The sequence below is a fragment of the Canis aureus genome, chromosome 12, assembly GCF_053574225.1.
Source record: "Canis aureus isolate CA01 chromosome 12, VMU_Caureus_v.1.0, whole genome shotgun sequence".
In the NCBI taxonomy this organism is placed as follows: domain Eukaryota; kingdom Metazoa; phylum Chordata; class Mammalia; order Carnivora; family Canidae; genus Canis; species Canis aureus.
The window spans coordinates 1941649-2185441 of NC_135622.1; the positions used below are offsets into that span (position 1 = coordinate 1941649).

Here is a 243793-nt window from a genome sequence, read left to right on the forward strand (position 1 = left end):
CTGGCTGGCTCAGCATGTGACTCTTGATCACAGAGTTGTGAGGTCAAGCCCCACATGGGGCATGAAGCTTCCTTAAAAATAAATAAATAAGTGGTTCCTGGGTGGCTCAGTTGGCTGAATGTCTGATTCTTGGTTTCGGCGTAGGTAGTGATCTCAAGGGTGGTGAGATCCAGCTTTCAGCAGGGAGTCTGCTTGAAGATTCTCTCCTTCTGCCCCTCCTCCCCTCACACACTCCCACTCTCTCTTTCTCTCTCAAATAAATAAATAAATCTTTAAAAATAGATAAATACATAAATACATAAAAATTTTAAAGTAATAAAACAGACCCTCAATAAAAAGGCAGTAATAAGAAGACACAACTCACAACAGAAAATGAAAGACTAGACTACTATACACAGATGGAATAGAAATGTTACTCTTTAAGAACTTTTTTTCCTCACCTGTGATGGCATTTAATTAATGAAAGAAAGCATTCTCTTCCTTAGTCTGTGCTCTTGGGATCCACCATTCTGTTGGGATTTTTTTCTTTTTTTTTAAGATTTAATTTATTTATATATCAGAGAGAGAGAAAGAGAGAGCACAATCTGGGGAAAGGGTAGAGGGAGAGGAAGAAGCAGACTCCCTTGCTGAGCAGGGAGCTCAACTCGGGGATTGATCCCAGTTGGCTCATGACCTGAGCCAATGTCAGACATTTAACCTCGACTGAACCATCCAGGTGCCCCATCTCTTGGGATTTTCTTGAGCAGGGTGTCTTCTATGATGATTTAAGAATGATTTTTTTTTTAAATAAAATGTCTCTTAATTAGAGAAAAATTAGAAAAAATGTTTAATGAAAGTGCCCGATGCTGATTAAGTTGGGGGTGAGATAGGTATACTCATCTAAGGCTGCAGCAGCTCAAGTGGATACAAAATAGGCCTGAAAAGCCAGAAACTAATGAAAAAAAATAATGCAGACTAGAGTAGGTTTTGTATTACTCTCAGAATACAGGTCTAACAGTTTCCTTATTTCCTTAGCAATGGGTTAATATTGTACATGACGACGACAAACTATGAAAAAGTCAAGATCCAAGTTAGACGTCAGAAATTACCATCTCTGCTCGAGGAAACAGTCTGGTTGTACTTGGAGCATGACTGCGGCCCTCCCTTCCTCACCAAATAGTGGCTGAAAGGCTCTCATGCTGAGTCCCTGGGACAAGGTTTGTCAAAAGTCAAAGTGCAATTAAGTAATACCACTTGGTCACATTAGACTTGTCCTGTGGAACTAATATCCTTCTGACTGACAGATATATTAATGCCCACGATGGGTAATCAATTATTAATAAATCATGTTGGTTGTTCTACTCTGATCACCTGTCATGAAATATTCAGAGCCAAAAATGCATTTCATTTTAAATGTCTCCAGGGCTTTCATCCAATCCGGCGGTGGGTTCACATTTCATCTTATTTTTGCACGGGCACAAACTGAGAGTTCTGAGAGAGGCACCAGATACAGGTGCCACCCCATACTGGAAGTGGGGGATCTACATGCTACAGGAAGAGGTCACAGGAGGAGTGGCCAGGGCCCTGCCTTTGGATCTAGGACTTCTGGGTCCTGTCCCTCGCTTGACACTGGCTCTGCTGAGAGACTCACATGGTCTTCCCCAGTCTGTGGTCATACGCATTTTAAAAGTTCCTAGTCTTTTGAGATCATATAAGAAATTATGAGAGTGGGGGGGCCCTGTGGGAACATAGCTGGGGGAGGGGCTCACATCACCAAGTGTTAGGTCCTGCCCAGGAAATTGGAGAACTGGAGGTTTGAGAAGGCTCAACCTAGAAACCCTGTCACTATAGAGATGGCTGACATGTCTGTAAAGCATGTCTGAGGAGTGGTGGTCCTGATTGGTAGTGAGGGAGCCTAGGCAGTTTGGAGGTGAGTTGGCGGGATTGAGTGAATCTGGGCTGTTCTGCTTGGAGTGCAGAGAGACGTTCGCCTTTTGGGCAGACCCCAACTGACCAACGGGTTTGAGAGCACAGGCCAAATGGAGCGGTGCAGCATCTGGGATGCTGAGCATCCCAAACTCAGCAATGCAGCCCTCTAGTCCAGTCCATCCTCTTTGGCTCCTTTTTAGGACGTGATTCGAGTCAAGGAAGAGTCGTTGTAGGGATCAGGATTGGGACTACAGCAATGCAAGTGAGACACCCAGGGCGCAAATCTTAAGGAGCCACTCACCCGCAGACACCAACTCGACATTTGATCTTCAGTGAGCATCTCCTTAGATTCCACGCCTCCTCACCTCAAGGTAGCACTGGCCTCATAGGGAGCTCTCCAGACGATTACATTGCCTAGGTTCCCCATGACCCATGCCCCAAATTCTCTTCTCCTATTTCCCAGATCTCTGGAACTTCTCTCACTGCCTACCCCAGCTGCAGTACCATGGGAATCTAATCTTAGACTAGATTTGAAAGGAAGGGCAGTAGTAGGTCCATCCGGAACTACCTGTATTCTCCCCTGACTGGACCAGAGGTAGATACAGTGAGAGTAATTGCCAAGACGGACATGTCTCCCTTATCTCCACCCCGAGTCCAAGTCCAGATGAGCACTTAAATGGTTTCTCATCCTAATTCTTTTTTTTTTAAAGAATTTTTAAAAATATTTTATTTATTTATTCGAGAGAGAGAGAGAGAGAGAGAGAGGCAGAGACACAGGCAGAGGGAGAAGCAGGCTCCATGCACCGGGAGCCCGACGTGGGACTTGATCCCGGGTCTCCAGGATCGCGCCCTGGGCCAAAGGCAGGCGCCAAACCGCTGCGCCACCCAGGGATCCCCTCTCATCCTAATTCTTAAAGTGGACTTCCCCTGCCTGTTCCTCCTCCCATCCTTCCACCTGTTCAGGCCACTCACATGGGCTCACTGTAGGTTCCCTTCCCTGTCTGCTCTGCTCCATTCTGATCTCAGGGCTGAGAGACAGACCCACTTTCTCTGGAATGGCAGCTTTCTCAGCTGCTACCTTCTTTCCTTAATCTTTACTCAGCTGCCTCTCAGCTCTAAGACAGCTCGGTGGCGGGGGGTGGGGGGGTGGGGGGGGACTCTCACCACTCAGAGTCATCGTAGGCAGTTGGCAAACCACCAAGTGTGGGATTTCAAGAAATCTTCCCATTTCCTTTATTTTTTTTTATTTTTATTTATTTATGATAGTCACACAGAGAGAGAGAGAGAGAGAGGCAGAGACACAGGCAGAGAGAGAAGCAGGCTCCATGCACCGGGAGCCCCATGTGGAATTCGATCCCGGGTCTCCAGGATCGCGCCCTGGGCCAAAGGCAGGCGCCAAACCGCTGCGCCACCCAGGGATCCCAATCTTCCCATTTCCTATCAAAGAATTCTCATTTTGCTTCTCAGATGTTTATCTCTCCATGAGAATGCAGATCCTCCTGGGAAGGAGAACACCGTAATCTGTCATCAAGCACACCTCCTGTGAATAAGGGGGGAGTCTGAGGCCTTGGGTACCCTGTGTTAAGAAGCTTCTAAAGGCCAACCTGGGTGTCCCAAGTGTGACAGTTATAGTTTTGCACAGAGCCTTCCTCATGGATTCCCACTCATCACTCCTGTGCTTTCTACCCACTGCCCTTATCTTCTCACCTCGTCTCCTGGCAAGTCAGTGCTGGTTGCAGACAGGGAAGCCCAGCCCCCCACAGGTGGAGTCCTCTCAAGAGGGCTCCCTGAATGGAATGTCCTCATGATGTGGCTGCCACCTTCTCCCAGAGTGAGGGATCCCAGAGAGAGAGAGAGAGAGAGAGCAAGAAGAAAACCCCAATGCTCTTTATGTCCTGAAGTCACACACCAGCACTTCTGTCCCATTCTATTTGACAGAAGTGAGTTGTGACATTCAGCCTGCAACATAAAGCGGGGGGAGAGGGGATTAGGCTTCACTTTGTTTTTTGTTTTTTGTTTTTTTAAGATTTTCTTTATTTGAGAGAGACAGATGGACAGAAAGAGAGCATGAGCAGGGGAAGGGGCAGAGGGAGAGGGAGAAGCCGGCTGAGCAGGGGGCCTGACCCAGGGCTCAATCCCAGGAACCCGGAATCATGACCTGAGTTGAGGGTGGACACTGAACTGATTGAGCCTCACAGGCACCATTAGGCTTCACTTTTTGAGGGAAAGAATATAAAAAATTCATGGACATACTTGTGAAACAAAGTTGTTCAAGTGGTGGGATGAATCATTGTCACCCCTCCATCCTAGTTCATTCTATCGGCCGGTCCGGTTGCCCTAGATTCAAAATATATCTCAAACCAGGGGCATTTGGGTGGCTCAGTCAGAACAGCATGTGACTCTTGATCTCAGAGTCATGGGTACAAGCCCCATGTTGGGTGTAGAGATTATACATATAAATAAAATTTTAAAAAGTATCTCAAACCTGACCATATTTTTTTTTCATTTTATTTATTAAGGCATAATTTATACACAGAAAAATTTACCCTTTTTTGGGGCTATAATACTGCAAGTCTTGACAAATATGTATAGTAGCTATGTGACCAACACCACAATCAAGATAGAGAACAGCCCTCCTAGTCCAAGAACATCCCCCATGCCCTTTTTAGTCACCTTGCCCTCATCCCCAGTGCCTGGCAACCACTGATCTGTTTTCTGTCCCTATAGCTTCACCTTTGCAAGGATGTCATATGAATGGAACAATAAAAGATAAAGCCTTTTTAGTTTGGCTACTTATCATAATGTATTTGAGATTCAACCATGTTATTGCAAATGCCAGTAATCTGTTCCTTTTTCTTTGTTTATTTTTAAAATATTTATTTATTTGAGAGAGAGAGCGAGAGAGCGCATGAATGGGGAAAGGGGCAGAGGGAGAGAGAATCTCCAGCAGACTTCCCCACTGAGTGCAGAGCCCAATATGGGGCTTGATCTCATGACTCTGAAATCATGATCTGAGCTGAGAAATCAAGAGTCAGACACTCAACAGACTGAGCCACCCAGGCAGCCCAATTTGTTCCTTCTTACTGCTGAGTAGTATTGCATTGAATAGATGTATCACAATTTTTTTTATCCATTTCCCAGCCGAGGGAGATTTGAGTTGTTTCCAGTTTTGACATTACAAATAAAGTCCTTATAAAAACATCTGTGTTAAAGGTTTTGTGTGGATGTACATTTTCATTTTGCTTCTGACCACTTTCCATTCTCTTCTGCTCCCCTATTGCCCATTGTAGCCTCTACAGTTCTCTCTGCTTTCCACCTTCCCTCCCTACAACCCATTCTTTGCAGAAGGCCAGACTGAAATTTAGAAAGTTTCACCCAGTTGCATCTCACTTCAGTTAAAAGCTCTCAATGCATTCCAATTACACGTAGAATAAAATCCCAACTCTTTAGGCTTCCTTGCTCACAAAGTACTCAGGTCTGGTCCCATCATTCACCTCTGAACACATTCTCTACTTCTATCCTCCTCTATGCTCCAGCCCAGGGGCAGAACCTAGGTTTTGGGGGGACCTGAAGCTTTTTTTTTTTAAGATTTTATTTATTCATGAGAGACACAGAGAGAGAGATAGGCAGAGACACAGGCATAGGGAAAAGCAGGCTCCATGCAGGGAGCCTGACTCAGGACTCAATCCCAGGTTTCCAGGATCACATCCTGGGCTGAAGGTAGCACTAAACTGCTGAGCCACCTGGGCTGCCCAGGGACCTGAAGCTTTTACAAGCTATGGGCAATGGGGGAGCAGATCAGAAAAATAAGATAAAATGAAAAATCAGTACAGAGCTTTGGAGGCATCTATGAGGGTCCCTGGAAGCTTATGCTTTATTGGCTTTAGGGTCAATTCCTTCCTCTTCCACATTCCCTTTACTGCTTTTTTTTTAACTGCTTTTTTTTTCAAATATATTTGAAATATAACATTATATAACTTTGAGGCATTAGATTCCTGTTACTTGTTTCCATCCTTTTGCTCTAGCTGTTCACTTTGCTTGGAATGGTCTTACTCTGAATTTGCATCTGGCCATTTCTTTGCCTTTTGGATTTCAGCTTAAATGTCAGCTCCTCAGAGATGCCTCCTCTAAGCACTCAATTTAGGAACCTACCTAGTCAGGATGCCTGGGTGGCTCAGCGGTTGAGTGTCTGCCTTCAGCTCAGGGCATGATCCTGGGATTGGATTGAGTTCCACATCCGGCTCCTTGTGGGAAGGCTGTTTCTCCCTCTGCCTATGTCTCTGCCTCTGTGTGTGTATCTCTCATGAATAAGTAAATAAAAAATAATTTTTAAAAAAGAACCAACTTAATCATATGAAATAACATCGCTTAGTTTTAATGCTTGGCACAGCACTTGGTCCTATTGGATTCTTTCTTATCCATTTATGTATCTACTACTTGCCTTCCCAAAGGAAAATGTCATTCCATGGGGGCAGGGACTTGTGTGTACTGTTCATGCCAGGCATATAGAAGTTGCTCAGGAATGAACAGAGACTCCAACCTCAAGGATCCACCATCCAGTGATGAAATCAGACAATCCATAAACACCTGTAATACAAGCCAGAAGGGTACTGACATGATAAGGGGGGTATGAATGAATTCAGAGGAAGGAACATCTCTCTCCCGACTGGGGAGTTGGGGACTGCTGCCTAGAGGTAGGATTCTTTGGTCTGGGCTTTGAGGTAACAGGTGTGATTGAACATGTGAAATATTAAAGAAATAATTATTTAATTAAGACAATTGTTTAAAGCATAGTAAGGCAGATTTTATTCTGGTCCATTATAATAGAAATGGGGACCACTGCAGTGGGGATATGCATGGGGGAAGAGATTGGATTCAACTCTGAAAACAGCGTAGGCAAATGAGAATTTATAGCCAAGGAGCAGAATGGGATCACTGGATGGGAAATTACTAAGAGGACACATCAAAGGTAAGGGGGCTTCTGGGGCAGCCCCGGTGGCGCAGCGGTTTAGCGCCACCTGCAGCCCAGGGCCTGATCCTGGAGACCCTGGATCGAGTCCCACGTTGGGCTCCCTGCATGGAGCCTGCTTCTCCCTCTGCCTGTCTCTGCCTCTCTCTCTCTCTGTCTCTATGTATAAATAAATGAAATCTTTAAAAAGAAGGGGGGGGGGGCTTCTGGTTTAAGATCTAAGAGGATTCTTGCTTAAGATGGCTACAATGATGGGACATCACCTGGAGGATGGGGAAGGATGAGGAATCCAACTGGATATTGAAAGTGGTCAGATATGGAGGATGCGGGATTCTTGCTAAACTGAGTTGGTAGGATTCTTGCTTTTACAAGCACATGTATAGATGGGTCTAGGAGAAGATTCGGGGCCTGACTAAAGTTTGGTTGAGCAAAGAATCTTAGTCAGAAAATAGAGCTATGATGGGGAATTTCAAATAGGAAACAGAATGAGGTAAGAACAAGGTGTGTATAGGAAATGGAAACTATGAATTTATTAGTTATTTACTGCTATGTAACAGACCACTCCAAAACTTAGAGGTTTATTTTTTAAAGCTTTTCTTTTTTTTAAAGATTTTATTTATTTATTCATGAGAGACACAGAGAGAGAGAGAGAGAGAGAGAGAGAGAGAGGCAGAGACACAGGCAGAGTTCGGAGAAGCAGGCTCCATGGAGGGAGCCGCACATGGGACTCGATCCCGGGTCTCCAGGATCACACCCTGGGCTGAAGGCGGCGCTAAACCGCTGAGCCACCCGGGCTGCCCTATTTTTTACAGTTTTTAAAAATGATTTTATTTATTTATTCATGAGAGACACACAGAGAGGGGCAGAGACACAGGCAGAGGGAGAAGCAGGGTCCCTGTGGGGAGCCAGATGTGGGACACTATCCCAGGACCCCAGGGATCAGCTCTGAGCCAAAAGCAGATGCTCAACCTCTGAGCCCACCAGGACCCCCCCTCTCCCAACTGGGCTTTAGTGTGGGTACACTCAGCTGTTAGCTGCGTTGGAAGATCCAAGATGGCATCACCCACATGTCTAGAGCCTTGGGGCTGGCTATATGTTGAAGCTTTTCTATTTTCTTCCACATAGGAAAGGAAAGTCTTTCTGTTGTGAATAAAACTCTTCCTCCTCCAACCTGGGTCCAAGGGTTGAGGATCTGTAAATTAACTGATAATATATAGATTAATAGGAGAAAAGATAAGGTTTATTTGTATATGCACAGGAGCCCCCAGTATAAAGTTTTATATATATCAATTTAACAAAAGAGGGGTTATAGGACTTCAGTGAGAAATATGGAAGTGTCTATCTATTGGGCTGTTTGATGCTAACAAAAATGATCAGTCTGTTTCCATGGCTGCTAAACTCACAGGAAACTCCCTTGGAGGAAGGAGCTAATGATGTTTTCGGGAAGTTAAGATAAGTTAGATAAGAGAAATTCAGATAAGATTTCTTTCTGTATCTTCTTATAGCTCAAATTTTTCACTTTCTCAACTTTGGGGACTCTCAATGGGTGTCCCCAACTCCCCAAGAGTCAGACACACAACCAACTGCACCACTCAAGAAGGCTAGATTGGCTTCTTATAAAGAGAGTTGCTCTCAATTCCTCGAGGAATTGGGGTTGTAAGTTAAATGACATCATAGTTTGATCTACCTATATATATCCTTTTACAAGAGCTGGGTACATTTTGCTTAGGGGACGAGGTCTAAAAAAATTCCTATCAGGCTCTGAATATTAGCTTCTAATTGACCAGACTTCTGATCACAGAGTTATTAAGTCCTTTCAAATATCTTGTGAGGTTTCAAGCGGGACAAACAGTAAATGTTTCTGGCATTTTTGAACAAACCAGAAGACTGTATAGAACATATTTCTAAAAAGCTCAAAAATAGCCAAATCTATACACATATATAATTTAGGTATATTTAGTTATTTGAGGAAATAAATGGTTTTATAAAAAATTGAGGGAAGATAGGATTCTATGGAGAAGCTGAGTGGGAAGCACTGGGAATCCCACTTGGACTGCAATTGCATTTTGAAACTCTACAGTTTATTGCAGACTTGCTGTAAGTTGTGGTTTGTCTCAGTCAAAGCTGAGCTATTATCACATAACAGCTCCCCATCCCCCACCAGCCATGTGGCACTCAGATGTGCGTGTGTTCCTGGAGCAGCTGGCACACAGATTATGGGAACCAGGGTGGACAATAACAACCCTGTCCTCCAAATATTGGAATCTGTGCTCTGATTGCTGATTATTACTTCTAATCATAGAGGTATAGACAAAGAGATGGGCCCTCATTATTGTTGCAGCTCCCACCCAATACCCACCCAGAGGTAGGGTAAGCCCCTACCTTTCTAGCAAAAGTGATTTCCAGGGGATATAAAATGCCATAACTCCTTTATCCTGTCCCCTCACTTTTCTCTTTTTCCCCTTTTGGGAGCCATTAAGGACTGGGACATTCAGGGCACCTGAGTGGTGCAGTTGGTTGAGTGTCTGACTCTTGGTTTCTGCTCAGATCATGGTCTCAGGGTTATGAGATCAAGTCTCCTATCAGGCTTTGCCCTTAGCATGGAGTCTGCTTAAGTTCCTCTCTCCCTCTCTGTCTGCCCCTCCCCAACCCCATGCTTTCTCTCTCTCTCTCTCTCAAATAAGTAAATAAACCTTTAAAAAAATAAAGACTAGGACATTCAGAAAGAACTGCATATATGGGGGGAAATTAGAAAGTGACTTTGCATGCCCAGGGAAAGTCACAAAAAGACCTCTGAGGAGATTTAAATTTATACTTCAGGTTAATCTTTGACACAAGACAGCCTACACCAATCAAAATAGTAATCATAATAATAAATAACAACCCTGATAAAAGGGAAGAATCTGATTTCCAGAGTTACCACATTATTAGATTAAAATGTCCAGTTTTCAACAACAAAAAAATCAAAAGGCATACAAAGAAACAGGAAAATATGACCCATTCAAAGGAAAAAAAATGACAGAAACTGTCCCTGAAAAAATCCTGATGGCAGATATGCTAGGCAAAGACTTCAAAACAACTGTCTTCAGGGTGCCTGGGGTGGCTCAGTCAGTTAAACATCCAACATTTGATTCCAGCTCAGGTTGTAATCTCAGGGTTGTGAGATTAAGACCGGTATTGGGCTTCACTCTCAGCAGGAAGTCTGCTTGATTCTCTTCTCCCTTTTCCTCTGCCCCTCCCTCCACTCATGCACTTTTTCTTTCTCTCAAATAAATAAATAAATCTTTTTTAAAAAAGTAAACAATTGTCTCAAAGAGCTAATAAAGATGTGGAGAAAGTCAAGACAATGATGTCTGAGCAAAGTGGAAATATCAATAAAGAGATAGAGAACATGGGGGGCCTGAGTGGCTCAGTTGGTTAAGCATCTGCTTTCAGCTCAGGTCATGATCCCAGGGTCCTGCTTCTCCTCTCCTTCTGCTGCTTCCTCCACTGTTCTTCCTGCTTGCACTTTTCCACTCTCATGCTCTCTCAAATAATAAACAAATAAAATATTTTTTTAAAAAAAGAGAGAAAGACAGACCTTAAAAAAACAAAAACAAAAACAAAAAGAAATCCTGGAGCTTAAAAGTATAACTGAAATGGGGCACCTGGCTGGCTCAGTTGGTGGAGTATGTGACTCTTGATCTTGGCATTCTGAGTTTGAGCCCCACATTGGGTGTGGAGATTACTTAAAAATAGAATCTTAAAAAGAAGGCATAACTGAAATGAAAAATTCACAGGAAAGATTCAAAGCAGATTTTAACAGGCAGAAGAAAGAACTGTGAACTTGAAGGTGGGATAACAGAAGGTATGGAGTCTGAGGATCAGAAAGAAAAAAGATTGAAGAAAAGTGAACAGAGCTTAAGAAACCTGTGGAACACATTAGGTGTATCACATTTGTACTGTGGGAGTCCCAGAAGGAGAACAGAAAGTGACTGAGAGACTATTTGAAGAAATAATGGCAGAAGAGTTCCCAAATTTTTTTAAAAGATTTTATTTATTTATTCATGAGAGACAGGCAGAGGGAGAAACAGGCTCCATGCCACGAGCCCCATGTGGAACTTGATCCCGGGACTCTGGGAATCACAACATGAGCCAAAGGCAGGTGCTCAACCACTGAGCCACCCAGGCGTCCCAAAGACTTCCCAAATGTAATGAAAGACCTGAATATATCCAAGAGGTTCAGTGAACTCCAAGCAATATGAGCTCAAGGAGACCCACAGTGAGACATATTATAATCAAACTTTCAAAGACAGAGACAAAGAAGGAATCTTGAAAGCAGTGGGGAGCAAATTATCATGTATAAGAGATCCTTAATAGGACAGCTTTCTAATAAGATACTTGGAGGCCAGAAGGCAGTGGGCCAATATATAAAAAGTGCCAAAAGAAAAAAAAATGTCTATGAGGAATCATATATCCAGCAAAACTGTCTTTCAAAACTGAGGGAGAGGGGCGCCCATTTGGCCCAGTTGGCTAAGTGTCTGTCTTCGCCTCAGGTCATGATGCCAGAGTCCTAGGATCAAGCCCCACACTGGGCTCCCTGCTCAGTGGGGACCCTGCTTCTCCCTCTTTTTGCTGCTCTCTCCCATTCATACTGTCTCTCTGCCTCTCACTCTCACTCTCTCTCAAATAAATAAATACAATTAAAAAAAATTTTTTAAAGTGAAGGAGAAATGAAGACATTACCAGATAAGGGTGTCCAGGTGGCTCAGTTGGTTGCCTCTCTCCTCACTTGCACTAAATAAATAAATAAATAAATTTTTTAAAAAGGCACTCCCAGATAAACAAAAGCTGAAGAAGTTCATTACCACAAAAGCTGCCCTGCAAGAAATGCTAAAGAAATGCTGTAAGGTAAAATGAAAGGACACTAGCCAGTAACTGGAAGCCATATGAAGAAATAAATATTTCAATAGAGGTAAATTGCCCTTAGGCAATTACAAAAGCTAGTTTTATGGTAACAATGGTTTATAACTACACTTTTTGCTTCTACATGATTTAAGAGACTATATTTTTAAAAAATACAATTATTAGCCTAAAAGTTGGTATTGTTGTAACTGTGGTTTGTAACTCCAAATCTTGTTTTCTGTATAATTTGGCAGAAAGGTATTAGGAAAGTTTTGGTCACACAATGTATAATTATGTAATTTGGAGACATCAACAACTAAAAGGAGTAGGGATGTAGCTATTATAAAAAGGCACAGTTTTTATGTTATTGAAGTTAAGCTGGTGATACTTTAGAGTATCATAACTTTAGGATGATAAATGTAATTCTCAGGGCAACCACAAAGAAAATAACTATAGAATATACATGAAAGGAAATGAGAAAGAGATTTAAACATTCACTAGAAAAAAAAATCAACTTGAGACATGTGAATGGTTCAGTTGGTTGAGCATCCAGCTCTTCATTTTGGCTCAGATCATGATCTCAACTTCATGAGATGGACCCCCTTGGTAGGCTCCATGCTCCAGAGTCTGCTGGAGATTCTCTTTCACTGCCCCTCCCTCAGCTCACACAAAATAAGCTCCTTCTCTCTCTCTCGAAATAAATAAATAAATATATTTTAAAAAAAACAACTAACCACAAAAGACTGTAATGAAGGAAATGAGGGACAAGATATAAGGCATGTAGAAAACAATTAGCAGAACAAACAGAAGTCCCCCTTATCAATAATTACTTTATATATAAATAGATTAAATTCTCTAATCAAAGATGTAAAAAAAAAAACATATCTATACGCTACCTACCAAGAGACTCAAGAGCCAAAAACACAAATAGATTGAAAGAATGGAAAAAGATAGTCCATGAAAACTGTGTCCAAAGAGATTATGGGGCAGCCTGGTGGCTCAGCGGTTTGGCACTGCCTTCAGCCAAGGGAGTGATCCTAGAGACCCGGATCCAGTTCCACGTTGGGCTCCCTGCATGGAGCCTGCTTCTCCCTCTGCCTGTGCCTCTGTCTCTCTCTCTCTCTGTGTTTCTCATGATTAAATAAAATAAAATCTTAAAAAAAAAAAAGATTATGAATGGCCATAGAATATCATACAAAATAGACTTTAAAACAAAAAAGTTTGTAAGAGACAGAAAAAGACATTAGATATTTATAAAAGTTTCTTTTTTTAAAAAAAAAAGATTTTATTTATTTATTCACGAGAGACACACAGAGAAAGGCAGAGACACAGGCAGAGTGAGAAGCAGGCTCCCTGCAGGGAGCATGATGTAGGACTCGATCCCAGACCCCAGGAACATGCCCTGAGCTGAAGGCAGACGCTCAACCACTGAGCCACCCAGGTGCCCCTGTAAAAGCTTCAATATAGCAAAAAGATATAAGAACTATAAACCTTCGCATAACTAAAAACAGACTAGGAAAATATATGAAGCAAACACTGATGAGATTGAAGGGAGAAGTAGAAAATTTTATAATAATAGTTGGAGACTTCCATACCCTACTCTCCATAATGGATACAGTGACCAGAGAGAAGATAAGTAAGGAAACAGATTGAATAAGACAAGAGACCAACTAGATCTAACAGACATGTATAGAACACCCTATCAAACAACAATAGCACACATATCCTTCTCACATGCACATGGGACATTTTCTAGGACAGATCATATGTTAGGCCACAAATTGTCTCCATAGACTTTAAAAGATAAGTGAAAAAAAGATAGCTATATGAAACTATCTTCTCCAACCATAGTGGGATGAAGTTAGAAACCAATAACATAAGGAAAATTGGATAATTCACAAAATTGTGGAAATTAATCCATTTTTAAACAATCAATGGCTCAAAGAAGAAATCAGGGCAATTAGAAAATAGAGATGAATGAAAATGAAAATACAATATAGCAAAATTTATGGGATTTAGTAAAAGCAATGATAAAGGGGAATTTATAACTATAAATACCTACATTACAAAACAAGATCAATCTTATATCAGCAACTTAGCTTTACACCTTAAGGAAGTAGAAGTAAGAATGAGCTAAACTCAAAGGTAGCAGAAGCAGGAAATGATAAAGATTAGAAGAGAGACTGATGAAATAGAGAATTAAAAAAAATAATACATAAAATCAGGGAAACAAAAAATTGGTTCTTTGAAAAGATCAACAAAATTGATGAGCTATTAGCTGGATAGACTAAGGAAAAAAGAAGCCTAAATTTCTAAAATAAGAAATGAAAAAAAAGAAAAGGAAATGAAAGTGAGGAAGTGAGGACATTACTGCCAATTCTACAATAATAAAAAATAATTATGAGAGTACTATAAACAATTGCATGTCAGCAAATTGAATAATTTAGATGAAATGGATGAAACAAAACAAAAACAAAATCCACCAAGACTAAATCATGAAGAAATAGTCATTCTGAATAGATTTAAAACTAGTAAGATTTGAATCAGTAATAAAAAATCTGACAAAGAAAAGCCTTGGACAAGGTAGTTTCGCCGGGGAATTCTACCAACATTAAGATTTATATTAGTGTATGCAGGGACACCTGGGTGGCTCAGTGGTTGAGCACCTCCCTTCAGCCCAGGGTATGATCCTGGAGTCCCAGGATCAGGCTCCCTGCATGGAGGCTGCTTCTCTCTCTGCCCATGTCTCTGCCTCTCTCTCTCTCTCTCTCTGTGTGTGTGTGTGTCTCTGATGAATAAATAAATTTTTAAAAAATCTTTTAAAAATGTATGTATACACACACACAATAATACTTCTTGGGCAGCCCAGGTGGCTCAGCAGTTTAGCACTGCCTTCGGCCCAGGGCGCGATCCTGGAGACCTGGGATGGAGTCCCACGTCAGACCCCCCTGCGTGGAGCCTGCTTCTCTTTCTGCCTGTGTCTCAGCCTCTCTCTCTCTCTCTGTGTCTCTCATGAATAAATAAATAAAATATTAAAAAAAACTTCTCAAAGTTTTCCAAACACTTGGAAAGGAGGAGACACTTCCTAACTCATTCTATGAAGCCAGTATTACCAATGTCAGACAAAAACACTACAAGAAAACAAAACTATAGGCAAGCATTCCTTCTGAACATTGATGCAAAAATCCTCAACAAAGTATAAGCAAATCAAATTCAGCAGCATGTTGAAAGAATTATACACCATGACCAAGTTGGGATTTATTCCTGGAAGGAAAAGATAGTTAAACATAAGAAAATCAATCAATGTAATATAGCACATTAACGGAATGTAAGAAAAAAAATCACACAATAATCTGAATTGATGCAGAAAAGCATTTGACAAAATTTGACACCCTTTCACATTAAACACACACACACACACACACACACACACACACACAAAACTAGAAGTAGAAAAAGAAAACACTTCACCGTTAAAAAAGCCAAAAATGAAAAATCCACAGTGAACATCATACTCCATGAAAAAAGACTGAATGCTTTTCCTTTAAGCCAGGGACAAGGCAAGGATGTCTGCTTTCATCACTTCTATTCAACATAGTACTGGAGGTTCCAGCAAGAGCAATTAGGCAAAAAAATAAATAAATAAAAGACATCCAAGTTGAAAAGGAAGAAGTAAAATTATCCTGCAGATGATATGATCTTCTATGTAGAACACCCTTAAGATTCTAGACAGACAGATAGACACACACACACATACACACACACTGATTAGAATAAATGAATTCAGCAAAGTAGCAGAATACAAAGTCAACAAGCAAGAATCAGCTGTATTTCTATACAATAACAATGAACAATCTGAAAATGGAAATTACAAAAATAATTTTGTTTACAACTGCACCAAAAAGAACAAAATACTTAAGAACTAACCAAGGAAATAAAAGATTTATATGATGAAAACTATAACACATTGCTAAAAGAAATGAAAGACATAAATAAATAAATAAATAAAAACACATCCTGTGTTTATGGATTAGAAGACTTAATGCTGGGACGCCTGGGTGGCTCAGCAGTTGAGAGTCTGCCTTCTGCTCAGGTCATGATCCTGGTGTCCTGGGATCAAGTCCCACATTAGGCTCCCTGCATGGAGCCTGCTTCTCCCTCTGCCTATGCCTCTGCCTCTCTCTCTCTCTCTCTCTCTCTCTCTGTGTGTGTGTGTGTGTGTGTCTCATGAATAAATAAATAAAATCTTTTTTAAAAAAAGAATACAGGGGATCCCTGCCTTTGGCCCAGGGCGCGATCCTGGAGACCCGGGATCGAATCCCACATCAGGCTCCCGGTGCATGGAGCCTGCTTCTCCCTCTGCCTATGTCTCTGCCTCTCTCTCTCTCTCTCTGTGACTATCATAAATAAATAAAAATTAAAAAAAAAAAAAGAATACAGTTAAAATGTCAATACTGGGGCATCTGCATGGCTAGTTGGTTAAGTGTCTGACTCTTGGTTTTGGCTCAGATTGTGATCTCAGGGTCTGGAGATCAAGCCCTGAATTGGGATCTATGTTTGGGTAGAGTCTGCTTGAGACTCTCTCTCTCCCTCACTCTCTGCCCCTCCTTGCTCTACACTCTCCTGGCTCTCTTTCTAAAATAAATAAGTTAGATTTTAAAAATAATTAAATAAATAAAATAAATGTTAGTAGTACTCAAAGCAATAAATAAATGCAGTGCAATCCCTGGCAAAATCCCAATGTTTTTTTTTTTTTTTTTTTCAGGAATAGAAAAACCCATCTCCAAATTCACATGGAATCTCAGGGGACTCTCGACAGCCAAAACAATCTTTAAAAAGAACAAAACTAGAGGACTTATACTTCTAGACATTAAAACTTACTACAGGGATCCCTGGGTGGCGCAGCGGTTTAGCGCCTGCCTTTGGCCCAGGGCGCGATCCTGGAGACCCGGGATTGAATCCCACGTCAGGCTCCCGGTGCATGGAGCCTGCTTCTCCCTCTGCCTATGTCTCTGCCTCTCTCTCTCTCTCTGTGACTATCATAAATTAAAAAAAAAAAAAAAAAAAAACTTACTACAAAGCCACAATAATTAAAATAGTAGTATTGGCATAAAAACAGACATAAAGGCCGATGGAGTAGAACAGACAACCCAGATAAAAACACTCACAGATATGGCGAAACAATTTTTAAGAAGCTGCCAGGACCATTCAATGGGGGAAAGGACAAGGACAGTATTTTCAGTGTTTCATTGCATGTTGCTGGGAAAACTGGATGTCCACATGTGAAAGAATATGGTTGGACCTTAAGCTAACACCATATACAAAAATTAACTCAAAATGGATCAAAGACCTAAATGTAAGAACTAAAACAATAAAACTCTTAGAAGAAAACTTTACCACATTGAATTTGCAATGTTTCTTGGATAAGACACCAAAGGCATTGGGTAAGAAAAAAAAAAAAGACAGATTTGATTTCATGGAAATTTTCAAATTTTGTGCATGAAAAGATACTCTCAACAGAGTAAAAAGGCAACTCGCAGAATTGGAGAAAATACTTGCAAATTATATAACAGAGGGAGGAGTGCTATCCAGAATATATAGAGAACTCCTAGAACTGCACCACAAACAAATAAGCTGGTTCAAAAATGGGCAAAGGACTTGACTAGATATTTCCCTAAAGAAGATACCCAGATGGTCAATTAGCACATGAAGAGATACTCAACATCACTCACCATGAGGGAAATGTAAATCAAGATGGCAATGAGATACCACTCACACCCATTAGGAGGATCATTATAAAAACAAAAAACAGAAACAACAACAAAACACAACCAGTGTTGGAAAGCATGTGGAAAAATCAGAACATTTGGGGCACCTCACTCGCATGCTACTCTTGATCTCAGGGTGAGTTCAAGCTCCACCTTGGACGCAGAGCTTAATTAAAAAAAATCAAACCAAACCGAACCAAACCCTGTGCACTGTTGGTGGGAGTGTAAAATGGCACGGCCACTGTGGAGAACAGCATGGTGGTTCCTCCAAAAAAAAAAAAAAAACTTAAAAAAAGAATTACCGTATGACCCCCGCAGTTTTGCTTCTAGGTGCATACACAGAGGAATTGAAAGCATGGTTTCAAAGAGGTATTTGCATACACGTGTCCACAGAAACATTGTTCACAATAGCTAAAAATGTGGAAGCAACTCAAGTGCCCACGGATGGATGAATGAACGGATAAGCAAAATGTGTAACGTGGTGTGCACACAGTGGAATATCATGCAGCCCTCTAGAGGAGGGACGTTCGGACCCGTGGGTGAACCCTCAGGACATCATGCTAAGTGATATATGACAGTCACGAAAACTGCACGATTCCACTTACATAAGATAGAGAGGAGGAGGGGGGAGGAGGGAGGGGAGGAGGGGGAGGAAGGCGAGGAGGGAGGCCGCGGGAGCTGCGGTGCCGCGCCGGCCCACACGAGGGCGCCCCGCGCCGCCACGGCCGCCTGAGGCGCGGGAGCGGAGGGGAGCGGGGGGAGGGGCCCTGCCCGCCGAGCCCCGCGCCGCGCCCCCTGCCCAGGATCCACGCGCGGACCCCGCGAAGGTCGGCGTGAGGCGCCTGACACGGGACTCGCCCCGCCGCCTCGGGGCCTGAGGAGCAGGTGCGCACGTGCCGGGCCGCCTGCGGGGTGGGGGAGCCTCGGCCGCGGCGAGCGCGGCGGCGGGCGGGGGCTCCCCGGGCTCGGGGCTGCGACCACGCGCGGCCTCGGAGCCGGAGCGGCCACGCGCCGACTGGGCGCCCCCCGCCTCGGAGCCCGGGGTCCGCGGGCGGAGAGCGCGGCCTCTGCCTCCAGCCCGGGGCTGGCGAGGGCGGAGGCGCGTCCGTCCGCGCGCCGCGGGCCGTGTGAGGGGACGCCCTGGGCCAGGACGCGCCGCCCGCTCGGGGCCGGGTCCCGCTGAGGGCCGGGAGCCGGGAAGCACCGCTGGTCTCCTCTTGACCAGGACGCGTCTTTCTCCTCAAAGCCGCCGGGAGCCGCGGCGGGGAGCCCCCCGGTCTGCCCCTGGGTCGTGAGGATTATTTTGACAAAAAAATAGACTCTGAGAACAGGAGAAATTGCCCTCTTGGAAGGGAAACGTGCCTTTGTGTAAGGGCGTCTCCCTCCCGTCGGCGCGAAGAGGCCGAGCCGCGGCGCCCCGCCCCGTCTCCTCTTGTGCTTTCGTCTGCAGGTGAAGATGCCGTTGAAGCTGCCGCTGGAGCCTCCCAGGGAGCACTGACCTGCTTCTCTCTCACCTCAGACACATCAGGAGGGACACAGACGGGTAAACTTCCGTGTGGGAATCTGCTTTTTATTCCGGGGGCCTCCGTCAAGACTCCGAAGAGAACGGGAAAAATTCCTGTTCCTCCCTCCGTGGGAGCGAGCGCCAAGGCCCGGAGCCCCCCAGCTCCTGGCACCCGCCCTCGCCGCACGTGAGCGAGCTCTGCAGGCCGTACCGGGCCCTGCGTCTCAGCCCGGATTTGGAGAGCATTAGGGTCACTGGAAATTAAACCCAGGGTGGGAGGAGGCTCAGGCCGGTCGCTGAGGCCCTGGATGCTGTCCCAGAGCAGGAGGGTGAGGAGGTCTACTCAGGGCCAGTGGAGGAGAAGGCACGGAAGCCTTCGGTGTCCTTAGGGTCCCAAAACAGGTCGCAGACAGAGGCAGGAGACCTGGAGCTGGGGAGGGGTGAATTCGAGCAGAGCCTCCCAGGGCCCCCATCCGCCACCCCCCACTGTCTGTCAGTGTCCTGCACACTTTCCTCTTGTCCTGATTTTCTGATCTCCAGGCCCAGGCAGGCAACCTGGGGAGACATGCGAGAGAACACCTTCCCGGGCTGCAGCCCCCCAGGGGTAGCAGGACCTGGCTGGGAGCAGGGCGGCCAGGGAGCAAGGCTCCCTGACCCTCTAGTCATTTGGAAGAAGCCCTTGGTGTCCGGTCTGCGCTGCTTAGAACTCTGGCTCAGCCACCTAGCGGCCATGTGACCCCTCAATGAGCAAGCCTGTCGGCCCACTGAACCTTCGTGTTGTCACCTGCAGGGTGGCAACAGCAGTGACCTTATGGAGGTGTGGAGGTCACGGGAGAGGACTGGGGAGGGTTTGGGCGCCGTAAGCCCTGTTGCCGGCCTGGAGGCCTTCTTTTCCAGGCCGGGCCCCTGCCCCTTCGGGGGGACTGCGGGCCGCTGGCCTTTCTGAACGAGCAGCCCCCCTCTGGCCCAGACGGGAGCAGTCCTGCAGCTGGCCCGCACCACCCTGGTGGCCAGTTGGGAGCAGGCTGCTGGGCCCCTGTCGGCAGCCTCCAGGCGCACGCCAGGCTCTAGGGCGTGGGCTTCGTCTGAGACAGAGCCGAAGGCCTTTGTACCTCCCGGGCACCGACTGAGAGCTCCGGATCCACACCCTCCCACACATGGGGAGCAGCCCCAAACGTAGGCTCTTTGCCCACAGCCTCTCCCCGCCTGCCCTCAGCCTCCCATCCCTGCTCCAGAGCCTCTCACTCATCCAGTTCCAGCTCCGTTCGGCAAGACGGGGGAGGCTCCCCTGGTTCCTGGCACAGAAGAGCCGCTTAATGCACGCACGTCAGTGGAACTGAAGGGTCACGGAGGGAAGAGGCTTTTATGAACTGAGTGCAGAGGTACACACCCGGCAGCCACCCCAGCTCTCTCTCTGCGCCCTCCCACCCCCTCCTGTGTGCTCTGCCTCCTCCTGAGCTCCCAAAGGGCTCCTCCATCTTTTCCCTTGTCCTCTTCCTAGCAGGCTCTTTCTAGACCGGACCGCTGCAGTGTCAGCACTGAAATCCTCACCTGCAGCCCTGCCCTCCCCAGCCTATTCCACAAACTGCAGCAAAGTGATATATCTTATTTTTTTTAATTTAATTTTTTTATCCATGAGACACAGAGAGAGGCAGAGACACAGGCAGAGGGAGAAGCAGGCTCCCTGCAGGGAGCCCGATGTGGGACTCTATCCCAGGACCCCAGGATCACGCCCTGAGCCGAAGGCAGACGCCCAACCACTGAGCCACCCAGGGGCCCTGCAAAGTGCTATTTCTGAAACCACAGTGGTGCCCCTTCTCCCTGCTTAACTACCTACTATGGTTCCCCGTTGCCCACAGGAGAAAGCTCAAATTCTCCAAGATGCTGTGGAAGCCCCCTTGAGATCCCCCACGCCCCTGCTTTCCTCTTCAGCTTCATTTCTTGTCCTGTCCTCAGTTGTCACTCTGTGTACTGGGGGTACTGAACGTGAACTGTCCACTTGTGGAAAGTGCCAAGCATCTTGCAGGGGTTTGGATGTGGTTGCGTTCCCTTGAAATGGAACTTACGTTGTCTGTCACACACCCTGACCTTGTTTCTTCATGCTTAATTGGGTTGATCTGTGGATCTCCTTGCCAGCCTGTATTGGACTCTCCTCCTACTGGAAAACTGGCTCTTATTATTCTGCTTCCCCTCCCAAGCTGGCCAGGGGCGCCCCCTGCTCTCTGCTCCTCGTTCTCCCCAGGCCTCTAGGACACGCGGTCACACAGACCCCTTTCCGGGATGATTCCAGCCTCTGCTGCCCAGGAGGGTCATCACCTCTTCAGACTCTTGTCTTGTTGGCCGTTGCATCTCCTGGGGCCTGGCCGGGGCTGGTAGCTGTCACCGCGGGGGAGCCTCTGCAGAGCCGCCTCTGTCCAGCACACGCTGGGTGCCTGCATGGTGGGCGCCCTCAGGGTACTCAGGCGGTTACTGTCCCTGGCTGCCGAGTACCCAGGACCTGCCCCCCTCCTTCCTGTTCTCTGCAGGCAGAGAGCCAAAGGCAGCTTCCCTGCCTCCTCCCTGGGTGGTCGGGGCCTCCAGGACCAGTTTGAGACCCTCTTGTGGACCTGGAAGGTGGGAGGGAGCCGGGGCCACCTTTCTGTGAGCCGGCTGTTCCTTCTGGCAGGCAGGGTCCCGCCGATGTGAGTCTCTTCTTGCCTCCGTGTCCCGGGTGCAGTCCCACCCCTGAGGCCGCAGCGAGGCCCTGCTGCTCCCTGTCACGGCTGTGCCGCGGTGTCTTGATCTCGATGCCAGGAGCGGCCCCACATGCCCGCCTGCCTTTGCTGCCCGGGCAGGGGAGCAGCTCCTCTCAAGCCTCAGCCACCGCACCCCCCCCACCCCCACCAGCCCACAAGCACCCAAGCCCTTGTATTGATCACTTTCTGCTCGAAATACCTCGAGCGTCCTGAGTTCCTGCACGGAGCTCTGGCTGACACAACCACCATTGCCCTTATGTTACAGATGAGGGAACTGAGGCACAGAGCAGTGATGCGACCTTCCCGGAGCTGCCTGGCCTGTGAGTGGCAGAGCCGGGCTGTGGGCCCAGAGCCACTACACCACCCTGCCCGGGTGCAGCTGTGTTGAGGGGGCGCCAGGCATGGGAACAGGTTGCGTCGATGCCGTGGCAGGTCTTGAGCAGGTGCCCGAGGGGCCTGCCCCCCGTGAGGGCAGCACAAAGGAGGCAGGGTCCTGGGAAGCATCCCGGAGGCCGCGGCTGCCCTGGATGGGATGTGTGGGGCAGGTAGGCAGCTAAGAGAGCCAAACTGCTAGGACAGACCATGGTGGTCACCTCCCGTGCTGGGAGCGGCTCAGCAGGGTCTGGAGAAGCACTTCAGTGATTGGTGCAAAATCAAAAGAGGTGGATGGTCTGGAGCAGGCGTCACCAGGCCGGTGGGGCAGGAGGCTAACTTGGGGGGTGGCGCCGGGTGAACTTCCTGTGGTTTGGTCTTGTTGGTGTCCCAGGGCTCAGTGGGTCTGGGGGCTTGATGGACGTCGGAGGCTCAGGTGTATACCAGAACTTACAGGAAGAGTACAGCAGGTCCTCACGGGGAATGTTCCCGCCATCCTGCCATGTATGTCATCTCCTGTTAGGCAGCTAAAAACATAGAGGCAGACGAAGCCTTGTCTAGTGAGTAGAAAAGTAAATCAAAGGAGTTGGTTGGCACTTCAAGTATTTAAATGAAGCCAGTCTTTGACTGCGTGTGAGGGCTCTGAGCCGGGCAGCCAGCCTGCCAGTCCCCTCTCCCTGAACAGACCCTTCTCAGGAGTCCCTGTTCATTTACCCTTTCATTTTATATATTCAACAAATGAGTCCTATCAGATAGTAAGTATATTCAGATACTCCCTGAGCTTACATTCCAGGGGAGTACACATTTTCCTGAGTTTCCTTGTTGATTATACCCCTTTCAGCATCCTGCCTTTCAGCTGTTACCACTTTCTTTGCAATGCCTTTTTAAAACAAAACAAAACAAAACAACAACAAAAAAACAAGATTTTATTTATTTATTTGAGAGACAGAGGGAGAGAATGTATGAGCAGTGGGGCGGAGGGGGTGCAGAGGGAGAGAATCTCCAGCAGACTCCACACTGAGCAGGGAGCCCAGTGTGGGGCTGAATCCCATGACCCTGAGATGATGACCTGAGCTGAAACCAAGAGTCAGATGCTCAAGTGACTGAGTCACCCAGGCGCCCCAGCAATGACTTGAAGTAAGTAAGACTTTGGTAATGCTTCAGGGTTGCCCCTGCCCATAATAAGGACTTCTATTCCCAGAGATTTGAGGGAACTCGGACACTAATTCTCCGATGCCACCCATCTGGCGACAAAAGTCTAGCCACAAGGTAGGAAGAAGAGGTGGTCCGACCATGGGTGTAGAACAGTTACCCTTTTATTGATTTCTCTGAGGCCACTCGAGCCTCACAGGGATCTCCTGTCTTTGGCCTTTCATCAAACCTGAGCCAGGGAAACATTGCCAGCAATTCACTTGAGTTTCTGATTCTGGACTTTAGGGCCCTCTCCACACTGTGTTGTAAGCTGTGATTTCCTTTTATTTCCCGCAACGACTGAGTGCTTCTTGAAAGCAGAGACCAGGCCCCATTCCTCTGTCTCCCTAGCCGAGCCCACGGGCTGGTACATGGTCTTTGTTTAATACCTGCTTGCCAGTCGCTGCTACATTGGCCCCGCACAGTTCTCTGGATGCTCTTCTCCGGGAAAAATGTAGCCTTCTCTGCCTCTACCCAGTTCAAATGTCACCTCCTGCCGAAGCTTCTCCAGCCCCTAAAATTAAAAGGGATCAATGAGTTTGCATGCATGTTGTTCCCTCTCATCTCAAGCAGCTGGTAGGATTTGGAAAAGCAAACTGATGTCATGCACTATTGTGCTAGGAAAAATTGTGAGGCTTTACGAATGGGCAAAGGATTCCTGGGTGTTCTGTCAGTGGAAGGCCATGGGTCTTCTGGGGTTCTGGGGTAGTGGGTTCTGTAGGGATCTCTGCCTCTGTCTTCTGTTGTCTTCCATCTTCTAGATGGAAGCTCATCTGTAGAGGGCTGACGGTGATGCAGGTGCTCCCTGTCTGATGTACAATGCAAATCACTCCTGTTCATCACAGTGCGAATGCATTTTGTCCATTTCTTCTCTAAGAAGTCTCCATAAATCCAATTCTCAATTGAAACAGTTATAAAATCTTACTGGTTCCTTCCTTAATTATTGAGTTATATAAACATGTGCATTTTATATCTGTATGAGAGTTCTAATTTTACCATTTTTTAAGATTTATTTGAGGGGAGAGAGATTTCATGACCCTGAGATCATGACCTGAGCCAAAACCAAGAGTGGGATGTTTTAACCAACTGAGCCACCCAGGCACCTCTGATTTTACCATTAAAAAAAAAATTTACTTGAGAGAGATAGATATGGGGAGGCACAGAGGGAGGAGAGAATCTCAAGTGGACACCCTGCTGAGTGTGGAACCTGACCTGGGGCTCAGGCTCATGACTCTGAGATCATGACCTGAGCCGAGATCTAGAGTCAGATGCTTATGGCTGAGCCACCCGGGTGCCCCTATGATTTTACCATTTTGAAAATTATTCTTTGGCAGTAAGAACAACTGTCTAGGACAGAGGTAGTGGTAATTCCTCCTGAGCGTTTTATCCTGTCAGGTACTATGCTAAGGGTCTTAGAGGCATTGCCATATGTAATCCTCATGGCAGCCCTATAAGGTAAGTTCTATCAGTCCCATTTTATGGATGTGTACATTGTAGGCTAGAGGTGAAGTAACTTGCTGAAGGACTCAGTAGGTAGCCTACTTGTAATTTGTACCCAGGACCCAGGATTTGACAGATTCATACTCTGCTGTAGACATAAGGACAGTAAAAAACAAACTGAGGAATCAGTAAGGCCTCCCATAAGAGGAGAGGTGAACTGAGTTTCCAAGGATGACTAGGAGATGGTGCCAGAGAGGAGGGAGGGGTCACCACCAGGCACAAGTCAGCTTGCGGGAAGACAGGATGGTATGAAACTAAGGGAGGGCCAGCATTACTAAGAAATTCAGCAGGGCTGGGGAGCAGGGTGCGGCTGAGGCCTGGCAGGAGATAAGACTGGTGCAGTACGCAGGTGCGGATCTCTGATTGACAAGGGCTGCTGGGGTCAAGTTGAGATTGGACTTTATCCTTAAACCATAGAATTTTAAGCAGAGGAGTGACATGATTAGATGAGTTTTATTATTTTTATCTTTATTGCTTTTATTTGAAGTTATAAAAGCAGCTGGGTGACGGTCTTTTTAGAAAAATCATTTGGCAGCGGTGTCAATGTTGGATTGGAGGTGGTGAGAACAGGGTAGGGAGGCTGTTAAAAGCCAACCCTGTGGCAGGGAACAAAAGGAGGGGACGAAAGAAACAGGAAAGCAGTTCAGTCTACACACTTGGGCAGCTGGTGAGGCATGTGGGGGTAGGACTAGGAGGGACGGGGTGGGGAGCAAGTTTAGGAAAGCTCCCCGGTATCCAAATCATTTGATCCCCTACTGCAGGTTGGTTCTTGCTTTCTCAGCATTTGAGAAGCAAGATAGTGCTTGGAATTTAAAAGGAGAAAGGTTGTTAATCAAAAGTAAAGCTCTCCTTTTGATTAGCATATACAAATAAGACGGGACAGAAAAGTATCCATGCCCTTCTCTTTTGGGTCTCAAAGTGGGGAAAAAAGCAGTGAGAAAGGAAAAAGACAAATCACAATGACAAGAACCACTAGAAACCTTCTCGATACTTATCGATGTACAGATTGTTAGCACACCAGGTGATTTCTAATCCCAGCCCAGTTCCCCTCCTGGCTTAATGGCTGCTGGCCACTTCCTCTTGGAACCTGGCCAGAGTAAGCTCAGGAAATGCAGACTTTTAATTCTGGAATTAGTAAAGCATATTAAGAAAGGAAATCCACAAGTGAAGAAATCACATTATGAATTCCAAAGCGAGGGAAAAGGATTGTTAAATTAGATTGTGAATTCACTTGGGACAGGACAGGGCCATTTTACTTGTTTTGGTGTAGGGCCTGAGTGATTGGTCACTGTTCCAAGATTACCCAGGATTTGGCTTCTTCCATTCTTGTAGATCTCCAAACTTCCATCCAGTACCATCAGCTCTAGCCATGGAGCTGTCTGCAGTCTTGCTTTGCACCGAGCAGGGGAGATGCCCTCTTCAGATGAAGACCTAACTAAAGGGCAGTATTTCTCATTGCACCCACCTCCCCAGGATTCAGATGACAGAATGTACTTGAAAGGCCTTTGAAAACTCTGACTGGCTATACCAATGTTACCGGCTGTTCTTTATTCCTTGTTGTTGTGGTTATGACTTCATGGACACTTGCTATTTGTTTTTGTTTGTTTGTTTTTAAGATTTATTTATTTGGTTGAGAGAGAGCAGAGGAGGGAGACAGAGAATCCTTAGCACACTCCTTGCTGAGCACAACACGCTCGATCTCATGACTCTGAGATCACGACCTGAACCAAAATTAAGAGTCAGACACTCAACTGACTGAGCCACCCAGGAACCCCGGTATTTAATTTTTAACACTATGAGCTCAGTGTAATGCAACTATACACTCAGCAGAATGCATGGTACTTTCACACTTAATCCTCACAATTTTATGTTTGTTTTTTTAATTTTATGTTTATTTTACCAAAGAGTCTCAGAGAAGTTAACTTGCTCAGGAATATATTTTCCTTTTCAGGGCCCTCTGGAGATTGGGTTAAAGAATTCTCCAGGTGCTGCCCTACCACAACACTCACTACACAGTCCTACCTGCTAGACTAGAAGCTGTGGGTGCCAGGAACAAAATTTTGTTCAGTTACCTCCTCTATTCAGCACATAAGCATCTAGATGCTGAAAAAACAAACAAACCCCAAATACTGTTTTCCTTATAACAGAGCTCACTGTCTCTTCTGCTACTAGAATGTAAGATGCATGTGAAGACCTTTCATGCTTTGTTCATGGTTGGATTCTCAAAGCCTAGAACAATACCTGGGACATAGTAAATGTCCAGTAAATATTCGCTGGTAAATAAATGCCAGCTATGTGGCAAGCAAATTCTATTCCTTTTTGTGACATCAGTGCAGTGCTTTTTTTTCTGATGCTGATTCCAGTAAGATAATGTTTAAGACTGCAACACTGTGAGCTGAATGCTCTGGCTTTCTGAGTTAAACATCCACTTGCAGCTAAATGATGATCAGAGTGGGAACCATAGAAATGCTCTCCCCAAGAGCTCGGTCTCCAGGAAGGTAGCCCTGCAGGCCGCACAGGTGGCCCACGGACTCTGTTCCACAGCTCTGGTCCAGCACCAGGAGAATGACTTGAGACTACTGTGCTCTTGAGTCCATGTCTCATGCACCACCCTTTCACCAGGTGCAACTCTTGAAGCAGGAAAAAAATAACCTGCTTATAATAATCATTAGCATAATTTTCTGAGGAGTTGTGTTTCTTGCCAGAACCCTTCTAGAACAACTGTACTATTTTTTTCCCTCTGCAAACCAGTATTATGTGCTACATTAAATGTTTTCTTTTAGTGTAAAAGTTACCATCACATTAAGAAACTTAGAATATGTAAAGAATATAGAAAAAGTCACTTCTAATTTTACTAGCCACAAAATGATTAGCCTATTTGTGTATGTTCTTTCCCCTGCTGTGCAGGTGCATATATGCATTATATACATGTATATATAACATAGAGAGACATGTATCATGGTAGTTTGTGTTCTGCTTTTTTAACATTGTGCCATGTTTATGCCATAAGGACATCATAACCATCCATTTAGTTACTGATACACACTTTAGGGTTTTTCAAAGAAACTGACAATTTCAAAGACAGACATTTTTCTTATATAAATTCAAATCTGGAATTCTTAGATGTGAACTCATGGCACTTGACAAGCATCATGTAATTGCTCAGTATGTTAAATACCAATTTATTCAGCCACCAACTGATAACTTATAATTTAAATCATGTTATCAACGTAGTATTGAAAAAACATCATGAGGTTTTCAATTTGCATTTAAGCACATTGCTAGAGACAACTTTAATCATGATTGGCTGCTAGTTATATTTCTTTGAGAGGAAATGTTTTTCTGCACCTAGTTGGTCCTCTCTTCCTTGGAGATAGTGCACTGTTAGAGCAGCAGGAGCAAGGGTTTTGGGATTCACATCTCTCTTGCTCAAAGAGCTGGACACGTATGTACCATCCTCATAAACTGTTCATTTCATCCACTCAATTTACCAAAGACCATTATATTTGTAAGAGTAAAAGGAGGATCTGATCAAAAGAATTTGATAATTTCGCTAATATTCTTTATTTTTAAAGTTGGCTCTACACCCAATGTGGGGCTTCAACTCACAACCCTGAGAGCAAGCATTCCATGCTCTATTGACTGAACCAGCCTGGTGCCCCAGATTTAGCTAATATTATCTTTAAAAGTCATTTCCAAACTATCCTAAGTAATGATCCCTCTGGAGAATTCGAAGAGCTCATTTTTACCCCCATGTATTAATTTTGACTTTTTTTATAGTCCGGTATTTACACTTATGAAGCTCTTATTTAACAAGCTGTCACATATCAACTAAACTTCCTGATAACCCTGGGGGTGGGTTGGTACTAATTATTAACACCTTACAAAAGAAAAAACCTGATGCTTATGAAGACTAAGTAACTTGTTTGAGGTCACACAGCCTGTTTGAACCCAGGTGGCCTATACGGTTAAGCAACCAGCTGGCTGGGATTCCACTGCTAGCTATCCCAGTCTCCCCCAGGCAAGTCAGGGTAAAAGTCAGCAAAATGAAGTAAATCGGTGCTGTTCAGCTCAAGAAAAAGATAATCCACACACAGACATGGTACCTTTTCCAATCACTGCCATTTGAATGGTTCTATCACTACGGCCCTGACTGCATGGGGGGAAAAGGGGGTCACTGAATCTAAAATGCTAAAGCTAGAACACATTTCAGAAATGTGTTTCAAGTACATACTTGAAACCCCCTAAATGCTTCTAAACTCTGAAGCAACTTGGCTTAATTGCTTACATCTGGGCAAGCCAAGCAAGCTTGGGCTGTCCCTTCCTGTCAAGAACTGAAAGAATTTTCATATCGACACAAGTCTGTCATTAACCTCTTTCTTCATCTCTTCTAGGCAAATGCCTGACCTGATTATTATTAAGACAAGCCATGTTGCAAAGGTGGAAATTTATGGTTCACTTTTCCTCATCTTTCCGAGCAAAATGGGGGTGGGGGGACCTGATTATTAGGTTTGTGAACCATTTGCTGGGTAAAACCCAGACATTTAGGTTTTTCATACAAATCAATACCCATTTTATCAATCTAAAATTCAATACAGTAAAACACTGGTTCATACAAAAATATTAAATGGCTTTTAACAAACTTTTTTCCTTTTTAAAATACAGGATTAATATTGACATATGTATCTATGGTACAAACATAAACTAAATTCAGACAACCCAAGAATTCAGATTAGTTACCAATGTGATTAAATAGGGATAAAAACACCTCTGAATTTTCCATAATTTGTTTTTACCACCATGCTTTCCTGAATATTTTGTAGAATTTATAACTAGTTAAGGTAAATCATCAGCAGACTGCACTACAGCAAAATAATACAGTCTTGTCACTATGATCATCTGTAGTTGTCCAGCCTATCAGTTTAAGTAGTTTTCCAGCTTTGGCTTGGGAGCCTGTTTCAGAGTATACTCTTGAAGTATGCCAAGCCCTTTTTTTAGGCCCTGTGACTTATGGAAGATGTGGGACAGAGAGAAAACAAAGCTGGCGGGTGCTCTTTGCATACATCTGTGTTTCCAAAGCAGTCACTGACACTGTGTGAATTGGAAGAGAATTTAGTCCTCGTGTGGAGTAAAGGACAATAGATTGGAGTAAAGGACAATAGATTGGATCAGAAGGTCCACCCACCTTTCCATTGTTGAACATAACCAACAATTCCTTGTTAACAAGAAATAGATGGCACACAGTGGGCCTATATTGGGTTTTAGTGTTGGCTGTTACCAAAACTGATCCTGAATAATACTTTAATCCTGCCTCTTCAGGGGAAAAAGTCAGGGTTGGACTGCGGTCAATAGAAGGCTTAATTCCAGCTTTGAATCAGTTTTTAACCCTTCACTTTATTCAACTATTGAATAAAGATTAAGCAGGGTCTTAGGTATGGACATAGCTCAACAATGGGGATGGGGGTGATGGGGTTCAGGACAGGGCTGCCTCAAAACGTGCCACTTGGACATGTGGGTTATTTGAGCTAAAGGCAGTCAAATGCCTAACAGACTGAAGAAGAGCTTTTTACCTCCCCTGTAACTAACTGCCTAGAAGAATTTAGGTGGGGAGCCTGTACCAGGAAGAGAGGTATTACAAAGGATAATTAAAAACATTTTTTTTTACAGAAGACTTCTCTGCCTGGCATGGTTCACCAAACATTTGCTCTTCCCATCTTCCTGTAAATTGTCTTTATTCCTTGTGAAGCCGCAGACCCCTGCCCCCCTCCTCTCCTTAGCTTCAGATGGCTTGTAAACCTCAGTTGCCGGTTTTTGGCCTTCTCGTGTCTCTGTGAAGTTCCTGTATGTATGAAATGAAAATTTTCTCCTATCTTACCTGTCTTATGTCAGTTTAATTATTAGGCCATCCAAAGAACTGAGAAAGAAGGGAAAAGTTTTCCTCTCCTACAAGGAAAAATAATCCTGTACTTCTCCTCCTCCACCCCATGCCCCTTTCCCATTTCCTTTACTTATATTACCTCATGGACAGCGATCCTCATTTTTGTGGAAGGGGAGAGAGGCACATAAAGGTTATGGGCTTTGGTCTATGGAAAACGGCAGAATCCCAAGTGGAGCCAAGCCTGCCAACAGTCACAGCAGGCTTCTCCCCTAAAATTCCTTCTCCATCTGCCATGACATTCAGGCATAGAAAGGAGTTTTCATTGTATCCTTAAGGTTAACTGCTTTGGATGCTTTCAGAGAGGTGATTTCAAAATCCCCCTCTTCCTGGACTTCAAGGAGGAACAAAGAAAAATAAAAATAAGCCATATACACAGTTCCCACAGTATATAAGCTGAATGATTTAATATTAGCAAGGGCCAAATTAATTTGATAATGAAGACACAAATATTTTCTCAAGAGAATAAACATTTGGAGGGAGAAACATTTCTTTAAAAAAAGAAAAAAAAAAGTTTATTTGGAAAAGCCAGCCTTTTACACAAAAGGTTTTATACCTATACTTTCACTGTTTCAATTACAATGATATTTTAAAATGCACTGAATATAATTTACTGAGTGTCTATCATTATCTTCTTGTGCATTTTAAAAGATACTAGTTTAAAAACTATTTACAGATTTCATTCTGGTCCAATCTCCCTATCCTTCTCCTAAGCCCACTTCTCTACTTTTCAAATAAGTAAAAAGGGTCACAATATCTTTATGTTTGTGTGGAGTAGTAAGAATGTGTCCAATAATTATAAGCAAGACCTAATTTTTTTCCAGGCCTTCTCAGAAAAAGAAAAGGAGCAACTTCCCTCCCAATCTTATCTTTGTTGGTTTGCCTGGCGCCAAATTGCTCTGGCTTTAATTAGCAAACATTAAAAAAAAAAAAAAAAAAAAAACCAAAAACACACAAAGATTGAATATTTCACACACAGCTCTAAGCTAGACCCAGATATAAATGGAACCACTATGAATTAATGGGGGAGAATTCCAGGAAAATCAACAACAAAAAATCTAAGTCTCACAGTTTAACTGAGGTTTTGGTAAAACTGAAGCTGAATTCCGCTGCTGTCTGAAATATTTATCTACATTTAACTAGATGTGTTGTATTCACTACAGAGGCACAAATATATGGTTTTGCATATTTTAAAATTAACTTTTACAGTGAAAAATACTAAGTGATTTCAAAGGGGGCAATGGTTTATAGCCACTCAAAAGGTCTTTGAAAAGAGAAAATAGTAATTTAATGATATAAATTCTCAAGCACTAATAATATTAGCATCCCAAGAAAAGATTCCAGAGGGGTGCTGACAAGTACAATGTGTCTAGAACAGCTGTTTCCAAAGTTTTGCGCCTTAAATTTCCTAAATATATAGCTAGCAGGCACGATGCTAGGCAACTACTGATGAGGAAAATATTTCAGTCAGGATTTTATAATCCCAACTTCCAACCAATATTTCTATTCACAAATCTTCCAGTGATGATGTCTGACACGATAATACAAATAACAATGAAGGTTAATTTTAAATTTTAGATTTGCCTCAAACAAGTTAGTTGTTATTTTTCCTTATTAACCTAACACCTAAAATAGATGAATTCAGCAGAATGGTTTAAAAAGTTAAGGCTCCCTAAAGAGTTCTAAAGACTAAAACTTAAGGCACATATTATAATCTTTTGGACACTGTTAAAAGCTAGGATTTAAAAAAACAAACAAAAAAACCCCACACTACTTCCTTCTCTCATTCTTTGCCAATCACTCCCTCCCCACAGGTATGGCATTTTTAATTCAGGCTACTGGTAAGGAGTGAAACAAAAATTCCATCAATGAACACCTGATATGATTCCCACACATGTCCACTATTGGCAATGAGCACCACTGCTGGATTACAGGCCAGTAGATATTTACAGGTATCTTGATCACGGCTGCTGCACTGACCCTCAGGCCTCACAGGTTTAGACTGGACTCTCCTCCTCTTTGGGACTTCCTTCTGTGTCTTTCTGCTCTGCAGATTCTGATGCATATTCTTTTGGCTTCTCAGCAGCATCTACACTGGTCTCCTCTTCTTTACTTTCCTTTTTCTGCTGCTTCTCTGCTTTCTGCTCTTTTGCCACAAGTTGATAATTGATGCCCATGCCAATGAAGAGGTAGATGCCTGCGATAATTAGGATCACACCACATGCCCAGTAGGTGTATTTGTAGTCTCCATAGATGTCATTCAGACGACCTAAGATATCCAAAACAAAGTTATGTGGGCAAAAGTAACAAGTATATCTTCCCCAAATAAAGCTTAAGGATCCACTCAAAGATGAAAACCAATAGACAAAGAGCCCACAAATGATGAATTTGTCTAAAAGGAACTGCTAAAAATTACATCTTTTATGATGTGACATTTGATTTTAGATGGCCTTGCATATCCTGTTATTTTTAGCAACTTAAAAGTAACGAAATCTTAAGTCAGACTTAGGAAATGGCTTGTCATATTCTTCTCTAGTGAAGATTCACAACGTCATAGGCATATTAAAGGTTTTGCAAGGTCCTCTAGTAGAAATATCTATCAGACTTGGTGTTTCCAAAATGCTTTTGGCCATGAAATCCCTTGTTACCACCTCATCAAATTGGTATGTTAAGGAATATCATACAACCTTACTCTCCACGTAAGAGAAGACTGAATATAACCCATTCCAATACGATTCCTTGTGCTTTTCTAACTCAGGGCGCTGGTCATCCAGCACTACTTACTGAGCCTGCACACACACCAGGCACTGGGCTGCTGGCCCTGAGGATAAGGGAGAGCAGAGGAGCAAACATCCACAGTTCAGTGGACAAGAGAAATGTTAATCAAATCACTACACAAACTGTGACAAGGAGGGCTTGAAAGCAGAAAATGGGGGGTTGGGAGCAGCCAGCAGGGTCAGGGAGGCTTCCCTTAAAGTGCAAATGAAGCAGAGACCTAGAGGGGGATGGGAGTTATCCAGGAGGAGGCGGTGGGAGAAGGATGTGGCCAGAGAACAGCAAGTGCAAAGGCAGGTGGTGGGAAGCTGGGGTGGGAGAGGGGAAGGAGGAAGGGCAGGATTGCTGGAGCAGAGAGAACAAAAGGTGAGTGACAGGAAATGAGGCTGGAGAGACAGGTGGCCAGGTTGGGGTGGGGTTGGGGGGCGCCTTGTAGGCCACTAGAGGGAATCTGATCTCCACCCTAAGGACAATGGGAAGCGACTGGAAAGATCTAAGCAGCTGGGGTATCAGGTTTGTATTTGCAGATAATTTTGCCTGCAGAGAAGAAAACAGATTGAAGGCTGGCTAGAGTGGATTTGGGTAGAGCAGCTAGGAGGCTACTGGGGCAGCCCAGATGGGAGACAGGAGCTGTGGACAGAGTGGTGTTGTGATGGAAAAGTGGGCTGATTAGAAAGAGATGTAGGAGGTGAAAACTGACAAGACTTGGGACAATCACTAGATATGGGGAGGAAGAGAGCAGAATCAAAAGACAGCTGTAGGGCTTTTCTTTTATGTATGCTCACTCACTAGCCAAATCATACTTCCAAAAAGTATACATCTAAAAGGAGGGCCAGGGGATCCCTGGGTGGCTCAGCGGTTTGGCACCTGCCTTTGGCCCGGGGCGTGGTCCTGGAGTCCTGGGATCAAGTCCCACATGGGGCTCCCTGCATGGGGCCAGCTTCTCCCTCTGCCTGTGTCTCTGCCTCTGTCTCTCTCTCTCCGTGTCTCTCATTAATAAATAAAATCTTAAAAATAAAATAAATAAATAAAAGGCCAAATTATATGTTCACTAATGTTATCTAATGAGCTATTAATTCAAAAGATGAAGTATTTAATGATCTTAGGAAACAGTTCCCAAATTATATACTCCCTTACTAGCCATGTGATATAAGGCAAATTACTTAACCTTTCGAAGTTTCTAGTTCTTATGAAGTAGGAACTGTGACAGTCCTCTTTCATAGGCTTGTAAGACATGAGGATACACAAAGTAGAACAGTTGCTGGTAAACCATGAGCTTACATGGGAGCTACTATCAGAGGTGGAGTTGTATTTTACATGTTTTTCTACAACAAGCACATTAAGTTTTCTGAAGAGAAAACATACTTCAAAAAAGAATGCCATTTGTAAGAACATTTGACTCCTCTTTCAGGTTGATGGTTCAATATATTTTCAATTCTGTTAAGAATCCGAGCAATTATGCTGTGCCAACCATTGTGCCAACAGTGAAGCTACGGAAATGAGAAATGTTCTCTGCCACCAAGCAGCTCACTAATCTCTGTTTTCTATTACCTTTTCCATCTTCTATGCCTGTTTAATGTTAACAGAACCAAAGAGGTAGTAAGGCATACTATACCTAAAAGTGGTGGCCCCAGGAGGACAGGACAGCATTCCACAATGGTCACCAGTCCCACGGCGCTGGAGAACCTCTGAGGTCCAACGAGGTCCATCAGTGTTTCAAACAACACTGAGCTGAGCCAACCAAACGCAAATCCAAAGAAGCCCGCATAGACACAGAACCCAATGTAGCTGGAGGATAAAGGTGCTAGCAGATGACACACTCCATTTGCAACAATAGAAGCCGCAAAAAAATACTGAACTCGAGGTCTTATCCACTTGGTGTTGGCTACAAGTCCCATAGAAGGTCTAGCTACCATGTCAACAAAAGCCAGAATGGAAAGAAGGAAGGCAGACTTCTCACTAGAGTAATGTTGACTCTTGCCATAATTACTAAGAAAGACCAAAGGAGTAAACAGTCCAAAAAACATGAGCACATTTCCGGAGAGATATAGCAAAAAGCCTCTGTGTGTGAACAGAGATAAGTCCAGGAATTTATTAATTGTTTGGAAGACTGATCCTTTCTCTTCCTTGCGGTTTCCTCCAATAAGATCTGTATTTGCATCACCTCCCTTTTTCTCGTCAGATTTTCCAGCTTCCTGAAGGGATTCTTTAGACCTATCTTTCCCTGCACTGGTTGGTGGCGGCCCTATTGGTCGCATCAGGGCTCCAGCTACACAGCAGTTTAGTAGGAGGCCCCCAAGAATTAAAAAGCTTCCTCTCCAGCCAAAGATACCAAAGAAAGCCTGATTGAGGGGAGCCAGAGTAGAGAGGAACACAGGGCTGCCTGCCATGGCCAGTCCATTTGCCAGCGGTCGCCTCTTGTAGAAATACTTGCCAATCATGGTCAGAGCTGGATTCAAGTTGAAGGCAAGCCCGAGACCTGGGGAAGTGGGGGGAAAAGAATACATAAATGTCAGAAACATATTTGAAACTACTTAACCAGACAAAGAAAATAAAGTAAGAGGTAAAAATAATGCAAAGGAGACAAAAATCCTTACCACTACAGGACATACTATATAGTGGCTTAAAGTGTGGGATCTGGGAATCCCTGGGTGGCTCAGTGGTTTAGTGCCTGCCTTTGGCCCAGGGTGTGATCCTGGAGTCCTTAGATCAAGTCCCACGTCAGGCCTCCTGCATGGAGCCTGCTTCTCTCTCTGCCTGTGTTCTACCTCTCTCTCTCTCTCTAATAAATAAAATCTTAAAAAAATAAATAAAGTGTGGGATCTAAAACTAGACTATGTGATTTCAAATCTCAGCTTCAGTACTTACTGGCTGGTAATATCAGACATGTGTTTCTTAATATGTAAAAGGGGCAAACAGTGTGACTGTGAGTAAAACACTTATTAGAGTATCTGGCATGTAGTAAGCACTCAATAAATGTTATTTTTATAATTGTTGCTTATATTATTTGAAAGTGAATAACTATTTGTCTCGCCCTACAGAATCACCTGATGAATCATTGTAACAATTACCAATGAGAGACAAAAGTTTTACAACAGAAAATACAATACAAAATTATTCCTCTTACAATAGCACCAAAAAGTAAAAAAAAAAAAAAAAAAAAAAAAAAAAAAAAATCACTACAATTGTGTAACTTTCCTAAATTTAGAGTCAAAGAATTAAAAAAGGAAACACATAGGGGATCCCTGGGTAGCTCAGCAGTTTAGCGGCTGTCTTTGGCTCAGGGCATGATCCTGGAGTCCCGGGACTGAGTCCTATATCAGGCTCCCTACATGGAGCCTGCTTCTCCCTCTACCTGTGTCTCTGCCTCTCTCTCTCTGTGTCTCCCATGAATAAATAATTAAAAAAAAAAAAAAAAAAAAAAGAAAGCACACACACACAGTTTTTGGAAAATAAAACACAGCATTGTCAAGACGTCGGTACTCCCCAAATGAGTGCATTAATTTAATGTGATTCCAATGAAAATGTCAGTGCATTTCAGTTTGGAATAGGTAAAATGACTCTGAAACATACTTAGAGAATGCATGGGAGTCAACCAGGAAATTTTTGGTGCTATAGGAAGAGTGTGACAGACATTAACAGATATTTTAAACAGACTTCCAAAAGCTACAATCATTACAACAGTGTGACTCTGACTCAGAAAGAGATAAACACTGATCAGTAAAAGTGGACAGAAAGTCATGAACATATCTGATTTTATATATATATGTATGTATATAAAACATTCAATGTACAAGTGAAATTTTAAATTACTGTAGAAAGAATTATTCAATAAACATTGCTAGTAAAAGTAAATAAATGCTCAAATAACTTCTAGATGCTCTCCCTGGCCCCTGCTTGTTCCTGCTCCCTACCAATTATGTTTAAGCTACTTAGAGAGGCTTAAGCCAATACACAAGAGCAGATCACTCCCCTATTTCAAGCCTGCTAATGGCTTCCCATCCATAACCTTTACCTTGGCCCTTACCTCCCATTCTTCATCTGATACCAGATCATTCTATTCTCACCTACGCCAATAAGAATGCTGTTGACCTGGGGCTTAGGTTCCCCTAATTTTTTTTTAAGATTTTTTTTTTTTTTTTTAATTCATGAGAGACACACAGAGAGAGGCAGAGACACAGACAGAGGGAGAAGCAGGCTCCATGCAGGAAGCCCAACGTGGGACTCGATCCTGGGACTCCTAGACTTGATCCTGGACTCCTGGGCCGAAGGCAGGCACCAAACCTCTGAGCCACCCAGATAGCCCGGTTCCCCTAAATTTTCACAAAGCTTGTTCCTTGTTGCTATTCAAATCTCTTAGTTAAGGTCATCTCTTCAGAGCGACCTACCTTTGTAAATTACCCAAGTCCTTACCAGTCAGAACATTTTGTTTTGCCGCTTTGTATAGCATTGTCACTACCGGGTATTTTTCCTATTTATTCATACATTTGTGAGTAGTACTGTCTGTCCCCTCCCATGAAAGAATATGATTTAGCCATAGTTGTTGCTCTATTCCCAACAACATCTTGAACACTGCTTGATACACACATGGTTGTCTACAAATATTTGAGAAACAAATAGAGGTTTACATTTCTTCTCATTTTATGTAAAATATTTTCTTCAATTCAGAAGTTTTAAATGTAAAAAAGGGGGGACATATTTGAAAGTAGGCAAATGTAACAAATGGAAGGACATTCCATGCTCATGGAATGGAAGAACAAATATTGTTAAAATATCCATACTACCCAAAGCTATCTACAGATTAAATGCAATCCCTATCAAAATATCAATAGCATTTTTCATAGAACTAGAACAAATAATCTTAAAATTTGTATGGAACTACAACAAACCTCCAAACAGCCAAAGCAATCTTGAAAAAGAACAGAGCTGGAGGTATCACAATTCCAGATTTCAAGTATACTACAAAGCATAAGTAATCAAAACAGTAAGAGACAAGTACAAAAATAGACACATAGGTCAATGGAACAGAATAGAAAGCCCAGAAATAAACCTACATTTATATGGTCAATTAATCTTTGACAAAGGAGGTAAGAATATGGAAAGGGAAGAAGACAGTACCTTTAAGAAATGGTGGTGGGAAAACTGGACAACTACATGCGAAAGAATGACACTGGATCACTTATGCTACACACAAACATAAACTCAGGATAGATTAAGGGCCTAAATGTGAGACCTGAAGCCATAAAAATCCCAGAAGAGAATACAGGCAGTAATTTCTCTGACATCAGCTGTAACATCTTTCTAGATATGTCTCCTGAGGCAAGGGAAACAAAAGCAAAAAGAAACTATTGGGACTACATCAAATCAAAAACCTTCTGCATGGCAAAGGAAACAATCAACAAAACAATTTGTCATTTGCAAATGACATACCCAATAAAGAGCTAGTAGCCAAAATATATAAAGAACTTATATAACATACATACACATACCAAATAATCCAATTTAAAAACGGGCAGAAAACATTAATAGACATTTCCCTAAAGAAGACATACAGATGGCCAACAGACACATGAAAAGATGCTCAACATCACTCATCTCCAGGGAAATGCAAATTAAATTACACTGAGATATCACCTCATACTTGTCAAAATGGCTACAATCCAAAGCTCAAGAAACAAGTGTTGGTGAGGATATGGAGAAAAAGGAACCCTTGTTCACTGTTGGTGGGAATGCACAGTGGCTACTGTGGAAGACGGTATGGAGGTTCCTCAAAAAATTAAAAATAGAGGGATGCCTGGGTGGCTCAGTGGTTGAATATCTGCCTTTGGCTCACATTGTGATCCCACATCGTGGGATCCTTCTGCCCACGATGTCTCTCCTTCTGCCTATGTCTCTGCCTGTGTGTATGTCATGAAAAAATAAATAAAATCCTGAAAAAAAAGAATAAAAAATTAAAAATAGGATTACCACGATCCAGTAATTCCACTACTGGATATTTACCCAAAGAAGATGAAACTATCAATTCAAAGGGATATATGCATCCTGATGTTTACTGCAGCATTATTTACAATAGCCAAATTATGGAAGCAACCCAAGTGTCCACTGATTGGTGAATGGATAAAGAAGATGTGGTGTACACATATACAATGGAATATTATTTTTGTTAAGAATTATTTATTTACTTTAGAGAGAGCATGCACATGCTCAAGGAATGCATGTGAGCAGGGGGAGGGGCAGAGGGAGAGGAAGAGAATCTCAAGCAGACTCCCCGATGCACACGGAGCCTAAGGCAGGGCTCATTCCCAGCACCCTGAAATCACAACTCAAGCTAAAACCAATAGTTGGGGATCCCTGGGTGGCGCAGTGGTTTGGCGCCTGCCTTTGGCTCAGGGCGCGATCCTGGAGACCTGGGATCGAATCCCACGTCGGGCTCCCGGTGCATGGAGCCTGCTTTTCCCTCCCTCTCTTTCTCTCTCTGTGACTATCATAAATAAATAAAAAAATTTAAAAAAAAATAAAACCAATAGTTGGATGCTCAACCACTTAACTGAGCCACCCAGATGCGCTTGTACAATGGAATATTATTCAGTCATAAAAAGAATGAAATCCTGCCATTTGCAACAACATGGATGGACCTAGAGAGTATAATGCTGTGTTAAATAAGCCAGTCAAAGAATACAAATAGCATATGATTTCACTTATGTGGAATTTAAGAAACAAAACAAATGAACAAAGGAGGGGGAGGGGAAGACAAATTTAAAAAAATGCCAGCCTCTAACTACAGAGAATAAGGGGAGAGGTGTGGTGGGATGGGCAAAATAAGTGAAGGAGATTAAGAATACACTTATCTTGATGAGCACAGATTAATATATGGAATTGCTGGATCACTAGATTTTGTTTTTTTTAAAGATTTTATTTATTTATTCATGAGAGACACAGAGAGACAGAGACACAGCCAGAGGGAGAAGCAGGCTCCTTGTGAGGAGCCAGATGCAGCACTCGATCCCAGGATCCCGGGATCATGACCTGAACTGAAGGCAGATGCTTAACCACTGAGCCACCCAGGCATCCCTAGATCACTAGGTTGTATACCTGAAACTAATATAATGCTATGTTAACTACACTGGAATTAAAACACAATTTTAAAAAAGTAGGCAAATATATTCATAATCTTGGGAGTGTAGAATAACCTTGTGATAATGATATACGAGACAAAAATCACAAAGGATTGAGTTTTCAATATCTGAAATTGTACATGAAGGGAAAAAGTGGAATGAGGCTAAATTAAAAAATTTTCTTTTAAACAAAATTCAACAGAAAAAATTTAATTGGGAATAGATACTTGGGGGGAGAAGGAATGGGAAGTTATTGTTTAATGGGGACAGAGTTTCAGTTCTATAAGATGAAACAGTTTTGAAAATTGATGGTGGAAATGGTTGCCATAACAATGTGAATATACTTAATACCACTGAACTAAACACTTAAAAGATGTTTAAATAGTTAAGTTTTATATGTATTTTACCACAATTAAATGTAAAAAAAATTTTGGAAAAAAATAACTGTCTTATGCAAAGGGATAATTTAATATGTAAAGCTATTACACATTATTTTTAAATAAGTACACAAAAGCAGTCAATAAGCATTTTGTACAGGAGTGCCTGTGGCTCAAGTCGGTTAAGCATCTGCCTTCCACTCCAGTCGTGATCTCAGAGTCCTGGGATTGAGCCTTGAGTGGGGCTCCCTGATCAGTGGGGAATCTGCTTCTCCCTCTGCCTCTCCCCTGCCCCCCATGCTCACTCTCTCCCTCTCTCTCAAATGAATAAACATAAAAAAAAAAAAAAGCATATTGTGCAGAGACCACAAAGAAAAAAACCCAAATACATTGCCACAAATGTATTAAAAACATTTACTTCCCAATAATCAAAGAGATTTAAATTAAAACCAGGAAATAGGGCAGCCCTGGTGGCTCAGCGGTTTAGCGCCGCCTTCAGCCCAAGGCGTGATCCTGGAGACCCGGGATTGAGTCCCACATCAGGCTCCCTGCATGGAGCCTGTTTCTCCCTCTGCCTGTGTCTCTGCCTCTCTCTCTCTCTCTCTCTCTCTCTCTCTTTCTTGCTCTCTCTCTCTGTGTGTCTCTCATGAATGAATAAATAAAATCTTAAAAAATAAAATAAAACCAGGAAATACTATTCACCTATTAAACTGGCAATGATTAAAAAAGATAATATTCCATTGTGGTCAAGGCTGTATTCCCCCCTCACATTATGGTGGAACCGTAAGTGAGCATGATCTTTCTAGAGAGCAACTTAGCTCCTGTGTAATTTTTTAAAAACACAGCAGTTCCACTTCTATAAAGTTATCCTAAGAAAATATTCATGTTCACAAAGGATCATCAACGCAATACTAACATTAAGAAAATGTAAAAAATCAGAAACAAAACCCTAAATATTGAACAATTAACTATGAGACTGGTCAAATAAAATTACAGTATGTATTGGGGTACCTGGTTGGCTCATTTAGTATAGCATGGGAACCCTGGATCTTGGGGTTGTGAGTTCAAGCCCCACATTTGTAATAGAACTTACTAAAAAAACCTATCATACATTATCTATTCAATGGAATTACAGAGATTTTTGTGTGTGTGTGTCATTTTTTTTTAAATAAAATAATTTTTTATTGGTGTTCAATTTACCAACATACAGAATAACACCCAGTGCTCATCCCGTCAAGTGTCCCCCTCAGTGCCCGTCAACAACTCACCCCCACCCCCCGCACTCCTCCCCTTCCATCACCCCTAGTTCGTTTCCCAGAGTTAGGAGTCTTTATGTTCTGTCTTCCTTTCTGATATTTCCCACACATTTCTTCTCCCTTCCCTTATATTCCCTTTCACTAGGAATTACAGAGATTAAAAAAATCTTATCAGAATATTTAATGACATGGAAAGATGTTCATGGTATCTCATTAAGTGAAAAACTGGTTACAAAACATAATCTGATCATTTTTTATGTTTGTGCACAGGAAGAAGTATGGAAAGATATACATCAAAATGTTAATAGTCATGTTCTCTGGATTATGAAGTAATGATAATCTATTATATGCATCAGCAGTTTTTAATTGGGCTATCAAAAAAGGAGGGAGGTATTATGAAGTAGATCTTCTATCCCTCAGAAATGTATTTGGACATTCTGCCAGGTAATTCCTGCTTTATATTTTATACTCTCTCCTGCTCCAGCAGAAGCCTATTCTCTGTGGGAGGAAGAAGTAATGAGAAAGAGTAAAATAACCAATGATCACCCTTGCAACAAATTGCCAGACACATTTTACCTACCATCATTGACTAGTTTTAGGACAGGGGATGCAATCATCTTTCATTATTCATTCACTCAACAATGAATACCCACTGTATGACAATTTTTTTAAAAGTTTGCTTTTCTAGTACCGTTCAGTGTATTTATAGCTCCTCAAAATGATAATCACAAGTCATTTCTATAAGGAAGGAATTTCACCCAAAAGATCTGAAAGATGACTGTTAAACGAGTATCAAATAGGCAGCGATAAATTAATGCTTGAAAATGAATCAACAGTAACTCACCTCCAATGACTCCAATACATAAATAAAGTTCTTGAACAGTATTACAGAAAGAAGCTGCAATCAAGCCACAGCCTGACAAGCATCCACCAACAATCATGATTGGACGACTGCCATATTTATTTACCAGGATACTGCTGATGGGACCTAGAGAGAACCAGAATGAATGAATGAATGAATGAATGAATTTAATATATTTTATTTATTTATCCATGAGACAGAGAGAGAGGCAGATACACAGAGGGAGAAGCAAGCTTCCCGCAAAGAGCTTGATGTTGGACTATCCTAGATCCTGGGATTACGCCCTAAACTGAAGGCAGATCTCAACTACTGAGCTACCCAGGCATCCTGAGAACCAGAAATTTAGTAGCAGAGAGGAAAGGAACCAACTCCCTCATATCTGCACAAAGCACTCACATTAAATGACAAGTCCTTCAAAATAAACAGATAGAAACAAACAAAAAAAAAGGTAAGAATATTGCTTTCTATATTTCATAGTCAAAGGTATGTGCATTAGAAAATAAAGATGCTAAAAAACATCACTGTGTATCTTTATAAACATTGGATGGAGTTTTATTGAGATATAAGACTCTGGTTCTCTCTTTAATCTTTCTCTTCTAAGGCAGAACTGGCTGAAAATACCTTGGTAATGGATGTTCATAGGCTTGTTGATGTATCTAGGGTATGAGGAACATTATTTAGTTAAATTTGCCCTGTTTTAATTTTTGAACAGACACTCTGATATTAGAGTATTACTTATACATTAACATAAATGTAGTTTGTGTCATATTTTTTAAAAAGAAAAAACCCCTGAAAAATACATAATTATTTTTCCAAGTTTAAATAGTTTTGCAATTAGGAAATCTAAATTAAAAAAAAAAAAAAAACACCAAAAAACCTGTTCCCAGTTACATCTAGATGTCTCAGGTACTGCATTGAATATTTCTTTTAGAGTTAACCTGGTTCCATGCCTATCTTACTGTTTCACGGTAGCAATATTATGAAAAAAAGCTTGCAGGAGATGATGTCAAATAATGGTCAAAGTATCTTGGGTCTAACAACTCAAGAAGATAGGAAATAGAGTGTTATCTAAGAAAATCAGATTAAATTTCCTCTGCTAAAAAGATGCATACCAAAATAACAGTTTTTCTTGAATGTGAGAAAAGGATCAGGAAGAAAAAGATTTGATGCATTTAATGTATTAGTTTTCAAAATGAATATTAAATGGCCCCTCCTTACTTGCTACAAATAGGTATAAGCTGTAATTACCCTTTCCCAAATTTTTAGGTGTTAATTATAAGAAAGTCTTATCCAAACCAAACAGTATTTTAAAAGCTGTAACATGGGGTGCCTGGCTGGCTCAGTCAGTTGAGTGTCCAGCTCTTGATTTCAGCTGGCATCATGATCTCAGAGGTAAAACTGAGCCCAGCATGGGGCTCCACACTCAGTGGGGAGTCGGATGGAAGATTCTCTTCCTTTGCCCCTCCCCTCACTTGAGCATGCACTCACTCTCTCTCAAATAAATCTTTAAAAAAAAAAAAAAAAAAAGCTGTAACACAACTCTTAAGTAGACTAACTATATTTTCTGATTACACCAAATGACAGTCATTGCATTTTATTTATTTATAAGAGAATATACCTATGTCTGTACTTCATGGATATGGACTCATGGGAATAACAACTTTGTTTACATGACACTATTACCTTGTCTGCCTTCTGCCTGGTTAAGGCAGATGACTGCAAACACAGAGGGTACTGCAATGCATCAGTAGGGAAGGGGACACAAGGAAATCAATTATGTCTGAGCTTTGCAAAGGCATGAAGCTACCGAGCACCAAGTTTCAAATCTAACCCATTTTCTCCTTATTACATGTACTCCATATTTTTGGAACTAAGCTATAAAGCAGAAGACATAAAAATTATGTTTTTCTTCTATTAGCACAGTAAATTCTGATTCTGTTCATTCTATAATTAGCTCCACAAAAGACAGTCTATTTTTTAAAACAAATATATAGTGTACATACTCAGAATGTATTATTGACTTTATGTTGACATGTTCTATATCCATAAACACTATGGAAAATTCTGCAGTTACAGTATATTCTAGTACTATACTCAAAGTTGCAGTATGATGCAACTAAAAGGTCAGCTCTGACCCCAGGGAACCCAAATTCAAATTATGCCATGTAAGCACGCAAGAAGGAATCAAACCTTTTGATATCCTGGTGTATCAGAGGACTAAGTCTCTTTAAGGGCTGGGTCAAGAAATGGCTGTCAGGAGAGACTTCAGGCCCAACCAAGGATATGTATAAAGAGGTTTTCATTGACCTTCTCAATCACTTCATGAAAATATTAGACCATGGCTGGTTTGGAAATAATTTGAATTTACAATTTGTTTAAGATGAAAGAATTAAATACTGAAAGAATATTCATGAAATGTTTCCCTATAAATTAGTTGTGAAACAGATTCTGTATACTCAGAATTATAAACATCAAAATACTGCCACACTGCTGACTCTGTGAAGTAGAAGTTAATACTGTAACATCTACAATGTTACACTAGGAATGTTAAAGACATTAGTGTGAAACTGAAAATAAATAAATCTACATTTTTCTTAAAAAAAAAAACAAAACAAAACAAGAAAAACTCAAATAGAATAGGCAACTGAGATCTCCTCTCCTAAAAATGTATTTACATTCTAACACGCATTAGTATGTATCTCTGACCCAGAGTACTAAAGTAAATTTAAAAAAACCCAAAAAACTAAACCACTCATAGTTCAAAATGTATTAGTGTTGAGGGGGAGGCCCAAATACATGAATTACAGAATTATGGCAATTGAAAAACTGATGATAATTATTAAGGGAATATACCATTTAGGAGCCAATCAAAACAAAATAACCTATTTAGTAAAAATTCTGCCACAAGGTTCTCGATAGGCAATTTGTCTTTCAGAGTTATTTCAGAAAGGATGGCCCCAATTAGCTATCATTAAAAATAGAAAGGGGTACAGTTCATAGGCCTATTATAACACAAATTCAGAGAAATGTGCTAGTTATCTCTGGGTGAGGACAAAGAAGGAACTGTTTTCCCAAAAGAAAGTGTCATGTGCAATTAGCACAACTGACATCACTTACTTTCTATGCAAAATCCAAGTGACTCTCAAGCTCTTTGACAGCTCCAAATTGCAGTATGTGAACCTCTGGTTTATAGTGAGCTTAAAGATACACTGAGCACCTGGAGTATATCTGGATAATATTCATACCAATTTCTTCAAGCCATCATAGTTAAAACTTGATTAGAAAATCCTGGCAGATGGGAGTTCAAAGCCTCCAAAATCACTGGCTCTCAAGCTAGATATAATATCCAAAGTCCCTTTTGATTTTTCTGAACTTATAAAAAGAAAATAAGTACTATAGTTAGCACTTATGTTCTCTTCAAAGTACTTAATAGACAAAACAGAATTCAAAAGGTATAAAATAAAAAGATATACAGTGGAAAAACTAAGTCTACCCACTCCTGTTCCCAGTCACCTAATTCACCTCTAAGGCAACCAAGTTACCTGTTTTTTCTGTGCAATGAAATTATGATTTCAATTATTTATTCTTGTTTCATGAGTTTATGTTATTGTCTCAATAGGATTATAAACTCCCTAAAGGCAGGGATCAGATCAAGTGTTCTCTATCACAATATCTAACCTAGTGTGAAATATGTGCACAGGACTTAATATTGGTTGAATATGCCACTAGGTTAGAAACCTAGAGTTAAGATTTTACAGTTGAAATAGAGAATCTTTATACTGGCTATTAAGGAGCTGCATGTGAAAATAATCAGAGATACTGGATTGCCACCGAAAAGTAGTATTAATACTACTTTTTTTCATAACAGAGGTGAAAGTTTGGCTAACTAAGCAACAGGAGACACCAGTCAACCTCAGTAAATAAATACACTTGGCTTTAGAATCTCTCACTAAGCAATTATATATTTTAAGTATTATGGAAGGTTCTAACTTTTATATGTTATGTTGTGAATTTAAATGATGGTAACTGAGCAACTTACTACCCTCCACATTTCCTTTACAACATGTCAAGAAAAACAGAAAGGAAAAAAATGATGAAAGTTTAAGGTGCATTTGACATGCTTTTAGGACAAATAACGTCAAGGAATAAAGGGACAATTTTATTTTGTTCTTTAATCCTAACACCATGAAAAGATTTTACAAGACTTTGAACTATGCAATTCAGGTGAGCCTGATTTACTTTAATTCTCCCAACATCAATTTAGGAAAAATCTTTGTGTTTATATGTTAAGAGTCTAGTAGAGAGCAATAAGAAAAATCAGTTGTGCACATGTTATTTTTCTGAGAGCTTTTTAAGGATACCAAGTTGTACCAAATCACAGCTCCTCATAGTTTCTCATTTCAGCTTCAGAATACTATAGTGGAACAAACAAAGCAACAGTTGTTATGGTTAATGGGAATGAAAAAAATGTGACTAAAACAGCAGACCTTGGGGGGAGTACTTACCTCCACCATACATGACAGCCAACATGATTGAGGATATCCATGACACTTCACTGGTGGTGGCACTGAATATACTTTCAATTTCTTTGAAGAACACAGTAATGGATTTGGGAAATGCATAAGAGAATCCAATGGAAATGAAAGCTCCAACTACTACTGCCCACCCCCAGCCTCCATCTGGGGGAGTGTATCCAACTGGACCTCCAACTGCTGGTGGCATTTTAAGTGTAGATGAATTCCAAAGTGCAGTTCAAATCCAAATACCTGAAAGATATAAAATTAAAATACTATGTTAGTAATAAGGCACTTCCACCAGCAAAGCACTTCAACCTTTTATAGCCAACTCTCAAGTAACTAAATTGTTTCTCAATATTATTTTTCTAACAGAGATGATCTTCTAGGAATATTATCAGAAAAAAGCCTTAGAGCCATGGTATTGCCCATAGTAGCTTATTAAAGGAAAACAGTTCCATAACATTTAAGAAACCATAACTGAAATAAATCCTGTTCAATAAATACAGACTTTTATTTCAAATAAGCCTACTTGTTTGAGCAGTTAATATAATTCCTCAAATTACTGTGAATAACCAACTGCCTCATTTGACTTATCTGTTTGAAAAATATACATAATACATGCCATATACAAGTTTCAGGCTTAAACATAGGCTTTCTAATTTTTCTCCCTTTCCCAAAATACATTCTTCACTACTACTTTCTTTTTACTTTCTCTTATTTATAACTGATAAAATATTAGGAAGGGGGTTCCCGATTACTAGGCATGCAACAATCTGCAAAACAGATCATTCTGAATACACAAGAATTTCATTTAATGGACTGGAATATTCTCTCAGAAATGTTTCCTTTTATCTATCTAATTGCTTTGGTTCAAGGAATTTTTTCCCATCATATGACAAGAGAAGGTCCTAAACAACAGCTAGTCAATATAGTTAATCTCATGAATTGAACTTTCATGTCACAAGATGGTACTTTAAATCAAAAACTGTACCTTTTTCTTGACGTCACCTAGTATTAAAGAATAGCATGGCTAGAAAATGCAACTTCTTGTTAAAATTATGAATAAGATGATAGAGTGTTTGATGGTAGGCTTGCCTGTTTTCTCATGAAGGTCTCATTTATTTGAAGCCAACATCTACCCTATAAAACTCATCCTGCAACCCATGTTATCTCCATTCCAAATTCCAAATTATCTCCATTCATACTGGATTGCCACCGAATCCAGTGGCATTCAGATTATATTACAGCAATAAATACAGGTCACAGAGGACAAGTTCATTCTTGGCTATAACATTCTTTAGGCCAAAATACAAATCCTAACTTACAGTATAGTAGTGGCATACTAGTCAACTGCTAAATACTGTTTCTTCCAACCCATTTGAACACTTCAAATATGATTTAAGACAATGAATGCTGCAGGGGTAGGAAAAAAAAATAGCGCATAGGGGAAGTTTCCTAAAAGCAAAAGTTTAGGTTTCATGACTTGTACTCAAAATTGTATTAGAGGTTCTAGAAGCAGTGTATGCAGACAAGAAAAAGAAATAGAAGGCATAAAGACTAGAAAGGAAGAAGTTGTACTTATTCATAGATGATATAATTGTCTATGTAGGCAATAGCTAAATATTAAAAAACAGGTACCTGAACTAAAAATGAATTTAACTAGATTTCAGGACACAACAGTAATAAACAGGATTTTTTAAATATATAAACCAGCAATCAGAATTTGCAATTTTAAAAACTACCATTTACAACAGTATCAAAAAACTACTGAATAGGGATACATACATCTGACAATGTATGATACATACACTGAAAACTATAAAACATTAACTAAGAAATTAAAAAACAAAAGATAATCCATTCTCAAGGTTTGAAAGACTCAATATTTAAATTAGGCAAATACTTCTAAAGGCACACAACAGTACATTTATTAAAAGAAGTGTATAAACTGGATTTCAAGCTACAGATTGGGAGAAAATAAATGCAAAACATATCCAACAAAAGACATGTCGAAGACAAAAAGACATAATCATCTTTTATGATTCAGTAGTAAAAGACAACTCAATTAAAAATGGACCAACGATATGGACAATTTATCAATGAAAATACACAGATAACAAAGTACATGAAAAAATGCTCAAAACTGTTAGCCATTTGCGAAACGCAAATTGTAATCGAGATACATACATACTAGATATGTTCTCTACTGGAATGACAAAAATTAAGACTGATAATACCAAGAGTAGAAGAGAATATGAAGCAAATAGAACGCTGTTACTGGTGGTAAAAGCAAAGTTGGAAAATATTTTGGCAGTTTCTTAAGAAGTTAAAACATACAAACAGAACACCCAGCTATTACATCCCTAGGTATTATCCAAGAGAAACGAAAACATGTATCTTGGGGATCCCTTGATGGCTCAGCAGTTTAGTGCCTCCCTTTGGCCCAGGGCGTGGTTCTGGAGTCCCGGGATGGAGTCCCACATCAGGCTCCCTGCATGGAGCCTGCTTCTCTCTCTGCCTATGTCTCTGCCTCTCTCTCTCTGTGTCTCTCATGAATAAATAAAATCTTTAAAAAAGAAAAAAGAAAACATATCTTCACAAAGACTTATATGAGAATTCTCTAGTAGCTTTATTCATAACAGCCCCAAACTGAAAACAACCCAAGTGTTGATCAACAAGTGAATGGAAAAACAAATCATGGTATAGCCATATAATAGAACAATATAAACTGGAACAAATTATTGATGCATACAAGAACATGGATGAATCATAAAAGCATTAGTTAAGTGAAAAAAGACTAAAAATAAGACTATATTCTGTATGGTTACCTTTATATTAGTTCTAGAAAAGGACAAATTCTAGTAATAGAAAACAGATTAGAGGTTGGAAAAAAGAGGCTGACTGCAAAGGGGCATGAGAGAACTTCACTGAGTCATGGAAATGCTCTGATTATGGCAGTAGTTACTCATCAAACCGTATACTTAAAACTGGCTGATTTCATTGTATGTAGATAATAGTGATAAAAATGATAAAAAAAAGTGATAAAAAATAGTTCAAAGACAATGACAAGAAGGATAAAATCTGTTCAGTGGCATGTGGAGACAATATGGAAGCAAAACGTGATGGCAGGCAAATTCTCTCTCTTGGCTATCTCATGGTTAAAAGAAAGGAGAGGAAAAGGAAAAAGACAAGGAAGAGGAGATGACCCTCTCTTCTGAGAATTCACAGCTACAGGCCTGGGTAAGCTTGTGCTTGGCAGGCAATGTCTGTGGGAAACCTCTGTTGTTCTTTTAGAGATATATGTCTGGCTTTGCTAGCAAAGATTTCCCACAGACAAAGCCCAGCCAAACATAAGCTGATAATCTAAAATTTCTCACTTACTTATTGATTGATTGATTGATCATAGGCTTCACACTAAGCATGGAGCTCTATGCAGGGCTTGAACTCATGTTACAGAGATCAAGGCCTGAGCTCAGATCAAGAGTCAGATGCTCAAAAAAAAAAAAAAAAAAAAAAGAGTCAGATGCTCAACCGACTGAGCCATCCAGGTGCCCCAACAATATAAAGCTTCAAAATTTCAAACTGATCAATGGTTAATTACCATGAGTGAAGTAAAGCCAATTCAATATAGCTGGATTAGACACAAGAACTACAGCCATTGGATATGAATATGTAAAATTATTAAAAGTATGAAAGAAGAAATTAAGACCACTAAATAAAAACAAACAACACATTGTTCTGTTTTTATTTTATTTTATTTTATTTATTCATGAGACACACACAAAGAGAGGTAGAGACATAGGCAGAGGGTGAAGCAGGCTCCCTGAGAGGAGCCTGATGTAGGACTCGATCCCAGGACCCAGGATCATGACCTGAACCAAAAGTAGTTGCTCAAACCACTGAACCACCCAGGCATCCCCGAACAACACATTAAATACTATTGAAAGACTAGTTGACTTGAAACAGAACTTCTAGAAATAAAAATAATTCTCAGTGAAATTAATAATAGGTGAACCAGGAGACTGAACATAGCTGGAAAGAAAGACCATGAAATCTAAAGAGTAGTTTGAAGAAAATGGAATTCAGGGGAGAGGTTTATTCTGGAGTTGTGAGAGAAACATTTAGAAACACAGAGTTGAGAATGGGAGGATCTAGCATACACCTAATGGGACTTGGGAAGAAGAGAATGAAGAGAATGGGAAAGAGGAAATTTTCAAGGGTTAATGGTTATGGCTATTCCAGATTTTATGAATAATATGCACCTACAGTTTGAGAAAACCCACCAAGATAAAGAGAAAAATCTTAAAAAAAAAAAAAACAAAATACCACCACCAAATCATTGAGAAAATACAGATTACATAATCAAGAGAGGATGAATCTGACAAAACAATTTTCAACAATTTTGCAAACTCTCAGTCTTCAAATACTCATTCTTCCCCTTTTCCTCTTTCCACTTCCCCAAGACTCCAATTGGATGTGGGTTGAACCTTCACATGGTATCTACTCTTTCTCTTTTCTGTTTTTCATCCTTAGTACAGTTCCATCTGTATTGAGAATTTGAGGGTTAGGATAGTATCGTCCTCTTCAGTGATTTTCACTAACCTAGGGCTATATAAACCGAGAATCTTTTCAAGAATATTTCAAGGATCAAGATGTTTTGTTCATATAGATGACTTAAAATCAGATTGCAGGTCATTTGAGGACTGTTTTACTTCCAATGCGCCCTTTATTTCTATGTCACAGCCATTTAGGATCCCAATCAAAAAGAACAGATTTTATCAGAGCTCTTACTTTTGGCAGTCCCTAGACTCCAAAGTTTGTTTCCCTGGATCCATGAAGCTTTCCAAAGCACTGCTTAGGTCACCAAGAGAATTCTTCCTCCTTCTGTAACCACAAAGCCACTGACTCCATAATCATATCACTATTGGCATAATTAGTAAGCCAGCAATATAAGAAGCTGCCAAAATCAGGTGATCATCAAAACCAGGAAGTTGTAATCAAAGACTTAATTTCTGCAGTCAGCTCCAGAACCATGTGTGACTCCTATGACATCATCAAGATGGATCTGACATGCCCTGCTTCTCAAAATCTCAAAGCCAGTGAGTAGGCATAAAGACCTCTGTTTTAATTCTGCCCTGCATATGTCATATGAATACACGTGACTGGTAGAATTTAAATCAAATTCAGAAATATAGCTGCAAGGGAACCTGAGAAATGTACTTTAGCTTTAAAGCACACTAGAAAGGAGGATGTGTAATGGATGCTAAACATTTCCAGAGTCACTTGAGACACACACACTACGATGTATGTAAAATTTTAAATCATACAAAACTATGTATGTGTATATGTATATATGCATACATACACCAGCATCTTTATAAAGAGCATATATTAATACTACTATATACAGACATGTACAAAATGGGTACATACAAAAATGAAAAAAAATTGCTGTGAGAGTTTCTAAGTGCTTACCGTCAATGTCTGTACTTATGTCATCATGGACTGGCAATACACAATACACCAGCACTGATCTGTAGGCCAAACTTGGTAGTGCTCCTTCAGAATTATCTGGGAGAAGTGGTTCAAGAATTTAGGCAAGGGCATGTCCTCCATATCCTCCTGGCACTGGTACTTCCTAAGAGGAAGTCCTAGCCAAGACTGATATGATCTGATATACTGGGGCCACAATTATAAATTTGCTCCTATCAGGAGCTTCCCTTCATTAATTGGTCAGGATGGGTGAAAGTGTGTTACAAAATAATTTTCGACCTATTCTTGCTCATTGGTGGAACAGACAAACATAGCTGAAGAAAAGGTGAAGTGCCCAGAAGAGAGAATGCACCATCCATTTCCTTTATAGAAGAAATTTAGACAGTAGGAGATATTTCTGAGTTAGTCACAACCTCACTAGAGTTGCAGATAGGTCCTAATCTCCTGAGGCATAATACTATTTGCACAGCCAGAATTGCTGGCCTGTCCTGATTTCAGGCACTTGGTCTATTCGAAGATCCCTAGCTTGTTCTCTATGTGAAAATAGTGTCAACATCTGAAAATAATATTCTTTTCCTTTGAACTGTAGTCTTGTTTTACTCAGTATGTACACTTTTTAAAAAAAGTTTTCTTTTGGTTTCATTTATTTATTCATGAGAGAGAGAGAGAGAGAGAGAGAGAGAGAGAGAGGCAGAGATACAGGCAGAGGGAGAAGCAGGCTCCATGCAGGGAACCTGATGTGGGACTCGATCCTGGGACTCCAGGATCACGCCCTGAGTCAAAGGCAGATGCTCATCTGCTGAGTCACCCAGGCATCCCAGTATGTACACTATTAAATGACACATCATTACCTGACTCCATAGTTTGCCTTAAGGTTCATTCTTGGTGGTGTGTATTCTATGTCTGGACAAATTTATAATGACATGTATCCACCATTATAGTATCTTAATAAGTAGTTTCACGGCTCTAAAAATATTTTGTGCTCCTACTATTCATCCCTTCCTCCTCTTTAACCCCTGGTGACCACTGATCTTTTTACTGTCTTCATAGTTTTGCTTTTTCCAGAATGCCATAGAGTTAGAATCATACAGTATGCAGCCTTTGCTAGAATCATACAGTATGCAGTTAGAATCATGCAGTATGAAGCCTCAAATTGGCTTCTTTCACTTAGTAATATGCATTTAAGTTTCCTCTAGGTCTTTTCATGGCTTAATAGCACATTTCTTTTTAGTGCTATAATACTCCATTGTCTGCATGTACCACAATTTATCTGTTCACCTACTGAAGGAATCTTGGTTGCTTCCAAGTTTGGCAATTATGAGTAAAGCTACTGTAACTTGATGTGCAGAGTTTTCTGTAGGCAGAAAAAAAAATATGTACTGTCTTGTATATTAACTTTACATCTAAAGTTTGTCACTAAGCTTAATAGTTACATAGAACATAATTTCTGGCATATTATATATTGTATTCTATGTGCTTTAAAGCACATATTTTAAATTTTAAAATATATTTGTCAAAATTCTGGCACTAAAGATTTAGCCCAATTTATGGAGAAAAAAAAACAGTCTAATTGACCAGGTTTCTTTAAAAAAAATCATACCTTTTAGGTGAAATAAATGCATTGATAACATCTCTGTGGTAACTATATCACTTTTAAAATCTAATTGTAATTTAGAAAACAGAGAAAGAGTTTTTGTCCAGAAGAAATGAAGCCCTGCCTCCCCCAGTATTTCTCACCTAACCCCTTTTTGAATTTCTGTCATGGGACTCTCTCTTTCTGGGACAATGCATTCTGTTAATTTTCTCTTGTGTGTGTGTGTGGGGGGGCTCAGAGATTTTGATAGTATGGGGCAATGAACCATAGTTAGAATTAGGATAAGTAAGAGATCTTTCTTTTGTAATGGAGTTTAGGGCTTTTGGATAAAATAAACTGGGCAGCCGGGATGGCTCAGCGGTTTAGCCTTTAGCCCAGGGCGTGATCCTGGAGACTCGGGATCAAGTCCTGCGTCCGGCTCTCTGCATGGAGCCTGCTTCTCCCTCTGCCTGTGTCTCTGCCTCTGTTTCTCTCTGTGTCTCTCATGGATAAATAAATAAAATTTAAAAAAAAAACTGAAAAAGGAGGAAGACCCCAGCATCTATTTTCAGGAGAGCTGATTTTTAGTTCAGAGTACATGTGAATCTGAAAAATAATTCCCTTAAAAATATAACCCAGTTTAAAGATCTTTGTCCCAGGGCATTTCACCTACCTATGTTTCAAGTGGTATTTATAAGTTGAGGCTTCCTAAAATTTCTAGTGGAATAAATATAATAAAAAGCTATGTAAACTGCTTAGTTCTTCTAAAGGAAAGTCTCAATTCTAAAATTATGTTAAATAGAACTGCTCTAGGCATTCATTTTTATGAGTTTTTCCTTCCTTCATCTAAGTATGAAAGAAAGAGAAAAGCACTTGAAATTTTTCAAAGAACACTAAAAAGATTAATGTACCCCAGACTGTTTACACACATACAGAGATATCCACACAGACGGCAGAGCTATTTAATGCATCAAGCTCTGACTCGAACAGCTAATACGTGCTGGACGTGATTAAACTTTGAGCTTAGCTGCCAGCTATGATTTGCCCCAGTTAGTTAAAGCAGTTACAATTTTTAGTCACTAAGACTTGCCTCATCAAGTTAGTAATACCTTATTCCATAGTGTCAAAATTAGATTTAGAACTTCAAGAAGCTTTAAAAAGATTCAGAAGGAAATAAGAATGATATTCAAATTTTGAAAACAACAACACTTCAAAAAACCAGATATGGAATCAATACAATTCTGCTACCATCTGATTAATGGCTCTCCTTATTAATTTAAAAATTCTGATGATATACAGTATTAAAAAAGTATACTATTATTATCTAAGTATACTATTTCCTTTTAAGCTAACCATATTTCAGCTATTAAAAGAGTTCATACAACAAGCAAATTATGAGAGCAGTCTCCCTTGCATACTATTCAAAGCCCCACTGAGGAGTATTCAAGCCCAGAGGCTAAAAGGGATTAAAGTTTAAGATTTTAATCCGTACAGGGTGCACAGTAGCCTTCCTATTAGCTTAGCTATTACTTGAGGACTCTTTTGCAGTTCCCTGAAAATGAGGGGAGATTAAAAAAAAAAGTAATATGGTGAGGAGAAAGTTCTTCATCAGCTTGCCTTGTAAAGGACAATGGGAAACAACCTTAATTTCTTGGCAATGACCATGGTACAAGAATCACCTAATTTCTCCTCTAATCACCTTCTCAATTCTTTCCTTTTCTCATGACTCAGGAATTGTGCAAATAAACTAATCTGGAAAGCTGAAATTGTGCTTCATACACTCCATGCTCTGCTCCCACTCCAGAAGAGAAAGAGTTACAAAAGCCCTTGGAAATAGTACTACTCATTATGTTCCCTATACTTTCTCCATCAATGTTTAAAACAAAGCCACTGTCACTTCCTAAAATGACAATGGCCAGTTTGTGAACTTAAGAGAGGCTGAAAGTATCTAAAACAATAATCTTAAAAGAATTTGTTACTAAGTGTAAACTAGTTTTAGGTTTCAAATTCACATGGAAACATTCACATGGAAAATCCAGAAGGCTGATCTACTGAAGCTATTGCTGCTAATGTAGCCATGCTACTGCTCTTTGCAACCATCCAGTTTCATGGTTTACAGAACTACCTGCCTCAAAGCAAATCCCAAGATTCAAGGTCTAGGAAACCTCACTCTCTTTTACCTTCTTTTCCATTAGAAACTGAAGAGAAAGAAATAAAAGACTGTGGAAAAATAACAAAACAAAACAGTAAATAACTGTAAAGCACCAGTGAAAGGAGAAATATACTATTGTTAGCTAGCCAAATACTCAGCAGTTATGAAATGCATGGTTTTGATCAAACTCAATATAAAGAATCTAGAAAAATACAAACCTGGCTCTGCAAACTTCTGTTTATATCTCCCTTACCACTGAGGGAAAATCCAACCAGCATTACAAAGAGTTAAATACTCTATTCTTGAAGAGAAATTAAGAATTTGCTAACTAGAATACTTAAAGATTTTGGGTTTGTCCTTCCTAATATACGAAAATTAATTCTACATCTTACTTTTATTTAGATAATATTTATAATCTCAAAGTACCAATATTTTAATTATTAATAATTTCCAGATTTTAAAAATTATTTACATGGTCAGATTATCCTACCCATAGATATAAAATAGATTTTTAATACAACAGATCTCAAAGTTTTTGGTCTAAAGCAACCTTAAACAGATACATAGTTGTAAAAGGGAGTATTTTAATGGTCTTTTTCAGATAACTGGACATTTTACCTTGATACTATACACCAAAACTTGATAAACTGTTATCTATCATCTTTTAATGATTAGTTACAATGTGCAATCTAAGGATTCCAACCCTGAGTCTTATGGTCCCTGAAGGGCCCATAAACCACACTTTGAGAATGGCTGTTGTTTCAAATCATTAACTTTACTTGATTGCAAAAGTAACTAATTGATATCTGTTGGTTTTTGGTTTATTCAAATTATATGTCATTTTCGTACATTCAACTGAATCAGAATCTCTGTAGGCTAGGCAGTATTTTCTAAGTGCTATAGTAAATAATGATGTATAACTTGAATGTATTAATTACAGGGTATATAGGAAAGGAAAGGGTGCTAGGAGATGATGCTGAATGGACTATTTTTCATTGCAAGTCATGCTCATTTAAACTATATATATGTAGTTTATATTTTGATAAAATTATAAATATATAATCTCTTATTAAAATAATATTAAATAAAGATGTCAAATTTTTGCTTTTTAAAAGTCAGTTGGAAAAAAAAAGTGATAATTCTATTATAAAGCAAAATAATAGTTTCCTTTAAGAGTTCTTTGGCTTATTAGGCATTCCCTGTCACCCTCCTTACATTTTCAAAAAAGATTTCTTTCAGAGAAGAAGAGAGACTGCATGCGCATAGGTGTGTATGGGTAGGGGAAGGGGCAGAGGCAGAGGGAAAGAGAGTCTTAAGCACATTCGTTGAGAAGTGTAGAGCAGATGCTCAAAGTAGGCTTGATCTCATGACCCTGAGTTCACCACCTGAGCAGAAACCAAGAGTCAGACACTCAACTGAATTTGCCACCCAGGTGCCACCTCTGTTCCTACTTTTTTGTAGTCCCAAATACCATATATATTCTTGGAGAGTATTTTCTACCCAAACTAGGAGTTGTTCAAAGTTTTTCCCAACAGAAAGCTCACAATATATACCTATCAAGACCCCGAGCACCATGAAACAGATGAAACCTAACATTTGTAACTGTCCTCATTTCTACTGTGATCTAGAAAAGGGCTGCTGTTTCAAGTAAATGTATCATGTGCCAAAGGGTGTGTGAGATGAAATGGAGGGAGTTTGTTTGAACTAAGGGCCTCTCACCACCTAAAATAAGACTGACAAGTGTGTCAGAAGTCAAGGGGCAAGGATTTCTCTAACATAAACAACCAATACCCTTAATTTCCAGCCCTTCTGCCACCTGTCTACTGTGGTCTTTTGTACACATTGTTCAAGTATAATACTTTTCTATCTTACGAATGACAGCTTTCTATGAAGGATCTTCCTTAAGACTAGTCAACTACCTTTTGCTCAGTTGAGTAAAACCTCAAGGCTAAAATTTTTTGAAAAGGTCGAAATACAAATTCATCAATAACATACAGACATGTGAACATAAAGACCCAGTACTGAGAAAGGCTTCTAGAGAATGGAATTCAGTGCCATCACTAAATTACATCGTCATAAATATTCCTGGCTTATTTCATGAAATGGGTTTAAGTTTTCCTCTAGGGTTTCTGGAGAATCAATATGTCCCATTTTATGTCAATATATCACTATTATAGTAACAGAGCTACTTTTGCTGTACCGTGAACAAAGCCAGGCAAGCTATTCAATGAATGATGTACATGAGGAGCTTTTGGTTATTTGCAACTTCAACTATAATTCGGTAAGAGGGGTACCTGGGTGGCTCAGTTAAACATCTGACTCTTTTATTTAAGTATTTTTTTAAAGATTTATTTTAGAAGGCGGGGGAAGAGAGAAGCATGTGGGCAGGGGAAGGGACAGCGGGAGAAGGAGAATTTCAGATTGCCCACTGATGAGCCCTACATGGGACTCGATCTAAGGACCCTGAGACCACGACCTAAGCCAAAACCAAGAGTTAACACTTAATTGAGTTGGGCTCCACATTGGGCATGGAGCTTACTTAAAAGGTGAAAAGTAAAATTATTTCCATAAAAAATTATGGAATGCCCAAGTTAATAGTAAGTGAAAATCAATTTTTGATTATTTCTGCTTGTCTGGGCTACACTGATGCAGGCTTCTAATCAATATATCTTGATTTTGTTTAATGTTCTACAATAGTGCTACGATACTGCTGTAACAACTAAATTTTTGAAATGTCAATCCTAATTTCTTATAGTTGTTTTAAAAAAAGAGGACTGGGACACCTGGGTAGTTCAGTCTGCTGGGTGCTGGGAGTCTTGATTTCAGCTCAGGTTATGATCTCAGGGGTCAGGAGATCCAGCTGAGTCGGGTTCTGGGGTCAGTGCAGCCTGCTAATGGTTCTCTCCCTCTGCCCCTCCTCCTGCTCCCTCTCTCTCAAAATAAAAATAAAATCTTTAAAAAAATAAAAATAGGATTAAAGTTTTATAAGTACTACAGAGAACTAATGAATTTGATCATACCTGCAAATGAACAAACTAATATGTAAACTTAAAGGTAGTTGATGTACATGTGTGTATATGTATACATATTTACTTATTTAATCCTCTTTTGTCAATCTCAAACAATGTGATACTGAATAATCTGAATCTGTAATACTCTTTAATTCTCCATGTAAAACAAAGATTTCTGGCATTTGGTTGAATAACCAAATAAGCATACTTTTAGTCAAGTGGATAGGGGGAGGAATTACAGTCCCTGAACTGTGTAAAAACTCTCAATTCAGGTTCTGGTTTATCTGCTAAGGGTTAATTTGGTATTTTATTTCTCTCTTCACCCCATACCAGTGCAATTTCTTACCAGTGCAAGTAGTAAGGAATCTACTTGTAGACTTATAGAATAGATAATATTGGTATATATTAACTAATATGCACTTTAGTATTTAATATGCACATATTGAGAGTAAGAGTTTCAAAATAAGGAAAAGAGAAAGTTCCACTTACTTTTAAAGTCTGATTTGCAAACTATAAGCATAATCAAACTGATTCCAATAAAAACATCTTTCCCTTTAGTAATTTAATATAAAACTCAGATTATATGAAAAATTGTGAAATTATTTTTATTATAAAAAGGTTTCAAGAAACTTGCAACTATTTCTACTCCAGCTGACAAATAGCAAAACACAAGAAGAGAGTAAAGCACTGAGTCTTTACTTAGTATCTTTCATTCCTATGATTCTAGCTCCCTATATCCAAGAGTAAGTAGACTCCTTTTAAGGGGACAAAGCATGAAAACATAAATCCTCAGTTTTACATTGCTTCTTGTGAATTACTACTTCAGGAAGAAAAAAGGGAAGCTCATTAGCTATTAAATACCATTCAGGATGAAAAGTAATAGTTTTAAAACACAAAGCAATGGAAAGAAATCCTATCCTCATAAAGTGGACAAATATTGTTAAAATGTCTATACTACCCAAAGCAATCTACACATTTAATGCAATCCCTATCAAAATATCAACAATATTTTTCATAGGACTAGAACATCAATCCTATAATTTGTATCAAACCACAAATTGCCAAAGTAATCTTGAAAAAGAAAAGCTAGAGGCATCAAATTCCAGATTCTAAGTTAAATCACAAAGCTATAGTAATCAAAACAGTATGGTATTTGCACAAAAATAGACACACAGATCAATGGAACAAAACAGAAAATCCAGAAACTAGACCCACATTTTTATGGTCAATTGATCTTCAACAAAGAATATCCAATAGCAAAAAGACAATCTCTTCAACAAATGGTGTTGGGAAAACTGGACAGCTACATGCAAAAGAATGAAACTAGACTGACCACTCCTTACACTATATACAAAAATAAATTCAAGTGGATTAAAGACCTAAAATGTGAGACCTGAAACCATAAAAATCCTAGGGGAGAAAACAGTAACTTCTTTGACAGGGGCCACAACAACCTCTTTCCAGGTATGTCTCCTGATATAAGGGGAAACAAAAGCAAAACTAAACTATGGGGACTACGTCAAAATAAAAATCAATAAAACTGAAAGGCAACCTACAGAGTGGGAGAAGACATATGCAAATGACATACCCAACAAATGGTTAGTATTCAAAATCTATAAAGAACTTATAAAACTCAACACCCAAAAAAACAAATAATTCAATTAAAAATAGGCAAAAAGACTTGAACAGACATTTCCCCTCAGGGAAGACCTACAGATAGCCAACACACATATGAAAAGATGCTCAATATCACTCATTATCAGGGAAATGCAAGTCAAAACTACAATGAGATATCACTAATGAATGCCTAAAATCAACAAACAGGAAACAACAGGTGTTGGTGAGATGTTGGAGAAAAACAGACCTTAGAGCACTGTTGGTGGGAATGCAAACTGGTACAGCCACTGTGGATGTTGGATGTTGGTGAGATATTGGAGAAAAGAGACCTTAGTGCACTTTTGGTGGGAATGCAAACTGGTACAGCCACTGTGGAAAACAATATGGAGGCTTCTCAAAAAGTTACAAATAGATCCCATGATCCAGCAATTATACTTCTGGGTATTTATCCAAAAAACACAAGAACACTAATTCAAAGGGATACATGCACCCCTATGTTTATTGCAACATTTACAATAGCTAAGATATGGAAGCAGCCCAAGTGTCCATTGATTGATAAATGGATAAAGAAGTGATGTATATACATACAATGGCATACAGCCATATAAAGAATGCTATCTTGCCATTTACAATGGTATGGATGGAGCAAGAGTATAATGCTTGGTGAAATAAGATAAAAATAAATAGCATATGATTTCATTCATATGTAGAATTTAAGAAACAAAACAAACAAGTAAAGGTTAAAAAATAAGAGAGAAAGACAACTCAAGAAACAATTAGAGAGAATAAACTATTGGTTACCAGAAGGGAGGTGGGTAGGGGGATGGGTGAAGTAAGTGATGGGGATTGAGGAGTGCACTTGTGATGAGCACAGGGTGATGTATGAAAGTGCTGAATTGCTATATTATAAACCTGAAACCAATAAAACACTGTATGTTAGCTACTATAATTCAAATAAAAATTTAAAAGATTGTTGTTTTAGAGAGAGAGAGAGAGGGTGTGCAACAGGGGTGGGCGGCATAGGGAGAGGGAGAGAGGAGAGAATCTCAAGCACACTCCTTGCAGAGAGCAGAACTTGGTGTAGGGCTGTAGAGCTGAGACCATGACCTGAGCCGAAACCAAGAGTTAGCTGCTTAACTGACTGATCCACCCAGGCGCCCCTAGTAATAGTCTTATAGTAGCAGATTAATTCTTGTATAATATAACTTCCTAAGTGTCATACTGCATTCCTTGGTCATTTCACCCTTCCTTTCTACTACCCAAGCACAAACTGAGGTGTAACTTTATAAACAGTATAATCCCAAAGAACAAGTGTTAGTTTCTATTTGTGCCAATAAAGGGGCCTACCTTGTTAATAGTAAAGATTCATACAAAGGCAGGATTTTAGGGTCATGAGACCCAAAGAGGATCAATTATAAATGTCCTAAATTTCATGAATGTTTTTGCAATTCATATTTTTAAACTTATACATAATAGGACTGTACAATCATTAAAAAATTATGTCAGGATATATATCAAACTTTTTTTGTCATTCATTTAATAACACTTGAGTGCTGGAACAAAAGCAGCACACAAAACAGACACAGTCCCTGGCCTCAGGGAGTGTAGATTCTAGGAAAGAAAGAAGAGAAAAAGAATGTATCTGAAACTTTATATTGGTTGGAGCTTTTAAGTAGATAATAATCCTCTTCCATGTGTTGTTTGACTTGTTCCAACTTTATAATAAAAAACACAAAGTAGCAAAGTATTAAAAGATGACAAGCCATACATACTCATTATAGAAAAATTAAAGGATATACTTATATAAATAGAAAATAAAGTCTGCTCAGGGGCACCTGGGTGGCTCAGTCCGTAAAACGGCTATCTCTTGGTTTCAGCTCAGGTCATGATTTCAGGGATCAAGCCCCATGTGAGGTTCTGTGCTCAGCAGGGAGTCTGCTTGAGGATTCTCTCTCAAATAAATAAATCTTTTTAAAAAGATTCTTGCCTGTCATTCTACCATCCTCATATTAATTATTCACATATTTTTAAAAAAGATTTTATCTATTCATGAGAGATACAGAGAGAGAGAGAGAGAGAGAGAGAGAGAGAGGCAGAGACATAGGCAGAGGGGGAAGCAGTCTCCAGGCAGGGAGCCCGATGTGGGACTTGATCCAGGGACTCCAGGATCACGCCCTGAGACAAAGGGAGACGTCAAACCGCTGAGCCATCCAGGCGTCCCATTATTCACATTTTGAAGAAAATTCTCTTAAACTTATTTCTAGAATAGTCATATATATGCATATATGTAATATAAACATGGGATTGTATTTTATGCTGCTTTATAGCCTATTTCCATTCAGTATCAGAAACATTTTTTTAAAGATTTATTCATGAGAGGCACAGAGAAAGAGGCAGAGACATAGGCAGAGGGAGAAGCAGGCTCCCTGCAGGGAGCCCAATGAAGGACTCGATCCTGGAACTCCGGGGATCATGCCCTGAGCCAAAGGCAGATGCTCAACTGCTAAGCCACCCAGGTGTCCCCACAGAAACATTTTTCTGCTATGTGTCCAGATCTACAGTATTATTTCTCAATAGTGGCTTTCTACTTTACGGTAAGGTTTATGTTAAGACAGACAATGACTGACATCTTCATTTTTTTCCTATATTTAAAGTTCATGAATTACTTAACATCAGATGAATTAAAAAACAGGTAACTCTTCAATATAACAGGTCTGTGGGTTACTTAGGGCTCAGCATTAAGATTTCTGGGCTAAAATTGGACACTTGGTCAAATGAACTGGCAAACTCATTTTTACTTTTTACTGCAAACCCCTAACTTCAGAGAACTTTTCCACTTCACTGTGGTTAACCATGTAGGTTACCCTCAAAGTCTCATCACAGAGAAGTTAAAGTAATGTATGTTTGTAATCTATATTGGAAAACAACAGTATACTAAACTAAGACAGGGATGCCTGGGTGGCTCAGTGGTTGAGTGTCTGCCTTTGGCTCAGGGCATGATCTCGGGGTCCTGGGATCGAGTCTCGCACTGGGCTCCCTGCAGGGAGCCTGCTTCTCCCTCTGCCTGTGTCTCTCTGTGTGTCTCATGAATAAATAAACTCTTAAAAAAAAATAAACTAAGACAAAACCCATGAAATCAAGTTAGTTCTCTTCAACAGTGGGGCTTACTTGTGGGAATAAGGAGGTAGATGAGAATGTCCAGAAATTAGAAAATAACTCCTACAGATATTTCAAAGCTTTAAGTTAGTAGAACCAATTTTTTATTACATCAATCATGATTAAAATGTGTACTTACAAGTTTCTTTTTCCTTCATACTGTTGTATCATTAGTACTTCTCACACTAGCAAAATCCTTATAAGGATTTTTGTCTCATAAACCAGAGAGGAAAGAAGGAAAGAGAAAAAGGAGATATTCTGGTAATGCTACTATGTAAGAGTTGGAAGTAGAAGGAAAGGTAAGGGACTTGTGTGGGTTTTTTCTTTTTTTTTAAGATTTTATTTATTCATGAGACAGAGAGAGGCAGAGGGAGAAGCTGTCTCCCCAAGTAAACAGGGGACCTGATGTGGGACTCGATCCCAGGACCCCAGGATCATGACTTGAGCCCAAGGCAGACACTTAACCAACTGAGCCACCCAGGTATCCGGTGAGGGACTTTTGAAGTACGTTTTTACAATTCATGATAGAATCACACACTTCGGGTAATCTCGGTTGTAAATGAAGACAAAGGGAAGAGAAAGGCAAGTGTGTGATTCCCCAGGGAGAAAAAGACAATTCAAGAGGCACCACTGCTTTAGGACACCTTAGTCTTATGGACCAAATCAGAAACAAAGACAAAAAGATAGGACATTCTTATTCCAAATTCACATATTGATATAAAAGCATTTAGTAATTTATAAAAATGAAATTTTCATTTGCTGATAATTTCTATAATTCTAATTTTATCTAATATTAAAAATCTATTCTAGCCCACCAATACCCTTTATTTTTCTGAATATACCATGCTGCATGGAGTTAATTTCCTCTATGACATCTTAGTGCTTCTTAGGTAGCATTCTCAAAACTCTATACTAAACTGTATCTTTCTTTCTTTATAAGTAACTATTTCCCTAATTAGTTTAGGTGTGAACTTTTAGATCATGAATTAAGGACAGAGGCTATGCTTACTACTTTTAGAAATTTAACATCCTCCCACCCCCAAAAGTCAGCATTAGATGAACTTCAGGGAATCTGATTTCCCCAGTTTCTGAGAAGAGAAAAATATGCAACCAGGGAAAATCCTCCAGTGATGTGATGTTATGCTTTCTGGGCCTGGTGCTCTATATAGTCAAAAAGGCAGAAATGGTTTTTATTTGTTATTTATTTTTGGTAAGAGAGAGAGATAGATAGAGAGCGAGCATGAGAGCAGGGGGGAGAAGTGGAAAAGGAGAGACTCTTAAACAGGCTTCACCTCCAGTGCGGAGCCTGACGCAGGGCTCAATCTCATGACCCTGAGATCATGACCGAAGCCAAAATCAAGAGTTGGACACTTAACTGAGCCACCCAGGCACCCCTTGTTTTTAAATAAAGAAAAAAAAATTACTGAATACAACTTTTGGCACATAGAATTTAATCGGATCAGTCTCACTTTCTGAGTTATTAATTACACCAACAGAAATGCTTCATTTTTGCCTGCTTCTCACAGACTGAAAAACCGGCTAGTGTCCATGTTTAGGCCAAGTCCTATTCCCTTTCACATGCTAATTTATTTCTTGCTTAGGCAACAGTTTCCAAATACAGACCCATTTCACATTTTATAAAATAAAGAATGTGATAGTAGTAAAGAAAGGGAAGTTGGGAGGCTTTATCCTTCAATGGCAGGTTCTGTTTGGCAGAATTTCAGGTTATATCCTACAACACCTGTATATATGGTTTTTCTTAAACAATCCAAAAAAAAGTTCACCAAATAAAGATCTAAGTGAGCCATTTCAATTTATTAATGTAAGATCTGTCTTGTTCCAGAATCTAAAAAAAAAAATGTACTGGTTAGATTAAAATTACAAATAGGTTGTCAGGGTTGTGTCATCCATATTATTTTAAATATAAATGAGTATTTGAATATAATAGGTGTTATTTCTGCTAGAATCTACTTCATTTCCAGTATTCTGAACCCTAAGTGGGGAGCATAAGTGGATTACAATTCATTAAAAGATAAAGAAACCTTCTCTTTTTCTTACAAAAGGCTGAGTTTAACTATTCACTGACAGAAATACTTACATATAAACATATCTTAAGTTTCGAGGACTAGAGACAATGTAGTAATACACTAACATTTCATTTCAAAGCTTTATTCTCATTCTAAATGTTCTCAAACCATATTTTAAAATATTCCTTCACCCTTTCTAGTAACTTCTTGTACACATAGTAATTCTTTAATAAATATCCCTTGAATGAGTCTGAACTTCATTATTATGCTACCTTTGACTATCATTATCTCAAAAAATAAGCTTTATTTTCTTGTTTGTTTCATTAGTACAGACCACAGAAGGTATTAAAATTGAGTATTGTTTGTCTGGCATTAAATCATTATCCACCATTCCCAAATGTATATTTGAAAAGCTTTAAAAAAAATTTAATTTTACTTAAATTCAATTAATTAACATATAGTGTATTATTAGTTTCAGAGGTAAAGTTCAATGATTCATCAGTTGTAGTTAACACCCAGGGCTCATTACATCACATGTCCTCTTTAATGTATAGACATTCAGTTACCCCATCCCCCCCAACTTCCCTTCCAGCAACCCTCAGTTTGTTTCCTATGGTTATGAGTTTCTTATGGTTTGTCTACCTCTCTGATTTATTTTACCTTGTTTTAATTTTCCCTTCTTTTTTCTATTCTGTTTCTTAAGTCCCTTCCTGTTTCTATTCTGTTTCTTAAGTCCCACATATGATTGAGATCATACAACTCTTTCTCTGATTATTTCACTTAGCATAATATCCTCTAGTTCCATCCACAATGCTGCAAATTGGCAAGATTCATTTTTTTTGATGGCTAATATTCCACTGTATATATACCACATCTATTTTATCCATTCACCTGTCGAGGGACATCTGGGGTCTGTCCATAGTTTGGCTATTGTGGACATTCAAAACTTTAGAAGATATTCACAGACACTAAAGACATAGCAAAAAGAAGTCAACATTATCACCTCAAAATATACTTAAATAGCCTTTTTAATTGCTGACAAAACTATATTGTCTTTTAAGATAATTACCAGTTTATTAGAAATACACAATTTTCAAATGATTGTCTTATTTTTTGGAAATTACAGTAATTGTTAAACCATTCCTTTTCCCTCTACTAACTCTATCAAGTAGTTTTCTAGGTGACAGAATAAATACAAACATCATCATTACACAATCACAATAGAAAGGATGTGTCTTTCTTTCATTTTTATTTAAGTAATCTACACCCAATATGGGGCTCAAATTCACGACTCTGAAATAAAGAGTCGCACATTCCTCCAGCTGAGCCAGCCAGGCACCCCAAGGGTGTGTATTTCTAATCTTCAGAGCAGCTATTTCAAACCTGAATTCCACTGACCCCTTTAGGCATTCACTAGCTGAGCAAAATAAAAGCCTGCATCTAATAAAGTGAACTTGTGAAGATAAGATTTAAAGCAATTTGAAGCATCTTTCCTGATATACCCAAAAGAGAGCAAGAAAGTCTCCCAAGTCAATGAAGACAACCCCTATTCCATTTATCTTATGGCACTTAAAAATAAATAAAAAATAAAAAAAATAACCTATGGCACTTAAAAGAGAATTTGTGGGGCATCTGGCTAGTTTTGTCAGTGAATTGTGAAACTCTTGATCTTGCGGTTGTGAGTTCAAACTCCATGTTGGGTGTAGAGCTTACTTAAAATAATTTTTTTTAATAAAAAAAAACCCCACAGAATTTTGGAAACTGTAATTTTAAGTAATGAAAACATATGCTTCCTGAATACAAAGGAAAATTATTCTGCCCAAGTTTGTAGAAATCATCTTACTAGCCCTTAGAATACACACAAGCATTTTGATGAGATCAGGCACATTCAGGGTGGTATGGCCGCAGACACACATAAGCATTTTGTTCCACATCATCTGTGAGATCAAAATTTATGATGACTTAGTATACAAAAGTCAATGGCCAAATTATTTATATAAACCTGTGACATCATGATTTGTATGCTATATTCCATCACAGGTTCTGGCTAACCATTCTTATATTGGAAAAGACATATAAGAGTTAGGACTGGAAGTCCTTAGGCTCTTTGGTGCCACAGATTCCTTTGACAGTTTGGTAAAACCTGTCATTATTCTTGTTAGAATGACATTTTTAAATGCATAAAATAAAATACAAATGTATAATTGTTAAAATATTTTTAATTGATATATGCTTTTTAATTGATATGTGCTTCTATTTTTATTTTTATTATTTTTTTTAAAAGATTTTATTTATTCATGAGAGACACACAGAGAGAGGCAAAGACACATGCAGAGGGAGAAGCAGGCTCCACGCAGGGAGCCGGATGTGGGACTCGATCCCAGGATGCCGGTATCATGCTCTGAGCCAAAGGCAGACGCTCAACCGCTGAGCCACCCAGTCGTCCCGATATGAGCTTTTAAAAATAACAAATTAGATAACCTCTAGAAGATCTAATAACCACAGTAACTTTGAAGAAATTAATTTAAACAATTTCAATATGGCTACAGCCACTGTATTATGTGAAAATTTGTGTTTTTTATTGGTGACAAAGTCACAGGTACTGCTAAAACTACTATGGCTTATTGCCTACATTCATAGTTGAAAGAAATCTAAATTTTATGTAGAAGTTAATGAAAAGAAGTAATTTTTTTTCTCCAGCAAGTTCAGACACTCCCTGAATTCCATCCATCATGGACGACCAATCTGTAGATTCCCAGGTTAAAAATCCTTGATAGGGGAACAGAAGAGAAAGTTAATAAAGTAAAAGCTTTGAGTCTCAAAATTATATAAAACAACATACAAAAGCCCTATTACAAGTACACTTATCATGATGAACACTGAGTAATGTACAGAATTGTTCAACCACTATACTGTATACCTGAAAGTGATATTAACACCATGTTAAATATATCAGAATTAAAATAAAAACTTAAACAAACAAAAAAAAAGTCCCGTTATGATCAAAAACAGTTTAACACACTTGAGCAGTATTATCAAGCTTTCACTCACTCAATAATCTTCAGTGATTTACAATAAGAGCAAAATCAAAGGGAAGAAATATTTTTCAACAAATGATCAAAAATGTGGCTTACAATGCTTCTACATTTTGAAGAATTTCTCTTTTATATGAAGGCTAGTCATTGTAATCAAATCAGATTAAATTCAACAATATCATGAACTGTGATTAGAAACAGAATAGTATCGACAACCAACACAACTAGATTCTGCTTCTTCTGCATAAATAGTCAGTTGTACTCCTCAATAGCTCAGCCCTTGGAGCCAGTCTCCCCCCTTGGTAGATGTGAACTCATGCTGTCATTGTACTGTGACCCCAGAAGAGAAATCACCATTTCCTTAAGATCATTATTGCTGTGTCATCAATTCTTTATAGGACACAAGGGCTCAAACATGTCAACTATACTAATCGTGGCATACATAGAATAGATCCTATGACCAGGAAAAGAGGAGAAAAAAATATTACAGGGAAAAAAGCATGGAGAAAAATTTCTGTTTGTCAGTACAAGTTAAAAGAAGAATAACCTACAACTCAAGAAGGGTAACTTGGAGTCATATATTGTAGAAGGCTTAAATCTATCGAGACAAATACTAAATTTGGTAGGCACTAGAAAGTCATGAGAAGGTTCTGATTAGAGAAATGACATGACCAAAACTGGTAGCAGATTACAGAACAGACTGGAAATGGGGAATGGCAATGATAGAAGATACAAGGCAACCGCAACAATCATAGTAGCAGCAGGAACTAGAGAGTAATAACAAAAATAAAAAGTGGAAAACAAAAAAAAAGAAAAGTGGAGTGTGTGGAATGGGGGACAGAATGGACACAAGAGAGAAAACAAAGAGAAGGGCTTGACACATAACTGCATTTGGGAGGGCAGGGGCCTGACTAGGGAAGTATGAAGATGACTCAGAGGTTTTTAAAGCCTGATTACCTGAAAGAATGTAGTCAGAAGACTAGGTTTGGGGGATGAAGGGAAGTTGAAAACAGGTAGAAATAACGAACCTTAAATAATATTTTAAGTTTGAAATGCCCAAGAGATAATTAGAAATGCAGATCATTGATAAGAATAATCAATCTCTGTACTTACGGAATTTAAAATCTGTATTCTGGTTACAGCTAGAAATTTAGATTTGGTAGAGATTCTACCAGAAATTCCCCAAAAGCTACAGGAACAAATAAGTTTTTCAACAAAGAGAATACCAAAAGAAACCCTATTAATCTAAGAATAGAAATTATAAATACTCCAAATACTAAAAACCATTTGAAATGTTAATATCAAGTGCTACAAACATTTTAACATAATACTGACTTTTAAAGAGGACATATTTTGAAACATTTAACTATACATTTCTCCAAAAAGATAGTGTCTCAATCACTTATAATGTATTAAAACATACCAACTTTAAATTGCCCTTACTATTCAAAAATCACTTAGAAGAGGATGATCAGAAGGTACCAACTTCTAATTATAAGCTAAGTACTAGGGATGTGAGGCACAGCATTACGAATACAGTTAACACTGCTATATGATGTATATGAAGGTTAAGAGAGTAAATCCTGAGTTTTGTTCAAAAGGAAAAAAAATTTTTTTTCTGCTCTTTTTATCTAATGAGCTAACAGATGCTAACTAAGTTTTTTTGTGGCAATCATTTCACAATATATGCTAGTCAAGCCATTATGCTGTACACCTTAAACTTATATAGTGATGTCAATTAAATCTCAAAATAAAACAGGAAAAAAAAACCCTATTTCTCTCTATAGAGGTATTCTAGAATGTTAGAGAGGGACTTCTGGGTGGCTCAGTCAGTTAAGTGCCTTTGGCTCAGGTCATGATCCCAGGGTCCTGGGACGGAACCGCATCACATCATGCTCCTTGCTCAGTGGGGAGCTTGCTTCTCCTTCTCCCTCTGCCTCTCCCCCACACCTTCTCTCTAATAAAATCTTAAAAAAAAAAAAAAAAGGAATTCTAGAGAATAAAAGACCATTTGCAAACCACTAACGAAAAAGTGGAACCACACGGTTAATAGAGCAGAATCAGTGATAACCAAACATAGGCGCCCTGATGGAAAGAAAAATAATACATCATCACCTATGAATTATATTTGTCCTCTCCCCCCACACTGTCCCTACTCTCAGAAATCAAACCTGAACTAATCTAAGTATGCCTGAAGTCTCCAATTTAGCTACTAATTTATAGGAAATACAGGAAATCAAGGGTCATGTTGAACTAGAACATGTTAAAACTATTCCAGAGGGACATAGTCCAGAAGATCCAGGATGAGGGAAATTTTAGGAAAAACTAACCTGGTTTCTTCAGCAAAGAAATTATGAGGAAAATGAGAAAGGAAGAAACTGTAGATAAAAAAGACATACCAGGGCAGCCCGGGTGGCTCAGCGGTTTAGCACCGCCTTCAGCCCAGGGCCTGATCCTGGAGACCCAGGATCGAGTCCCATGTCAGGCTCCTTGCATAGAGCCTACTTCTCCCTCTGCCTGTGTCTCTGCCTCTCTCTCTCATGAATAAATAAATAACATCTTTGAAAAATAAAAGACATACCAACCAAATGTAAATGTGTGACTATGTTTGGATCCCAAATCAAACAAATCAATTATTTAAACACAACTTGGGGAAGGGGGGCACCTGGGTGGTACAATTGGTTGAACATCCAACTCTTGGTTTTGGCTCAGGTCATGATCTAAGGGTTGTGAAACTGAGTCCCATGTCAGGCTCCACACTCAGCATGGAGTCGGCTTGAGTTTCTCTCCCTTATCCCTCTGCCCCTCCCCACCACCTTGCTTTCTCTCCCTCTCAAATAAATAAATAAATAGACCTTAAAAAACAAAAAACAAACTTAGGGGTATGCCTGGCTGGTTCAGTCAATGAGAGCCTGTGACTCTTGATCTCAGGGCCTTGAGCTCAAGCCCCATGTTGGAAGTAGAGCTTACTGAAAGAAAAGAAAAGAAAAGAAAAGAAAAGAAAAGAAAAGAAAAGAAAAGAGAAACCAACTGAGGAAAATTTGAATATTGCCTGGTTATTTGGTGATGTTGATTTTTACAAGTGAGAAAACAGTATGTGGCTGATTTTTTTTAGGACTATCTTTTAGATAACTGAAATATTCACAGACGAAGTAATTATATATGTAGGCATTATTTCAGAATAACCCAGTAGCAACTGTGGGGGTGTAGAAAAGGGTATAGATGAAACACTGGCTCCTGTGTTTGAAATTTTCGATAATTGTTTAAAGCAGAATAAATAAGAAAAAAACATCATTATCAATAACACTAACAGAACTACAAAGAAGACAGGAATGGATTTGTTTCATTTGCAGCCCTGGGCTAGCCATACAATGTCATAGTTGTCCCCACTGCTTAAATGGAGACCTATACCATCTAATAAAGCATAAAATCATATTTGGTCAAGTTAGAAACCTCAGAGATATCATTAACTCTGGCTGCCTCAGTCTCCTACCTCTGGCTCCACCACTGAATCCTATGTTCCCCTCTCTTTCGTCCTCCCACTACTGTCTATCTCTATGGTCTCACAGACTCCCAACAGCCTCCTTTCAACCTGTTTCCCACACTGTATACAGAGTGATGACCCTAAAATGCAAAATCTGATCCCCAATCCCACTTAAAACCCTTAAACTGCTTTTGATCAGCTTCCAGGCAAGAGTGCTTCTCTAAATTTTTAAACTAGTCCCTTCCCTAACCTTTTAAAATGACTTATAAGGCCTTCCATTTTCTGATATTATCTACCTCTCCAACTTCCATCTGTCCCTAATTTCCCTTTTCCCTCTTATGCTTTAGCTCTGATAAATTCTTACAGTTTCTCTAATGTACCCGTACTCTGACTGCAGCTTCAGCATTCGTGTCTGGAATGCTCTACCATCACTTCCTTGCCTAGTTAGCTCCTAACTTTCAAGACTAAAAAGTTAAGTAGCATTTGCTCAGAGAGGCCTATCCAGATTGCTTTCACACTAGGTTGGGTGTCTTCTCACACATGCAGAATACACTTTTGTTTGTTCCATAGGAACCTGTACTTTATCTATCTGTACATGTGATCACTGTTATTTATCTGCTCTCCAGTTAAAACCACAAACTCTAGGAGGGATAGGGCCAGAACTTGTTCACTGCTGAATACTAAATCTCTCATGGTGCCTAGTAACTAAGAACAAATTGCTGAATACATAAATATTCACAACTCTGGTCTGTTTTTCTCATATCCAAGGTTCCATCTTTCTGGTCTTCCTCTGCAACAATGACAGACTGGCCATAAAGGCATTTATAGGGACCTAAATTCTACATAGGAATGCATTATAAAGTGGACTGAAAACACAATGGAAATGAAGAACATAAACTGGAAAAGTTTCTCAAGATACCCATTTTAGTATAATTTATATCCATATTAGCAATTTTACAGAAAGCTCAAGAGTAGGGACGTCTGGGTGGCTCAGTCAGTTAAGCGTCTGCCTTCAGCTCCGGTCATGATCTCAGGGTCTTGGGATTGAGCCCTGAGGGGATTCTCTGCTCAGCAGGGAGTCTGCTTCTCCCTCTCCTTTTGGCCCTCCAACCCATTCACGCTCGGTCTCAAATAAATAAATAAAATCTTAAAAAAAAAAAAAAAAAAAGCTCAAGAGTGCTAACCTAATTAAATAGGAGTCAAAAGACACATTAATTCCCACACAAACATCAAGTTTTCACACCTACAGTGCCGAGTCCCTTAACTTCTGCAACTTCAGTTTCCTAATCTGTAAAATAAGGGAACCTAACTAGCTGGTTATTAAGATCTTTTTCAGGGTTAATATTATATGTATTAACATTTAGAAGATAAAAAGACATGTAAACCACTGAAACACTATCAACTGTTTCATCCTATGACCCTTTTTATCCTTTTATTTTTTTTAATCTGTTTAGGGATGTTAGAGCCTATTATGTTAAGCTTACAACCAAACCTTTAAACCCATTCAGCTATAAAAATCTCACAAAATGCTCTGCAGACCATTAAGTTGCATATTTTACAAGTCACCGCAATTTGATTAAAGAACAGCATTTATCTAAACCCTAAATTACTGAAGTATGTTAAATTTTAAAATAATACCTATACATTATCTATATTAAAGGCTAGATGTCTTGAATTCCCGATATTTTCTATGGCAATCTGAAGGCAAAGTCATACATCAGGGCTAAGACTTGGACTTATGGGTACTACTGAATGCCAAACGAAAAAAGAGAAGATACGTAGTCTCTAATTCACTGCAGTTCTGGTAAACGACATTGACATTGTTTATTAACGCCTAATTCCTACTCATACTCTTCCAAACTCTCACACAATTCAGAGTTCACCCTATAATGGCATTCCAGTAGTTACTAAGCCCACATTTGTTTTGCCAGGGCACTGACGTGTACGCATTTTATTTCGAAACCGGAATAACTTTTGGGAAAAAAAAAATTTCAAAATTAGTTATGGTAAAGAGTAACTAAACATTCTACTGTTATCAACAGACACCTAGTTCTTATAAGCAAACGCTGGAAACTCGGGTCAAGTAGAAATTCGTTTGCTTCTAAAATAATTACACAGTAGTCCTGGCCACTGCTTGTCACACCAAGTGAGTCGTGACAAAGAAATGAAACTCTAAAATGCACGTGGGGGGAAAAAAAAAAAAAAAAGATGTACTTGGAACAAAACGCCGTGCATCTGAGCGAGTGTAAGGCTCCCCTTCAGGTTGCTCGCTGCAGGGCCGCCTTCGAGCCCCGGAGCGCGAGGGCGCTGCAGCCGACGTTCAGCAGCCACAGGTTGAATGACAAAGAGTCCTCGTCGGCACCAGTCCCGACCCTCCGCCAAGTCCGCGGGAGCCCTGCGGGCACGTCTCGGCGGCGGGGGCTGCGGCTCCCACACCACTCTCGCAAGTCACCAGGTGAGGCAAGGATTGGCTGGCCCGGGCGGCCGGGGCGGGCGCGCCACGAGTCCCAAGTAACTCCCGCCCCGAGTCCCTTCCCTCGGAGCAGGACGCGGCCAGGAGAGCGCACAGGCACCACGTGAACCGGCCCCACGTCGTCCCTCCTCCAAATCAAAAGCATCTCTCGAGGAGGCTCCCGAGCGCGGGAGGAAACGCTACTTCCCCAAGGTCACCGGCACCCAAGCCCAGCTCCTCTGCCGGGCCAGGCCGGGCCGGCGGCCAGCACCTGACTACGGGGCCGCAGCTCGGCGGGGCGAGGCGCCGTCTCCATCGCCTCAGGTCTCCTTCCCCAACGCCGCGCTCCGGCACCACGCGGCTGCCCGCCGCCACCACGCCGCGCCGGACCCCGCCGGACCCCCCGCGCCCGCGCCCGCGCCCGCCCCCGCGACCCAGGTCTGCGCCCCGAGGCTCCCTCCCCAGGCAGGGGGACGGCGGGGGCCGCGCCGAGCTCCGCCGCCCGCCGTTATCCGACTAACCGTTATGCGCGGCTCGCGCCGCCGAGCGTGTACGTGACGCGGCTGGAGTTCCGCAGGGCCCGCGGCCAGGTCGCGTCCTTCGCCAGCTGCCTCGGTCGCTCCCCGGGCACCCACGCGGCCGGCGGGTCACGTCGCAGCTCGCCAGCACTTTGTCGGGGCCGGGCCCGCGGGGCTGCCTTATAATCGGCGGGGCCGGAGCATGCGCACAGGGGGCGGAGCCGGCCCTCCCGGCCGCCGCCCCCCCCCCCCCCGGACGCCCAAATCGCGACTCGCGCCTCCACACGCTCTGAGGCGCGCGCCCGCCCGCGCTCTGGCGCGCGCCGCCGCCCCCTCCCCGCCACGTGACCCGCGGCCCTGCGCGACCCGCGCTCGGCGCCCCGGCTCCGCGCGCCTCTGCCGAGCCAGCCCCTCGGGTCCCCGGTCCCAGGAGTTCGCGGTGACCTGCGCGCGTGCGGGGCCCCAGCCCCGGCCCCCGCCCTCAGCCCCGGGCGGAGCAAAGGGAAAAGCCGCCGAGGACGAAGGGGCGCACCCCGGGGGCCGACTCAGGTGTGGGGGGCGACGGGCGCGCGGAGGAGCGGGGAAGCGCCTGCAGAGGAGGGACGGGGCCGGGCGTGCGTCGGCTCGGGGCACCTCGGGCCCGGGAAGCGGCCGCGGGGCGGGCGGTGAGGGCGAGGGCGCGGGCGCGGGCGCGGGCTGTGGCCTCCGCGGAGTTCGGGGAACTCGGGGAAGTCGCTCGAACCCTCAGGGCCTGTTTCCTGTTCTTGAAAACGGCAACAGCAGTAGGACAGACCTTACGGGCGCTTTTGGTGGTTTCGATAAGAGAACTGATTGAACTTCCTCCACGCAGAGCCTGCCAGCCTCCCGGGGCGCTGGACCAATGCTGGGCGCTCGATACGCGCAGAAGTCGGGGAAGAAGAGCAGGTCAGCGCGGGGCGCCTGAGGCGGGTCCCTGAGGAGAAGGGCTGTGAGTGTCGGAAACACCGAGACGCGAGAAGGCGGAGGCCAAGCTTTTAGGGACACTGAACGTTCGGGACAGGATATAATTAGAGCCGGCAGTTTTGAGGGACAGTTCGCCGGAATTATCCTCCTAACCTTATGAGGTAGCCGACTATTATTAACATTTCACAAATAAGGGGGCTTGAGGCTCAGAGAGGTTAAGTGACTTCCCAGAGGCCACAGAGTAATTGGCCAACACCCAAAGTCAGACTCCAGAGCCTGGTTTTGTTCTCAGAGCCATTGTAAGTTCTTGAGCAAGTTAGAGCACTGGAGGTGTTATCAGCTCAAGTGATCCGCTTCAGTAAACACGAGGTGGCTCTTATGTTGGCTTTTGGGAAATAACCAAAAACGTATGAAGGCCTCCCTGCCTTCCAAGAGTCTGCAAGTGCTTTGGGGAGATTGAGCCAGGGAGAAAACAACCGACACCGGATGACCACTTGCTATTTGCCCCCCAAACCAGCCCCTTCTACCCTGAATTGCCACAGGCCTGGGGAGTCGGCCTTAAGGTTTTGTCTTGCAAATGAAGAACTGAGATTGAGGAGTGAGGATTGAGGGGTCAGGTCCCGAGATGTAAATCTGCTTTACCCTTCACCCATTCTGTCTCTGTCTCTGTTTCTTTTTCTTTTTCTCTTTCTTTTTTTTTTTTTTAAGATTTTATTTGTTTATTCACGAGAGACACAGGCAGAGGGAGAAGCAGGCTCCAGGCTGGGAGCCCAATCTGGGACTCGATCCTGAGACTTCAGAATCACACCCTGAGCAGAAGGCAGGGGCTCAACCGCTGAGCCCCCCAGGTGTCCCTCTGCCTCTGTTTCACACAAAGAAGGTTTTCGGTGATAGTTCAGTGCCTCAGAAGACCCTATGGAATCTGTGGCCATGCAGTGCATGTGAGCGGTAACTGCTTTGCACCTTGGATAAATGCAGAGGAGGAAGTCATTTCAGGATTTAGAACAGCAGTGCTTCAGGAATGATGGGGTGGTAGCAGCATTGATGGTGGATGGTAAGAGAACTGAGTTAGGGAGACAAAATGGGACTGGTTCAGACGTGAACTTTATCAGAGCCAGAACTATAGAATGTAGCGGGAAGTGGTAGAGTAAGTTGATTCCCAGGAAACCTGAATAGGAACGGAGTGGGGTAGCTTTATAATAACAACCCAGAAACCAGATCTGAGTTCCAATTTTGATACTTGGCATCTACAAGCTCTGTATTGTTAGACAAATTATTTTGCTCTCCAAGCCTCATTCTCTGCTCTGTGAAACAAGGACAATACCTACCTCATAGGGTTTTTATAATAATAAAAATAGTATTTTACTTAAGTCTGGCATACAGTAAGCACTAAATAATTGTATAACTATGGAAAACCATGAAACTGGATCCTAGAGGTTAATCCTAAAAGCACTTCATTTGAATAGATTCCTTCCATGGCCCTAAAGGGGGCCCTAACAATGGGTTCACAGGATCATATTGGTCTTCTGTGGTAATTCTGTATTCCTTTTCTTGAAAATGTCCACCAAAATTGTATACACCTCAGGCTGCACAAAATCTGGATCTGCTCTTAGTAGGAACTGTAGTGTTGTAGAAAGAGTATAGATGTTGGAATGAGAAGGTTTGTTCCCATATCTTATTATTTGTGTTACTTTGGACAATTAATTCATTGAACTCTTCTGGGCCAGGTAAAATCAAGGTAATATATGCCAGCCTGAGCTGTTATGATAATCAAATAAGAGTGTTTGCAGAAGGGGTTGGTAAAACTTGGAAAGCACTCGACAAGTGTTTGTGAGTGCTTACAATTACAATACAGTTAATATTGTAATGTGTTTATAAAGTGCTTAAGAGGAAAAGGTCAGAAGCAGGGGAAAGGGGGTCAGCTTAAAAAGTAGAAATAGGATGGGTGAGCTGGCAAAACTGATAAAATGATACAGGTAGGGGGATCCCTGGGTGGCTCAGTGGTTTAGCGCCTGCCTTTGGCCCGGGGCGTGATCCTGGAGTCCCGGGATCGAGTCCCATGTCGGGTTCCCGGCATGGAGCCTGCTTCTCCCTCCTCCTGTGTCTCTGCCCATCTCTCTCTCTCTCTCTCTCTCTCTATGTCTATCATAAATAAATAAATCTTAAAAAAAAAAAACTTAAAAAAAAATGATACAGGTAAAATTCTTGCTTTCCTGCCAGATTTCTTCCTGATTAGAGAAATTGAAGAAATAAACTAGTAAGCACAGGATCAGAATTAGAGCTGAGAAATTTTACAGAATGGAAATTAAGGCCCAGAGAAGCCAAAAGGCTTTTTGGCCACTCATCTAATAAGTGGCAGGATCAGAAGAACCAGATCTGCAGGCTCTGGGGTCTTCTTACTGTACCAAGTATGGTGGGTTTTTTTTTGTTTTTGTTTTTTTGTTTTTGTTTGTTTTTTGCTTTTGAAAAGCTGTCCTTTTTTTTCCTTAAGATTTTATTTATTTGAGAGAGCTGGGAGGGAAGGGCAGAAAGCAGAGGGAGAGGGACAAGTGGACTCCACGATCAGGGCGGAGTGTGACACAGGGCTCTATCCCACGGCCCTGAGATCATGACCTGATCCAAGATCGAGTTGGTCACTCAACCAAATGGGCCACCCAGGCACTTCCCAAGTGTGGTTTTTAAAATAAAAAAAAAATTCATCATGGAGTCTTTCAAAATCATTACATCAAAGCCAGAGAAGGCATGGCGTCCTTTAGTGGCTTTCGGCTTTAGCATGAAATTCCCCAGTTTTACTTTTCTGTTTTAAAAGCTAATAGATGGATGATGCATGGGTAATCTGCTCTTGGCAAGCTTGTCAAGAGAGCAAAACTTCCACAGATATTAAGGTAAGAGTTGTAACCTCAGAAATTAGTAATGGGATGAGAATTGCAAATGCAAAAGTTTGAAAATTCCTAACAATAAGTTACTATTTAAGTTACCCCATTGATTTATATAGAAAAGAAATATAATAAAATTAGAGTATATTTTTTCTGGAATGTACATACCTCACCTACATTACCTTAATTCCATCATTTCTTTGCTGGAAGATGCTATTATCCCCATTTCACTAACACCAAACAAAGCAGAAAGGGATTTTTAAAAAATACTATGGTGCTTAATTGGTTAAGAATAATGTCCCTATTATAATTTATAATAACTCAAAGGGGAATATGGAAAATGAAATTTGAAATTTGCTTTGTGTCATGTATGAAAAAAAGAGTTTACTAAGCACATAACTAGCGTAAAGGAGTTACTGTCAATGCTAAAAAGCATTCTTTAAAGCAGAGAACTCTTAGGGTATCTGGCTGGCTCATCTGGTAAAGTGTGCAACTTTCCATTTCTAGGTTGTGAGTTCGGACCCCATGTTAGGCATTGCGACTACTTAAAAATAAAATCCTGGGGTGCCTGGGTGGTGCAGTTGGTTAAGTGTACAGCTCTTGGTTTCAGCTCAGGTCAGGGAGGCTCATCCCATCAAGAGCCCCCCTCATTGCCCGTCACCCTTGACCTGTTTATCTAATTCAGTTTATTTTAACCAAATTGCCTGAGGCTCTGTTTGAATATGGCTATACAGTTCTCATACACTCCATTTCTGGTCTGATATAGCTTATGGTATACTTCTTACTGCTGCTAGCACAGAGACAGTTTTGGCCTAGACTCTTTGTAACCTATATCATTGTTTAAGATCTTTCCTGGCAAGCATTCCTTCTAGGCATGGTCCTACATATTTGCCAGACCTGTCTTACTTCCTTGATGCTGGCTAACCCAAAGTTCCTTCCTTTCCATCTTTAGTATTATAGGCAGATGGGGTGGGGATTGGAAATCATAATGATAACTTGATGATAGCTAGGATTAGGGAGTGCATACTATATGCCAGGCATTGATCTAAGCACTTTACACATATTAACTCATGTAGTACTCATAAAAATGCTATGAACTAAATACTGTTATAATCCCCATTTTACACATACAGATACAAGAGGTTAAGTAACTTGCTTAAGGTCATATAATCAATATTTTCTGGAATCATCAGGAAGTATTCATCATATAGTTGTCACCAATAATACATGAGCAGAAATTGTCATTTATAACTATTAATACCATAGGAGACTAATCCCTAGAGTTTGAAGGCCATCTTGACTTAGGAAAATCCTGTTCTGGTTTCCTTCTACCCCTCATAGGGCTAAACAATCCTAACAAAAGCTGTTGGCCACAAAATCTGCCTTTGAAACCATAAAATGCACTGTAGGGAACTACTCTCATGCTCACAAGGCACTTCTAGGCACTAAATTGGGACATGTTTTTTAAAGCTTAATTTTAAGATCACCTATATTCCAGGAAGTTCTGGGTGTCCTGGTGCCCGTATTACATGCTGTGCGATCTTTTATTGTGAGAACTTGGACCTTATGGCCCCTACTCAACAGCAGTAGCAGGCAGTTGGAACTCCTGAACAGCTGTACCTCAAGCCTGATGTGACTCAGAGGAGTGGTACATGCAATGAAGGAGGCCTCTTAGATCATAATGACTAGCTTTATGTATCCACCTGCCTGGGTAGCCAGACCTGGAGGTTCTAACTTGATCTTGATGCTGCACTGGTGAACAAAATGAGGCTTAAATAAACCATGAGCTCAGTCTGTGGTGACCTCTGAGAATTGTGAATCTGCCACAGTGCTTCCATGCAGTACAATATCTATGACACCTGTGCCCAGGTAAGGTCCAGGGACTACCAACCCCACTTCTGAGTTGTGTATTAATAGAGTGAAGCCTCCTCTCTCCCCCCAGCTTGCCTTTTATACCATCCATGGGTTCAGATGTTACACTTGTTCAATAGTAGGATTATTTTTATGGCCATAGAATAAGCTTATACCCCTTTGGGTAGGGTGGAAGGGTATCCTTAAATAAGACATTCTCATTGTCAATCGTTTATAGAGGAAGAAGGTCCTCACAAAGAAAAACCTAGAACATAGAAGAGGTAGAAGATGACTCTTGTGGATTTACCTTTTCGGGGAGTTAAAAAATGTTGAAGGCCCTCCTTACTGCTATGAGGGAAATGGCCTTTGCCACAGAGCTGCCCACTAGGAGCCAGGCCAAGAGGTTTTCCTGGACCCAAAGGGAAGGCAAATACTCATGTTTTGTAAGTCTGTTTATTGGTGCATTACTCTGCTTAATCCCTGAATTTTAGTTAGGTTTAATCTAAGTCACAGATTCAAACTGGAAAGTCTTCAAGGACTAGGAAAAGTTAATCAGCTCAGTATAAGATAATAAAGAGTGGTGAGCAGTGGGGTGGAAGTGAGTCCATACCCACTGGGTATGGGCCCAAGGGTTCAGATGTTTCAAGTGTGCTTCATGAAGCTCTTCCCTTTACAGCACTAACTACAGTACATGTTTGCTTGACATTTCTACATTGTACATTATTCATCATACATACAAAAGAAAACAATTCTTTAAACTCCTAATACTTTATTTTTAAACAGTATGAAGGGGAAAACAAAAATGACAGAAAATGGTGGGGGCACCTGGGTGGCTTAGTCAGTTGGGTGTCTGCCTTTGGCTCTGGTCATGATCTCCAGGGTCCTGGGATTGATGTGGGCTTCCTGCTCAGTGGGGAGCCTGCTTCTGCTTCTGCCCTTTCCCCTGCTCATGGTCTCACTCTCGCTTTCTCTGTCAAATAAATAAAATCTTGGAAGGAAGGAAGAAAGTTGTGGGAGGGGGGGATTAGAAAATGAGGAATAGGTAGGCAGTTGGGGAGAGGATGCAAAATATATAGCAGAAGCTAGTCTGTTCCAGCTTGGACTCCGCCACGCTATTTAAGATGCAGGCAAAAAGGGAGAGTCCCTGCGTGGCTCAGTCAGCTAAGCATCCAACTCTTGGTTTCAGCTCAGGTCATGATCTCAGGGTGGTGAGATTGAGCCCTGCATCAGGTTTAGGGCCGAGCACAGAGTCCGCTTGAGGATTCTCTCCTTTTGCCCCTATCCCCTTTTGTGGACCCACATATACTCTCTTTCGAAAATAAATAAAATCTTAAAAAAAAAAAAAGAAGGCAGGCAAAATGGGGAGTGCTAGCCACCCCCGGTCTTCCTCATGGTGTTGGTGATAATTTATGTAAATCCCCAAGGAAAAGTTTAATGTCAGAACAAGAGTTTTAGTAACAACATTTGGCAATTTCCTCCGTATATGGAGATTTCTCCTTTTAATGTCACCTCTGGCAGATCAGGATTCAGACCTAAGAGACCCAGTGGACTTCCTGACCACTTCTTCCACAATTTTTTCATCTCAGAGCATGGTTGCATTTTGGTCACCATGGCCACAGTGATTGAAATGGCCCGCATACATCCTTTGCAAGGGACAGCCTTCAGCCTCAGTTTCCGAGCAAACTCCTTACACACAAGTTCTTTTCTCTCTAATGTCTTCAAACTCATGGTCTTAGACTGAGGACTTTAATTCTATCCTGCTCTGGCAGAGCCCTCTTTAAGTCTTCTAGGTCTACAAATATACCTCTTAACAGTTAACCACCTCTAATCTAGTAGCAAGAAAGAAACTGAAAAATCTTGTAGTAGGGCAATACTCTTTGTACTATGCTACCACCCTCCAGGACTGCTAGTATACTCAGTACCTCAGGGCCAGAACTATCGTAAATCTTACCAAGCTCAGAATACACCATTCTTTTTTTTTTTTTTTCTTTTTTTTTTTTTTATTCATGAGAGACAGAGAGAGAGGCAGAGACACAGTCAGAGGGAGAAGCAGGCTCCATGCAGGGAGCCTGATGCAGGACTCGATCCTGGGACTCCGAGCTCATGCCCTGAGCCGAGGGCAGACACTCAACCGCTGAGCCACCCTAGTGTCCCAGAATACACCATTCTGAGGCAGCCATTGTTTTCATCACTCCTTCATTCCCACCATGCACACACACCTCATTATTTTGTCTTACGTATACTTGCCAAAGCCACATCAGTGGGAACCAGAATCTGGAAAAGGTAAATGTCACAGGAAGTTAACGAGAGGCACAAAGACAAATTGCAAACAGGTAGCACTCATTAGGATAGTTATCTAAGTAGAGCACTACATACAGTGCTTTCATGTCCTCTTTCATCAGACCCAGTCAGGCTAGAAAAGAGTTTTTGCTTCTGTTTCCAATGAAAAGATGTGTTAATCTGGAAGCCTTTTAACTCCATCTTGTATAACCCTGGTGGTTCACTAGTCATTCCTTTGATCAATTCAGGTATGAGACCACATTATGGGTGAAACAGCCAAGATGTGCTTCAACCATAACGTGGGACTGCGCGATTCAAGCTATGTTGACAACCAAACCCACTAACAGAATCCAATGGAATGACAGGGAGAGATGGACTCCAAGAGTTATTGGGGAGAGCTCTTTATCACTGCAACCATGCTCCTAAACAAAAGTTTTCTACCAAGAACCAAGAGAAATCCCATCCCATTTCCCCAAACTTAGAGCTACGTCACTAAGCAATTTTTAGCTTAGAAGTTCTTTAAAGTTAAATAAAGATATTTAAACCTAAGTCTACTTAACTCAGCCTGTGCTAAAGGCTAGGCTATTTTCATTTTATTTTCAAAATCCTGAGGCCATAGAGAAGGACAATGATGAGGAGGATAATAGGCAGAAAATGCAGGATTGTTAAAAAAAAAAAAGTCCCAAACCTGATCATTTAGCCTTTGTATATGCTGTTTCTTCATAGAAAACCCTTCTTCCTTCTACCTAGTAAACTGTGTACAGGACAACCTGGAGATGAAAAGAGAGGCAGGTAGACTAACAAGGGAGCAGTTTTAGTAATTCTATTATATAATTCAAACCTCTTCATAATGCAATTTAGGTTCCCCACTGATTAATGTGAATTAATAAGGTTTTGTAATTGTAACCAGGTCCTTTCTACATAATTATTGTTTATACTTGAATAAATTGCTAAGGAAGGCCACCTCCAAATCTAAATTAAATGTAATGTTTCATTTCCTATTTCCTTTATGGGAGTACATGATTATTTTAGGGAAAGCATTGGCTTGAGAATTAAACTCCATGTCTTGCTCTATCTTCTTTGGAAAACCTAGATCTCTTAATTTTTTTGAAACATATTCATAAGTCTTACCAATCCATGGGAATGGCTCTTAGTGGATCCCCAGAAGTATTAAGGACCTCAGGCAAACATGTGTACAGTCTTTGTATTTTAAAATTCAGGTATTCTAAAGTCCTGATGTGTTGACCATTATTAAGAATGCAAAAGCTGGGCAGCCCCAGTGGCGCAGTGGTTTAGTGCCACCTGCAGCCTGGGGTGTGATCCTGGAGACCTGGGATCGAGTCCCACGTCAGGCTCCCGTCATGCAGCCTGCTTCTCCCTCTGCCTGTGTCTCTGCCTCTCTTTCTCTCTCTGTGTCTCTATGAATAAATAAATAAAATCTTAAAAAAAAATCTTAAAAAAAAAGAATGCAGAAGCTGCAGAATTCAGAAATTATCTTAATGGTATCAGATAGCCATCTAAACATGTGATCTAATTTATACATTCTCCATGTAGAAAACTTTTCCTCAGGTTAACAAAGCACACTATATTTCTCCTTAATTTTCACCCAAGGAGAGAAAGCTGGGGGGAGCGAGGGACAGAGTATATTTTAAGGTAGATAAGAAAGGGCTAATGCTTCAAAGATAGATTTTCTATTGTCTGTTGGAGGGGAGTTGAAATTATGTGAGTGTTTGGTGTGCCTGCCTGTCAGTTGAGAAAGTTAACCTTTCCAGGGCAATCTCTACTAGAAATTAAGGCTTTCTTTTCAAAAAGATTTTTGCCTACTTCTTTTCAGAGAGATGGCAAAATAATTTTAACTCACTGAAGAACATTTCCCACCTTTGGATTATCCAGTACAGCTGTAGTACAGTTCCTTTTTTTTCCTCTTCCTTTCTTTTCTTGTATTTTTCTTCCTCTTTTCATAGACTGGAAGGTATCCAAAATTAAAGATGCTCAAAAATGGAAATATACATACATGAAGGGTAAGGACAGTTCCATGTAATCAGGTCTGTAGGCAGTCTTCCTCCTGGCCTTTTCCTTTGGGCATTCTACCCTTATCGGGGGGGAAAAAAAAAAGATTCTCCCACTCAAGTGCCTCACTTCCCTGAGAATTTTGATTTTTGTATTCAAGATCTATGTGGAGTTTGGTTCAGATAGATTTTATGACACCAAAATTGTTGAAAAGTAATAAATTACTGTATTTGTTTATTTTAAATTTTAGTGATCTCTGTTTTTAACTTGTTTGGGAAAGAATGAGCTATGAACTTTTCTCAGCCTTTGATGTAGGACTCCAACTAAAATAGCAAAAGATGCTGCCTCAAAGAAGCTAAATATTTTTTTCTTTAACAATTTAACTTGATATTCTCCTTCAAGATATATCACTACAAAATTCTTAAAACAGGGACTGTTTCTTCTCTTGGTATCCTACAGATTGCTTTATATAAAGGTACAGCATGTCTAATAAAAACTTGTTGATTATTTTAAAGTTGTGAGTCTCATTATAATAATGATGATAAATAGCAGTTAGCAGGGACGCCTGGGTGGCTCAGGGGTTGAGCATCTGCCTTTGGCTCAGAGCGTGATCCTGGAGACCTGGGATCAAGTCCCACGTCGGGCTCCCTGCATGGAGCCTGCTTCTCCCTCTGCCTGTGTCTCTGCCTCTCTCTCTGTGTGTGTCTTTCATGAATGAATAAATAAAACCTTTAAAAAAAATGCAGTTAACATTTACATAGCAAATCTTCTATGCCAGACACCATTGTAATTATTTTACACAGAGTTGCTCAACGTTATCTAGTTTTTCTTTTTTTTTTTTTTTGTGGCAAAATTCTTTAAGAATCTGTGCTGCAGTGAATTCTACAATTCAGCCTTCATCTCCCCAACAAGAATCTAGAATTCCATTGTCATCCCTTTATTATTTTACTCCAAGAAATTCACTTTTTAGATCTATGCTTGTCCCTAGGCTTGACCTAAATACACAACAGGTTGCCGCTTTGCTTTTCTTGGAATATAAGGCAGTAAACAAAGCCAAAAGTTAACTTTGCATTTAGTGTAAACTCTTGATGACCTTCACTGAAGTAGGAGACACAATAAACATGTTGATTTGAAAAATCTGATTGCCCTACCTTTTATTATTTTTCAGAAAAATATCACTCAGGATCAGTTTCCTCAGCAAACGTAGGGAGAACGGATCTTCCTGTGTGGTGGGGTTACATCCCAATAAACCTATTGTAAGTTGAAATTATTGTAAATCAAAAATGCATTTAATACCCTTAACCTACCAAACATCATAGCTTACGTGGCCTAACCTACCTTAAACATGCTTAGAATGCTTATATTTGTCCAGCCTATAGTTGGACAAAATCATCTAACAAAATCTATATTATAATAAAGTGTTGCATATCTCATGCAGTTTATTGAATACTGTATTGAGAGTGAGAAACCGAATGGTTGTGCGGGTAGAGAATGATTGTAAATGTAGGGGTTGTTTTCCCTCTTGATCACGTGGCTAAACAGAGCTGCAGCTCACTGCCCCTGCCCAGCATCACAAGAGGGGATCATACAGCATGCATATCTCTAGCCATGGAAAAGATAAAATTTCCAAGTGCAGTTTCTACTGGATGTATCACCTTCACATCATGGTAAAGTCAAAAAATTATAAGTTGAATCCTCCTAAATTGGGGACCATCTGTATATCAAATTTCCTTGTAATAGAGAGTAATGGATTGGTTACATTTAGAAAAATAACAAGGTGGCAATAGGTTTTTCCCCCCAATTCAAACTTTATTTGCTTTAAAAAGTCATTTAGTCAAGGTACCTGTGTGGCTTAGTTAAGCGTCTGACTCTTGATTTTGACTTAGGTCATGATCTCAGGGTTGTGAGATCAAGCCCCACATCAAGCTCTGTGCTGAGTGTGGAGGCTACTTAAGATTTTCTTTCTCTCAAAAAAAAAAAAAAAAAAAGAAAAAAGATTTTCTTTCTCTCCCTCTACCCATTCTCTCCCACCCCCCATATAAATTTAAAAAATAAATAAAAATAAAAATCCGTTTAGTTTCCTGCAATTATGAAATTTCACTGTTTTGCAGTGGTTGATAAAACTGCCAATAGACAAGCTTGGGACCTGCCTTCTTAATACGAGTTAGTTCATTTTCTTCTAGACCACAAGAGGTGTTTTTGCCAATGAGTGGTAATTCTTTTACAGATTTGGGGAATGGAGGATAATCTGGCTTTACTTACTTAGGAATTTTTAAAGAACTAGCCTAGAACCACTTATAAAAATACTGTTCTTCTATCAACCAAAGTTCTTTTCTTAGCTGTATCACAATTCTGCGGGTTCTGGAGATTTATAGACATTGACCATTTACAGCCTTAAAATTTGCTGCTGTTTTGGCACATAACACCACTGCTATATGTTACAGATTCAGCAAGGCTTTCGTGCAGGTTTAAGATGTTGATTGACCTTAATTCATTTACTCTTTCATTCCATGTTTATTGAATGCCTACCATGTGTAATAAGATTTTTATAATTCTATTTTTAAATTGTTAATTCCTGTACATGGAACAAAATTTTTAAGGTACAAGAATACACAGTGAAAAGGCAATCTTGCACCCTGTTACCCAGCCATTCTCTGCACTTCCTCAGAGTAAGTAGTAACATTTTTGTTACTTTGTATCCTGCATATATTCTTCCTGTCCTCTTCTTTTTTTCACTTAACAGGTTCTAAGATTTATTTTTCTTTTGGTACATTAGATTAACTTCAATATCACAACCAACCAATTTCAATATTAAATTGTTAGTTAAAAGAAAAAAAACAGGATGCCCCAGAAAAGACCTTAAAGTGGTATCCTTTTTTTTTTTTTTTAATTTTTTTTATTTATTTATGATAGTCACAGAGAGAGAGAGAGAAGCAGAGACACAGGCAAAGGGAGAAGCAGGCTCCATGCACCGGGAGCCCCACGTGGGATTCGATCCCGGGTCTCCAGGATCGAGCCCTGGGCCAAAGGCAGGCGCCAAACCACTGCGCCACCCAGGGATCCCTTAAAGTGATATCCTTAAAGTCAATAAGCACAGTGGTTGTTACAGAATGAAAAAGTTATCACAGGGATCCCTGGGTGGCGCAGCGGTTTGGCGCCTTCCCTTGGCCCAGGGCGTGATCCTGGAGACCCGGGATCTAATCCCACATCAGGCTCCCGGCGCATGGAGCCTGCTCCTCCCTCTGCCTGTGTCTCTGCCTCTCTCTCTCTCTCTGTGACTATCATAAATAAATAAAAATTAAGAAAAAAAAAAAGAGAAGTTAATTCTCAAAAAAAAAAAAAGTTATCACAAACATTTGTCTTTTCTAAAAACCTAGTTCTAAAAGTAGAACAAATGAAACTCAAACGTGAAAAATTTAAAAGGAGTAATATATATTGAGAAAAGAATAGATATAGGCTCAGAAAAGGGAATAATAAGTTATGTGAAGATGTGCTTTGTCATTCATATGTGGCCAGTGAGTTACAGGTTGTTCTTTTGAATGATCAGCTATCAACAATAACCTGCTCAGCCAGTAAGTCAGAGGCCATCGAGGGGGCTCTGTGTCTTTCCAGTATCTCTAGCTTAGTATTTCTTCTAAAAGCTCTAAAGAGCACCACATTTGTTAAGGCCAGTGAAGGATTATTGTTTTGGGTTTTTTTAAAGTTCTGATGAAGGTAGCCACTTCCAGGGTGTTTGCCTATTTATTTACCTAGCTAGTCCACCCACAGAATGTGATAAATTGTAGGTACATACCTGAATGTAAATCTTTTGTTTTGCTGCCGTAATTTTGATACATATACTATAATAAGTTGTACATTTAAAATGGAATACCTGCCATGTCCTAACTTTCTGCTACTTTATCTAATATTGGCCTACCAATGTTTAAAATGTATTAATGTTTCGGTGCATTAAATTAACAAAATCTTAGTATTTTATTCAAAATATTTCATTATTAAAATGTTGCTGGAAAAGGTGTTCTAGAATAGAGTCCTAAAATGACTGATAGTCTTGGGATTTAAAAAGCAATGACTGATAGTCTTGGGATGCCTGGGTGGCTCAGTTGTTAAGCATCTGCCTTCAGCTCAGGTCATGATCTCAGGGTCCTGGGATTGAGTCCCACGTTGGGTTCCCTGCTCAGCAGAGAGTCTGCTTCTCCCTCTTCCTCCACCCCTTCCCCCCTGCTTGTGCACTCTCTCTCTCATGCTCTCTCTCAAATAAAATCTTCTAAAATAATAATGAAAAGCAAAACAAAATCACAAAATGATTCATGGATAAGCCAGAGGAAAACTGTTAAAAAAAAAAAAAAAAAAAAGGACATTAATTGAAGTTTTGGTCTAGGCCCATAATTAGATTATTATCTCCAAAATCAACTTTGAATCTCCCTGAATCTGCAGGGCATCTTATAAAATTGGTCCCATAAAAAATAATGAGGAATTAGAGATGTCTCAAAAAAAAGCAATGAACAAGGTGAATAATGAACAAAGTAATGGAATAGACAATTAAAAATGCAAATGACCAAAACAAAAATATTCAGTAATAATCAGATATGGATATTGACAAGGGTTCCTCAGAATTATAAAAGCTCTAAGGTTTTTCACATGGCATATTGGCAAAGATTTTTTTAAATTGTAAAATCTGTTTTATAGTCACCAGGGTGTCTGGAAACCAGTACTCATAAATTACTAGTAGGAATATCCATAGTTATGAAAAATTTGTTCTTAGGAAATAATCACTTATTCTTGTACAAATTTGTTTACTACAATGTTATTTATAACACAGATTATAAATAACCTAGATGTCTAACAATAATAGATGAGTTAAATTATAGTATTTAAGAGTGGATTGCAAATGCAGCATGAAAAACACTATGCTTTAGAAGAATGTGGGTTGGGCAGCCCAGATGGCTCAGCCGTTTAGCGCCGCCTTCAGCCCAGGGCCTGATCCTGGAGACCTGGGATCAAGTCCCACTTTGGGCTCCCTGTATGGAGCCTGCTTCTCCCTCTGCCTGTGTCTCTGCCTCTCTCTCTCTCTCTCTCTCACAAATAAATAAATCTTTAAAAAAAAAAGAATGTGGGGAAATCTTTATGATGTAATACTAGATAAAGAATGCAGGTTTCAGGGATCCCTGGGTGGTGCAGCGGTTTGGTGCGGGCCTTTGGCCCAGGGCGCGATCCTGTAGACCCGGGATCGAATCCCACGTCGGGCTCCCGGTGCATGGAGCCTGCTTCTCCCTCTGCCTGTGTCTCTGCCTCTCTCTCTCTCTCTCTGTGACTATCATAAATAAATAAAAAAAAAAAAAGAGAGAGAATGCAGGTTTCAAAATACTAAGTACAAAGTGGCCACAGTTTTATTTTTAAAATAAATATCCATAAAAATATGGACACTGACGTAATATTAGAAGATTATAAATCAGTATTGGGGTTTGTAGAGTGGTATTTATTTTCTTTATATATTTATTTGGATATATTTTATAACTTTTTAAAATAAATTTATTTTTTATTGGTGTTCAATTTACCAACATACAGAATAACACCCAGTGCTCATCCCATCAAGTGCCCCCCTCAGTGCCCGTCACCCATTCACCCCCACCCTCCGCCCTCCTCCCCTTCCACCACCCCTAGGTTGTTTCCCAGAGCTAGGAGTCTTTATGTTCTGTCTCCCTTTCTGATATTTCCCACACATTTCTTCTCCCTTCCCTTATATTCCCTTTCACTATTATTTATATTCCCCAAATGAATGAGAACATATAATGTTTGTCCTTCTCCGATTGACTTACTTCACTCAGCATAATACCTTCCAGTTCCATCCACGTTGAAGCAAATGGTGGGTATTTGTAATTTCTAATTGCTGAGTAATATTCCATTGTATACATAAACCACATCTTCTTTATTCATTCATCTTTCGATGGACACCAAAGCTCCTTCCACAGTTTGGCTATTGTGGACATTGCTGCTAGAAGCATCGGGGTGCAGGTGTCCCGGCGTTTCATTGCATCTGTATCTTTGGGGTAAATCCCCAACAGTACAATTGCTGGGTCATATAATTTTTTAAGTGGTGCCATGACTACATGGGGGAAAGAAGGGCAGACATTCTATATGGAGAGCTATTTTATTTTAAGCATCTGTGGTAAGTGATGTAAAAAAAAACTGGAAAAAATTGAGCATTCCACATACAACAAGAATGACAAAGGGGAGTTTGCTTGTCAGATGAAATCACAGAAAATTCAAACTGGAGGATGTGTTAGAAATAATTTAACTCAACTCCCTCTATTTTACAGATGAAAAAGTTAAGTCTAAACTTAGTGGAGGCTGGGACACCTGGGTGGCTAAGCAGTTGAGCATCTGCCTTTGGCTCAGGGAGTGATCTTGGGTTTGGGGATCGAGTCCTGCATCAGGCTCCCTATGAGGAGCCCGTTTCTCCCTCTCTCTATGTCTCTGCTTCTCTCTCTGTCTCTCATGAATAAATAAATAAAATCTTTAAAAAAATAAAAATAAACTTAACTGAGGCCACAAAGATAGTGTTTAGAATCCAACAATACTTGAATTTGCATATTCCTAAGATCTTTATCTTTCTATTTATGTCTTATAATACTATAGTTGGCAACTATGTTATCTTATGTCTAAAAAAAGAAATGGAAAAACTTAGGATAAAGAGGAAAAAAAATAGGATAAAGGATATCTCAAATGATACAACCTAGCCTTTCTTCCAATCTTCAAATTAGCATTTGCCAAGAAAAAAAAATACACACACACTCTGTACTTATCTTCACAATAGCCCATTTGAAATAAAACCTCTAAATACAATTTCAGGATGATGCTTTAAATATCCCACTTTCTTGCATTCTTCCTTTTCCCCAGCCAGTGCTATTTATTAACTTTCAAGGCAACAGACCAATTACAAGAAGTAAAAATTAAAATAAACTGTTTCCATGGGCCCTACTAAAATCTGAGTTCTTGATGGCTGATACTGATGTTTATACAATTTTAATCAATAAACAATGTGATTGTCAAAGAATGTAATACACAGTTATATTCAAAGAGTAACATCACGTACACATCTGTTCATACATTTATACATTCAACCAGTATTTACTGAGCACCTACTTTGAGACACACTGCACCTACTTTGAGACACACTGCTATTCTGGGGTATCAATTGGTAATTGAAACAGACCAAAACCTGACCTTGGAGCATACAGTCTAGGGTAGAAATAGCCTTCATTAAATTATCTATTATAAGGCAGCAATAATGTCTTGTTCAGTACAATGAATATAAATTTTCTTTGAATATAGACTAAATGAATGAATTTATAGGAGGTACTTTGCCCTAAAGTAGAAGTTGTTTATTTTTACTTCAGACTTGTACTTGTGGCAGTTGAGGAATAATATGGACTAAGAAACCCTGATAAAACTTCACTACTAACTTTAGCATGCTTCATCCCAAGCCAACCTGTCTTTCAAGTCACCCAAAATTGGGCCTAATGTCTGGTTATGAAAAGATTTCTGACAAAAACTCATGTAAATGTGGCCAGCCAGTGATAAAATGAGCAGCCTGATGCTCAGAGACTGCTGTCATTTAGATTAGAACAGGTTATTGTTATTATTGTAATTTTGTTCTTCAAAAAGAAAACCCTCTGACATTTATTTTACAGTGGTTTTCAGAGTTGCCTGAGATATTTGGGAAAGTAATCTGAAAGATTATATGACCCAGCATGTTTAGAACAAAATTTCAGCACCAATACTTAACAGAAATCTCCAAAGTAATACATTTTTAAATGATCAGAATATCAGGAACTATTAAATTTTTGGAGATTGTTAATTGGTATGCAAACATACCATTTGCTGGTATCACAGCCACTTCAGGATCTGTGCTCTTAAAGAATCAAAGGCCTAGAGAAAAAAAAAAAAAAAAGATTCAAAGGCCTATAAGGGCTTTCCTGTTATCTCCCCTATAAGTAAGAGATTTTCCTACTTTACCTTACCTGGGGAGGTAAACACAAAATGAAAAGGCAAAGACTTTATTAACTCTCCTGAGGTCTGATCTACCCAATGGATAAAGTGGCACTTACCTGGGACTTCCAACAGTTAGCCTTTACTGTGTCCTCAAAGGAAAGAGAATGGATTGTCCTCTGGGCTGATATAAACAGGGGAAGACAGCAGCTGTAAGTGACCTTGTGTTCTGATACGGTTCTGGCATCTGGACAATCTTTTTGGTAGCCTGTGCTTTGCTACTTTCTAGCAAGTACAGAAGCTGGGCACCATGAGATTCCAGACTTCCTTGAGGGTTGGAGAAAGGGAGCACAATATTATATTCTCAGTATTTGGTTATCCCTCTCAGATGAACGTTCAAGTCCAATTAATGAGCAGGCACCATGCCGGGAAGAGATACATGAGCTTGGACCTTGAAGGGTATGTACTCTGAAGCTGAAATCATAAACCAGAACATCTGATGTGGGTTTCGTACACAATGAGGGAGGGAGGCTATTGATGGAAATGTCACACGCAGCTGCTTTTAGCGCTTGGCTCTCACCGATGAAGCTTCCCCCTCTGCCACTACATTCACCCTCTTCCTGCAGGAAAGCCATTTAGGGCTCTTTAGTTCTCATCCTGTGTTCTGTGAAACAGGCTGAAAATTTATATCTGTTACATCAGTCTGGTTCATGGCTGATTGATGTGCCTGATGGGCTATGGGAGTGACAGGCTTAGCTATGTTTGGGTCAGGAAAGAGTCTACCTTAAAGAGACAACTGTGTGCCCTGCTCTGTAAGGTAGAGATGATGGCTTAGTGTCCTAATTAAGCTACTTATTAAACAGCATCATTTGAACAAGTCACTTTCTTCTACGACTTTCCCAGCTGTATGATTAAGCCTGTAATCCTATTGAGATTTCATAGTGGGGTTGTGAAAACAAGCTTTTCTCTCCATCTGGGATTCTCTTTCCCTCACTTTTCCATGCCAAATCTTCTTTATCCTCTGGATTTGTATTATCTTCCCTGACCCTACTTTCTTACTTCTGAAAACCAAGAAGTTTCCCAGTTCACTCCATAGCACCTGTTACTTCCCCTTTTGCAACCTGTGTCAGGCTTATTATAATAGTTATTCAGTGTCTATCATCTCTATTAGACTCTAAGTTCCATTGGAGTAGGACTCACATCTGTCTTTTGCACCCAAATCTCCAACATCAAGCATTGTCCTTGCATGCATTTGGTGCTTAATAAACATTTATTGAATAAATGATGAATTACATCTTATAATCATTTTGAGATTCCTTTGTGAAAACCAAGTATTGAACTTTCTGTGCCTTCCTAATCATGCAGGTAATGTTAAGAACAGGTATTGAATTAGAGCCAAAAGGATGGCTACTTATTGTCCTTTCCCCATGCCTGACTGCTGTTTGCCTTCTCATATCACCACAATCTAAATTCTTACCATGACAAATTGTTCCCAACTCCCTAAGCAATCATTTCTAGGAAGATTGCAGTCTATATTCATTTTTTAAGTGAAACTAACAATCCATACTGGCTTTTAGAGTCAAGTGTTGTATTTCCTCATATTTTGGTCAATTTAAAGAATCATTAAACTCCCATAGAAAAGATTTCATGTAATTTATAATTACATTTGAGAATGAGTTTGCCAACGTCAATTAAATTCTTATCAAAACACTGTCTTCTTCTTAACACTAGGTGTTTCAGAAATGTTAACCTGAACGTGACTATCTTAATTCTATCTGGAAACTTTCCAGATTTATAGTTGAGATAAGGAAAACCAGCCTCAGATGCCATTTATTAATTCATTGATTTATTCATTCAGTAACTGTTAGTGAACACTGTAGGCCAAACACAATTCTGGATATTTGAGAATATCAGTAAATAAAACAGATTCTTGCCCTCAAGGAAATAATTACAGGACTACTGTGGTATAGACAGTACTCACCAAATAGTCCATTGCTGCTCTGTCTTTCCCAGCTTCCCTTCAGGTAGATTGGCGTCCTGTGATTACTTCTGGTTAATGGCCTGTGAAAGAAGCGACTTTTATCACTTTCAGGCATCACTTTCAGACTGAATAAGTTATAAGCTGATATGCCTGCCCTAACCCTTTTTACCCTATCACAACAAGCTTGGAGGTTACATATTCCACTTGGTACAGCTATAAGACGGGAGAACCTGAGTCATGCTGGCTACTGAGTGAAGGTGTGGAGCGATACACAGCCTTCACTGCCTGCTGAACTGTGCTAGATAAATTAACATGTGTGAGAAATTTTTGTTGGGTAAGCCAGTACGAATTCAGGGTTTGACTTCTGGGACAGCCAGCATTAACTATCCCAAGTAACACAAGTTTTATTTATTTAACATCTTTTATGTGATAGGGGCAGTTTGTAATAGTGTTTGTAATAGTGATTTATTATTGTTAAAATCCTGACAATTCAGTTTCCTTGCCAAAAGGGGACATATTCAATGTTTATCCTGAAATAATATGTTCATTCTCATCGGAGCTGCTTTTTCTTTTTTTAATGGTAGCACTGAGATTGATATCAGTCTTGTAATTTTAAAGGGGAAGAAGAATTTTAGGCTTATTCTAGAGGACTGAATTAGGATGAATAATTTTCCTGATTCTATGGCTATGTGAATAGATTATTTCATCTTCCTTATTTTTCCCATAAATGAAACTGCAGTTAATATTCTGCCCCTGATATTATAAGGTTATTATGATGACCAAAATGAGTTATTATATAAACCATGAAGTTTTTATACAAATATATTATGACCATTCTCATTGAATCTGAGATACCACAGATTGTCGAGTACACCATTATTTTATATTACACTGAGAAATAAACTATGGATACAAGTTAATCTACAGCATAATACTTTCTTATCATTTAGGCCTCCTTAAAGGGCTTATTTAGATTTATTTAAACATTGATTTTTACTATATATAAAAGCTTTGCATTAAAGGGAAACAATTCAGTTAGGATAGTCCAAAATGTCTTCCTGTTCAGAGTCTGTCTTCTGAATCATTTTTCAACTCTGACAAATTTATGTATTGTGTTTTTCAATACAGTATTACCCTCTGCCATCAAAACAGTGGCAGGGGTACCTGTGTGACTCAGTCAGTTTCAGCTCAGGTTATGATCTCAGGGTGGTAAGATCTGGCCCTGTGTGGGGCTCTGTGCTCAGCTCAGAGTCCACTTGAGAGTCTCTCTCCTGCTCCCCGCTGCCCCTCCCCCACTCGTACTCTCTCTAAATAAATAAAAATAAAAGCGGCAATGCAGCAGTGCTAAAGCAGGACTCCATTTTTTTTCTAAGATTTTCTTCCAACCTGACATCGATTCTGCAAATTTTAGTGTTCCTTTCTTGTTCTTATGGAAAGGTGTCAATGTAAGGTTTTCAGAGAACAATTAAGATTCATATTGTGCAAATGTTGCTTAAGTGGTTGACCGACTGAAATGTCTTTGGGTTTCAGTTGTCTAGCCATTCAACCCACCAAGTTTGTAGGTAAGCAGACAATGGCAATGACATCGAAAGTGCTAAGCAGTGGAAACAGCTGAAAAATGTGAATTGCCTCAATTTCAGAGATGCTAAAAAGTGAAAACATGTATCTCAGAATAGGTAAAATAAAGTATTGGGTTCGGGTGGGTTTTTTTTAAACACAAATAAAGATATATAATAATAAGGCTTCAGGAGGCTCAGTTATGCAGGTGCTCACAGATCATTCTTTGATCTCCATCGCATTGTTAACACTCTGATCCAGGCCCTCACAATCTTCAGTCTAGCACAGTGCAGTAAGAAGAGTCCAGAGCTAGGCTTTGGTGCCTGAAGACTTGAGTCTGACTCTCAGCCCTACAATTTTTCAGATGTGCCACTTTTAGGGTCAAGGTACTGCTCTGGGGGAAATAACTAATTCACAAAGTTTTAGGGGAGATTTAATATATATATAAAAGCACCTTGTAAACTAAAATCCACATGCAAAGGGAAGAGAATTAACATTTAGGCAGCCTGAGTGGCTCAGCGGTTTAGCGCTGCCTTCAGCCCAGGGTGTGATCCTGGAGACCCGGGATCGAGTCCCTCATCCGGCTCCCTGCGTGGAGCCTGCTTCTCCCTCTGCCTGTGTCTCTGCCTCTCTCTCTCTCTCTCTCTCTCTGTGTGTCTCTCATGAATAAATAAATGAAATCTTAAAAAAACAAAATTTACTGAGTGTCAGGAACTGCACTGAGTACTTTGCATGCATTATCTCATTTGATCTGATGTAAATGTTAAGGCATATAGTGTCTTGATAGTCACCTTGCTATGTAATCCATTCTATGCTGTATTAATAAAATACCCCTTTCATTGCCTCATACTTTAAAGCAGAAATCTTCTGAGGCTGTTGTTGAATCACAAACTAGTTGATGACCATGACGACCATTACAGAGCTATAGCCTCTTACTTGTTCTTGCCTTGCAGCCCAGAAACATTTGAAATAAGTGACCCTTGGACTACCTGTGTACCATCTTCTCTAGGACTCTAGTACCAAAACTAGCCCCAGAGGACCATGTGCAAAGTTTTTAATCTATGGTAACAAAACAAAATGAATCTTGAGATTCATGGTGTGGCTCTAAACAGGTATTAGGGAATTTATACAGATTCAGGTGCTCAGAAAGTTGACATCCAAAAAACATGGCCCTAGAAACCAGAGGCCTCAGTGACAAGAAGATAGTTTGGGGAGATATAACTCTATTTTGGAGAGGGAAAGTTACCAGTAAGAAATCTAGTACTGAGAAATAGAAATATAAGGCAGGAACTACCTCAAAGCCTGATTACCTTTGAAACTGACTCTTTGAACTAACGACCCATTCTTTTCATGTTCTTCTAGCAGGAAAAATTGGGATACTGGAATTGGAGCAAAGGTTACTCTACAGGTTAGGGTTATAGATTCATGCTGAAAGGCTAGAGGATATGAATGGAACATGTTATATTACACCAGCTATATGAAATGCTATCTTGGAATACTGATAGGCAGGGATGAGGTGGCGTTGGCAATGTTGGCAATGGAGGAACGGGGAATGGTGGTTAGCTTTTTTATGTTTCAAATGTCCACAGGATAGAGAACTTTGTGAAGCCACAAAGGAGCAAAGAGCCACAAAAATTAGGGAACTTCTAAGACCCGTCTCAAGACTACCTTCTTTGGGACACCTCCAACAGCAATGCTATAATGTTTAATTTGTAACTCAATGTAACACTTGTATTCTCTGACTAGTTTGTATATGTACACATTGAATTCCCATGAGGATTTGAAGCTTGAGGTCAGCAATAGCATTAAAAAAATATTCTGCATTTACAATAACCTGGCATAATGCTATGTAGTGCTAAGAAAACTTACTAATGTCACCCCTTCTTATTGAATCTAGCAGAAATTATATCTTGCTATAATGATTGCTATAAAGGTGAGAACCCAGATTACTTTTTGCCATTCAGCACATGTTTTTCCACGAACCCAGCCACTCCAGAAAATCTATCTTATTTGCAGAACTATTGCAAAATCTGACACTCCCTCTTCACTTCACTGGAATGCCCTTGTAATTGCCAAATGTTGCCTTGCCTCATGGAAATTCTTGGCCAGAAACCTATGGATTGCCAGCCCTTGCAGCTGTTGGCCCTAATTCTCCTATAACATCAAATCAAACAACATTTCTTAATGACCTACTGAGAACAGGCACTGAGCTAGTTGTCATTGAAGGTATAAAGATAAGATCACTGCCTTCAAGCAGTTTCTAGTATTTATAAAAACAAACATATGAATATTTAAGTACCAGGTAAAGGCTATGTGATAGTTATGAGCAGTAGGAGGAATAATAGCAAAGGCAATGATGCAGAAAAAAAAATGGCCAAGAATTCACTGCAAGATGAGGCATGATTTCTATCCCTTTTATCTAGAAAGACAAGAGCCCAATGTAGGAGCTCATGTCCTGTTTTCTTTTGTGTCATTATTTTGAAGTACACTTATGGAAAAGATATCGTGTCCTTGTCCCCTACAATCTTTTTTTTTTTTTTTTTTTTTTTGAGAGAGAGAGAGAGAGAAAGCGAGCATGTGTGTGAGTGGGAGTGGGGTAGGGAGGGGCAGAAGGAGAGAGAGAATCTTAAGCAGGCTCCACACCCAGTGAGCCTGATGCATGGCTCCATCTCAACCCTGAGATCATGACTTGAGCCAGAATCAAAAGTTGGACACTTAACTGACTGAGCCACCCAGGTGCCCAGCCCCTACAATTCTTTTGTGTAGTGTGGGCCACTTCCTAGGTTTTAGGTTCTTAACATCTTGACCTGAAGTTGCTCAGTGACACCTGTTGAGATTCCTGCTTTGGGAAAGCTTCACCTCCTCTCTGCGACTAATTCTATATGTTAGAGCGTAGATTTTTTTTTTTTTTTTCTAAATAGACTATGCCCTACATGAGACTCAAACTCAGGATCCTCAGATCAAGAGTCACATGCTATACTGACTGAAGCAGCTGGGTGCCTCTACTCCTGTTGGTTTATTTTTTTAAGTTTTGTAGACCTGGGGACCTTGGGCTGGTACTAGCTGCAAAGATATATTTATTCATGTTGCCATAAGACTAACTCTCTTCTAGGATGGTGGGCCAGAATATATATGATTTCTACTCATCCTCATCATTCTGCCTGGAATATAATCTTCCTGAAACAGTCTTTTCTTCTGAGATAAAGAGATTTTGTCAAAGGTAGTGCAACAGCCACTGTCCCTATTCTTTCACCTAATTTTCCCTGTTCCCTCCCTACCCTCTCTTCCTTGGCGACCTCATCTGTTTCTCTATGCGAATGAATGTTATCCCATTCCAAGTCTTCAATCAATGTGTTCTAAAAGGAGAGAAAGCCTAAGAGTATGAGTCAACTTTATTCCTGGTACTGAACCCTGTTTGTTCTTTTGTTAGTTGCCCTGAGGAACAGGGAAGAGAACTTCAACTTCTATTTCTCTTACTATTAAAGGGAAGTGAATGGCAGTCAATCCCCTTCATTGATTTAAAAGAGATCCCTTTAAAGGAAAGTGTTAACACACATAAAGCATTACAAAATATTTGTTTTATGGTGCATAACACGTTACAGTTAATCTTGGCATTGGCTTCCAAGGCCAAAACAGAATCAGACTACCCCAGCTGATCAATAGGTATATGGGCAGTGGCAGTTCTTGCCTTTTACTTTTCTAGGTGTGAAGAGTATAATGGTGACCTGTCCTTACATGCTCACCTTTTATTACAGTGATTTCCGTGTGCACCTAGGCCTCCATTACAATGTAGTCTTTTTGAGGAGAGAATCCTTTTTCTTATATGTCTTTGTTCCTCTCCGTATCATCGGGTGGCACATTGTACATGCCAATGTTCAACAGATGTTTTTGAATCTATCAATCCAGTAGCATTGCTAAAGTGGTAACCTGTTGCCTGGCTTTGTGGAAGTCTTTCAACTCAGTATGCCAGCTCTCTATTAGAAATCAGAACAACAACAACAAATTATAATAGGAATTACCTTGGCACCATGAACAGCAATCCCCCTGACAGCCAATGGCAGCAAGAGAAAGGGTAAGGAGTTATGCTGGGAGTCATCCAGAACCTAGCTCACACAGAGCCAGGGGGCAGCTCAGAGGAATTATATCCAGAACAGAGCTGCTGAAAAACACCCACATTCAACAACAGCATCTCTGACTTTCAGTACTCTGCAGACAGCCTCTGAGATACTTTGTTCCATGTGTTACACAGTGAGTGAGGAAGGGGAGAATCTCTGTGGCCCCAGCCTGTAAACTTGAGCGGTTTCCTGACATGAGGATTGCTGAGAGACTGAGCAGATGCAATAGGAATGCTTGTGCTCTTCCCCGACTGCCTATTTTGGCCATCTCCCTGCTTGTAGACTCTGCAGTGGAAGGGTCAGAGGCTTGAGCCAACCCAAAGATATAGGAGAAAGATGTGCAATCTACCTCAATGGGTAGGGCCAATTAAGACAAGAAGGGAGTGCACAGAGAGGAATGTTCAGAAAACAAACCTCTTGCAAGAATTTGGAGTTCTAAAGCCGCCAAGTCTTCCTACTCAATTAACCCCTAAACACTGATGGGAGCTTCATTTTAATGTATGAATGTTGAGGAGAGGTGGGCTGTGGTAAGAAATCATGGTATCTTGAGTGAGTGGGCTTGATAGTCTAGGCTTTTCAGTGAAGAGAATTAGTAACTGTATCTTGACTTCCTTGATCAGCCCTACCCCTCTCTTCCAACATCATCTAGAGATCTTTACAGGGAGGCTGTGGGTTATCATTGACTCTCCAGGCACTAGGAGCTCTGGGTCTGAAATTCTTCCCATCCTGTAGAAGGGAACTGGGAATGGTAGGGCCTGAAAGCCAAGGGCTTCAGTTCTTCTACCTTCCCATTAAGGTTGAAAAATTCTCCCCTCAGGGGGCTCTTCATTTTCTTTGTATCTGAAGATACGTAAACGCCTCACCTGCAGAAGGAGAGAAGAGTTTGTCCACACTATTCTTTCCTTATGATTTGTTATGTATGGCTGTTGTGTGGCACGTGTACACAGTGAGGCACCCATTCCTTGCCTTGAGGTTCTGAAGTTACCCTGAGCCCAAAAGTTCTGGGGTAACTGCCCTGCTTTAAGTCTTGCCTGCTGTGGGTGGTAGGTAGGGCTTCCAATCTCTTTCACTGGTTCCAGGCATTCCATATCGTTGTCAGAAGGAGACTCCCAGGCATTCTGAAAGCTCTGCTTGAGAGTAGGAACCCCTGCTTTTGCTGTAGCTGCCTGGACCTACAGCAAAGAGCCAAGAAAAAAAAAATCATTTCACACCCTGTACACTGAATTCCCCCAGAGCTGGCACAGCCAGGGAGTTTGCAGAGCAGTGTAAATCTTCAACCAGTCTGTCTCTTCAGTAACTACAGAAACAATGGTTGTTACCTTTTAGATTTTAGTAGATAGGTGAAAATTGCTGGCAACAGTCTCTGTTTCTGAAGCTGGAGAGGCAACTAGCAAAAGTTTCATAGAAGAGAAGGCAGCTTCCATTGGAGGGGTCTGTCTCTTATTGCTGCTGTTAGTACTTTGTGGCTTCAGTGAGAGGACTCCCCAACAAGAACCTGGAACTCAAGTTGCCTTTTTAAATTTAGACGTTCAAATCAATGCATAATGCATCAAAGTATAGTAAATATAGTTGTTCAGAATCTTAGTAAAAAAGAATTATACTGTAATCTGAAGAAAAACCTAAATTCAAGAAAGAACATAGAGTTAGCACAGGTCAGCCCTGAAAACTTAGGAAGAAAGGATCTAGCAGGCAAATCCTGGTGGTGTTGATCCTAGTGTTTTTAGGTGAGAAGTTACACTGGTCTGTTCAGTTTTGGAAGTGGATAAATTGCTGCTTTGGAGTTTAATGGATTTTGTTCTATCAAACATTGACACATAAAACAGACATCCTTATTTCTAGTTCCATGTTCCATAAGTTTCATGCTCTTACAATCTGATTCCCAAGTCATGGGACACGAATGTTTTATTTGTTCTATTTTATTATTTTTTAAGTAATCCCAATGTAGGGCTTTGCCTCACAACCCCAAGATCAAGTGTTGCATGCTCTATCCACGGAGCCAGCCAGGCACCCCAGGACATGAATGTTTTAGCCCTTAGTTATTATGTTTCTTTCTATTTATATTCATAATTTTCATTATGAATACATTGGTGTTCTGGTTTTGAATACCAGGCTCTGGGAGCATGAATGCTTTGGGAGAAAAATTCACAATATGTGTGTTCATAGACTGGATTTCTAAGTCTATAGGGGTGAAGACCAGAACCTCCCTCTGATGAAAGATAAGACCATACCATGGAGGACTTTTTGGGGTTCCTGGAAACTCCCTGACTGGCCAGTGGTCAATCCTTACTACTCAAACTGCTAAAGTTATTGGGGTTTTGTCTATATTCAGGGACTAACAGGATAGAATTGTGTTTGGGATCCTGGTCTAGAGTTAGACTTGGTTTATATCCTTGCTTTCACTTTTAACTTAAGCAACTTGCATAATCTTTCTGTGCCTCAATTTTCTCATCTGTGATTTGGGCATAACAGAAGTGTCTGCTTCATGGAATTGTTAGAGGCAATGAGCATGTTAAACACTTTATGTATACTAAGCCTTTATGTAATACCTAACATAAAATGTTGTTTAATAAATAGTAGTTACTCTTATTTTTAGAGCTCTCACTAGATGTTGGGCGCAGTGCTAAAATATCAACATATTTGCCCAAAGTAGAACACTTGACAAGTGGTAGAATCAGGAGCTGAACCAGGCCAAAGCTAGCGTATTTGACCACCCGCTTAAATTGTCTCTGATGGTTTGACAAACACAGCAAACCTTGAGCTTCCAAAAAGTATTGTCTCCATTAAAGGAATAAATTTGGAAGACTGTATGTTTATTCCTAAGCCATTCAGGGCGCCTCTTTTGAACTCACCTGGGCAAATCTTTGTTCTTTTGTTTTTAGAGATGAGGGCTGCTGAGGAAGAGGGAGAGAGAGAATCTTAAACAGGCTCCATGTTCAGCACAGAGCCCAATGTGTGGCTCAGTTTCACAACCCTGAGATCATGACCTCAGCCAAAATCAAGAGTCAGACTCTTAACTATTGGAGCCACCCAGGTGCCCCAAATCTTTGTTCCTTAAGAGAAGATTGGCTCTCCTTAATAACCAAAACTTAGTGCCAAACCCGTAAGTAAAGTGGAGAATGATGGTGGGACATGTCATCTTTGGCCAAAAGCATATGACAAAGAAAAATTCCACAGAAGTAGAAAATACCTCATTGTCAGAAAGCATTTTCTATCATAGCTGACTGCGCTTTTCTATCACATTGGTTTTGTATGAGATGAAGTAAGAAAATATGTATTATTATTTGTAAATTAGGTTAGCTACAAATGGGTTAAATTATTGTAATTAGTTAGTAGATTAACACAACCATAAAGAAAGATTGCCAATTAAGGCCTTGTCTCTTTAACAGTTCTATCATTGACATGAAAATATGCTCATCAAACAAAGTTGAGAATGAGCAATTTTTTTTAAAAGGAGGGCAACTAAAAGAAACTAAGTTTAACAGAATTAAATGTAAGATCCTGTACTTCAAGCTAGAAAAAAAAACCTGCACGTATAGAATATAAACAGTATAGCCTAGCAGAAGTATGTAAGAAGAATGCTTGCGGCAGGGGCACCTGGCTGACTCCATCAGAATAGCATGCAACTTTTGAACTGTGAGTTTGAGCCCCTTGTTGGGTGTAGAGACTACTAAAATAAATAAAAGCTTAAAAAATGCTTGGAAGTTTTAGCAGATATGAACTTAATCTAAGCTAATGACTGCCAAGAAAAATACTAAGATGTTAAGCTGAATTAAAGGAAGCATAGATTCCAAGCATAGATTCCAGACAGAGGAGGTGATATATCCACTCTACTCTGCTGACTAGAGTTCTAGAAGCTACAATTTAAGAAGCTACAATTTGAATATGACTAAACTGAACTGCGTTCAGAAAAGAATAATCATGGTAAAAGAATCTGAGAAATGTTGAGTGGTTAGGAGATGTGTAGTTTGAAGGTGAATATATTGGGGCCATGAAAGATTCCTTTAAATATTTACTGTGCAATCACATGAGGGAGAAGATTAAGTTCATTTCATATGGTAGCAAGGGATGGAATAAGAAAAGTAGGTGGAAGCTTCGCTGAGACAGATTTTTAGTTAAGAATGCAAAAGAAGTGTATAAAATTTTGACAAAAAACTAAAAATGAAATGAGTTTGAGGAAAAAGTTTCTCCATCGCTTGAGGTGCTCCCACAGAAACAGAAATTGAACTACTGTTTCTCCCTAAGAGAGGACTTAAGCCTCTCTAAAAGGATAAAGGATAAAGATCCTATTTATAATCACCACCATCATCCAAAAGCAACTTTAAAGCACCCTTACGTGTTGTGAAACTAGAGCCACCAACTGTCCTGATTTTCCCAGGACTGAGGGGTTTCTTGGAGTGTGGGAGTTACATTGCTAAAACTATAAAAAGTCCCATGCAAACTGCAGCAAATTCATCACTCCAGAGCTGAAGGTGTTTTGGATAAAGAAAGTCCTTTAAAATAAAATCTTTAATAAGGGGGGGGGGGGGACAAGGACATAGTCCTTGGAATTTACTAGTACAGATGTGTATAAAGTTTAGATAATTGTAATAAAATTATATATTTCCCCCCAAAAAAGATCAAGAAATACTAAAAAAAAAAAAAAAAAAAAAAGATAAAAAGAAATTTAAAAAAAAAAAAAAAAGGGCGGGGGAGGGCAGCCCTGGTGGTGCAGCGGTTTAGCACCGCCTGCAGCCTGGGGTGTGATCCTGGAGACCTGAGACCGAGTCCCACGTTGGGCTTCCTGTATGGAGCCTGCTTCTCCCTCTGCCCTTCTCTCCCTCTGCCCCTCTCTCCCTCTGTCTCTATGAATAAATAAAATCTTAAAAAAAAAAAAAAGAAGTCCTCTAAGTTGTAGCTGAAACACACATAGAATTTATGCAATCAAGCCTTCATTGAACCAACACATGAATTAATGAAGGCATTGTGTTGGGGATCCCTGGGTGGCGCAGCGGTTTGGCGACTGACTTTGGCCCAGGGCGCGATCCTGGAGACCTGGGATCGAATCCCACGTCGGGCTCCCGGTGCATGGAGCCTGCTTCTCCCTCTGCCTGTGTCTCTGCCTCTCTCTCTCTCTCTCTGTGTGTGTGACTATCATAAATAAATAAAAATTAAAAAAAAAAGAATGAAGGCATTGTGTTTTATTTCCCATATAAATGAATTTTCCAGATATTTGAAGTTTACTCTTTAAAACCAGCAAATTTATATGTATTAGATTTAAAATGTCTTAGAATACATTACATAGGTCCCTGTGCTCTTTAAAATGTCTTCTTTTTAATTTTTTTTTTTAAGATTGTATTTATCCATTTGACAGAGAGAGAGAGAGCGCTCACAAGCAGGGGGAATGGGAGCAGGAGAGAGAGAAGCAAGCTCCCTGGTAAGCGGGGAATCCAAGGTGGGGCTGGATCCCAGGCCGGGACACCGGGGTCATGACCTGAGCCGAAGGCAGAGGCTTAACAGACTGAGCCACACAGGTGCCCCTGGATATCTTCTTTTAGAAAATATATTAGGAAAGAGTTAGGATTAGAAGATAGAGCAATAAAACAAAATAGGTAAGACTTAAGTTTCGAAGTTTGACAGAGATGGGTTTGAACTTGTCTCTGTCCATTATAGCACATCAAGTTATTTAACCCATGACCCAGTTTTCTCAACTGTAAATTGGGGATAGTATGTATCTACTACATAGAATATTTCCCAGTAGTGACGCCTAGGTGGCTCAGGGGTTGAGCATCTTCCTTCAGCTCAGAGCTCTGCCCTCCAATCCCACATCGAACTCCCCACGGGGAGCCTGCTTCTCCCTCTGCCTATGTCTCTGCCTCTCTGTGTCTCTCATGGATAGATGGATAGATAGACGGATAGATAGATGGATAGATAGATAGATAGATGATAGATAGATAGATAGATAAGTTAGTTCTCAGTAGACCATGGTAAGCACTCAGTAAGCAGTAGCTATTTAACAGCTCTAACAGGTTGCTCTGCCTTTTAGATCATCTGAATGGACTCTGCTGTCTGCTATCAGAATCTCTGGTCTGTGTACTCGATCTCTTTATTTTATGCACAATTAAATGACAGTGTTAGGGTACTTAAACTTCTGAAGGAACAAAATGCATGTGATTTTTGATGGCTGTTTATTCACTGATATGAATATAGTCCCTGGACTGTATTCCAAATACTTGAGAGTTTTGGAAACATTACCTACCTGTAACTGTGGCATTGCAAAAATCAATCATCTGCTTGCTTAACCAACAGTTTGAAATTTAAATGATTGTTTTAAAACATAATTTTACCAAGACTCTTCTCTTTGTTCTACCATTTTGTCCAGAAAAAAAAAAATCCTTAGTTTTTTCTTTTGGTTTCTTAAATACTGAAGTACTTGGACAATATATGCATCTGAATGTTATTAGTTTTCTCAGGAAAGCCCAAGAGGGTAACATTCCTAAAGCACTAGACTGAGACTTTTAAGTCCATAATTGCTCTTCCCTTGTAGCTTTACCCTTGATCCTATATGAAAAAGCAGTAGATAAATATGCATCGGAGATTCACCAGGAGAAGAGTTGAAAAAAAAGAACATGGAGGCACACTTAACATGGCTGTACTGACATTCCCTATGCTCTCTCTCTCCACTTTCTACCTGCAGATCTAACCATGCCAACCCAAACCTGTGGGTCAAAACGTAATCAACTGCACTCCTTATTACAGGACTGGACAGAGATTACCCACTAAAGTTGTTCTCTTAAATCCATACTACTCCCCGCAGGTGTTCCCTGGGAAGGAGGAAGGACTTTAGAAGAGCAGATAAAGTCAAGCATACAGGCATCATTCACATATCTGTCAGAAAATTATGGAATTAAAAAAAATCTCTTCAGGCCAAAGTTAACCTGTTTGAAACTGACCACTGGGAGTTGGCCTTCTGTCTAAAGTTTTGGCTGTAAGTAAACAAACAACAAAAAAATTTAAAGACCTTGTTTTTGATCAGACTGTTCAAAGAAAGACTTTTGTGGGTAAAAGTTCACTAGACTGAAACAATAGAAACATTGGAGAGTGGAATATGACCTTCACCCTTAAAGCAGAAGTCTTTGTTCACCTTTGCTGGCCTCCTTCATGAGCATGGACACAACCTACTTCACCTCTCAGAATATTTGGCATGTTCATCTTTGATATTAGGAGAGCCTATTAGGAAGATACTATCTATGTAGAGCAGTTGGGCGTTTAGGTCTAGGAAAAGCTGGCAACAACTTTCAGCAGGGTTGGTCTTTACTTGGCAAATAACCTCTTGAACAATATTTAATGATTAGAAAGTAAGAGGAAAAAAGCAGAAACACTCTCATGGCTCAGTATCAATCCCACTGTAGATTCTCAAACTGCTTATAAAAACCATCCAGAACTGAAAAAGCAGCCAGTCTAACCCTTCCCTTGATTTAAACCTTTTTAACCCTTAAGAGAAAACTTAATCTTCAATTAATGAAGCTCTAAGTGAGAAAAGGCCAAAAGTAATATTTCTTTTTTTAAAAGAGTTTATATATTTATTCATGAGAGAGAGAGACAGACAGAAAGAGAGAGAGAGACAAAGAGAGAAACAGGCTCCATGCAGGAAGCCCAACACGGGACTCAATCCTGGGTCTCAAGGATCACACCCTGGACTGAAGGCGGCGCTAAACCATTGAGCCACCTGGGCTGCCCCAAAAGTAGTATTTCAAGAGTATTAAGGTTAATTACATGTCCATGCATTTGCCTATGTATTCCAGTTGTGGTAACCGTATGTCCTAAATTTTCAGGGTAAGTCCAGATTTTATATATCTTCTCTCAGAAGTCCTGTACTCCTCAGGTTATGAAGTTCAGAAAATTTTGTTTGTAAAATATGATTATTTTAGCTGTAACCTTATAAGCTCTGTTAAAAATAACGATATGGAAAGCTGTTTGTTAACCTTAAAGCCAAAATTGTCAGTTATTTTACCAGCAAAATGGGTTGATTCAGGAATAATGGAGAAGTGTGACTTAGGACATGCAAGCTATGACAAAACCATAGAAAAGTCAAACAGATAAAGAAGAGGAACCTTATTTTATGGAGAAAAAGGAGGTTGAGAGGGGTTGTTTGGAATGCAAGTCCATTGAAGGAAAGCAAAAGTTTAGGGTGATCATGCTTTCTCTTTGGCTGGGTTGCTGGGGTACTGGATTTCTTGAATGAGATACAGAGCATGTACTTTCCTGTTGGAACCTGTAGTCGATGATTCTTTCCTGTTGATTTTTGGGGTCTGTAATTGGCAATTCTTCCTGTAATTAATGTAGGGCTACCCCTTTTAGCCTTCCAAGAATTCTAGACTCCCAAGGCCACTTTAGTGAGGTTTCTTTTTATTAATTTTCACGTGCTTTAGACTGAAGAAAAGCTGTGAAAGCTTTTACTCTCCATGACATCTTACCAAGGTAATAAGTCATATCTCCTGTATGATTTTTAAGGCACACCAAAAGAACAGGGCATAACACAATTACTGCTTGAATGATTCTTTTTTTTTTTTTTAAGATTTTATTTATTCAGAGAGAGGCAGAGACACAGGCAGAGGGAGAAGCAGGCTCCATGCAGAGAGCCTGATGTGGGACTCGATCCAGGGTCTCCAGAATCATGCCCTGGGCTGCAGGCGGCGCTAAACCACTGCGCCACCCGGGCTGCCCTGCTTGAATGATTCTGACCTCCATGCTCTAGCCTAAGTGAAGAAAGGAGAAGGATATTGGTTTATATACCTTCTGAGTGTCCGTTTCCTAATTTGGAAATTACACGGTCTTCCCAGGTGCCCACTGCATCCTTTGCTCTTCACCAGTCATTTGTTCCATCATGGGCCACCGCTCACTTAACTGCAGATCAATGCCCCGAACTCCTGGACACAGTTCTCTTGTAGGATGTTATGCCCTGTGATGGATACAGCATAAGAGTAAATGTGAGGCAGGGCATACTCCTGTTTGCAGTTTCATCCCTTACCCTCCACATCTCTACCACACAAGGTAGTGTGGTCTATTAGGCTAAATGCATGGTAGAAGTAACTTAAGGAAGTCACAGTGTAGACAGAGGGAAAAAAACTTTAAGCTGAATGCAAAATCTGCTGTAATTGCCCAACTCACAGTGCATTTGATAGGCATGAGCTCTATTTAAACTGTCTTCCTGGAAATCCCATCAAGACTTTCACTTAATATCATTAATTAGAATTAGGCTCCAGGGTGCCTGGGTGGCTCAGTTAGTTAAGCATCTGCCTTCAGCTTGGATCATGATCCCTGGGTCCTGGGATCAAGCCTCATGTAGGGCTCCCTGCTCAGCAAGGAATCTGCTTCTCCCTCTCTTTCTCTCCCTCTCCCTACTTGTGTGTGCTCTTTCTTAAATAAATAAATAAAATCTTAAAAAAAAAGAAAAAGAAACTTAGACACCTGGCCACATAGACCTGCTGCTTGAAGAGTGCAGTCCATATTCTACTCTGAAATTTTTCATGCACTCTGGTTTCAGCCTAGTCAACCCACAAAAGACTGCAGAAAGGAGGCCAGCAAAATTAAGTACCCTGACCTCTCCCCCACCATAAGAGGAAGTCAGGTTGGAGAACAAAATGAGATTAGTGATACTAATTGGGCAAGTTATATATTTTTTGTACATTCCTAATTTTAGTGTATCAATGGTAGTTCAGCTAAATAATCTATATTTTTTTAAGATTTATTTACTTGAGAGACAGAGTTGGAACTGGCAGAGGGAAAGGGAGAGAGAGAATTTCAAGCAGACTCCTTGCTGAGTGTGGAGCCTGCCTTGGAGCTCAATGTGGGGCTTGATCCCCAACATGGGGCTCCATCCCACAATCCCAAGATCATGACCCAAGCTGAAATCAGGAGTTGGACACTTTACTGAGCTACCTGGGTACCCCTAACTAAACTTTACAATCATCCCAGCAAAAGGAACAAAATATTACACCTTTGCCAGGAGATTGCCTTGTAGGCAACCCAATCTATAATCTTTCTATGCTACTTTCAAGTCTGAGAGTCCCGCCATTTCCCGACCTCTGCTGTTTGGTTGTCCCCCTATCTTTGGCAAGTTCTAGTCATTATCCATGGAGTTGGTCTTATCCCAGGAACTGTCCCAGCAGTTCGTTCTTCAAGTCTGTTATTTAGTCAAAACAACACAAATGCTTTAGACAAGTCCCACAGACTGACCAGACATGGCTCTCAGGTGGGCATGTGAGCCCTACAGAATAGTCCAGGGGGGCACATGAAATCTCCAGTTGTGATCCCTGTTTGCCTCTTCACTGCTGTGAGTAGCAAATATGCCTCTTTATTCTTTTTTTTTCTTTTTTTTTTTGCCTCTTTATTCTTAAAATTGTCTAGCCAGTGACTATTAGAACACATGCATGTACATCTTTCAGGGGCCACTGTTAAATCACAGAGACAACATAAAATCTAAAACCCTTAAACTGCCTATAAAGCAAATTCTTCTGAAAGATATATCTGATCTGCCTATGTTGCTATTTTTATGGCCCTTAAATGATTTTTCATGTCTTTAGGAGGGGTATGCAATTCACATTTTTCCCCAGTCTCTACTCTTCCTTATTATTCACATGCAGCTGCATCACTCATTTTATATACTGGCCTGACCTTGGAAAATGTTTGAGTTCCCTGCATCTAAACCCACAAGGAGATATACATTTTCCTAATTACCCTATAATATGTAAACAGCTCTCCTCTCTCTCCCTTCTGCTTTTAACCCTTGGCCTTTGGATCTTCAAGTTATCATAGGCCACTCCCTTAGCCATTCCCAAACCACATGAAGTTTTTGAACTTCAAAAGGATCTTATTTTTGAACTTTAAGGATCTAGGTAACTCCTTTTAAAAAAAGGATTTATTTATTTATTTATTTATTTATTTATTTATTTGAGGGGAGGGGGGTACAGAGCCAGAGAATCTTTCAAGCAGACTCCCTGCTGAGCGAGGAGCCAGACTCAGGTGTCCATCCCACAACCCACAAGACCATGACCTGAGCAGTAACCAAGAGTCAGGTGCCCAAACAGCTGAGTCACCCAGGTGCCCCAAATCTAGGTAAGTTCTTAGCAAGACTTCTCCTCTTCCCCAGCCTTTGAACAACTGGATAGAGGAGCTTTGATTAGTGACTCCTTGATTAAGGTGGCTTTGATTCTTCAGGCCACCTTAATAGTGGCTATTTTCCAAGTTCTTCCTTACCATTCTCATTGATAGTGCTTGGAATACTGATAACTGGGCAATAATAATTCCTTCAGGATTTAGTTTAATTCTTTTCATTTCCTCCTGTTGTGCCACCAACATTTTCATGTGTAAAAAAACAAATATGTACTGAGCTCCTGCTGTGATTCAGGCACACTTGTGCTGGGAATAGAGCAATGAACAAAACAAAACTCCCCATCCTCATGAAGCTTACATTCTAGTAAATGAAACAAGACTTCTGGAAAGATGGCAGAGTAGGAGTATCCTAAGCCCACCTGTCCCATGGACACATCTAGAAAACAGCCACATCAGAAATCCATAAAACAACCAGAAGACTGGCGGAACAGACTTCTCATAGTTAATCATAGAGATGTAGCCACATCTAGTAAAATAAATAATTTCAGTAACCACAATAGAATCCCTATTGTTAATGTCTGTAATGCTGAAGATTTAATATACTCAGGCTTTAATTTGGAATTATCTCATTCATGTAATCAGGAGATTTTATCTCAACTGAAGTAAAGTAATTGCATGTTGTTAAATACCAAATTAGTAATAAAATGGTCAAATGTAACTGATCTGTGACTAGTTAGCTCAATAGGTAGGGAAAGGTATGATGACATCAAGGTCTTTAACTCTTGGGCTTATTCTATGCACAAACTAGTTAATATCTTTCAGTGTTTTTGCTACTTTGCTAACCTGGCCAGTCCTCCTCCAGAGGCATGCAGTTGGAAACAAGAGAAATCAGGGGATGATAGATTAGGTGTCTTTTAGCACTGTTAGAAAAACAATTTAACATTCACATCCTGATGATGGTGTTTTAAGAGGCCTGCTGGACAATAGTGTCATTGTGATCAAACGTGGCCCAGAGCAGTCTTCAAGCTGAAAGCTCTCCAGCTTCCTCCTGTCTCCACCAGCCAGGAGAATCATGAGGGAGTTTTTTTCCTTGGATAAGATCCTTGGGATGGAATTGCAGTCCTTTGATTTCTGACTGCTTCCATGGTATAGTCTTCAGTCTTCAGGAGAGTTTCTGAATTAGACTGTTAATGCTGGCCACTTAAGAGCATAACAAATATGAGGAGGGTGTTTTGACAACTTAAGCTGACACATTCTTGTATTCAGACACATCTGGAGGACCTGGCTGCCAGGGTTTCATATATGTGAAGAATTAAGAAAGAGCTTATTCTAATGGGAGAGGGGACCACAAGACAGGGTAGACCACAAGAGAGGAGTGTTTCTGGGCACAGACCAAATTTATGTTTGAGTCCTAGGGAAAGGAAGTTAAAATAAATGGCCCTAAAACCCAAAAGAGTAGTTTCCATAAAATCTCTAAGTCATCAGGACCTTAAAACAGCTCTCTGGTGGCTGTGTCACTGTGTGGAGAAAAAATGGGGTGAAGAGTGTTTTTTCCAGGCAGAATTTTTTTTAAAGATTTATTTATTCATAAGACACACATACACAGAGGCAGAGACATAGGCAGAGGGAGAAGCAGGCTCCCTGCAGGGAGCCTGATGTGGGACTCCATCATGAATTCTGGGATCTGGGATCATGCCCTGAGCTGAAGGCAGACGCTCAACCACTAGGCCACCCAAGTGTCCCCCAGGTAGAATTTCTATTGCGAGTATAAGAGACTGAAATGGTCAACATTAGGAAACCCAAAGAAACAGAGACAGCATCACCCTTCAGTGATCTTCAGTACTTCAGGTGCTTTTGGCTGTTAGCACCAGTGTGTGTATACAGTTTGGCTTAAGGATGACAGGAGATTGCACTGAAGTGAAGTGGAAAGGAAAAAGTGCTTGTAGCAGTGGTTAAATGTAGTGGTTAAGACTGTGGTTCTGGGGCATCTGGGTGGCTCAGTTGGTTGGGTGTCTGCCTTCAGCTCAGGTCATGATCCTGAAGTCCTGGGATCAAACCCTGAGTTGGGTTCCCTGCTCAGTGGAGAGTCTGCTTCTCCCTCCCTCTCCCTCTGCTCCTCCCTCCATTCCTGCTCTCACTCTCTCTCAAATAAATAAATAAAATCTTTTTTTAAAAAGCCTGTGGTTCCACAGATTTGTCACTGCCAGAGAAGGAAGTTCTAGATGTATGGAAAGAAAGAAAGCTAGGATGAATCCCACAGTGCTGGACTGGAATTGGAAAAATCAGTATGAGCACATTGTTTCTAAGTTTGTAAGTGTTCAGTGGGGAGGTTGTGTTCTGAGGGGACATCAATGACACACTAGTGCAAATTGGCACACCTAGAGCCCAAGTCTTTCTAAATACTATTCTCCACTAAAGGAACCAGAGCTTAGAAAAGTGGCTGATGTCAAGGCTGCTACTAGTGAAATACTAGGAAAACCTGGACTATTATGTGATAAAGTTAGGAAGCTCAAAGAACTTTAGGGCTATGTCAAAAGGACAGTTTGAAGGGACTCCCACTAGCTATATCAGGGACAATCTCAGTATCATAATAAGTAGTGTCATTAATAGATTATAACCCACTGAATAAAATAGGAGTCTGTGAATCCCTACTGGTATACATAAAAAGCCAACCAAATTATGGAGAAAGGTACAGTAGAATACCACCTGAAAAGTATAAAAGGAATGAAAGAATTATGAAGTCACCATTTGGCAATCATCATAGTAATAATTGAGTCAGGCAAGAATCATCAATGCATGCTAAAACTAGTGGATAAAGTTTGATGAGGGACAGGATATGTACATAGTGTCAGCATATCTCCTCACAAGGTACGTGTTAATGATGAAGGGAAAAGCAGTAATTTGAAAGCAGAAAAAACTTAACCAAGTCATTAAAGGTAACTCCAACAGTAATGAAACAAATCAACCACTATTATATACTGAGAAGATCACAACGTCACTTCTGTGGAATTTCTGCTAAGAATGCATAACCTGAATCTAATCATGAGGAAATATCAGACAACCCAAGTTGAGAAACACTCTACAAACAGCTTGCCTATATAACTTTTCAAATATGTCAAGGTCGTGAAAAACAAAGTAGGGAAAATCTAGTCTAGATTAAAGGAGACTGAAGATACTCAACAACTGATTATTGATCTTGACAACAATGTATGATCTGGAATTTTCTTTGACTCTAATGGACATTACCAAGACAATTGAGCAAAGTTTGAGCGAGGTCTATAGATTAGATAGTTCTACTGAACCAATATTGACTTCTTAATTTGCATAATTATGCTGGGGTTCTGCCAGAGAATGTCCTTGTTTTTGGAAATACACACTGAAGTGCTTAGGGGGAAAAAGGCATCATGTCTAAAACTTAAACAGAAAAAAAGCTTAGAAAAAATTATAAATAGATGCGAAGAGTACACAAGCATGCAAAAGATTGTCCTAGGTTGCTAGGAGAAAGAATTGAAATTAACAAGCGTTTTTTATATGACTAATCAGAAATTCTGAGAATATACCTCAAAGCCCTTTTTATTTGATGCCTGTTGCCAATTTATGATGTAAGATAAGATAGCAGCCCACATGGCAGAAAGTCTTAAACACCAGTGAGTCATTCTCTGAGACACCTATAGAACACTCTTTTAACTCAATTTAACTCACCTCAACTTCAGTAACATAATCTCCTCTACCAAAAATTATTTCTTTAATATTCAGATTAAGTTACTGCAGTCATGAATTCTGTGCAACGCTCCTGCTTGAGCAATAGAATAATCCATTTACGGATGAACAGGCTTAATCCAAACAAATTCCAAACACTTATCTTAATATAGAGACAAAATATTTTGGACCTAAAAGTCAAAGCTGATTTTAAAACAGCACAGATAACAGATTGAACCAGCACCAACCTCTCTTTATTATTTGTTTGCTCTCTTTGCTTTATTATTTCTGTATTACTTGTGGACAGGAAGCAGCCATATTGAAATACAAATTTTACTTGTTTCTTAAAAAAAAAAAAAAGAAAAACAAATAGATGGTTTATTCCAAGAATGTACAGGAACTTATATTCTAAACGTCCACAAATACATATTCCAGAGAGTCTTATCACCTCAGAACCCTACTACAGCTTCTCTTTAATCTTTTTAAACATCCTGTTACATAAATTGCAGCTGCATCTATAGCAGGAAAAATAATAAGATAATAATTGCTCAAACATCAAAAGCACTTGGGTGGGTCTTACATAGACCTTTAGTCTTCTCTCCCACCAACACCACGTTCTTAATTTTTTTTTTTACCCACCCACATTAATGTATTTTCTGTTTGTTGTTTCCTTTCCGCAAAGTAATTACTATGAAATTTTGCCAGGTCAGAAACTGTTCCCAGGAAGAGACCCTGAGTATTAAGAAAACAGACAAATAGTACCTAAAGATAAGATGTAACTCTTTCCAGGCCTGCCCCTCCCTTTGATTTCTTTCTCCATTTGAATATGATTAATTGGTGGAATTGCACGTCCTCAGTGTTCTATGAGGAAGAGTTCCCCTGCCTGACCTATGCTAGGAATTTCCTATGCACTTTAATAGGAACTTTCACCCACTATTGTGTAAGAACCATGCAAACTGTCTTATGAGGGCTGTGAATCTAATATGTGTATTCCTCCAGCAAGTATTTCTTGATCATATGTTAAGAGTTAGCAAGAGTTTATAAGTCATCTAGCTTGATCTGTCTTCCAAAGCTGGCATTTCTTCCATAACTTTTCTGGCAAATGGTCACCAGCCAAGACTTGGTTATTTATTGTAACAAGGAGCTCCCCATGGTGTTGGGCAGCCTATTTCATTGCTGGACAGCTCTCATCATAACTCTTACTGCTTGCTGTGGTTCTTTGTGACTTCAACAGAATATGTTTACCCTCCTCCATATGACAACCCTTCATATGTCAGATAGCTGCTAATTTGTCCTAAGTAAAAAAATAAAAAATAAATAAAAAATAATTTGTCCTAAGTATCATCACTCGTAATGATTTTTTCAGATCACATTGAGTAATGGATAAACATCCAAAAGTTAATAGTAGTTAACTCAGGAAGGTAATATTGTGGTTATGTTAAAAATGTCGTGCTTATACGTAAATTCTAATTTTCACAGTAAATATTTACTTTAACAACTAATAATGTTAATTTTTTTAAGATTTTATTTTTATTTATTCATAAGAGACACACACAGAGAGAGAGGCAGAGACACAGGCAGAGGGAGAAACAGGCCCCATGCAGGGAGCCCGATGTGGGACTCGATCCCAGGTCTCCAGGATCATGCCCTGGGCTGAAGGTGGCACTAAACCACTGAGCCACTGGGGCTGCCCAATGTTAATTATTTTTATTGGGTTTATTCTAGATGCCAGTCCTGGAATGCATATATAATTGTCCTACAATAACCCTGAGAGATAGGAACCATAACTGTCCCCACTGTACAGATTAAGAAAATAAAGCATAGAGGAATTAAGTAATTTGCCGTGGTCACAATGTTAAGTGACTGAAAAGAAATTGGAACCCAGGTTTGCCTAATTCTTGACCATTCATGTTATAACAAGAACAATTTTGTTGAGGGCAGGAGAGATATTTGTTTTTAGCATGGTGTCCAGAAATTGATACAATATGCTAGGTTTGATCTGAACAGCATAAAGTACACTGTATTACATCCTTTGATTTGGACACCGTATAATCTATTACTGTCACTAAGACTTCATTTGATTTTTCATCTATTATATGACTCCTATAAAGCTTTCAAAAAATCCTTTGGCTCTTACTTACTTTTCACCTTGACTCCCTCTTTGCAACTCCTCCTTTGTCATGCCAACAGCTCTTACCCCTCCATAGCCATTTTATCAACCTACTTAACAATCTTCTCTGTGCTCCTATAATCACATATAGACACATACAAATGTACACATCTTCAATAGACTTTTTTTTTTTTGTAATTTACAAAGCAACTATATTTTTGCCTCTCACTTTCACTTAAAACAATTTCTTGTATAAAATCCCTCTAAATCATGGGGATCCCTGCGTGGCTCAGTGGTTTGGCACCTGCCTTTGGCTCAGGGCGTGATCTTGGAGTCCCGGGATTGAGTCCCATATCAGGCTCCCTGCATGGAGCCTGCTCCTCCTCTGCCTGTGTCTATGTCTCTCTCTCTCTCTCCGTATGTCTCTCATAAATAAATAAAATCTTTAAAAAAATAAAAAATAAAATCCCTCTAAATCAAATTCGTTCCTTTTAATGGATGTTCCAAAAATGTGGGTGTACTATAATTTTTGCAACTATTCCCCTATTGATGGATATGCGTGGTATTTATAGTGTGTGTGTGTGTGTGTGTGTGTGTATGTGCATGTGTATATATGTGTGTTGATGTGGAAAACATTGCTCTAATAAATATCTTGGTATGCATGTACTATGATGTTCTTACTTCAATAGCTTTATTGAAACTAATGGTTTACTTTAGTAGGATAGGTTCCCAGAACTGAGATTGGTGGGTCAAGGGGAATATGCATTTTTAAAGATTTTATTTTTAAGTAATCTCTACACCCACTGTGGAGCTCGAACTCACAACCCCAAGATCAAGAGTTGCAGGCTCTACCAACTGAGCCAGCCAGGTGCCCCAAGGGATATATGTATTTTTAAATAATAGCTGTTGCCAGATTGCTTTTCAAAAAGCCTGTAACACTTTGTTTTTTAATAGCAGCACATAAAAATACCTTTTATCCCACTTCCCTGCAATAGGTATTACAGTAGTCATTCTAATAAAACCCCTGTGAAATGAGGGATCAAAGAAAACTGCTTAAGTACAATAAAAATTATTTACTGCAAGTCAACAGCAATTATAATCCTAACTGGCAAAATATTAAAAGTCTTTCATTTAAAATCAGGACCTACACATTGAGCTTTTAATTAAATATCCCTGCCAGATCTTTTTTACTCTTAACTTTAAAACTGATGTATAATATACACATAAAAATGTGGACAAATCGTAAATGCACAGATCACTGAATTACTGCAAAATAAGCACATCCCTATAAGCCACTGCTTAGGTCAAGGAATAGACATTAGCAGCCCCTCAAAAGTCTTCTTCATGCCTCCTCCTAATCATTGCCCCCATTCCTCCTCAAGAGAACCACAGAATAGTTTTGCCTGGTTTTGAAATATGTGTGTGTCTGGTTTCTTTCCCTCAGCATTACCTTAGTGAGGTTTCCCATGTAGCAGATACCAGTCATTCACTCATTTTCATTGCTGTACAGACGTTCATTGTATGGATAATATACTTTAATTATCCATTCTGCCTCTGATGCACTTTCAAGTCCTTTTGAATCTGAAACCTGTCATCCAGTATATTAACCACCAATACAGAAATTTGGATGATCATACTATTTATTGTAAAGATTTAACTTATTTATTTGAATGAAATGGAAAGAGTGAGAGCAGGGGCAAGCAGAGAGAGAGGAAGAAGCAGACTCCCTGCTGAGCAGGGAGCCCGATGTGGAGCTCAGCTCCATCCCAGGACCCCAAGATCTCATATGACCTGAGCTGAAGACAGATGTTGAACTGACTGAGCCACCCAGGCACCTCAGTGATCACACCAATATGGTCTATGCAAATCATTGACATTTAACCATTTGACAGGACCAGGCTGATTTGTGTCAGACAACTAGAGATCTCCCTTCAGGTTAACCTTAATACCCTAATAAATAATATTTCGGCAAGTTGTTCAATTAGCTAACATGATAGCTATCTATAGTGTCATTTAGTGTACATTTCTGCACCTTGTCTGAATTCAATTTAACAAAATTTATCAAAGGTATACTATGTTCTAGATACTGACTGGGGATGAAGCAGTGAACCAAAGAGATCAGATCCACACCCTCATGGAATTTGCATTCTGGTTGATGAGACAAATGTAAACAAAAATAAAATAATTTAGATAATTTTAGTTACATGCATGAGGAAAGTGAAACAGGGCAACACAATAGGGAGTGTGAGAAGGGAGGCAGACAATTTTAGAAGGAGCTAGATGCATGAAGACTGGGGATAATAACAGCCAGACAAGGAGAACAGCAAGTACAAAGGCCCTGAGGAAGCTTCAAGAAACAGGAAGGCCAATGTCCCTAGAGCCAATTGTGAACAGAAGCAAGTGGAGGAAAGGTAGACAGGAGCCAGATCATTTAGAGTTTTGAAGTCCTAAAGGTCTAAATCAATGATGAGATGGATAAGAAGTTACAACACCCAGAGATCCCTTTAAGGAGGTGCTTGATGCCCAGAAATGAAGAGTGTGGTCAGCAGACAGCTTGGAGTGGGCAGCTTTTTCAGGGCCTTAGCTGCAAACAGGCTTGCTGCCTGAGGACATACCTTGCCTGGAGCAAACCACATCTGTGACTGAGTTAGTGAGGATATAATATAAATGCTACTTATCTTGACCTGGCACCAGACACAGCTGACCAGTCCTCATCCCAGAGCTCCCCGATGGGTTGGCCCAAGCTTTACTGGGCCTGCGTCACTATGTGCTTTCTTCCTCTGCCCAGTCCTACTTCCTCCCCTTTACCTTCAGAGGTATAAAACCCTGATAAACATCTTGGATCCCAAACTTGGTCTCCACATTTGTGGAGAACCCAACCTGGTCACAAATGGGAAGCCACTGAAGGACTTTAAGAATTCAAATGGTATGATTTAGTTTTGTTTAGATGGTGGCCTTATCTAGTGGGGAGCAGAAGGAATGGAAGAAGTGGATGGATTTGGCACCAAACTTGGTTATAAAACTGATAATGTGGTTCTTCCCAAGCGCTTTGATTAAATGTCTTCCTGGAAATAAATTTAGTGTGTCTTTGTATGTCTTTAACCTACCTGTCCAGTCTCATTTCAAGAAAGGAAATAGCCATGGGGTACCTGGCTGGCTCAATTGAAAGAGCATGTGATTCTTGATGTTGGAGTTGTGAGTTTGAGGCCCACATCTAGGGTAAAGATTATTTAAATAAATAAAAACTTAAAAAAAAAAAAAGAAAAGAACTAGTCTGTGTGGTATGGCCTAGTTATCTGAATTGTCTCACTCTTACACTCACCTCCTGTTTACTGTTCCAACCATGTCAGCTTTTTCTCCATTCTTCTAGCGTGCCAAGATTATGGCTGCCTCATGCATTTTTCACATATAGTTTTTAGATTGTCTCTGTGGCACTCCCCACACTTTGCCCATCTACATCCTATTCATCCTTCAGAGCTCTGATTACATGCTGTTGCTTCACAGAGGATTTTTCTAGTATGGCCCCCTCCTGCAATGAGGCCAGTTCCTCTAATTATGCACTCACACAAATCCCTATGTGTTCTTTCATAGCACTTATCGCAAGTTGTAATTATGCTATAATTTTTGTTATTATTTGTCTTCTTCAGTAGAGTTCCACAAGGGCAGGAACATACCTGTTTTGTTTTCTGCTTCATCCTGAGTGCCTCTCACAGTAACTAGGTTCAAGTAGGTGCACAATAAATATTTGTTCATTGGATGAACTTGCCCTTAGTGGATCCATGTTGGCACCTAGAGTCAATTCCCTTAAGTGTTTTTTTTATTAATTGATTGATTGATGTGAGAAAGAGAGAGCATGAGAGGGGGGTGGGAGGGTAGAAGGAGAGGGAAATAGAATCTCAAGGAGCCTCCATGCTGAGAATCTCAAGGAGCCTCCATGCTGAGCATCTAACCTGAGCTGAAACTGGGAGTTGGATGCTTGGCCGACTGACTGTGCCCACCTAGGCACCCCAATTCCTTTAAGTGCTCTTAAAACATCTTTTAATAATTCATACTGAAATCTCCCAGGGATCACCAGAGATTTTCAGACTATGGTTTTTAGGATCTCATTTTTTCTATACACACAGAAACACTTTTTTGAGTAAAGTTTAGATATTATATGGAGATAATTTTAAAGTAGTACCAAATATTTGTTTATTTACTTATTTTTAAGATATTATTTATTTATTTGAGAGAGAAAGCAAGCACGAGTGGGAGGGCAGAGGAAGAGGGTGAGGGAGAAGCAGGCTCCCTGTTCGGCAGGGCTCGGGGCTCAATCCCAGGACCCTGGGACCATGATCTGAGCTGAAGGCAGTCACTCAACTGACTGAGCCATCCACGTGCCTCATACCAAATATTTATAATGAAAAAAAAAAAAAAAACCCTGGTCTATTTCCCAGTCATACTTTCTAGATAGAAAATTACTTTAAGCAGGTTTGACCCAATCTCCTATCTTTAAAAGCAATCCTTTTTCACACTTGAAAATCAGTACATCTCGCCTTCTGACACTTCTCCCACTGTCAAAATAATTTTTATATTTTCATTTGTGGTTTGTCATCACACTGGCAATTCACCATCTTTCAGTATTTGGGACTTCTAGTCTTGTTTTGTGAAAACCAGCAGAATATCTCATTTTATCTCACCTCAGTGGAACTTCAAGTTTCTTATCTATGTTTGTTCTTCCCCTTCCAGCATGAAAATTATCTTTCTTTTTTTCAATGAGATATAATTCACATGCCATAAAATTCACCTTTTAAAAAAAGTATCTTTCTTAAAAGAAGTTGAATAGAAAAGCAGGTCTTAGCTGGTTTATCAGCAGACCTGCTACTGCTTTCTGGAAGCAATATTCCCTGCCCCTGTGGCCTTAAAGGTTGGCCACAGGTGGTTCTAAAGCCAAGGCAAGGAGGGAGGGCAAAAGCAAAAGTAGAATTTGATGCAGATTCATGTTTTATATAGTTTGGAGCATTCTAGTGATATGCTGAGTAAGTTACTTCTCTGACATTAATAGGAATTTCTTCCTCAAGGGGTTACTATGAGGAACAAATGAGATGATGTTTGTAAAATATCTAAGTATTCAGGGGTGCCTGGGTGGCGTAGTTGGTTAAGCATCTGATTTTGGCTCAGGTCGTGGTCCCAGGGTCTTGGGATTGAGTCCCATATTGGGCTCCCTACTCTGCTATTCTCCTCCCTCTGCCCCTCCCCTGCACTTGTGTGTTCTCTCTCCCTCTGCTCTCTCTCTCAAATAAATAAATCTTTAAGAAATATATCCAAGTGTTCAGTAAATATCAGCTAAAATCAAAATTAACAGTTAAGGATCTGGTGGCAAGTTGCAGGCAGGTGCCAAGGTACCTTGCCATACCTGCCTCATGGTCCAGCATCTAATCCCCATGGCACCAGTGGAGGAACTGTAAGTCCCCTGCGAGCCCCCACTTTACAGACAATGTCAGTAACCTTGAGAGGCCAGGGAGCTCCTCAGAGCTTGGAGATGTGTAATTCCTGATCCCGCCTTTGATCCCTTTTTTCCAGATTCATGTGCTCCCAGCTGCCCAATCAGGTCCTGAAGAACATCAGCATCATTGACAGCCCTGGAATCCTGTCTGGGGAGAAGCACCACATCAGCCGAGGTCAGTGTCCACCCCAGGCCCATCCCTACTCCGGGGCTGCTGAGGCTCACTGTCAGGCAGCAGAGGATTTCTGTCTCTAGAGGATTCTGTCCACCTCCAGGATGCCTTCAGCATCCCTGGACAGCCTGGGGGTCCGAGAAACAATTGGGAGGCATAGATAGCATCAGAGGTTCTGCATTTATATGGTAAATGCATGTTTATATAGTCCCAATTTAAGAGCCTCTTGTGCTCTAGGCATTGTTATCTTTTGGGATCATTTGTAGTAACCTACATACATGTTAAAATATACAATCATATTCCAAATCAAATATCATAATTCACTATAAAAATGTTGAATTTTGTGTAATTTTTCTTTTGAAATTATTAAGCTACAAGCAAGTAATGTTTAATGTGTGTTTGGTTATCATTTCCCAAAAATTATCATACAATTTTGTGAATTTTGTATAAAATGAAATTAAATGTCACTTTCAAATACTTTTTTTTCTTCTTCTTTTGTTAACACAGTGTTACATTAGTTTCAGGTGCACAATATAATAATTCAGCACTTCCATGCAATACCCGGTGCTCACCACAAGTGCACTCCTTCATCCCCATCATCTATTTCACCTGTCCCCCACCCATGTCCACTTCAGTAACCATCAGTTTGTTCTCTATAGTTAAGAGTCTGTTTCTTTTCTTTTCTTTTTTTTTTTAAGATTTTTAAGTAATCTCCATACCCAACATGAGGTTCAAACCTACAACCCTGAGATCAAGAATCACATGCTCCACTAACTGAGCCAGCCAGGATCCCAAGAGTCTGTTTCTTATTTTGTCTCTTTCTCTCTCTTTAACCCTCAAATATTTTTCAAATGTAATTAAACTGCTTTTGAATACTAATTACATAATTAATGAGCTTCATGTGTTACATGTGTAGACATTTAATTGTTCTATTTATTTCCAAAGAATTGATTACACACAAACATAACTTTTGTTTTAGATGTAATATTTTTTAAATTATATGGAAAACAAATCAACCAATCCAGAAAAATATAAATAAAAAAATCAAATCCTTTTTTCCTATCAGCCATTCCCTTTTTCTGGAGTCTACAAGCAATCACTGTTGAGTGTGTCTTGTATGTCCTTACAGAAAATTTGCATACATATCCCAGCATGAAATATAGTTATAAAAATACACAAATAGTATTATATATATTGTCATACATCATGCTATGTTCATTTTATAGATACTATGGGAGTGTTTTCATATGTATGGATCTGTCTCATCGTTTTCAAATGTTGCATAGCATTCCACAAGATGAACTATAATGTATTGAGCTAGATGCCCTATAAACATGACTTTTAAAAAAAGTTTATCTGTTTTAGGGTAGTGGCATTGTGGGTGACTTTTCCTGCCTTTTATGTAGATAGAACTACATACTACTAATACTAATGGTGCTATACTGTCATGTAATTAAATTTTTTAAACATTTACTAAACAAAAAAGAACGATCACTTAGAGTGTGATTTATAGTAACAAATTGAATAGGAGACTCTGGATGTCAGTCAAGACTGAGGAGGGGCATTTGAATCCACCTATTCAGGAGTACATAATGCCCCCTAATTACATTTTCAATAGAGACCAAAACCAATTTATTGAAAGTTAAGGGCTGAAGATAACGGTAAGTGCAGATAATTTGTTAGATGAGTTTGATAAAGAAGGACAGAAACAGGACAGAACCTTTAGCAGCAAAGTTGGGCAAAGACTTTGTTCTGATTTGGAAAGACACAGACAAAGCCGGTGTGAGCTCTGTGTCCTCAGGTATTTCAATTGCAAGCCTGATTAACATTTGGGAAGTTGAGAGGGCTTCTTCAACTTTCTTGTTGTTTTACTTTGAGAAAGGGGAAGACTCTTAAGGATACACAATAAACTAAGGGTTGATGGAGGGGGGTGGATGGAGGATGGCCTAAAGGGGGAGCGGGGAGTATTAAGGAAGGCACTTGTTTTTCTGTTTTGTTTTTTTTTTAAGGAAGGCACTTGTGATGAGCACTGGGTATTATATGTAAGTGATGAGTCACTAAATTCTACTCCCAAAACTAATATTACACTCTATGTCAACTAACTAGAATTTAAATAAAAAATTGAAACAAAAAAAAGGGAAGGAAAAAAAGAGGGTCTTCATAAATTATGCTCTTGAGAGGTCAGTGACAGGGCATCAGGAAGGGGAGGAAGCCATTTGATTTAGATATTCCTCACATTTCACCTGTAAGCAAAATCTAGTTTGTGTCAAATTGGCTCTTCTAGAAATTGTGGGGCTATCGGGGAAAATGTATCACATTTAAAATCCTAACATTAAATTTGCCTTAGTGAGGACCCCTCAGGGCTTCCCCAGATGGGCATTTGTTTTGAGGATGAGAATGGGGATAGCAAAATAACCAGAGAAAATAATTTTTAGGTTGATGAACAGAAAGGCCCTTAAGCAAAAGCACTAAGTTTGACCATTTCCCTTTTCCTGTGTAGTTCTGGAAGTGCTATTCCCATCTTTGCTTTGTTCCTCCCATCCAGGAGGAACACTCACTGGGGGAACTTCCTTCTCGTTTGAAGGGGAAAGTGGTACAAGGCTCATGGAGATATATTTTGGACAAGGCATCGGATCTTTTCACAATTGTCATCATACCGCGTGAACAGATATTTTTTCTAATACAATATCCAGAACCCTCTGTATTTAGGCAGAATCAAGGTCTCTGGATACCCTATGCTGGTCAGGCTCGCTGTGAGGGCAGGGAATGGAAAGTGAGTGACTTTTCACATTCTATCTTTTGTATCTTTTGAATTTTGAATTGTGAACATGTATCATTTTATTTCAAAAATTAAGCTGTTGGGGATCCCTAGGTAGCGCAGCGGTTTGGCGCCTGCCTTTGGCCCAGGGCGCGATCCTGGAGACCCGGGATCGAATCCCACATCGGGCTCCCGGTGCATGGAGCCTGCTTCTCCCTCTGCCTGTGTCTCTGCCTCTCTCTCTCTCTCTCTCTCTCTCTCTCTGTGACTATCATAAATAAATAAAAATAAAAATAAATTAAGCTGTTGATTTAAAGACTTGATTAAGGCTGAGAAGGAAAACTGAAGACTGCTCTCTCTGGTACAGATTCCTGGATTTGCCAGGTTTCATAACCTACTCATTGCTCTGATTTGTGACTTCATGGTGTCACCTTTTAGTTTAAGGACCTCTCCCTGCAAACCATGCCCGCAGCCTGGGTTATCGAATCTAAATAGGTCAATTCTTATGTGACCTCTCATTTTCTTCCACCCCACCTTTTGTTTCCCATCAGCAAACAGAACATCTTATTAAACATAGACTATCTACCTCAAGTTTGAGATCAGAATTACAGGCAGATGCCAGCCTTGCTATTTACTAGCTTTGTGACGTTCTGCAGGTCCCAGAAAATGCTCAGGGATTCAGTTTCCGCACGTGGAGCTGTGGATGGAGCGCTCAATGGATCAGGGGTCAAAGCAGATGGGTTCATCTTCTGGTTCTGCCACTTTGTTGCTGTGTGACCCTGGACATGCTGCCCAGCCTGTGAGCTTGAGTGTCTCTGAAATGGGGACAAATCTTACTTTTGGGAATAAGGGAGGTTGTAAAAAGTGAGGTAAGAGATACAAGGTTATTGGCATCTAGGATACAGGGTCTCTCGGGCTGTACTAGTGTCTTTTTTCTTCATCTTCACTTCCTTCTCTCTGTGTTGTTGTTGTTTTTAAATTTATTTTTTATTTTTAAAATCCAGATCCCAGGCCTGTTATTCAGATCCTGGCCTCTCATAGGGCTTTATAAACTGCAAAGCAGAAAGAAGAGTATCTGGTTGTTTTGACACCAGGCAGACAGACATAGGGCCCCAGGCTGTGAATTTCTCTGACCTTTCTAAACTGTGCTGAATTCCAGAGGAGAGCTCTGTTTTTCTAGGTGGAAGTTAGGTAAACTTTTTCAGGAGCACGCCCCAGGCAACAGGCTTGGGTGGGGGCTGGGGATGACCCTCCGTAAGTCCTTCCCATCATTTGCTTAGCATCAAGGAGCCAGCATATCTAACTCTGCCTAGCTGTAGCTTTCCTAAGGCCACATGCTTACACACTGAAATTCTTTGGTGTTGACTCTGTCTTCTTCTCTAGACACAGGGGAGGAGAGAAGGCTTCCCAGGTCTGATAGAGTGGTATCCCATGCTGGGCACTGGGTGAGGGATCTTGCTTACATGAATGTATACATTAACTTGTGGGACAGTGGGGCTGTCTTAATTGGACTAGCAGCCTTCAGAAAGGGGGCAGTGAGCACACATGCCAGTGGTCATCATCAGAAGGTTCTCTCGTGGGTTGCCTGGGTGGCTCAGGAGTGTAAGCATCTGACTGCACTCAGGTCATGCCCTTAGCATCCCCGAACAAGACTCACCATGGGCTCCCTGCTCAGTGGGGAGTCTGCTTCTCCCTCTGCCCCTCACCCCACTTGTGCTTTCGCTCTCTCTCAAATAAATGAATAAAATCTTTTTAAAAAATTACAAAAAAATGAAACTCCAAAAAAAAAAAAAAAAGGTTCTCTCATTTCTTATTCAGAAAATAAAGAAGTAGGTATTCGACAGAAAGAAATGGGTAGACGGAAGTATACATACATATAAACCCACTATATATGGCTTATACATACATAAATTACATTTTTATCTGTGGCACATAGTTTAAATTTTACATTAGGGATGCAAAATTTAAAAAAAGAAAGAGTTGAGATGTTATCCCAGACACTGGAAATAAGAAAATTGCAGTTAACCTACCCAACAGATACTTTACTTTGTGGGGATTTGAGAGCTCATAATATGCTTAAATCAAGTGTCACATATAAATCACAAGTGAGCTGTTTCTCAATCCATTATTTCATTCCTTCCCTAGTTGAAAAATTACACATGCAATTTACTAATCATTCTCATTGTGAAAGAGCCCCACAGTACAGAGCCAAGATCCCTGCGGCATTCACTCTGCCCGCCTCCCAGCCTCTAGCTCCCTGACCTCTCACCAGAGGGAAATAACCACAGTGATCATTCTGATGTGTATTCTGACCACTTTTAAATTAAAATTGCATTATTGCTAACTATAAGTTGTTGCCTTAAGGAAAACGAGCCTGGAAAGAGAATAAGGGGAAAATGGGATCCAGTAAGACAACAAAATATTTTAGGCAAGACGCTTTTCAAAATGCAACGGGCAGAACTGGAAGTGGAACCGTGTGTGATTTCCAGTTCAGGGCATCTGGCCACCTCCACCTTGGTAAATACTGCTGATTGACTGGCTCTGGCCGGCCTGCCAGACAGCCAAACACAGGAGACCTGACAAATCGCTAGCATCCTTCGCTCCTTTATTTTGATTCCTTATACTCATCTGTCTCCTGTCCCCTGATAACGGCTAGGAAGAAGAGTTTCTCTTACATACAGTAGCAAGGACATATTTTCTCTCCTCTTTCCTTTCTAAAGGACAATGTCAAGGACATGTCCAGGCCAGGTCAAAGAATGTTACATCAGAGATACTGCTGCTATATTTACCCCCACTTGCCTTTCAAGCAGAGCAATTTATATGATGAAAAACAGCAGAGACAGGCTGTCCCGGTATCTTCAGAGAAGAAAAACATTGAAATGTTAAAGCTGTGGATGATTTCATGTTGCAGTACATTTCTCTGGGGGCAAAATTTCTTTCCCTCTTTCTTTTCACTTTTAAAAATTCTAAGGACAGAGTTAATGAGACTTACTACTTCACCCCAGGCTTAGAGACCAACAGTTGCTATTCATGGTTTAATCCATTCCAGGCTGTCACAGTAGCCTTGAGACAAGAGAGACTAAAAGAAAGACAAGCAGAATCACCCCTGGGTTGACTTTGCTATGGAAGTTTCCATGTGGCCTCTGTCGCACTGTCACCCCCACCCCCCACCGCCTCTATACCAGTTATTTTTATTCTCCAGACCTCAGTTTCCTGCTCAGTAAAATTGGAAGGATCAATTCTGTTTTGGGACGCCTGGGTGGCTCAGTTGTTGATTGTTTGCTTTTGGCTCAGGGCATGATCCTGGAGTCCTGAGGATCGAGTCCCACATCAGGCTCCCCATGGGAACCTGCTTCTCCCATTGTCTGTGTCTCTGCCTCTCTCTGTGTATCTCTCATGAATAAAAAAAATAAAATCTTTAAAAAAAATTAATTCACTTGGAGGAGGATTTTTAGGGGAATGTATATGAAGAGAGTCTTGGGGAAGAAAGGGTTTTTCAGCTTGATTCAATTCAGCAGTCATACAAGTACTGGCAGAGGGAACCACCCACTCAGACACTGTACCTACCTTAAGGAGCTAACAATCTGATTGCTGGTAGAAAACCAAATTTACAAAGAACCTTCCATGCCCAAGTTTCAGAGGAGAGAATGCTGGGGGAATTGGGAGAGGGTTACTGGAAACTGTTATGGGAGGGATGTCATCTGAGATGGGAGGGAACAAGAGGCTATTCCTAAGAGCGACTAAAGAATAAAGGAATGGGCCATCTGGCTGGCTTGATCAGTGGAGCGTGCTACTGTTAATCTCAGGGTTGTAAGTTCGAGCCCCACGTTGAGGGTAGAGATGACTTAAAGTCTTAAAAAAAAAAAAAAAGGATGACAATGGCAATGAGGAAGGAGGAGGTGGAGGAGGAAGAGAAAAAGATGAAGAAAGGAAGGCGCGGAGAAGCCAGAGCTCAGGATGAACTCAGGGAACAATGAGTACCGCAATCCGGCACGTGACACGGAGCACGGACGATAAGTTGGGTGCACACTGGAGAGGCTACAAAGTCCGTGCTTAATTCCGTAGGTGTCACAGACAGTTTAACTGAGGAGTGACATGATTGAAGTAGCGCTTTAGGGCGATTACCCTGGCAGCTGGTGGGGGGAGGGGCAGCTTAGAGGGATAGCAGGAGTTAGTGTTCTGCGAGGTGGTGGCGCTGCACTGCCAAGTGTTCCTTGTTCCTGGACCAGTCCCCTGCCCTGAATCTCTGAGCCTTTACTACTAGAGGAAGGTCTTCCCTCGCAAGCACCTACACACATCCAACAATTAGACTTACCCAGATCTGGTTTGGGCGGATCTCTCTTTGCCAAGCTGACTCCTGGCTCTACACCAGACAGTGGGCTTCCTGCAATCTGGGGGAAGTTCTCTTCTTTACACTCCTCCATGTGCCACCAACCCTGATGCCCTCTACACTATTGCCCGCTGGCAGCCTCACTTGGGGCAAAAAGATTGCTACTTGGCCTTTGGACCCAGACTGTACTTTCCCTCAGCTTTTGCTCCAGGGGTTTTCCAACATCAGCCAAAACATCCAGTTTGTCCAGGGGGTGAAAAAGGAACTAGTTGCTCGGCAGACGGGGGAGGAGGAGATATCCTGCATCACAGTGGAAGACCAGTTTGGGTTATGGTCCTTCGAAAAAATTTTAAGACAGCATTTGCTGAGCAGTGATTATAGTGTCAGGAATCCTGCACTTCAAGCGCATTATCCCATACACCCAGTTGGCAATCCTATGGGATAGTTACTATTATTTCACAGATGAGAAAACTGATGCACAATGTTTAATAATTTGATTAGTAACTTCTAACAAGTGACAGAGTCAGGATTTGAACAGTGTTCTTCTACTGTCAAAGTCCATTACCTTCGAGGTGCCTGGGTGGTTCATCGGTTAACATTTGACACACTCTCTCACACTCCTTTTAGGATTTTACTTATTTATTATTTGACAGAGAGAGAGAGAGCACAAGCAGGGGGAGTGGCAGGCAGAGGGAGAGGGAGAAGCAGGCTCCCCACTGAGCAGGGAGCCCGACACAAGGCACCATCCCAGGACCCTGGGATCATGACAGACGTTTAACTGACTGAGCCACCCAGGCACGCCTAAGCATTCAGCTCTTGATCTCAGCTCAGGTCTTGATCTCAGGGTTGTGAGTTCAAGCCCCGCACTGGGGCTGAGGTGTGGAACCTACTTAATAAAAGAAAATACATTTTTTTTTAAAAAGTTCATTACTTTAACCAGTGTGGTCTATTGGTTCTTCTGCATTATGAACACAGATATCCAGATCAACATATCTTCAATCTTTCAATCTATACCTTTTTCCTCCTACACAATGGCCCTGTTACTTGAATGTTTACTAAGGAGCTGATCCCTTTGGATTAAGACCTTGTTAGTGGAGATTAAATTGCAAAGACCTAAATTTCACTGCTACATAGCTCTCAAGGGTACATCTCAGTGCTTTGAAAGGTTTCAACCTGCCAGACAAATATCCTTTATTGATTAATTCAATTTCCTATAAGCCAATCAGGCCTGGGGCACCTGGGTGGTTCAGTCGGTTAAGCATCTGCCTTTGGCTCAGGCCATGATCCTGGAGTCCCTGGATCCAGCCCAGAGTTGGGTCCCTGCTCAGCAGGGAATCTGCTTCTCCCTTTCCCTCTACCCCTCTCCACCTCATGCTCTCTCTCACTAGCTCACTCTGTCTCTCAAATAAGATCTTAAAAAAAAAAAAAAAAAAAGACAATCAGGCCTATTATACTGAGTTGATGGGACACCAGATAAAAACAAGGAATCTGAGTAGCCTGAAAAGAATTCACAATTTCTATTAGACTCCTTTGAAATGGAGAGAACAGCTCTCTCAGACCCCTTTGGAGACTTCAGGGTAATGAGGGTGGGGGTAGGAATAGTAAAAGTCCTGGACCCCTGTTGGAAAACCCTGCTCTGATCTTTTATGGTAGAATGCATTTTTAGAGAGCTCTGTTTGATGGTAAGGGAAGAGAGCAGAGCACCTGAGGAATGGGGGTGAGAAAGGAAGATGAGAGAGAAAGAGAGAGAGAGAGAGAGAGAGAGGGTCAGAGAGCCTTTCTGGTTATTCTCTTGTTGTGACAATGCTTGTAGCTTTAGCTAATTAACTAAATTAGAGCCAGCTTTGGTTTAGTTGGGACAGCATCCAGGGAAAGATCATGGATTCTGAAGAGAGACACATTTGTACTTCAATTATTGCTTTTTTTCACTACCTGGCCTAACTTCTGAATCTCATGGAACAAAATAATTACTTTTTAGGATTGTTACATATGAGATAGGATATGTTTGTTTGTTTTTTTTTTTTTAATATATTTTCTGGTATTGGAGCGCCTGGGTGATTCAGTAGGTTAAATGCTGACTCTGGATTTTGGCTCAGGTCATGATCTCAGGGTCGTGAGATCAAGCCCCATGTCTGGCTCTGTGCTCAGTATGGAATCTGCTTGTCCCTCTCCCTCTGGTCCTCTCACTCTCTCTGCCGGTCTAAAAAATACAAGTAAAAATTTAAAAATATCCTAGTATTAATAGGATTGAATAAAGGCCATTTAGTAAAAGTCTTGAGAACTATCATTTTTTACTGATTTAAGAGGTTTCAGAGTCAGACAACTTGCATAATTCAGACTTTCTTATGAATTTTAAGTCTATTATTTCTAAGAAGTAATGGTTGAAATAAACTACAAAGACCTTAGATATTTTTAGTAGATGAATGGCTGCCAAACAGAAGAGCAAGACCTTAATGAATGTGCTGATCCTCAGGAAGACAAATGTTGAGGAAGATGCCAAATTGTCAGAATTTTTCATGTAGCTTTTCTAACACCATCTGGATCAGTTGCAGACTGAGAAATAATTATTTTCCACATCAAGATCACTGAGGACATACTAATTGGCATTATTTCAAGTTAGATCTTCAGACAGTTTTTGTTTATTCCTGTGTGTAGAGTCCTCGTTCCAAGATGTGCTGGGTTGGAGGCTTGATATTTCAAGGGTCTAGTTTTAGCTCCCTGGCTTCTTCCTGACTTTCCTGTTGTGTTTTGTTTTGTCGCCTGAGACCAGATGCTGAGACCTGGCAGCAGGGTCCTATCCAAACAAATGGCCCTATCTCTCCAATCTCTCCAGGGAATGTAGGGAGGAAAGCAAGAGGAGGAGAGGCTGTCTCTCTAGTACTATTATGAGGGCCTCTTAAGCTAGTCTATGGAGTCGGGGGAGGGAAGGGGCTGTTTTTTAATTTTTTTTTAAGCATCTCAAAGTAATGACAACATTGACATAGTGGATATTCTTGTTGGATTTCTGAGTTCAAATAATTCCAAAAAGTGTAACTTAAAACAACCTACCACTATTGTAACCATTTTAAAAACTCAAAGAATGAGCAAGATAGGTGTGTGCTCTCTCTCTTTCCTGCCCTGCATGAGGTCTGTCGCTTTGGAAACTGGTTTGGGCAGGTAGGGATTGATGGGTACCTTTCTCTCTCTGGTTCAGGTGTATTCAGAGACAGGAGTTGAAAATCAGTGTATAGTTAGCAGATTTCCCAGAATTAGGAGCTCTGCACATTAATGTTAGGAAATAGTGAGATCATCCCCTGTTTCCTGGAGGGTCTCTGCCTGAGACCTCCTTCTCCTCTTATTCACCTGGTTGGAATCAGCTCAGCCATCCCCTCCTTAGGGAAGCCTTTCTTATCACTTCTTTCTTCACCGGTCTGGGTTAAATATAGGCTTCAACTTCCTTCTCATGAAGCCTTAACTTCTGTGTAGCATTGTAATGGACTGCTTACAAGCTGATTGCTTTGCCAGAGCATGTTTCTTAGGAGATTTTTTCACCCCATCTATAGAAAGTAGCACAAAACCTGGTATATAATAATAATTTAGTATATTACTAAATATCGGTTTGCTTATGGAAGGAGGGAAAGAAAGAAGGAAGGAAGAGGGAGAAGGAGGGAGGGATGGAGGAAGGGAGGAAGAAAGGAGAAGGAAATCCCATCCATGCCCCTCCTGACTCCCTCTACCCCACTTCTCACCCCTACCACCTATCCAGCTCCACCTGATGAGAGGACCAGTCTACCTCAGTTACCAGCAGGGAGCAGCAGTAGAGGTCCCTGAGCACTATAAATAAATAAATAAATAAATAAATAAATAAATAAATAAATAAAGTCTGCATTTTGGATTCCTAATTCACCCAAATTTCTCCATTTGCTAGGTGTCATTGGTCTGGCATCAAGTAATTGAGAATGGCAGAGAGCCCACACAAAAACAAGCAAGATGATTATGTGCCAAAATAGCATATTTTAAAGACGATCCTGTTCCAATCAAAGGTTCTGTTCTGAGTGGAATCTAGCTCCATGCAGGAAAACTTGAGAGTTCTAGCCCCAGTTTTGATGCCAGTGATGACCTGGAGCCTTGTCTTTTGTTTTAATTTGTTCATCTATAAAATGATTCTGTGTTTAAAAATGAGTTGTGAGCCATTAGCAGGTTGTGTTATCAATTTAGTGGGTTGCACTTGGTCCGCTTTCAAATTGGAACCATTGAAAGGTTGTGGTAAGGTTGGGATGGTTTCCTGAAACTCGGTTTGGTTATACTTTGTGCATGTGGTTACTAGTTCAGCATATAAATGTACTTCTTACTGTGTTGTCAGGGTCAAAGATTTTGAAAGAATTGGGTTGATGAAAAATGAGGCCCTTCTTTTTTTTTTTTTTTAAGATTTATTTATTTATTCATTCAGAGAGAGTGAGAGAGAGGCAGAGGGAGAAGCAGGCTCCATGCAGGAAGCCCGATGTGGGACTCGATCCTGGGTCTCCAGGATCACACCCCGGGCTGCAGGCGGCGCTAAACCGCTGCACCACCGGGGCTGCCCAGATGAGGCCCTTCTATTTTTAATGCGTGTGAATTTGGCAGGTGCACTGCAGTGAAACCACCTAAAATAGAGGGGAAAGAGGGACTGGCAAGAATTAAAGAGAGATCATTTGGAACAGCACGCAAACTCCAGAACAGGAAGAGCTGACATGAGAGCTCTGGAAAGGTACAAAATAAAATCCTTGGTTGTGGGAGGGGTGGTGGTGGCAGCTCATTCAGTTAAGTGTCTGCCTTGGGCTCAAGTCATGATCCTGGGATCCTGGGATGGAGCCCCACATGGGGCGCCCTGCTCAGTGGGGAGTCTGCTTCTTCCTCTCCCCCTGGTTGTGCTCGCTCTGTCTCAAATAAATAAATAAGACCTTAAAAAAAAAAAAGAAATCCATCAGAAAATTGTGTGGTTTGGCTCTTTCCCACCTTCCTTCCCATCCTTAAATCTTTGTCTGTTGCCTTTTCTCTATTAATTTGGAAGAACATTGGCATTTTCATGAGCTGTTCCCTCCAGCCCCACCCTTAATTTTCTCTGTTTGTGTATAACTCCTCTGTCCACTTCCTCTCCGTCCCAGCCCGGTGCACCCACATATGTGTGCAGGCACTGGGTCTAATCACTGCTGGTTGTCTGGCTCACACCTCTTTCTATTCATCTTTGGTGGTCTGCCGCATGTACCCTACACACTCTTAGAGCCAAGAAGTATGTGTTGGAATGTGGGGTCCAGGGGGTGTGGATAAAGGGGTGAGATGTGGGGATCCCTGGGTGGCGCAGCGGTTTGGCGTCTGCCTTTGGCCCAGGGCGCGATCCTGGAGACCCGGGATCGAATCCCACGTCAGGCTCCCTGCATGGAGCCTGCTTCTCCCTCTGCCTGTGTCTCCGCCTCTCTCTCTCTCTCTCTCTCTCTCTCTCTCTCTCTCTCTCATAAATAAATAGGGATTCCTGGGTGGCGCAGCAGTTTGGCGCCTGCCTTTGGCTCAGGGCGTGATCCTGGAGACCCAGGATCGAGTCCCACGTCGGGCTCCCTGTGCATGGAGCCTGCTTCTCCCTCTGCCTGTGTCTCTGCCTCTCTTGCTCTCTCTGTGTGACTATCATAAATAAATAAAAATGTAAAAAAAGGGGGGGGGGGTGAAATGTTTCTCTGAAGGAACCTGAACCTTCCCAAGGAGGCAGAGCTGTATAAATTAAAAACATATATTTTAATCCCAAACATTGTTTCAATTTACATTAAGAGAAGTTATAAAACTTTATTATTATTAGTTTTAGTCAAAGGAGATCCTGAGCTTTAAAAGCTTGAGCTTGCGGATGCCTGGGTTGTTAAGCATCTGCCTTTGGCTCAGATCATAATCCCGGTGTCCTAGGATGGAGTCCCACATTGGGCTCCCTGCTCAAGGTAGCCTGCTTCTCCCTCTCCCTCTGCCTGTGCCTCCCTCTGCTTGTGCTTCCTCTCTCTCTCTCTCTCTCTCTCTCTGTTAAGTAAATAAATAAATAAAATCTTTTTTAAAAATAAAAGCTTGAGCTTGAAACAGAGACAGGTGATTGGAGTTGGTGAGTAAAGGGGAGTGCTGCTGACTCCGTTGAGCAGTGATTCTCCAGCCTGGAGAGACCAGCCTTGGGGAAGAGAGATGGAAATGCTTCCTTGAAACCCTGCTACAGAGTAACTTATGGGAAAGGTTTGGACCTAAGAGCAGGGACAGTCTGATTTCTATAGTCCCTCCTAGTTATCAGATTCATAAAATCTAAGATTTTTATGATTTAATGAACAAATGAGTAGTGATAGGAGATTTTAGTGGGTATCTACACTTCTGTTATTGGGGGAGTCCAGCCTGAGGACAAAGAGACTGAAGACCTTCATGTACAACCCTACGCTCCCTACTCTAGCTACAAATGCTCCTGGGCAGTGGTTAACACAAACTCATCAAAGAATGGGCTGTCCTCAAGGCCTGTGTTGGGAAAAGATGTTATGAACCATGCGTCTCGATTCTTTTGGCAAGCTCTGAGTTGCCGCCAGAAAGTAGAGGTCAGTAGGCTAAATGCTAGCATTCCAGGGTTCTAGTCCTTTGCAACTAACCTATCAAATGACCTTTGACATCGGGCTTGACCGCCCAGATTCTCATTCTTCCTTTTCTGTTGAGTGAGTATTCAGATAAATAATGGCTTCCATTACCAAACATTTCTTAAGGTAACACACATAAACTAAAAGTAGTGATAGTAGTAGAAAAAGAAGTAGAAATAGAAGAAGCAGTAAATATTACTCCCATTTTGTAAATTAGAGAGCTAAGGCACAGAGGGGTTAAGTACTATGCATGCCCAAGGGTATTCAGGTATTTGTGTATGTGGCTGAGTCTGCAAGCGCCAGAGGCTATGTGACTGGGAGGTGAGTAACTGGTGTTGGTTGCTGGAAACTGGGTGGAAGTCACTAAATGGGAAGACTGGTCTGACTCTGCCCTGGAGGAGTCTTGAAGTGATGCTGATTCACAGCCCTGTGAGATTCCCCCTCCGGAAATGACTGGCTGGAGCTACAGTCCTCAAACATTTTTGCTTCTATATCTTTTTAAGAGTCGTGAAAAACCATGTACCCTCTTGTATATTTAAAGTTGGCATCTAACATTTTTGTCATTAGCTGCAAGAGTTGTAAAAGTTGTAAAACATAGTGATTGGCCTTTTGTAAATATTAATAAGACTATGAAATCACTCTTTTTAATGCATCTAAATGATTCATATTAATATCAATTACTTGATATTATCCTCATTGATTTAGTTAATTCATGATGAAATTCTCTAAATTGGAAGTTTCATATTTCTTTTTTTCTTTGAAATCATATTTCGATTCTCTTCTATGTAATCTTAAGATAATTTAGTGATTGAAAGCATTTTATTGGTCCTCTATTATACATACTTTTCTGCAACGAAAATACATAAATCAAAACTCATTTAAAAAGTATTTCCTAAAAAAATAAATAAATAAATAAATAAATAAAAATAAATAAAAAGTATTTCCTGGGCTCCTGGTTAACTCAGTCAGCTGAGCATCTGCCTTCGGCTCAGGTCATGATCTCAGGTCCTGGGATCAAGTCCTGCATCAGGCTCCCTGCTCAGCGCGGAGTCTTCTCCATCTGACCCTCCTCCCCACTCATGCTCTCTCTCTCTCTCTATCAAATATATAAATAAAATCATTTAAAAAAGAAAAAAAGTATTTTCAGTGACAGAAGGTTCTAATTGTTTAAAAATATTATGATTAGTAACATTTATCAAAATAACAGATTTATTACAAATTTTTATTTTTAAAAATATTTTATTTATTTAATTGTTTCACAGAGAGAGAGAAAGAGCACGCACAAGTAGGGGCAGCAAGAGAAGCAGACTCTCTGCTGAGCAGGGAGCCCAATGGGGAGCTTGATCCCAGGGACCCTGGTATCATGACCTGAGCTGAAGGCAGAAGCTTAGTCAACTGAGCCACCCAGGTGCTCCCAAGTTTTTATAATTAGTAAACACTGGTTCACTTCTTTTTAAAAAGATTTTATATATGTATTTATTTATTTAAGACAGAGAGAAAGAGAGAGAGCGCTCAAGTGGGAGGAGGAGCAGAAGGGGAGGAAGAGGGACAAACAGATTCCACACTGAACACAGAGCCCTACATGGGGCTGGATCTCAGGACCCTGAGATCTTTTTTTTTTTTTTTAAGATTTTATTTATTTATTTGAGAGAGAGACAGAGAGAGAGGGAGTATGAGTGGGAGGAGAGGCAGAGAGTGAGGGAGGAGCAGACTTCCTGCTGAACTCCATCCCAGGACCCTAAGATCATGACCTGAGCCAAAGGCAGACACCTAACTGACTGAGCCACCCAGATGCTGCAACATTAGTTCACTTATTAAGAAGTGAAGTTTTATTGGAGATTTGTCTCTTAAGGAGATGGAAAGGGTGGGGAGGTCTTTATGTTTCCTTGATTCGAATAATTGTGGAATTATCTCTTTAATATCCTAGAGATTTTTATACCTTAGAGCAATGCACCATTTACCAGCATAGAAAAGAAGGAGCGGTAAACTTTTTTAAGTGGGAAGTGGAAGAAGGCAATGGAGCGAGAAAAAGGCGGGAAAAGTATACCAGGGCTGCAGATGCCCTCAGAGGCACACCTGTTTAGGGAAGAATATGAGCAGAAACTGAGGACCTGGAAATTGATTTGAAACGAACCACTCACCATCCTCTACCTTCTGGAAAGTATCTGCATATCTGAACTACCTGCATGTTAACCGCATGCCCTCCCGCCCCACATGCCAAGGGGAGAAACTGGATCAGATGGCAGTAACCAAGCACTGCTCTCTGTTCTCATTGCTCTCGACCTACAGCCTCTTCAAGGTCTTCCAGAGTCATTCTGGAGCTGCTGGGGGTGGCTTTCTTGTGCTCACAAGTGGGTCTTCCGGCTCTTCTGTGGTTTCTTCCATTTTGGTCCATCTTCTGTGTAGCAGACCTGCTAGCCCCTTAGCTTCCAGAACTAGTCGAGACAGTTCTGTATAAGAAACTGAGTTTCAGACCCCATCCCTGTGGGCTTCTTCTGGCTCAAACAGTGGCCCTCTGGGAGGAAAAGTGCCCCTCCCTAGGTCCCTCAGGGGGGACTTGGCTGGGAAAGCAGCTCCTACTGACAGTTCTTACAGGATTGGTGAAGCATATCATCCCATTTGGTCTCCCTTTTGGTTCTGGAGTGGTGATAAATGCCCTAAGCCAGCTGAAGGCCAGCTGTGAAAGGGGCCCCTGACCCCAGATTGCACTTTATATTTCAGCATTACCCCAATTTTCTTACACCAAAGACTCAAATGGCTTCTTTTCTTGGCCTTCCCCTTTGTCTCATTTTAGTGAACTCCTACTCACCCTTCAAATGTTGGTGTAACCCCTCCCTTCAGGACGCCTTCTCTTTTCTCCAGAGGCCTTGGGAGATTTTTGCTACCTCCATGCACTCACTATCTTGGTATGTATTTCTTACACATGTGTTAGTCTTTGTCTCCAGGTAAACTGTGGGCTTCTCGAGAACAAGGTCTAGCTTTATCAGAGACTAACACATCTTAGTGTCTGACATGGGGCATGGGCGGAACAGGTGCTCAAAGGATGTTTGTCAATTTGAATGGTGTGCCATTTGGACCAACTTCGAGAGGGAAAAGGATGGTAAAAGCACTGGTTTTGGCCTATGTCATAAATCGGGATAAGCAGAGGATGAGAAGTGTTCATTGATACTTTTCTCCATCTTGTTATGTTCTGGTGCATAAACAGAAATAAGTGGCTCTCCTTCAATTGCTGGACTTTGGATACCCGCCTCTCTTGGGGATAACCAGCTCATGCCACAGGGGCCTGTGACCTAGAGGTTCTGGAGTCTGGAGGACGCTGAGCAGGGGACCCAGACCTCTGGATACAAGCTGTTACACACAGCCGGGTTCTGTAGATAGTCTCCATCTCCCGCCCAGGGGTAAAGGAGGGGCCTACTGTGCTTCTCCTGCCAGTTGGGATGAAAGAAACAGTCAATGGAGAACCAGCTTATTATCTGAACTCAGCCCCATCCAAACAATGCTCTGGTTGATACATTGTCTGCTCCTTTTCCAAGGGGAGGTAACAGCAGTAGGCTGATCTGTGAGATCTCCTGGCCCAGATTTAGAAGGATCTGGACTTGCTATTCTAGGGGGAATTTTCCTAACAGGATTTTATACAAGCAAGCCCCTAACCCAGATCTATAACAGTATTCACTGCATTTGGTGTACAGCAGGGCTCCTGAAAACATGGTCCACTGCTGACAGCATTAAAATATCTTGGAAGTGTTAAGAATGCAAATTCTTGGGCCACACTCCAGGGCTCCTAAATCAGAACTCCTGGGTGAGGCCCAGGAAACTGTTTTTAACAATCTATCAAGGTCATTTTTATGTATATGAAACTGCACACACACACAACACACACAGGGCCATCTACAGCTCCTGCAGCTGCTAAAGCCACTTGGTCGTTTTCCAGTAGTTTCCCTTGGTAGGGCTCTGGGATTTGTTTTTCTCCACTGTGGACCTTGTTCATTTCCTGCTACTTCCAAGAGGTTGGGAGAGGAAAGAGAGCGAGAATGAAGGCAGGAGGGAGGGGCAAGGCGTTAGCTCAGGCAGTGGAGCTTTCAAGGATGAAAAGGAAAATGCTAGTGACAATGTTCCTTTGTGAGGAGTTAGCTTTATGTTGATGGAGCTGCAAGTCATTAGCAATCGGGGCCCAGGGTCGGAGTTGACCCGGTCATTCTCCGGGGCCAGATCGCCCTCTGCTGCCTGCTGATAAATAACACTCTGCGGCTCTGGAACTGCCAAGGAGAGGGGCAGTCTCAGGCTGGGGTGGGAGAGAGGACGTGACTAAGGCCAAGAGGTCACAATGTCACCACTCCAAACTAGGAGAGTCTTGTTACGATCTTGTTTGCAGGGAAGGAAGAAGTAGCCAAATCAGTGGGTGTTTCCAGGATCCATCCAACAAACAGTGGGGTTCTGCCAAGCTCTCCAGCAGCTCCCATGATTCCAAGCTCCCAGCTTGATTTGGCTCTGCTGTCACTTTACCCCTTCTTCCTCACCCTGACCTCACCTTGAAACGAAGGGGTGTTTAAAATCAGAGGAATACAAAAAAAAAAAAGAGAGAAATTTTTGGTATGGAGGCATCTAGGGGTGGGTTCGTTAAGGCTCAGACTTTTTAAAAATCTCATCTTCTGAAAAAGAGTTGTGTCCTTTGTCTCGGTGAAAGCACCATGTCTTTCCGTCTTTACTCTCTTGCCAGGGAGCTCTCACTCCGCAGTTCTGGAGTGTCAGCCCTTCTTTACTGCCCCACTTTATTGCTGTTGGGAATTATGGTTCATGTGGGTCACCGGTGAAGAGAGCAAAGATTCATTCCCGGGATAAAAGCCCAGACACAGCAGTTGCTCCTGCCAACCAGGGGGCAGTGACCCATTTCCTCCTGGTTCTTGCTTTTGCCCCTTCTCAGCTCTGACTGGGGCTGGCCACTGTCACCTCTTCACCTCTTCACCCTCTACCCACCGCCCCCAGGACCTCTGCAGAATGTAGTACGACTCCTGCTGGGGAGATACTGGGGTCAGGTCTGTAAAATTACTTACACTACCCTAAAGAGGCTAGGATGGAGTCGAGGAAGGGAAGTAAGGAGAAGGTGGGAGATTGGGGAGATGGAGAGAAGGAGGTGGAGATAGCAGTGTAACTGGGAGGGGATGAGAGCAGCAGTTAATGTTTTCAGAATGTTCCGGTGTCATGAAATATTCTAGCCTCTCCCCCAAACATCCTCATGTACAGAATGAGTCTTTCTATGTGATGCCAAGCCCCTTAACCAAAACAGGTATCTTTATTTTTTTTTAATTTTTATTTTTCTAAAGATTTTATTTTATTTACTCATGAGAGATACAGAGTGAGAGAGAGAGGCAGAGACACAGGCAGAGGGAGAAGCAGGCTCCATGCAGGGAGCCTGATGTGGGACTCGATCCCTGGTCTCCAGGATCACGCCGTGGGCTGCAGGCGGTGCTAAACCGCTGTGCCACTGGGGCTGCCCAAAACAGGTATCTTTAGATAAAAATATGGTTGTTTGCTTGATTTTTGGTCTACATGGAACCAAATATCTGGATCTTTACATAACCACACTTAGATAATTTTACATATATGACTGCAGATATATGTCTGTTCTGTATTTGTATTAAAATCAAAGCACCAAAAAAAAATAATAAAATAAAATCAAAGCACCTTTGGGGTGCCTGAGTGGCTCAGCTGGTTGTGTCTGCCTCTTGGTTTTGGCTCAGGTCATGATCTCAGGGTCATGAGATTGAGCCCCACATCCGGCGTCACACTCAGCGCAGAGTCTGCTTGGGAGCTCTTCCTCTCCCTCCACCCATCACCCTGCTTATGATTTTTTCTCTCAAATAAATAAACAAAATCTTTTAAAAATAAAATAAGATCAGAGCACCCTTACTTATAGGTATAAAACAAATAAGACCTGAAGATACAATGTACAGCACAGGGAATACAGTTAATATGTAAAAACGTTATATGATGATAGATGGTAGCTAGATTTTGTGTGATCAGATCCTAACGTATATAAATGTTGAATTAGTATGTTGTACACATGTGTATGTGTACTAATGTGTATGTTATACACATTAGTATAATACTAATATAGTATTATATGTCAACTACACTTAATAATTAAAAATGTTTTTTAAAAATCAGAGCACCTTTATACGGCCTTGTGATTATGATAATTGAAAGACAATTTCATCTCTCATAACTAACCTACTTGATTGCCTTCATTGTGAGCAGAATTGCATCCCTGGTGAATTTTGTGCCTGAAGTTGGATTATAACTCCAAGAAAAAGGGACAAAATCATAGATACCTTGGCTGCAAACACAGGCAGGCCTGGGGATAAGGAGAAGAATTGTATTTAATGGAGGGTGTGATTGTGACAGGGTATGGTGAGAGATGTTAATTAGACCTATTGTGATGATCATTTTGCAATATATACAAATATCAAATAATTATGTCATACACCTGAAACCAAAATCATATTACATGTTGATTGTATCTCAATTAAAAAAAAAAAGAGGGTGTGAGTAGCTACATAATTGGCTGGACTCAATGCAAAATGAAAATGGAGGGCTTCTTGTTCGAAAATGAAGAATGTCAAGATGGCAGCAGCAGAACATTAAGTATGAGACCCTTTGTTAAGCATGGGAGACTGTGTGATGCATGTATCTCATGGAGCCAGCTCCGGTGGAGGGATGGAATAGACTAACAAATTCAAGGAGCAGTGATACGTCTCTGCCAGTTTAAATTTCCATCCATTTCAGTGTCATTCCTTCTGCCATCCTCAAGGTGTCTGGCAGGCTTTTTTTGACACCTGCTTGCTGGTCCTAGCTGTACTTTGGGGAGGGAAGGATGGAGTCTGTCCAAGTTGGGAAGACAGCTGGGGGAAAGCAACAATAGTACTGGGGAGGAGCCTGTCCCCAGATGGCGTTAGGTGGCCTCTGGGCCATGCAGAAGCACCAGTGGTGGCAAATGTACTTGGGGAGAAAACCTACAAATGCCAGGGTCATGTTGACTTTCTTCCACAAACAAGGAAAAGGAGGAATCCAATGAGACTTACAATGAGAATCACCTTCTCATGTTTCGGAGAATACAACTTGAAGTCATTGAAATGTGTATGTTGAAGGGATGCCTGGGTGGCTCGGTGGTTGAGCATCTGGCTTTGGCTTAGGTCATGCCGGAGTCCTGGGATCGAGTCCTGCATCGAGCTCCCGGCAGGGAGCCTGCTTCTCCCTCTGCCTGTGTCTCTGCTTCTTTCTCTGTATCTCTCATGCATAAATAAAATCTTAAAAAATATATGTGTATGTTGAAGAAATGTGACCTGATTTCTGTAGTCTTAAGCTAATGAAGTCTTAGGACACTTGCTTGCGTAGTCAGGCATAACTGGTATGACATGCTTTGTGGTTTGGGGTATAAATATAGTCTTACCTTTTAATTTTTCATTCATCACTTGAACCTCCAACTGTCTTTATTTATTTATTTTTATGATTATTTTTTAAGGTAATCCCTGTGCCCAGTGTGGGGCTTGAGCTCACGACGCTGAGGTCAAGAGTCACATGCTTTACTGACTGAGCCAGCCAGGTGCCCCACACACCCATCCACCCCTGTATTGTCCAGGAACAGGGAGCTTCTGTAGGTCTGGCAAGATCCTTGCTTGGGAGGAGAAACAGCAGCAATTGGTAACTCAGAGTGGGGGAGGAGATGATGTTATCTGTCCTTGGTGTTCCCTGAGGTTGAGAAAGCAGCCTCAAGTTCTACTTTACTTCCTTCCCTTCCTGGGCAGAATCAGTGCTATATTTGTGCACGAATGACCCAACTACATCCTTCCTGATTTCTTTCTTAGAATTAAGAAGTCCCACTTAGCATTCAAATCTCACTTTTCATGGACATCAGTCATAAAATATCAAGAACTAGGCAACGCACTGATGAAATTTAATATTAAGGAAGATAATAAAACATATTTAAATATGTTTAAAATGTGTATTTTCAAATATGTTTAAATTATGCATTTGAAATTTCTAAGTTTCAAGAATCAAAATTGCTGTTAAGACTGTTTAAAACAAGAATTGATTGTTGCTGCTGCTTCTTGCTAAGAGAGGTGATGAAATGTACGGAAATAACCGTACGAAAGAAATCTTTCTCTTGGTCCGATTCTCACAGGGGGTATTGAGGAAGGAGAAAGAAAAAGATTTCTAAGTGGCTCTGAGGGGTTGACTCTGGGGAAAATGCTTGCAGGTTAGCTGAGTACAGTTTGCAGAGAAGGGTTGAGGTTGAGTAGGGGATGAAGAGGTCAGGTGTTCTGTATGATAGGGTGAGGGGGAACAGAGTTTCTGGGAAGTCAAAGGAAGGGATAGCCTGAAAATTAAATAGGCAAGGAGGCTTTGGGGAAGAAAGGATGACCAAATTCAGTTTGTGTCGCGTTTCTGTAATGTAAATCCCTTCCCATCCCCACATCTTCAGTAAAGTCTGTTATACACACAGGTGCTTTGGGCCTACAATTAATAAAACAGCACATAATACTTGCTGTGTACCATATACTATTGTAAGAACTTTACATAGACAAATTTCTTTAACCCTCATAATAACCTTAGGAAGTTGGTACTATAATTGCTCTTTTATTTAAATTGAAGCATAGTCGACATATGATATATTAGTTTCAGGTTACAACATAGTGACTTGACATTTATAGACATTACAAAATGTTCTCCATGATAGGTGTCACCATCTGTCACCATACAACCGTCTTACAACATTATTGACTGTGTTCTCTATACTCTGCTTTTCATCTCTGTGACTTACTTATTATATAACTGGAAATTCATACCTTTTAACCCCCTTCACCTATTTAGTCCACCACTACCCCGCTCCCCTTTCACAATCAGTAGCTTGTTCTTTGTATTGATAAGTCTGTTTCTGTTTTGTTTGCTCATTTGTTTTGTTTTTTAGATTCTACATATAAGTGAAATCATATGGTATTTGTCTCTCTGACTGACTTTATTTCACTTAGCATAATACCCTCTAGATCCATCCATGTTGATGCAAATGGCAAGATTGTGTTCTTTTTTTTGTGCCTGAGTAATACTCCATTGTATATCTACATATCTATACACACCCACACACCACATCTTCTTTATCCATCCATCTCTGGATGGATACTTGGGCTGCTTCCATATCTTGGCTATTGTAAATAATGTTGCAGTAAGCATAGCATATATCTTTTCTAATTAGTGTTTTCATTTTCTTTGGGTAAACACCCAGTAGTGGAATTACTGCATCATATGGTAATTTTATTTTCAATTCTGGGGGGAACGTCCACCAGCTTGCATTCTCACCAACAGTGCACAAGGGTTCCTTCTTCTCTTTATCTTTGCCAAGATTTCTTCCTTGTGTTTTTGATTTTTAACCATTCTGATAGGTGTGAGGTATTGTCTCACTGTGGTTTTGATTTGCATTTCTCTTATGATGAGTGATGTTGAGCATCTTTTCCTGTGACTGTTGGCCATCTGTCTGTCTTCTTTGGAGAAATGTCTGTTCATGTATTCTGCCTGTTTTTAGCTGGATTATTTGGTTTTTTGGTGTTGACTTCTTTATTATTTTGGATATTAACCCTTTATCTGATATATCATTAGCAAATATATTCTCCCATTTGGTAGATTGCCTTTTTGTTTTGTTGATGGTTTCTTTTGCTATATAGTCCCAATAGTTTATTTTGCTTTTGTTTCCCTTGCCAAGGGAAGCATATCTAGAAAAAAAAATTTTTTTAAAGATTTTATTTGTTTATTCATGAGAAACACAGAAAGAGAGAGAGAGAGAGAGGCAGAGACATAGGCAGAGGGAGAACAGGCTCCATGCAGGAACCTTGATGTGGGACTTGATCCCATGATCCTCAGATCAGGCCCTGAGCCGAAGGCAGATGCTTAACCACTAAGCCGCCAGGGGTCCCTAGAAAAATGTTTCTGTGGCTGATGATAAGAGATTACTGTCTGTGCTTTTTTCTAGGAATTTAATTTTTAGTTATTTTATTTACTTATTTTTTCTTCTAGGCATTTAATAGTTTCGGTCTCACATTTAGTCTTCAATCCATTTTGAGTTTATTTTTGGATATAGTGTAAGCAAGTAGTCCAGTTTCATTCTTTTCCATGTAGCTGATGGGTTTTCTCAACATCATTTGTTGAAGAGACTTTTTCCCATTGTATACTCTTTGCCTCCTTTGTTGTAAATTAATTGACCATATAATCATGGGTTTATTTCTAGGCTCTCTAATCTGTGACATTGATCTATGTGTCCACTTTTGTATATCACATCTTCTTTATTCATTCATCTATTGATGAACACTTGGATTGCTTCCACATCTTGACTATTGTAAATAATGCTGCAATAAGCATAGCAGCATATCTATCTTTTTGCAGTAATATTTTTGTTTCCTTCAGGTAAGTACCCAGAAGTGGGATTACTGGATTGTGTGGTATTCTTACTCTTAATTTTTTTTTATGATTTTTTTTTAAGATTTTATTTATTTATTCCTGAGAGACAGAGAGAGAGAGAGAGAGAGGCAGAGACACAGGCAGAGGGAGAAGCAGGCTCCATGAAGGGAGCCTGATGTGGGACTCGATCCCTGGTCTCCAGGATCAGGCCCTGGGCCAAAGGCAGGCTCTAAACCGCTCAGCCACCCAGGGATCCCCCTACTCTTAATTTTTTGAGGAACATTTATACTGTCTTCCATAATGGATGAATCAATTTACATTTCTACCCACAGTGCATGAGGGTTATTATTCCATTTTTATGAATGAAGAAACAAGAGGCAAAGAGGGTAATTTGCTTATAGTCATTCATGGTTAATATATTTTGAAATATCACTAGATATTAACATGCTATTATTTATTTAAATTCCAGTAATTAAAAAGTTATATATCAAATACTCAATGAATTAAATTTAAGTTATCAAGTTTATAATTAACGGAGAGATATAACAAGAAGAACTGTAGGCCAGGACTGATTTTTATTTATTTGTTTATTTTCTATTTTTCTTTTGCAAACTAAAGGAACACTGAGGTCAAAACTCTGATCACTTCAAAGTAAAAAGGGATTAGCATAGCAAGTGTAAAAACACAGCAAGTGAAAGGACTAAGAAAAATGCTAGGAAGAAATTGGATTTAGAGAGAATAAGGAGATGGTAAATAAACTTTATAAAAATGCCTTCCAAGGGGTCCTGGGTTGGCTCAGTTGGTAGAGTGCTGCGTTACCCTTGATCTTGGGATTGTGAGTTCAAGCCCCAGTTTGTGCATAAAGCCTACTTAAAATAAATTATAGAAAGATAGGACACCCTCACTCCAGTCTCTGGGCCCAGAGAGTTATGTTCTATAGTAGTAAAATGACTTGTGGATGGGATCATGGATCTACCAGCACTTTTCTATCTTTGAGCCTAAAGTTATACACATCTTAACTTTAAATATTCTTGAGAAGTTGTGGTGAAAATAAAAGAGTGTCAAGAGGCTGGAAAACATCATAAATTTCATAAATAAGAGAAGGGCAGATTTCAGAACCTAATACCAGGAAGTAGGATGTTGTTCACAGGGAAAAAAACCCAGAATAGCGTATTAAATAATTGATAAATAAATAATGTTGTTGACAGTTGGAATGAGTTTGAGTTTTCTAGGGATATTTTTTGTCAAGTTATCTATATTTTATTTTACGATAAAATTATCAGATATGTAAATTAGGGAGATGTAAGAGTTCCACTCGATCTTGATTTTAGCAAGAAATTTATAGAGTCTGTTGATGTCATTATGGAAATGATGAAAAATGTGACAAGATTCTAATATGATTTGCTGGGTTACATGGGTTAAATTGCTCATGTCAGTGCGAACTGATTCAAGACCTTTGATTCTGTCCTGCATGGTGGGTTTTTTTTTTTTAAAGATGTTATTTATTTATTCATGAGAGACAGAGAGAGAGGCAGAGACAGGCAGAGAGAGAAGCAAGCTCCCCGTGGGGAGCCTGATGCAGGACTCCATCCCAGGACCCTGGGATCATGACCTGAGCCAAAGGCAAATGCTCAACCACTGAGCCACCCAGGGGCCCCTCACATGATGTTTTTATCAAGACTTAAGAAAGCATATTCATTAAATTTTCAGATGACAAATTTGGGAACAATATTTAATGTATTAGATAACAGAGTCAGGATTCAAAATGACCTTGTTATTTTGGAATAATTACTCAAACCAACAAGAATATTATTGATCCTCCAGTTAAGTCTAGGACTAGATCGAACAGGTATGAGTTTTTGGATAATGGCTTGAAAGAAAGTCTTATGAAAAATGGTGGGGTGGCAGGGTGGTCTTCATTATTTTCAGTATAACTGTGAAAAACCAACCAACCAACCAACCAAAACAAAAAATTAAGAACTCTTCCCTGGGTAGCCACACCTGGAGCTCTGTATATGGTTTGGTATACCATTCTTTAGCAGGATCCTTTAAAAAACTGGGAGATATTCAGTGATAATAACATTGTGCAAGAGGCTTTGGTACACATTTTTTTGTTTGTTCTTGCAATAGTCTTGTGTGATATCTATTACTATCCTCATTTCACAAATAGGGAAACTAGGGCATAACAAGATTAAGCATTTGCCCAAATCATATAGCTGTAATTAGGACTTGAACATAGTCTGGCTGACTTCCCCACCCTTATGCTTAGCTACTACACATGCTATTTTTCAGAAGAATCACCATGTCAATATGGTCCCAAGTTAAACTGTGCCTTTACAGAAATGGTTAAAGAGTGTGGGTTTGTATTTTCAAATACTCTTAGTTTATTGTGGAAAGTGTGGCTCCAGAGCATGATTAGAGCAAAAAGGATGATCAATATCTGCTACACAATAAAGAAAAACTGTGTAATCATTAGAACTTTCCAAAAATGGAATGAGCTACTTAAAAAAAAAAAGTGTGTGTGTGTGTGTGTGTGTGTGTGTGTGTGTGTGTGTGTCCAGGTTGTGGGTGCTGGAATATGGCAGAGACCAGTTTCTTTCCTCAGGGAATTCTTGCCAGTGTTTCAGTTTCTTGCAAAATGTGTTCTGATAGCTAGCGATTCTCTCTGGATTCCTGCCAGACGTGATGCCATTTGAGTTGGGTCTACACTAGGTGGGAATTTGGACTGGTAAATCTAAGTGTGCAATTAACCCAATGATTCCTGTTTGTAAATATTTGGAGAGTTTGATATTTAAGATCTTATAAAAATGTTAGCTACACATACTAAAAAGAAACAGCTCACGTTACTGCTATCATCCTACCCACATCCCCTCCTCAGTCGCTCATAGCTGTTGTTCTTTTAACCGTTATTCAAATTGGACTGGGTTGTATGTCTTCACAGACATAGATGCAAGCATTCAGAGCAGTTTTATTTATTAAAGATAAAAACTGGAAATGGCTCCAATGTCCAACAGTAACAGATGGATAAACATAATGAGGTACATCCACACCATGGAGTATTGCTCAGCAGGCAAAAGGAATGAAATGTGGAGACACACAATAATACGATGGTTCTCAGAATAATTATATTGTGTGGAAGAAGCTACACAAACAAAGAGTTCCTGTTGTGCTGTTTACTACTTAATTATTCACGAAGACAAAAAGTCCTGGCTGTCTTGAGCCCAGAAATTAATGGATTTGGAAAAAATTTTCAAAATGCTTGCATAGAGAACAGAAAAGGCTGCTTTATGAAGCTGCACAGAGGTGGCCTAGTTACTGAGAGCCTCAAGGCTGAGCTGTAAGCTCTCTCAAAGCTTTCCTCACAGCCTTTTTCCCTTGGGGTCAAAGTCTTTGGGACTCAGCAGTAACCAGAGAGTGGCATTCTGCCTCTCTGGGATCAAATTAGAGGTCTTTAGTTTGAGAAATCTGGTTATTGTTCAGTTTTAATGACGTGTACTTAGTACCTGGAACATGCAAGGCACCAGAGAGGGTACTAGTTGTCTTTGCTGGCAGTTATAATCATCACCGTCACGGCTAACCTGTGCAAAGCGTTCTACTGGAGGACTTTAACTGCAGTATCCTCTTTAACCCTGACAGCCATCTATGACATGGATGTTATATTTAATCCTCATTTTATGGTTCAGGACGTTGAAGCTGGGAGGCGTTAGATATCTTCATCAAGGTAATAGAGCTAATGAGGGGTAGAGCTAGGATTTTAATCTAGGCAGCCTTCCTCCAGAACCAGGGTACTTAACTATCACTTTACATTGCCTCTCTAGGGATACTGAGATGAAAAAGATAACAGCCCCTGCTCTTGAATCTGGTGGGGGACACATTGAATGTGTCATGTGATAAGCACTATAACAAGAGTGTGTCCGTGGTACTAGGAAAGGACTAAGGAAGGCCCCCTGCCCTGCCTCGGGGAAAATGGAAGTGGCATTGAAGTTGGACCTTGAAGGATAGGTGGGATCTGCTATGGAGAGAAGGGGGAAGGAGTATGGCAGACAAAGAGGAAGCTGCATATACAAAAGGCACTGGAAGATGAAACGTGAAAGCATATGAGACATCTGAAGCTAATGATGTACTTACTATATGTTGGCTAGTTGAATTTAAATAAAAAAAAAAAGGGATCCCTGGGTGGTGCAGCGGTTTGGCGCCTGCCTTTGGCCCAGGGCGCGATCCTGGAGACCCGGGATCAAATCCCACGTCGGGCTCCCGGTGCATGGAGCCTGCTTCTCCCTCTGCCTGTGTCTCTGCCTCTCTCTCTCTCTCTCTCTGTGACTATCATAAATAAGTAAAAATAAAAAAAAAAAAACAATAAATTAAAAAAAAAGAAAGCATATGAGATTTGGAGAAAAGCAAGTGGTTTGAAACAAGATGGTGGTACAGTGGGAGGTGAGTATGGAGGCAGCTTCGAGAGGCCTTGATGGGAGTAGAGGTGTCACAGGAAGTGGGTGAGCAGAGGAACAGGGTCAGAGCTGTGGCAGAGATGCGGGTTACCTCACCTCAACAAGTCAACAAGGAGAACCTAAGACCTTTGCCACAAATTCAAGAGACGCTAAGCTCAAACTGGCTATGACTTTGAAAGAAGAGGAGTTATTGCTGGGTTTGTTTATTGTTTATTTGCTTTTGCTCAGGCTGTTGGTTCTAGAAGGGGCAGGAAGTGCCTCAAGCAAAATACTTGCTGTTTCCCCTGTGAAACAGAAAGAAACACCAGGTACATTCGCTTGCCTGGTGTTATTTTTACCCACGTAGGGAGAGTACCCTGTTGGAATGCTGTTAGTTGCAACTAATAGAAAAATCAAGTTGCGTAAGGAATGTGTCCGCTCATGATATTAGAAAGTCCAGAGGCAGCTGATTTAGGTGAGGCTGAGTCTAGCAGCAAAAACAATGCCTGTCCTTCTTCTCTGCTGTTTTCTTACTAAAGCTGACTGTGGGCTCCCAGGATGGCTAAACGCAGCTCCCAGGGCTACCTGCTTTCTTATTCACACTCAACAGCAAAGAGAGCTTCTTTGTCGTTGTCCAAGGGTCACCCTGATTACAACAGCTTTGGTCACATGCAGAGCAATCCTAGTGGAAGTGGATAAAATGCGACGATTACCTTAGCTTTCAGAGTCTACTTGCTTGAGACCTCAGTAGTCAGGAAAGGAGTCACCTTCCCTAGGGCTACACAGACCACCAAATGTAAATAAAACAGGACTACTGGAACAGCGAAAATGTCAATGAATAGCCATCTTTGCATTCAGGTGTCAGAGGTTCAGAGGACTGGCTCAGTTAAACCTTTGGTTTTCACATAACCTCATTCATTGTTGTTAGTGGCCCACGCAAACTTCATGCTCCTGGCAACCTCTCCTTAACCCAGTGATTCTTAACACCCTCAGAGATTCTGATTTCATTGGCATCGACAGCAGTATTGTGTTTTCAGCTCACCAGATGAATAATTCTAGTGGGCACCCAGGGCTGAGAACCATTGCTTTTATTTTTCATTAATGCCACTTCTTCAGTCATGGGTTCAGTTTTATGTACAGCTGAACTGTGTTGAATCTGAAAAAATAAGAATAGGGGCATAGGGGCGCCTGGGTGGCTCGGTCAGTTAAGAAGCCAACTCTTGGTTTTGGCTCAGGTCATGATCTCACGGGTTGTGGAATTAAGCCCTGCATTGGGCTCCATGCTCAATTAAGAGTCTGCTTAGAGATTCTCTCCCTCTGCTTCTTCCCCCACGAGCTCACTTTCTCTCTCTCTCTCTCTCTCTCTCTCAATTAAATAAATAAACCTTAAAAAAAACAAATAAGAATATAGGCAAACATATAATAAAAATTAGTAGTAACTAACACTCATTGAGACTTACATGTTCCATGCCTATTGCAAGGTGTTTTGCGTGCATTATCTCATTTCATTCACTCACCCATCTTATGAGGTGGAGAATAATATCTCTTTGTGACAGGTGAGAAAACTGAGGCCCAGAGAACTTAGCTCAGTTGTCCAAGGTCATGCATCTAGTATGTGGTTAAAATAGGACTTGAACTCAGGTATATCTGACTTCAAGATTTCATGCACTCATCCTGTTAGACATTGTTCCAGAACCATGACTGTAAGAGATCTCATTTACTGTTCATTTCCCAATCCCTTTTAGTCCCTACCTAATACACCTTTGTCAGGGCCTGCCAGGTGACATTTCAGTAGAGTTCTTAGTATCTCTTGTACCACCTCTGACATTTTATGTGCATTGCATTACACATATAGTGATTACACCTAGGTTATACCTGTAAGTGTAAAATGGGGTGTGACCTAAATATGTGTTATAAGTTATACATTGTGCATTTAGTGGTGTTTCTACACACACACAAGCCTATATTTTACACACATATAAAAGTTGTGGATGTTGTATAAGGGAGAGAACACGGATAGCACTGTGACCCTAGGCAATCACTCAAATTAGTTCATTCCTCTTTATCATCTCTAAAATGGGGAAATACTGCTTGCTCCTTCTAACCAAGTGATTATTTGAGGATCAAATGAGATCCTGAAACTAGCAAGGAGTCCTGTGCATACCTTTTTTTGCCAGCTAATGAGCTGTAAATACACATGATGTGTTGGCATCACCTTTTACAGAGTAATTAATGCTGTATCCTGTGTATCCCAGTTGATGAGCCAGTCTTCCCTGCCATCCCTTGCTTTTTTTTTTTTTTTTTTTCAAGATTTTATTTATTTGAGAGAAGAGAGAGAGAGAGCAGGAGCAAGGGGAGGGGCCAAGGGAGAAGCAGACTCCCTGCTGAGCAGGGAGGCCCATGATGATGATGATGATGATGACAACGACGATGACAACGAGGACGATGCTGCTGTTGCTGCTGCTGCTGCTGCTGCTGCTGCTTCAATGTGGGGGCTCGATCCCAGGATCATGATCTGAGCTCCCAAAGGTAAAACTGACTGAGCCACCCAGGCACCCCACCCCTTGCTTTCTCATCTACTGACCTTTGGATTCTGTGTAATATGCACGAGTCACAGGTCAAGAATTTAATAGAAAGCAGGGGAAAGCACAGAAGGAAAGGGAATGAGTGGGAGAGGCATTTTTACAAGTTTTACAATAGTGCCATGTTGTTTTACTACAAAACAATCACTGTTGGCTCGGATGGGAGGAAACGAGCCCTTTTTTACACTGTTGGTGGCTAAATCACGTAAATTGCTATCATGTTTTGGAGAACTAGTTATTACATTGGAGATCAGCATAGCAATCCCATTGTATAATAAAATAATTAAAAAATGGAAGCTCATATTTATACCAAGATTCAGCAGAAAAAAGGCATGAAAAGATGACAAATGGTTAGCAGTGGCTGGCTATCCCTGGTGGGTGGGTGTGCCTGGGAGGGGAAGTTTCACTTTTTACTTTATATTCTGTGTGATTTGAACTTGCCTACAAGCATTTATTTATTTATTTATTAAAACACACACCCCCCCCCCCCCAAGAGAAGTAGAGAGCAGAGGCGAGCTCGATATGCACACATCAGCTGCGCTTCTGTTTCTTGATCCTTGGCTCCTCTCTGCAAGGCAGGCCTGCAGTCCCAGGAGGGTGCTGACCCCTGCCTGGCAAGCCCTCCGTGTGCTGTGCTGATTGTAGTTCACTATGAGTTGCTTAAGCAGCAGGTTCCCAGTGGCTGGTCAGCTGGAACTGCTTCATGAGGACAAACAGGAAGGATGCAGCTGCCAGTGCAGCTCACTCCATTGACCTCATTGACAGAAATAAAAAAAAAAAATTAAGTCTTAAAATGTTGAGGATGAATTTCATGCTGTTCATAGCTCCCTCAAGACCCTGTCTGGAGAGGGGAGTGAGCCCCCAGCAGCCCTGTTAGGTTGCCTTGGAGGAACCCTTGCACACGCAGACATTACAAGCCCCAGGTCCCGGGGCCTGACAACTTGCCCTCGGGCACTTGCTCAGGACTTTGGTTCCATAGGCTAAATCTCACGGCGACCCTGTTCCCCTGCTCGAAACTGGAACCTCCTCTCTAGCGAAATAAGCCATCCCACCATTCTTGCAGCTTAAGTTCTCTTATGCAGGATGTCAGCAAAAGCTCAGGACAGAGAGATGAAGAGAGATGGGGAAATAAGGTGAGCATTCCTGGTAGATGGATAGCAAATCCCTGCTCTCACAGGTTTTAGCCGTGGGGCCGTAGACACATTACTTCCCCTTTCTGAGCCCGAGTTTCCTTCTCTATAAAATGAGGAAAATAAACCTATCTGCCCTATAGGGTTGGGGGGTCCTGCTACCCAAAAGGGCTTAGTACTATGTGCCTGAAGAGAGGAAAGCTCAGTAAATGCTACAGGTATGTGTGTGTGCGGAGCCTCATTAGCTTTTACTTCCCACTATGGCAGTGGTTCAGAGTTTGGGCTCTGTTATTTACTACATGTGTGACTTTGGGCAAACCTCTTTGGGCTTCAGTTTTGTTTTTTTTTTAAGATTTTATTTATTTATTCATAGGGACACAGAGAAAGAGAGAGAGAGAGAGAGAGAGAGAGGCAGAGACACAGGCAGAGGGAGATGCAGGCTCCATGCAGGGAGCCTGACGTGGGACTCGATCCTGGGTCTTCAGGATCACACCTCAGGTTGCAGGTGGCTCTAAACCGCTGCGCCACCAGGGCTGCCCTGGGCTTCAGTTTTGTCATGGGCAAAATGAATATAAGGATTCCCCTCTCATACGGATCTTGTAAAGATGAACTCAGATCATGCACAGAAAGCAGTAAAGTGCCTGAACACAGGCATTCAGGAAATGGGGGCAATTACAGTTTGCTGATGAAAAATTAAAAGTTACCTGTAAAACACATGAATTCCGCAAAACCACCTCCAAATCCCCGCCTGCCCTGGGGATGCTCAGGGAATGAGCTGCTGGTTCCAACCTGAAATCTACTCCTGAACTCCTGGGCTGTAAGATGGTCCTGTCTTTATCCCCTTCTTTTTTGCTCTTCCCACTTTTCTTTCTCTCCCTGCCCATGCCTCTCATTAGTCCAATTAGTAAACGGTTGCTGTCACTTCAGGTCAGCCCCAGGCCTGGAGTCCCTTGTGGATGCGCTGTTGTGCTGGGGAAGTGAGGCGATGGGGAAGTTGCAGGGGCACCCTAATTTCTACAGGGCAGTGGAACAAGGAACGGAGGCTGGCAGCAGATGGACCTCCCCTGCCCCTGTTTCTTGGGACATCAACAGGATAATCAATGAGAACTTCATTATGCAGAGTGAGTCTGGTTGTTTGGCAGAGCACCAGGGTCCCATTTAGGGACTGGAAGTTTCTGGCCTGGAGATAATGATCAGCCCGAGGCCTCTGGCTTTCTTCTGCACACTAGCTTTCAGCTCCCCCTTGAACAACTGTGTGCACATGTACACGCACGCACGTGCACACACACGCATACACCCATGCAGGCACACATACAAGTTCCCTGGGCTTTTAGTCACCTATAGAGTTTGTGAGTCCATTCCAGGCTTGGAAGGCTGGTGAGCAGGGTGAAGCTGGAGAGCCCAGAAACGCGCGACTGCTCCTGCTGATTGCTGAGAATAATCAAACCCTGAGGTTCCCAAGGGCCTATTAAACCATTGCAAGTGTCTCAACCACAGTGACAACAGGTTCCCCCCACCTCCCCGCCCCCAACCTTGGGAGGATAAAGAAGCAGGCCTGGGGAGTGACCCAGCCAGCTGAAAATAAGATAATGGGACTAAGAAGCTCCAGCAGTCCAGGGACAGGTTGATTTGTTGGGAACACAATGGAGTCAGCATTTTAACCACCTCCCTGCCAACCCTGTGGTGTAAAACTGGAGCTTATGCTGAGGACAGAGGAGGGGGAGCGGAGGGGGCATGGTTTGATGGGAAGTTGGTTCCCCAGCCAGTTACATCATACATACCTGTTCAGGCACGTATTTAGGGAAAAGGGGGTTCCTATCAAACTCATTGCACTGACACCTGGCTCCCACCTGCTGCCCTTGTAGGCACTACTCTTTGCCACCTAGAATTATGAGCTTCCATGCTGACCTCGGCCCAAGATGAATGTAGAGAGTGCCGCATTTTCTTTCACTGCTCTGACTCCCCACAGCACCAGAACACATAGGCTTCATATAATAGACTTCACTGAAGGTCTCAGAGTGTGGTTCTCAAAGTATGGTCCGTGGGTCAGGCACAGGAGCATCACCTGGAAACATGTTAGTACAGGGTTCTCCAGTGCTACCCTAGACCTGCAGAATCAGATATTCTGAGAACCAGCCCAACAATCTGTATATTAATAAGCCCTTCAGGTGATCCTGTTAGTTGCCGAAATTTAAGGACCATTGCTTTTGGGGATAACTTGAAAAAAATTATAATGGAGGGGAAGAGACTAAATTCAAACAGAACTGTAAATAGGACTGTTTAAAAGCCTATAGGAATATATAAAAGGTTTTTCATAGAGTTTTGCTTCCCATTCTGGGGGAAGCAAACATACATTGGCAGAACCTCCGTGCAGAGGTTGATTGCTGCCCTTATAAAAACAATCCAGGGATGCCTGGGTGGTTGAGCATCTGCCTTTGGCTCAGGGGGTGATTATGGAGTCCTGGGATCGAGTCCCAAGAGGGGCTCCCTCCATGGAGCCTGCTTCTCCCTCTGCCTGTGTCTCTGCCTCTCTCTGTGTGTCTCTCATGAATAAATAAAATTAAAAAAAAAAATCTCTTAAAAAAATCAAAAGCATATGTTCGTGCGATCTCTCTCTCTCTCTCTCACACACACACATACACCCATTCCCCACCTTCTCTTCACAGAGGCCACAATATTCTTGAATTTGGTGTTTATTATTCACATGTTTTTACTACATGTTATTTTTTTGCATATTTTTGACTGTGTATTTTGGATATACCAGATATATCTGCTGGCAGTTCGCTTTTTTCCATTTGCCATTAAGTTTTGAGATTTATTTTTGGTGCTACTATATCTATTTTCTTGTTGGTGGACTTTCAGGTTGATTCTAATTTTCAACTATCATAAATAATGCTGCAATTAGCACTCATGTATATCGATGTACAAGAGTTTCTCTAGGAAATATGCCTAGGAATGGAATTACTCTATTATTTTAATGTGCATCTTCAACTTTACTAGGTCTTTCCAGTTTATTCTCTGAAGTAGTTATATTCACTTGAGCCGCTATAAAAACAGGGTACAAGAGTTCCTGCTGCTTATGGCCAACATTTGGTATTGTTAGACTTTCATATTTGTGTTAAATTTGTTGATTTGTGTTAAATTTGTGGATGTGAATGGTATTTCTTGGGGGGTAGTTTTAATTTACATTTATCTGATTTAATTTACATTTACATTTATCTGATTACTATTAAAGTTGAACATGTTTTATAATGTTTACTGGGCCATTTGGTTTCTTCTCTGATTTCATGTTTATTTCCTTTATTTGTGTTTCTATTGGGTTATCTTTTCTCTACTGATCTGAGGAATTTTTTATATACTCTGGGGATGCATTATAAATATCTGCTTTCAGTTATAGCTTCTATTTTTACATTATTTTTGGTGTTTTGTGGTATAGATGTTTTTCATTTTATCACGTAGGCAGATTTATCAACATTTTTCCATCTTATTGGTGCTCTTTGAGTCATGGTTGCAAAATATTTCTGTGTCTGTGAAGACTAGATGCCATAACAAAGAGACCCCAAAATGGTATGTGTTAAAGAACAGAGACATTTTTTCACTCACAAAAGCGGTCCCAAGATGAGTATAGTCCCAGTTGCCGGGGTGGCTTTGCTGTACATGGACATTTGGGGAGACAGATTCATACCATCTCCTGGGTTTGCCATCCCCTTGGGCACATCTCCATGTTGTATAGCCAAGTTGGATTGCCATATTCAAATTCCAACCGGCAGGAAAGAAAAGGAAAGCGTGGAAGAGGCATAACTAATGTCAAGTTCCAGAGCTGCAAGTGGCAGTCAGCATTTCTGCTTACATCCCACTATAAGAAATTAATTTCATCTGCAAGGAAGGCTAGAAAATGTGCCCAACTATGATGTGATTATTATGGAAGAATAGGAGAATAGATATCATGGGCAAAGAGTAGTTTCTTCTCTACCCTGAGGTATTTATTCTATTAGGGTTTTATTTTTGTTAGAATGTAAGTTAGGGGTCTCTTTTATATTTTACATTCTGTATTTGTTGATTTGTAATGTGACCTGCATCTTATGTGAAGTTTTCCTGTGGGCATAACTTGATTTCTGGAATCCCTATGCTGTCCTTTTTAAAAAAAAAAAAAAAAAAAAACTTTTAAGACTTCACTTATTTATTTGAGAGAGAGAGTGAGAGAGAGAGAGAGAGAGAGCGCGCGCAAAAAGTGCACAAGCAGGAAGGAGAGGGAAAAGCAGGCTCTCCACAAGCAGGGAGCCCAAGATGGGGCTTGATCTCAGGACCCTAGGATCATGACCTGAGCCAAAGGTAGACACCCAACTGACTGAGCCACCCAGGTGCCCCTAATTTTTAATTTTATTTATTTTAAAGATTTTATTTATTTATTTTAAATATTTTTATTTATTTAGAGAGAGCACACATGCTAGCAGGGCAAGGGGCAGAAGGAGAGGAAGGGGGAGACAGAGCATCTCAAGCAGACTCCATGCTGAGCATGGAGCCCAATGTGCAGCTCAATCTCATGACCCTGAGATCATGACCTGAGCCAAAATCAAGAGTCAGGCACTCAACTGACTGAGCCACCCAGATGTCCCTTTCTATTTTGTTCTTGTTTACCCGTATGTCTTGTCCCTAGTTTCTTAAAAACTAGAGTATTATTATAAGTCATATTACCTGGAAGGATCAAGCCTTTGACTTAATTATTTTTTTATAAAAATAGTCCTGGTTTTTCTTGGCCCTCTGTTCTTTATGCTTTTAGAATCAACTTGTCAAGTTTCATGTCAAAATTTTTTATTGGAATTGTGCTGCACTTATGTATTGATTCATTTTGGCAGATTTGTCAGTTTTAATCTATTATAAAATATAACATATAGAAAAGTGTAAAAAAATAGAAATCTACACTTTGGTTATAAAGTAAAACCATGTAACTGCTCTCCAAGTCAAGAAACAGAATACTACTGGAACTCCAGAAGTTCCCTGTGTGTTCTGTATCAATCACAGTTGTCTTCCTTCTGTGTAGAGGTCATCACTCTTAGCTTTCATAAGAATCATTGCTTTTCTTTTCTTTATAGTTTTACTGTGTATGCGTTCTAAATAAATATTTCTTTGTTTTTAAGCTTTATATGAAGAAAAATAATATGATTATTAATTATTGTGATTTGGCACAATAATTAGCACTCTTGTGATTTGGATTTTGGGCTCAACATTATGTTTGGGTTGTTTCTAGTTCTTGGCAATTATAATAAAGCTGCTGTCTACATTTTGGTGCATGTATCCAGGTGGTAAGTATGCCTATCTCTAAGGTGTATACCCCAAAATGGAACTGCTGCATTGTGATATATGTACATTTTCAGATATATCTTAGATATAACCCCATACCGTTTTGCAAAGTGGTTACACTAATACCTATCCCCATTAGCTTTGATAAGACACCTTGTTGCTCCATTTTCTTACCAACACCCAGGATTGTCAGGTTTTGTAATTTTTATCAATCTGATACATGTTGTGGTATTTCATTGTGGCTTTAATATTTCACATTCCTTTTTTGAAAAAAAAATTTCACATTCCTGACACATAGATTAAACAATGTATCATGTGCTTTTTGGCTATTTGTATTTTTTTCATTTTGAAGTGCACCTTTAAATTTTATGCCCATTTTTCTTTTAGGTTGTTTGCCTTTTTCCTATTGATTTGTAGGAAATCTTTGCAAATTAGAGAGACTGTTGGTGATGTATGTTGTATCTTTTACTGGTGTCTTTTGTGACTGAAAGTTTATTTTGATGTCTGCATATTTTTCATTCTTTTTTTATGATTATATTTTTCTGTTTTAAGGCATTCTTTTCCTTTTTTAAAAAAAGATTTTATTTATTTATTATTTGACAGAGAGAGAGAAAGAGAAAGAGAACATGTAGTTGGAGCAACAGGTAGAGGGAGAGGGAGAAGCAGGATCCCCACTGAGCAGGGAGCCTAATGCAGCCTCTCTCCTAGGACCCCGGGATCATGACCTGAGCTGAAAGTAGACGCTTAACTGACTGAGTCATCTAGGCGCCGCTTAAGACATCCTTTTCTATTCCAAAATGAAAAAGATAGTTTTTATTATTCCCTTATAAAAGTTTCATGGTTTTACTTTTCATTTTTAGGTCTTGAATTGATTTTTTTGCGTGTGTGGTGTGAGAAAGAATCTAGTTTCATTTTTTTCCCTGTATGATTATCTAATGATCTCAGCCCCATTTACTGAAAAGTCTATCCTTTCTCCAATGATCTCCTCAGCCCCTGGCAACTACCATTCTATTTTCTGTCCCTATGAATTTGACTGCTTTAGATACCTCATGTAAATGGAATTAACCGTATTTATCTTTCTGTGACTGGTTTATTTCACTTAGTATAATATCTTCAAGTTTCATCCATGTTGTAGCCTGTGTCAGAATTCCCTTCCTTTTCAAGGGTGAATGATATTCTTTTGAGTGTATATACATTTTCTTTATCCATTCATCTGTTGAAGGACACTTGGGTTGCTTCCACTTTTTAGCTGATTGTGAGTAATGCTGCTATGAACATGGGTATGCAAATATTTCTTCAAATCCTTGCTTTTAATTCTTTTGGGTATATATCCAGATGTGGAATTGCTGAGTGGTAGGATAACTCTATGTTTAAGTTTTCAAGGAAATGCCATACCATTTTCCACAACAGCCGCACCATTTTACATCCCTACCAGCAATGCACAAGAGTTCCAGTTTCACATCCTCACAACACTCTTTACTTTTTGGTTTTGTTTTTGTTTTGTGGGGTGCTTTCTTTTTGATAATAACCATCCTGATGGGTGTAAAGTGCTATCTCACTATGGTTTTGATTTGCATTTCCTTAATGATTAAGGATGTTGAGCATTTTTTTTCATGTGCTTATTGGCCACTGTATATCTTCTTTACAAAAATGTCTAAGTCCTTTGTCCAGTCTTCAATTTTTTTAAATTAAGTTGTAGGAGGTTTTCTTTAAAGTTTATTTATTTATTTATTTTAGAGAAAAAGAGAGAGATAGCTTGAGGGGGTCGGGAGGAGGAGCAGAAGGGGAGGAGCAGAGGGTGAGCAGACTGCACCAAGTGCGGAGCCCAATGTGGGGCTCAAACCCACAACTCTGAGGTCATGACCTGAGTTGAAACCAAGAGTCCGATGCCCAACAAACTGAGCCACCCAAGTTGTAGGAGTTGCTCCAAGTTATAGGAGTTATTATTTTTTTAAGTTTTTTTTTCTTAAGGTTTTATTTATTCGTGAGAGACACACAGAGAGAGGCAGAGACACAGGCAGAGGGAGAAGCAGGCTCCCTGCAGGGAACCCAATGTGAGACTCCATCCCTGACTCCAGGATCACGCCCTGAACCAAAGGCAGACGCTCAACCCCTGAGCCACCCAGGTGTCTTCAGGAGTTATTTATATCTTTATGAGATAGAGGATTCACAAATATTTTCTGCCATTTCATGGGTTGTCTTTTCACTTTTTTTGCTGCACAAAAGTTTTTAAATTTTATGAAGTCTAGTTTATCTGTTTTTTTATGGCTTTAGATTTTGCTTCAATGAAAAGTAATTATTATCATTATTTCCTCTTTGCTTTAGCGGGAAAAGGAGATTGAGGAAGGAGGAAATGGAAGGAGGCAAAACGCATTCTAAATAGATTTGTGCTGCTTCAGTAAGAGCAGAGTGAAGTTTTTTGTTTCTTTGTTTTTTAAGTTCAGTAAGAGTGAAGTTTCTTTTTTAAAATTATGCTTTTTATGTTAATTCAGTATAGTTAACATACAGTGTGATATTAGTTTCAGGTGTACAATATGATGACTCAACATTTCCATGAAACACCTGGTGCTCATCACAAGTGCCCTCCTTAATCGCATCAGCTATTTCACCCATTCCCCCTCCCCTCCCCTCTGATAACCATTAGTTGTTCTCTGCATTAAAAGTCCATTTCTAGGGCACCCCGGGTGGCTCAGCAGTTTAGCGCCGCCTTCGGTCCAGGGCCTGATCCTAGAGACCCTGGATTGAGTCCTGTGCCCTGTGTTGGGCTCCCTGCATGGAGCCTGCTTCTCCCTCTGCCTGTGTATCTGCATCTCTCTCTCTCTCTCTCTGTCTCTCTTGAATAAATAAATAAAATCTTTTTTTTTTTCCTTTCCCATTGGCTATTCTCAAGGCCAAGAGGGTTTTTATTTTTTTTATTTTTTTTTAAAGTTTCAGTTTATTTTATTTATGATAGTCACACAGAGAGAGATAGAGGCAGAGACATAGGCAGAGGGAGAAGCAGGCTCCATACACCGGGAGCCCGACGTGGGATTCGATCCCGGGTCTCCAGGATCGTGCCCTGGGCCAAAGGCAGGCGCCAAACCGCTGCGCCACCCAGGGATCCCTAAATAAATAAAATCTTTTTAAAAAATCCATTTCTTGGTTTCTCTCTCTCTCCTTTTTCCTTTGTTCATTTGTTTTGTTTCTTAAACTCTACATATGAGTGAAATTATGTGTTATTTGTCTTTCTCTGATGGACTTATTTAACTTACCATTATACTCTCTAGCTCCATCCATGTTGTTGCAAATGGCAAAATTTCATTCTTTTTTAGGGTATGTTATATGTATATATAATGGAATATATATATGTATATGTATACACACACACACACACACACACACACTGTATCTTCCTTATCCATTCATCTCTGGGTGGACACTTGGGCTGCTTCCATAATTTGGCTCTTGTAAATAATGAGAAACAGTGGAGTTAACAATAATTTATTCAGTCACAAATATTCATTTGCTATCTCTTATATCCCAGACACTGCACTTAGCACCAGGGATATAAAATGAGTATAGAGATATCTTACTTAGGAGGACAACTAGAAAAAGTTATTTTCAACACAATGGGATGGAGTTGACAAATATGAAAATATATATATAATGCCATGGACTGTGGTTGAAAAGTGGAGGTGGAAACTACTGAATGCCTGGAAGAGTTAAAGAAATCTTTAAAGAGGAAGAACCTCAAAAAGTAAGAAATGTCTGGCTGGAGAAGGTAGGGTAGGACAACCTCTAGAAGGAACAGCATGTACAAATAAGTATAGACATGCATGGACCAATTTATGAAAGGCAAATAATTTCCTGTGGCTGGAATATGGAGAACATGGTGAGGAGATCATGGGAAATGTGGGAGGTAGTTAGGTTGGGTCCTGACTGTGGAATCTTCAATGGTAGAACAGAGAATTTGGAATTTGATATTACAGGCAATGTTAAGTCATTAATAAAAAGTATGTTTTTTTTCTGTTTTCCAAAATAATCTATGTTCTCTATAAAACATTGGGGAAAACACCAAAACCAGAATAAAAACCACTGGGAACACCAATTTTTTTTCTTTTCTTTTTAAGATTTAAGTAATCTCTACACACAATGCAGGGCTTGAACTCACAACCTCAAGATCAAGAGACACATGCTCTACTGACTGAGCCAACCAGGCACTCCTCAAATCTTCTTTGCAGGGAGAAACTAACAACATATTTATATCAGTATGCTGTGGAAAGATAGTTCTGGCAGAGGGGTGAGGACAAGAGATGGGTTCAGAGGTTACTGGATTAATACCCATGAGAGAAGAAGGTCTGTACAAAGACAGTAGCAGTGGGGATGGGAAGAAGGGAAAGATTTCTGACATTCCTTAGGGGAAATCAATAAAGCCCAGTGACTGATTGGATTTGGGAAGTAAGAAAGAGGCAAAAGTGTGAGTGATTTTGGGATATCTAGTTTAGGAGAGTAAAATTGGCTAGATTAGTCAGCTATGCCTTAGCAAAGAGCAAAGTCCTGAGAAAATGGGAGATGGGGCAGATAAAAAATTTTAAGGGGATGGTGTTTATACAAAGGTCTGTTGTTTATAGAAAGGTCTACAAGAGGGGATCCAAAATGAGGAGTCTGGAATTGGTGTGGTCTCAGGTTTATGGGTTACACTGAACTCAGAAAACTTGGCCCAGGTACTTGGCACCCAAGGATTAATAGGACAATTTTAGGACAATGAATGTAAAAACTCTTTATTCCATTGTTAATGAGAAACTGATCACTAAACTTGATTAATAACATGTATTTGTTAAATCTAGTTGGACATATGTATGGGTCTTATTCTATGATTCTTCTTATTGCTATAAAATAAAATTTCCATGCTAAAAGTTTAAAGAAAAAATTTTAGGTAGTTTTTTCTAGTAGAGAGTACAATAATATTATCTATTCATTTATCAAACATTTATTGTGTGTCTATTATATGACACGTACTGTGCTAGCCTGTATGGGGGATACAAGAGATAGAAGGTGTATATAAATGCTATCAGAATGGTAAAAAATAATGTGCAGAAGGAATTAAGAACTTGGAGGGGCTCCTAGCTGGTGTGACCTGCACAATTTATTGGGGAAGACACAGGATAAAGAGCATGAATTTCTATTGTGCCCATAGGGAAGCTCTGAAACTATAATTCAGAGAGGTACTATGATACTCCTGCTTATGCCTGGTTTCTTAGTGGAGGTTGTTAAACATGCTTAACAGCCAGGAAGGGAAGGGAAGAGTAAGTTTCACACTGCTGTCTTGGCTTTTAAAGTTTGGTTCAGATTGGAGCATTGCATATGTCTTTGATTCCAAGAAACGTTTTGATCTTAAAAATGTAAAAAAGGGTTTTAAAAGCATAATTGTAACTCCAAACCTGCCACGGAAAGATTGATTTCAGTTACTTCCTAGGACAACCCTATGACCTAGGCATTATCTCTCTCTCTCTCTCTCTCTTCCTAGGACAACCCTATGACCTAGGCATTATCTCTCTCTCTCTCTCTCTCTTTTTTTTTTACCTGTTCAGTCTTTCAATTTGCAAGAGTCAGAAAACCCTTAGTAAATGCCAGTCTGTCTCTGCTCCAGGTAACTTGTGTTGAAATAGAAACAACACATCCAAAATGGAGTCACTTGTGCTGAGCCCCACATCAGCAAACCAAGATCAAATACCTAACCTAATTACAGTTTTAGCCTCTCCTGGGACTGTGATTTCTAATCAATCAGTCTGGAATTAACCTGGTCAGCACTGGTGAGTTAATGTGCCTGATAGACCCCCTCTCTCCTCACCAAAGGGGGTAACTTTTTGCTAGAAACTTTGTTTTTCTGCCCCTTTCTGCCTACAAATGCCTTCCATTTAGTACATCTCCCCAGAGCTCCTTTTTACTAGCTGGGTGGAATGCCACCTGGTTCATGAATGTTGCATAAAGCCAACTAGATCTTCAAATTTACTCAGTTTAATTTGTTCCCAACACTTCATTTAACCTCTCTGGGCCTGTTTTCTTATCGGCAATAACCGTCTTGTCAATTTTAACAGTCATTCAGATACCAAACAAGGTAGCAGATGCAAATGCTTTTTGAAAAGTGTAAAAGCGGGATCCCTGGGTGGCGCAGCGGTTTGGCACCTGCCTTTGGCCCAGGGCGGATCCTGGAGACCCGGGATCGAATCCCACGTCGGGCTCCCGGTGCATGGAGCCTGCTTCTCCCTCTGCCTTTCTCTCTCTCTCTGTGTGATTATCATTAAAAAAATATTTAAGAAAAGCATAAAAGCACCATATAAGTGAGCCACCACTCTTATTCATAAACTTGTTATAATAAATGGCCGAGTGAGCATAAGGTGGTCAGACTTTGCTCTTCCCAGTATGCTTTTCATAACCTCTGCTTTAGCTAAATAAAAAAATTTTGTCATACCCAGCCTTCGCTTTGTTGACTACTTAACATCCCCTTTTAATGTCCCCTTTGCTTTTCTGAGTGTGAGCATCTAGGACAGCTTCTCTAAAGCAGAGGAAAGCAGGGTGTTTTCCTTAGAGGTATGCCTCGTAGGTGCAGTCCCATCAACATTTATTAAACTCCAAGCTCGAATAGAGGCTGGAGGAACCGGGCACCTGGGTGTCTCAGTGGTTCCTGAACGTCTGCCTTTGGTTGAGGGCGTTACCCCGGGGTGGTGGGATCTAGTCCCACACCGGGCTCCCCGCAGGTTGCCTGCTTCTCCCTCTGTCTCCCTAGGTCTCCGCCTCTCTCTGTGTGTCTCTCATGAATAAATAAAATCTTACAAAAAAAAAAAAAAAAAAAGAAGAAGCTGGAGGTACACGGATGAATAAACAAGGCCTCCGCCTTGCGGAGCTCAGGGAGTCCAGCAGCTGATGGTGATAACAGGCTTCCTGTGGACAGAGCGGGGATCGCCGGCCGCTTGCAGGAGCCCAGGAGCTGCACCCAGCGGGAGGGGGCGGGCGCGGGGGCGGCCCCAGCTGGGCTCTGGAGGCCAACGCCAGGTTACCAATCTGCCTTCAGAGTCCGCGATGAGGGAGGTAGCTCTTCAATTATTCCCCTTTCTTGGAGCCTAGAAAAAAGATCCTTTGCTACTACCCCAAAGTAGATAACGCCCAATCCAACCTGCGCCCAATCCTCGCAGAGCTCTAGCCGCGGCTCCTCTTAAGGGGCCACTGCGCCCTCCAGCGGAGGCTCGGCGGCGGAGCCCAGAGGGGCGGGGCAAGGGGCCGGCCCCCTTAAAGTCCTCCTTAAGAAACCCCCACTCACCGGCCCCGCCTCCTCGCGGAGCCCCGCCCCCGCGCGACCTCGTTCCGTGGCCCCGATTGGGTGGCTCCTGTGCGCGAGGACGTTGCGTCGCGGGGCGGGGCGGGGCGGGGCGGGGCGGAGGAGCGTCGTCCGCAAGGCCTGTGCCGTGTGTCCCCGGCCGCCGCCCCCGCTGCTGTGCGTATCCGCCCCTCTCCCCCCTTCGGAGGCTGCAGGCGACCGCCTAGCCCGGGGTGGCCGCGCAGCCGCCGGACGTCGCGGCCGGGCTGTCTCTTCTCGTTGGCAGCTCTTCGCGGCTGGGTCCAGGTCGGGGGGGAAGATGGCGCCGGCGCCCCAAGGCGTCCGGGAGGAGCCGCTGCTGGGTGGTGGGTCCGGACCGCTTTCCCGGCTCCTCGCCCTCGCCCTCGCCCTCGCCCAGGCTGTCCTCGTCTTGCTGCCGGCCGCCCGGGCAGGCCTGTGCCCCGCGCCCTGCTCGTGCCGCATCCCGCTGCTGGACTGCAGTCGCAGGAAGCTTCCAGCGCCGAGCTGGACGGCGCTGTCGAGCCCGCTGCCGCCTGACGCTGCCGGCTTGTGAGTAGACGGGACGGGCGGGGGGTCCCAAGGAGAGGGGGCTCCCCCTCCACGGGCTCCACGGGCACCGGAGGGAGACACGCTCGGGCGGAGGTCGCGGTCGGGAGCTTGCGTTCTGAAGGGAAAAGCCCTTGCAGTGTCGGGAGCTTTCTTGGTGGTGGCGTGGGAGCCTCAAAAACCTGCAGTCGGGGTTCTGGGGACCAGGGTGGAAACCGGGGTTAAGATTGTGGGGGCCGAGGGGCTGGGATGGGGATGTTGTTAAGGGCGCTCCGGATGGCCCGAGAGCCGCGCCTGTTTTGGGCTGCATCACCCAGTGTGCAACTCAGCCTGAACGCCCCGCAGGGACGTGACTTTTATCGTCACGTTCGCCAGTGACCGAAGAATGGTCCTTTTGTCTCTTGGTTCCGATTTTGGCACGTCTGGCGATGTAGTTTTGATCCTTCAGCTGCAGGGTTGCCACAGCCTGTGTTAGGGGGATCCAGTACCCACCTGAGAAAATATCTTTAGAAGCAGCGTGTTGTTTTGTTTTGTTTTGTTGTTTCGAAATCTAATTCAGAATTCACTGTCAAGAAGGGAGGGAATATTCTTTCCCAGATCCTGCGATGCTTTAATTGTCTTCAGTGCATTTGCTTGTGGCAAAGAAGCTAAAAAAAAAATCAGTTCTCTTTGTTTATGTGTGACAAGCAAGCAAGCGCAGCGATTGGAGGAGTTAGTTCTTCTTCTTTTATATATATATATATATATTTTTTTTAATTTTTATTTATTTATTTATGATAGTCACAGAGAGAGAGAGAGGCAGACACATAGGCAGAGGGAGAAGCAGGCTCCATGCACCGGAGTTAGTTCTTCTGGAGACTCCTCTGCTGGGTGCTCATCTTGACAGGCCTGTGTTAGACAGTGGCACCTGGGGAGCTCATTAGTCTGAGTCAGCCTGCTGGCATTAGAGCAACAGTAGGTGTTAAATGCTTCAATTATGGGGTTTCTTAACCACTAACATACAGTTATTTCTATGCTGCTAACTGAGCAACGAATTTATTCATTAATAGACTTCCGGTAGAGCCGTCTCTGAAAAGAGTGTCGCAAAAAAGAAGAGTGCGAAGTACCCCTAAAATGTGAGGGGCTGTTTGGATTTTCCTTGCAAGTAAAATGCAAATAGAAGTTCTCTCTGCTGCAGAGGTTAAAGCATTTAAACCTTTACAGGTTAAGGTAGATGGGAAAGAAAGCTACTTCAGAATTTCTTTGAGAGGATTAAGGTAACTTAAATGACCAAATGTTGTAGTAGCCTAGTGGATATATATATAATAAAACGAGATGTTTTCTATTGTTTTATGGTAGTGACGCCTGTAGCTGATTCTGGTTCTGTTGATCCAGATTTAATTTAAAACCTGATTTAAAAAAAAAACAAAAAAACAAAAAACCCCAAAAAACAACCTGGTGTCATTGAGCAGCATAGTCTGAATTGAGCCTAGCACGGCATCTTTGTAATACAGCAAGTGCCTTTTTCTAAGAAATTCTTGGAATAGCTACTTGATTATGATAGAATAAATCTGGTGCAGGTTTAAAACACAACACAACTTTATCTGTAATTGAAATAAATGTGGCTTACTTTTAAGATCCTTTAAGATCCTCTATTGGTAGGTAAACAGTAATTATGAATAGTTTTATGTAAGATACAATTATTTTGTGTCTGAGTTTGATTTTTGTTGAATCTAGACAGATTTCCTAAAGCCAAATGACATCCCAAATTCTAAATGTCCTGTAATGAAATTGACATTTTCAGTTGAAGTGAACTGCCTTGGAGAGCAATTCTGTTGTAGAAATGTAATTGGATGGAAATCTTACATTAGCAGAACTCTTAGAATATTAAAACGTCATGCTTTTTTAAACTGAGAAATGTAACATTCTCCAGTAATTGCCTTCAGCTGTATAACCACTAGGTACACATGGCTTTTTAAATGTGATTTTGAATGTTTGTAGATGTAATGCTGCAAATACATCAGTTATTCAAATTCAAATGCTGAAACTTGTGGCCATCATCAAAAAGATTATAGATGAAATCCATTAATTTTGGTTTTTGAAATATATGTGTATCTGTGCCTGGTTCCTGGTACAGAGCTCCTGAAACCTTTGTAATTTCCTAAATGATAAGAGCACTAGAAGTGTCTTGTGTTCTAACATTCGGTCTTTGGCCAATTCCTGACACAGAGTTTCTAAGTCCGTGATACTTCCTTGGTGATGGGAGTGTCTTTTGACCTAATGAGGTGACTCTTGGCTTCTGAATAGCTTCTGGATGGGAGCCCATCACCAGAAAGACCAAGCCATGATTAGAAGTTTGGAACTTTCAGCCCTATACCTATTCTCCTGGAAGGGGAGAGGGGCTAGAGATTGGGTTAATAATTGATCATGCCTATATGATTGACTTCCATAAAATCCCAAAGGTGTGGACTTGAAAGAGCTTCTGGGGTGGTGAACATATCTACATGGTGAGGGTGACATACCTCAACTTTGCTGGGATAGAAGCTCCTGCGCCAGACCCTTCTAGATCTCACCTTATGTATTTCTTCTCCTGGCTGGTTATCTGTGTTTTACCGTATGCTTTATTAGATAATAAACCAGTAACTGTAAGTAAGTATTTTTCTGAGTTCTGCGAGCTATTTTAGCAAGTGATTGAATCCAGTGAGGGGGTCATGGGAATGTCCAATTTGTAACCAAGTCATACAGAAGTTGTAGGTAGTGGGGACCCACTACTTGAGATTGGTGTCTGAAGCGAGGTGGGGGACAGGCAGTCTTACAAGAAAGATCTTATGTCACGAGGTCTGCGGTAACTCCAGTTAGTGTCAGAATTGAATTGAATTGCGACTGGTGCTGGAGAATTGGTTGGTGTGGGAGGAAAAAAACCCACATGTCTGGTGTCAGAAGTATTATGTGTGGAGTAAAAGGAAGAAATAGGTGACAAAAACTCTTTCCTTGGTCAGGCTTTTGTCAGATTTCTGAACCTTTCCTGGGCCATATGTACACATCCTTGTAAAATGCAGTTTTAGCAGGAACCCCTCCCCTTATCTGATTGATATCTGATTGAGTTCTTCCTTCTACACGCTCCTGAAGGTGATGTCTGATTCCCTTGCCTGTTTTCAGCAAGAATCTTTTAGGCTGTTTAGTTGGAGCCCCCTGAACCCTGATGTTTCCTCTTAATATATTATTTTCCATTCATTGACCCCACCCTTCTCTTTAGCTATAAAGTCCCTCTTGCCCATGCAGTATCCAGAGTTGAGCCCAATCTCTTTCCTCCACTACAAAAGTTTACAACCTCAACCCCCCACCCCCAAAGTCTTCCTTACCATGCTTTAACAAGTATCATTTTTCTCCTTTTAACAGTTATGGTTGCCTCAACTTGGATAGGATCAGATTCATCATTGGACCCCCAGACCTCTCACCCAGGACCCTAAGTGCATACCTTTGAAGACTTTATATCTTCACTCCTGACTGATTGATCGGGGATCCATTGGTGAGTCCGACTCCTGAACCATTGCTCCGGACAAATGTCCGTGGAAGCTGGTAAGGACAGATTTTGATTCTTAAGAGTCTGAGTATACCTTAGAAGATGAAATAGAGTCCCAAATAAACACAGGTTGGGTTGGAGTCCCATGTTTGTAAGAAGCTCAGAGTGCCAGGCACAGCTGCTTGTAAGAAACTGGGTTAGAATTCTAGGTTTCTTTGTTTGAAAGCTACCTACCAGTCTGGAAATATCTTCTTCCTGTTTTTTTTTTTTTTTTCCTGAGTAGGGATTATTTCCTGGAACTCTTCCCCTTCTCTCCCCCCCATTGACTCCTTGTCCTGGAAGTCTCTCTTTCTGGCTGTCTATAACACCTCTTAGTTTTCTGTGTTAGGTCCTGCTTTTTCATGGGAACTTCTCCTTTGACTCGAATATCCTTCTTGAACCCCTGCTAACTATGTTTTCTGCCAACTCTGTTTACCTCCATTTGTGTTGGCATGCTTTTCCTGAGAACAATAAAGAACTTCATTGTCTTCTTTGGGAAATTTGAGATCTCCCCAAATCTCCTTGAAGAGCTCTCCCTTCCCATTGCTGCTCTTCCTCCTTCTTCCTCTTACCGCCTCACCTCAGTCTTCCCTCCAGTTCTGTTGAATCTTTCTTACATCCCCCATCAAATTCCCTCCTCCTCTCTACCTCTGCCAGATCTTTTTCCACCACAGTCTTTATGGTCACTTGAATTTTGGCCCCTTGCCCTCTACTGGGGACTGTCAGGGGACTTAGGGATGCCCCCCAAAGCAACTACTTGACCTGAAAAGGAAAAAAGCTAATTGGAAATAGACTGGTTGTTTTGGTCAGTTGGATGAGCTTTGGAGACATCCAGACAGTTGCTAGATGTCTCCTTGGTCACTCATTTGAAATTTGGTCCACAACCTTCATAAGATGACATGTCAGGGCAAGAGAATGTCTTGAAGGTGGTCTTTACACACAATTGGTAAATAACATTAACTTGGCCCTGCATTTCCTAGAAACAATTTGTATAAAATAGGAAGTGGGGAAAGACAACTGATTATTTTGTATAAGCCAGTGAATTATATTACTGTATTTTACAACTCATGCCTAAAATTTTAGAATGGAAACCGTAGCTCTTTGTGTTTGTGTGTGTATGTGTGTGTATGTATGTATGTTGTACATGTAGTGATATTTTTCTACCTCTGGATGATATTGCCAAATTAATTTATAAAATCCATTAAAGGAGCTTTATTCAAGCTGCCTTAGAGGTGAATGAGCACTTACATAAATTAAGTATTCCTGAAACTCTCAGAAATAGAGAAACTAATCCAGTATTTTGTTTTTTTAAAGATTTTATTTATTTGAGAGAGAGTGTGTGCATGCATGAGCGGGCGGGGGGGGGGGGTTGGGAGGGTGGGGAGAGGGGCAGAGAGAAGGAGAAGCAGAATGCTTCTGTTAATTACTAATTAGTAATTAGCTTATATTACTAATCTACAGAATGCTAACATATGACAGGCCACAATTGTCTATTTCATAGTTTTCTCTGTAAAAGAAAGTTTATCAATGGGCTAAAAATCGTAATCAGTATATGTAGATAGAACTATTAGAAACCATAAAAATAATATGAAACAACTTTGTATGCAAAGTATGCAAGACATGAAGGCATATGTTTTTGTTCAGGGAAAAAAGTAATTTTATTCTGAGGTCGACTGATTGGTTGTTCCAGAATGAGAAAGAAGAAAAAATATAGGACAAAAACTGAATGGATATTAAAAAAATGATTATAGATGTGCAGAACAGGAATTTTATGTGTGGTCAAGTTTCTAAGGTTAAATAGATTTATTTATAAGTTAAAATTGAACTTTAATATCAAGTGTATACTGATGCAAAACTAGAATGTCAAAGTTTTCTTGGATTATTTGTTTTCATTAAAAAACTGTAAAAAGATTTTCCTTTACCTTTTATGTAATTTGCCTAGGAAACGAAGATTTTGTGTCTAATTAAAATAATTTCCTGAGCTGCTTATGTTCATCAGGTCTTTGATTATTTTTTTAAAAGATTTATTTATTTTAGAGAGAACATTTGCATGTGCAGTGTGCAGGGGGTGGGGAGTGCAGAGGGAGAGGATAAGGGGAGAAAAAGCAGACTCCCTGCTGAGCATGGAGTCTTACTATGGGCCCAGTCTCATGATGCTGAGATCATGACTTGAGCTGAAATCTTGAGTTGGACACTTACCTGACTGAGCCATACAGGTGCCCCAAGTCTTCGATTACTTTAAAAAATTGAGTCTTTTCAATACTATAAAAGCTAAGATTTTTTTTTCCAACTCTGTAACTCTGTATTTGCCTCTGATCTCTTTTGTCACTTTATAAAAATGAATATGTACTGCTTTGCAGTACCTGTCAAGTGGCTTTTTTTTTTTTTTTTTTAAGATTTTATTTATTAGAGAGAGAGTGAGCATGAGCAGGTGGAGGGGCAGAGGGAGAGGGAGAAGCAGATACCCCACTGAGTGCTGAGCCCATTACAGGGCTCCATCCCAGGACCCTGAGATCAAGACCTGAGCTGGAATCAGATGCTTAATGGACTGAACCATGCAGGTGCCCCATACCTAGTCAGGTATTTAAACCATTTGACATTTTTGACAACTTCCCAAAATCAAAATCTCAGTAGAATTTTTTTTTTTTTTTTTTTTTTTAAGTAGGCTTCATGCCCACTGTGGAGCCCAACACAGGGCTTGAACTCAAGACCCTGAGATCAAGACCTGAGCTGAGATCAAGAGTTGGACATTTAACTGACTGAGCCATCAAAGCACCCCTAAATGGAATTTTTTGACCTCAAACTAACTTTGAAATATTCCAGAGGGTATCTGAAAAAACTTGAAAGGATTTCTTGTTCACCCTGCAAGAGAGATTTAAACTAATGAGGTTTATTTGTTATGTTTAGATTACATGAGAAACATTGTCAAATAAGAAATGACAAACCTTCTTAGGTTATTTTTGTATGGATATATGTTACTAATGGTATTCCAGAGATGTTTGAAATTCATAGTTGTTGTCCAATTTAGGATGTTAAAATATTATATGATACAGAAATAACTTACTTACTTTATCAAATAAACTCTAATCAGAATTTTAACCATGACTATAAGTCTTTTTCATTCACAGACAAGTGGTTTTATTTTCATTCTTCTCTGAGACTACTTATAATCAGCTATAGGCAAGAATACTCCATATTGGTATCAACTGAATAGTTTTAAGACCATGCATTGGACTAAGAATTTCCAGAACTAGTGAAGAAGCTGATGGATTCATAAAACTGCTAACACAAGATCAGCAGAATAACAATTAATTACATGGGACTGAATGAAGACTGATAAAGATGGTTATATTTTTTTATGACTCTTTGCTTGAAGCAGTGCTGGTTCTTTAATGTTTTTCAGATTTAAAGAACTCTTTTTTTCTCAAGCAGTCTGTAGTTTACAATCCGATTATACCTTCGTCAACAAATATGAAACAATTACTTTTTCTCCCTGTCTGATTCCTCCAGAATTTGGAAACTCTTAGTGCATGGTCTTATTTTCATGATACTAAAGTTATTTGTGTAAGTTGAACAAGAATGTGTTCTTGTAACAGGACACAGTTGGAAACATTGGTTTTATTACTAAGACTTTGACTGGAATGTTATATTTGAGAGTGACATACATAGAATCTGGTTTAAGGGACTAAGGTTGCCCTCTTGGAGCTGGTGCTCTTGGAAAAACTGACCTACTCTCTGCCTTACAGGGTTCCCAGTGTTATAGGTGAGTAAGAAAGGTTACTTTCTGGCAGGCCCAAAAATCTCAGGCTATCTTGGGGACCTCAAGGAAAGAGAAGTTCACTCAGATCTATAGGTATGGGAAGATGAAGTCTGGTGGCTAGTTCCTACATTGGCTTCCTAACCTCAAGATACTTTTAAAAGTTGAATCTGACATTTCTTTTGAAAAGTTACCCAAAAACAAACTCAGAAAGAGTCTGTATGGGCAGTCACCTTTCTTGATGCACTTATGTAAATAATCAGGACAGATCTAATGAGATCAGGATTCTCTTTTTAAAAAAAGAATTAAAAGGTTGACTGTTAGGAGAATTTTTTTTTGTTTCAGTACAAAACTGTAGTGCACCCTTGTGGGTTCTGTCTTGCACACTTTGCCGGTCTACCAAATCCTCAACTCTGGTTTCCTTCAGTGTCTGGCTATAATTTTCCAAACTAATGTTTCTAGTTTTTCCTCCCACCCTACTAACTTGGCATCACCAAAAACTAAAACTGCCTTTTTCCTGAAACCCTGCAAGCTGAAGCTGGATGACCAGGAAAATTAATCAGATGGCCACTGCTACCCTTCATCATTTAAAGATGCTTTGAGCTCAAGTCTGAAAATTTCAGCTGGTTGCCCTCTGGACTCAGAAACTAGGTTTCTAATCTAACTATTAATTTTTGTTTTTCTTGTATTTTCATAGAAGCTCCCCTCATTAAATGCCTGACTACTCACATCAAATGGATATCCTCTTATACCAAGTCCCAACAGAAGCTTCACCTGGTCCTTAATGGACAAAAGGCTACTAAACAAGAGAATAGACTTACATTGTTCAGAGGAAAGAAGAATGCCTCTTTCCTTGAGCAAGAATAAAGACAAAGATTCTTTGCTTGACTAAATTTCAGAATTCTGAACTTTCATCTAGGCTCATCTGTATACATACTTGTAAAATGCAGTTTTAGCAAGAACCCTGCTAAGTCAAGTGTAGCAAGAAGCCCTCACCATCAATATCCAATCACACCCTTGATATCTGGTCGGTTTTTTCATCTTTTAACATCCTCCAGGTGATGTCCAGTCACCCTGGCCTGTCTTCAGAATCCCTGTAGATCTATTTAGCCAGAACCCACTTATCCCTGTTTTTTCCTCTTAGTGATTTTCCATCCACTGATTTTGGCTGACCACCATTCTCCTTGGCTATAAACTCCCACTTGCCCATGCACTATTTGAAGCCCAGTCTCCCCCTCACTGCAGAATGTCACCACATTGATCCCTGTACCTGAAGAGAAAACCTGTGCCACCTTGAATAAAATCTTCCTCACGAGGTTTTAACAAGTGTCATTGAATATTTTTTTCCTTTTAAAACAGGGAGTTCTTCCTAGACATTTGGTGTCACAGAGGTGAGATTTATTAGAATGGCCTGGCTCATGGAAATGTGATTTGGGAAGAGAAAGGGTGAAAGGATGGGAATGTGGAGCCATTGATTCCTGGATGGGCCTGTGTTCACCTATGGTATTGAGCAGCAGCTGTGCTGCTCTCAGTTACTAAAGATAAAAGTTACAAATGGAATTTAGAGATGGATCCAATTCCTAGCACTTTGGTTCACTGGATGTGTAAGGAAATGGAAACTAATAAGGAAAGGTGAAGTGTTAAGTCCTTTGGCTGTTGTTACCTGTGATACCTGAAATGAAATTAAAATAGAGTTCTGGGTCAGACATAGATGCTAGACCGAGATCCGATTTCAGCAAATCTGAGTTTTGGCTACTAGACTCAAAGCTGACCCCCTCAAGGGAAAAACTGCGAAGACAACAGAAAGTTGCCTCTTAAACCTCTGGTCATCAAGAAGACCATTGGTGTAGGGGGAGGGCAAAACCAAGAAACTATTGAAACCAGGAAATACTATTTGAAGGAATTGTTTTCATTTTATTGATCAGTAACATTAGTTTCCTGAAGAACCTTTATTAATTGTGAGAGTAATTAAGTTAGGAGTAGTATCTAGTTTTAAATGCTGCAGTGTGGGAGACCCATGTTTGGGTTGGTGCAGGATCCACCAGCACATTATGGAGCAATCACAGATAGCTGTATGTGATCCAGACACAAAGCAAGTTACTCCTTAGAGAACAGCCAGCCTGGTGGACTGGATAAAAGTCACTCTAAGTAAGGTCTGTTTACCCTGATAACGGGTACTGCCCACCTGGCCCTATAAATGCCAAGTGGAACACCTCCAGTGAAGCAGATGGTATGCTTCATATATAAGCCATATGAGATTTTCTGTATGAAATTGGGATATTTATCTGCTGACTATGCCTGTTACTCAGTTGATAGTAAATGTTGTGGTTAGGGGGAGCTCTTTTACATGAACACCCCATATAAGCTTACCTGCTGCAAAACCTATGGATGGTTGGGAAGCCTTATGTATTTGCTGTGTCAGCTTCTCCTTCCAGGTTTTATAGCTGTTAATAAGAATATTAGGTAAAGGGCAGCCCAGGTGGCTCAGCTGTTTAGTGCCACCTTCAATCCAGGGCGTGATCCTGGAGACCTAGGATCGAGTCCCATTTCGGGCTCCTTGCATGGAGCCTGCTTTTCTCTCTGCCTGTGTCTCAGCCTCTCTGTCTCTCTCTCTCTGTGTCTCTTGTGAATAAATAAATAAAATCTTTAAAAAAAAAAAAGAACATTAGGTAAAGTAAGCAAGAGAACAAGGACAGGCAAAGGAGAGAATCAAGGGACTGGCTTTATGAGCAAGGTAGAAAATTTTAAATAGTTTTTAAGAAATAAGGTGAATAAAGCAAATATCATTTGGTGTAAAACAAAGGAAAAAGAAAGGAAAGAATCATGGGATTCAGCCCAGCAGAATGGAAAACTTTAGATGGTTATTAAAAAATGGGATGAATAAAATAGACATTGATGGAGTTCAAGATTTTAGTACAACACTACCTAAGGTTGGGCAGGCCAAAGGGACCTTTTCCTGCCCCCACCCCAACATAAAGGACCCCAAACAAGTATATTCTATTTACCTCAGTTTGGAGAAACTTAAAAGTCTGAAGGCAAGGATTGCAATAAGTAATGTGACTAGTAATTGCTTGGAGCATTGGTTAGATAGATTAAATGAGATAAAAATAGACAAAGTGCCAGGGTCCCTTGGCTTAACCCCGGGAGCAAGACCCAAAGCCTTTTACACAAGAGAGGGTAAAATGGTCAGGAGGTGAAGAAGAAAAGTTCCCAGGGTTCCTTGATATGAGAACCTCTTGCACTGTGGTACCAAATCCCCAAACCCATTGATAAAACCCTGATGTAGTTGAGAGAACATAAACATAAAAGTGTTGATAGGATTTTAAAAGTTGGAATGTTTAAACAGGTTTTATGTAAAGAAGTTGCATCTCCTTTACCTGAATGTTTTATGGGAATGTTTTTGGCTTGGGGAACTCTTTGTCCTAGTATTGTAAAACCAAAACCTTTTAATAATGTCTTAGTGGAGGCTATAGTTAGGAATGTAAAGTGAAAGTTTGTGAGAGAATTGGTGTGTTTGAACAGGTTTTTGACAGACATTGTATCTGGGGAATGTCTCCTTTACCTATTATTGTAAAACAGAAATCATGTAAGTCCACCCTTCAATATTAATTGGATACACTGAAGGGGAACCGGTAAGATTGCCCACGCCCAGACAGTGCAGAATAGAAGTTGAAGTGCTGGTATGGACAAATTCTCTGTGTAATAGTGTACTAGAGTGTACCATAGACTGGGGTTTATGGCAAAAGCCTGTAAGTGCCTCCCAGCAATGACTTACTGGACTTTGGACTAGAAAGTTCCCACTTGAAGGGCAATTAAGGGCTTGCTATTGAATAGTAATTGAAACAGTCACTGTGACTATAAGTCATAAAAATAATCTTAAAACCGAAATACTCATAACCTCTTGCATATCAGATAAACGCTTGAGTAGTTAGGGCAGTGCCCAGAAGAGTTCTGTAATAAAATGGAAAGGCAAGGAGGGAGATACTCAAGAGCAGGGAGCCTCTTTCCACCTAAGACTGACTTTGGAACTGTGTGAGGAGCTGCTGGATCCTATTGTCACTTGGGCAGCAACCTGTAAGTAGCTCATAACTGACCAACAAAGAGCTCCTTGGTTTGTGATGGCATTTCCAAGGTGAACTTCCTGTTTGGAAGGCCACCACTCTGATTGAAGAAGGTAAAGACAAATTAACTCGGTGGGCTGAATTGCATACTGGTTTTCTAGCAGTAATGGAAGAATTGAACAGCCCCTGTGTTTGGCTTTTCATGATTCACAGGCAGTGGCCACTGGCTTGGCCATATGGCTAGGCAGAAGAACAGTGGAAACCTGGCCTATTAAAGGGATGCCCACATAGGGCACAGCCCTGTGGAAATCACTGCAGGAATTTGAAGTTTGCATAGTAGGTATGTTGATGCTCATCAGAAGAACCCTTTTTCAGGTTTATAAGACAATTAGAATCAACAAATATCCCTGTGTGCTTGTTTGAGGTGGCCACCTGGGTCTATGACATAAGTGGATATGGGCCATGCAGCAATGCAAAGATGACTGAATCTAGACATAATCCTCTTGTACCTTCTGAAGCACAAAATGCTGGTAAGAATTTTTCTATCTGCAAGCAAAATGCAGATTGTTGATGGCTAAGTGGCAGATTGTCTGTTGGGAAGGCCCTGCATACAGCTGGCAAATGAGACTGATGCTGTAATCCCTGGTGAGTTACAGATGGGTCCTGACAGGAAGTAGACACTGACTCTGGACTGGGCTTTGCTTATCTGCCAGTAGATGCAAATGCTTGGAGTACTATGAAAGAGTTGGAACAGAAGATAATTGTTAACAATTTGGATGACCGACCATGGTTTCTTCAGACCGAGGAATATATAGCTCATAAGGTCCAACAAGTGGGCAGAGAGATGCCCTCCTCAAAGTACCAGTTTAATAGAGACTTGAATGGGCAATGAAAACATTGGTTGTGTAAAGTGGGAGGTAAAGACCTGAATGTATGGCCTTACCTATGTTCATGTGTGTGCACTCTCACTTAACATGTGGTGGGACTAAAGGAGTGGCCTCACCAGGGAGAGTCCTCTTTTTCTGGTGAATCTGGGGAAGAGAGGGTGGCAAAGGATGCTAGTTCCTACCAAAGGAGACGTATCCTCATATAGTGACTGTACTTTTTCTTTCTTATATCACCTCAGTTCTTTTTTCTTTTGTGCTTAATAATACTGGTTATAGGACCAGGGCTGCAAACACAGAGTGCTGAAAACAGGGATGATTCCTTAGCAAGAAACTGTATTTGTAAGCTTAGATTAGAATTCCAAGGGCCTGACGGGGTGGGTTTGCCTCATATGGCAAAATTGAGGTTAAGAGTGAATGCCACTATATCGCTTGGTGGTAAGAATAGCCCAGTGTTCTACATCTGTGTAACCTTTCCCTAACTGAGTGGAGTGGGCTGAAGGAGAGGTACCTGCTAGACTATCAGTGCTGTTTCAGATCTAAATCGGCACAGTACCTGAACCTGATGTCTCTTCTGAAGCAGGAAGAGTTTGAGTATAAATGGAGAGAGGGAGCAATAGTAGCTGAGGGTAAAGGCACGAATAAGTGGGTTGTATAATGAGGGAAACCCAATGTTAACAACTCAAAAGGGGCTCAGAGTAAGAGATGATATATCATCTCTTAGCCTAATTATACCGGATGCCTGGCTAAAACTGTGTTTGTCTATGCCACTCTTGTTTTTGTGACCTCACAAGATTGGAAGCCTGCGAAACTGAGTAGCCTTGCCCAGAAAGCATTTTTAGATTATATGATGATGCACTAGTGCAATTATTAATGACTGTATGGGATTCTAACGTATCAGTATCTTTTTGCTGTAAGGGAGTCTGTGGCCAGAGACCAAGGTGGGCTGTGAAATAATAGAAAAAATATAAATTGGTCTCTGACCTTGGTTGGTGGCACAGAGCTCCTCAGCCTTGAAATTTCCAAGTGATGAGAGCATTGGGGGCATTTTGTGCTCTAATACTTGGTGTTTGACTCTGATTCCTGACATAGCGCCTAAATCCCTTGAAATATCCTGGGTAAATTTCTTCTGATCTTTTGATCAAGAGGCAACTCTTGGTAGGCTCTTTGATAACTTAAGGATGGGGGCTTATCACGGAAAAGACCAAGCTATGATTAGAAGCTTGGAACTTTCAGCCCCAACCCCATTCTCCTTGAAGGGAAGAGTAAATAGTAATTAACATTAATATTAATATTAATTGAGTTAATAATAATTGATCATACCTATGTAATGAATCCTCCATAAAAAACATCCCAAAGGGGCAGCCCGGGGGTGCAGCGGTTTAGCGCCGCCTGCAGCCTGGGATGTGATCCTGGAAACCTGGGATCCAGTCCCACATCAGGCTTCCTGCACGGAGCCTGCTTCTTCCTCTGCCTGTGTCTCTGCCTCTCTCTCTCTCTCTCTCTCTGAATAAATAAATCTTAAAAAAAAAAATCCCAAAGAATGGGCTTTAAAGAGCTTCTGAGATGGTGAACATACACATCTATGTGCTGGGAGGGTGATGCACCCTAACTTTACCGGGACAGAAGCTCCTGCATCGGACCTTTCCAGATCTCACCCTATGTATCTCTTCATCTGACTGCTCATCTGTGCTCTTTACCATATCCTTTTATTGTATAATAAACCAGTAAATCTGCCTTCTTGATTTCTGTAAGCTGTTCTAGCAGGTGGTTGAATCCAAAAAGAGGATCATGGGAACCTCTGATCTGTAGTCAAAATGGACAGAAGTTGTGAGTAACATGGGGATCTACTACTTGTATTTATCTTTTATATCTGTGATATTTTCACCATACTTCTTTTTTTTAATTTTAAAAATTTGAAGAGAACACACGAACATGAGTGTTTGGGAGTGGGCAGTGGGGAGGTGGAAGGACAAAGGGAGAGGGAGAAGCAGACTCCCTGTCGAGCAGGGAGCCCAAAACGGGGCTCCGTCCCAGGACCCTGAGATCATGACCTGAGCTGAAGGCAGATATTTAACTGACTGAGCCACCCGGGTACCCCTCACCATACTTTTTACAGAGAAGTGAGATGGGCTGTGGGGCTGAAATGGGGGGTAAGTGTTCTGAGACTGAGCTCTTAATGTGTAGAGTCTGCTCTAGCATCTATTAATGTCAGAATTGAATTGTGGTACATCCCGTTGGTGTTGGAGAATTGGTTAGTATATGGGGGGGGGGTTGTGGATCATACATCTGGTGTCAGGAGTAATGTATGTATGTATAAAAGTAGGAAGACATGGAAGTTTCCCTAGACAGAAACCTATTTATTTATTTTATTTTTTTAAAGATTTTTATTTATTTATTCATGAGAAACACAGAGAAAGAGGCACAGACAGAGACAGAGGCAGAGGGAGAAGCAGGCTCCATGCAGGGAGCCTGATGTGGGACTTGATCCCAGGTCCCCAGGATCACGCCCTGGGCCTACGGGCTTCTAGGCTTCCGTAGGGCAGAAATCAGCGCTAAACCGCTGAGCCACCCAGGATGCCTGACAGAAACCTAGTTAGATTCCATCTTTATGCTTCTCTATATCAAAAACTCTTTCAAATTGTATTCAGTTATTCATAATTTTACTGGATTGCCCATGGGTGCTGAGCTCTGCATCACAGTATTCTGATTTTACACACACACACACACACACACCCACACACACACACACACACAGAGGAATTGGAGGCCCAAATGTATCAGTCAACTTCTTGTTTTACCAAGTGACACCATTAGAACCTCTCTCCTTCAGTTATTTGTTGTTACGGTCATTTCATGACAGCACCAAAAAATTAGGAAGTACCTAGTTTTGGAAATAAGGACAATTCTGTAGATTAAATATATTTAGCTTTATGCAAAATTTATAATCTTATCCTTACTATTTTCATTTCACTGCGGACTGGTAAAAACTTTATCCTGGATCAGTATTGGGGGAATCACTGCTGTATTAGATTAATTAAATTTCATATGTATTTAGTTACTTCTCGTTTTCTTTCTTTTCTGTTATGGTAACTTTAAGGTTTGTTTGCATTTGTTTAGAATAGTTGTGAACAGATGAGTTCTTTAGCATACAAAGAGGACATTATATTGAAGAACTCTAGCAAATTTGCATGTTACTTGAGCTTCAATCTCTAGCTGCTGCTCTCCTTAAGTAACTTTGGCAAAACGTTTTCACTGTTAACAGGTGGAGTCAGTCCAGAGCTCACTATCAGTGACTTGTGTGGTATCAAGGAAAAATTGCGTAGCTTTGTCAATACTAAATATTTCCTTTCCTTTCTAAAGGGGCAGATGGGGTGCCTGGGTGGCTTGGTTAAGTGTCTGCCTTCAGCTCAGGTCATGATCCCGCAGTCCCCCAGAATCAAGCCCTGGTCAGGCTCCCTGTTGAGTGGGAAATCTGCTTCTCCCTCTCCTTCTGCCCCTCACCCTGCTCGTGTTCTCTCACTCACATAAGAGCTTTCCCTCTCATAAATAAAATCTTTTTTAAAAAGGCAGATAATTTGTAGTATCTTTTTCTATGTTGATAGTGATACTGGTTAAGGATTAAGATATATTTTGGAAAACATTCTTAGGTTTTAGAAAGTGATATGTTAGGGAAGTTGATTTGAGGGCCTTGTATGTAAGTTCACTCCAGATGGATGTATGTTTTTCTGAAAATGAATTTTCAACCTTCCATTGTATGTTGTGAGGAAGACAGAAACATAACTTTGACAAAACTTGATTCTCTTCAGTTGGATAATCTGTTTGGGAGGTGAAAAGAACTTTAATTGCTTTAAACCACAGGATGGTGAATTGAAAATGAGTCCTTTTAAAAATGGTACAGGGACGGCTGGGTGGCTCAGCGGTTAAGCGTCTGCCTTCGGCTCAGGTTGTGATCCTGGGGTCCTGGGATCAAGTCCTACATTGGAGTCCCTGTGGGGGGCCTGCTTCTCCCGCTCTCTGTGTCTCTGCCTCTCTCTGTGTGTCTCTCATGAATAAATAAATAAAATCTTTAAAAAAAGAAATGGTACAGGTGTGATTTCCTTTCTACTAAGGCCTCTCCTTTACCTGATTTATTACTATCAGCCTTTATTTTCTACTTCTTCCATTCATTTTGGTGCATCCGTGTTATTTTCACCATACTTCTTACAGAGAGGTAAGAGTGGCTATGGAACCGAGTGTACAGTGGGTTTACAAACCTGGTTCACTCTCTGATCAAATCTAGGTAGTACTTCCTTCTCTTGGCTTCTAGGCTTCCGTAAGACAGAAATCAGGGGAACTTCTTTGTGCTCTGGATGATATCACCCTATTCTAAGTCGACACTTCAGAGTAAAGAAAAACTGGGAAAATTCCCTATCCCTTTCTTCCTCTACATTCTCCCACCAACTACTGTCTGCCACAAGGTCATCAGCACCAGTCTCATCATGCCCTTGTTTCTTGTTTACACCAGTCTCCACAAGAATCTCAGGACTTTCAGATTCTCTCTCCTCTCCCAGCGACAATCCCAACTCCTTGGCCCTCTTTGTTTTAAGCAGGCATCATTTTCTGACATGCTACATATTTTACTTTGTTTTCTTTTCAGTAGATTGTAAATATGAGGGCATGGATTTTTGTCTGTTGCTAGACAAACAGTGATCAGCAGTAGGCACTCAAAAATATTTGTTGAATGAATGTAGTAAATGAATTAAATGTGTGGTTGTGTCTTCTGAGGAAGGAGAGAGACAAGTTCAAAGCAGTCTTTTCTCATTTGCTTCTCTAGTCTTTTTTATATTATATTTTATATTAGATGGTTTCTTTTCAAGGCACCTCATTTTCTGTAGTAAACCTGAATGAATCAGGGTATTAGCTAATTATTTGTATTTTAAGATCATCATTTTACAAAAAAAAAGAATTCTAAACATAAGCACATTAAGTCACTACTAACTAGCTCCCATCTTACTCTGTCTGAGATGTTTGGTCTGAGTGTACCAAAAACTTTTCCATGCACAAATAACCTTTCATTTATTTTGATCATCTCTGTTTTTATAGGGCTTTGCAGCAGCTATTAAATATTTACTAAATATTAGTGAATAATCAGTTGCACACGGAGTATCATGGCTTGCAGCTGTGGTTTGAGTTTTTAATAGCCTACACAACTTCATTCAAACCTGTACAGCAGCCAGTTGTCTCTAGAGTCGGGATACTTCAAAAGGCAATTTTATCTTTCACATACCTCATCTTTCCAGATGCTAGGAGAAACACCATTTTTATTCTTCAAAAGAAACAGACCTACTGATAAATTCCTAAAGTACATGGGGGGTGGGGGGAGTGCGGGGAAGGGAATATGCTTACCATCGTGTTTCCAGAGTCCAATATATATTGTCCTTGGCTTGCATACTACTGTTGTAGTGAACCATTCACTTCCAAAAATCCTTTCCAAGTATATATAATATGCTTTTCCTTCATTGCATTAGGATTTAACATATTTCATCTCTATCCTGATCTGTCTAGGGAAGTGGTAAACAGAAGATGTGATCCCACAAAATCTTTTGCAGTCTTCAAGGCATTTTTGTTAGTTCAGAAGATACCCAAACAAGAAAGCCTACAATGAGAGAGCCTTAAGAAATCTGAACTAATATATTATTTGCTATAGATCATTTGGGATTGGTTGTTCAGGCAGGGTAGACCTGAATTATCTTGATTATTTTACATGGGACGCAGCATAAGTTAACAATTTTTTTTTTGAAGATTTTATTTATTCATTCATAGAGACACACACACACACACAGAGAGAGAGAGAGAGAGAGAGAGAGGCAGGGACACAGGCAGAGGGAGAGGCAGGCTCCATGCAGGGAGCCCGACAGTGGGACTCAATCCCGGATCTCCAGGATCATGCCCCGGGCTGCAGGTGGCGCCAAACTGCTGTGCCACTGGGGCTGCCCATAAGTTAACAATTTAAACTTCTTTTGGCACTGTGAGAGTGCCTATCTTATCACACTTTACCTGGTACTGATTATTGTTAAAAATTTTGGTTTTGATAATTTGGTAGAAGGAAAGTGTTTTAATTGCTTTTGTTTTGCAGTCTGGTTCTCTTAATTAACTTTACCTCCATTGCTTGCCTTGCCCTGAGTCTCACTTAATTTTAGATGTTAGAACCACTTGGAAAGGAGGGCCATAGTGTGCTCATTGTATCCCTAAAGATTTTTACCTTCAACCTTTACCCTTTACCCAAGATAAGATCTTGCTAGGTGTGGAAACAATAGTTAAGGGATTAGGAAAAACAAGGCTATTATTTGCAAAGTAAGGAAACCTAGGGCCATTAGCTTTGCTATGGACTCTCCTACCCAAACCCGCATTCCACTCCTCCCCAGTGAAATATGTAGCCAAGGATTATCTAAGAACCAACGGGTATGTCTTGCTGCGTTTATCTACAAATTAATCTTAAAAACCTCATTTTGGGTGCCTTTCTGGCTTGGTCAGTAGAGCATGCAGCTCCTGATCTCAGAGTTGTAAGTTTGAGTGCCACATTGGGTGTAGAGATAAAATAAAATCTTGAAAAAAAATAAAAATCTTATTTCAAAAAAATGTATAAGTTATAAAAGGGCATATATATTCATTTTTAAAACAAAACAGAAATGTATTAAATAGAAATAAAAGCACCTCTCTCTTCACCTCTTTTGTCTCACCCTCTTCTGGAACAAACAGAAATTTTTTAAAAATTTAGTTTTTAATGCCTTTTTTGGAAAAGTTTTTTCATTTCAGAGTGAGAGGGCAAGCATGGTGGAGGTGGGGGCAGAAGAAGAGGGAAAGGGAAACCCAACCAGACTCCCCACTGAGTAAGGAGATGGAAGCCGAACTCAATCTCACCACCCTGACACCAGACCCCAACAAACCAACAGACTGTGCCACCCAGGTGCCCTAGGAATTTTTTTTTTTTTAAAGAGAAAGAGAGAGTGTGCCAAGAGAGGGGCAGAGGGAGGAGGAGAGAATCATAAGCAGACTGTGTGTGCTGAGTGTGGAGCCCATGTGGGGCTTGATGGTTCCCATGACGCTGAGATCATGACCTGAGCCAAAATCAAGAGTCCCATGCTCAACCAACTGAGCCACCTAGGCACCCCAGGAATTTATTTTGTAGGAATTACATCTTGATAGTAAATGGAATTTAGTGGCAACTTGGTGCCAGTGAGGCTTTAGTTTAAAGTGATCCTTTAAACTCCAAGAGGGGAGCATACAAACTCAAAAATGTCTGTTTTGTTCGTATATGCTTAGCGTGTTGCCTGGCAAAGGTGTCAAATCTTTGTTGACAGATTTATTGTAGGGCAAGAAAAGGAAAAGGAGAGAATCTTAACAGAGCATCCTCTGGCCATAGGCTTTGGAGTGTTAGATTTCTGGACTGGTGCAGTAGTTCTCAGTGCTGGCTGCATATTAGACTGTCACCTGGAGAGCTTTTACAGAATACCAGTGCTTGGGCTCCACACTCCAGTCATTCTGATTTGATTGGTCTGGGATGAGACCCCAGCATCAGGGTATCAATCTTCCCTGATGATGCTGCAGCAGTGGTGGAGAGCCACCGAACCATAGAACAGTTGTTTATTGAATGTTAATTGAGGAGTTCTGTGCTTTGCTTAATTCTTTGAAAGTCCTTTATGCTTTGGAGGACACATTTTTATAGAGAAAACTGTCCTAATGTTTCATTATATTAAAAATACTTTTCATTTCATGATGCACAACATACACAAAGCACAGATATTCAAAGAATTACTTGTATATTAAGGTGGTCATTTCTTCCCAATGCTAGAAAATACATCTCCCTCATCTTCAGTCCATGACATTTGATATGGTATATTTTGTTTTTTTAAAGGTCCTTCAATACTAATGGAAAATGGGCATTTAGCAGTAGAGAAAACATCATATTAACAGCTTAGCAAAAATATTTTTGAAACATACCTGAATTCTTATGCAGTCTTCTTAAGCAGTATTTTCTTTTCCATGCCAAAGTGACTCAACTTGTTTATTCTGTAATATTCCAATCATCAAGAATGTTAAGATGTTCAGCTGATGCAAATTTTAAAAAAGCAATTTAACTACATACTATGTAAATTATTAATTTCATGTTTGGTACAAAATTTTGCTGTAAGTTTTACCTTGCTGTAAGCCTTTTTTTTAAGGTATGTGTATTCTTTACTTTCTGTTTTCCTCATCCTTCCCTAATTTTTCCCCAAAGAGGAAATTTTGTTATTTGTAAATAAATTTAACTGCAGGAATAACAGAATAACTAGTGGTGATTAACAGGTTTTTTTTTTAATTTATTGGAGTTCAATTTGCCAACATATAGCGTATCACCCAGTGCTCATCCCGTCAAGTGCCCCACCTCAGTGCCCGTCACCCAGTCACCCCAACCCCCTGCCCACCTCCCTTCCACTACCCCTTGTTTGTTTCCCAGAGTTAGGAGTCTCTCATGTTCTGTCACCCTCTCTGATATTTTCACTCATTTTCTCTCCTTTTCCCTTTATTCCCTTTCACTGTTTTTTATATTCCCCAAATGAATGAGGCCATATAATGTTTGTCCTTCTCCGATTGACTTATTTCACTCAGCATAATACCCTCCAGTTCCATCCACGTCAAAGCAAATGGTGGGTATTTGTCGTCTCTAATGGCTGAGGAATATTCCATTGGATATATAAACCACATCTTCTTTATCCATTCATCTTTTGATGGACACCGAGGCTCCTTCCACAGTTTGGCTATTGTGGACATTGCTGCTAGAAACATCGGGGTGCAGATGTCCCGGTGTTTCACTGCATCTGTATCTTTGGGGTAAATCCCCAGCAGTGCAATTGCTGGGTCCTAGGGCAGGTCTATTTTTAACTCTTTGAGGAACCTCCACACAGTTTTCCAGAGTGGCCGTACCAGTTCACATTCCCACCAACAGTGCAAGAGGGTTCCCCTTTCTCCACATCCTCTCCAACATTTGTTGTTTCCTGTCTTGTTAATTTTCCCCATTCTCACTGGTGTGAGGTGGTATCTCATTGTGGTTTTGATTTGTATTTCCCTGAGGCAAGTGATGCGGAGCATTTCCTCATGTGCGTGTTGGCCATGTCTATGTCTTCCTCTGTGAAATTTCTGTTCATGTCTTTTGCCCATTTCATGATTGGATTGTTTTTCTTTGCTGTTGAGTTTAATTGATTAGCAGTTTTAAAGTTAAATCATAGTGTGACATTAGAGAAGTGTGGTATAAATACATTTGTAACAATACTTAACTTTAGGTTCCTCTTAACATATTTTTATTTTTTACACATCTGTTTTCAAAATCACTATTATATCTTGCTTTTATAATCAAAATCTTGGCAGGTTGCTACAGGAAAAGCATAACCAACCCTGAGTATAAGTATGCTTATTTGGAGAGATTATTAGATTTTGTGCCAAGTTACAACTAAATGGATATTAAGGAATGATGGATTACATTAATAATGAGAAACCCAACTAATGGCTTGGCTTTGATTAGTACTTCCTTTCTACCAATAATGTAGGTGGTAGCTGGTTTTCATATCCATTCATTCCTAAAAATTTTTATAATGACTTAAGTAAAATATAGTCTGATACAAAGATGTGAACCCAGGTGATATGCAGAAGATGCTTACAAATGATGATGGAAAATGCATAGCTTTCTGTATATTTTCATGTATAAGCAACAGCATTTGTTCTGCTGTTGCTGGATTATTATTTTATTTTTTTGCTATGGTTTGTACTGCTTGCTAAAATTTCAACTCTGTTCCCTGGTTTGAAATTTGAAGGCTAGACACTAGGTTCTAAAGTGGAATTTACTGTTCATAAGTCAGTCCAAAAACAGTCAGTTTGCATTTCCCACTATCTTTCTGAGGTATATTGCTGATCAGGAATATAAGAGAACCATCTAGTACCTTTTTTTTTTTTCCTTTTGTCCAGTTTGTCTGACTTGGTTAACTTAAAGGCATTATTCTGAAAACATTCTGTAGGAAGAATTTTATACTCTTAGAAAAGTAACGGAATTAAAATCTTTTCCAGTCACATTCTTGGTTGAAGATAGATTTTATATGTGAGTTTATTTTTATTTTTAGACAATGTTTTCCCTTGGTAAACGATTAAAACAGTACAGGAGCATATAAAGTGGAAAAATAATAGTTTTTTTGTTCCACCCAAGGAAAACACTTAACTATTTTGGGGGTTTCCTTCTTGAAGTTCTACACACGTATGTATCTTTTTTCTTTTCTTTGAAATGCATGTGTGCTTGCACACACACAAAGCCATGCTATGTATGTACTATGCGTAAATAAGTGTGTTATTCTTTTTACTGGCTGCAAGATTTCCATTGTTTGGAACTTTGATAAGTTATTTAAGTGATCCTTTTTTTTTTTTTTTTTTTTTTAAAGATTTTATTTATTTACTCATGAAAGACAGAAAGACACAGGCAGAAGGAGAAGCAGGCTCCACGCAAGGAGCCCAGTGCGGGACTCCATCCAGGGTCTCCAGGATCACGACCTGAGCCACCCAGGCTGCCCTTAAGTGATCCATTTTAATAAACATTTAGGTTTCTTTTTATTTCATGATTTTGCTATTCCAGTAAATTCCTGACCTTTTTTTTTTGTGAGCAGAAATCCCTATCTTGGTGCCTGGGTGGCTCTGTTGGCTAAGCAGCCAATTCTTAATTTCAACTTCGGTCATGATATCAGGATCATGGGATTGAGCCCTGGGGCAGGCTCTGCGCTCAGTGCAGGGTCTGCTGGAGATTCTCTGTCTCTCTTCCTCTGCTCCTCCCCACCTGCTTGTGCACACACATACACTCTCTCTTAAAGGAATAAAAAGGGCAAATAATGTTGGATAAATAGGTAAAACATTGTCATACCCAAACTGTTGGATATGATACGTTCTTAACTTTTAACTTTTGTGAAGGGCCCTTTTCACTGAAGTATCATTATTATTGAAGTTCATATCATAGTCTTATTAGTACTACAAAATTTCAAAAACGAAAAAAGATTGATAATGACTCAAAAGTATACACATGTGACCAGGCAGCAGAAAACCTCTGTATCTGTGTTGCTGTAGGACTTTTTTTGCATTTAGCTTGCAGACCTTGATTCCTCTCCTCAGAGTATTGTGATTTCTCTGTACATTCTATAAATTATTTACACCCTGATGTACTAAACGACTACATTAATGGCACCTCTGGCTCCACATGATATCAAGAACTTTAATAATTCATTACTTATTACAGTTACATCCCTATAAATTAGCATAAGTGGGAGCTGAGTTTACAACATTGAGATAAGGCCTTCTCTGAGATCTTCACTCTCCAAGCATCATAACCATAAATATTCAGATAATAGTGGGGTTTAAAAATGAAGGATTACTGACTGTTACAAAGCTAGACTCTTTAGGTTTTGTTTATCAAGCATTAGATTACTTCAAGTTTTTAAGTACATTTTGGGGATATTCAAGGTGAAATTTTTTGAAAGACAGTTCTCCGTTTCAGGACTTGGACTTAAAAACTGACAAATCAGCATTACCTTATGCAAACCAAATGGAATTTATTGGCCACTGGGAAGAATAGTGAGAGACTTTAATTTAAAAAAGTATCCAAATTCTTAATTTAAGAGTTTTACATCTGGTACTTGAAGTCTTCCAATTTTAGTCGTCTTCAGCCTTTTTGAAATACTTGAAAGAAATAGGGAAGGCATGATTATTGAAAGTAAAGGTGTGTCTGTACACTCCCATATGCACATGTCATGATTAACTCCAGAGGGAAATTTAGATTAATTCCAGAGGGAGATTTAAGTATAAAAGAATTTACACATTTTTAGGGATGAGGGGGAATGGTTGAATCGATGTTGACTCTGTCTTTAGTTTTCCATTGACTCCACCTGAGTACTGTAAATGTTGCTTTCAAAAAAGACAAAAAGGTTACTAAGGTTAATAACATTTATAACCATATAACTTAGCACAGTGCCTGGCAGGTGGTTCAATAAATGTTTGTTGCATGAATACCTGATGATCAGATCAACCCATTTAATTTTAGATACCTAGTATTTTGATAAATAGCTATACAGATTTATCTTGTAGTAGCCCCCTTTCCCTATAATCACAGGAGATAGGTTCTAAGACTCCCAGTGGATGCCTGAAGCTGTATATAGCACTGAACTGTATGTATACTATGTTTTTTCTTATACATACCTATGATAAAGTTTAATTTATAAATTAGGCATCGTATAAGACATTAACAGTAACAATAATAAGATAGTTATAACAGTATACTGTAATAGTTGAATGTGGTCTCTCTCTAAATACCTTCCGGTACTATACTCCCCCTTCTTCCTGATGATGTGAAATGATAAAATGCCCATGGGATGAGATGAAGTGAAGTGAAGGATGTAGGCATTGTGACATAGCGTTAGGATCATCGCTTCCAGAGCGTGGTTGACTGTGAGCAATTGAAACCATAGGAAGCCAAGCTGTGTTTGAGGCGGAGTGGGGGAACTACTTTGCTTTGCTTTCTATGATGGTACTACTTTGGGAGTATTTTAGTTCACTGTTAGTGTTTTAAAATCCCACCCAATGTGGATTTGTCACAGAAGGGCCACAGAGCCTCATTATGGGGTTCTGACCTCTGAGACATGTATTCTTTTTTTTAATCTTTTTTTTTTTTTTTGGTCCATGATCAAAACTTTATTCAGGAGATCACCATTGTGTACCTTACAAAATTAAGCATAATGATTTTGGTAGATTACCTGGAATTACTAAACTTATTAGGCTTTCTGCGATATAGCACAAATTTGGGAGGTTATGGGGATCATTAGTGTGACACTTCTAAATAAAGAACACCCCTCTGTGAGTCTGGCCTCTCTTCCTCTTGCTGACACAACACTGTTGAATAGTCTACCAGAACATGGCTGAAAACCGTGGTAATCTTGTAGCAACCTGGACAGTTTTCATCCATAAAATAGGAATATGGGCTTTGAACTGTTTCTTCGCATGTTTTTAATTTTCCTCTTCCAAGCATGGGTATAGTAAATCTCTAGCCAAAGGCCTATTGATCTTTTCGGGAGCCCAGCCAGTCTGATCTCTGAGGTGACACCTGTAGTGAGCACGTGATTGGGCTTGCAGCAACTGAGGTATATATTCTAAAGACAGCATTATCCTGCAGAGAGGCTCCAGAGTATTTCCACTATCCTTTGGGTTCCATCAAAAAGCCTTTAAAAGTTCTTCAAAGAGGTAGAGAAAATCACTCTTTCCCCCAGTTGAGACACTGGGCAGTTTTCACTGATGCTTAATATAAAGTAGTTTATACCACATGTAAGTTGGGTTAACTTAATTGCTTTAGGTTCCTTTAATAATAATTTTCTTTTTAAAAAAAATATTTTTATTTATTCATGAGAGACACAGAGAGGCAGAGACATAGACAGATGGAGAGGCAGGCTCTTTTCAGGGAGCCTGATGGCGGGGGGACTCCATCCTGGGATGTGGGATCACGCCCTGAGCCAAAGGCAGATGCTTAACCATTGAGCCACCAGGGTCCCAATAATAATTTTCTTTAAATGTGATTATCTGGTCATTGACATCCATGAGAGAACTATAGGAGATGAGTACAATCAAGAGTTACATTGCCAGGGACATTAGGGTTTGAGAAGGCATTAGAAGCGCTGTTATGATTAAAATCAAAGCTCTTAATCTATAAAAGGGAAAAAAGTTAAATTTTTAACAAGCATCAGGTATGGAATTAAATCACACTATGTAGCCTGCTATACAGATGAGAGTTGCTCTCTATTTGCCAGACCAGCCCCCTAGGAGCAGAATGTGGACTATCTAACTTAAATTAGAAGAGTTGAATTTCTTTAGTTGAAATGCCACAATAAATATCTTTTCACTTATCCAGTGTTGTTTAGTAGCAAGTGTGAGTTGGATGTGGAATATATTCCTATTTTTATCTCTAACATTTCCCAATGCATACCCCTAGTCATGAGTGTCCTTGAGCTGATACCTGGTGCCAGGTATCTTGGAATAAAGGTATTAGAACTGTTGTGGAAAAGGGATGGTTTCATCTAGCCTTACTTACCTTACGGTGTAAATTAAGCTCCTAAATGAAAGTGGCTAAATTTTACAGATGGACAGACATGAATCTAGCTGAGAACAAATTGTTCTGCTGTGATAGAGACATCATTCAGACATGCATGCATCTGTCAACTGCCTGTGGTCACACAGTGAGATAAAGTGATCCGTAATGTTTCTCTGGTGTGTCCCTATTGCTAGCCATATTGTAATGTATAATACATGTCTTGGGCAGACAGCTTGTGTGGGCTGGATTCCACTTCAGCCTTGTAAAGATGCCAGGAAGCAACAAGGTGAATTTTTAAAGCCTATTTAAATATTTAGACTTATGACTAATTTCAGTGAAATCTCTGCTATATCTAACAAACTACTTGCTAGAAGTGAGATGGAATTTCAAGTTTATAGCTTCCTCACTTATCAGCTGTATGACCTTGGATTGAGAAATTATTAATCTTACCTGTCTCTGACCTAGGCAAATAAGGATTATAAAAGTATGCCTCGTAATGTTGTTGTGTGGTTTTAGGCACTTAATATGTATAAAGTGCATAGAAGAGTGCCTGAGGCTTAATAAATGTTGGTTGCCGCCGCCACCACCACCACCAGTCATCATAATTAACCTAATTTGGAGATTGATTTTTCTTCCTCAGAGCTAGATTGCTTTTTTTTTTTTAGGAAGACCGTATCTCTATCAAGGATACGGTCAACCTCAGTTCTTTTTTTTTTTTTTTTTTTTTCATTTTTTTTTTTTTTCAACCTCAGTTCTAATATAGAAGCTCACTTTCTTGCCTTGTGAAATCTATTTTCTTTTATCTACTGCTAAATATAATGTATGTTATAATATTACATATTATATTTTGCAATATTATTTAAAAAGTATATTTTTCTTTTAAAAATATGTATAGTCCATTCCAGTAAAGGATAAGGTAATCACTAAAAGGGATGAAGAAACTTTATAGTACTGCTGTGGAATGATTTATCACATGTATTGTTAAGTGAAAAGAGTAAGGGTAAATTAGTGTGTAAATTATTCTACCATTTTTATAAATGCATTTGCTAATGCATGCATAAAATGGCCACTGCACAAGAAATGGTTTATTTTCATTTGTTGCTGTTGGGGAGGGAAATCGTATAGCTAGTGACAGGGTAGGAGCCTTACTGTATTTCCTTTTATACTTTTTGATATCTTGAACCATGTGAGTGTATTCTCTAGTTAGTTTTTTTTAAAACCTCATAAAAATGAAAAAATCAAAGAGCTATTTTGAAATCTAGATATTTACTTATCCTTTATAAACATTTCTTCCTTTTTGCATGTCCTACTTAAATTCACATTTGATAGGGCTTTTAGATTATGTTTTAATTCAGTTTTTTTTTTTCTTTAAGTCTGTTTTCCAACACTAGACTAAGAATGATCTTTTGTCCTCCACTAGGGATCTGAGTCATAATCGGTTGTCTAACTGGAACATCAGCTTGGAATCTGAAACGTTACGAGAAGTGTAAGTTATTTTTATTTGTTTAAATTTAAATTAAGCTCTTAGAGGTAGACAGCATTTCGCTGTCAAAAAATTGACAGAAAATATTTAAAAGACATTGTTTAAAAGCCTAAACTGTTGTCTTTGGCTTTGCTACTATTACAGACTCTCTGGGCTTTATGCCATTAGGTTGGTGATTAGTTTGCAACTGTGTAGAAATATTCTGTCTACTTTCTTAGGACCAAAAATACGTTTTTCCCCCTCCCTTTTCAGAGTAAATATATTTTGCTTGTGTGTGGGTTTTTTTTTTTTTTTTTTTGCCAGTTTCAACCAGTGAAATTCTTTGTTGTGTTAAGCATCATGTCTAATGTAGAGTTATGTGGGGGGTGCCTAGGTGGCTCAGTTGGTTGTGTCTGACTCTTGATCTCAGGTAACTATCATTTTCTATCCCCAGTGTGGAGCTTACTTAAAAAAAAGTAAGATTTACCTGAAATATGGTATTTCTTGTATTGTCTGTGATGCAGTGATTAATATAGTTCAGTTTTCCACTTCACTGAAGTTTTTCCTTTAATACAGAGATGTATTATGTATTTTTTGGAGGAAATTTTCTAAAATACTATTAATACCAGTTATTGCATTGTGATGTTTCCAGAGGCACAACTCTCGAGGCCTGTTTGCCATTATGCTAAGATGCCAGAACCTTCAGATTTTTCTTTTTAATTTCTTACTGACAGGGGTAGCTTCATGCTCTCATTGTCCTTGAATTCCCTCTGTGTCTGCTCCAAATTGACTGGTTTTGGTCTGCTGTGCATTGAATGAACAATTGACAGGCTTATTTAGCTGAAAGAGTAGGCACTGAAGGAAGTCCTGAAAATGCTTCAGTGGGAAATGCATGAGCTCTATGACATGATCTTTGTAACTTCGGCTGGTTTCTTGGAGTCCTTTTATTTCTGGACTTCTGGACTTCTTTTCTGTAGTCTAGATTATTGAGGTTGTTCAGTGATTGAAAACCAGGGTAAAGAAAAAAAAAAAAAAGAAAACCAGGTTAGTGAAATGTGATATTAATTTTGCTACTAAAACACTGGAGACAGGCAGCCTGGGTGGCTCAGTGGTTTAGCACTGCCTTTGGCCCAGGGAGTGATCCTGGAGACCCGGGATCGAGTCCCACATCAGGCTCCCTGCATGGAGCCTGCTTCTCCCTCTGCCTGTGTCTCTGTCTGTGTCTCTCATGAATAAATAAATAAAATCTTTAAAAAAATAAATAAAACACTGGAGACATGTTTAAAGAGTTGCTAGGATCAGATGGCGACATGTCATCTATAAAATTAATCATAGGCTCCATCTCTTGGGCAGATTCATCTCACTTTGAATAACTTAAAAAACTTTGGACAACTTCTTTTTTAATAAATTTATTTTTTATTGGTGTTCAATTTACCAACATACAGAGTAACACCCAGTGCTCATCCCGTCAAGTGCCCCCCTCAGTGCCCGTCACGCATTCACCCCCACCCCCTGCCCTCCTCCCCTTCCACCACCCCTAGTTCGTTTTCCAGAGTTAGGAGTCTTTATGTTCTGTCTCCCTTTCTGATATTTCCTACCCATTTCTTCTCCCTTCCCTTATATTCCCTTTCACTATTATTTATATTTCCCAAATGAATGAGAACACACACTGTTTGTCCTTCTCCGATTGACTTATTTCACTCAGCATAATACCCTCCAGTTCCATCCACGTTGAAGCAAATGGTGGGTATTTGTCGTTTCTAATGGCTGAGTAATATTCTATTGTATACATAAACCACATCTTCTTTATACTTTGGATAACTTTAAAAAATGAGTGTATTTTAAAAATTTACTCAATTTATAATTTTTATCTTATTATAAGTAAATATATAAATAGATATGGATAGTTTAATTATTTCTTCTTTAAGAAGGTCTGAAATTAGCTGTCAGAAAAGTAACTTCGAGGAACCAGGAACCTTGCTGGGATTAAAAATACTTAATGTGCAAAATATTTGTATCAATCATAGATCTGCATTACAGCAAAATATTTCTTATTAAAATCTTTAATTTCGGGGATCCCTGGGTGGCTCAGTGGTTTAGCACCTGCCTTTGGCCAAGGGCGCGATCCTGGAGTCCTGGGATTGAGTCCCACGTCAGGCTCCTGGCATGGAGCCTGCTTCTCCCTCCTCCTGTGTCTCTGCCCCTCTCTCTCTCTTTCTCTTTGTCTGTAATCAATCAATCAATCTTTAAAAAAAACCTTTAATTTCTCAGCATAATCCATTTAGTCTAATTCATTCTGAGTCATATGCCTTTTTCAAATTTGGCACCTGTCCTAAATAATTATTAGCTAGAAGCCAGAACTCAAGAGACAGCATTTCCCCCTCTAAACTTTAAAATCTGTTTTTCCCCTTTGCCTAGGAAAATGAATTATAATGAGCTAACAGAAATCCCATATTTTGGAGAACCAACCTCTAATATCACTCTACTCTCATTGTAAGTAAATCAGATTTCAGATCTTTTAAATTATGAATGGTACAGCTTTAAATCTTTTGTTTTAGGTACTCTTCTTTTTTATCCTAATTATTTAACATCTTTGGGGCCTGGGATGGGTCTCTGGCAATAGCTTCATTACAATCTTTTTTTTTTTTTTTTTATAGAGTCCATAATATAATCCCAGAAATAAATGCAGAAGTGTTTCAGTTTTACCCTGCTCTCGAGAATTTAGATCTCAGTTCAAATATAATATCAGAAATTAAGACGTCTTCATTTCCTCGAATGCAGCTTAAATACCTGTAAGTAGTTTAAACTAGACTTATTTTAATGTGCATATTTATTATTTATTGATACTTCCCAGAAATGTGTGTTATTTATTGTGATTTTGATATGCCTATGTGAAACAAATCTAGTGTCGGTTTTTTTGGGTGGTAGTTTTTTTGTCTCCTGTTGTCAGAAAATATTAAGCATCCATGGTAATTTTTGAGGTATAATTCTGGATGTTTTTACTAACAGTTTTATAAAGGTATTAAATAGAATTGATTTGTTACAGTGGCTTATCCTATATAATGATAATCAGCATGTGTGCTAGTGTTCTACAGTTTATAAGGCATATTCATATGAATTGTTCGAACCTAAATGAAGTAGGTATTATCCTTATTTTGTAGTTGAAGAAACAGAGTAGTTAAATGATTTGTTAAGTTGTGTATAGTTGCTAAGTGGTAGAGCTGGGGCCCACTCATAGACTTTGGGTAGCTGTCAGGTTTTAGAATGTTTTGTTTCACTAAATTTTTTTGTTATCTTTTTCATTTTAGAAATTTGAGTAATAATAGGATAACCATCTTAGAGGCTGGTTGCTTTGATAATTTATCTAGTTCCTTACTAGTGGTAAAATTAAACAGGAACAGAATCAGCATGATTCCACCCAAGATTTTCAAGCTACCTCACCTTCAGTTCTTGTGAGTAACTAAATAGATGGATTTTAAGAAGATTGGTTTTTTTTATTTTAAATTATTTTAATTATTATTAGAGCAAATTGGCAAATTTCTGACTGTAAAACTATTTTTGTTAAAGGGAACTTAAGAGAAACAGGATTAAAGTGGTGGAAGGTCTGACATTCCAAGGGCTTGACTCCTTAAGATCTTTGAAGATGCAGCGGAATGGTATTAGCAGACTTAAGGATGGAGCTTTTTTTGGCTTGGATAACATGGAAGAATTGTAAGTACTATGAACTAAAATAGAATATTATTAGGAAAGTGGTCTGAGGGGACTTGTCAGTGACATATGGCTAGGATAATTGATTTAATTTATACCCAAGTACATTAGTTCTTTCTCCCTTCTCTGATGTCAAATAAGTGTATAACAAAGCTCTTTAAGCTTTGTTATCAAACTGGTATTCTTTTCATCATTCTTACAGACATTTCATCAAGGGGCTCCAGGGTGGCTCAGTCAGTTAAGGCCGATTCTTGATCTCAGCTCAGGTCTTGATCTCAGGGTCACGAGTTCAAGCCCCATGTCTGGCTTCACACAGGGAATAGAGCCTACTTTAAAAAAAACCCAAACATTTCATCTAAAAGGTTTGTATTTTCTTAATGTTTGGAGCTGATGAAAATTATCAGGATTTACCTCGAACAGGTATATCAAACCTCTTAGTGTGTTGATTTTATAGATCTGGATTTTTTTAGACAGTCTTCCTACCTTCTAGCAGTAAATTGTAAGTAAAATATAAATATTTATTCAGTAGAATTTGTTGGTTCACTTGGATTGAGCAAAAGTATATATGCCTCTCTGAGCAAGACCTAATGGAGTTTTGGTATTTTCTCATTGCAGTGCCTTATTTTGAAACATATTTTTTCCTTTCTTTCTCTAATTCTGCAGAGAACTAGAGCATAATAACCTTACAGAAGTGAACAAGGGGTGGTTGTATGGCTTGCGAATGTTACAACAGCTCTATGTGAGCCAGAATGCTGTTGAAAGAATCAGCCCTGATGCATGGGAGTTCTGCCAAAGACTATCTGAACTGTGAGTGTTGGATGGCATTTCAGTGGAGGCTGTGAGACTAGAGTAGTTTGGAATAAATCACTCCCGTGGCCAATAATGAGATCTAACATCCCTCTTCATTAGAAGTTTGTTGAAAGCCCTAAATTAATCATGTAAATAGAACGAGAATAGGAAAGTTGAATTAAAATACAATGAATTTCTTATCCTTCATGTTTCCTGTTTTTAGTGATTTGTCCTATAACCAGTTGACACGCTTGGATAAATCTGCCTTTGTGGGTCTAAGCTTACTGGAAAGACTGAATTTAGGGGACAACAGAGTCACTCACATTGCTGATGGTGTATTTAGGTTTCTTTCCAATCTTCAGACACTGTAAGTACATCTGTCCTTTTTTTTTGCAAATTTTTTTTAAAACAGTAAAGTAAATATTTACTATTTAACAGTAAATAGTAAACTGTGCATGGCTTAGTTGGTTAAGTGTCTAACTTCAGTTCAGGTCATGATCTCAGGGTCCTGAGATCCAGCCCCACATTGGGTTCCCCGCTCAATGGGGAGTCTGCTTGTCCCTCTGCCCCTCCCCTTGCTCATGCTCTCTCTCTCTCAAATAAATAGAATCTTTAAGAATAAATTGTAAAGCAAATTAAAACAGCTAATCAAGCTACATGTTTATGGTTTTTTTTTCACATTTATATTAATATTTTGCAGTTGTTCTTCTCTCTTATACCCTGGGGCCAGTCAATCTTATTTGTCTCTATCCGCACACATAAATCTTATTTATCTTTAGCCAGTTCACTTTGTACTTTAATTCTGAATTTAATCAACTAAACAACAAAGTATCTCTTATAGTGCTAGTTACTGTGGAATAAAACAGAACTGCTAGTCAAGTATGCATATTTTCTTGTCTTCTGACCTGGAACTACTATCAGAAAACAACTACTCCTCATTCAGCAGGATGTAGGATGTGTTGCGGGAGCAACTCTGGCAGGTGCACTGTTCATTGTTAATTTGCTGCATAACCTTGAATAGAAAAAACTTAACGTTTATCGATGATCTGATATGTGCTAGGTGCTTTCAGAATACTAGGATGTTATTGCTCTTTTCCATATCAGGAGACTGAGGTTGAGAGAGATTAAAATGGTTGTTTAAAGTTACACAACTTGTATTCCCAGCTGGTCTTTCATCCAAGTACTAACCAGGCCTGACCTTGCTTAGTTTCAGAGATTAGACAAAATCAGGCACATTCAGAATAAAGTCACACAGCTTGTAAATGTTTGAACCAGCATTAGAACCTAGATCTGTTGACACTAAAGCTCATGTGCTTTCTACCATACTGTCAGATGAACAGAATCACTTAACCTTCCCTGGGTGTCATTTTCCATGTGTCTATCCAGTGGAGGATGGACATAGGAGTAAATGGTTGCTATAAGCAATTTCAACTCTAAAAGTCTAGGGTTCTGTAAGTTGGATGTTTTACTCTTGTCATGAAATGTAATTGAACGAAGAGGTATTTTAATGAAATATAGTGATTTCAAGCAGAGCAGAATAAGAGAAAAAGGCTAGTTAGTATAATATGTAGATTATTAATGTTCCTGAAGATGACTTTTTGGTCATCAGGCTCCGAGTTGATAAATGGTCTCAGAAAAAAGGCAAGTTCCCAACTTTGAGACCTAGCCATCAGTGAGAGAGAAAGCATGATAATTTTATGAAGGTGTGTATACCTGCACAAGTTAGTTTGATTTTTTTTTTAACTTAGTGAGGTAGTCTTCCTTCAGATTTGGCCTTGAAAAATTAAGTGATTTTTGTTTTTTCTACATTGTTAGAGATGAACCTAGAACAGTTCAAATCCAAGAACTTGTATCACATGCAGCTGCAGCCTTTTGGCAGTTCAAAGAATGGCAAGCAGGTTCTTTCAGTATACTATGGATTATTACTTTTAATATTAAAGTTTAGGAAAGTAATTGCAGAAATAAATGATGCCATGGAGATAGTTAAGGCAGAATTAGGATAAAATCTGAGAAATTCTGGCTTTAGGCCAATACTCCTGCCAGAGTATATACTTCCTACTCCCTTTGGTCAGTGAGTTCTTTGTATGCTGTACTCTGGAGGAGGGGGGAGGTCTTGGAATGTTGAGCCATCAATTGTTTCAATGTTTATTCCTTAGTAAAACAAAATGAACCTGTTAGCTTTCACTTCAAATAAAGATATAGCTAAATGGGAAGATGATCTCCCATCTCCTTACCATTACTCACACAACTTAAAATGTATTATAAGGAAAAGAGCTTTGTGTTGTATTATGAGATGACTTTAAGGAAGCAAAAGTGATTAAATATCTGTAATTAATACTTCTTTCAGCAGGACACTGTGTGGTGCAATTGCATTTCCTCTGAGAATGCAACAGTGGAATTTAAAAGAACCATACTTTTCCTTTTAAAAATAGCAGTGATCACTCTAGCGCATGGGTGTTCATGGGTCTTGCTTCCCAGGGGGTATGTTGAATTGCTGTCAATCTATGAAGCTCTATACTGATATTATTCTTTATTAGCCATTTTAGTTTTAAGGGCTCATGAGAAAGCTTGGGTCACCCAGAAATCCCATTAGTCTAAAATCACATTTGTGGGCCATATCCCCTGCATCTTGAAATCCTCCTGCTTTTTGCAGGACCCTGACTATAATTTTTAATATGCTAACAAAATTAGGGGCTATTAGGTAGGAAGATTAATACTCTTAGCAGGGGGATGCCTGGATGGCTCAGAGGTTAAGCTCTGCCTTCGGCTCAGGGCATGATCCTGGAGTTCATGGATTGAGTCCCACTTCCCTAAGGGTAGCCTGCTTCTCTGCCTATGTCTCTTGCCTCTCTCTTTCTGTGTCTCTCATGGATAAATCAATAAAATCTTTCTTTAAAAAAAAAAACTCCTAGCAGGTTACTTAATTTATTTATCAAGGCCAGCTTTATCCTTTACTTATGAGACAGAGTTCTTACTTGCTTATTGCAGATATTCTTTAAAAAATACGAGTTGAGTCTTTATCTTAAATAACTGTTAAAATAAGGATGAGAAAATTAGCATTACTATGCCAGGATGATTCCCAGTGCTATTATGGTCATGTTAACTAAAATAACCTTTCTCTGCAATATTTTTAGAAATTTAAGAAACAATGAAATTTCATGGGCCATAGAAGATGCAAGTGAAGCTTTTTCTGGACTCACAAGTCTCACTAAATTGTATGTGTTTATAATATTTATATATGTCTATAAAGATATATTTTCAAGAACCAATTTTAAATGTGATTGGATTATATCTTATTGCTATGGCTGGAAAGCCAGCCTTTTGACTCATCCACGAGAGGAAGAAGCTTTTTGTTACGTTTTTTGTTTATTGGTGGTTTTACATTTTATTCATTCATTCATTCATTGATTCATTCAGTGGTGGGACAATTTTCTATGGAAAGCTTGCCTGTGGGCACTCAAAGAGAAATAATTCATAGTACTAGAATTTCTATTCAAGTAAAAGAAATGCACTGAGAAACCAGAGTTGAACCAGTCATCTTTTTAATCATATGAGATTTATGGGTAATTTATCTAGAAAGGAATTCTCTGAAGTAAGATTTTAAATATTCTCTCCTGAGAATTTCTCCAAGGCTTCCCACTAGTCTGAAAATCTTTGACCTGATCATTTGCTAAAAAGGGGGAGATTGGGACTATAATCCAGTTTCTCATATGAAAACTATCAGTGCATCATGGTCCAGATGGCTGCTCACAGGCACCTCGTTGAGTTCCAACCTCTTAATAGAGGCCTTCATTCTGTGCTTTGCATTGGTTGGTTATAAAGGTTCACAACTTTCTAAAAAATGCATGTTAAACTTATTTTCACTTTTTATAGGTAAATGTTTGATTTAATGAATTAAGTTTTCTTAGTGGAAAGCTTTATTAGGAGATCTGTTTGTATTTCAGAATCTTACAAGGAAATCAAATTAAGTCAATTACAAAGAAAGCATTCATTGGTCTTGAATCCCTTGAGCATCTGTAAGTATTTTGCATCCATTTTGCTCAGTGTATAAATAATCTTTGCTATTAGCAGAAGTTCTCATGACCATTTCAAGTGTTTATATAATTTAATTGTAGAAATGGTGACTGGTAATGTTTAATTTCTCTTCATTTCAGAGATTTGAACAACAATGCTATAATGTCTATCCAAGAAAATGCTTTTTCTCAGACTCGCTTGAAAGAACTGTACGTAACTTAAATCTTTTTGTCACCAATCATTAGATCATTATCCATGCTTGTGCTTAAGTGTGATGAATGTGACCCATATGATTCCCAAAACATGCAGTTTAGGCAGGGGGGAAAAAAGAGTTTTAATATTCAGTTATTTTAGTGGCTGGATATAATTTTAAAATAACCCAGAATCAAAAAGCCTGGAGTTTGTGGCACCAGACCTTATGTTTTACTTATGCTTATAGTTAAAGAGACCTTAGCATGTTCCTTGTGCTTTCCCTATATCCTCCTGTTCCTCCCCCACCCCATTTACTTTTGGATTATTGGAAAAATGTGTTCCCAACCCTCTGAAGCTGGAAACCTGAGGGTGGATTACAGTTAATCCTAATATACTTAAGGTATTAGGTAACTTGTTGGAGGTAATCCAGCACTTTCAGTATAATGGTCAGAGAGGATGTCTCTAATCTTTTTTTTCAAGTTAATAAAATGGTCAAACACTGTTAAATAGTTGCAGCTGAAAAACACATATTATTTTATGTCCTTTTTCATTCATGCTTTTTAAAAAATTGCTGTTATTGGTTTAGATATTTCCCAGGAGGAGGGGTGGTTAGTTGAACATTGGTACTAATTTTAAACTCTGGTGATTTGAATATTCAGCCAATGTTAAGCATCAGTGGACTAAAACAAAGGAAGGATTGTGGACCAGAACTGGTTTGTGATAAGATAAGGATAGAAATTCATAGTAAGCATTTAGAAACTTTTAGAACAACTTGACATTGCTGTGACAAATTAGGATAAAATTAGATAATCTGTTTATTCGGGAAATATTTATTCTCATCTGCTACGTAAGGTACTGTTCTAGATGCTAAAAACACGGTAGTGAACAAGACCAAGTCTCTATCCTTACCGTATATTAAAATAATTTCTAGTAAGGAAGTCAAAGAATCAGTAGATCGATAATATCTTATCAGGTAATAAGAGTTCTAAAGGAAAATAAAGGTGGGCCACACATATGGGGAGTGAGCAGGATTATCATTTTAGATAAAATAGTGAGGGAAGGCTTTTTGGAGATAACAGCATCTAAGTCAGGACCTTTAGTGAGTGACAAAGTGTTGAATACTGGGTGAAGGTCATTCTAGGCACAGAGAACAGCAAGTGAAAAGGCCCTGAGGTAGGAGCTTGCTTCTTATGCTTGATGAACAGCAAAGACACTAGTGTGGCTGGAAAAGAGCAAGAGGAAGAATGGTAGGAGATGAGGTCAGAGGGTTAAGCAGGAAGCAGACCACCTAGGCCTATTGAGTCAGAAGGAGTTTGAATTTTTTTTCCTCTAAATATATTAGGAAACTAATATGCTCAATACAGAGCCTGGCACATAGTGAAAATTGAATAGCTAATATTAATAAAATAAAAATGTTATGGAAATCATCATTAATTATTTTCTGCCAGACTTTTTAAGTGGCTCTTTATTTGGGGGGTACTTTGCAGAGGCAGGGGGAGAAGTCTATTGAAATATTTCGAGTTATTTCTCCTAGGCTTAACTGTTAAGGGCACAACTTAGTATTAACTATTTTTTTCCTCATGATAGTCCAAGGGCCAACAATAAAATTATTACTTCTGTTATGAGAGCTCAGTATAAAATGTAATTTAGGTAGTAGGTGAAAGCGGAGAGTGTAGTTTCAGTCTTCAGTCATTTGATAATTTGAGAATTGGTTTAAACAAACTGCTGATGGAGGAAACTCTTAACGTACCTTTTTTGCTGAGAAATTTTGGTTGCTTTTGATTCACTCTAAATCGAAGTCATAGTTACAATACTGTTACATCGTATATTTATTAAAATATATCTTTATGCTTTCACTAGAAAGCACCTTCACAGTGCTATGCATAAATACTGGGGGGAGATGGGAGAGTCTTATGTAAATTAAAAAATATTTTGCACTAAACTCATATAATCATGGTAGAAATATTAGAAAACATAGCTAAACCTAGAGGGAGTGCAAGTCTCCGGATCCCCACTACTCAAAGACAACCACTTGTGAGTGTGGAAAGATGAAAAAGAAACAGAAATAAAGGAAGGTAATGTGAATTCAGCGGTATCTGTGTCCAGGCGCTGTGCTAAATGCTTTATTCAAATTTTTTTTTGAGATAGGCATTCAAACTCATTTTCCAGAACTAGAAACTGAGATTTTGGAGACATTTAAGTATGTTGCTTGAGGTAAGTTGCCGAATTAGGATTGAGTCCAGGTCTCATGAGCCTAGCTTATGCTTAGAAATCATAAATCAGACCACATCACTCTTCTATTTTTAACCTTCCAGTGGCTTCCTTCACACAAAGGGAGAAAATACTTCAGGTTCTTTTCTTAGTGTATAAATACAGCACATGCATGGTCTGCTCTTCCTGCCCAGCTCTCTCACCTCGTTCCTGTCACTATCCCTTTCCTCACTGTGCTCTGGCCTCAGTGGCCTCCTTGCTATTCCTCAAGCACATTGGGGACGTCTGCTTAAAGGCCTTTGCACATAGTTTCCTATGTATGCAACACTCTCCCCTCAGTTCTTTGTGGGATTTGCTCTCACTTCTTTCAGGTCTTTGCCCAAACGCCATCTCTTCAAAGAATTTTTCCCTGTTTTTATCTGAACTGGTAGCTGCCTCTCTGTATCTTTGCTTAACTTTGTTTTTCTTGATAGCACTTGCTTTCTGACTTTGTACTTTGCCATTTTTTATTGCCTGGCTCTAATGAATACATAAATTTTATGAGGCCTGTATCGCCACAGCCTAGAACAGTGCCTTGCATAGAGTAGACTCAAATATTTCTCTATCAATGAATGAATATAATCTAAGAATTCTTAAATGCAAAAGGTAACTTTTGGCCTGATGAATTAAAATAATCCTTAGTCAAATAAGGGTTTTGAGATACCATTGAAGACTGAAACTTTTTTGGAATCAGAGCTTAGATACTTTACAACTTGATGGGAATTTTTTTGTCACACACAAAGCAAGTTACAGTGTCTCAATATCATTTGCTTTCACTAACTCCAGGTGGATGGGAGAGTCACAGGTCATTAAGAGAAAACCTATCTGATTTTTTAGATATGTTTTATAGGCCTATTATAGACAACAAATAAAATCTCGCTGGTTTTTAGTTTAAGTTGCAGTACACATTGCCCCAGGGCTGAAGTGTTTTCATTCTTGATGAAATAATTTGAAAGTAATTTTGTCTTCTCCACAACAAACATCTCTATGCTGCAGTGTATATGGTAAGCTTTTCCCCAAATTTTTCTAGGGAAAATTTTAAATCTCAAAAATTGAAAGGAAGGTACAGTTAACATCCATATACCCTTTACCTAGATTTACTGCTTGTTAACTTTTTGCTAAATTTGTGATATGTTTTTCTGCTCCCTCCCATCTGTTTCTATCTCTATCTCTCTCTTTTCTCTATACACTCTATTATTTTGCTTAGCCATTTGATAGGAAGTTGCAGACATCATAACACTTTACTCCTAAATATCTTAGCATGTATTTCCCAAGAATGAGGGTGTTTTCCTGCATATAGCCACAATACTATTCTCAGTCAATGAAATTACAGTTGTTAAAATAATATTAATTGACATGCAGTTTATACTCAGCTTTCCCCAATCTCAAAGAAAAGTTCCTTGTAGATATTTTTTCCAATCAAGAATCATGCACTGCATTTTGTTGTAATGACTTTTTAGTCTCCTTTAATCTAAAATGGGTCTCTTACCCTTGTTTCACCCCTTTTCTTGATGTCTTGCATGACAGTGACATATTTGAGGAATCGAGGCTGACGATCTGAATTTGTTTCCTTCTGGTTTGATTTAGGTTGAACATGTTTTAGCAAGAAAAATGCATGGGTACAGTGTGCAGTAAACTTTTAATGGTGAAGAAACAGAATAAAACATAAAGGGTACTTCTTTTCTTCTTTATTTTTGCAGGATTCTGAACACAAGCAGTTTACTCTGTGACTGCCATTTGAAGTGGTTGCTTCAGTGGCTGGTTGATAATAACTTCCAGCATTCTGTGAATGTAAGCTGTGCACACCCTGAATGGCTGGCAGGGCAAAGCATCCTGAATGTGGATCTGAAAGATTTTGTTTGTGGTTTGTATTTTTGTTTTAAAATTTTGTATACTACACACTTACTATCTTTAAAAAATTATTTTCTTTTATTATTATTTTTTCATCATAAGTTTATTATTTAATCTCCATCTCCTCTTTACCTCCTCCTCCCACCCACCTCCCACCTAGTAACCATTAGTTTGTTCTATATAGTTAAGTCATTTCTTGCTTTTTCCCGCTTTCTTTTTCTTTGCTTGTTTGTTTAGTTTCTTAAATTACACATATCAGTGAAATTTTGTGGTATTTGTCTTTCTCTGACTTATTTCACTTACATTATACTCTTTAGCTACATCCATGTCATTGCAGATGGTAACATTTCATTCTTTATTATGGCTGAATAATATTTCATAGTCTGTATATATTGTATACATAGTATGTATGTATACATTTTCTTTATCCATTCATTTATAAATGGACACTTGAGCTACTTCTATAATTTGGCTGTTGTAAATAATGCTGCAATAAACCTAGGGGTGCCATGTATCCCTTTCAGTTCATGTTTTTGTAGTTTTTGGGTAAATACTTAGTGTGGCTCCTGGATTGTAGGGTAGTTCTATTTTTAATTTTTTGAGGAACCTTCATACTATTTTCCTTATTGGCTGCATCAGTTTGCATTCCCATCAACAGTGTAGGAGGGTTCCGTTTCTCCACATCCTTGCCAAAACTTGTTGTTTCTTGTATTTTGATTTTAGCCATTCTGATACACATAGGGGTGCTATCTCAGTGTGGTTATGGTTTACATTTCCCTGATGATGAGTGCTGTTTAGCATCTTTTCATGTATCTGTTGATCACCAGTCCTTTTTTGGAAATGTCTATTCATGTCTTCTGCCTGTCTTTTGTTTTTATTTTTTTTTTAATTTTTTTAAAAGACTTTATTTATTTATTCATGAGAGACACAGAGGGAGAGGGAGAGAGAGAGAGGCAGAGACACAGGCAGAGGGAGAAACAGGCTCCACTCAGGGAGCCTGACGTGGGACTCGATCCCGGGTCCCCAGGATCACACCCCGCCCGGGCCGTAGGCAGCACTAAACCGCTGTGCCACCAGGGCTGCCCATTCTGCCTGTCTTTTTAAAAAGATTTATTTATTTATTTAAAGAGAACATGGGTGGGAGGAGCAGAGGAGGGGAGAGAGAATCTCAAGCAGATTCTGCACTGAGTATGGAGCCTGATGCAGGACAAGATCTCATGATCCTGAAATCACTATATGAGCTGAAACCAAGAGTCAATCGCTGAACTGACTGTGCCACTGAGGCACCCTTGCTCATTTTTTATTGGGCTATTTGTTTTGGGGTATTGTGTTGTATCCGTTCTTTTTATATTTTGGTTATTAATCCTTTATCGGATATGTCATTTGCAGAGATCTTCTATTCAGTAGGTTGCCTTTTAGTTCTGTTGATTGTTTCCTTTGCTCTGTGGAAATTTTTTACATTGATGTAGCCCCAGTAGTTTATTTTTGCCTTTGTTTCTATTGCCTCAAGAGACATGTCTAGAAAAATATTGCTATGGGCATTGTCAGAGAGATTATTACTGCCTGTGCTCTCTTCAAGGATTTTTATGGTTTTAGGTCTCACATTTAGGTCTTTATTCCATTTTGAGTTTATGTTTGTGTATGGTGAAAGAAAGTGGTCCAGTATCATTCTTCCACATGTAGCTGACCAGTATTCCCAACACTATTGAAGAGACTTTTTCCCAATGTATATTCCTTTGTTGAAGATTAATTGACCATATAGTTCTAGGTTTATTTCTGGGTTTTCTATTCTAGTCCGTGATCTCTGTATCTGTTGTTATACCATATTAATTACTACCACGTTGCAGTATAACTTGCACTCTGGAATTGTGATATCTCGTTTTGTTTTTCTTTGTAGATTCCTTTGGCTACACGAGGTCTTTTTTGGTTCCATACAAATTTTCAGATTGTTTGGTCTACTTCTATTAAAAAATGCTCTTGGTGTTTTGATAGGGATTGCATTAAATGTGTAGATTTCTTTGGGTAGTATAGACATCTTAAAAAACAAACAAACAAACAAACAAAAGACATCTTAACAATATTTGTTCTTCCAGTCCATGAACATGGAATGTCATTCTGTTTCTTTGCATCATCTTTAATTTCTTTCATCAATGTTTTATAGTTTTAGAGTACAGATTTTTCACCTCTTTGGTTAAGTTTATTCCTAGATATTTTGTTGTTTTTGGTGCAGTTGTAAGTGGGATTGTTTTCTTAATTTCACTTTCTGCTGCTTCATTTTTCACATATAGGAATGCAACAGATATCTGTACATTGATTTTGTGTCTTGCAGTCTTACTGAATTTATCAGTGGTAGTGTTTATTTAGGTGGAGGCTTTAGAGTTTTCCAAATACAGTATCATGTCATCTGTTAATAGTGAAAGTTTTACTTCTTTCTTACCTATTGTGCCTTTTATTTCTTTATGTAATCAGATTGCTGGGCTAGGACTTCCAGTACTATGTTGAATAAAAGTAGTGAGAGTGAGCATCCTTGTCTGATTCCTAACCTTAGGGGAAAAGCTCTCAGTTTTTCACCATTGAGTAGGATGTTAGCTGTGGGTTTTTCATATAAGGACTTTAGTATGTTGAGATATATTCCCTCTAGACCTACTTTTTGAGGATTTTTATCATACATGGATGTTGTACTTTGTCAAATGCTTTTTCTGCATCTGTTGAAATGATTATATGATCGTTATCCTTTCTGTTATTGATATGGCGCGTCACATTGTTTTGTGCATATTAAGCAACTCTTGCATCTAGGAAATAAATCCCACTTGATAGGGGTAACTTGATAGGGGTAATAAAATCCCACTTGATAGGGGTGTATATATTTTTTTGACATATTGTTGGATTCAGTTTGCTGATATTTTGTTGAGGATTTTTGCATCTATATTCATAAGAGATACTGGCCTGTAGTTCTCTTTTTTTTCTGCCATGTCTTTATCTGGTTTTGGTATTAGGGTGATATTGACTTCATAGAATGAATTTGGAAGTTTTCCTTCCTCTTGTATTTTTTAGAATAGTTTGAGAAGAATGAGTATCAATTTTTCTTTAAATGTTTGGTAGAATTCACCTGTGAAGCAGTCTGGTCCTAGACTTGGTTTTTTGAGAGTTTTTTGGTTATTGATCAATTCCATTGCTATTAATTGGTCTGTTAGAATTTTCTGTTTATTCCTATTTTAGTTTTAGTAGGTTATGTTTCTAGAAATTTATCTATTTCTTCTAAGTTGTCCAATTTGATGATACATAGGTTTTCATAACATTCTGTTACAATTATTTATTTTTTTGGTGTTGGTTGTCATTTCTCTTCTTTTCATTAGTAATCTTGTTTATTTGAGTCCTCTTTTTTTAATGAATCTTGCTTAGAGGTTTATCAATTTTATTGATCTTTTCAAAGAACAAGCTCCTGGTTTCATTGATCTGTTCTATTTTATTTTAGTTTCTGTGTCATTTATTTCTGCTCTTGTTTTTATTATTTCCTTACTTTTGCTAGGTTTAGATTTTCTTCTTTTTCTAGCTCCATTAGGTATAAGGTGAGTTGTTTATTTGAGATTTTTTTTTTTTTGCTTCCTGAGGTAAGTCTATATTGCTGTAAACTTTCCTCTTCGAACCACTTTTGGCTGCATCCCAGAGATTATGGACTGTCTTCATTTTCATTTGTTTTCATGTAATTTTTTATTTCTTCTTTGATTTCTTGGTTGACCCATTCATTGTTTTATTTATTTTTAAAGGTTTTATTTTGGGGGATACCTGGGAGTCGTAGTTGATTAGGGGTCTGACTCTTGGTTTCAGCTCAGGATCTCGAAGTCGTGGGATTGAACCCCACTCAGGCTCTGTGCTCTGTGCAGTCTCTGCTTAAAGATTCTCTTTTTCTCCCTCTGCCCCTACCCCACGTGTACTCTTTCTCTCTCTAAAATAGATAAACCTTGGGATCCCTGGGCGGCGCAGCGGTTTGGCACCTGCCTTTGGCCCAGGGCGTGATCCTGGAGACCCGGGATCGAATCCCACATCGGGCTCCCGGTGCATGGAGCCTGCTTCTCCCTCTGCCTGTGTCTCTGCCTCTTTCTCTGTGACTATCATAAATAAATAAAAATTTTTTAAAAATTAAAAATAAATAAATAAATAAAATAGATAAACCTTAAAAAATAATTTATTTTTAAGTAATCCCTATACCTAACATGGGGCTCAAACTCAGAACCCTGAGATCAGTAGTCAAATACTCTACTGACTGAGCCAGTCAGGTAGCCCGACCCATTCCATGGCTTAATAGCATGTTAACCTCCATAGGTTAACCTCCATAGGTTGTGCTTTTTAAAGATTTTTTTCTTATGGTTGATTTCTAGTTTCATAGTGGTGTGATCATAAAAGATGCGTGTTGCACACTTACCGTCTTAACAACAGAATTTTTAAAAATTAAACCAGAGTGCTTTCAAACTAGCATATCTATTTCCATTTTTCTGTTTTTCTCTTCTCATATTATGTAGATTAAATTTTGTATTCTTTGGCCTAATACATCATAAACAGTTTTTTCCTTTGCGTGATCATCAGTGATCATTTTTAATATCAGTATAATGGCATCTTTATGAATGAAGCCTTTCCCTTTTAGGGGGTTGTTAACCATAGAATACATACCCAGCAGTAAGATAACTGAGTCAAAAATACATATATTTTTTAAGTTGATCTTAAAAAGTACTACCAGGTATTATCCATAAAGATAGCCCTTGTTTATGTTGTCACCAGCAAGGTATGAATGCATCGGTCATGTTGTTTCTATTTTTGATGTAGTTTCTTAAGACTAAAGTGATGGCAAAATTTTGGAGTTTTTTGGGGGGATGTAGGGGGAGAGTCATGAAAAGTTGTCATGATTCCACTACTCATAATTTCAAGTATATATCTATATTGTTCTTTCTCAGCCTAGACATTTTTTCTTTATACTTAAATTTCCTTTGAAGTAGAATAACTGATTCCTAGCTTTAGGCAGTAGAACTTTTACATCAGTGTAACTGTCTTGCAGATCACTAGTGTCTGATTGTTTAGACACGCATATATTGCCAGATCTGTTTTTATAATCACTTAAAGATACTTAGAACACTTGGAAGTTCAAGCCCACAAAATACTTACATTGTTTTTACATATAATTACATAGTATTATTTATGAATCTGTACTTTATTAGCCAGGCCTAAGCCTATCTTCAGTTGGACATTTAAGATATTTGTAATTTCTATTTTAGGTGGGAGTTATACACATACAAAGTATGTTCAAATGATATTTTATTTTTTTTTAAAGATTTTATTTATTTATTCCAGAGAGAGAGAGTAGAGAGAGAAGCAGAGGGAGAGAGACAAGCAGACTTTGCTTGAGCATGGAGCCTGATGTGGGGCCTGATCTCAGGATCCCAAGATCATGGCCTGAGCTGAAACCAAGAGTCAGACACTTAACCTACTGAGCCACCCAGGCACCCCCAAGTTAATGTTTTATTAATAAGTATACCCTGTAAAATATAAATTTATAATTGCCCTTTTCTATATTGACACAAAAAAGATAATAGGTATTATTATATATATGTTTATATATATAATCTCTACATATAAACAAGAGCTAATACAATTAGAACTTGTTTTGAAATTTGAATATAGATTTTTCTTTTTTCCCAGTAACTGGTAATACTTAAGTACATTCTAAGAATAAGTAACCATAAGTGATAGTAGAGAGCATGCTTAAACCTTGAAGTCTGAAAACCTGGGTTCTCATCCAAGCTTTGCTGGGAGCTCACATTGACTCTGAATAAGTCATTTCACCCTTCTGGGCCTCATTTTCCTTATCTTTCAACAAAAAGGAATTGGATTCTAGCCCTGTAGTCTGTCAATCTTAATATGCCATTTTGTAAACCATACAAAACAATTTTACGTTGTTTCAAAATCTGTAGAATCAAAAATAAATAAATGACTTGGCTTCTGCCCCATTTTTTTCTCTTAGATGATTTTCTCAAGCCACAAATAAAAATGCATCCTGAAACTACAATTGCTCTAAGAGGCACGAATGTGACTCTGACGTGCAGTGCAGTGAGCAGCAGTGATTCACCCATGTCTACTGTGTGGCGCAAAGATGGTGAAATCCTGTATGACATCGATATTGAGAATTTTGTTCGTTATCAGCAGCAAGCTGGAGAAGCTGTAGAATATACAAGTGTCTTACATCTTTTCAATGTGAATTTCACAGATGAAGGAGAATATCAGTGCATCGTTACTAATCACTTTGGTTCTAATTATTCTAATAAAGCCAAACTGACTGTGAATGGTAAGGAATTCTCCCTGATAGTTTTATAGTTAGAAGGATTTTTCATGTTCAGTTTTTGAACCACTTAGCCAAGAAAATGAGGCTAAGCCTGACATTTGAGGAGGGAGTTTTACTATTTTGTCTTTAGGGCTATAATAATGTATAGACTGGATTACCGTTTTCCCCAGCTATGAATTGGTTGTAGGTAAAGGGGATTTCCATGGCCTTAGAAGATAGGCTGCTTTCCTTGTTATTTATGCTTTTGGAAAAATTCTTCTGAAATTCTCTGTTCTTTCTAAAATCATAATTCTGTTCTGAAAACTATGAAATTTATTCCTGACACTGTTCACAGGGCTTTGTAATAGAGTATGTAGGACATTTCTGGGTACAGTGATCATTATCATTGTCTAAATGTAGTCACACAGAATCATTTTTGCAATTAATGCTCTTCTTCACTGTGATTGTAAAAAAGAACTTCTCCAAAACAGTTTAATTAATCAATCACCTATCGAATTGAATCACTAAAACATTTTAGGTTTTGTACACCCAAAAGACTTAACTTATGTCTTACTCTGTTGTTTTATGAGATTTTTTGAAGGTATAAATGTTTTGTATTTTATTTATATATTTTTTGGTATAAATTTCTTTAGCATTCATTTGTCATGACAGCTTTGTAGATGTTAGTTTGGAAAGCACTGTTTAGTCTCTTAAATAAGAGAGTTGTAATAAATAGTGGGTTCTAAAATAACAGAGTTCAGAAAGGTTTGTGGCCTCCTGCCTTTCCTCTCCCCATCAGAGAGATCAGATCATGTCATGTGTTCTAAGATAGTTTGTCATCACCGTACTCCATGTACTCTGAGGTTCAGAAAGAAAAGATGGCCTCTGAAGTTGGATTTACTGTCAATCCAGAAAGCATGCCTGAAAGAAATGGAGTATTGTAACAGTTGGTATTTTGCCTAATAGATTCTTTTATTTGTGTATGTATGTAAACGCGTGTGTGCGCGCGCGCATGTGTGCGTGTGTGAGTGTGTGTGTGTGTGTATTCCCCTCTCACCCCACCCACTTTGTTTCATAATCTTTCTTGGAACAGAGATGCCATCTTTCCTGAAAACGCCAATGGATCTTACTATTCGCACTGGTGCCATGGCCAGATTAGAGTGTGCTGCAGAGGGGCACCCTGCACCTCAGATTTCCTGGCAGAAAGATGGTGGCACTGACTTCCCTGCGGCTCGAGAGAGACGCATGCACGTCATGCCTGAGGATGATGTCTTCTTCATTGCCAACGTGAAAATAGAAGACATGGGAATCTATAGCTGCATGGCACAGAACATAGCTGGGGGTCTCTCTGCAAATGCCTCACTCACAGTATTAGGTATGTGTACTACCCCGTGGGTCCCTGATTTCATTGGAGCCTTTTTATTAAGGGGCTTCTCTGGTCTTAATGGCAAAAAGTCTAAGTTTGAGACTTTAGTTGTCATCCTTATATCTTTGTCACTATATTTTGCCAATACATGCAAGGGTTATGTCAGCCTGGGATATTAGTGGTCAGATAACTGAAGTCTGGGGAAGTAGTGATGGCAGAATTAGAGATCTTTATCACATGAATTGGACACTGAAATCCATTTATCCTGCTATATCTCCTGGAAGGTTTCTAGTCTGTATATGTTTTTTCTGCTTTTCAGCAGTGAGTTTGCCGTTGTTTTATACTGCTTCACACACAATTTAATTGTTTATTGTTTTTCCCCTAGTTCATTTTTTTTTAAATTTGACGTACAAAAAAATGACCATCTTCTGGTTAGATTTCCTGTTCTCCTTCCAATGTGCTCCTTTTTTTTGATCCTGTGTTCTAGCAAAATAAAATGTCTTTTCCCTAAAGAGTTCCTCTGACAAGCCAATTTTTTTCTTATGAGAATGCTTTTCATGGGACTCAAATGGCAGATTCTGCTTTCTAGTTCTCCATTCCCCTGAATGTTAGGTTTTTTAAGTTTTTGGTTTGTGTTATTTACTTGTGTAATCAGAAGAATAAGTGTTTTAAAAACTTAGAATGTATAGAAAATTAGAAAAAGGGAAAGTCACTGAAATACTGTTAAAGATTTTGGCATATTCTGGACTTTTTTTAAAACATATTTTTATGTAATTTTGTATAACTATTTTTTTCCTCTGAAATATTATTACTTTACAATGGTTACTCTGTCATTAAGTCTTCAAAAACTGTCATGTGCCTGTACCATGGTTTACTTACTCCTTCTCCTGCTAGATTTAAAGATCTTTTTCCTTTATTTTTAAAAATTACAACTAATTTCAGAATAAACATCTTCGTGTATAAATCTTTGACTTCCTTGTTTAGGATAGCTTGCCCAAGGTGGAATTAGTGAGATAAGATTTTTTAGGCTTTTGCGTTTCTAAAACACTGACTTTTAATCTTCCCACAAGTATATGAAAGTGCTTACTTATTTTTTCTAAAGATTTATTTATTTTAGAGATGTGAGAGGGGGAAAGGGAGAGAGAGAGAATCTCATGCAGACTCCTTGCATCATGTGGAGTCCAATGCAGTGCTTGATCCCAGGACCATAAGATTATGACCAGAGCTGAAATCCAGAGTTGGCCACTTAACCCACTGAGCCAGCCAGGCACTCCTGAAAGTGCTTATTTATTGCATGGTCACCTCATTTATCTAATTCAGTAGGATTTAAGAAATAAAACTGTTTAACATGGTTTTTTTATGCATCTTTCTATTAGAGACACCCTCATTTATCAGACCCCTGGAGGACAAGACAGTAACCCGAGGTGAAACTGCAGTATTACAGTGCATAGCTGGAGGGAGTCCTTCCCCTCGCCTCAACTGGACCAAAGATGACGGGCCACTGCTGGTGACAGAACGGCACTTCTTTGCTGCAGCAAATCAGCTTCTCATCATTGTTGATGCTGGCCTGGAAGATGCAGGGAAATATACCTGCATTATGTCTAATACCCTTGGGACAGAACGTGGTCACATTTACCTAAATGTCATTTCATCTCCCAATTGTGACTCTTCCCAGAGTAGCATTGGGCATGAAGATGATGGCTGGACCACAGTTGGCATTGTCATCATTGTTGTGGTTTGCTGTGTTGTGGGCACCTCTTTGATCTGGGTCATTGTTATTTACCACATGAGAAGGAAGAATGAAGACTATAGTATCACAAACACAGGTGAGTGGTACCCAATTGACACCTATGGCTTGTACTTGAGTCAGGAACGTAGTATAGGATTTATTATAAAATATAAAAAGCTATGAACTTTGACACTTTATGTGTGGTAGGAGGAGTTTTCTGTTAAAATGTCCTACTTCCTTGGTATAATGGAACCTCTCTGATGAATAATTTGAAGAATTTATAGACAGTGCCCCAAAACTTTGCTCTTATAAACACATTACATGTGCACCTTTTTTCTTTAATGCCTAAAGCTCATTTCCATCCTAGCTTCTCTGTGGGGGAAGAATGGAGCCCTTCTGACTGGGATCAATCTTTCATACCCCTCCCCTGAAATCCTGAAAGAGAAGAGGCTCTGTCGATAGATTGTGAAAGTATGTGTATGGATAAGATTTCAGACATTAGGTTTTGCCTCTTTTAGTAGTACTTTTAAAATGAAACTTTGAAAAGAATTTCAGCGAGAAATAGTTTTTTGGGGAAATTCTAAGACCTGTTGAGTTCCTAGGTGCTTAACATTTCCTGGCCAGTAGATGTATCAGAGTGAAGCACATTTGCACAATAGTCTTCTGAGTGTTGCCTGACTTTATTTGAAAGTTACAGATCTCTCTTTTACAGAGGAGCTTAATCTGCCTGCAGACATTCCCAGCTACTTGTCTTCCCAAGGAACACTGTCGGAGCCACAGGAAGGCTACAGCCACTCTGAGGCAGGCAGTCATCAGCAACTTATGCCTCCTGCTAATGGATATTTACACAAGGGCACTGATGGTAAGGACTCTTGGTTGTATATGCTTACGGTTACCACCTATTCTGTTGAGTTTATTTTTCAGTGTATGGTTTTCCCCACTAACCTGAGGCAACATTTTTTTTTTTTAAGATTTTATTTATTCATGAGAGAGACACACAGAGAGAGGCAGAGACACAGGCCCCATGCAGGGGAAGCCTGATGTGGGACTCGATCCCAGGACCCCAGGATCATGACCTGAGCCAAAGGCAGATGCTCAACTACTGAGTCACTCCAGTGCCCCGGCAAAATTTTTTTAAAAATATATTTTACTTATTTATTTGAGAGAGAGGGAGAGAGTGAGAACAAGCAGGGGGAGCAACAGAGGGAGAGGGAGAAGCAGGCAGCCTGCTGAACAGGGAGCCTGATGAGGGGCTTGATCCGACCTGAGCCGAAGGCAAATGCTCACCTGACTGAGCCACTCAGCCAGCAACCCCCTGAGGCAACATTCCAAAGTAAGATACTCAGTGAAAACATTTGGCTCCATGCAAAATCAGATGGAAGTTGACTGAAGTCTTAACAGAGAAGATCATCTGACAGAAAGGAGAAACACATCCCAAAACAAAGGAGTGGTATACCCAGCAACACTCCCAAACCGAAGTATTCTTGTGAGAAGGAGATGCTCTAGAAACTCTTTTGAGGTGTCTTATTTTTTTAAGGCATGAGTATTCTTCAGACCATATCCAGGAGAGGTTTGTGTCTCCTGACAGGGGCTACTCACTGAAGTTTAAAAGGCAATGATGATTCTCAGTATATGTTGGAGAACTTCAAGGAGATACAAAATTTCCTAATTAAATGAACCCAACTTCTCAGTACTATTTCTCTCCCCCATTCCTCCCTTCCCACAGGGAGTGACAGAACTCAGGGAGGTGAACTAGGGATAGAAGAATTGGGTTTGATTCCTAGTTCCTGCTTCCAGCTCTGGGACCATGAACAAGTTACTCAAATCTGAGCTTTAACTTTGTCATTTTTAAAATAAAGAAGCAGTATTTTATAAAGCACTTCTCAAGATTCTCACAGATCCTTTCAACAAATCAGTGTACTACTTCAAATACTGTATAAATGAAAGGCCTTTTCTATTTGTACAGAGATTTTTTTAGGCTGAGCATTAACAGAATTTATCTGTTTAATGGATAGATTGGATTTTATTTTGGCTTTCCATGGAAAGAAGGGTACTTCTGGCTTTTAAAAGAATCTTTAAATGCCTCTACTCTTTGAAATTGGTGGGAAAGAACACTGTCTTCTGGGTCAAACTAACTTCGGGTTCTAACACCGTTGCGTGATCAAGAGTAAGTTGCTTGCTCTTTTATTTCTCACTGTCTTTTCTCTCTTTTAGCAGTTTTCAAAGCACGTAACAGTCCTGGGAGCTCCTTATTAAACTTTACTTCTGCCAGACTACTCACATATGTTAGGTCGGGCTCTTGGCCATTAGAGGCTTCCTCTAGGGGAACTCTTAGCAATGAGTGTTGCTTAACCCCTTGGCTCATGAAACTAATGCAGGTTTTGTGAAGTGAAGTCATCATAATTCCTTGTTCTCTGCTTTAGTTTGCTTAAGCCGAACATGTGTCTTGTAGCACAGTGCAGCCATGTCTTGGTTCCCTTGATTTGGGCATGATCTTATCCAGACTGGACAGCGATAGTTTGATGTAGCATTCAAGAGCATTGGGCTCTGGAGCCAGAGTGCCTGAGTTCAGATTTCAGCTTTGTCTTTGAGCAAGTTCCCTAATTTCTTTGTGTTGTAGTTATCCCATCTGTAAAATGAAGATAATAGTACCTACCTCATAGGGATGCTGTAATTCACAGAAAGACCTTGACACTTTACCTGATTTATCGAGTAAGTGCTGAATTGATGCCAGCTAGTGTGATAATGGTCATAGCTGGTGAAGAAAACTGGTGATCAGCAAAGCTGACTCCTTAACTGAAGGATTCTTTCCTGTGTTGTTATCAGGTGGCACTGGTACCCGGGTTATTTGCTCCGATTGCTATGACAATGCCAATATCTACTCCAGGACCAGAGAATACTGTCCATACACCTATATTGCTGAGGAAGATGTTCTAGATCAGACACTGTCCAACCTCATGGTCCAGATGCCCAAGGAGACATACTTGGCACATCCTCCCCAAGATGCCCCTACCCTGGAGAGCCTGATATTGGCAGCAGACAGAGAGATGGCTTCCTTTCCCACCAACCATGAGAGGATAAATGAGAAGAAACTTCCCTCCACACAGATGAGCAGTGGTAAAGGGCACAGTGTTTTTTGTTTATTTTTGTTTTTACTCTCACCTACTTGATTTTTCCTTCTGTCATATAAGTAGCACTCTGATTTGACAGGAAGCAAACAAATTGGTATAATAGAGTAATTAGTTTCTGCTAGCTGATGTAAACGAGAGCCAGAGATTTTCAGATTAGAATTATAGAGAAGTTGCATCTGTAGGATGAAAACAGCTTCTGTGGGAGTATCAAGATCACACTTAAAAATTCAGAAGCCACATAGAAAAAGCTTTAAAAAAAGCTTCATATAGGTATTAATTTTTTCCTCCATCTTTATTTAAATAATGGGGGTTGGAAATGCTGAGGATATAATTTGGTGGAGGTTTTTTTTTTTTTTTTAATTTTATTTATTCATAGAGACACACAGAGAGAGAAAGAATCAGAGACACAGGCAGAGGGAGAAGCAGGCTCCATGCAGAGAGCCTGACATGGGACTCAATCCAGGGTCTCCGGGATCACACCCTGGGCTGCAGGCAGCGCTAAACTGCTGCGCCACTGGGGCTGCCCTGGTGGAGGTTTTTACTGAGGAGGTGTAAAAATGATTTGGTTACTGTGCTATCAGGTAAATATTGAACATCAGTATCACTTAGCCAGTGTTTGCTTTCGTCTGTGAGGCGTTATAATCCAGGGCCAGAAGTGGGGAAGCAATTGTGGGATAGTGGCTGCTCTTCCACATGACCCAAGAAAAGAAACACATGTCACATTGTGCAGATGAGGCATTTGGTAACAACTCAGTCAGTAAAACAAAACTCTTTCCAAACCCTGAAGGACACTACTGAGCTGGTCTTCCTGTCCAGGTTTTTCATCAGTTGTCACCTTCCTGTTGATCTAAAATGGAAGAGCACAGGAAATCGGGTGGGAGTGAGGACTACAGATGCTTCCAGGGATGGTTCTAGCAGGAGTAAATGATCTGACGTGGGACTTTTAGGATGTGCTCTCTTGTTCTTGATTAAGAGACCAAAGATTTCTAAAGAGGGCACACATCAGAGAAAAGTGTACTGTTGCTCACTGAAGTTAAGTCCCTTGTCTTTAAAGTTCAGTGTCTATGAAAGAAGTGCGCCAACACTTAAACCCGTGTTCCCATGTCCTAAAAGGGTAACACGTAAAAAGACTTTAAGTAGAACCAAAAATGCAGTGCATCCTTTTCCTAACAGTAGGGGATAGCTTAATTACTAATTTGGTCTATAACTGAGGAAATCAGCATATGAGTGCTTTGGTGCATTGCTCATTCCTACCTGGGGTGCTCTAGCTCCTTACTACTCAGAGTGTGGTCTCAGCTTCAGCATTACCTAGGAGCTTGTTAGAAATGCAGATCAAGTTTCCCACCCTAAACCCAGTGAACCAGAGTCTTTAACAAGATCCCCAAGTTATTTGTATGTGTGTTAAAGCTTAAGAAACCCTGCCCTACCTTACTTTTCACATGGGTTTTGTTTTTATTTCTGAGCGTTTGTTTCCAGAATGTTTGCCTAACTTTTTCCAAAATGCATCCCCATGAATTTATTATAGCTTTCAGCAAATATTATTTGGGGAAAGAGCTCACACACCACTGCAGTAGATAAGGTGAATGAGAAATGCATATTTTTGAAACCAAAGTACACATAATCTAATTTAAAATTGCTGCTTTGAGTTGTTATTTTGTTTTAGAATTATTGGTATTCTAGAAGCTGGAGGGAAATAGTTTATTTTTAAAACAATTTTTTTAACATATGCATTTGTTATTTAAAGCTGTAAAGGCTGTGTTGAATCAGTGATTTTTGTCTGTATCATGCAACTTTCACTACAGTATGGATACTATTTTAGTTTGTTTCCACGTGTCTGAAGAATTTTATTTTTAAATTTTAGCAGCAGAACCACTAATAATAGATGAAAGTGGAGGATGTATTGCATGGTTTCAGTAAATAATTGGTTAAGATTGCTGAGTAGAAGGTCTTGAAATTCCATGGTTCCAGGTTCTATTTTGTTTCCTTTTGTTAAATGTTGCTAAGAAGATGGGAGTATATATTTGCTCTCAATGTCCTTATTTAAGGAGTATTGGGTATCTATTTCTGGGGGGATTTGAGTAAAAAATAATTAAGTTTTAAACCATTAATTTTGAACTTCCATTTGCCCTTGATCATTGTCTTTCATTCTCAGAAACATTGCAGCGGCCTCTGTGGAACATAAGCAAAGAACTAGGCCTGCCTCATCCTCCGTTTTCCCAGCAGCCAGTCCTTGAGCGACCACAACTCCATCAAAATGAAGGTCTGGCAGAGAGTGGCCCAGACTGTTCCACTTCTCCCATGCCCTGTTACAGGTTGCACGACCACACTTTTGATTTTAGTAGGACTCGGAACATTCAGGATGGTGGAGAGGGCACATGAAACTCACTCCAGAATGAAATCTGAGCAAAGACTCAAGTTAGTTAATTTTGTATTTACTACCTCAGAGTTCAGAAGAAACCCTAGAGTCAGCATTTGCTTTACCCTGCCTACAATTACATCTGACCCCACCAAGGTGGGCCAGGCATTTGTTTGGGCTTACTCCTGATGAAGAAGGGGAGACGGCTGACAGAAATGGGTATATCTAATAAAATGTGTGCAGCACGGCAAAGGAAAATACAGGACAAACGTGCTTCCTGATGGTTCCACAGGGATGTGCCCAGCTGTGCGTTGCCTATTAGGGAGAGTCTTTATTGCTGCTTAACATGCTGGGTTGTCTCAACCTGCAGAATGATTCTGAGAAAACATCACTGTTCTAGTGTCTTCCAAGGAACAGAAATAACTCTGGAGCCCTCTGGGAAGTGTGTCTGGGATTCTTCAGTGGTTTTAAGCATCTAATTGAGACTGGCGCTTTGATATTCAAGGTCTTTGACAAGAATTCTGGGCTTGATCAACTGTTACCACATTAAGGGGTTTTGTATTCTTGTGAATGATTATTTTTTTTTTTATCCCTGTCACCCAGGGATCCCATTGTAAATATATGTACATTTATAAATAATTTTTGTATTCATTCACCATATGTCGATGCATTGTAAATATTTTTGATATGCCAAAATTATATATAATATCCAGTTATAATATTGACAACAGCTTCTCAGACCACAGAATTTGTATAACGTGGTTTAGTGAACCTAAAAACTTTGTTTAAAGTTTTAAAAATGTGTTTGTTAAGGAGTATATGTATAGAGGCAGGATACTTAGTGATTTCATACACATAAACACACAGTCTTGGTGTAATTAACCACTTTCTTCATAACTAAAAGTTCATACATTTAGTCATTTACCATCTGTTTACAAGTGCCAGATAATATTACTTTTCTAGCATAAAAAGACTCAAAAGCCTAGCAGTCTTGTCATAGTCATGTGCACATGGACAAAGGAAAATTTCCTTTGGGAATATCTTCTTTCAGCAAAGTACTTAGATGATGAGGAAACCAAAGATTGCTACTTTTCTGTTAATTTTTTTATTTTTTTATTTTTTTATATCTCTTCTACCAAGGCACAGTGTATCTTAAGAAGGGAAGAGTGCTTTTGGGAGTAAGTCAAATGTGCACAAATGCTTATACTCTAAAGCTTTAGTGTTTTCCTTGTTTTATACAAGTGATTATTTCAGCCAAAAAGTTCTCTTGAATTTCTGATAGGAAAAGCTTTATGTAAACAAAGGATTTAATACTCTCCTAGAATGTAAAGGACTGAAGTTCTTTTTTTTCTTTGTGCTTTCAGATTTCCTTACCTAGGCTATCAGATTCTGTCCTCTCAATTTAGTGAGTACCAGTCGCATACTGGATAACTTGCATCATTTAAATGAAAATATCTTTTTCTTAGTTATTGTGCATTTCAGGGGCTCTAGACTCACATATCTTTCCTTTTTGCCAGAAAGTTGAATTGCATACTAGTTTTCAATCTTAGCTTTTTCTCCCATAGGCAGTCGCATCGCTTTAGCTGTTTTGTACCACCAAGCCATTCGCTCTTTGCTTTTTTAAACTGTCGGCCTCTGTTTATTTTTACTTTGAACTTCTTAAATATCACTATTTTCCTATCTTCTCAACTTGTGGTTCCTCTTCTTCCTTACTAGGTTGTACTGTAATCTGTACAGGACTGACTTGGAATCAGGAGACCTGATTTTGTTCCCAGCTCTGCTCCTTACTGGCTGTGCAATCAGGGGCAAGTGTCTTCTCAGCCTGATTTTCTCATTTATGAAATGAGGGCATTCTGCTAGATGCTCTTAAGCCCTTTCCAGCTGTAACATTCTGTGAATCTGTGATCCCTCCAGGAACCAAGGAGGATTATGCTACTCTAATAAAAAGCTGCTTTCATGAAATGTTTGTTAGAGTAACAAGAGTGATGTTGCTTACTCTGACTTGAGCCAGATTCACTTCCTCCATAGTAGGAGGGACAGTGTAAGAAATACTCAGGAGGAGAAGAGCTATTCTGTTTTGAAACCATCTCAGTAAACAAGGAATCTTGACTCAATGGAAACTACCGATTGCTCTATAGAGCAGCAGGTCTGAATGCTAATGCTGCCACATGCCAGAGCAGCAGAATCATTTGAGGGGTGCGCAGTGACTGATTTGCAGCTAGCTTGTGACCCCTAACCTTTCAAATGTATCCACTCATACAGGTTATCTTGTGACTGTCCTCTCCTTTCACTCAAATTCTGACGAACTTTTCTTGAATGAAAAGGTGTAGTTAGAGCGAGGCTGCAGGTGAACATTAGCTGTCATGGGTGACAGGACTGCAAAGCAGGCTGTGAACCAATGTTCTAGGAAACTTAGACGACAGGAGTGCTGCCTCTGCTCTAGCAGTGGTCCTGCTCCTCCTATGACTGTCAGAATCTGGGCTCCTGAATGACCAGTTTCTCTCTAATGTCAACTCAAATGACTGAGATGTCCTTCCAGATGCCCTTAGCTTGCTGAAGTAACTAAAAGACTAGTCCAGAGTTTGTTTAAACGTGAAGAGCCTACCCCAGGTCTTAAAAAAATAAAAATAAATGTAATAAATTCTAATCTTAGGAGAAGAAATTCCTGAAGTTTTTCATTATTGCATGTTTTTGACCAAGCAGTGATTTTTCCCTCTACTGTAAACAGGGTTAGTGGCTCATCAGTGTTTTCCCAGCAATGTGATGTCTGCCTCTTTAATCAGGGACATTGCAAGCAAGGCAAACTAAGATGCCAAGAGAACTACTCTGCCCCTCACCCAGTGGTAATCGCATATCGGTAGGGTTACATATATCCTCTTAATTTGTGCCCCTCTCAGGCTGATTCTTCAAGTCTACCTGGAAGAAATAGCATCTTCTTTAACTCACACCCTACTGGCACATGGTCTATACCCAAGCCTTTGGCTTTCTGTCATTCATTCAGCAGCTTCTAAAGCACTTTCCCTAGTTGTACAGGTTGCTCTATGGGATTCGAAGTATCAGAAACCCTCTAATGTGCCCTCTCACAGTGTTTTATGTGTATTTTTCTGAAAGGTAACTTTCATATTTAAAAATAGTTGCCTTCTCACTGCCCATGGTGGTGCTATAAAAGCAACAGTAAGACATCAAGCAGCATAGACTCTGTTACCTATTTTCCTAAAAGATGGGAGATATGATTAAAGCCTTTAATTAAAGTGTTGCCAAGAAACAGGATTAGTCACTCTGTATTCCTGAGGATGGGTTATGTCTGCCCCTGTTCTGTGGGGCAGAACTTAACAGGGAGGTGCAGTATACACTTGCCAGTGATTCTGTATAAATTAATTCTCCAACAGGTTTGTCCGATAATTAGAATAATCAGCATTTTGTGGGAAAAGTACGCATGGAGGCTAAATCATTTTAGTAGCATTGAAGAAATGTCTACATTGAGAATGGAATGAGCAAGATGACTTTTAGGTCTCAGTTTTATCATTGGAAATTTCCAGAAGCAATCCAACAGTTCTAAAACTTTTTTCCTTCAAAATCCTTTATATGCCGTAAGTATAGAGCACTTAAGAAATTTTTTTCAGCTAAAGAGTTTTGGTTTTTGGTTAACAGAAGGAGCCTCTCCTGGGTTAATGGCTGAAAACATGAAAGTCTGGGCTTATCTAAAGTCTATAACTAGTTACACAAATGGCATTACCATAATAAAAACTTTAATAACTTATATATTATAACCCTCCTTTTTACTCTTTAATTTTTATTCCTGTTTCTTCTTAGCAGGACTCCAGTTGGAATGGGGTTGGAATTGTGGTGTTTAGCCTTTCACCCAGTATATAACTCAAGTGCGTTCTAGCCTTTTCCAGTCATTTTAATATCCACAGAAATTGGGCAGCCCCGGTGGCTCAGCGGTTTAGTGCCGCCTTCAGCCCAGGGTGTGATCCTGGGGACCCAGGATTGAGTCCCACATCAAGCTCCCTGCATGGAGCTGCTTCTCCCTCTGCCTGTGTGTCTGCCTCTCTCTGTCTCTGTTTCTCATGAATAGATAAATAAAATTTTTTAAAAAGTCCACAGAAATTCTAGGAGGTAATGGAGCAACAGAAGTAAATATACTGCAATTTTTTGCTATGTGCTCCATTTCTGAGTTTGCTTCTTAATGCAGATTACAGAGGTAATTGTGTGGGCCTTAAAAGGTTGAGCTGAGATTTTTGGCAACAAAAATGCAGGGAATGTCTCATTCTTCTATGATATGTTCTCTTTCCCAGTTCAGTCTGGCAGATGTCCTCCCCTCCTGCTTCTAACTTAGAACTGTTTTGTTTAGAGTACAGTCTAAACCAACATCAGTTAGCCTTCTTTTTTTTTTTTTTTTCTTTTTTGGACAACTGCCTGATTTGTTGACAAAAATAACTTAAGTTCTAAATTAAGAGATAATATTACAAGCTGCTCCATACAAAACAACACCTGCAAGCCCACGAATCATCTGAAGATTTTGTGGGTAATAAGAGGTAGGGATATATGTGTGTGTAGGGATATATGTGTGTGTCTGTGTGTATGAGAATAATATTTGGACGTGCTCCAAAGTTGTGTGTTGAGTATTTCTTAGCAGTCCTAATAATCTCCACCAATGGGTGGGGTGGGGTGATGATGAAAAAACAACTTGATTTGAGCCTGTTTTTAGATATAAAGAGTAAAGTGATCTTTTATCAACTCCCAACTGTTTTGAAAGAGAATTGATCATCAGGTGGTCAAGTGCTCTTGGAATATCTCTTGGCTACTTAAAGTGGCCTCTTGATCCATAGACTATTTCTACCTACTATTTCTTCTGTTCCCCCTTTCTCCCATCAGAGGACGTCAGTCTGAGCAGCCCTGGTACTAGACGTACCAAAAGAGAGTTATAAGCCAAGTTGTTCCGTGTGGTCCTTCCCTAGTATCTATTTATATTTTCTCACACATGAGAATGTATATTTTATAAGGCATGTGTTTGTCTACCTGTCTGTCTACTGTACTATGTCTCCAATAAAGCTAAAATACATTACGATTTTCTGGTTTTCTCTTGCCTGAAGTATAGGAGGGAAATGGTGTATTTTTAAGTCTGTGGTTCTTTGAGAGGGTCTCCAAATAGTTGTATGAGTCATTGCCTCTCTCTGGTTTCTGCTGTGTTTGAGTCCCGTACTATCTGGAGCCTGCCCCTGGAACACCCTTGCAGCTGTGGGCCGCCCAAGGGCTGATGCTGTGTGCTCTTCTTTGCCTGCCTCATTGTGTCCACCGTGATGCTAGATGCCTGGCAGAATGGAAACAAACACACTTAATAGTTCATTAGAAAATAAGTGCTTTTTACACAGGGAAGGATTTGAAGGCATATTGTTTGTTTCAAAATTAGCAAAATGTTTGAGGAATATCAGTATTCTGGTCAGCTTCCTCACTGTACTATATTAGGTACTATTTCTTTTGAGATTGTCAAAAAGCTCCTATTTTATTCTTTGAAGGCTGGGCCCACAATATTCCATCATGTACTTCTGCACTTTATGGGACACTTTCCACAGACATTCTCTGTTTGAATCTCACAACACTCATAAGATGCAGATTGGGCAGATCATTTGTAATCTCCATGTCTTTTGTGGTTAAAGAAATTGGCTCAGTGAGATTATCACTTAATGTCAAAAGAGCTTTTAGGTGGTAAAGCCAGGACTTGAATCCAGATTTTCTGACTCACATCCAGAATTTTCCCCACTGATACCTTTTAGTTTTGAATGGGGTATTGTATCTGTGGTCCTCAGAAATATTTGAATAAAAGGTCCTCTGGACATTGATGACGTCCAATATGATGAAGTTTGGACTGGAATGTACAGTGGAAGCTGATTTTTATTATATTCCTGATAAGAAAACAATGTATCTTTTTTTTTTTTTTCTTACAAGGTGGAATGAAGAAAAATGCTGTGGTTTTATTGTATTTTTTTATTTGGAGGGGGATATACTGGAGCCCAAGCAGCCTCATCCTGCTAAGTTATTAGACTTGTTCACAGTAAAGTATTTAGAAGCTTGTAACCCAGCACTATGCTGCTTGAACTAGTGGCCATGGACCAGTACTTTTGTAAAATATAGTTAAGTGAATTTCTAGAAAAAATAAGACAAAATACAACCATATTTTTATTATAGATTGAATGGATATAAAATTACTGTCAAACTGCTGTTAAAGTTTCTAAATGTTACTCTTGATTTCTGTACTTTGTCATGGACCAGTAGCAGATAGTCTATGGGTAGGCACAGATCTGCAGACTGCTTTTTAGAGTAACCATGTCGTTACATGGTTATAGGTCATGATGGGGATTGGTCTTACTGATTTCTAGAGTTCTTTTTATTCTTGCTGGTTTAGAATGATCGAAACTGAGAACCAGACTTCTGTTCCTTGAGGCCTTCCTGACTGGAAGCAGTGACTTAAAACACCTTTTCAGCTCGTACCTAAAGCTGCTTGCTTGCATGATGAGAGTTTTTGTAGCATGCGGTTTGTTTTCTAGTCCTGTTGTCCTCTGGCAAGATTCTTCGGTGGGGCTGCCTGTGGCTTTTGTTACTGGGGAAACCGTCATGAACTACGTGAAGAGGAAGAGGAAGAGGAAGCGGGTGGGCCATCACACTGAGAGGGCCATGGTCCGATACTGGGGTCTGATGCGGACTTGTGTAATCGCTGAAGTAAGGCTCCACTGGGGAAATTCCTGCTGCCACCTCTGCTGCTGTCTCTTAGCCAACCGAGCAATGTTTCTTGAAATCCCTAGGACAGAAATTTCTCACTTTATTTGGTTCACCGGCCATCACCAAGGCTAGTTGACAAAGCACTTGGACAAAAAGAAGCAAGTAGGAGGCAATAATCACAATTATTGCTAGGAGGAAATACTGCAGTAATAGCAAATACACTGTGCCCACCCCTTCCAGATACTGTTAACCACTTCAGCACTTGATCTTCACAAAAATCGCTTTGAGGAGATACTCTTTTCCCATTTTACAGCTGATGAAACAAGCAACTTGCCCAAATTTATATAATTAGCAAGCAACAGAACCAGGAGCTAGAAGTGATGCTGAAGAATTCCAAACCACAAGTTTTTTCCTTATGCCAAAGACAGGAAAAATGTGAGCTTTTATCACCTTTGTCCTTCAGTCTTTGTTATGGGTTGAATTGTGTGTTCCCCGAATTCAGATGCCGCAGCCCTAATCTCCAGGACCTCAGTAGGTGACTGGATAATGTCTTAAGGAGGTAATGAAGTTACAATGAGATCATCAGGGTAGGCCCTAATCCGGTATGACTGGTGTCCTTAGAAGAAGAAATTTCATCACCAGACATGTATGTTCACAGAGGAAAGAGCGTATGAGGGCACAGTAAGAAGGCAGCCACTTGCAGGCCAACCAGGGAGAATTCAGAAGTAATCAAACCTGCTGACACATGGATCATGGACTTCTAGCCTCCAGCACTGAGAAAAACCCAACTGTTGTGTAAGGCATCTCATTTGTGGTGTCTAAGACGGCCTGAGCAAACTAATGCAGTCTTCCAATAACCAGCTTGGCAGAATTTTCTTACATTCAGGCTGTGCGATTTGCCTGTGGTCACATAATCCAAAGCCCGCGTTCTAGATCTTCTGATCCCAGTCAGTGCTTTCCGTACTGCAAAGTCCTGGAGAGAAACTGGCAATGCAAATGCGGGGTGCTGGCCAGCTTACCTGTATCCCTGATGCACGCATGCACATCACTAGCCTCACCGGGATTCAAACAAAAGGTGACTGCAGCTCTGAACAGCGTTCGCCAGATGCAAGAAACCAACGTGTGTTTACAGGTAAGTCTAAGTTGAGTGCCTCTGGGAACAAAGAGGCAGGGCATTTGGAGCATTCGAGAGTAAGTGCCTTTAAGCTCCTATTCTTCTCTCCCAAGAAGAAGCCAGGTTTTTACATCAGTAAGTAGAATTCCATGCGTGGAAGACTTGAGTTATACACCAGATCAAGCAGTTTGATTTTGTAGACCTTTTAAATGCTCCATCAAAGCCAATGCGAATCCCTCTGTCTCAAAAACAAGAAGGCATGTGGTGAAGGTCGGCAGTGAAGGAGGCTAGCTCGAATGATTTCTTCTGGAGGAGCTCCAGAGACAAGTGCAGGAGTGTGCATGTGCCAGAAACTGTGCAGAGAAGAAATCCAGTTGTCCAACAGTGAATTACTGCGGCTCCCAGGGCCCTGTTCTTCATACCTGTGACCTGCGGGTGGCTTGGGGACCACACAGATGTGCTCTCACTGAAGAGGGACTTTAAGATTCAAGTGTGCAGTGCTGAGAATTTTGGAGAAGCACAAAATCACAATTGCAGATCTGGAGAAAAAGCAGTGCATCCTGTTGGCAGGAGTTTTGCCTCCTGGGCCCCACCCCTCCACGAGCAAGGGCATCTTCTCACACCTTACTTGCCTGTCTCACCTGCCAAATGTGTCCTGTTTTCCTAAGGTCCCTTGAGCTCAAAAGACTACCACCCAGCAAGGTTAAAAGTTTAAAAATTACCTCCCGATCTTCCCTGTGGAAAGTCTCAGTGTTCCTCCCATTGGGAGCCTTCACGGGATTCCTTCTGTAGCTCTTGAAGGCAGGGCGTGTCTTTTAGAATACCTGTGGTTGAGAAAACAAACCTGCTTTCCTCTGTCCCCACTAAAGCCTCCAGTCCTGAATGTTTCCCTGCTTACTGCTCGACTTACGTTTCCGCAACCTCCCAGCCTAAAGAGTCTGGGCAGAGGAAGCAAGAAACCGTGAAGTCCTGAATGTGCCACTGTGGTGGAGATCCCCACTTGGGGGGGTCTGGGACACCTAGCCAGAGCATGAGGATTCCCTGCGGTCAGCAAAATTTAATTTGAGTTTCCCTGGGCCCTGCATTTACCATATGGTTTTAAAAGTACGTGGTTCAGAGGACTGGCATTGGTGTAGAACAGAGCCGGACTACAACCCGCCAGACCTTACTACTCCTATCCCTTGTGGGAGCTTAAGCCTGTTCCTTAGGTCCTTTGTGCCACATCCTCCTCATTTGTACAGTAGAAATAATCAGGCCTACCTATTAGGGTAGTTGAGAGGATTAGACGAGCTAATGCATACAAAGTACTAAGCATGGTGCCCAGCACAGTGCTCAGTAAGTTTTGGCTGTTGTTAGCTTGACTCAGGGGACTCAGGATGGAAAGCTCCCCCTGCCCTGCCCTACCCACTCCATCCTATTCCACCTACTCAAGATAGGCAATGTCAACCGTTTTCTCAGGGTCATTTCAGGGGGTAGCACAGGAGATCTGGATTGCTAGCTGGACTTTATTTAGAAACTAGACACAGCCTCCTAAAATGATGACTAAGTGAATAGTGCCCCCAGCGAGGAGTCAGTGGGACTGGAATTCTGACCAGCTCTGCCCCTTGCCAACCACATGATCTTGGGAAGTCACCAGGTGCTCTCAGAGGCCCCTTCCAGCTCTGAATTTTAGTGTGGTTTTTCCAGGTGCATAGACCCTCCCTCGTCACTGCCCCCAGGGTGTCTGTTTCTTCCCATTGTTCCTCTTAACTCTCTGGAGAGGGAACTCACTTCAGAAGAAGAATAATTATAAACATGTGCATGGGACTTTACAGGGGATGAAGAGCCTGTCTAGTTTAAATGACGGAAGTGGGAAACAAGTCCTGAACCTCCCAGGAAGTGTGTTGCGTGAGCTGACCTCCAATGAACATTATTCTTCAGTCTTCCTTGGTCCACAAATTTGACCCTGCAATGTAGTTCTAACAATTGCCTAAGAATGTTTGTGACTATCTGTGGCAAATCTAATTGCTTTTCAGAATATTCTCTTTGGTACTTAATATGTTGGCTTCATGCCACAGCAGATGATGGCATTGGGAAGACTGGAAGCAGAACAGTTGGTTCAAATATTGGCTACTTTACTGTGACCACCAAGTGGAATAGTTTCTCCCGTGGAGAAGCAAACACTTCAGTTTCAGTAAATCTGACTTACTTGGGAGTATGGCTAAAGGAAGCGGCAACTTCAGTTCCTCTGGGCCCTTTGTCCAGTCAATAGACTGGACTTTATCCATTCGGGTCAGCTGTAGCTTTTTAATAGATTCAAACACCATTCCAGTTTCCCCCAAAGCTCCTCAGAACTTATTTGCCCCTTGTTTGAATTGCCACTGGTCTGAGGAGGGACGAGTGGCTGCTTGCAAACGAAGACATGAACCAGGACGCTTGGATGGACGAGAGCTTGAATATCTTATGTATCTTGTTTTCCAGTGATACTTAAGAGTTCAATAAACCCAGTTGGTAGGAAGCTAAATTGCTGGTCTAGCAAAGGACTGAGCAGAAAAACCTAAAGTAAGGGGATTTTACAAAACTCCTTGCTCAGTTTGGGAGCTTGGCTTTACTTTTCCTGATACTCTGCCACCATCTGGCTTGGATTTTCCTCAGGCAAAAATAACTGTGCTGATTTTGAACTATTGGCTTATTGTTGGTGTCTTTGTAGACTCCTCCAACTACTACTGAATAAATGGCTCGTGATAAATGTGTGTTCATGCGTGGTGTAGAGCCGCTGATGCCAGAAATGTGAGGAGGATCTGCAGACTCTCCCCAAAAGGAGGCCTTATCCACTGAAAATCCCTTTGGCCAAATTAGCCAGAGAGCCTGGAGTGTGGGATAGGAGATGGGATGGCTTGGGGTCTGGGCAGGGCAGACTGGAGGGTTTTCTTGCATATTTGTTCTCTGGATCCAGATTTTTTCCCCCAAGATTTTATTTATTTATTAATGAGAGAGAGAGAGAGAGAGAGGCCGAGACACAGGCAGGGGGAGACGCAGGCTCCATGCAGGGAGCCCGATGTGGGGCTCGATCCTGGGACTCCGGGGTCACGCCCTGGGCCGAAGGCAGGTGCTCAACCGCTGCGCCCCCCGGGGATCCCCTGGATCCAGATTTTAGGACGCGTGAGAAACTGGTGCCCTCCCACGAGTCCCCGGCCAGGGAGGAGCCCGTCCCGGTGCGGCACGTCAGCCCTTGAGCGTGCCCTATGGGAGGACGGCGCCTGCTCGCCGGCGAGAGGACTGCGCTGCCCTCTGCCACTTTGCCGCGCGCGCGCGCCCGAGTCCTGGAGCATCTCTGCCTCCCGTCCCCCGGGAGGCCGGTTAGGGACGTACACAGGGAAGGATGCGAGCGGGACCTGGCTCCAGGGGGCGCTTCAGCACCGCGGACGGCGGCCGCGGCACCTCGGGCCGGCGGGGCACCCGGTTCCGGAAGGGATTCGTGGAAAGCGGCCTCCTCCCGTCGTCGCTGCTGCGGCTGGGACCGCGCGGGAGGGGTCAGGGAGCCGAGCGGCCGCAGCAGCTGCGGCCCCAAGCACAGCGACGCTCCAGGGCGCAGGCTCCCGCCGGCCGGAGCTCACAGCAGCCTGGCCGGGGCGCCAGGATTTGGGCTCGGCCCGCTGGGGTGATGAGCCCGAGCTCCAGGCCTCAGCCTCCCGCGTCGGGGAGGCCTCGCCCAGGTCACTGCCCCAGGCCGAGCACCTGCCTGCCCCAGGTCTGCACGGCCGGCCTCGCTCCTGGGCCTCCGCCTCCCGCCCCGCCCCATCTCCCCCTCCCGTTTGCAGAGCACGTTCCCCTGTGTGACCTCATCGGCGGTTCAAGTTGGCTGCGGGCAGGGCCAGGTCTCCGGAGACCCAGGAGGCCGAGGGGCATCACAAAGAGCCCCTTCCCGCTCTGTCTCTACCAGCAAATCCTGAATTCCTTGGGGGCAACTACTGAATCACCTTGGTGGTCTCGGGGCACGATGAAATTGCTCAAAACTGTTTACTGAATGAATAAATATTTACAGATGGGGGAAAAAAAAAAATCAAGGGACAGTAGGTGCTAGAGTCCAGTCTAGAAGTTAGGGCTTCGAGCTTCTAGGACCAGGTCAGGACGGTGCCACACTAGGTACCAGTTATATCGGGCGGAGTTGTGCTAGTACATGAAGGGGCCCAGGCAGATCCGTCTCTGTGTGTGGCACTCAAGGACACAAGTATGTGAAGACTGTACCCCTAGTCAGGTGCTAGACCACCGGGCTGCTGCTGTCAGGGGGACAGGGACGCGGGAGTGGGCCTGGGGCAGTGGCTAGCCTTCAAGAAGCCTTCCTTAAAAGTCTGGGGGTGGGGGACGGTAGGCACCCTGTGCTCCTATCTATCAAAACCTTCTGTCTCCACTAGGAAGGCCCGGGTAAGAAGCTCATCCAGTCACCCACCCCGCCCCACGTAGATCCATGAATTAGCACTCTGCTGTTTATTTCCACGTATATATTTGAGGTACTTTAGGATCTGCAAGGACATTACATAGGTTCAAATCTCAGCTCCACCACTTCTCAGCTGCTGGCCTTGGGCAAGACATTTAACCTCTTTGTGCCTTGATTTCTCATCTTTTAAGTGACGATAATAATAGTATTTAATTCCTAGCACTATTTTAGGGACCTAGGAGTGAATATATAACAATTAAACAGTTCCTGGCAATAAGTCAAGGCTAGGAAGTGTCCCACTCATCTCTGTAGTATCCTGGGTTTGAGACCTGGCTTGTGTTCACCCTATGAGGGCTCTTCAGGATTTTGTAAAATCCTTTGGAATTCCTGCATTTTAGCTTCCAGGCTCTCAGTTTTCTCCCACGCAGTTTACAGCTCTCTTGAGGTCTAAAGAAGAGAGAAAACAACTTGAAAATCATTTTTCTGCTGATTGAGCAGCAACATTATCTTTGTTGAATATACAGCCTCTCCTGGTGGCTCCAGTGTGAGTTCTCAAGGGCTTGCTTTTCTACAACGGTGCCCACTGCGTAGCATACAGTAGGTGTTTAATAAATGCTTACGGCAGGAAGGAAGATACAAAGGATAACACTAGTACAGAGTACTTTATACAAAGTCCCCACGGAATTCACACTTGTCCCCTAAGACCTACTGACTAAGCATGAAAATCACCAAGGAAATGTGATCAGCTTGGAGGAAAAGGAGGGGAGGGAGAGGAGGGGAGAGAAGAAACTGGAGCAGCCTCTTATCTGACCAAAGACATCAATCCTTCCACTGCACATGGTTCCATTGCTGATAGTTGCATCAGCTCCAGCCAAGTTGAAAGCCTCGCTGCTGCTGGGGGACATGGAAGGCTGTCTCCAAGTGCTGTCTGCCCCAGGGAGTTGTTTTTCTAGGGGTAGTTTGTCATTTGTTTTGTAGCCTCTCAGGGGCTCTTCTTTACTTCTGTGAGGTCTGGCAAGAGTCGGGAGGTGGACGAAGCTCCAGGACAATCGGTAGTGGAAGCTTTTCTGACCTTGGCAGTATAGTTCCAATTCTTATGCCAAATTAGGCTTCTAATAAATCCTCCCCACAACCCAGATACTCTAGCCTGAAAGGCTTGGAGTAGATGGGGTGTAACTAGAGACTACTCTAGTTTGAGATTCCGTAAGGGAGTTGAAATTGAAACTCAACAGGGCTTTCCTAGTAAACACATTCGCTATTTAATCAACTAGGTCATTGCTAGTAAATAGGACTGTCTCAACTGGCATGCCAACTCTGATGGATGGATAATACCTGCCTGGGATGTGGGGCCAGGGGAGGATTCTGAATCTATACCATCACATCTGGAACTTAGGAGCAAGTGCTGTGATCAATCAACAGCAGTCTGTCATAGATACAGGAAAGGGAGTAGCCCCAGGAGAGGTAGATACTTACCTGCTTGAATTGCTAAGGAGACGCGGAAGCTGTTTATTTGGAGGTCGGGAAAACAAAACTGGTTGAATGGCCAACTGTGCTCATTTAAGTAAATCAAGACGGACCTTGGGCAATTCAACTTTTGGGGAAAATGTGGTACCAGTTCAGGAAGGATAGCAAAGAAAGGGTAAGTGTGGGGACATGTCCTGGTTTCCATGCCTCCGTAAACCCTGATAGAAACAGTCCGATGGTGAGATAGCAGGCATGACAACATCAGTTGGTTGTTCTGAGCTGGAGTTCAAGACCTAAGCAGATTCTAGAATAGAGTCAAGCCATTGACAAGCAGATGGAAAAGCATAGTGTTTCCTAAACTGAGTACCATGAATCACTTAGTATCCATGAAATGTTATAGGTATCTTGCTGTGAAAAATAGGCAGGAGTAGGGGGCCTGGATGGCACAGTCAGTTAAGCCTCTGATTCTTGGTTTCAGCTCAGGTTGTGATCTCAGGGTCCTGAGATGAAGCCCTGCTTTGGGCTCTGCGCTCAGTGTGGAGTCTACTTAAGGCTCTTGCCTTCTCTTCACTGTCTGTGCACTGTCTCTCAAAATAAACAAATTAATCTTTAAAAAAAAAAAAAGTGGGCAGGAGTAGAGAGAGAGTTCCAAGGTATACAAGTTTGGGAAACCCTCTATCAAACAAACTCAAAGAGAATTAACTATAGCTCAAGGTGGTTCTTGGCCAGAGGGCGGTATGCAAGAGAGAGATAATAAGCGGTGAAACAGAAATGTTGGTTGGTTTGGGCTCTGAAAGTCCTCGAGTGCCCGTCAGAGGAGTTCGGTTTTGGTTGACAGGTGTGGAGGGTTGTGTGCTAGAGACATGATGCAATCAGAGGTGGGCGTAGGGACATGACTGCTGATACCATGAGGAAATGCTTGAGGAGGAGAGAGACTGGAGGGCAGGAGAGTGGCTAGGAAACTGTTAGATGGTCCAAACAGGGGGTGTTGACAGCCCGAAACAGGGCAGGAACAATGGGAATGGAAGGAAAGGGCCAAAGTCAAGAGCCATCTCCGCTGGCAGCCTTGGGGTCGTGAGGGGTGGAGCCTGAGGGCACTGACTGGCCCTGTCCTCAATCCTCAGAGCAGAACCTGGGGAGCGTGCAGTGGAACGCTGTGCTGGAGGCTTCCATTAGACAGAAAGCAGGACTTCTTGCCTCTGGGGGTGACTGAAGTCTGGAAGAGCGCCCTGGGGCTGCGGTACAGCTTTCGGGAGCTCCCCCAGGCCAGCGCCCCAACAGCTGAGGCCACAGCCACCCCTGTGAGCCAGTAAGTGCCATCAGCAGGTGCACGGCGGACGGGCCTCCCGGCTCGTCGGGGCCTCCGGGCACATCGGGGCAGCGGCTTTCAGATCCCGCTGAACATCAAGACCGCCCAGTGAGCACGGTAAAGCACCGATTCTCGTTTCCACTTCCAGGGACCTGGCACCAGTTGGCAGAGCCCCGGGGTCTGCATTTCACGATGTCCCCAAGGGGTTCCGGTGCATAGTCAGATGTAGGGACAGTTTGGTGCTGTCACTTCATTCTGTGGGGGAGTAAACTGAGGCCCGGGTTGGAGCCAGCCTGTGCCCCCGGCCCTTGCACAAGGGCAGCCACTAGTGCTGGGCCAGGCCTCTCACCGCAGCTGGGGCTGCTCCGAAACACTGTGAACTAATGCTGCGCCCGCTGCCTGGCTCTAGGCTGAGGCCTGCACAGCCACTGGGAAGTTCAGGAAGTTCTCCTGTTGCCCCGCCCTGCGCATCCCTCCAGGGGACCTGCTGTTCCCATATGCGTCTGGGGCAGGAGCAACGACAGTAATGGAGCTGATGCGGTGTGGGCACTGCTGCCAGCACTCTGCAGAGGCTCTCCTTGTCCTGACAAGAAGCCATGAGGTATTATCCCCATTGTACAGAAGAAGAAACTGAGGCACGGGGCAGCTAAGAGGGCAAGGAGCTGCCTTCCCTGTCACGTCTGGGTCATTGGTCTCCTTTGCTGGGGGCTCTGCGCCTCTATTTCCATTATTCCCTACACTCAGAGTTGCCCATCCACGCTGCCCCTCGATGCCCCCCCAGTGCCCCGTCCCCTCTACACTGCCGCCCAGGGCCTCGTCCCTCCACGCCACCGCCCCGGGATCCGTCCCGACCTGAGTCAGGGGGTGTGTGTCGGGGGGTTCCAGTGACTTCCCAGTGCCAGGCTCCACGGGGGACCTCCCTTGCTGAGGGGCCACAGCACGTGCTGGTGACCGGGGAGCCTGGGGTCTGCAGGTGGCCAGCCCGCGGGTGGGGGGTGGGACAGGCCGCTCCTCTGCCAGCCCCATGTGGCCACTAGGGCTGGGCCTGTGCAGGGAAGTCATTCTGGGTGGGGGGGCACCTCCTTGGCCAGAGCAGAGCTATGGAGCCGTGTGTGGCTCTGGAAACCAGCTTTGTAGCAGCTAAGCTTCGTGTTCATCACCATGGAAACCTTGTCTGATTCTGTTGCCCCAGGTCCCAGGCTAGGCCCCAGTCTCCGGGTTCCCTCTTCGTCCCACTGAACAAAACAGACCTCCCTCGAGGGCCTGGCGCTCAGTTCTTGGGGCTGAGTTCTTGTTTCCATGGTGGCTGCTAGGAAGCTCGAGATTCTGCTTGTTGCTCAGTGAACACTCCGTTGGATTTTGAGTTCGTGACAAAATGAACTTCCTTTAGTGTCTCTCCAGTTTTAATGGTTATTAATCTCTGAATTGACTTTAATTTGCCATGTTTCTAACAATAGTACATGAGAGTGTCAGGTGCATCGTCCTCTTCTCTGCTAATCTGACATTTTTAATAGGTTATTTTTGGTTGCTATTTAAATTCTTATGTCTTTGCTGAACATTTTTGCATGTTGTTATTTTCTCCTATAAACCTCTGTGTCTACCTCTTCCATTGTTATTAATCTAGGTGATATCAGTGATTCACTTCTTGATCTGTATGAATTCTTCAACTATTAAAATTATTTACCCTTGGGTTGTAAAAAAATTTTTTTTAATTGCCTGTTAGTGTATGTGCTTTTATTTTCAGCTGCCTCAAATAGTTTACCAGAAATAAGCGGGGCAGAAAATGAATGACTGGATTAAATTTCTTGTGTATACCCAACGAGTATTTATGGAGCAATCTTTCTGACCATCCACTTTATCTGTGATTTGGTTTCTATGGTAAGAACAATTGCTGGTGTTTATTGAGTGCTTATTATGTGCTAGACATTGTCCTTTACATGTATTAACTTACTTCATGATGACCTTATGAGGTAGTTATTATTATTATCCCCATTTTACAGAAAGGAAAACTGAGGCACAGATTAGTTCAGTAACAGCTAGCAGAGGGTAGGGCTGGGATGCTAACTCAAAGCCAGTACTCCACTGGTTCTTTTTTTTTTTTAAGATTTTATTTATTTATTTATTCATGAGAGACACACACAGAGAGAGAGAGGTAGAGACATAGGGAGAGGGAGAAGCAGGCTCCATGCACCGGGAGCCCGACGTGGGACTCCACCCAGGGTCTCCAGGATCACACCCCGGGCTGCAGGCGGCGCCAAACCGCTGTGCCACCGGGGCTGCCCTACTCCACTGGTTCTTAACAAAGGATGATTTTTACCCCCAGGGACGTACGAAATGTCTGGAGATGTTTTTTGGTTGTCATCACTGGGGAATGGCTTCTATCATGTGCTGAGTAGAAGCCAGGAACGCTACTAGACATTCTGTGGTGCACAGGACAGCCCCCGGCACCTGGGCCCTAACAAAGGATGATCCGGCCCGAATGTTGGTAGTGCTGGGATTGAGCCCCCGTGTAGACCAACCATTGCCGTATACTGTCTCCTTGGGCTTCCCCAAAGCTCTTTCGCCTGGTTCTTTGTCCTTGATCTGCTGGGTAACTGAGGATACCTCAGGATGGGCTCAGCAGCCGTAGCCTCCAGGGGACATGTCCTGGGGCTTGGATAGCCTCAAGAGTGCAGATCTCGGGGATCCCTGGGTGGTTCAGCGGTTTAGTGCCTGCCTTCGGCCCAGGGCGTGATCCTGGAGTCCCAGGATCGAGTCCCGCGTTGGGCTCCCTGCATGGAGCCTGCTTCTCCCTCTGCCTGTGTCTTTGCCTCTCTCTCTGTGTCTCTCATGAATAAATAAATAAAATCTTTAAAAAAAAAAAAAGAAGAGTGCAGACCTCATTGAGAAAGATTTCTGAAGGCAAAAACCAAAACCCAGAAATCCTTTCTGCCCACTGTCATTGCAGGTCCAAGGGTCGGCGGGGGCCTGTCACCTTAGGGAATGGGGCCCATCCCATGATGAGAACCGGCCAGAAGGCCCAGGTCACTGAAGGCCCAAATAATGGCTCCAGGTCACCGTACACACCTGCTCCTCCCCGCCTCCACCTGTGGCTTCCCTTGTCCCAGGTTCCCAGGGACTAAGCCCACATCTTCCTGGTTGAAGCCTCTAGGAGCAGGTCCCTCTTAGCTGCCCCCTCCCCTGTCACCTAGATGTTGATGCTCCCTGGGGCAGGAGCCCTGTCTCCATCGCAGCCTGCCCCCCAGCCCACTGCAGGCCCTCCTACCGCAATCTCAGCTGCAGCCTTCTAGAGAATGTTGCTGGGAGAAAGCCCCTAGTTCTGGCAGCTGGGACACCTCCTTTGGAAGGAAGTGCTCTTGTGGAAAGGACGATGCACAAGGAACTGGCAGGTCCGGGCTGGGGGCTTGTGCCTCCAGGAGTCCTGCATGGGGCTCACTGCAGACCTGGGTTACACTTGTCTCCTGCATG

At 40.7% G+C, this 243793-nt stretch overlaps 2 protein-coding genes and 5 long non-coding RNA genes across 59 annotated transcripts; 2 read left to right on the plus strand and 5 right to left on the minus strand.

The window, feature by feature from the left end:
- The first annotated feature begins 18309 nt into the window (after positions 1 to 18309).
- On the plus strand, positions 18310 to 31724 carry LOC144324793 (uncharacterized). Its single transcript, XR_013390219.1, has 2 exons — positions 18310 to 18414; positions 18980 to 31724. It is a non-coding gene; the product is annotated as an uncharacterized LOC144324793 (long non-coding RNA).
- Positions 23047 to 81643, minus strand: LOC144324790 (monocarboxylate transporter 1). 4 transcript variants are annotated; one of them, XM_077916185.1, is made up of 6 exons: positions 76190 to 76351; positions 47657 to 47917; positions 43134 to 43277; positions 35157 to 36020; positions 32747 to 33035; positions 23047 to 23845 (listed from the first exon to the last, which is right to left on the minus strand). In XM_077916185.1, the coding sequence occupies exons 2-5, from the start codon at positions 47871 to 47873 to the stop codon at positions 32764 to 32766; spliced, it is 1497 nt and encodes a 498-aa protein (XP_077772311.1). In that variant the 5' UTR covers positions 47874 to 47917; positions 76190 to 76351; the 3' UTR covers positions 23047 to 23845; positions 32747 to 32763. The 4 variants fall into 4 exon arrangements, with proteins under 4 accessions (XP_077772311.1, XP_077772309.1, XP_077772310.1 ...); XM_077916183.1 differs by lacking the exons at positions 23047 to 23845; positions 76190 to 76351 and adding an exon at positions 81492 to 81643 and having other exon boundaries at positions 28372 to 33035; XM_077916184.1 differs by lacking the exons at positions 23047 to 23845; positions 76190 to 76351 and adding an exon at positions 76980 to 77120 and having other exon boundaries at positions 28372 to 33035.
- On the plus strand, positions 75555 to 230369 carry LRIG2 (leucine rich repeats and immunoglobulin like domains 2). 50 transcript variants are annotated; one of them, XM_077916139.1, is made up of 27 exons: positions 76580 to 76735; positions 77037 to 77153; positions 87314 to 87401; positions 88746 to 88814; positions 107116 to 107200; positions 108581 to 108751; positions 124250 to 124347; positions 136035 to 136158; positions 139962 to 140385; positions 140829 to 140940; positions 197564 to 197629; positions 200024 to 200098; positions 200263 to 200397; positions 200914 to 201057; positions 201173 to 201316; positions 201977 to 202120; positions 202326 to 202469; positions 205237 to 205317; positions 206047 to 206118; positions 206257 to 206325; positions 210259 to 210422; positions 216423 to 216743; positions 217813 to 218094; positions 219462 to 219911; positions 220512 to 220676; positions 222641 to 222931; positions 225098 to 230369. In XM_077916139.1, the coding sequence occupies exons 9-27, from the start codon at positions 140232 to 140234 to the stop codon at positions 225322 to 225324; spliced, it is 3240 nt and encodes a 1079-aa protein (XP_077772265.1). In that variant the 5' UTR covers positions 76580 to 76735; positions 77037 to 77153; positions 87314 to 87401; positions 88746 to 88814; positions 107116 to 107200; positions 108581 to 108751; positions 124250 to 124347; positions 136035 to 136158; positions 139962 to 140231; the 3' UTR covers positions 225325 to 230369. The 50 variants fall into 50 exon arrangements, with proteins under 50 accessions (XP_077772302.1, XP_077772307.1, XP_077772255.1 ...); XM_077916150.1 differs by lacking the exon at positions 76580 to 76735 and having other exon boundaries at positions 76912 to 77110; XM_077916145.1 differs by lacking the exon at positions 76580 to 76735 and having other exon boundaries at positions 77152 to 77289.
- Positions 91809 to 94603, minus strand: LOC144324582 (uncharacterized). The gene is made up of 3 exons (XR_013390030.1): positions 94254 to 94603; positions 94021 to 94074; positions 91809 to 92185 (listed from the first exon to the last, which is right to left on the minus strand). It is a non-coding gene; the product is annotated as an uncharacterized LOC144324582 (long non-coding RNA).
- Positions 110336 to 131585, minus strand: LOC144324791 (uncharacterized). The gene is made up of 3 exons (XR_013390216.1): positions 131418 to 131585; positions 124175 to 124316; positions 110336 to 110725 (listed from the first exon to the last, which is right to left on the minus strand). It is a non-coding gene; the product is annotated as an uncharacterized LOC144324791 (long non-coding RNA).
- Positions 156028 to 158050, minus strand: LOC144324794 (uncharacterized). Its single transcript, XR_013390220.1, has 2 exons — positions 157955 to 158050; positions 156028 to 156240 (listed from the first exon to the last, which is right to left on the minus strand). It is a non-coding gene; the product is annotated as an uncharacterized LOC144324794 (long non-coding RNA).
- On the minus strand, positions 170560 to 194453 carry LOC144324792 (uncharacterized). The gene is made up of 4 exons (XR_013390218.1): positions 194379 to 194453; positions 190005 to 190073; positions 173236 to 173333; positions 170560 to 170715 (listed from the first exon to the last, which is right to left on the minus strand). It is a non-coding gene; the product is annotated as an uncharacterized LOC144324792 (long non-coding RNA).
- Positions 230370 to 243793: the final 13424 nt, after the last annotated feature.

Excerpts from the sequence above, each read along its gene's own strand:
- LOC144324790 (XM_077916185.1), bottom strand. The coding sequence starts at position 47,873 with ATGCCACCAGCAGTTGGAGGTCCAGTTGGATACACTCCCCCAGATGGA. Across the intron at positions 43,278-47,656 it reads GGCTGTCATGTATGGTGGAG|GTCCCATCAGCAGTATCCTG; the intron begins GTAAGTACTCCC and ends GGTTCTCTCTAG. Across the intron at positions 33,036-35,156 it reads CCTGGGGCCACCACTTTTAG|GTCGTCTGAATGACATCTAT; the intron begins GTATAGTATGCC and ends TGGATATCTTAG.
- LRIG2 (XM_077916139.1), top strand. The coding sequence starts at position 140,232 with ATGCCCTCCCGCCCCACATGCCAAGGGGAGAAACTGGATCAGATGGCA. Across the intron at positions 200,099-200,262 it reads AATATCACTCTACTCTCATT|AGTCCATAATATAATCCCAG; the intron begins GTAAGTAAATCA and ends TTTTTTTTATAG. Across the intron at positions 219,912-220,511 it reads CTATAGTATCACAAACACAG|ATCTCTCTTTTACAGAGGAG; the intron begins GTGAGTGGTACC and ends TGAAAGTTACAG.